Below are 285,481 nucleotides of genomic sequence, written 5' to 3'. Positions count from 1 at the left end.
GGGGGGAGAGAGGCTGTCTTTCTCCATTTTAATAGAGCTCCTGCTCACAGGGCCCCTTCTGGACTATAAACCCGTGAGGCCTTTCGGTCATGCAAGACTAGAGGCTGTCATTATCAGAGGGAACCACCACCACCACCTGCACAGGAATAAGGGGGGAGGCCACAGCAGCCTGAGGTCTGCCCATCATCCCAGGGACCCTGCTCCCCCACCACAGAACTGGCTGGGGAGGCTGAGCCCTAGGGAGTGGAGAGATAGGCTGCATGGAGTCAGGGCGGCCTAGGTCTCTAGGTCCAGGAGTGTAGCCTTCACTGCCCCGGCAATGGGGCACCCTGGTGGGGGTAGGGGTGTCCAGCAAGTGGGGCCCACACACTAAATCAGTTGTCCTCCTTTGTTTTTATCTACAGCTCTTATCACCCACTGAACCTCATGACTCATGTGTTTATCTTCTTTCTCATCCATCTCCCAAACTAGATTGTGAGTCCATGAAGGCAGCCAACAGCTCTGCTTTGCTCATGCTGTCCTAGCACCTAGGGGTGCTCTTGTGGACTCTGCAAACAGTGAATGTTCAGTCAGTGTTGCTGGTGGATTGCATGGATGAAGCTGCTTTGCCAGCCCTGTACACAGGGATTCTGTGCACATTGGGTCACACCCTGCTTATGAGAACTAGTGAAGGCTGTGAATCCTCTATCCAAACAAATCTCGCACCCCTCACATGCTGGTGCAGACACTTAACAAGGAACACACACACACACACACACACACACACACACACTCACCAGCCCTAAGCTCTGCACAGACAAGTTTTGTGCCCATGCCCAGGCACCACTCTCTACCCCACTGGCCCTGGTGTGGGATGAAACTCAAGGGCCTGTTTCCAGCACCGTCTTTCACCCATCAGTCCTGTGCTGTCCAGGGAAGACCAGAGAAAATACCAAGAACCAACACTTGTGAGCACATGCTGGGTGCCCAGCGCTGTGCCCACATGGTCTCAGGCCGTGGCCTCCACCACCCCTGGGCACAAAGCCGCTACCTGAGACATAACCTCCCATAGTGAGTGGGGAGCCCTTTCTGAACCACTTTGCTATTGGCCTGTACAATAGCCCTGCATTTAGCCTCCATTTAGGACCCGGGTTCTCAACATTCTTGAATCACAGGCTGCGTTTTTTAGGCTGGGTCAACTGCTGGCAAAACCCCAGAAAAATGCACAAAGAAGCACGATTTATCAGGCAAATTCCCAGGGACTCTCCCTCTTTCCCCCTACCCCAACCGCGGTCACTGGAGCCTGTAGAGCCTCAAGCCTGGAACCAGACGTTACACACCTTGGGTACATGATGGGGGGCAGGGCTCCCTCTTTTTTGGACACTGCTCGGAAGCCCCCCCCAACCCTTAGACTGCTGATGTGCCTCTCGCCCCCCTTCTTAATTACTACCGCGCTGCTTAATTGGGCGCCCCGTGCGTGCGTGCGTGCGTGCGTGTGTGTGTGTGTGTGTGTGTGTGTCTCGGGAGCCGGGGCGGAGGGGGGGGTCACTCTTACACATGGGGCGGCCGGGTGGAGGGGGTGCTGGCTCCCGGCCCGAGACCGAGACCCCTCCCCCCGCCCGGCCGCTGGAGGATTGTGAAGCTCAAACAGATGGACCGAGCCGAGGGGGCGGGGGTGCGCTGACGGGGTGCGAGACAGCAACGGCGGCCGCGCCTCCCTGCGCCCTGACAAAGGCGGGGGCCGGGCGGCGCGGGCGCCTTATCAGCGCGAGCAGACCCGGCGGCCGGGCTGGCGCCCGCGGCCCGCGTACAGACGCACAAAGGCTCGGGCTGGGCGGGGGGATGCGGGGGTGCGGGGGGCTCGAAGATTAATTGCCCAATCAAGTTGTGGGCGCGGGGCGGGGGCGGGGCCGCGGCCCCGGGGGACGCGGGGCGGCGCATAATGAAGTGTGCAAAAAGTTAATTTGCTCCGCGACTCGCTGCTCGCCACAATCAAAGGCGGGCGGCGGGGAGGGCGGGAGTGGGGAATGTGCCCGCCTCCCCTGCCTGCGATCTGGGGGGCGCCGGGTGAGGGGACACAGGACACCCCCAGCGCGGGAGCGGGGGGTAGAGGTCTTCACACGTTCGTTCGACAACCACTTCCGCCCGCCGAGTGTCCCCAGGCAGGTCCCGTCCAGTCTCCCAAGCGCCGCTCGCCTCTCCTGCACGCACAATGGTTGACATTTCTGGAGCGTTCACTCTGGGCCGGGCTCTGCGCCAAGCGTTTCCTGGCGTGATCTCCTGTCTCAACCTGAGGAGATAGGAACGGTGAGCATCCCGGTTTTGCAGCAGAGGAGCCGCATGGAGATACTCGGGAAGTGATCCAAGGTCACACACAGTGCCCTAAAAAGGCCCGGAACCTTGGGTGAAAAATTGCACGGTGGAAAGTGTCAAATACAGATGATTTGTTTCAAGCTCTTGCAATCCCAAGACCACACTGTCTGGGCACGACCGGTCTGCCTTAGACTTTTATAGGGTGGAGTAGACAGGTTACAGGTGGGGGGATTTAGAGTTGAGATTGTTTTACAATCAGGGGAAGTCGCCTCAATCAGCTGAACAGGAAATGTTTATCTTTGTGTCTAGTTTCAGATGGCACAAACAGTTCTAATCTCAGCTAATCAACCATGAGACAAAGAATGGGAAGGTGGGGGGTCTTTGTCTGGCCTTAGCAGGTTCAGGCAAAAGGGGAAAGGTCAGAGACAAACAAGGGAGTCATCTCCAGTCTTATGGGAGCCATGAGAAATATGGACAGAGTCTTACCTAAGTCTTATGGGGAAGGTGGTGGCTTGCGGTGAGCTATTTACCGGAACACAAAAGGGTAGAGGGATTGCAAAAAACAAAAGGTTGGGGGGATTTCTTAACCATTCATGTTTTCTAAGAGCATAGGGCGCAGGTAAAGTTTAACACTGTCTAAAGGTTGGCTGATGGATGGCACAGGTAGAAGCTCTGGTTTCCTTTAACAGCAGCTTTGCTGAGTGGCTTAGAGCCACTGCCTTGTGAGGCGCTCATCCTCAGTAAGTAGTAATGCCCCTTTAGTCAGTCCCCTGGGGTTGTGACCGTGGGCAAGTCATTTGACCTCTCCTCCATACAGTGGGAGCCATAATAATACCCACCTTATAGGATACTATTATCAGTGAGAGCATAAACAGTAAGCACAAAGCAAAGCACCTGGAACATAGTAGGTGCATCATTACTGTTAGCTATGAGTGCTAGTATTTTCTCAGAAAGCAGAGGTATCAGGATTTGAATTCAAGCTGCATGGTTTCAGAAACTACGAGCTCACCCAGGTGCACAGCCAGATCTCTGTGTATTGCTTCAGTCCTCAAACACCAAACACATCCAGAACCTGGGCATCCTGACAAGAAAAGGAGCAGGCCCTGCCCTCCTGGAGTGGCTCATCCTGCAAGGCCAGCCAGCCCCAAACAGACAATGGCACGGAAGCTGCAGTGGCCATGGGAGCTCAGGGGAAGTGCCAAACTTGGGGTTAGGGCCGGCTGTGGGAAGGCCTGGCAGACATGTCCCAGGTGCCCACAGGCCAGTTGGCACAGAGAAGTGGCGGCCATGTCCCCAAGCCCCATCAGACTCCTACCAAGACCCCCTCCTCAAGAAGCAGCTTCTAGGATGGGTTCACCCCCTGGAGCTGACTGATGGCTCCTGAGTTCTTGTTCTCTGACCCACTGCCCAGGCCTGTCTCTGGGCCCAGGCTGTGCCAGGGGACTGGGGAGGAAGCCGTTGAGGGTGACAAGAGCCAGGCTTGCAGGCGAGAAGGGGCGGGATTACAGCCAAACCAAGATTTATGGGCCTGATCATAATAATGAAAGAAAGAAAGAAAAAAGGGATGCGTGTTGGGCAATGCCCAGGGACCAGGGCTGCTGCCCTATTACCAAAAATGTCGTAGCTCTCGACTCTACATATTAGCATAAAACATGCTGTTTTGCATCCATTTGCATCCATTTGCATACTAATGACTTGACGCCACAATGCACCCAGTCCCCTAAGTGGCTTCTGGTCTTTGCTTTTCTCCCAGCCCCTGCCCCTTGTCTTGCGTTGAGAAAACCAGGAGATCTGGGTTCTAGGCTAGGCTGAGCCACTCACTCCCTGTGGGGCCTGGGCTGGTCCCTGTCCCTCTCCTGAGTCTCAGTTTCCCTTCCTGTGAGCTGAAGGAGAAAAACTGAGCAGGAGTTTTCATATTATGCTCCAGTAGTCCCCTTGGGGGCTGCAGACACAGAGACGGGGGGAGCAGGTGGGGCAGGCGCCCCCTCCCTCTATCCCCTTGAACAGCTGGGCCTCTGAGTAAAATTTCACTTGAGCAATGCAGAGCTTCTTGTTAAAAACAAAGACCAAAAAGTTTGCAAACAAACGCACTCAGTTATCTCCACTGAGTCTTTCCACTACAACGTTCTCTAAATATCTGAATAATAGTAACAATCAGAGTTAAATATAGCACTTACCATGGGACAAGCACGATTCTAAGCACCAGGCACACATAACTCAATCTTCAAACAACCCTTGAAATAGGTGCTATTATTATACCCCCATTTTATAGATGGGTAAACTGAGGTACTGAAAGTAACTTAGCTAGGTTCAAACAGCAACTACATGGTAAAGTGAAGATTCAGACAGTCTGACTCTAGAGTCCACACCATGAATTTAGCCAAGTCAACCCTTCCATTATACAGATGAGGATACTGAGGCCCAGAGAGGGAGATTAAGAATTTCTAAGCATCACAGCTAAACTGGCACTTGAACCTTGCTTCCTGCCCAAGCCCCAGGCTCTTTGCCATCTGGGGAAGGATGAACAGAGAAGGGAGGTCTGGGGTTTCAAAGATGCTCAGGACTCCTTCTCTCTTGGTCCAATGGGCTTGCCAGGTTGAGGCATGCTTCCTACCCTGGCCACTACCAGAGCCTGCTTCCTCCTCCTCAGCCAGCCTTGTCCCAGCTGGTGGACCTCAGGAAACAGGCCGTGAAACCAGCCAGGATGAGCCCCTAAATCAGGACAGACAGCAGGCTAGTGAGAGCACCAGGTGTGCCCATCAGAGCCAGCACACAGTGCCCTGGCTGGCTGTGCAGGTGGAGGAACTGCCCAGGGGGCTCCACTGCAGGGGGCTGGGGGGCTTTATCTCTGCAGAGGCAGGCAGTACCAGGCCAGCAGGTGCTCGGCCCCCACCCCTCAGGGGTCTGGCTGGGAAACTCCCAGATGTAGGGATGACTGGCTTCCCTGAGCGGTGCCCCCTGGGGATCTAGTCATCCCTCTCTCTCTTCAGGGCCCCTGGATGGCACCCTGGCCCTTCTGAAGTGCCCTCCCTCCTGCCAACCTCCGTCTGACCTGCCTCCTCTCACCTTGCTCCAGCCACCCTGGCCTTCTCTCAGCTCCTCGCACACCCCCAAGCTCAGTCCTACCTCCGCACCTCTGCACTTGCTGTTCCCTCCACCTGGAACACCCTGCTTGGCTGCTTCACACCCTTCAGGTCCCAGCTCCAGTAGCTTCCTCGCTACCTCAGAGAGGCCTTCTCTGACCACACCCTCTAAAGCTCTCACTACCTACCCCCACTCACTCCCTAGCACTTAACCTTGATGTCTTCTCCACCATTATTACAATCTGAATTTATCTTGTTTATTTATGTGCCTCCTTATTTAGTGCCTGTCTCCACCACTAGACTGTCACTCCAGGAGAGTCAGGACCGTGTCTGTCTTATAGAAATATGGTTCTCAATAAATATTTGTTGAAGGAAAGAAATAAAGGGGGAAGACAGTTGCTGCTGAAGATTTATTTGGTTGTTTTCAGTCTCCCCCTCCCCAACTCTGCCCTAGAATGTCAGCTCCATGGGGGGCAGGGATTTATGCCTGTTTTCTTCTTTGCTGTGATTCCCAGAGGCTAGCACAGTGCCAGGCACAGAGTAGGTGCTCAATAAATATTTGTGAATGAATGAGCTAAGTGTGTAAGATCCCTGCACTGGAAGTCAGGGGACCTGGGTCCCTTGCCAGCAATGCCCTTGATGGTGTGTAGGACCCGGGGCAAGTTCCTTCCCTCTGGGGGCTTCAGTTTCCTCATCCAAAGGCTGGACTTCGGAATCCCTGCCACTTTCACCAGGATCATGGTGGGCAGAGTGTGGTCCGTCCTCACTCCTCCCCCAGGGAGGCAGATGGGGCAGCTGCCAGGAGGCAAGGGGCAGGCAAACCTGGATTCCAATCAGGACATGGCTACCACCTGGCTGTGTGACCTTGGAGGAGTCACTGTCCCTCTCTGAGCCTCCATTTCCTCATTTGCAAAAGGGACACAGTAGCTGTGAGGACTGCACAAGACGATGGAAGGGAGAGTGTTGTGTGCCGTGCCCACAGATGAGATGTCATTTCTCGTCAGCAAAGCAGTGCAGCAAAGAGATCACGACACGGCTCCACCCAGCACGTTTCTGCATTTTTCATCTGTAAAAGGGGGTCCTAATAGTACCAACCTCACAGGGCAATTGCGAGGATTAAGATGAGAAAATGTTATGTATGTACCTGGCACATAGTAGGGACTTTTCCAAATAATCATTGCACAAAGGAGACTCAGAGTGAGGGTGGGTGTGGGTGTGGTTTGAGTTCCGTGTTGGGGGTGGGTTGGGGAGGGTGAGGCAGCAGAGGTGGGTCAGAATGAGATCAGGCAGCCCGGAGGGCTAGATGGGAAATTAGCCTTTATACTGGGAGCAGTGGGAGCTACAGGATGGTTTAAACAGGGGAATAAAGTGATCTGATCTGACTTTAAAAACACTCACCCTAGCTGCCAGGTTGCCAGGTATGGCTGGCATTGCTGCTGGTTCCCCATGTCCATTATCTCCCTTTCCCTTAGTATTAGAACCCCTAGACATAGCTGGACACATGGACACCAGAATAGAGACCATACTTCCTAGCCTCTTGCAGTTAACGTGTGGCCATGTGTCTCCATCCTGGCCAAGAGGAATTAGAGTACCACGTGCAATTTCTGGGAGAGGTCCTTAAAGAGAGGAGGAGCATTCTTTGCCTCTTCCCCCTTCCCTCTGGCTGGAATGTAAACATGATGGCTGGAGAATGAGCAGCTATTCTGGGCCATGAGGTGTTGAGGAGTGTAGAACAATAAGATAGAAGGAGCCTGGGTTCCTGGGGATCAAAGTGCCATCTTGCTAGCTTAGGACTGCCTGCCTCCAGACTGTTTATAAGAAAGAGAAATCGGTGTTTTTCTTCATTAAGTCACTCTTCTTTGGAGCTCTCTGTCACTCACAGCCAGCTCCAAAACGGATGCAGTTGGCACAGGTGATCTTGGAGCGCTGTAGCCCATCTTGAGGTGTACAGGGCAGAGGACTCACCTGGGTCTTTTTTCTGCTCATACTGGCCCTGAAGCCCCTGGCCTTTGCTGCCCAGCTCTGCCTGTCTGAAGGCACAGCCCAGGTCAGCCCAATTAGTGGGCATCCCTGGCTGGGCCAAGCTCTGACAGGTGCAGAGCTCATGAAGGCCTAAGACCAGGGCTCCTACTGCGGTTTTCACAGCTCTGAGAGGCAGGGCAGAGAGCGTACAGTGGACAATGGCAGGATGGCATTGCCCATCCTGATGGCCACCTCCAGCCCCTTCTCACCCCTCTCCACGCGGCACCCAAGGGAGCCTCTTAGTGCCCTTTCCCGATCTCACAAATTCTACCACAGTGCCCTCCTGTGGCCCCACTGGGCCCTCAAACTGACATCCAGTCCCCTCTCTGGCCCACATCCTGGAGGATGGTGTGCAGGTTTGAGTCAGACTCATGAGGACAAATCCCCTCTCTTATCTGCTCTGTGACTTTGGGCAACTCGCTAAAGCATCTCAGGTCTTAGTTTCCTCCTCTATGAAATGGAGATGATTATAACAACTATTTCCTGAGTCAGTGCAGGGATTCCAGTTATTCACTGTTGAGTAACAACCCACCCCAAACACAGTGTTGTTAACCAGTTTCTTAAGCTCACAGATTATCATGGCTCAAGAATTCAGACAGAGCACATTAGAGATGGCTTCCTGCCATTCTACAATATCTGGGGCCTCAGCTGGAAAAAGTTGAAGGCCGGGCACTGGAATCATCTAAAGGTGTCTTCCCTTACATGTCTGGCAGCCAAGCCTAGCTCAGCCGAGGCTATTGGCCAGAATAGCTACGTGTGGCCTCTCCTTGGGTCCAGGGCTTCCTCACAGCATAGCAGCTGGGTTCTGAGAGCGTCCCCTGAGACCCAAGCACAAGTGATAGGCCACATCTGACCTATCCTCAGAAGTCACACAGTGTCACTTCTGCCACATTTTATTTCTAGAAACTATCACAGGAGGGCACATAGACCCCACCACTTGATAGGAGGAGTGTCAAGGAATTTGGAGCCATATTTTAAAATGCTTGAACAATGCGTAAAAATGTTAAATGTTAGCTGGGAAAAGTGGCAGTAGTATAAAAGTGGCAGGGTTCAATCCTATATGTGTTGAAACAGTCATGTGACACTAGACATAAGAAAGGTTAATGGAGGAGGCACAGGAAGAGGTCCCTGGAACCCAACATCCCCACTAGGCTGAAAGATAGAGTTTAGATAATAAGAGCTAATAGGTATTGAGTGCTTACGAGATGCCAGGCACAGAGCCAAGCACTTTCCATGCATGATCTTATATAATCCACACAGTGGTCTAAGAGGCAGTTCCTAGCATTACGCCCATTTATTGACGAGCAGCCAGAGGCTCAGAAAAGCAAAGGGTCTTGCCCAAGACCACACAGCTAGAAAGAGGCACAGCCAGGATTTGAACCTAGGCAGCAGGTTGTCAGAGCTGGTCCTCATTTCCCAAGACGAAGCTGGGTAATAGCCAGCCTGCCAGGTGGAAGAGGCCATCCTGACTGTTTGGTGACAGACAGGGAGGGCTCGTGCTGCTGGATGGAGAGCCAGGACCAGGAGGTTTGTCAGCTGCAAGCCCACAGTCACAGGCTGGAGGAATGGGGCCAAGACCTCCGTCTGGAGGGATGGGGGAGGGAGGGAGAGAAGAGAGCCCAAAGAGCAAGGCAGAACCCCCAACCAGAGGCAGCAAAGTACTAATGGATGAAGGTAAAGCCTGGGTCACCAGAGCTGAACCCCAAGATCACAGCAGGGCCCTGACCTCTGCTCCCTGGAGCACCCAGCAGGCGGTCACTGGTCCCCCGCCTGGAGCAGGACGCAGCCTGCCACCGGCAGTCAGGAGGCCTCCGCTGTAGCAGAAGGAGCAGGAGGATGGGGAGGGGACTTGCCGCAGCTCTGGGTCCATAAGGGCAACAGCACACTGCTGAGACGGCTCTCCCCAGTGCCCTCTGGCCTTGACTTTGTTCTCTTCTCAACTACTCTTTTTTCCCTCCTTCCCTCCTTATTTCCATCTACCCCTCCTTCCATTCTTCCTTCTTTCCTTCTGTCCCTTCTTTCATGCCTTCCTTCCATGCTTCCCTCTCTTCCTCTCTTCTTCCCTCCCTCCTTCTCTCCTTCCTGTCATTCCTTCCCCATTATGAACTCTCACAGGGAGAAGCTACATCCCCCAAAGTCAGGGGTCAACCTGGTCTGAACCTGGTCATGACCATGGACTTCTTCATAAAGTGAAACATGACTCCCGAGCCATCACGAAGCCAGTCCTAAGGGTGTCATAAGTCTGTGATGAGTTCCTTCAACTCTCCAAAAATCAGATACAACAGGGGTGTCAACTCCTCTCTGCCCCAAAGTCAGAGGGTGTCTCCCAGAGCACCTGAGTATCGTGCGTGTTACTAGGAGGCAGCTTCATGGGGCACCGGATTACAGGCCAGATCACCTTGGGCTAATTGTTCAGCACCTCTGAGCCCCGGTTTTCTTGGCTGAAACCACTTCACAGGCTGAGAAGAGGGTGGGACGGGACGACACAGTTGCGCCCAGCCCCAGGAGTGCCTCTGCCTCGCCCAGTCCCTTGCTGGCACAGGCCTCTGACCTTTCTCCCAGGCCCATGGGGCGGAGCCAGCTCCCAGCTGACGTTGGCAAGCGGCTGGGAGGGTGGACCGGCAGGCTGTTGGGGCCGGCCTTGTGCCCAGAGAACCTTCTGTGCCACTGTTCCTCGGCCAGGCAGGCCCAGCCCACCAGCCACTTCCCGTGCCCCTGGCAGGACATGGCTGGAGGCCCCTCCTCTCCGCCTCTTGCTCAGCCGACCACGGTGGCCACCCTCCTCCCTCCCAGGCCCTGGAAACAGAAGTCTCCAATATAAATGCAAATTCACTGGGGTCCCTAGTCTCAGGCTGGCAGCTCCAGCCTGCACTGCAGGCTGGGGACATGAGCTGACACTGGCCCAGAGGAGATAAGGCCCTTCTGGGCTACCCCCACCCCAAGCCCACTCCTCAGCCTGTCAGCTCCACAAAGACCCCAGAGAGTCTTAGCCCTTCCTCTTCACTGCCCCACAAGGCCTGTGATGGGCCTGCGAAGGCCCCCCTCACTGTAATCAAGGACTGCAATCCTCAAATAGTGATGATGTCCTACCCACTGCCCTCCTGGGTTGGCAGGGACAAAGCCTCAAAGCAGAGAGGAGAAGGGCAGGCGACATGGAGGCCAATCTCTACCATCATAGCTCACAGGGCTCAGGGCTGCCACTAACCCACAGCATTCCTTTGTGTGAATTAGAAACAGGTACCCCCTCTTTCTGGTGTAAGGCAGCCTCTTAGCTCCCGACTGGGCACCGTTGAGCCCAGCAGTTGCACAACTGTAAGCAGGGCCCATCTCCTCTTTGGGACTTGGTCACCCCTCTGGCCAGAAGGATCATCTAGAGAGACCTTCAGGTGTTGTACAGCTCCTCTGAGGCTGAGAACATAGAGCCCTTGGAACTGGACAGGGCGGCCCCATGGGTACGAGCTCTTTCGGGTCAGGTGTCTGATCATCCTTCCACTCCTAGGTCCCAGACACTCCCACCCATAAGCCACGACTCCAGGACATTTAACAAGGGAGCGAGGCCTCTACGGCAGAAGCATCTGCGATCCACACGAGACAGAGGTGGCCTAGGTTTGAGGTCATGAGTAGGACTCTCCAATGGCCCGGGTTCCAATCCAGTACATTCCTGGCTCCAGCTTTCATGTCACCTCCTCAGAGAAGCCTCCCCTCATGGCCTCATATGGAACAGTGCCTTCCCTACCTCCAGAGACCATATCACATTGCCCTGTTGATTTTCTTCATAGCAGTTATCGTTACGTGACGTTATCTCATTCATTTATGTCTTTCCGTGGTTATTTTCTGTCTCCCTTTCCCTTCTTGGAATTCAAGTTTCTACAAGAGCAGGCGCCACGAATTGATAACTTCTCCCTCAACACTTTCTGGGAGATGACAGATCCCACGCCATAGGGTGAATGTAAAGAATTCATGGAGATGGCCAAGGTTGCTTAGCAGAGAGCCAGCACACAACAGGCACTCAATAAATGCTGGGGGCTTCCCTGGTGGCGCAGTGGTTGAGAATCTGCCTGCTAATGCAGGGGACACGGGTTCGAGCCCTGGTCTGGGAAGATCCCACATGCCGCGGAGCAACTAGGCCCATGAGCCACAATTACTGAGCCTGCGCGTCTGGAGCCTGTGCTCCGCAACAAGAGAGGCCGCGATAGTGAGAGGCCCGCGCACCGCGATGAAGAGTGGCCCCCGCTTGCCACAACTAGAGAAAGCCCACGCAGAGAAACGAAGACCCAACACAGCCATAAATAAATAAATTAAGTAATTAAAAAAAAAAAGTAGATTTCTGTCCTTTCCCCATCCTTTCAAAATCAGAGCCTCAAAGGGTATTATCTGGGAATCTCTTTACCAGCTCTTCAGGTGATTCTAATGCACATACAAGCTTAAGGACTTCTACCTTAGATTCATCCTTTAAAAAAATAAAATAAAATAAAATAAATGCTGATGGTTGTTGTTGTTACTGTTATCATAAAAGGGCTGTGGGTGTCCTGGTCCCAGAGGTCCAAGTCCTGCCACACTTCTTCACAAATTCCAAACCCGCCACTGGGGCCTAGTCCTCCTCTCCCGTTTACTCACCCCATGAGCACAAGCAGATTGCTGCTTTCCTCCAGGCCTCAGTTTCTCTCTGTAAAGTGATGGGGTAACCTCCTCCATAGCCTGAAACTGCACAAAGTTGCTACAAGTGTCAAGTGACTTAAAGAGGGAAAGACACTTTTTTAGTCCCTAAATACACTTTCAATACCTTGAAGAACGGCTCGCCCCTCCCCCGAATGGGATGTCTGCATCTCCTGGATCTGCCCAGAGCCATCCCCAGAATCCTGAGGCCCTGCTATTCGCTGACGCAACCCAGCCATGTCTTAGACGTCTTTGAAGAAAGGGGTTTCCATTAAGGCAGAGTTTCTCAAAGTTTTGACATAATCATACCACCTCCCCCGCCTTTGCACCTCCCCATTTGCACTCTGTCTGTATTTCATACAATTTTAAAAAAAATTTTTGTAAAGCCTTTATTGAATTTGTTACAATATTGCTTCTCTTTTATGGTTTTTGGTTTTTTGGCTGCAAGGCACGTGGGATCTTAGCTCCCCGACCAGGGATCGAACCTGCACCCCCTGCATCGGAAGGTGAAGTCTCAACCACTGGACCACCAGGGATGTCCCTGTATTTCATACAATTTACTTAATATTTTTCTCTAAGTTGCCTCATTTTTTAAAAAAATAAAGCCAATTCATGCTAATGGGAAACTTTACACCACCGCCATAAACAAAAATTAGTATCAGTTAGTGTTTTTTAAAAAATATATGTTGATATTTGCTAAAATAAATAGTTAACTATTAAAAGTTTGATACTCCCAGCAAGATTGGAGTTCTGATCTAAGGTTTTCAAGCTCTCAAGCTGAGAGTTCTCTGGGGGACATTTTTTTATTCCTTCGTTCACTGGACAAACATTTCAGGAGAACCTTGCTTGTCCTGCCACGGTGGCAGCAGTTGTAAGAGACACTGTTTCCAGTCCTCTACACACAGAGGGGCTAGTTGAGGCAGCCACTCACACCGTTCAAAATACAATTAGTTACGGAATTCCCTGGCAGTCCAGTGGTTAGGACTCCGCGCTTCCCCTGCAGGGGGCGCGGGTTCGATCCCTGGTGGGGGAATTAAGATCCCGCACGCAGCGCAGCTCGGCCAAAAAAAAAAAAAATACAATTAGTTAGCAGAGAATCATCACCCAAGCCGGTCTCACTAGGCATTTCTTGGCCCTTTTTGCTCAACACCACCTAATAAAGGCATCCTACTGTGGGGGAGTGGGAAGAAAGAGAGGGGGTAAAATTCCCCCAGAGGGACCCTCTCCATGCCCGCAACTGAGCACGCCTACTAACTGCTCCTGCTCAAAACACAGTCTCCAGGACCCCCTACCCGGTGCCATTCATCCACTTAGCTACTTCTAGACTCCTGGGAAAGGCAGTTTAATACAATGTCATGTTGTTTCTGGGAAGGGAATCAAAAGTGAGACCTCTGTCAAATTTGGTACAATGGATCAGAAACCTTTAATTGAATGGGCAATTTCTCTACTAGGACTGTATCTACAAGAAATCATCATGAATGTGGACCACAACAGCTGCAGGATGTTCTTGGCAACTTTGTTGATAATAGTGAAAAGTTGAAAATGTAAATGTTCATGCACAGGGGATTCAGTAAATAACATAGCATATCCCATACAATAGAAAACTATGCAACCATTTACCAACAACCCTTGTAGAATTTTAGACATGGGAAAATGTTCACACTATATTGTTAAGTAGAAAAGTAGCTACAAAATAGGACATACAATATGTCTCATTTTTAATATATGTACATATGCACTGTAGAAAGATTGGGATGGATTTAGGTTAGAGAAGATTTCTTAAACAGGGACTTCCCTGGTGGTCCAGTGGCTAAGACTCCAAGCACCCAATGCAGGGGGCCCGGTTCGATCCCTGGTCAGGGAACTAGATCCCACATGCCGCAACTAAGAATTCACATGCTGCAACAAAGAGTCCGCATGCTGCAACTAAAAGATCCCACGGGCCGCAACTAAGATCCAATGCAGCCAAATAAATAAATAAATAAATACTGGGGGAACAAAGATGTCTTAAACAAGAAACCAAAGTCCAAACCATAAAAGGCAAATATTAATAAACTAATCTACATTAGAATTAAGCCTCTGTTCAAAGTTCACCATAAAAAACTGTAAAGATAAGACACAAACTGGGAAATGTCTGTAACAACCTGACAAAGATTAGTAAAAGGACTTCCCTGTGGCACAGTGGATAAGAATCTGCCTGCCAATGCAGGGGACACGGGTTCGAGCCCTGGTCTGGGAAGATCCCGCATGTCATGGAGCAACTAAGCCGTGCGCCACAACTACTGATCCCGTGTGCCACAACTACTGAAGCCCGTGCACCTAGAGCCCATGCTCCACAACAAAGAGAAGCCACCGCAATGAGAAGCCCGCGCACCTCAACGAAGAGTAACCCCCGCTCGCCGCAACTAGAGAAAGCCCACGTGCAGCAACGAAGACCCAACCCAGCCAAAAATAAATAAATAAATTTATTAAAAAAAAGATTAGTATCCAAAATATATAAAGAGTTCCTACAAATCAACAAGACAAAGACAAACAGTCAAAAAGATAAGTAGGCTGAAGATTTGAACAGACATAGAAAATAGAAAACATGAACAGCCAGTAAGCATATGAAAAGATACTCAACCTCTTAGTAATTAGGGAAATCCAAAGTAAAAGCTCAATTCATGTCCACTAGACTGGCAAAACTTAAAAAGCTGGACCAATCCAAATATGATCACTTATGTGGAATAAGGAAAACTCCTTCACACTGGTTTTAGGGGAGTCAATTTGTACAACAAATTTGGAGAACAACTTGGCATTATTTTGCATATTCTACAACACAGCAATCCCATTCCTGGAGACATTCTAGAGAAACTGTGCACAGGAGAGGTGGGCAATGATGTTCAGATTGGCAGGACTGAGCCCTCAGCCTCCTGCCCTTGGGGACCTGATGAATTCTTCTCCCTTCCACCCTGCCTTCTGACTGTCTTTGGACAACATTTGCCCTGGGGCTGGGGCCTTAACTCTTACACACTTCTGGGTGGTGTGACCCAGCCTTGTTGGGCAGCAACTGGGCAAGCAGATCCCACACTCATCATCTGAGTGGAAGTAGTGGGATGAGCTGGAGTTTCAGTGACCCTCCCAGGGGCCAGGGAGAGGCCAAGAGTGCTTAGGGTGCTGGGAGAAGAACTGGTAGGGTTGCAGGCAGAGCTGGCTCACAGCCAATGTTCATCCAAATAACAGACTGCCCAGCTGCTGTACAAAAGAATGGGCAGCTCCATACGAGGTCATCGGGAGCATCTCTAAGACACATTGCCAAGGGGAAGAAAGCAGGCAGAGCAGCTACCCTTGTAAAGCGTATGTATGCGTATTCACTTGTGTGCAGAAAATACCTCTGAGCCCAGGAAACTGGCCTCAGGGGGAAGAGGAGGAGTGGCCGGGGGTCATGGGTAGGAGAGAGACTTCCTTTTCACTCCATCCCCTTCTGTACCTTTTTATTGTGTACACTGCATGTGATCCTATGGGAAAATAAATACAGTAATTTAAAAATGGAAACAAAATGCAGTCATGTTAAATATAACACATATATAACTGTTAGGTGATTTGAATCTGTGGTTGATCACCAGTTGACATTATGCTACTTTGTAGACACTTAATTAAACCTTATTGCTTTGAATTTTGGAAAGTTTTAAAAAATATTTTTCCAGCCTTTTCCAAACCTTTTTCGGTTTCGGGACCCTGTGGCTCCTTGCATTGCGCCTGCCAGGTCAAAGGCATAGAGCAGAGCTCTTTATCACCCATACCCAGAAGCACACTGATTCCCCAAGGGCTACACTAGGCATATTCCTTTGATTGAAATCATCTGTTGGGTTCTACCCCAGAGCTGCTCTTAATTTCCATGGGGAATTGGCACTGCCCTCCCCTTACTCAGGAGCAAAAATGCACAAGGGCAGTTTCTGGACCTCAGTCTCCCATTGGGCTGTATGGTATACTTGTGTCTCTCTGCCTGAGATACTCTGCTCTCTCCTACCCCTCACCCCCTTGCTCACTCTTGTACAGCCCCACTGGCTTCCTTGTTCCTCAACCCCCACTATGGTAGGAAGAATTCTAAGATGGCGCTCACGATTTCCAGGCCCCCAAGGTGTGCATATCCAGGATAATGCCCTGGCCTGTGGCTATGATGGAGTTCACTCCCGTGACTAAGTTAGGTGATATGGCATAGTTGACTGTGCCAGACTTGTGACTCACAGAACTGTTTTAAGCCACTAAGTTTGTGGTTGTTACATGGTAACAGAAACCAATACACATGCCAAACTGGCTCCACTCTGTGCCTTTTCTCTGATGGGTTCCTCAGCCCGGAAGGCTGTCCCCCATATCCACAGGACTCTCTCCCTCCCTTCACTCAGGTCTCTGCTCAGAAGTCCCTTCCTAGAGAGGCCTGACTGACCACGGATCTAGAATAGCACCGCCTCTCCATTTGCTATTCCCCTGCCCATTTAATTTTTCTATAGATCACTTATCACTACCTGATATATGGTTTCCACTTCACCTGAATGACTTTTAAAAAAAAACTTATGGGCTTCCCTGGTGGCGCAGTGGTTGAGAATCTGCCTGCTAATGCAGGGGACACGGGTTCGAGCCCTGGTCTGGGAAGATCCCACATGCCGCGGAGCAACTGGGGCCATGAGCCACAACTGCTGAGCCTGCGTGTCTGGAGCCTGTGCTCCACAACAAGAGAGGCCACGATAGTGAGAGGCCCGCGCACCGCGATGAAGAGTGACCCCCGCTTGCCGCAGCTAGAGGAAGCCCTCGCACAGAAACGAAGACCCAACACAGCCCAAAAAATAAATAAATAAATAAATAAATAAATAAATAAATAAATAAATAAAGGTGCTAAAAAAAATAAATAAATGTATTAATCTTAAAAAAAAAATTACAAAAAAAAAACTTATTACTTTGAAATAATTTTAAACTTATGGAAGAGTTGGAAACATTGTACCAAGAATGTCCATACATCCTTCACCCAGAATCCCCAAATGTTGGCATTTAAACATGTTTGCTTTTATCATTCTGTCTTTATATAGAGAGATTTTTTTCTGAACCATTTGATAGTTGGTTGCTGACCCGATTCCCCTTTATCCCCAAATATTTTAGTCTGTATTTCCTACAAACAAGGAAATTCTCCTACAGCATCACAATAAAATCATCAAAACCAGGATACTGACACTGATACATTACTACCATCCATCTTCAGACCCAGGTCAAATATTGTCAATTGTCCCAATAATAATCTTTTACAATAAACAAAAAGATCCATCCAGAAATACTTATTGTACTTAGTTGTCTTATCTTTTTCATCTCCTTTCATCTGGAACAGTCCCTCAGTTTTTTCTTGTCTTTCATTATCTTGACATTTACCAAGATTACAGGCCAGTTATTTTGTAGAATGTTCCTCAGCTGGAGTTTATCCAATGGCTCCTCATGATTAGATTTAGGTTTTGCATCTTTGGCAAGAACATCCCAGAAGTGAGTTTGTGCTCTGTGCATCCTCCAGTTTGTCCCATGACAGGTGATGTGGTAACAGAGCAGGACGCTATGGGGCCTTCCCAGGACAGCACCTCCCACCAGTGTCCTCCGCCTGCCTCTTGTCTGTAGAAAAACTTTAGCCAAAGAATAAATTTAGTCAGAGAAATGAGAAAATGCAGAAGCAAAGGAAATAGTCAAATAAGACAAAATAATGATAGTTTAGCCATTAAACGAAGTCAAGGACCTTTAGTTCCTCCTCAAGGGCTGTAGATAATATTCTGGGCCATATCCATTGAGCTATTTTGCACATACTGAAACCCCCACCAGGCGGAAGAAGTTAACTACGTGATGACCAGACTGCAGCCATAACATAAGCAGCTCCATCTCACACAACTCCAAGAACTGGCTTCAAGGAAATGGGAACAACCAACCCTGGAGCTGAAGATTAACTGCACTTAAAACAATCAAGATGACCCTAATCAGACCACTGCGTGACCAATTTCAAGATGACTGTGGCAGCTGACTGTGCTGTTCTGCATGTAACCACCCCCCCACTTCCTGCGCACCCCTGAAACTCCCCTTTAAAAGCTCTTGATCAGCAACGGGAAGTTGGTTCTTTGGGACATGAGTCCACATTCTCCCCAGAGTTGCCGGCTTCCTCAGTGAAGCTATCTTTCCATTTACCCAACACTTGTCTCAGTATTGGATTCTTTTTTTTTTTTAATTTTAATTAATTTATTTATTTATTTCTGGCTGTGTTGGGTCTTCGTTTCTGTGCGAGGGCTTTCTCTAGTTGCGGCAAGCGTGGGCCACTCTTCATCATGGTGCGCGGGCCTCTCACTGTCGCGGCCTCCCTTGTTGCGGAGCACAGGCTCCAGACGCGCAGGCTCAGTAGTTGTGGCTCACGGGCCCAGTTGCTCCGCGGCATGTGGGATCTTCCCAGACCAGGGCTTGAACCCGTGTTCCCTGCATTGGCAGGCAGATTCTCAACCACCGCGCCACCAGGGAAGCCCACAGTATTGGATTCTTGAATGAGGAGCAGCCGAACCTGAGTTTGGTAAAAATGTTACCTCTCAATTATTACCATAATGTTTCCATCCTTCTTTCTATATTTATTATTGGATGTTCTACTGTAAGAAAGAGCTTTCTCTTCCTCCATGCATGCTATATATGTGTGTATGTATATATATGTATATGTATGTATATCAGTGTAGGTTCATAGAGCCCTATTTTTATTCAATGTGTTGTAATCTGTCACTGTCATCATTTATTCTGATGCTCAAATTGTCCCAGATTTGGCCAGTAGCTCCTAGACTCTTTTGACATGTCCCCAGCATTACTTAAACACTTCTACTTATTTTATAGCACAAGTAGATGTTCCAGGCTCACTGTGTACGTTCCCTGGCCCAGCCCTCTAGTCAGTCATTTTCCCAAGGACTCCTGGTTCCTTTCGGTGGAGGATGCTACATTTAGAAATCAAGATTTTGTGTTAGGAGTACTCATTGCTACATGAGTATTAGGGCTCCTAGCCTCTCTTTGTGGACAGAGCTGAGAAACACCTGTATGGCACGCACACGTGCGCACACACACACACACACACACACACACTTACATCTATGCTTACCTATCTATACATGTCAAAAGCCATGAGTTCACACTGATCCCTCCAACTCCATCACAGTACCACAGGGTTCACACTAGTCTTTCCCATTTTCATATTTGTAATTCCCTACTCTGACCCATGCTCACTCAGCTGCCTTCCCTGCTTGGTCCCACGCCCTGCCCACCACCTCCAACAAATACTGGAAAAGAAAAGGAGGAGGGAGGAAAGAGAAAGCTGAATGTTTAAAAAATTCTTGAACCAGTACAAAAATTAAAACTATAGAAAAGTACGTAATGAAAAGTCTCCCTCCCACCCCTCTCATTCCAATCCTGCTCCTGTCCACAGGTAACAAGTATTATTCGTTTGTTATCACAAGCCAATATTAAAATATTTTTATTTCCCCCTCTTTTACTCAAAGTATTCCTCACATTCCTTTTCTTATTTGTCAATACATCTTGGAGATCTTTCTGTATCGGTACATAAAAAGCGACCTCACTCCTTTTGTGGCTGTATAGTCTTCCTCTGGCTATTCTATACTTTATTTAATCAGTTCATGTATAATAGACATTTAGATTGCATCTGAGGTTTTGTTAGGCTGAATAAGACTGCAATAAGTAACCCTGAATGTATTCATTTCACATGTGTCCAAACACATCCATAGAATAAGTTTTCAGAAGTGGGATCATTGGTATGACCTTATATGTTTATGTGTTTAATGATTAATGGTATATCTCCCCTCTTAGAATGGCAGCTCCCAGAGGAAACGGACTCTGTTCTATTCACTGCTATTTTCCCAGCACCAGGAACCATCAGACTATGTTAGGCACTCAATACGTATGTGTTCAATAAATGAATGAATGACTAATGCCCTCTGGTTGTGGACTTGACTGTCTCAAGCATGCACGGACCACTCACTGTGTGCTAGGTGCTGTGCGTCATCTTGCCAATGCTCCAAACTCCCCTGTGAGGTAGAGACTGTTTGGACGCCCCCACTTTACAGATGAGAGCCTTGAGGCCCAGAGAGGGAACACAACGAGGCTGGTCACACAGCTAGCCAATGACAAAGCCACAGTTCCTACCCAGTGAGTTAGTCAGACGCTGGAGCCACCAACAACCTCACCTGCTGCTCTCAATACATCTCTTCTCTCCCCGCACACAACTCAGTCTTCCAGCGCCACATGGCCCCTTCATCTTGACTCATCTACCTTCCTGGTCCTAGCCTCTTCTTCTCAGCCTCGCCCCCAGCCAAAGGCGCTGGCTCCCCACCCTCAGCCAACACAGGACAGGACCAAGCAGAGGCACTGTCATTTCCATACAGCTGTCCCCGGGAGCCAGGCCCTGCCCAAGCCCCCCCATTTTCCCTGAAAAAGCTGAATTATCTTGGCCATTTGGGGGGCACCTCTCGGCACAGGCCGGGCTGCCTCGGCAGGGCCTGGCTGAGCTATTATCCTACATTATCTCACTCCTCTGCTCCTGAAAAGAACCAGTGACTGCTCGGCCCCCTCAGCCCTCCCCTGCCCGCTCCTGTCTTTTACACTTAATTACCTCACTCATTACCCCGCAGCCTGCAGAGGCCGGACCACAACTGGGGCATGAGTAATCCCCACATCACACACCCAGCCAGCCGGCCAGCAAGGAACAAATTGCTCACACAGCCCATAAATAAAGGAACAGGGCCCGCTCAGGCCTTCGCAGCAGAAGGACCTTCGTGGAGGCTGCCGTGAGGGAAAGGCATCGGCCCCAGCTTCCCAGTTGGCCTTTGCCAGCCCTGGTGAGATGGTCCCTACCTCCTCCACCTCCCCCACCCCAGACGGTGACCTTGAACTTCTCCAGGCCACTGAAGTCACAGCTCAGTGCCACTGACAGATGGGGCAGCAGGGGCCCTCACCCCTTCCTCACCACAGCCAGGGAACTGTCCAAGCACGGCTTCCAGGCTTCCTGCATGAACCTTCCAGCCATCTCTCACCACTTCCACCTCCACACTGAATGCCTGGCAAGTCCCCTGTGTCCTCTTTCTTTCCCAGCTCCTTTGCATTTGCTGCCTCCTCCCTTCCTGAGCACCCACAGACCTTGTTAATTCCTGCTCATCTGAGAGATCACTTCCTCCGGAGAGACTTCCCTGATCCCTCCGGGCTGGGTGAGGGACCTCATGGACTTTCTCCCATCAAAGCATCAAGGCTTTACGTTGTCATTGTCTTTGCTTGTGTCTTGTGAAGGGAGGACTGAGGCTCACACACATCCCTTTGCCTACTGCCCAGCCCAGGTCCTGGCACATTACCAGGCCACTTACTAGGCACTAAGTAAACGTGAGTGAGTGAATGAATGAATAAGTGAATGAATGAGGTGACGACTGGTAAGCTGCCTGTGCTGGATGAAGGGGTTTGGGCCCCCTTTCCCCTGTGTCACAGGCCTCCTACCTCCCAGGCTGTTGGCTCCTGCAGTCCAGGGCCTCTGAGCTCATAAGGGAGGATGATCTGGGACCTCTCTGTGGCTAAAACTTCCCTCCAACCTCTAGGAGGTCTGGCTCAGACCCCTTCCCTCGCATCACCGTGGGAAACACCAACTTCTCCGCTCTGTCACAAGGTAGCCCAGCCTTGGCCCAGAAGTCAGGAGCACCACCTTTTCTCCTTCACTTCCTACATCACCTCCCACCACCTCTACTGGTCCTTCACCTCCTGCAGCACCTGAGGGCGGATGACCCAGGAGCTGGCTGTGCGGTCAGCTTCTCCTGGCCTGAAGGACTTCATCTCACCCTCCTGCTCCCCTTGCAGACCCAGGATACAGGAAGGAACTTGGAAAGGTGGCAGGCAGGGAGCTCCTAAAACCTGATGGGCCAGAGTTCATAGAACCCTTTGATATCTGATGAAGCCTATGGACCCTTTCTCAGAATAATGTTTTTAAATTAATAAAATAAAATATATAGTATTACAAAGGAAACCAATTATATTGAAACAATTATCAAAATATTAAAAACAAATCTGCATTACAGTAATACATGTGCTTCTTTATTATATATTATAACACAAGATTTAGCAAATAACTTGTAGTTTTCAAGTCATTATGAGCATGCATATACGGTATTTCAAGATATCTGGAACATCTGTAATGTGACAAGAAAATATCTGTGATTTCTATTAGTGACAATTTACAGGTCCTGCTAATGCCACTATGGTCTGTGGCCTGCATTCATCATTGAAGGAGTGATAAATTTCAGAAAGAGGCTAGTGAAATTAAAGGCGCAATCCTTTTCCTATCCAAGTTAATGGTGGGCCTCCTGAATTCTTTCTGTGGTCCCCAGGTTAGAAGCACCTGTGATGGGGAATGACAAGTACATCTCAAATAAATTAGCACTTCCCTTCCTATATCCTGGCAGACATCATTAATCAATTACAGCAGTCTTTCACACTGAGCCCAAGCTCAGTTCTAGAATCTACCTCAACGCTATGCTTTGGGCTATGGCTACCAACCAAAGTGGGCTCTTGAGCTGTAATCAACTTGCCATTCCTGGGGGCGGGGAAGGGGACAATGCCATCGTCAGAATGAGATTAAGGGAGAAGGGGTAGTAAAATGAGGTTTAGCAACAGTACAGGGAAGGGGGATAAAAACAGAACACTTGATCATAGCTTAATGTATGTCACAGAACACTTGATCATAGCTTAATGTATGTCACCAGGGCAAACAGTCACCAAAAAGCTTATGAAATGTCTGGACAAGTTATTAGAAGTCCAATATCTAGAGTGAAGAGGTGACAGTCCCTTTCTGCTCAGCTCTGCTCATATATTTCTGGAGTTCTGTGCTCCGTTCTGGGCCCTACACTTTCAGAAAAACATCAGAAACCTGGAACATGGTTCGGGGAAGTAACCACGAATGCGCAGGTGTGGAAACCATATCCTGTACCACTTATCTGTTCAGACCATGAACGTGTTACTGAGACTTTCCCCTGAGTCACGTTGTGCTAGGAGTTGGGAACACCAGTGTGAGCAGCCCCAGGCCCCTGCCCTTGGAGTGAGGACAGTGGAAAGAACTGGGTGTCTGCATACCCCCGAGGGGCCATCCTGCACCAGAAGGTTGGAATCTGTGGTATTCCACTCAGTCTGAGAAAAATATTACTGCTGGAGTTTCCAGACAATGGCATGGGCTGCGGAGCCATCAAGGGTCCATGGCAGCAAACATGCCTGAAGAATCTCCGAGAGGCTCAGACACCAGGATGGAGGCTTCATATGCAAAAGCAAAAGAAAACGAAAAGTTAGGTCAAAGGCCTGGCCAGAGGGAGACATCCCTGCTAATGGGGCCCCAAGGCCAGAGCTCATGCTGCCGACACCAACCCTGGATGCTGACACCTGGACCTTTGTCCCTGCTGCTTTTGGACACTCAGTGTGGAGGCTGCCACACGCTAGCCAGCACGGCATGGGGCTAGGCTGGGCCACATGACTGCCCCAGCTGCAGAGGAAGTGGGAGATCAGTATGGACCCTGTTGTGGGAGAAGGGGACTCATCAGGCAAGGGTGTTGGAAGGTTCTGGGCAGTTGAAAGGAAGGTCACCTGTCCACTCCAGCCACCAAGGACCGGGTGCTTCTTCTGCGTCTGGCTCTATGCTTGGCACTTTCCTTGGATTGTCTCTGTTAAGCATCTCCTCTCTCCTGAGTGTGTGCTGTGCTTGTCAGTGCCCATTTTACAGATAAGAAAAGTGAGCCTCAGAGAATCCAAGTCATTTGCCCTGTTCTTTTAACTGCTTCACAGAGGTGGGCCAGCTGGGGCAGGGGTAATCATTATCCACTTCGAAGCCGACCTGGGCAAGTGGGATCTAAGTTCCACCAGTCCTGGGATCTCTAGGATTCCAGACTGCACCTGCCACAGCAACGCTAGCGTGGATTCCGTGTGTCCCAACCAAGCATCTGCTGCATCCTGGACTCTATACAGACGTCATCTCCTCAGAGAGGTCTTCCTTAACCACCACAACTAAAACAGCCCCACCCCATTCTATCTCTGCCCCATGTCACTTTGTCTCCCTGGTATTTTGTAGACAGGAAGCTGGCCTATCTATGTATTTGTTATTATGTGTCAGCACAGTAGGATGGACGTGAGCTGCATGACAGCAGGTCTTTGTCCTGTTCACTGCTGCGTCCCCAGCTCTGAGCACAGTGCCTGGCACAGAGTAGGTGCTCAGTAAGTATCTGCAGACTTACTGGTTGTGAGCCTTGGGGCAATTTCTTAACTTCTCTGTGCCCATGTGGTCCTTTATAAAATGGGTATCATCATACTGTCTACCTCCAAAAGTAGTCATGAAGATTCCATGAGTTCATGCCGTATCACAGCCAAGCAGACCTTCTAATGAGCCCCTACTGTACACCAGGCCAGTGGGATTTCACGGCAGAGCCTTGACCGTCAGAACAATAGGAATCAGAGAGGAGATGCTCCTTTGGGCTGAAAGGTCCAAGAGGTCAATGGGAAGAGAGTGGACTCCAAGCTCAGAATGGCTGATGTTACTGAGCACCAACTGTGTGTGAACTGGCGTCCTAAACACCTCACTCAACTCCCACCTGCTCTGCGAGGGAGGTACCATTCGTACCGGCATCCCCATTTGACAACTGAAGACACTGAGATACAAAGAAGATAGGTAAGTTGCCCAGGGTAGATAACTCATCAGTAAGTAGCAGAGGAGGGATCTGAACCCAGGCCGTCCATGCTTTTAACCCCTCTGCTCCCCTACCCCTCTACAGCTGGGGTGAGAAAGAGGGGAGGCTGGGAAGGTGTGCACTGGGGGCATGTGGGTGTTCTGACTCCTCAGGAGTTTGTCCACTAGTCTGGGGTCAGGCACAGGTCAATATTGACAACCTCCTGCTTCCAGGCACCTGGGCCACCTCTTGGCTTTTTCCTGAGTCTGATGGGTTCCAGCTGGTATATGAGCAGAGGCAGGAGCAGGAGGCAGAGCTGGGGGTGCAGAGAGGGGTTGATTCCTCTGCGCCAGGAGCCCTAGGAGCCGGGAAATGCCAACTCTGCAGCTTCCACAACCACCTCAGCATCTGTCAGGGATGGTTCTCAGCTTGGCTGGTGGGTAAGAGAGGGAGGCAGGAGAGGCCACGGAGGGGTGAGGGAGCCAGCCTTGATCTGGCAGGCAGGAGCCTGAAAATTCCAAAGAAGGCACTTGCCTGTCCTGTGCCTCAGTTTCCCCAACTGACAAACAGGGATGGGCAGGGAATGATGCTGATATGCTGAAGGCTGTTCAAGTACAGCTTCTATTTATCAAGGGCTGATTACTCTCCAGGCCTCATAGAGCCCTATTTAGTAGGTGCTATCATTGGCCTCAGTCTATAGAGGTGACACAGAGGCACAGAGAGGTGAAGTGACTCGCCTGAAGTTATACAGCTTGAAGAGGCACAGCTGGGATTAAAGCTTGGCTCAGGGTGACCCAGGCCCAAACTCTGAACTATCTCACTTGCTTGAATGTGAAAGGCTGTTTAGCCACTCCATCCCTGACCCATGCTGGGGGCTTGTCCCAAGTCCCCCTGACCCAGCAGGGAGCCCAGTGATCAGATTCCTGCAACCAGTCCTTTCTAGAGGTTTCAGGGAGCTGCTTAAGGGGTGACCTTGTCAGGGTTCAGGAAATTGGAAGGAAAGACACTTTAATGCGGGAAGGTCAAGGACTGTGGTAGTCAGGGAAGGGACTCAGTTATCCCCCAAAGCAGAGGAAAACCTTGAGGGTTGACAAATTAACCTAAGCTCAGGCCAAAGGAGACCAAGGTGAGTGGGGGGGGGAGTCACAAGGAGGTTTTACACTCATTAGTTTATTCATTCATTCAAGATATATATTTATTGAGCACTTATTATTTGCCCAGCACTGTGTAGGTGATAAGGTGTGGCAGTGAATGGAGCAGATATGGGCCCCCACCCCCCACTTAAGGGGCATTCAGCCCTGGGGGAGCAGGGGAGGGAGACCCCCTTTGGCACCTTTGCCCCTCTTAGAAAGAGGGATTATATGGTTTAAGATCGTGGTTTGACCCACCTAGCTGGGTCTCCTTGGGCAAGTCACCTTGCCTCTCTGAGCTTTGGTTTCCTCATCTGTAAAATGGGGATAGCAGCAGGCCCCACCTCGAAGGTTGTTGTGATGGTTAAATGAGGTAATCCACATAAAGGGTTGGATTTGGCTCCTGGCACATAGTAAGTGCTCAATAAATGTCAGCTAGTATTATTATCATCTGGGACTTTAATTAATTAATTTATTTATTTTTATTTTTGGCTGTGTCAGGTCTTAGTGGCAGCACACGGGATCTTTTCCTTGCGGTGCCTGGGCCTCTCTCTAGTTGTGGCGCAGGCTCCATGGGCTCTGTAGTTTGCGGCACGCAGGCTCTCTCGTTGAGGCGCGCGATCTCAGTAGTTGTGGCGCACGGGCTTAGTTGCCCCGCGGCCTGTGGGATCTTAGTTCCCTGACCAGATATGGAACCCGCATCCCCTGCATTGGAAGGCGGATTCTTTACCATGGGACCACCAGAGAAGTCCCTCATCTGAGACTTTAGAACATGCTCCTTCCCACCACATATCATCTCTGTCCTGGGCTAGATCTTGGAGTCAAGCAGGGGAGCGATGGGAGGAGGGGTTAACTAGGCAAAGAGGGAAGGAAAGCGTGCTCTTGGCAGCAGGAACAGTATATGCCAAGGCCTTGAGGTGGGAGGCTTTGAGGGAACAGAGGAGAAGCTCCGGCAGGGTCTGGGACTCTGACACACCCCCAACTGACCCCTTCCTGAAGTCTGTCGAGGCTCTAAGCTCCTGAGCCAATGAGGAATGAACATGGAACGGTTCCCAGAAATCGTGGCCAGGGCCCTTGCAGCTGGAGAGGAGGCAGGGTGGCAGAGTGGTGAAAGCACAGCCTCTGGCGCAGACTGTCTGGGTTGGACCCATGGCTCACCACCTACTGGCTGTAAAACCTTGAACAAGTTTCTGAACCTCTCTGGGATCAGTTTCCTCTCCTGAAAATGGGGCTGACAATACTGACGAGTCAGAAGGCAAGTGTGAGGATTAACTAAGGTGATATTTGTAAGGTGTGTAGATGAGTACCTGGCATGCAGCCCAGAGCTGTAAGTGTTTATTAAATGAATAAAGAAAAACACGTGGTGGCTGTGGGGAGGTGCCTGCCACTCGGACTGCAGTCCCTGACAGCCTCCCACTGCAGCGCCCTCTCAACCGGCCACAGTGTCTGAGCTGAGGCCACCCCCTTCCAGGACGCCCCGCTGATGACTGGGCACAGTGGGGAACCAGGGCCTGGACACTCTGCCCAGCATGAGACTCCTCTGCAGGAGATCTTGGGGCTGGAGCTCCCTGTGGGGTTGGCCAGTCCTCCTTCAAGCTGCACCATGGCCTGGGGCTCCTCTTACCCAATCTCCCTGTCTCCCACCTCTCCTTTCACAGGTGTCAGACCTGCACCCTGGTCTGAAGGCACACCTCTTTTTCTTGCAGGTGTTGTCCCCAATAAATCTCCTGCACTTCCATCTCTGTTTTCAAATCTGCTTCCGAGGACCAAAATGACCAGAGAGAGAACACAGCAGCTGTCAGATTCCAGAGGCCCCCCACATGGCCTTGGGCAAGTCGTCTCTGAGTCGTGGTGTACAGAGCCGTGAAGAGTCAGTTTCAGGCTTTTCCTACCCTCTTTCCTTTGGCTCAGAAGAGGAGGGCCTGGGGAAATACACTGGAGAAACAGGCAGAGTAAGTGAAGCTTACCAGAGAAAGAGCCCCATCAGTGTGGAGTGGATCCATTTGTGGCCACTCTCCTCCTTGGAATTCATACAGAATCCATTATCGGCTCTGGACAGCAGCTCAGGGACCATCTTGTCCCATGCCCATTCAACAGACCAGAAAGCTGGAGCCCAGAAGAGGGAGCAGAGATAGCAGAGGCGAGCCTAGAATCAGTCTCCTGACTCCCAGAGCGGTGCTTCTTCCTAACACTATGGAGCGAAGCCTGCAAATGTGACGTCTGGTCCCCTCTTTACAGATATGCAGAGTGAGGTTCAGGGCAGCTCTGCCAACCACCTGGGGTTACACAGCACTGAGATTCACACCCAGACACTAGTAGCTGCCCTCCTTAGTGATGGGCCGGGCAGGGTTGAAATCTGAGGGATATCAGAGCAGACTAGGGAGGGCCGAGCCTGCAGCCCTCACCAGCTAAACCCATTATGCCAAGACTGGGACTCCTGGGGAGGCAGGCAGTGGGCCACATAGATGTCAGACCCTCCCCAGCTCCTCCGCACAGAAACCATATGGCCTTGAGCCAGTCATTTCACCCCCGTCTGTCGATCGGGCTGATAACAGAGCTTTCTCCCATGAGGTCATGGTGAGGCTTAGGTGAGTGACGAAATGTAAACAAAAAATAGTCAACAATTATCAAGTCAGGTTACTCTGTGCCAGGCACTGCTCTAAACACTTTACAGGTACATTATCATTTAATCATCACTGCAACACTGGAGATAGTTCCTATTAAAATCTCCATGTTACAGGCGAGGAAAGGGAGGCACAGAGAATCACAGAGCTGGGAAATGGCAGAGCATGGTTTTGAACTGAAAACAGGCTGATTCCAAATCCCTCTATCGAAAGCCCCTGGCAAGGCCAGCTTCTGTGAAGGGTAGATGTTTAGAACAGTGCCAGGCATTCGGAGCCACTGTTGATATAATAATAATTATTGTTGTCGTTGGGGAAATTTGCCATCGGCAATGCTATCTTCCCAGAAGTCAGAAGAATGAATATCCTGACATGTTTTACGAAACTTTATCATTTCTTCTCTTCAGAAGTAAGGGAGTCGTTAGCAAGTACTCAAGATAAATGTTTCTTGAACTGAAACATTTTATGGTCTTTAGGAAAACACAAAAAGAAGGTGGAGAAACATCCGTAGTTCCACCACCCTTCTTTCACTTTTCTGTGCATGTTTATTTTCACTTTGGTCCATAGTTGTAAACATGCTGTGAGAGATTTCAAGATTCTGCATCTTTCACTGAATATAATTCCATGAGGTCTTCCCCCATATGATAATTTTTAATGGCTGCAGAATATTCCATCCAGGGGATGTCTTCTTCACAGCCCCTCCTCACTGTCTCCAACTTGGAGGTTTTATTCCAGTCTATGATGGTACAGCAAGCATCCCTGGGAAAAAAATTCTTTCCTTATTTGATGTGACTTGGAAAAATGAATTCCTAACAGTGGACTTTCTGAACCAGTGAGCTGGTGTTGGGGGAGGTTTGGGAGACAGAAGGCCCTCCATGGTGTCCTAGTGCTGAAACCATGCCAGAAGTTGTGTATTTCATCCATGCTTAAGGACACCCGACCCCGTAGGTATTTTTGAACTTCACCTTCTGGGCTGAGGGTTTCTTCTTATCTGCTAAAGGTGCTGATACCACCTACCAGCTGGAGGTCAGAGACTTGGGATCTGATCTTCAACCTGACACTAGTGAGCTATGGGACCTTGGATACATCACCTCCATCTGTCAATTCAAGGGGGGATTACCTCTCCACCCTGCCCACCTGGTGAGGGAGAGTCCAGCCCCAGTTCTGTCCCTAAGTCACTGTGGACCCTCAGTGTCCTGTGAAGCTCTCTGGGCCCAGTTTTACCATCTCTTATGGAAGAGGTAGGAATGATAGAATCATCGAGCAGGTAGAGGAGTTGAGCTCATGGGCACCGACTTGTCTTATTTACCCCACTGGACTAGGCACCCCTAGGGGACAGAGATCCCAGTACCCAGAACAAACTCAAAAATATGACTACACTATGAATAACTATCAACAACTTCCTCTATGTGAGCAGTGAAAAGTTAATTCTCCAACCAATATGTCCACCTTTTAAGGCTGACTCTCACCCCACAGTCATTCACTCATGATTTATTGAGCACCTTCTGGGTTCTGGCCCTGTCAACTTCCTGACCTCATCTCCTCCACTCCTTGCTGTTCCTGAACTGCCCCAAGCTCATTTTTGCCTCAGAGCCTTTGAACTTGTGGAGCCTCTGCCTGAAGCACTCTTTCCCTGGCTCCTCCCATGGCTGGCTCCATCTCATCACTCACGTCTCTGCTTAGATGTCACCTCTTCCAGGTGACCCTTGCTGGCCACCCTGTCTAGGTACCAGCACTCTCCATCCCCACCCAGTTTTATGTCCCTTGAATGTCACCTCCAAGGAGACGAGGGGCTAGGACTGTCTAGGTCACCACTTATTCCATAGAACCCCACAAACATGTGTTAGATGAACCCTGGGTGCTCCAGGTGCAACTGTACATATAGAATCCACATGGAATGAGCATGTACTATATGTCAGGCACCATTCCAAGCCCTTCTGCAAACAGCAACTCTTGTAATGCTCCCAACAACCCCTGAACTAACAATTATTATTCCCATTTTATAAAATGGGAAACTGAGGCACAAAGAAGTTGAATAACTTGCCCAAGATCTCATGGCTAGTAAGTAGGGGAGCTGGGATACCCTACTGCACCCTGTAAGAGTATGCTGAGCCAAACACAGGACAGAGTCACAAAGCTCAGAGGCCAATGGGCAAGCTGGCCCTACCATGTAGGAAGTCAGGGGCACTTCACAGAGGAAGTGATGCCTCAACTATGCCCTGAGGACAAGTAGGCGTGAACTAGGGTGAAATGGAGGGTTCCTCTGAACAGAGGAACCAGTGTGGAGGCCAAGAGAGAGCAGGAAGCCTGCAAGACTAGAAGTCAGCTTGTGTGGCTGGAGTAGGGAATACTGGGTGTGCCATGAATCAGGGGGTGTGAGCACCTCAGCCCTCTGTGACTGAGGTTAAAAAAAGTCCCAGAGGGCAAAATATGGGGCAATATGGCTGAGAAGATGGGCAGGGTCCCCCAGATCATTCAGGGCCTTGGCAAGATCAGGGGCCCAAATTTCATTCCGAGGTTTCTAAGCGACACCTGAAAGACTGTGTGAGGGCCCAAAAGCCGGCGGGGGGGGGGCGGGGGGGGTCTCTGGAAATTTTTGCTGACTCACTATGGGACCTTGGGCACCTCCATGGCCTCTCTTAGCCTCCATGGGTCTTAGTCTCCCAACTGGTATTGGATGACCCAGTCCCAAAAGCACATACCCACTGCATCAGCCTGGCATCCCATAAGCAGAATGCTGTTAACCAATGAGATCTTGGCATTCCTAGAGTCTGATTCCGGGACTCTTGTGCTCTGGACATCCCATACTTGCTGAAGCCGGCCCACCAACATGGCACTTTGCCAAGCAGCCTCTCTGGTCAGGGGGTTGCATTCTACTGCTCCTTGGTCCTGCCCAGATATGGGAGCTCCCCTAGGTTTTGGCTGGATTGGGGTGGGGGTGGGGGGGTCTGCTCAGATCCTCCTGGAGACAAAGGAGCTGACCTGCGAAGAGTTCCAGCGGGAGCCCCACTCCCCCTCCCTTCCCCCCTCTCCCTTCCCAGTCCACGTGTCTCTATTGTCTGCTCCCCGCTTCAGGGAAAGACACAGCCTCGGATGTGTCAAAACCACCACCACCCCCCCCCCCCCGCCCCGGCAGCAGGGAAATTAATTACTGGACGATTTTCACTTCCTCTTGCAGCGCGCGCCTGAGCTAGGCACCGGAACAGGACTGGCTGAGCGGGGCTGGGCATCGGCATCGGGGACTTGCTCCCCCCATCAGTTCTGGAAGAAGAAAGTTAAACCCCAAACCCAACAGGGGGCTTCAGTGGGAAGCCAAGCTGGGGTGGGGGGATGACTTCCCCTAGTTAACAGCTGAGTGTCCAAACTAGCCCCTTCAAAATTGGGGGACAGGGAGAGGGCTGGAGGCAGGAGGATCGCCGCTGGCGAGCTCACGCTCTTTTCTTTGCATTCCCTTCCCTGTCCCCATGTGCCTGAACCCCGCCTGCTCAGACCACTCTACCTCCTCTCCCCTCTCTTTCTCTCTCTGTCTTGCACTTTTCTTTCCCTTTCTTTGCATCCCTGGGGTGCTTTGTTTTTGTGTATCTGGAGCTCTCTTTTTCTCCCGTGGGTGTGTGTGTTGCTACTTCTCTCCATCTCTGCCTTTCTTCTCTCTCTCTGTTTCTCTCTTGTGTCTTTTTGTCCTTATCTTGGTCTCTCTGCTCCTATTTCTACCTCTTTCAGTGTGTGTGTCTCTCTTTCTCTGTATGTCTCTGTCTTTCTCTATGTATCTCTTCTCTCTCTCTCCCCCTTGTCTCCCTCCCCCCCCTTTCTCCGTCTCTCTATATCTCTGCGCCTTTCTCACCCTCACTTTCTCCCCTCCTGCCTGCCCGCTGCTCCCTGAGCCTGGCCTGCCCCCACCGCCGCCGGTTCAGGGGAACGTGTGCGGAGCGATTGTCCTGGGGGACATTTGATGGATTAGAGCGCTGAACAGTTCCATTGCTAGGGGACCACCTGATCTCCTCCAGCCTGCGTCCCATATAAAGCCGGCAGCCGGAGTGCTGAGCACAGCTCCAGCGATCGCCTGTCTGCGCGCCGCCGCCGCCAAGCCCGAGCGGGAGCCAGAGCCAGAGCCGGGGCCGCCGCCACCGGTGCCGGCTCCGCTCGGCCGCCCGCCCGCCCGCCCGCTGGGAGCTGTCCAGTGCTGAAACCCCGCACAGCCAGCCAATCGCGCCCGGCTGGCCGCCTCCCCCCACCGGGGCCCCTCGCTAGTGCCCCCGCCGAGCCCCCTGCCAGTCGCACCATGCCCCGCTCCTTCCTGGTAAAGAAGATCAAAGGGGACGGCTTCCAGTGCAGCGGGGTGCCGGCCCCCACCTATCACCCCTTGGAGACCGCCTACGTGCTGCCTGGCGCCCGGGGGCCGCCCGAAGACAACGGTGAGTGGGACCCGGCGGGGGGGTGGGGGAGAAGAGGGCAGGGGAGTTCGGGCCCTCCCCAACTCGGGCCACGAGGAGGGGTGCGCGCGGTAGGGAACCCCGGGAGAAGATGACCCTGGCCGTGTGCGCCTCCCGGGCTTCCCAAGGGCTGGGCGGGCGGGGCAAGGGCCAGGTCCGTACAAAGGGAAAGTCGCAGGGTCGGCCCATCCCGCCATCGAGCGCCAGCCCGGACTTTGAAAGTTGTGGCCCTAGATTGGTGCCAGAGTGAGGGGTGGTGAGAGAATGGAGAGAGAGAGGTGCCCATGAAGGTCTAGTGCTGGGGGGCTAATGTATAAGGCAACCTGAGGGTCCCCTCTCCGTGGTTGAGGGAAGGAGTCTGGTTACCCGAGAGTGCTCCCTTGATGGGGAAGGTAAACCGGCCTGGACTACCAATCCCTGGGGAAATAGGGTTGGTTCCCTGGGGGTAGCTGGGGGCACCCTCTTTCCCTTCAAGCCTACTCCCCCTGGCAATGCCAGACAAGTGTTCTCGGCCCCCTCTCTCAGCAACTCTTTTGTTACCCTCAGCCGCATGCCTGCCAAAGGCTGGGCCTGTCCTGGGGACTGAGAGGAAGAGGGAATTTCTAGGAGGGGTTCCCCCAAAGTGGCTCCTGGTTTCCTGGGCTGCACTCCCTCCCCCTCCAGTTTCTCACTCCCCTCCAGAGCTAGCCCTGCTGTTTTTCGTCAGTCCCCTACCCCCAAAAACACTCTATTTCTTTTCAGAGCAAGTGCCTGTAGGGACAAGGGTTTGGGGGACAAGAGAGGTCATTCAGGCCCAGAAGGGGGTGATCTCTGGAGGGTGTGGAGAAAAATCAGAGACTGCTTCTGTGGACCCCATCCCCCATGAAGGGGATCACAAAGGGGTTCTCCTCTGATGGTCCCCACCAGGACAGGTGTCTGGAGCGGGGGCATCCCTTTGGCTGTAAGAAATCTGACATCACATGTGGCATCAGCTTTGGGGTGTGTGTGTGTGTGTGACAGAGAGAGAGAGAAGGGGAGAGGAGAGGAGAGAAAAAGGAGAGAAGAAAGGACTGAAGAAGAGGGGGGAAGCTGAGATGGCAAAGGCAGGAGGGTGGGAGCTTCTGCCTCAGGGATTTCCAAGCACTTCACCCACATTCCATCACTCTGCCAAGCCAGGTAGCAAGAGGGCGCTGGGTAAAAGTCTCTGTGACCTCATCAAGGTCAAAGAAATTAGGGAGTGATCAGGGATACAGCTACAGCCCCTCATCTCCTGGCCTCCCCCAGATCCCCAAGAGAATCAACCTCCCTTTTTCTTTGCCCACATGTCTCATATTCTACTGTCCTCTTTTCTTGACCCCAGGACCTCTTGGGGTTGAGGACTGAAGCCCAGGGATATGGCTGGGCTTATCTGAGTGCTGGCAGGACAGAGGGTGGACCTGGGGCCATGCCAGGGCTGGGGACCTGGGTAGAAATGGAAATGCCTGCAAGCCTGGGATGTGGATCCCTTGGGGAACTGACACAAAGCCCTGGGGTTCTGCCCGCTGAGTCCCCCTTGGTCCTGTCCCAGGCCAGCTGAGAAAACCTAGAGAAGCCCAGAGAATTTCTCATGCACAGCCAAAACTGCAGACTGTTCCTCAGGAGGGAGGCAGGAACGCCTTGCCTTGAATTCAGTCCAAAAAAGCTTTGAAAGGAGCCCCCGAGTGAATGGTGGGAAGCAGGGTAAGGGCAAAGCCATCAGCAGGGATGTTCTACCAGCTTTGATACCCTAGAACCATCCCTGTCCTTGGCCCTTTCCCCAAAGGGCTCCAGACCAGCTCCCTCTGGGTAATCCTGAGGCTGCCCTGATAGTCTGATATCTGGTCTGGAACTCTGGGAGGCCTGGGCTTTAGATCTCTGACTTGCTCTGTGACCTTGGGCAAGTGCCTTCCCTTCTCTGGTCCTCCGCCTCCTCAGCAGTGAAAGAGCTTGGATGGCATGATCTAAGTATCCTTCCAACTTTGACAAGCTCAGCTTCTGTGAAGGTCAAGTTTGGGTTGGGAGGCAGTGGAGATGACTAGATGAGGGTCTAAAAGAATGCAGGGGGCCATTGTCAGGGTTTCTGTAGCACTCCATTTACCATCTGATGTCTGGCTGAGGGTGGCAGAGTTTCTGAGGCCAGGCGTTTTTCTTGGCTTCAGTCTCTGCAGGCTGTCCCATGCTGAGGACAGGCACCCTGACCTGGGTGCCCTGGCAGTGTATGCAGTAAATGGTTAGTGTCGGAGACCAGGGTGTGACCCTTCAAGCTCTGGTATGGCCAGGAAACACAGGGTCTGCCTTGGTCCGTTATCGGGGGCCTCTTCCACCCCTGGGGTGTGGCCAGATTGGGAAGTGAAGGCTCCCTCACTCCATGGGTGGGTAGGGGTGCTGGAGGTCCTCAGAGAGCCTGCCGGCTCCTAGTGGTCCGTTGTCTCCGTTCTGCCGGAAATAACCTTGCTGAGCATTTGAGGGAAGTGTGAAAAATTGCTGAGCTGACGTTTTTCTCTCTCAGCGTGTGTAAGTGTGCTGGGTAAACAAGGAGAAAGAGAGGAGGGGGGGAGGTGAGGAGAGTGAGGGAGAGAAGGAGGGGGGAGGAGAAAGGAGGGAGGGAAGGGGGAGGGCCTGGGGCTGGAGATAGTTCCAGTTATTAGAAAGATCCTCTTACAAGCCATTCCTGCAGCAACGGCTGCAGGGTCAGGATGAGACTGGTGGGAGGGGAATCTGGGGAAGGAGCCTATGAATGTGGAGGTCAGGGGAACCACAGGCTCCTAACTGATGAAGATGCAGGACCCCAAATTAAAGAGTGTACCCCCAGCTCAGGGAAAGGCTGGGAGTGCTGGAGAATTCCTGGAGGACTCCTCCTCCTCCTCCTCCACCCACACACACACACACACCCCAGCAACGCTCTTCTTTGCTTTCTTACTCCCTTCCTTCTCAGCCTCCATGGGCTGGCCAGAGGGTGTGGCAGGTGCATCTGGGCTCCAGGCTCCCCCTGAATGCACAGAACCCCTAAACAGGGAAGGAGAAGCCCCACAAATGGGGAAAGTTCCAGGTCTCTCTGCAGAGCTCCCCAAAGAAGGGAGAGCAGCTCTAATTTCACCATCCTCTCCAATGCGATGCCTCTTTTCTCTCCCTCCTGCTTCTCCAACGCGATGCCTCTTTTCTCTCCCTCCTGCTTCTCCAACGCGATGCCTCTTTTCTCTCCCTCCTGCTTCTCCAACGCGATGCCTCTTTTCTCTCCCTCCTGCTTCTCCAACGCGATGCCTCTTTTCTCTCCCTCCTGCTTCTCCAACGCGATGCCTCTTTTCTCTCCCTCCTGCTTCTCCAACGCGATGCCTCTTTTCTCTCCCTCCTGCTTCTCCAACGCGATGCCTCTTTTCTCTCCCTCCTGCTTCTCCAACGCGATGCCTCTTTTCTCTCCCTCCTGCTTCTCCAACGCGATGCCTCTTTTCTCTCCCTCCTGCTTCTCCAACGCGATGCCTCTTTTCTCTCCCTCCTGCTTCTCCAACGCGATGCCTCTTTTCTCTCCCTCCTGCTTCTCCAACGCGATGCCTCTTTTCTCTCCCTCCTGCTTCTCCAACGCGATGCCTCTTTTCTCTCCCTCCTGCTCCTTCTGCTCCTCCACTGCTTTCTGCCTCCATGGAGCCTTCCCTTCCCCTCCTCTCCCCTGGGTGATTCTGAGCACAGATTCAGCCTCTCGGTGAGACGCCAACTCACATCCTCCTAACCCCCTCAGAACCTCGCCCTGCAACTCTACCAAGCCCACCCCTTCACAGGCCTAGGCCCCCATCCTGGGGAATGCTGGGGATTCAGCCATCTCAGGGTAGGCCGCTGCCCGTCCACCTGCATAGCAGTGGTCTCCATGGACCGGTGGACATCTTCACTGCCCCTGGCGCGTCTACCTCTCCTCACACCCTAACTCTGAAGTCCAGCTGGATGCCAGGTCCTCCTTCCTCTGCACCCCCACCCCATCCTGCCCCCATACTCCTTCAGAGCGCGTCTGACCCGGGCAGATGAGGGATCAATGCCAATCCAATAACACACTTGTCTGCCCTCTGCAGCTACATTAAGCCTCCCCAGCAGATGAGGAAGCGCTCCTACTTCCGCCCATAGGCTTATCTAGTTGACCACATTATACCAGCACCCGCTTCTGCTTACCCCCTCTGATGGCGCCGGGGAGTCGCTCCAGGCCAGGCCTGGGAACCTGGCTGAAAGTCCCCAATTGCCACACATCTACCCCACACTTCAGAAAGCCCATCTGGGGAGCAGGGATGCAAAAGGCTAGCCCCAATCCCTTGGCAGAGGGAGCCCAGAGATGGCTGAGGAGGTGCCCAAGGACACACAGCAGGCCCATATGAGTGTTCTGCCCCGGGCATCTTGGTCTTGGTCCAGGTCCAAGGTCAAGATCAGAGACATGTCAGAGGTCCAGGTTCAAAGTCCATGCCCAACGTCCAGTCCAATGTCCAGGTCCAATGTCCATGTCCAACCTTAAGTCTAGGACAAGGTCTGAAGTCTAGGTCCAAGGTCAATGTCCCAGGTTACAGGTCCACTCCAAAATTCAGAACAAATCCATGTCCAAGTTCAAGTTTCAATCCATGTCCGGGTCAATGTTCAGGCTCCAGGATCAGGATCCAGATCCAATTTCTAGTCCAAGGTCATGTCCAGGTCTATTCTCAAGGCTGGCTGGTTCAAGTCTTAGAGCCACCATCAGCTTTCTCTGTGGCTCTGAACTAATCTTCCCTTACCCGAGCCTCAGTTTCTCTCTTACGAAAAAAAGCAGTCAAACTTGATCTCTTTCAGCTCTGACCTTCTAGGGACCCAAAAATCTGATTTTCCTAAGAATTAGTCACTGGGAATGTGGAACAACTGGGTTCATGTGGGATACTGAATCTGGGGCCCCTGGTCCCCCTTAATGCCTGGGGTCACAAGGGGTACATGAGGGGCCCAGACTGAGCGTCCACTATTCCGACACTCTCAGTTTGTGGCTTCTGAGAGAGGATGGGAGAGTACATCAAGTCCCTACGGCAGCACAGCAATTTATACATCCCCATCTCACACACACACACACACACAAACACACACACACACACACACACACACACACAGTGGGCAAATGGCACTAAGAGCAGAGTGCTGAGGAAGGTTAGCTTCAACTGCCAGAGGCAAACCTGAGGCCAGAGAGATTACTTGCCCGAGATGACAAGGGCATAAATGGCAGACCGCATCACCCCTCCCTGGTGGGTGCTTCATCTACATGTTCCAGGGATCCCCACAGCCTGGAGGCCCTCTGGGGGGCATGCGAGACGCTGCTGAGAGAGATGAGCCCCCCAGAACTCTTGGCCTCCTTCCAGCTGTGGTCTCCCCTGGGATGGAGCGTACGCTGCCGGCCTTTGGCTAGGAAGGGAAGTTGGCATGGGCACCTTCTGGGGCACAGAGAGGGTAGGGCAGAAAAGCAGGGGGCCTGGAGAGACAATGTGCATTATGCATGACAGCCAGTCTCGAGGAGGCCCAGAAAGGGACCCAGGGACACCCTGGAGGGAGCAGGAGGCCGCTCCACCAACCAGTGCTGGGCAACTCCAGACCCTCAGCCGCCATGCCTATCCCCACAACCCCTTGAAAAACCTTTCCTATCGATTCCTACAGAGCTGTGGACCTCCCTGTGGGCCACGGGAATTGGGTCACAGTCAGGAAAAACCAGAATATGGGGGATTTCAGGAGGGAGGGATGGTGGGGAGGGGCCCTGGAATCCTCTCAACACTCCCTGGGTCTGAGTCAGTGGGCACGAGCCCCGCACCCTACAGCCCTGGTTATGTTGGGCCAGACCTCACTCTGCCCACCACTCATCTGGACTCAGGGACACCCCCCTCCCCAGTGGGCAGGTGTACCAGCTGCCAGGCCCTTGGAGGAGGTGGGTGTCATTTCTGGTCCAGTGCCCAGGGAACCGCTAACAAAGATGCTATAATAAGGGGAGGGGGAGGTACCAGCCCCTTTGCCCAGCTCTGTGAGCAGACAGGAGAAACTATTTTTATCCTGCTTTGCTGCTGACAGACCTGGCTTTCTGCTCAGCTGGCTGGAGCTGATTCTCGAGGCCCGAGGCCCTGGCACAGCAAGACACAGCTCTAAATATACTCATGCAGCAGCCCCTCCAGCCCCCCCACCTAGCAGGGCCTGGCCCTCCTCAGGAAAGTGGGCCACCTGGGAAGCTGGCCCATTACTAGGCCCCTCTCTTCTTCTGCTCATCTTGAGACAGGGAAGTGGGATTTGGGCTGGAAATTCCCTGGAGGAAGTTTGCAACACTGGGAATCTGAGAGAGACTGGGAAAAAGAACACTGGCCTGGGAGTCAGGAGGTCAGCCTAGCTCTGTTGTGAACTTGCTTTATGATCTGGTCAAGGCCCCTCTCTGGGCTTCAGCTTCTGTAGAACTAGGGCACCGGAGCAAGTAACCACCACATTCCCTTAGACACAAGCTAATGTGCATAAAGCACCAAGCAGGGTGCCTTGTACACAGTAAGTGCTCAATAAGTGTTAGTCATTACTTTTATTGATCATTTACAAAAATTTACAAGGTGCTGGTGCATTTTCTAGAAGAATAGCTTCTCCCCACCCCCAATTCCCCATCATCCCATCAGACACAGGTCAGCTGGGTGGTAGTATTTGAAGAAACCCACCACCCTTTCCTCCCACCAACTGAAAATCTTCCCTCCCCTAGCAGGTCTCCATGCCTGCTCAGGGGTTTTGGAAAAAAACAGACTTTGGAGGGTTTTGAGCCTTACTCCTCCTCCAGTGACCTTGGCAACTCCTCTCCCCTCTCTGGGCCTCTGGGCTTGGTGCAGTGCCTGGCACACGGAGAGGGCGCAGGGGTAGCTGGAAGCAGTAGGAGCAGAAGTACTTCTCAGAGATGCCCCCACCCTTATCCCAAGGGATCAGACAATTGGAAGAGACAATGTCTGCAAAGCACCCAGCACCTGATTTCTCATAAAATTCCCTTGCAGAATTTTTTTCCCTTGCAGAATTTTTTTAAAATGTATTCTGGACCTTCAGTCTAAAATATCAAGACTCTTAAGCAGGGAAGACCAAAAGTCATTCTCAGGTGACATGTACATGACATCTCTACATCTCCGAAGTGTTTCTGAGCCTTCCCTATAGTCCCACATCGCAGGAGTGGCTCTGTTCCCTATCCCTCAAATGGGGCACTGGAGCCCAGAGAGGCTTTGTGACTTGCCCATGGTCACACAGCTGGAGTATGAGTAAAAGAGCCAGGATGAGAGCCAAGTCTCTTCTGAGTCCCTGGCCCTCCCTGCCTCTATCTGGACCCAAACAAGAGAGGCCTCTCTCACCCCGTTGGCTGAGGGACAGGCAGCTCAGCCTTCTACAGTCACCTGTAAGGCAGAGGAAGGCACCCAAAACTTGTCTGAGTTCCATGCACAGAGTCAGAAGAGCATTGCCTATAGTGTCCTAAAGGATTCTCCAGGGTTGAGGTCCAGAGAGGTGAGGTGGTTTGCCCAAGGTCACACAGCAGCCTAAGATACCCATGTGTGTCCCCTTCACTCTCTAGCAGTTTAGAAGGATATCACTAGGAGATGTAGGGACAATAATAATGACAATAAAATAACAGCTTGAGAGGCTACTGTGTGCCAGGCATTGTACTAAGTATTTTACACCATTAATTCATTCAATCCTATTATGAGTTCCTTTATACAGATGTGGCACAAAAAGGTTAAATAACTTGCCCAAGGTCACATAGGTAGGGAGAGGTCTGTGGATCTGAGAATGAGGTGGAGTTGATGGGGGTTGGGGGATGGGGGACAGGACAATGGGCATCATTGAGGGGTCTATTCAGCCACGATGCAAAGAGTGTTTTTAGAGCATTCCAGTCAACCTTCTTCTGGTAGAGGCAGAGTCCAGAAAGGTTAAGCAACCTGACCAAGGTCACAAAGTAAGTTAGAACCACCTCTGCCAACATGACCACATAAATTCTCATACAACCCTCCACTCCCACCCCACAACCCATACCAAACTCCGCAGCTGCTGGCCATCATGTCTGGCCCCACAGTTCCTGTCTGGAAGGCAATTCCACATCTGTCCCTAAGCTGAGGAGGAGCCTTTGTTTGAGGCGCCCCTATTTCTACAATATATAGAGATCCCAAGCGACAAGAGAAAGGTGCTGCAGTACTGCAGGCCACCACCAGAGGGCACCACGGAAAGAGGGCCCTGCTGCAGCGAGGACTGCCCGGTCCATTGAGCTCCTACCAACGTGGGTCACCAGAATTTTTCTCACCAGACCATGAGCCAGAAATTACACATCTTGGGTGAGGAAACAGTGGCCCAGGTTGGAGCTGCAAAATGTGTCTGTGCAGACGCCGAGAAAATTGCAGCACAGAAACCCATCTGGGGAGATTTATTATTATTCATAATAACAGCCAACATGTGCCAGGCGCTGGGTTGGAATCCTGTCTCTAAGTTACTAGCTGTGCAACCTTGGGCATGTTACCTAACTACCTTATGCCTCAGTTTCCTCATCTGTAAGATGGTACCAACCTCAGAGTCATAAGGGTGGGATGCATTCATGTGTAGAGCCTTTAAATAGTATCTGACATATAAGTGCTCCAGGAGTGTTGGTTACTATTTGTTCACTTTTCACTTATTGTTTGCTTATTCACGGACTCTGTACTGCAAACTGTGTGAGTTAGGTGCTTTTATTTTCCATTTCACAGCTGGGGAAACAGAGGCACAGAGAGGTCAGTTTGTCCAAGATCACACAGCTGGGAATAGTAAAACTGGAACTCAATCCAGGTAGTCTGGTGCCAAAATTGTGCTCTTAACCAATATGCCATCCTTCCTTAATAACAGCACATGCAAGGCACTGGCCACATGATCAGTGACCCCCTCCAAATGCATTCTACACTATCCCCATACCCAGAGAAAGGAGCAGAGATGCAGGAAGAGGCACGACTTGCTCCAGGTCACCCAGCTACAGTCAGTGTCGGGAATCAAGTTGTCCCAAGACCAAGTAGACAGAATGGTCTGTGGCAGACCCTGCTGGGCCGGGGATTGAGGCTGGCCTGGCAAATCTTTTTCTCCCATTCACCACCCATTTCACAAATACTTATCAAGTGTCCACTAGCTGGGGCACTGGGGATAGGAGGTGAACAACCCAGCCACGGCCCCTTCCTCAGGGACCTCCCAGCATGTGGAAAACAAGGGGAGCAGTGCAGTGGGTTCTAACTCTTGTTCCACCACTACCACTTGAGTTAAGTGGTAGTGGTGGAACAAGTACCACTACCACTCTGAACCTGTTTCCTTACCTGTAACAGGTATTTTTGTGATGATTCAACGAGGTGATGGGAGTGAAGCACTTAGCACAGAGCCTGGCACTTAGTAAGTGCTCAGTAAATATCAGCTAGTATTATCATTATCATCAGTAATTACACCGGGAAGAAATACAGAAGGAGAAAGAGGGAGTCTGGGCATGCCCAACAGGTATTTAACTCAGTCTGAAACAATACTCCCTGAACATTTTGGGGCTTTAGTACCAGGCCTGATTCCTGGAGTGGGAGGTAGGGGTACCTCCAGACCAAAGGCAGACAGGAGGGGAAGATGGGGTGCTGAGAGGTTGAGCACCCCCCATTATAAAACTGCCACCACCAGTGCCCCTCCCTACTGAGTCCTCCACCCCCGCAATCCCCAATCATTTCTGTGTTCAGAGGGCCCTGTGTGGGCAGCTGAAGAGACAGAGGGAAAGAAAGGGTACACCATTGCTTTCCAGGTTGGGGGACAGTCTGCACACAGACTTAACCCTGTGATCATCCCAAAATGCCATATGAGAGGCAAAAGCACGAAGGCTGAATCAGGCAGGCTGTTTAAGGGGACGAAAGCTCTGAATCCAGTTCCCTGCTTACAACAGAAACTCTCCTGGGAGCCCAGGCCCCAGGCCCTTCAAGGAGGGTGCTGGGACCACACAAGGCCCAGGGAGGCAGAGACAAATCAGGGTGGCCCCTGCCCTTGGAAAGCCCCTGTCGAGTGCCCTGGGAGAGCCCTGGCCCCCTCACCCACCAGTCACTGGATCCCAAAATGGAAAGGATTTCTGGCCCAACTCTAGAGAGGAGCGAGGGGCGTGGGGGGCGGGTGGCGGGAAATGAATCTCACAGGGGGACTCCAGAAGGCTTCTAGTGGATCAGGGAGCAAAACAGGCTTGGGAGCAAGTACAAGGAAGTTCCCTTCTTGGAGCATCTATTACGTGCCACATATGTGACCTCTTTTAAATCCCCCGGCAACCCTGGGAGGTGGGTCTAACAGGATTGTGATTCTTTCATACAACATAATATTCCTTGCACACCTCCTTTGAGCCAGGCACACAGATCCCACCCGGGAAGCTCACAGCCTGGTGGGGGAAGCAGACAATTAAATAATCTTCAGTGAAGTCGCTTTTTCAAGCAAGTAAAAAGCATAATTATAATAGCTAACATTTATATAGCAATTACTGTGTGTTCTCTCTCTCTCTCAATTTCCTTATATGTAAAATGGGGATTATAACAGGATCTACTTCATAGGGTCTGTGATGATTAAATGAGTTAACATGTGTAAAGCATGGCGGCAGAGCTTGGCGCACAAGAAGTGCTTAATGCATCGTTCTTCTCATCACTTTACTCAGTCCTTCCAAAGACCCTGGGAAGGAGTGTCCGATCATAAGCTCCATTTTGCAGATGAGGAAACTGAGATTCAGGTAAGTCCTAGGACTGGAACTGGCAGAATGCTGCTGGAATAAAGAAAGCCTGGACTTTAGCGTCAGCCTGCCAAGGTTTGGATCCTGGCTCCATCAATTACTAGCTGTGGGCTTAGACTATACGCCTCAGTTTCTCTATCTGTAAAGTGGGTGCAATAATACCTTCCTTGCGTGGCCGTGAGCACTTGTCAACACAAAGCCAGTAGAACTTGACCTCACCGCGCTCCACGAGGGTGGGGTGGGGTGATTTTTATTGCGGCCCACGGAGGAAGGTTCCGAACTCGGGCAGCCTGACCCCCAGAGCACAGGTGCACGACAGCGACTGCTATTGTACAAGCAGCCGTCACTTCCCTACAGCGGCCACGGGGACGCCTCCCGGGCGCCTCACCTTCCCCGCTCCCGTCTCGCCCCCTCCAGGTTACGCCCCGCACTGCCTGCCCCCCAGCAGCTACGATGCGGACCAGAAGCCGGGCCTGGACCTGGCGCCGGCCGAGCCCGCGTACCCGCCGGCGGCGCCGGAGGAGTACAGCGACCCCGAGAGCCCGCAGTCCAGCCTGTCGGCGCGCTACTTCCGCGGGGAGGCGGCCGTGACCGACAGCTACTCCATGGACGCCTTCTTCATCTCGGACGGGCGCTCGCGGCGGCGGCGCGGCGGGGGCGGTGGGGATGCCGGGGGCGCGGGGGACGCCGGAAGCGCCGGGGTACGCGCGGGACGCGCGGGGGCGCCGGCGGGCGGTGGGCACCGGCACGCGTGCGCCGAGTGCGGCAAGACGTACGCTACGTCGTCGAACCTGAGCCGCCACAAGCAGACGCACCGCAGCCTGGACAGCCAGCTGGCGCGCAAGTGCCCGACGTGCGGCAAGGCGTACGTGTCCATGCCTGCGCTGGCCATGCACGTGCTCACGCACAACCTGCGCCACAAGTGCGGCGTGTGCGGCAAGGCCTTCTCGCGGCCCTGGCTGCTGCAGGGCCACATGCGCTCGCACACGGGCGAGAAGCCGTTCGGCTGCGCGCACTGCGGCAAGGCCTTCGCCGACCGCTCCAACCTGCGCGCGCACATGCAGACGCACTCGGCCTTCAAGCACTACCGCTGCCGCCAGTGCGACAAGACCTTCGCGCTCAAGTCCTACCTCCACAAGCACTGCGAGGCCGCCTGCGTCAAGGGGGCCGAGCCGCCCCCGCCGCCCCCCGCCGGCCTCGCCAGCTGAGCCTCCCGCCGTTCCCGGGGCCCCCCACCTGCGCCCTCAGCGTCCCCCAGCTGCGTTCCCCTGCCCACGCCCCTCGTGGGTACCCCGCTCCCAGACCGGAACTTTTCTCTCCAGCCCCTAACCCAGAACTCGCTTCCGGCACTGCCTTCCCCAGTACATCCCGACCCACATCGTCCTTACCGGCTACCAAGATTCGGACCTTGACCCCTTGTCCACGCCCTCAAGGCTCCCAACTCAGGCACCAGGTCCGCACCTTTCCCGGGCCCTAGAGCCGGAATTTTCTCCCCTCCCCCACCCCAGACTCTGCACCTCTCCCCTTCTAACTTGCAGACCTTTCCTCTCATTTCTGAGCTGAGTCTCAGACCGGTTCTCTACTGGAGCCCCCAGTGTAAGGCCTAAACCCCCCTTTGACTCACACCTGCAATGGATGCCCCATCCACACCAGGACACAGGCCTGAGGGATCTAATCTTCACTCCTCTTGGAGTCCCCACTCTGTCCCTGATCCCCTCCTCACCTTGGCCTTAGGTCCAGCCATTCACACACCACCACCACCCCACCTTCCTCATCCTCGGGGGGCCTTCTCACCCATTCCCACCCCTACTCTTTCCAGACCCCTCATTCCACTAGCAGCTCTCACCCCTCTGAGTTCACCTGACCTGGGGCAGACTTGAGGGGCAGTTCAGGGCCCTGCCCCCTAATGTAGCCCTTCTCTCACCCCAGGACAGCCTCTCCCCAGATTCTCTGAGCACTTTCCCCACCCACAGGACTACAGGTACCCCTCCTTACTCGTTGGGGTGAGGTCTGGGGCACCTCACAAATGCCCTTCTCCCCATCCGGCTGGGCCTCTCCAGTTTATTTATTTGTGTATTTATTGATTTATCTATTTATTACTCTATTTAATCTCTTGGCCTCACCAGGGATGGTCTGGCTTTCCCAGCTGGACTGGGAGGTCAGGGAGCCAAGCAAGGAGAGGGACAGCAAAGGCCATAGAGGGCTGTCTGCCACCCCAACACACCCCATTTCAGGGAGTGAGGGAGAAGCCCCACCCTCATCAGAGCCTGAACTTGCTGGGGAAGAGGGTGCGAGAATGGGAGGGATAGCCTGATGACCCTCAACTGGGGGATGGGGGACATCAAGAGGCCCAGTCATGGGGCAGGTCCCCATCCTCCTGAGCCTTCTGTTTCCACTCCAGGGAGACCGGAGGGAGGAGCCTCCTCGATGTGTTTCCTATTTATGCCTCTTCTCGAGGGACCCCAGGTTCCAGGGACCGACTGAGCCCCGGACCCGCTGGGGCCTCCGGCCCGCTCCGCTCCACGGGAGGAGCGCTCCCTCCCGGCCACGTCTATGCAACTCTCCCGGGCAGAGAGGCCGGGGCTGCCAGCTGCCCCGCATTGGCCGCCACTACCTCCCCCGCCGCGCTTTTGCATGCCCGGGCGAGGACCGAAGCACACACCTCCACGCTCGCGGACCCTGGCCCCCTCTGCTTTAAGCACACGCCTCTGCCCCATCTCTAGGCGCTCAGCTCCGGGGCAGGAGTCCCGGACTCTCCGACCCTCCCCCTCTCCCCTGAGCCGCAAAGGAGGGTGGAGGGTGGAGGCTGGAGGGGCCCCTGGAGCAGGGGCACTTCTCTAGGGCTTCTCCGCTCCAGGCCCACCCGGGGAAGCGAGGCGGCAGGGATGCGGGAAGGGAGAGGCGTTGCAGAATCAATTACGGAGGGTGTTGATCCTGTAAATAGGAACTTCCGACAGCAATAATTTTCCATGCATGCTAAGCCTTTTGGCCATATTTTGTATGAGCGCTTGGCGCTCTCCCTCCCTCCTCCTCCCCCATCTCCTACCCCAGACCCCCATCCCTTCCTCGCCTCCAGCAGTATTACCTGTAAGGCAATTCAGGGATATTAAAGGGACTTTGGCCACTCACCAGTGCCTCTAGACCTTGTGATGGGGACGGGTTTGGGGTGGGGGGCATCTGAGAGGCAGCCAGATTTTTTTCCACTCAATTTCCCTCCCTGTAGTCTGACCAGCCTGTAGCTGCCACCAGCAGTCACACAGTTCCAGGGGTCCCTTGACATCCACAAGGTCCCAGGCATCCTCAGTCCTAAACAGTCCTCAAATACTGGGGACGCAAACTGAAAGGGTTCAAGACCCAGATTAATAACATAAGGGAATGAAGCAGGTTGCCCTAAGACATTAGGGGATGGTTGTGCCTGTGACTGACAGGAAACAGCGTGTCTCACCTTAAAGAATTGCAATTCAAATTAACTGCACCTGCCAAACAAATACAACCGTGGGTCAGATTTGTCCCTTGACAGCCAGTTTACAACCCCTACATCCTTCCCCACTTCCCCTCTGCTGCTCTGGGTGAGGGGGTTCTGGCCAGCCCTAGTGGTCATACAAGCAGCAAGTGCATGCATGCAAAAAGGTTGACTTTGGCTCAGCAGGCAACATTGTCCCAAAACAATGAGCTGCCCCTAGAGCCTGTGAGTTACCTGTCACCAAAACTGTTCAGGAAGACAGTGGACAACCAGTCCATCCTCCTTGCCAGCTGGCTTGGTGATCTTTCAAAATATGAATTCTGCCCTTGCCTTACTAAAAACTTCCCTGGGGACTACTAGCACCATGCCGCTAAACTCCAACCCCCAGCACAGACTCAGGAGGTGGGGGGTAGGGGGCTGTGTGCCTTGAGGGCCCGATGCCAGGCTGGGGGCTTGGGGGTGTAGGATGGAACTCCATCTCCCCTTGGGCCACCTTTCGGTTTTCTTCCTTTTGTAGGCAGTGCACTCAGCTTTTTTTTTTTTTTTTTTTTTGGCCACGCGGCACGGCTTGTGGGATCTTAGTTCCAGACCAGGGATCGAACCCAGGCCCTCAACGGTGAGAGCACAGAGTCCTAACCACTGGACTGCCAGGGAATTCCTTGCACTTTTAGAACCTGTCCATCTTTCCTTTCACACACCTCTGGACAGGCTGGCTGCATCCTGAGCTATGTGCCAGGTGTCTCCAGCAATGACAGCAGTGTGGAAATCCCCTACAAAGTTTCCAAAGCAGGTTTGAGGGGCCCAGGCACCTGATGCCTTCCCTAGCCATCCACCCGCAGTTCTCCGTAGCTACACACTGCCCCTAATTGGCTGTTGCATCAATTACATTTGTTTCAGGTCCAGGGAACAGAACCCACTCTAGATCAACATTTTATAAACATCTAATATGTCATCTTGTGACCTTAAAGGGAACCAGCTCTAGCACGAAGCCCACAGCCTAGACAGCAGAGCAGAGATACGAAAGCCCGTGTCCCTGTTACCTGCAGCCCAGAGCACCTCAATTAGCATATCGTCCAGTCTGCTTTTCACAGTCCTCTCAAAGGAAGCCCTCCAGGATGCAGCTCCGGCTCTCCTCTGCCCTGTCTGGCTGCTCCATCCAGCACCTTTGCAGCCTCACCTTCCTATGCCCAAGGAAGGAACCCACTTCCTGTTCCTTCTTCTGTCGCGGTTTGCGCTCCTCAGGGTTCTCTCCCAGACTCCTCTTCTCACTGTGTATTCTCATGAGGCAATCTCATCACACCCATGGCTTCAGTTTTCACCCACATGCAGATGACTCACAAATTTACATTTGTGATAAATGTAATGTAATTTACATTTACATTTTCATTTCTGACCTCCTCTCTGAGCTGCAAATCTGCCTGCAAACCACTGCCACATGGATATCCCAAAAGTACCATAGGCCAGCCCAAGTCTGAAGCCATGATTTGGTTCTCTCCTGTGTCTGTCTCCCCTACCCTTCCATCCAATCCATCAGGTTCTGTTTATTTTTCCTCTTCGTCTTCTCAGTCTCCACCCTAGTCCATAGCTACCATCATCTCTTACCTGAACAACTGGACCAGCCTTCTCACTGGTCTCTCTGGATCCATTCTACCTCCACCACCTCCCTCCCTCTCTCCACAGTGACCACAGGGATCTTTTAAAAAATGCAGATCTGATCATGTCACTCCCATTCTTCTTCCCTGTTTGAATGCTTCAATGACTTCCCACTGTGTGTGGGGGGAGGGGGGAGAGGAACCAGCCTTCAAAGACCTAACTGATCTGACTCTTTCCATCACTCCAGCTGAACCTTCAGCCATGAGCCCCTTTGCTCTTTGAGTTCCAGCCACCTCTGTTTAGCAATTTTGCTCCCTCCTACCACAGGGGCTTTGCATAAGCTGTTCTCACCACCAGTAACATACTCCATTTGCACTACCATTACCACCACTGTTGACTAGTTATTGCCTTTTCATCCTTCATCTCTCATCTGGATGATCACTTCCCCAAGGACCACATGATCTTGGTTCACAGCACTTACCATCAATGCACACTTTCCCTTTAATCAGTGTGATTATTTGGTTATTCTCTGTCTCCCCCATTAGATTACAAGCTTCATGAGAAAGGGACTGACAGTGTCTTTTTGCTTATCATTAAATTTCCTGGGTCTAGTGCAGTACCTAGCCAATAGCAGATAACCAGTAATTATTTTTTTAATGAACTACACACATTTAAGTCATAATAACAGTGGCTTATGCTTAAAAAAAAGTCTTTATCCCTCATAGCCATAGATGATTGGTTCAGATGTGAGCATCTGACTAGAACTTGGAAATTTCCTCTCTCCCTCTCTCTGAGTCATAAGACCTGTAACTTGAGAGCTGTGGCTCAGATTGCTAGCTACTTATCAGCATACTTTCTCTCCCTCCTTAGTAAGAGAACTCCATTGTCAGCTGAGCACATTGCCACATTGAATGAAGACTACATATCCCAGCTGCCCTTGCAGCCAGTGGTGGCCATGTGACCAAGTTCTGGTCAATGACATGCAAGGGAAAGTGTTATGTGGAACTTCTGAGACAGCACCCTAAAAAGGAGGTGGGTCATATCCTTTGCCTTTCCATTTCTCCACCTTCTTCCAGGCTGGCACTTCAGCAGCAGTCTTGAACCAGGAGGTGACGCTGAGAATAAACACCTTACTCTAAAATGATGGCGTTGACAGAAAGGACCCGTGCCCCTAGTGACGGTGGAGCAGTCACCCCAGCCCCGGACTTCCTACTTCCAGCTTCTCTTTCGTGAGAGGAAACACATTAGGGTGTTTTAAGCCTCTCTTGTCAGGCTTCTCTTACTAAAAGCCAAATATAATCCCTGTTGACAGCCACGTTCCTGTTATGTGGAAGTAATCCCTCCGCCAAGCGACAGAAAAAAGTCTCTGAACCCACTTTTCCCTGAGGCCCACCTTCACCCCACAGTCAAGGGCATAACCAAGTGTTCCATTTTCATTAAGCTAATTCACATTGGCTTTCTTCACTTGCAAGCAAGGGTCTGGGCAAATACATTGAGACTAGTCTAGAAGTGCAGACACAGAGAGACCTTCGAGATCTATTATTAATTTAAAATGTAATCAAACAGGTCATATTTATTGAGCACTTACAGTGTGTTGGGCACTGTTCTAAGGACTTTACCTACATCACCTCTTTTCATTCTCTCAACAACTCTACAAATTAGGTGCCATTATCATGGCCATTTTGAAGGTTAAGAAACCAAGGCACAGACAGGTGCCTGGCCCAAGGTCACATGTCTAATAAGATGTGTGTAATTTTAACCCAGGCAAGGTGCAGAACTATTGGGGATGACCCATGAAATTCCCCCTTTGCCTTAGTTTTGGCTCCCCAGTAGCAAAGGCTTGAGTGCAAGTGGTTTATTTGGTAGGTGATTCCAGGAAGCAGGAGTGAGGGGGCAAGAAGAATGAGACAGAGGGTGTGTCAGTGGTGCTAGGTGAGTCTGGGTTTGCAGCTATGACTTCCAAGACTAGACTGGAAAAGGCCATGAAGCTTCTGCCAGGTTCTCTTGTGACACTCATTCTTGGAAGCCAGCTGCCATGCTATGAGCAAGCCCAGGGCACATGGAGAGGCCCCGTGGAGGTGTTCTGGCTGATAGGCAGGATGGTCCAATGCATGAGTAAGTGAAGTCACCTCCAGATGATTCCAGCCCCAGCCATCAAGTCACCCCCAGCTATTGAGTCACCTCCCAGCTGATGGCCCAGACATTTCAGAGAAGAGACAACCAGTTCCCACTGTGCCCTGTCTGAATAACTGACCCACAGAATCTGTGAGGATAATAAAATGGTTGTTTTATGTCACTACATTTTGGATCAGTTTATGTTACAGTGATAATAACTAGAGCAGCTCCCAAATATAACTACCTGCACACAAGTCCTAGTCTCAGGGTCTACTTTTAGGAGAATCCAAACTAAAACAAAAGGATATTGTGTAGATCCCAGAATTTCTCCAGCTTCCAGTCCCAGGCTTACATTAGCCCCAGTGGAAGGGACCTCATCTTAATCCCAACACGAGGCTTAAGTCTCCATCTCATTGGTTTAGGGACAAATGGGCCGATATAATAGAACTGCTGATTGGGCAGGTCCTCTTTCCCTTCAATTCTCCCCCTCCATGGGGTCTGCCCAAGAACCATACAGGAAAACTAGGTTGTAGCACCAGGCCTTGCCAGTTCTGTTCAGGGATCAGAGGCCATGAACTTCAGGGCAGGGTAAACCCTCTTGAGCACAGAGGTGAATGGCAAATAAGCTAAGCCAATCAGGGTAATTCCACTCCCCTTGCCAGGGATTGGTTTAGGCATGGAAATGTGATATAATCTTGCCAATGAGACATGAGGAAAAGGCTCCTGGGCAGGGGGGTGGGGAGGTAGGGGATGGTTACTAAAGCTTTCTTCACTCTTAAAAAGAGGCACAAAGGGATGTCGATGTCCTAACTTCCACCTTTGAAAGCTGTTGTATGTGATGCTTGGAGCTACAGCTACCATCTTGGGACCATGAGGGGCAAGGCTGAGTATGAAAACCAGAATATGGAGGATGACGGTACAAAAAGCTGGGAAGAACCTGACATTGTTCAACTACCTCTTCGCCAATCTTGGATATGTCTACCTCCAGACATCTTAATTATGTGAAAATACAAGTCTTCTTAATGCTTAAGCCATTTTGAGTTGAATCATAGGTCTCTCAACATACAGAATTTGTTGCCAGGAGTGAGGGTCTCACTGGGCATACCATGATGAGAGATTCAGGACAAATCTCCATTTTTCCATCCCAGAAGCGGTTCCCCCTGCCTCTTCTTACTTTCTGAAATTAGGAAGTGGTTCTAAGAGGGACAATTTCCCTCTTGATGAAATTCTCTAATTCTCAATAATTCTGGGACTGAGGTGTGGGTCTTAGCTCTACATCCTGAAACAAAGTATGGTTTAGATGCTCAGAGGGGTTATATTGTGGAACTGCAGAAAGAGAAAGGTTCAAGTCAAATTCATAATGGCCTCAGCATTCCAAGGTTTGCAAGAGATTAAAAACCCAACATGAATGATCTTCAACAGCAAAATGGGGTATTGCACAATTCACAGAGCACTTATTATGTGCTTCTTCCCAAATCACACTCAACAACTTTGAGTGATGGGCAGCATTACCCCATTTTGCAGAGGCTTCAGAAAGTGTCCGCAACTGGCCAGTACAACAGCCACCCAGCCCGCCCCCAGGGATAACTTCTCTGGTTTTTCTCCAGCTGAGAAGGCGAGTATGCATTCCCCATGCATGTGACAACCAGGGTGAGAAGAACCACCAAACCAGACTTGCCTGTCTTCAGCCAGGTCTGGGGCTGTGCCACCTGCCCGCTTTTCCTCAAGCTGTTTAGCTGGAATATTCCTCCTATCTACCTTTTATTCAGCACGTTTTATATGCCAGGTACCTTTCTAAACACTTTATGTGTTATTCTCATTTACTCTCCCTGGCAATTGAGAGAAGAAATCGAGGCACAAAGAAGTTGAGTACCCCACCACACACACACACACACACACACACACACACACACACACACACACACACACACACACACACAATGTCACACAGCTAGTTGGTGATGCAGCCAGGATTTAAATCCATGCCATTCAAGTGATTCCAGATCCTACCCTAAACCATCACCTGCTTCTTCCCTCTCACTCTCCAGGACCAAGCCATTTTCCAGTGTGAATACCACCCCTCCAGGGAACATTTCCTGGTGCTCTCAGTCAACACGGCCTCTTCTTCAGCACTCTGGGTGTCTGTAATGAAACCAGTCACCTTCCTTTTTTTTTTTTTTTTTGGCCTCACCGTGCAGCATGTAGGATCTTAGTTTCCTGACCAGGGATCGAACCCACGCCCCTTGCATTGGAACTGCAGAGTCTTAACCACTGGAAGGCCAGGGAAGTACCCCAGTCACCTTCCTTGATTACCACTATGTAAGCACTGATTTACCCCCAACCCTCTTCTCTATCAGCCATTATCTCTGAGTGTCCTCACAATCTCCTCACAACCATTTTACAGATGGCTGATGCTCAGAGAGGTTAAGGAACTTGCCTGAGACCACACAGCTAGTGAGTGGCCAGATGGGATCTGAACCCAGGTCAATCTGTGCCAAAGCCGTAATGTTGCCATAGATGCTGATAAACACCTGAGATTTAAACCAGGAGCCTACCTCCCTCTGGCTCCAGAGGACACTGGGTGCTGAACCTGGGCTCAAGGGGATGGAGAGTTTTAAACAGAAGAGTGGGGGTGGTAGTCAGCATGTTTGGACCTAAGTCATCACCACCACCCCTTGCAGCTTTGGTGTCCTCATCTATAAGCAGGTGTTCAGTGGCCTGGGACTCTGAGCTCAGATAATCTGACTTTCATTTTCAGCGGCCCTATCTTGGACAAGTGCTTCAACAATCACACCTACTTCCTAGTGGCGCTGTGAGGATGCAACGAGACTATTATTGTGGAACTCCAGGGCAGTGCCCACACACTGTCAACATGATTCCAAAAGGCTCCTTGTTACAGTTACTTTTGCTGAACCGAGGCAACCAGCGGTGGGTAGAGAGAGAGAGCACTCTGGAGCCTGACTGCCTGGATTTGAACCCTGGTTCAGCCACTTACTAGCTCCATGACCTTGGGCAAATCACTTAAAAAAAAAAACAAACAAAAAAAAACTCACTGTGCCTCAGTTTCCTCATCTGTAAAATGGGAATAATAATCATACCTAGCTTGAAGGGTTGTTTTGAGGTTTAAATAAGTTAATGTACATGCAAAGTGTTTAGAACAGTGCCTGACACAGCACCAGATTCAGCAGATTCGTAGTATTTCGAATTATTATCACCTCCACGACTATTACCACTAGGGATCCAAGGGCTGGGCAGCCAAGAGCCAGGTTTTGCCGACTCACCCTCGCTGGGCAGGTCCAGCACCCTCCAACCCGTGTCCCCGCCCCCCCCCCACCCGTGACCCTGAGTCAACCCCAAACTGTGCGCCACCCGCGCCCCTCCCGCCCCACGACCTGCAGACTCACCCTGAGTCAGCCTCCCCGGGCGCTTCCACTCCCGGGACGCCGCGCGGCAGAGGGGAGGCGGCGAGGCGCCCCCCAGCGGAGAGCCGGAGCTCCGCACGCGTCCCGCAACGCCGGGAGAACCGAGCGAAGGTCCCGCAGGGGCGCTCGGGGGTGGGCCAGACCACTGTGGGGCAGGGGAGAGAGGCTCTGTGCGGCTGCGCCCCCCGCCGCCCGCGCGTAATGGTACGGCCCGACCGGTGTTAAAGACCTGAGAGGAGACGGCGCGTCGCGAGACCGCGCAGGCTGCGGCGGCTGCGCGATGGGTCTTCGCGCGGGAGGAGCTCTGGGCAGAGCCGGAGCTGGCCGGGGGGCGCCCGAGGGAGCTGGGCAGAGCGGCGGCGCGCAGGGCGGCAGCATCCACTCGGGCTGTATCACCGCGGTGCACAACGTGCCTCTCAGCGTGCTCATCCGGCCGCTGCCGTCTGTGCTGGACCCAGCCAAGGTGCAGAGCCTCGTGGACACGATTCGGGTGAGGCCCCGGGGAAGCCGGCCGCTGGGAGGGCTTCGAAGGAGGGAGGTCGCGCTGGACGCGAGACGGGACTGGTTCAGTCTCAGCCGGAGCATGGCATTTGCTGTGTGACCTTGAGCAAGTGGCTGGGCCTCTCTGGGCCTCGATTTAGTCATTGAGCAAGGAGATTGGAGGAGATGATTAAAATAACGATCCTGACTCCTATATAGTACTTGAAGTGGCCAGGAGCTGTTTTAAGTGCCTGAGCTTCTTCATGCCAACCCTATGAGGTAGATACCACTACTGTTCCCCTTACAGACGAGGAAATGAGACACAAGAGGATTCAAGCAACCTGTCCAAGGTCAGGCACTTTAGAAAGTGGCACAGCCTGTCCCCAGTGCCCAGATGCATGGCCACCACCTTATCCTGAGATAACCTATGTGGTCACTTCAGGCAGTGGCAGTGGGATTGGGGGTGTCCTGTCTGCTGGGAGGGCCTTGTTTGAACTGGAAATGGGGGAGGACGGAGTCAGCTGCATCACAGAGAGGGTGCTCAAGAAGGCTGGGGTGATCCTGGCAGAAAATCTGGGGGAAGGAGGGGACATGTGTGTCAGGTTAGGCCTGCATGGCATCTTGTCCCCCTCCCCCAGACCCTTGGAAGGTGGCCATGTGTGACCTACCAAACACCTCTACTGCTAGCCCGATTGTCTTTCAGTCCTAGAGTTTACACTGCTGTTCCCACTGCCTGGAACTGCTTGCCAGGTAGCCACAGGGCTTGCTCCCTCGTTTGGGTCAGGTGCCCACCTCCCATCAGCCCAGGCCTCTATAGCTCTCCTCCTAACCTGAGGTATTTCTCCTTGAAGCACTTATGTCCACCGGAGTTATATTACACATTTGTTTGTGTTTTATTGTCTCTCCTCCGCCTCTCATGTGAACTCCACAGGAGCAGGGATTTTGTCCTGTCTTGACTGTTTCCATAACACTAGCACGGTGCCTGGCTGTTTGTGATGGATCTGGCCAGGGATGCACTCTCCCACCCTGGGCCTTTGCACAAGCTTTTCCCCTGCCAGTAAAACTCTTTCATCTCTTTACTGTTTCTAACTCCTTCTTGCTCTTTCTGTCAGTGTCTGTGTCTTCCCTGACAGCCCCTGCTGGGTTAGGGGCCTCCTGTGGGCCCCCAGCCACCTGCATGCCCACCAGCATACCTCTGATCCTACTGGCTTGTAATGGCCTCAGACACCTGTCTTCCAAGCCAGAACGATATGCTCTGTGGGGCAAAAACCAGGCCTCTCTTTGGTTACCATATGTATTAGTTTTCAATGGCTACTGTAACGAACACCAGAAACTTAGTGGCTTAAAACAAAGACAGATTTTATTATTTTATAGTTCTATAGTTCAGAAGTCCAAAATGGGTCTCGCTAGGCTAAAATCAAGGTATCAGCGGGGCTGCATTCTTTTCTGGAGGCTCTAGGGGAGAATCCATTTCCTTGTCTTTCCCAGCTTCTAGAGGCCACCCACATTTTTGGTTCATGACCTCTCTCCTCCGTCTTCAAAGCCAGCAACATCAGACCTCCTCTTGTTCCTCTGTCTTCCACGTTTAAGGTCTCTGGTGATTACATTTGGTCTGTCTGGATAACCCAGGATAATCTCCCCATCTCAAGATCCTTGACTTAATTCCATCTGCAAAGCTCCCATGCCATGTGAGTAACATATTCACAGGCCCAGGGATTAGGACATGGACATCTTTGGGGGCCATTATTCTGCCCACCCATCGTCACACCCCTGGTGCCCAGCACAAGGCCTGCCTGGCACAGCTGCCTCTCTGTGCTGCTCCACTGCCGGGCAAGCTGTGCTCCGCGCCTCACTTGCATCAGCTCCCTGACTTCATCAGCAGCCTGTAGGGTGTCTGTTCCCAGTTTGCAGATGAGGAACAATGCCCAGTGTCAAGGCCACTTGCTTACCACCCCTGCCCACACTCCCCCCACCCCCCGCCCCACTGCTCTGTGTAGGAGCTGAGATTCAAATTCAGGTGTGCCTGGCTCAAGAGCCCCAGCTTATAACTGCTGGGTCTTACTGCTTACTAATCATTTCTAGGATAAATGGAATAATGAATCCATCAAAGCAGCCCAATAAGAGACCACCCGAGAACCAGTGGTGGGAGGTCTTCTAGCAGCTCACACTTGATTCGGTCTCCCCTCTACCCCATCCCTCCCTGCCCCAGGCTTTCCCTATGTAGAGGACTACCCATTCTCCGTCTAGATGCTCAGGCCCGTAACAGGAAGTCAACTTATATTCTCCTCTTTCTCTTCTCCTCACATTCACCCCTCCCCTGGGATCTTCCCCCTAAACATGTCCCAAACCTGTCTACCTCTCCCTGACCCCTCCATGCCCTCACCCAGGACAGCCACTTCTGGTGAATACCTGCTGAGGCCTCGCCTCTATCTTCCCTGCTTTTGCCTTTGTCCACTCATCAAGCCTGCTTGCCCAGGACAACTTTCTAGAATGTTCTTCAGATCATGTCACCCTCCCCTGTTTAAAACACTCCAGGGCCTAAGAGGTATAAACTTTCAGTTATAAAGTAAATGAGTCATGGGTATGAAATGTACAGTGTGGGGAATATAGTCAATAACTATGTAGTATCTTTGTATAGTGACAGGATTAGCTAGACTTAATCATGGTGATTGTTTTGAAATGTTTAGAAATATCCAATCACTGTGTTGTGTACCAGGAACTAACATAATATTGTAGGTCAATTATATTTCAAAGACAAATAAACAAACAAACTCTTAGGAAAAGAGACCAGCTTTGTGATTGACTGGGGCGGAAGGTGGGTAAGGAGAGGGAGAAGTGTATGAAGGTGGTCAAAAGGTACTAACTTCTGTTATAAGATAAATAAGTATTAGGGATGTAATGTACAACATGATAAACATAATGAACACCGCTGTACATTATATATGAAAGTTGTTGAGAGAGTAAAATCCTAAGCGTTTTCATCACAAGGAAAACATTTTTTTTCCATTTCTTTAATTTTGTATCTATGTGAGATGACAGGTGTTCACTAAACTTACTGTAGTCATCACTTCATGATGTTTGTAAGTCACATCATTATGTTGTACACCTGAAGCTTATACAGTGCTGTATGTCGACTATATCTCAATAAAACTAGAAGAAAAAAATAAGATAAATAAAACGCTCCAGGGCCTACCCCCTGCTACCTTTCTGACCTCTTCTACTTCTCAATCCCCCGAGTCCCTCTGATCACACTGGCCTCCTTGCCATGCCTGCAATACAGTGAGCTTGTTCTGGCCTCAGACCTTTTGCATTTGCTGTTCGCTCTGCCTGGAATGCCCTTCCCACGGGTAATACACAGTGTGTATTACTGAGCACGTTCCATGTGCCAAGTGTTGTTTGAAGCAGTTTATGTCTATTAACTCACTAAACCCAACAGTTCTATGAGGTGGGTGTGTCATCTTTATCCCCGTTTGATAGATCGGGCAACTGAGGCACAAATATGAATTGCCAAAGGTCACAGAGCAATTAAGTGGCAGACCTGAGATTTGAACCTGGCAGTCAGGCTCTTTCTTTAAATGACTCCACCTCTCTATCTTCCCTAGGGGACTTCTCTGTGTTCAGGTCTCTGCTCCACTGTCACCTCTGAGAGGCCTTGTGGACCCCCATCCCTGTCACGTCAACCTGTGTTATTGTCTTCATAGCATTTATCACTCTAACATTCACTTCTCCATTCCATCTGCCCCACTAGACCAAAGTCCCATGAAGGCAGGGGCTGTGTCTGTACCTTATTCCCAGAGTCTAGAACAGTGACAGATAATATACATGTGGTCTGATAAATGGTTAACAGCCTGGATGGGGGAGCTCTGATTTGTAGCATCTGCCCATTTCCCTGGTGTAAATACTCTCACCGTGGTTGATTTTCATGCTACCAAGGTGATGTCAACCAACTCACAGTTGCCTCTGTGTAACAGTTGCCTCTCACAAGCCAGCACAAGCCAGTGTGAGCACCTAGAGGAGCTCAGCCCAGGTTAATAAAGTCTGCTTTGCAAACTGTCCAGCACTGTGCCACGCTCATTCACCTTGCGCCCTCTTCTCTCCAGGAGGATCCAGACAGCGTGCCCCCCATCGATGTCCTCTGGATCAAAGGGGCTCAGGGTGGTGACTACTTCTACTCCTTTGGGGGCTGCCACCGCTATGCAGCCTACCAGCAGCTGCAGCGAGAGACCATCCCTGCCAAGCTTGTCCAGTCCACCCTCTCGGACCTAAGGGTGTACCTGGGCGCCTCCACGCCGGACTTGCAGTAACAGCCTCCTTGGCACCTACCACCACTGCCACGAACCCAGAAGACACACCTGGCCTCCAGTGGGCTGAGCCATGCAAAGGTGTAGCAGGAGTGCATTCTCTTTGTGCCTGGGGGGGCAGGTCTAACTTGAAGCACCCTCTTTCTTAGCTGTAAGACCTTGGACTCATGACTGAACAGTGTGGGAGCCCCACTTCCCACCTCGGGGAAAATGGGTCGTGTGTTTGCTCTTGAGGGATTATTGAGAGGGTGAAATGAGAAAGGAGATGGGTTTGGAGAGCCACATGCTGCTGGCTCCAGATTCCCAAGGACAAGGATCCTTTTGCATTTCTGTCTCTATATATCATATCATGTGAATACATTCATCTGCAAGTAAAGGAAAGCCTAGGTTCCAGTGGCTTAAACAAAGAGAAGTTTGTTTTTCCACATAGCATGAATTCTGGAGACAGTCGGCTAATGGTATTCTTTTAACAACTCAGCAAGGTTATGGCACACGTCTCTGTGATCCTTTCGGCCTTTCCCACATTGCATGTCACTTCATGGTCACAAGTTGGCTGCTGTACCTCCAGCAATCATGACTGTGTTCAAGGAAGAACGGAGTTGGGGAGGAGGAAGGGCCCAGCCAGCTGGACCTGTCAACTTCTATCATAAATTCAGGCCTTTTTCAGAGGTCTGTTTCCTGCTCTCTTCCCCTGTGTATTTCTACTTAGGTCTCCTTGGCCCAAACCAGGTACAGTTGCCACCCCTACCTGCAAAGAAAGCTAAGACGGCAGGAACACAAATCAATTTAGTAAATCAATCATATCACATCTCCTAGAACTGGCACACTGCCTCCTAAGTAATATTGGAATCCCATTACCAAGAGAGAAGTGAGGAATTGTGTATCAGTTAGCCGTTGCTGTGCAACAAACCATTCCAGAACTTGGCAGCTAAAAGCAAGTTGTTTATTTGCCTAAAATTCTTTGGTTTGGCAATTTGGGCTGGGCTCAGCTGGGCAGTTCTACTGATCTTGCTTAAGGTCACTCATGGGGTTGTATGCAATCAGCTGTCACCCTAGATGGGGCTGGATGGTCTCGGATAGCCTGACTCACTTGTCTGGCAGTAGGTAGGCTATTGGCTGGGTGACTTGGTTCTCCTCCATGTGTCCTCTCCAGCAGGTTAGTTCAGGCTTATTTTCATGATATCATCAGGGCTCAAAGAGAGAGGGAGAGGGAGGGAGGTGTGTGTGTGGAGGGAGGGGAAGAGGAAGGAGGGGAAGAGGAAGGGGGAGAGAGAGGAGAAGCTCCAAGGCTTTTTTGAGTTTTAGGTCAGAATTGGTACAACGTCACTTCTGCTAAGTCCTTCTGGTCAGAGCAAATCAAAAGTTTGGCTTAGATTCAAGGGCTGGGGAAACAGACTAAACCTCTTAGAGAAACTACGCAGGATTCGTGGCATTTTTTTCCACCTATCACAGATGACTTTGGATAAGCAAATAACAGTGTTTCTTTCTCACTGTTCTCTGTCTTGTACAGAGCCTTGCTCTGTCCAGGCTGAGGTCACTAAGACACTAGACACTGTCCTGGCCGTGCAGAGGGAAGGAAGTGATGGGGCAGTGGGTGGTCTCTCCCAGGACTGGGCCCACTCTAGGAGGGGCATCTCTCATCATCTGTACTGGTGGGTTAGGGGGAATGGGTAGGCCAGGTGGGACATTCCAAAGGGACTAATGAAGTCCTAGAGTCCTGGGGGGAAGGGAAGAGATAGAGGAAGGGTGCAGAGTGAGGCGGGCCTTGCTCTCACTGCCCTGCTAAGGGAACTAGGTCATTTGCTGTTTTCAAGCTTCAGTTCCTGCTGCTCAGTAATGAAGACAACAGCTTTCCCACCCATTCTCTGTCCCAGGGAAAGATGACTGAGGTGACCAATGGAATTTAAAAGGTATGTAGTCATAAATGCAGTGTGATATCCTGGACTGGATCTTGGAAAAACAACAAAAGGACCTTAATGGAAAAACTGGAAATCTGAATGAGGTCTGGATTTTAGATAATTTTACGAATGTTGACATTGGGGTAGTCTGGGTGCAGAGTATATGGGAACTCTCTGTACTATATTTGCAACTTTTCTGTAAATTGAAAATCATTCCCAAATAAAAGTTTATTTAATAAAAAGAGAGGCATAATTGCTTTAGACCAATGGTTCAGGTTCTCAAACGGGTTTGCTAAGCACAGATGGCTGGACCACACCCCCAGAGTTGCTGATTCAGAAGGTCTGGGGTGGAGCCTGAGAATTTGCTTTCCTGCCAAATTCCCAGGTGATGCTGCTGCTGCTGTTCAGGGACCACAAGGTGAGAACCACTGATCTAGATGGCATCAATTATTTTCAGATATGGTGACAGCCCCTTCACCTCCAATGGAGAAGAAAGAGCTGAGTCCCAGGAGATCCATGTTCTGGAACCAGCTTGTGCACCAATTCCATATGAAATTGGACAGGCCCTTCCCTGGCGCTTTTTCCAAGCTGTCTAATGGGCTTTACCCCCGAGGTTTGTAGTGAGGGTGAGGAAGCTGAGGGCATGCTTTGTAAGCCGCTGTCAGGTGCCACTGTTTCATGTAAGACACCTGCACCCACTGAGGTAGAGTAGCACAGTGGTTACCCCTCCTTGAAAGGACTTTCCCTTCATACAGATAAGGCCCAAGCAGGCAGCGCTAGGCATACTGCTAGGCACTGGGAGGAGGCTGCAGAACAGACTTGGAGCGGGAGGGATTGTCGTTCTTAAGGAAGAGGAGCTGGGTTTTGAAGGGTGAAACCTGCTGGTTGCTCTCCGTGGAGGCTGAGCGCTGCACTTCCCACTTAGGCCAGCAGGTGGCGCTGCTTTCTGGCCTGCCCGAGCTAGGCTGGGCCTCCAGCCGGTAGAGCAACTGCTGTGGGAAGGGGATGGATGGAGGGTGTCTGGCTGTGAGGGATGCCCCTCAGCGGCCCAGAGAAGCCAAGGGTTCAGGTAGGAGAAGGAGACCTGGCTGGGAGTTTGGAGTTCCAGGTTTACTTACCTGTCCAATCTTGCTCTGTGGCCTTGTACACATCATGGCCTCTCCAGGCCTGTCTTAGGAGACTCGGGTCTCTACACTGGGTGTGCGGTGCCAAATTGTCTCAAGCTCAGCAAAGGCGGCACCTTCTCCAAGAAGCTTCCAGATCCTCCAGGCTGAGCTACATGCCTCTTCTGGGGTCCCCCTGATCCAAAAGTGTGTCCCCTCCCAAAACAAACTACTGCCCCAGGGAACTTGGGTCCAGTGAAAGGCAGTGTGTAGGGACCCCTTATTTCCCTTACTGCCCTGGGACCAACCCTTTCACCATGGTAGGCTTTTTTAATGTTTCATTTTCACAACTTATATGTGCATATATTCACCTTTTAAACATTAAGATAGCAAAATGCTAAATAATTATTAACAAAATAAAATATGAGAAGCAAGCAGAAGCCCTGTAAGCCCTGTACATTCACACCTGTAAATTTATTCATTCTTTTAACTTATGTAAGGTTTTTGTACGCAATTCTCAATTCTCTAAGAGATGACAACAGATTTTGTTTTTCTACTGTCATGTGAGAACATTAGGCCCCAGCAATGTGTCATTGTGAGGAAATAAAAGTGCTGCAGCAAAAAAAAAAAAAAAAAAAAAAAAAATGCACCATGAGTCCTAGTGCCTCCCTACTCTTGGCAATTATCTTCATGAATTTGGCGTATACCCTTCCAGACCTTTTTCTAACTTATTAGTTATGTGTGTGTGCGTATAAGTAAGGAATGTTTTCTTTTTTTACTTTCTTTTGCAGATCACATTTCTTCCCTGGCGATGCGCCTTAGCCATCCACCCCGTTAGTGCCTTTGCTCTTCTCCCAGAGTCTCCCTCATTCTGGTCGCTTCCTCAGAGGGGCCTTCCTGACCATACTGTCTAAAACAGCCCCCTACCCCATCATTTTATCACCGCACTGTTTTATTTTTTTCATGGTATTTATCGCACTCCCCGAAATTATCTTCTGTTTCTGTTTATGACTGTCTTGTCCACTAGAACGTAAGTTCTTGAGGCAGGACTTGATCTGTCCTATGACTGTAGGCCCAGTGCCAAGAACCACCTGACACACAGCAGTTATTCGATAACTGTGTTAAATGAATACACTCCACATAGGTCTAGCTCATTCTTTGAATTGCCCCATGGCATGCCAGGGTCTGTATATAACCATGTATCAGTCATTCTCCTGTTAAAGGCCATTTAGGGGGTTACTGTTATTTGCTGCTGTGAACACCTTCTGCCATCAACTCTGTGCTCACTCAACTGTGTACGTAGGAGTGGGACCGCCTAGCCGGTGCATAGGTGCTGGCAAATTGCTCTCCAGATTGGCTGCTCCAAGTGCCTTTCCCAGAGTTTGGGGGGCAGCTTTCCATCCCTGCCCTCCAGCCGGTGCTTCTTAACCTGTTTTGGGTCATGAGCACAGTTGAGAATCTGAAAGAAATCCGTGAGCCTTTTCTCCAGAAAGACACACACACACAAATCTTTCGGGCAATTTCTGGGGATTCGATGGCCTCATCCCCCAGGGGTCCCTGTATCAAATGGTTAGAATCCTAATTGTCTCATCATATGCACAGGAATGCTGAGGCACACGCAGATGGGGGTGTGAATGAATTAATAAATGGGATCCAGTTTTATGAGGGTAAAGTGGTCAGACCCTGATCTGTCTCCAGTCAGAAAAAACACCTGTCTTGGAGAGGGTGGGGGCGTGCAGCCTTGCTCTACCCTCGACCAGGGGCCCCCAAGGATGAGCTCCGGAGGCTCCCTGGGCTAGGTCTGGGCGGCTCCACCTGTCAGCCCTGGCAAAAGGTAGGCCAAGTCTGGCATCCAGGGTCAAAGCTGGGAACCAGGGAGAGGCCTTGACTGCCCTGGTCCGGATAGGGGCTGCAAGGCGTCCCTCCCTGCCTCCCAGACAAGCCACATTTGCTCCCATGTTCCCAAGGCAGCCTCTGGGGTTCGCATCCCGACTGCAGATCTCCTGTCGAGCAGGAACATAGGGAGTGCTCATTACAGAAAGGCCACCACCACCACCATCATCATCATACCGTCATCATCACTTCCATACCGGATGCAGTCGTCCCGACAGGTGGACAGGGAGGAAATTATCTTCCCTGTTGGACAGATGGGTAAACTGAGGCCCGAAGCGTAGCAGCGACCTGCCGCAGAGGCCTGGCGAGCGCAGCCGGGTTAATCGGCCGCACACACGGACCCCCCGCCGGCCCATCCGCCCCGCCCTCCCCGGCGGCCCCTTCCCCGGGCCTGACCCCCCGGCGCTGCCTGACAGATGACCTCAGCTGCCGCCAATCCATTGGTTCCAGCTCCCAGGGGGAGCGCAGAACAAAGCGCGCTTTGTGGTGGGGCCGTCCCCTCCCCCGGCGCGCTGCCGCCGGGACCCCCTCCGGAACTCCGCGCGACGCCCCCCGGCCGACAGCCGTGTAATGTCTTCCAGGCCGCGCGGCTCCTTCCAGAGCCCCGGAGCCGGGCTCGCCTCCCCCGCGGGGGCTCCCCGGACGGCGGGATCTGGGGGCGCCCCCAGCGGGAGATTGTGCGGGCCGCCGACCTGTCCCCCGGGAGGGAGCGGGAGGGCAGGAGGCACCGGCGCCAGTGGTCCCGGGTGTGGGCTCGGGGCAGGTGCTGCCACCTGACAATCTTAGAGCTACAGCATGGGGTGGAAAATGCTGGTGATGGTGTTACTATTATTGTTGTTGTTGCCATTACTATTATTGTTATTATTTTGTGGTTGTGAGGGGGAGTCACTTTCGACAGACCTCCGTTTGAATCTTGGCTTTGCCACCTGCTGGCCATGGGACCTTGGTGAGCACGTTCACCTCGCAGAACGACAGCAATAGTAGCCAACATTTCTTGAGCACCTACTGTGTGCCAGACCCTACTAAAGGCTTAAAGGCTTTATTGAACTCGTTTAATCCTCACAGCAAACTTAGGAGGGAGGAGTTATCATACCCCTTTTACAGAGAAGGGAACCCTGGCTCCAGTTGTCCTGGAGACAAATTCACCTCTTGAGCCTCAGTTTCCTTGTCTGTAAAATAGGCTCCCCAAGAGCTGTTCATTGCTCATTGCTCTTACCTCCTTCCGGTTGAGGACACAGGGCTGGGAGCAGGTCCCTGGTTTGCCCAGGAGCACCCAGCATGTGTCCACCCCAATTCCCCCCGTCTTTGGAGGACTCTCTGTGGAGGGCACCGCAACTGCTGGCTCCTGTTGGGCTTGTAGGGGGAGGAGGAGTTGAAGGAGGGTCTGCCTGCATCTGAAAACCTTTCCCCTGAGAGAGAAGCTTCGCTGTCCTGTGCTGCCCTTGAGGGTTGAGGGGGTGTGGGCAGGGAGAGAGGGATGCCATGCCCAGAGAGGGGACCAAGGGGCCACGGAGGGGGCTGGGAGTGGCTGCCCCCCACCCTTCGCACACTCCCTGGACGTTCATTCTCCCGTGCACCTACTGGGCACCAGACACTGCTCCAGGTGCTGGGAACATCAGAGTACTAAACAGATGGAAACTCTCATTCTCTTGAAGTCCACTCAGGGGAGAAGAGCAGGAAAAACACACGAAATATACATAAAATGTAAACTGCAATATCCGATAGTGATAAGGGCTGTGAGGGAAAAGCAGGGGAAGAAGAAAGAATGAGATGGGAAGTATCAACTTCATTAAGGTATCGGACCTCTCTGAGGAGGGGGCATCGACCTGAACAGAAAGGAAAGAAGCCCTGTGGATGTCAGAGGGAAGCGTGTTTCAAGCAGGAGGAATAGCACGTGCAAAAGCCCTGAGGTGGGAGTCTGCTTGGAGGATCCAAGAAACAGCAAGGCAGCCAGTGTGGTGGGGACAGCCTGGATGGGACAAGGCTGGGCTGGGCAGCTGATGAGGTGGGAGAGCTGGGTACCGTCAGCCTGGGACTTTGGCTGGGAGCCATGTGAGGCTTGGAGCAGAGGAGGGACCCGGTGGCTCTGGCTGCTGAGTGGAGCAGGGATGGGAAGGGGGTGAAGCGGAGGCTGCTCTGTCACGAGGGCCCCAGGTGATGGTTGGTGGATTGGATCAGGGCGGAGAGAAGTGATCAGAATCTGGATGTAATTTGAAGATGGAGCCCCTGAATTTTCCAACGGATGGAACTGGATCTGAGGGATGAGAGTGAGAGGGAGGACTCTGGTGACCCCCAGATTTGAGAGTCCACCAGCCCTTTCCAGAAACTTCACTGCAGGCCAGAATGTAGACACAGTCCCCGGGGTGAATCCCACTCTGCTGCTGGTGTCCTGGGGGACTCGGCCAAGCACAGGACACACAGTAGGGCCTCCAGTTCCTCAAGGGCACAAAGAGGAGATGAAGTTAGAAAAATGTTTCTTAAAATTCTGTCAAGAGCCTCCTTCACAATTTGGGCCGCTTGGGACAGGAGTGCTTAGTATCACCTTCACGGACCACTGTTTTTGAACTGTTAAATCTATTTGCTTCTGTTTTACTTAAACAAACAAATATTTTTTTAAGGAAACTTGAGATAGGTGGACTAAATGGAAAATCAGTAGCATGTGACATAAATAAATGTGACTGTCAATGTAAACAGTGTAAATATAACACTGTTACTAACTTTGTCCATATCTGACTGAGGCTGTGCAATCTCCCTCCCTCTCTCTCTCTCCCTCTCTCTCTTCCTCTAGTTCTCAGTAGCAACTGTTTGAGAGACCCACCCCACCTCCACCAATCCAGGACTCTCTCCAGGACGGGAAGAGATTGAAAAAGGATTAATCATCTTGCTCTCTGTGTCCTCACCTTTTTTTGTTTTATTTAACAAATGAAAGCACTTACGATGTTATTTAAATGCTTCCCAAATGTAAAGGCATTTAATCCTCACAACAACCACATGAGGTGGGTACACCTATTATCCCCACTTTGCAGATGAGGAAGCTGAGGCTCAGAGGGATGAGGCCCCTTGCCCACAGTCACACAGCAAGGATGAGGCAGAACCAAGATTCAAACCTAGTCAGACCCATTCTGGAGGCCACTCATTGTCCTTTGAAGGCATATCATTATCACTATGGAAGTACCGAACTACTGGAACTGGAAGGGTCTGCAGTTACTTTTAATTCCGTATGTATTTATTGTCTACTAAAATATAAGTCATATTATAACACCCTTTGCTTAAAAGTATTTGAGGATCGAATTTAGAAAACAATTCCAGGCTCGTCACCATCAATGCCCTGAATGACCTGCCCTTCCCACCCCCCCACACTCCCCCATCCCACTCCAGCCAGGCTGGCTGCCTCACAGTTTCCAATTGCTTTCTGACCTCAGGGCGTTTGCACTTGCTCTTGCCTCTGCCTGGAATGCCCTTCCTCTGGTTCTTCTGGCTTCTTCACATCCTTTAGGACTCAGCTCAAATATCAAATCCTTAGAGGGCCTTCCCTTGCTCCCTCATCTCCCCCATAGTTTCCCCAATATTCTCACCTGGCTTTTTTCCTTCATAGTTTGTAATTATTTTGTTTATTTGCCTGTGTACATGTTCTTTGTCCTACTGCCCTTCTATGATGTAAGCTCTGTGCAAGCGGAACCAGAGCAGCTAAGCATCTGGGGTGCAGAGCCGAGAGAAGAGCAGACTGGGGTAGGGGGGCATTTGGGTTGTCCCCAGATAGGAGAGCAGATGTGTCTGTGGAGCCACAGAGGGCAGGGGGTCACCAGGAAGACCAACTTAATATGAGGAAAGGTCTTTCACATAGTCCTAATGTTCGGACATTGGAAAGGGCTATGTCATCAGGTAGTGAGCTCTCCATCACAGGGGCTAGGCAAGCTGAGAAAGGACAACCCCTGATCAAGACCACGTGATATGTTGGGGCTGTGGAGAATGGACTCATTACCATAAATGGGGTAGATATTCATTCACTTGCTCATTTACCCATTCATTCACTATTCTGTCTTCTATCTATCCATTTATTCACTGACTCCATGTTTCCCAAACTGTGCTGTGTGATAGACAACCTTCATGACTTGGCCGCACCCACAGGGCTTCTGTGCTTAATATCTTAAATATATATACTATGTACATAATATCTTCAGTCAGCCTTGGGAGGCCGACTGAAATTTAAATATGTTCAATATATGTGTTTTTAAATCAACTTCATTGAGGTATAATTTACACACAATAAAATGCATCCATTTAAAGTGTACAGTGCAACATATTTTGACAAATATACACACCCATGTAACCACCACCTCAATCAAAACAGAGAACGTTTCCATCACTGTCCCAAGTTCCCTTGTGACACCAGGCCCCCAGCACCAGCCTGGTCCCAGACAATCACTTTATCAGAAAATGCCAGCACTTCTCCAAAGTTTCTCCAGGGCCAGTTTGCATTCCCACCAGCACTATCCAAACATAAATGAAAAATCAGAATCCCTTACCACAAATAAAACGTGACCAAAATGAGTAAAATGGAAACAAAACAGTATTCTCAAATTCTAGCTGAATACCGTTGCCTGTAGAAGTTCTGGGTCCAGCTACCTCCAGGTGAGAGAGAGAGAGAAAGAGAGAGTGAGAGCACACAAGTGATCCACAGGTGTTAGAAAGGTGTTACCAGCATCCTTGGAGAATTTCTCCTTGGCCTATTGGAAAATCTGGGAGACAGTGAATGACTTTCTCATGGTGAATTTGTTATTTAATACCTTGTTGCTGTTCACCCACATCATCTTTGGTCCACTCCCACCATCACCCCACTGATGCAGTTTCCATATTTGGGAAACATCACAGCTTCTCATCTCCACTTTCATCCACCCACTCATTCATTCAGTTACAAAACAGGTGTTTATTAGTAGCTATTCTGGGCCAGCTGCTGGAGCTATGGAGAAAAACTCTCAGCCTTGATGGTAGCATAGTGGCCAGCACATAGTAGACTGTGAGCAAATATCTGTTGAATAGATTGTTGTGGGATGAAAGACACAAATACCCATATTCTCCTTGATACTCTAAGCTGTTGCTCTAACAAAGTCTTCCCGAGGAAATCAAGGAAGGCTTCCCTGAGGAGGTGACCCTTGAGCAGCAACTTGACCACCTCCTTCCACTCATTCTCCTTCCACTCATTTGACAGATCGGGAAATGGAGGCACAGAGAGGTAAAATGACTTTCTCAAGGTCACACAGGAAGAAGAGAGGAAATGAGAGATGGGCAGAACCTAGGATTCGGGGCCCCAGCCCACCATTTCTCCCAAGTGCTGGGCCAGGTCCCAGACCAGCAGACAAGAGAGCAAGGCTGAGGAGGGGGCTCTTAGGCCCTAAGTCTGGAATCCATTTGCTCTGGCCCAGTAATGTTTTCCCAGGGAGAAGTAGGAGGCCCTGGCCCTGCCCCTGCCTGTCCCCCATCCCCCCCACCATCTGCTCCCTGTTTATTTATTTATACTTAAGTCTCACCTCCCAACCCTGCCAGGGGCACAAAACATACTGGCATCCCTGCAGAGAGGGGAATGAGGGGGAGAGAGGCACTGTCAGCCCCCGTGGCCAGGGGAAGCCCAGGTCTGAGAGCCCTACTACCCTTGCAGGGACCAGCCAGGATAACTGGGTTCAAATCCCAGCTGTGAGGCCTCCAGGCTATGTGACTGCTCAGTCCTCATCTGTAAAATGGGGTTAATAATAGGACTACTATTTTTACCGACTCATGGGGCTGCTAGTGAGGATTCAGGAACGCGCTTCGGACAGTGGCTGCCACAGACAGGCTCACAAGCATTTCTGTTGTACTGTGTGACCTTGAGCAACACACTGCCCCTCTCTGGCCCATTCCCTCATTTCTGCAACGGTGGCTAGCTGCGCTATCTAAGGGGCTCCAAGCCTAATATCCTAGGATTTGTGAGGGCTACAACCCTGGTACCCTCCCCAAGACCCGCACCCCTGGCCATGGCTGAGATGGATAATTGATGCCAGCCCCTGCCTCCAGTGGACATTGCCCTCCAAAATCCCCTAATCTGCAGGGGAGGCAAAATGACACCTTCCCCAGCCCTGCACGAGGCCAGGGAAGCCCCTCCTGCGACTTTACCTCGGCTCCTGGAATCGTTCCCCACCCCCCCACCCCCCCCCCGGAAGGCTAGTCCCGGCTGCCATCCACAGAAGTGCTGCTGTGCTGATTACCACTGCAAATGCAAATCCCAGGAAAGGGGGCCCAGCTGCTCATTAAAGATAATTAGCTCAGGGTCTGTCAGCTGGGAAGGCGCGCTTCAGGACGGGCTGCTCCCCGGGGCTTTGTTCTGGTGCCGCCCTCCACAGGCCCGGCCTCCTCCTCCCTGAGCTGCAGTGGATGGTGGGCACCCGCCCCTCCCCAGATTGATTCTCCCCTTTGTCCCTTGTTCCCCTACCTGAGCCTTCATGCCCCCAGGCCCCATTCCCCTCTCAGTCTACAACTCCCCGTCTGAGCCCCATCTCCTTCTGTTCCGCCAGCTTCCCCTCTGTGCCCCCAGCCTCTCTCGGAGACCCTCTCACCCTCACCAAGTCCCTGTGTATTTCACTGAATCCTCATTCCTCTCTGCGCTCACATCTCCTCTGAAGCCCCCCTTCTCTCACTGAGCCCCACTCCTCTCCCTGCATCCCTCTCTCTCACTCCACTTCCGCCTCCAGCCTGTCCCCCCTGATCCCCCCACCCCCTTGCACATCACACACTGCTCAGGTACTCACTTGGGATGCACGTGCCAACTAAAGGGCTTTCGGGGGTCACGGGGCATCTAGATAGACCCTCCACTCTGGGGTCCACACTGCCCTCTGGTAGCCACAGGGGGGCAGATTTCTGCGGAGGAGAAAGGAGAAGAGGCAGGACTGAGGGCCCGCCTCATCAGGGAGTGAGCACCCATCACCTGAACCTCAGGGGCAGAGACCGGCCCATGGCTGCGAACACAAAGACTCAGCGGCCCCAGGGGACTCGTGCCAGGAGGCCTCTTGGGTCAGCAGGCCCGGCCCAGTTCCATGTTCCTTCTGGGGAGGGAAGGCGAGTCTCCATAACCAGAGAGGGACGAGCAGTGGGAGTTTTAAGAGGCCGATGGGGCGGCTGTGGAGACAGTAACGAGCCTGCTGCGTTGCCTGCTGGACCGTGCAAAACGAGTTCCCTCTTCCTTGCCTGGAGGAAACTGAGGCTGTCTTTTCACAGGAGAGCCTGAGCTGCGATCAGACCAAGCCGGGCTCACCCCATATCCTAACTTCTCTCCACTACACCCAGGCCAGAGGGAGAGGAGAGGATGTGGGTGAGCCCTGCCCCGTCCCCCTGGACAGCCCTGCCTGGTGAGAGGAGGCTGGGGGAGCAGCAGCCCCGAGGAGGGCAGGATAAAGGGGGAGGGAGAGAGGAGGCAGGTGTCTGTGGGATCCTCTCTCCTCGCCTCCTCAGGCCTCTCCCCCACCCAAGTGGGCCCCTGACCCCCCCACCCCGTTCTCATCTGGCCTCCATGTGCTCAGCCTGCACCTGAATACACACTCCCCGACGATCTGTCTTGGGCTGTCAGAGGATCAATGGGGCTCCCAAGGCCCGGCCCAGCAGGAAGCTGCAGGGTAGTCCCTAACGGAGAGCTAAGAAGGAGAACAGGGATGTGAGCCTGGGTCTGGCATCTCGTTGGGGCAGCCTCTGGAAGGCCTGGCTCCCCAGTGGGGAGACCCGGCCACTCTTTTGTGGAGGGGTCCCAGGCTGCTTTCCAGGTTTGCTTCGCCTTCTAATTTTGGGGACCTGTTCCTTCCCCACTCTGGGTCTCGGTTTCCGTATTCGTGAACATGAAGGGATTGCATCTCAGGTGGAAATAAGGTTCTAAAATCAGCAAGAGATCTTTCTTTATGTGCAAATATAAAATGGTCTCCAAAATGTTAAGTGAAGTAAAGCAAGATGCAGAGCGATGTGTGTATTCAGCTACATCCCGTGTGCATCTAGCTCTCAAAGAGGTACATGTGTGTATTAGCCTGCCTAGTGCATAGTGTGCATAGAACACTTCTGGAAGGACACAAAAAACAGCAGAAATAGGGACGGCCAAGGGAGAGGAACTGGTGGCTGGCATGGGGTAGGGGAGAGACTCATCCTACACTCTTTCGTACTGTTGAATTATTGGTCCATGTTCATGTCTTCTTTGGTCAAATAGGCACTACATTTAATGCAAAATATATCATCCTGCTAGGATGTATGTGGGTAGGAAGTATGAAGAGAAGCAGAATATCTTCAGAGTCTCAGTGTGTCTCCCCACAGATATTTATTAATGATGAAGGGAAAAATAGTAACTCTACGGTGGGCAGAATTGGCGGACCCCACCTTAACCGAGTGATCAAAGTGGAGATCGATAGTAATGGGGCAAATTGACATCATGTGCCCCTGATCGGAGCTCTGTGAAGAACACACCATCACTTCTGTGGTCTTATCGCCTGAAGCACTTAATATGAATCCAATCATAAGGAAAGATAAAAAAAAAATCCAAATAGAGGGACAATTTACAAGACAAGTAGCCTATACACATTCAGAAGATGTCAAGGTCATAAAAGTCAAAGAAAAACTGAGGAGATGTTCCACATAAAGAGACTAAAGAGTCATAAAAACTAAACGGGATATGTATCCTTGATTGGACGCTGGATCAGAAAAAAAAGTTTTTTGTTTGTTTGCTTTAAAGGACATTAGTGGAATAATTGGCAAATTTCAATAGGTCTAAATGTAGACAATAGTATTGTATCAATGTTAATGTCCTGAATTTTGTATCTGTACTGTGGTTTTGTAAGAGAATGTCGTTATTTTTAGAAAATACACATAAAATCATTTAGAGGTAAAGAGGCATCACGTCTGCAATTTACTCCCAGCAGTTCAGACAAAAATGTATGCAGAGGCAGAATGATAAAGCAAGGGAAGTAAAATGTTAACATTTGAGGAATCTGGATGAAGGGCATACAGGAATACTTTGTACTATTTTTGCAACCTTTCTGTAAGCCTGAAATTGTTTCAAAATAAAAAGTCAAGTAGAGACTTGGCAGAACTAACATTTAGTGGGCATACGTGGTGTCCAGGTGCTGTGCTAAGTGCCTGGTACACACGGTCAGATTTCATCCACATAACAACCCCATGAGAAAGGTGTGACTATTTCCCCTTTGGGCAGATGAGGACACCGAGGCACAGAATGACGCAATTTGCCCAAGGTCACCCAGCTGGAAGGAGTGATGCCAGGGTCGCTTCTTCAACAACATTCTATAGCTCTAGGAACGAAGGGCCTAGGAATGAGAATTCTAGGCTATGAATTGAGGGCTGTGAATTGTTTTCTCAGCACTGAGATTTTGCTGCTATTGGAAAAGTAGCCTGATGTCATTATTCACCCTTCCATCAAGCATTCATTCATTAATTTATCTGTCCAACAACATGTATCAAGCACCTCCTCTCAACCAGCCACTGAAGCTATAAAGGTGAAATGGGATGATCTCTGCCCTTATGGAGTGCCCACCACGTGCCAGGCTCTGGGTTCGGCAGGGGGACTAACAGAGATGAGCCAGACCCAGTTTCTGCCCTCCAGAGGCTCACTGGCCATCAGGGGAGATCCGCAGTTAAGCCAACCAAACCAGAAAAGAGAAGTACAACGGGCTGTGGGAGCCCAAAGGAGTGGAAGGCAGGAAAAAGTTTCACCTAGGAGAGAGCCTTTAGTGGGATTTGATGGAGGTGTAGGAGTTCCTGAAATGAAGAAAGAAGGAAAGGGCATTCTCTTTTTTTTTTTTCTGCTTTGTAATTCCCTTTTCCTTTTTCACTTAAAGAAATTGAGGTGGGACTTCCCTGGTAGTCCAGTGGTTAAGACTCAGCGCTCCCAACGCAGGGGGCCTGGGTTCTATCCCTGGTCAGGGAACTAGATCCCACGTGCCACAACTAAAAGAAGATCCCACGTGCTGTAGTGAAGACCTGGCTCAGCCAAATAAATAAATAAATATTTTTTTTAAAAAGGTGGTCAATATCATCCTTATTTTTTTTTAAATTGAGGTATATTTGACATATAACCTTATATTAGTTTCAGGTGTAGAGCATAATGATTTCATATGTGTATACATTGCAAAATGATCACCACAATAAGTCTAGTTAACGTCTGTCACCTTAACATAGTTATAAAATCTTTTTTCTTGTGATGAGAACTTTTAAGGTCTACTCTCTTAGCAACTTTCAAATATGCAATACAGTATTATTAACTATAGTCACCATGCTGTACATTCCATCCCCATGACTTATTTATTTCATAACTGGAAGTTTGTACCCTTTGAGCTCCTTCACCCTTTTCTCCCACACCCCTCCCCTTAACCTCTTGCCTCTGGCAACCACCAATCTGTTCCCTGTATCTATGAGCTTTTTTAGGTTTTTGTTTTTTTAGATTACACCTATGAGTGAGATCACATGGTATGTGTCTCTCTCTGTCTGACTTATTTCACTTAGCATAATGCCCTCGAAGTCCATCCATGTTATTGCAAATGGCAAGATTTCATTCTTTTTTTAATGGCTGAATAATATTCCATCATATGCATACCACATTTTCTTTATTTATTCATCCATCAATGGACACTTAGGTTGTTTCCACATCTTGGCTACTATAAATAATGCTGCAATGAGGAAAGGGCACTCTTGACCGAGGAATCAGCACAAGCAAAGGCTCAAAGGTAGGGACAAGTGGGTCTTGGGGACAGGGTATGACCTGGGGTGACTGGAGCACTGTTGGAAGGGTCAGGAAACAAGACTGAAGAAGCAGCCAAGCCCAGCTGGGAAGGGCCTTAGGTGCCCAGAGTCATTATGATTATGCCCCAGGAGACCAGCTAAAGACTTTTTCCTGGGTTGGGGGGGAGGTGCTAAAAATAGGTGTGGGAGAGTGGGAGGTACGAGCTATTGGGTGTAAGATAAACTACCAGGATGTATTGTACAACATGGGGAATATAGCCAATATTTTGTAATAACTGTAAATGGAGTGTAACCTTTAAAAATTGTATTAAAATTTTAAAAAATTTTAATAGAATAAAAAGTAAAAAAATTTTAATTAAACAATAAAAATAAAATACTTTTCCCTTCTTCTCTATCCTTCTTCTTCTTCCTCTTCCTCCTCTGCCACCACCTCCTCCTCCTCATTCCCCCTTCTTCTCCTTTCTCTCCTTTTTCTTTTCTTTTCCCCTTCTCCTTCCCCTCCCCCTTTCCTTCCCCTCTCCCCCACCTCCTCCTCCTCTCCCTCCCCCTCTTCCACTTCTCCTCTCCTTCCTTTTTGTGTCGGTGCGGAGAACGGACTTAATCCCTTTTCTCAAATCATAGCTCATTGTCATCACAGGCTTCATTGTATTTTTTTCCCCATTTTTCTCCTCCATCTCCACTCTTCTTCCCCCTACCTGAAACCACAGTGGGCACCCACTTGTGTGGGACTGCTACATCGTGGTGCAAGCAGCATGAGGTGGCGGCAAAGCACAAGGACTCTGGACTTCGACTGTTGGATTCAAAGCCTGGGTCCACCTCCTAGCAGCTCTGTGACCTTAGGCAAGTCACTTAACCTCTCTGTGCCTCCGTTTCTTAATCTCTGTAAAATGGTGGTAATATTAATAGTACCTACCTCACAGGACAGTTATGAAGATTAAATAAGTTATTACTTGAGAAACACTTAGAATTGTGTAAGTATCAATTTAATAACTAAATCTCAATCAAATAAACAGCTGATGTACTTGCATATACTTTCATCCTTGTAGAAAGTGCTTACATTGTAGCCTCTTCTTTTCTATCTACTCCCTCCCTCTAAGCGCTCTCATCCAGTCTTTCGATGCCCAACGTGTATCCCCAGACCAGGTCTCACCCCTGAAGTGCTGCCTCCATGTTTCCCAAGGATGTCTATCAGCGTCTCAGACCAAACCTGTCCCAAACCTGCTCCAGCCAGCCTCCCCCAGCCCAGCCTTCCTTCCCTTCCATCAGACCTAAAAGCTCAAAGTCATTCTGGACTTGTCTCCTGCTCTCACATCTAGCAGTGGATATCAGCAAATCATGTTGGATCTACCTACAGAATAGATCCAGGATGCAGCCACTTCCTCCCACCATCACTCGCCAAGCCTCCCTCATCTCCCACAGGGATTGGTCAGCATCTGTTCCGCTGGTCTCTGCCTCCACTCCCTTCTCTCCTCCACTCAGTAGCCAGAAGGATTGTCTCAAAGTCTAAATCTGATTGTGTCTCTGCTCAAAACCCCCAGTAAGTAAGTGCCATTGGGGAAAAACGTTAGAATAAATGCCCACTCCCTTTCAATGACCACCAGGCCCTCAGGGATCTGTTCCTCCACTTCCTTCTCCTTGTTCCCCTCCTCCCCTTCCCCTCATTCACTCCACTGCAGCAACACCTGCCTCTTTGCTGTGCCTCCCAGGCACTCTGCCACCTCAGGGCCTTTGCACTGGCCACTCCTCTTGCCTGGAGTCCTCTTCCTTCAAGTCTGTTCTCAATTGTCAACTTCTCAGCGAGGCTTCTCCTGGCCACCCTCCCCAAAAGTTTGTACCTTCTTCTCTTCTTAATTTTTCTCTTGACTTACTTACTTTTCTTATTTGTCTGTTACAAAGAGCGTGCACATTTCATAGGTGTCAGGATATTTGTCACTTTTGCTCATGGCTGTTTCCCCAGTGCCTGAACAGTGCCTGGCATACAGTAGACCCTCGATAAAGATTTGTTGAATGAATAAAAGGAAGGTTCAGTGCCTGGAACCACGTACAGTTTGGACATAAATGAAAAAAGGGAGGAAGAGAAGGAAGACAGCTAGGCTGCAAGGCTCAGAAGTCATGCAAAAGAACACCAGAATCCCAAGATGCCAGGGACTCTTCAGGACTCACGTTCAGGAACCTCCTAGTCCCTGGGGATGCTGCCCTCCAGGGAGCAGGTACCATCCGGATCCAGGGGCCCACCCATTCTGGACCAGAACCCCCTGAGGCTGAGGCAGCTATGAGCACATACCCCAGCTCTACAACCCGTCCCAGGGCCCAGCAGTCCAGAGAGACACACGCCCTTTTGAATTCACTGTATTTCCATCCTCTGATGTTCCTGGGAAAGTACAAGGTGCTGATTTGGAAAGACCCTCCTGTCCCTCGCTGGAGCTGGGCTGTGACTCCAGACCTCAGCTTCTGGGGTTTAGCGTCCAGGCACCTGGAAGGAGATGCAGGGGGAGAGCTGTGAGCTGCTGAAACACAGCAGGACCCCACTGGGGCCTGGAGCTGGGCTAGGGAGCCAAATGGGGGGAGGCAGGACGTCTTAAAGCCATCAGGGCTGAGGGACAGGGGGCTGGGGAAGTAACTGAGGACACCAGGATGCTCTCGCTGGCAAGGGCCTACAGAAGAGTGGCTGTCAGCCTTCCCTTTACCTTCCTTTCTCCATGTCCTTCTCCTTCCTCCTCCTCCACCCCCCACCCCATCTCTAAAGCTGGGGTACCACCAAGGCAGCGTGGGTCAGTGGTTAGACAGTCGGGCTCTATCTAGAGCCAGTCTCTTCTGGCTCAAATCTCACTCCCTCATTTGCTAGTCCCATGACAAGTTACTTACCCTTTCTGTAACAAGAGGAGCATAATAGTGTCTACTTCCGAGGGTTAATGAGCGGCTGAAATGAGAAAATGCATGTGCCAGCTTAGAACACGCCTATCACGTAGTAAGGGCTCAGTAAATGGTAGCTATTCCCCTCCAAACAAAATCTCCCGTGGAGACTAAGCTAGGACATAGGGAAAGAACAGGGGCTCTGCTGAAAGCTGAAGATCTCTCCTCTCTACCTTGCTGTGGCCACTGAGGCTCCTCTCAAGAGCTGAATGAAAGTCACCCCAAAATTGATCTAATGTTTTTACCATGCAGATGGGGAAACTCAGGCCCAAAGCGAGGAAGCTATTCTCAGCCATTCCTAATACACCACTTCTTGTTGAGGACCTACTGTGTTTCAGGCCCTATGCTAGGTGTGTGGTGGCGGGGTTGGGTACGGGGAGGAAAGCTCATCTCATGGAGCTGCTCCCCAGCTCAGGGAAAGGACCATAGAACTGAACGCTGACCAAGCACACTAGGTACTGGAAGGAAAAATCGAGGGAGCACCAACAGAGACCAGTTTTGGAGAGCTCTGGGGGGACAGAGAGCCCGAGAGCTAGGAGGGGTGATCAGCGAGGTGACATTACAGTTGAGACTTCAAAGAACAAAAAGTTGCCACATGAAGAGGAGTAGAGGGTGACTAGATGTTACGGACACTGTTGTTTGTAACAGCAAAACCCAGAAACAATCCAAATGTCTACCGACGTGGAGCTCTGGATAATACACTGTGGTTTATTAATATAATAGAGTACTGTACGGCAGCCACAAGGACTTGCAGCCGCCTGCCTCAACACAGATGCACCTCCAAAGCATGCCGTTGAAGAAAAAAAGGCAAGTGAGATAAGATACATATTATAAATACAAATGTATGTATTATGTAATGGACACTTTCCATACACTTTAGAGAATGAAATACAGTCGTCTTATACATTTTATAAGGATTTATACCAATACAATAGTAAAAGTTAAAACATTCCTGGGAATAATAGATATCAATAGAGGGGTTTCCTTGGAGTGGAGAGGGAGACTGTTTATTGGGAAGGGATACCAGGGGCCTTCTGTATTAGCTATCTATTCTGCGTAACAAATAACCTCATAACATGGTGTTTTAAAACAGCAGTAGTCACTTATTATATCTCACAGCTTTCATGGGTCAGGAATTGGGGAGTGATTTAGTTGGTGGGTCTGGTCCTCAGGGGTTTTCCTTCGGATGTCAACTGGGGCTGCAGTCATCTGAAGGCCTGACTGGGGCTGGGGAGTCTGCTGCCAAAGGGGCTCATTTGCATGGCTGGCAAGTTGGTGCTGGTTGTTGGCCAGGGGTGGGAGGGAGAGGAGAAGAGAGGGACTTGGTTCCTCTCTATGTGACCTGGATGCCGTCAGAGCATGGAGACTGGACTCCAAAAGTGAGCACTGACAGACAGACATCTGGGCTGAAGCTGTATCCTTTTTAGGACCTAGCCTCAACTATTACTTCCACCCCATTCTCTTCATCAGAAGGGAGTCACTAAGCCCCGCCCACACTCAAAGGTATGGGGAATCAGGTGCCCCCTTCTGAAGGAAAGAGTTTCAAAGAATTCGTGGACATATTTTAAAACCACTACTCTCTCTTGGGACTTCCCTGGCGGTCCAGTGGTTAAGACTCCACGCTTCCACTGCTAGGGGCACGGGTTCCACCCCTGGTTGGGGAACTATAGATCCTGCAAGGCACAGGGTGCAGCCGGAAAAAACAAAATGCTCTCGATTGTGTTTCACATTTTCTTCCTTAAACTGGGTGATAAGAACGTAGGGCTTTGTTATATTATTCTCTGTATTTCTTTGAGTGTTTAAAAACACAGCTGGAGATAGGGAGCGGAGAAGGGGAGCAGTGATGGGTGAGTGGTGGAGAAGGCGAGGGAGGCAGCCAGTGAGGGCAGAGAGGTGGGCAGTGCCCAACCACACATGGTCTTGTTGGCCAAGGTCCTGTCATGGGTGGGGCAGAGTCAGAGCCCTGAGCAGGTCAGGGTGGGCTCTGCTTTCCCTCCAAGCCCCCGCACCTGGCACAGGCCTGCGTGGAGAAGATGGTTCCAGTGTGGGTGGTGATTCCTTCTCTGAATACACTTCCTGGGTGCCGGCTCTTCTGAAGTCTCCCATCCACTCCTGTCTCCTGATACCTGGCCCTTTTCCCCAGAAGCATCCACTTGTATTAGTTTCTGCAATATACTTCCACAGAGATACCATTCATTTATAAACATATATGAAAATACATACACTTTTACTTCTCCCCACAAATGGAGGCATATTATACACACACTTCTATATCACTTTTTCCCCTATTCAATACACTTTGGAGATTCCTTTTTTTTTTTAAGTTTTTAAAAATATTTATTTATTTTATTTATTTATTTGTGGCTGCATTGGGTCTTCGTTGCCGCGTGCAGGTTTTCTCTAGTTGCGGCGAGCGGAGGCTATTCTTCATGGCCGTGCACTGGCTTCTCTTTCCGGTGGCTTCTCTTGTTGTGGAGCACGGGCTCTAGAGTGCAGGCTCAGTAGTTGTGGTGCACGGGCTTAGTTGCGCCGTGGCATGTGGGATCTTCCTGGACCAGGGATCGAACCCATGTCCGCTGTATTAGGCAGGCAGATTCTTAAACACTGCACCACCAGGGAAGTCCCACTTTGGTGATTTTTAAATATTAGTACATAGCAAGCTTCTCCATCTTTTCCGTGGCTTCATCATCCTGTGAATGTGCTGCAATTTATTCAACCAACCTCTATTTATAGACATTTATTTTGTTTACTTTTATTACTATATTTTAAGCTTCAAATGTAGAGTGTTGAGTTAAACAAAAAAACACTCCTTAGTTCAGGGCCGATTGTCAATCTTGACCCCGCGTGCCCCTCCTTTGTTTTATTTCTCTCCCTCTATTCCCTTTTATCCCATTTCCCCTTCCCATTTTCTGCACCTCTGTAGACCCATTCTGATGGGTTCCATGTGTGTTCTTTGGGGTGTAAGTCTTCTTGTAGAACATAACGAACACAGTGTGCTTGTATGTGTATTGTTGCTTTCTGTGTATGCATTTTTAATTTATTTGTGCTCTAGTGTTCATTCCCTGTTTAATATCGATCCAGCTTGTGGCTTGACCTGTGACTTCTAATTGCTGACTAGGACTACTTGGTTTGCATCCACATTTTCCTCTCTACTTTTCCAGTGATGAGCACCTGGGTGGTCTCTAAGTCTCTACCACCACAACAGCACTGCCATGTCCTTGGATGGGCTGGTATGAGAATTTTGTCTGGACAAATAGGAGTGGTTCATAGGGTATATGTATTCTGGTTATCTTTTGTACCACAAAAAAATTACCCTCAACTTAGAGGCTTAAAACAACACTTTGTCTTGTTCGTGATTTTGTGGGTCAGGAATTCACAAAGGGCTTGGCTAGGCAGCTCATCTCTGAACCATATGGTGTCAGCTGAGACAGCTGGGGCTGGAGGTTCCCTTCCAAGATGGCATCTTGTCTCATGTCTGCAGCCTTGACATGCCTGGCTGCTCTCTCTCTCAATCTCTCTCTCTTTCTCTGCTTCCCCACCCTTGGCATCTCAGACTAAAGGACCCCTCTCCATAGCTACCTGGACTTCCCCACAGCATGGCAGTCTCACAGTGGTTGGACTTCTTTCACAGCAGCTGGCTTCTCCCCAAGTGATCATTCCAAGAAAGAGGAAAGGGAAGCTGCTAGTCTTTTAAGATCTGGTCCTAGAAACTGACACAACATCTCTTCTGGTGAAGACAGTCATGGGCCAGCCCAGATTCAGAGAGCAAGTGCATAGACCTCACCTCTCAATGGGAGCAATGTCAAAGAATTGGTGGCCATCTTTTACACACTCTGATATATATATATATATATATATATATATATATATATATATATATATATATATTTTTTTTTTTTTTTTTTTTTTTTTTTTTTACCATGACAGATTGTTCTCCAGATGGCAGCTCCAGGACCCACTCCCCCAGCACTATCTCCACATCCCCACCCACACTTGGCTGAATCCAGCCTGGTCGGTTCTCCTGTTACACACAGCTAACGTTCACTTCCTCCATATGCAAGTGTGAATGTAGGAAAAGTCCCAGAAGAAGACATGCTAGTCAAAGGATATGTGCACTTGCAATTTTGACAGATATTGCCAACCCTTCAATCAACCCTGAGCTCCATCTCTTCATAACAGATCCAGAAGCTTAGCATGTCTCACCACCTCTACCATCAGCATTCTGGTACCAGTCACTCTCCTCCCTGGGCTCCCAGCTTCCGCCCCGGCCCCCACAGTCCATTCTCCACATGCAGCCAGAGGCATCCCCTTAAAACCTGTGTGAGATCCTGTTCCTCCTTTGCTCAGAAGCCTCTGACGGTCTCCCACATTACTCAGAGTAAAACATTCTTGCAATGACTCTGAAGCCCTATGTGTCTGATCCCATGACCTCTCTCACCTGGTTCCTTCTCCCCTCTCCTTCTCTGTCCCACAGAGTTTTGAAAACACTAGGCATGTTCCCATCCGGACTCCTGGCAGGAGTTTGAACCTCCCAGGCACGCTCCCATCCCAGGGCCTTTGCACTTAACTTTTCCTCTACCCGAAATGTTCTCTCCCTACACGTCTCCATGTCTCCTCCTTACTCCATCTGTGCCTCAAATCAAACACCACCCCTCCCACTCAGGCTCTTCTCTTTATCCTGCTTTGGTTTCTTCATAACATTTCTTCCTCCACAACATGAGGTGTATCAAGTTGTGTGTTCATTTATTGTCTGTCTCCTCTCCAGATCACAAGCGTGGGGCAGAGGCAAATCATCAGCCCTGCTCAGCACCTGTCATTGAGGAAGAGCTCTACAAATATATCTGGGATATTTGTGGAATTCAACCACGCTCCATAGATATTTGTGCCAGTTTGCACCCCACCAGCAATGTATGGACCTCAGTAACTTAAATTAATCCAAATGCACTCCCAGATACATATCCTTTAAGTTCATTCTTCCCATGCTCAAGAACCTTCAAGGACTCCCTATTACCTTGCTTAGTACATCTCAAACTGGAACCCAAGACCTTTTAATACCAGGACTAAGTGTTTCCCCAGCTCTCTAGAAAGAAGTTCATGGATAAGATTTTCTCAGTGTTGAGTTTTTCCTTTATCCATTTTTCTAATGTTATTGGCATGGGCTTCCATTTAACTGAAAAAATCCCTAAGAGATAAAAGGGGATAGCTCACAAACAGCGAGTTCACTGGTTTGGGCTTCTAATGCTGTAATGAAGCAAATCTCAATTCAGCCCCAATAAACATCACAACTGATAACTTGGACCAAGTGCGCTCTCCTGGCTGAGCCTCAGTTTACCCGTTGGTGGAATGAACAGAATAACACTGTCCCATACGGTCCTCTTGCTGCTTGCTAAGCGCCAGGCACAGGGCCAGGTACTGGACATATTTTAACTCACTCAATCCTTGTGGCAATTGTAAGAGGCATGTACAATTATTCTCCATTCTCAGATGAGGAAACTGAGGCCTAGAACAATTAAATAATATGTCTACATGTCCATAGCTGGGGAGTGGTGAGGCTTGGATTTGAACTCCCCACACCCCACTCCTAGGCTGGACAAAGTCATGTGGCTGAAGTTGTGCTGTGTCAAGTCCATGGTCCTCTCTGGGGTGCGAACCAAGGTTTCTGGGCTCTCAAATGGCTTTTCAATAACATTCTAATCTCTATCATTATTGGAATAATTACCATTAATAACAGCTAACAACTATTGTATGTCTACTGAACAGTTAGAATTTCCTCCACATTTTGAATCTCTCAAAAACCCTAGAAGTTAATGACTCACTTAACCCTGTTTCACAGGTGAAGAGACAGAGCTCAGTGGTGGAGCTGGGATTTGGTCCCTGTGCCTCTTACACACCATGGGTCCATGGAGCACCTCTGTTTACCAGGGACTTTTTTTTTTTTTTTTTTTTGGCCACACCTCGCAGCTTGTGGGATCTTAGTTCCCTGACCAGGGATTGAACCCGGGCCCTCAGCAGTAAGAGCGAGGAGTCCTAACCATTAGACAACCAGGAATTCCCTACCAGGGCCTTTCATGCCGTCATCTCATTGGACTTCACGGTCACGCCTTGAAGTCCATACTCCTATCATTTCCATTTTGCTGACAAGAAAATTGCGGTGCAGTGCCCTGCTCGAGGCCACACACAGCTCTTTGCAGCCAATCTATCCTGCCTCACTTCCCCAGCAGCATCCAGGATGTCACAGCTGGAAGGCACCCGATTTACAGCGCAGGAAGGAGCAAGTCAAGGCCTCTGGGGCGCTGGGCAGTGTTCTCAGGCAGTTGCCCCGAGATCCTGTTTACTGGCAGGGCCGGAGGCACACCAGACCAGGAAGGAGGGAGGCCCGGGAGACGCCTCATATTTGCATCTTCAAAGTCTTGTCCTGTGCTCTCCCATCCTCAGGACTCCCCAGAGGGGCAGCAAGCTGTCACTTCCATGGAATGTCCTCCTGCCTGACTACACTGACTCAACCTGGCCTCTCCACTACTGCTCCTTCCTGAGCCCCATCTGCTTCCCCACCTGGACAGCCCCATATCTGGGCTCCTGCAGCTCATTCAGTCACTCAGCAAAGCACTCTTGAGTGGCAGCTACTATTTTAGGCACTGGGGATACATTCACAAGTAAACAGTGATCCCTGCCCTAGAGTGTTGATATTCTGGGGTGGAGAAAAGACAATAAATAAAAAACACACTAAGTAAAATGTAGAGTATGTTTGGCAGGTATAAGGACCATGATAAAATAAAGAGAGCAAGGCAAGTGGTTTGGGAGTGGGGACGGAAGGTCATGGTGTTAAACAGGGCAGGCCTCACCGAGAAGGTGACATCTGTGCAGAGACCTGAACCAAGGCAGCACCTGGAGGAAGTGTTCCAGGCAGTGGAACACTGTCCACAGCACGTGGACACACTGAGGTGGAGGGTCTTGTGTATAAGGAGCAGCAAGAGGCCAGTGTGGCTGGAGAGAAGTCAGTGAGGGGAGAGGGTAGGAGTTAGGACACAGTGGTAAGAGGGTAGGAGAGGGGACAGATCACAGGGGGCCTGTGGGTCATTGTATGGATTCAGATTTTGTTCCTAGTGAGCTGGGAGCCAAGGGAAGGTTTTGAGGAGAGGAGGGACACGGTCTGACTTGTGCATTATAGGACTTCCCTGGCTGCTGTGTCAAGAGCACATGGCAGAGGGGAAAGGGGGGAACACGGCAGCTCTTGAGGGGACCGTTGCAATAATCCTGGCAAGAAATGAAGATGACTTGCCCAGCATGGTAGCGCTATTCCAGTTACCACTGCTGCAGAACAAACTACCCCAAAAGTCAATGGTTTTAAGCAACTACTATTTTGTGATGCTCATGAATTCAGAGCAGGTATGGTGTGGATAGCTTGTCTCTGCTGTGTGGTATCTTGAGCGTCAGCTGGGAAGACTCAGATATCAATATGAATTAACAATTGAGGGCTGGAATCATCTGGAGGTCACTGGACTGGGACGACTTGAAGACTAAGACCGCCTGCAGGAGCACCTGCACGTGACCTCCTCACGTGGGCTGGGCTTCCTCATAGCATGGCAGTCTCAGAGCATTTGGACTTCTTACTCAACAGCTCAGGGCTCCAAGAATGGGTGTTCCGGTAAACAAGCTGAAGCTGCATAGCCTTTCATGACCTAGCCTCGGAAGTCACATAGAGCCACTTCTGCCACGCTCTATTGGTTAAAGCAGTCACAAACCCACCCAGACTCAAGTAGAAAGGACATGGACCCGACCTCTCAATGGGGCCATGTTCTAAAACCACCACAAGCACTTAGCATCTTCATGGCAGATTGAAAGTTTCTTGTGTTGGCTGGTGCAGGAAGCACAGGGAAGAACCACATCAAAAGTGATTTTGTGGGCTTCCCTGGTGGCTCAGTGGTTAAGAACCCACCTGCCAAGGCAGGGGACATGGGTTCGAGCCCTGGTCCAGGAAGATCCCACATGCTGCGGAGCAACTAAGCCTGTGCGCCACAACTACTGAGCCTGGGCTCTAGAGCCCACGAGCCACAACTACTGAAGCCCACGCACCTAGAGCCTGTGCTCCCCAACAAGAGAAGCCACCGCAATGAGAAGCCCACACACTGCAACGAAGAGTAGCCCCCGCTTGCTGCAACTAGAGAAAATCCGCGCACAGCAACGAAGACCCAACACAGCCAAAAATAAAAACAAATAAACAAGTTTATACAAAAGTGATTTTGCTCACCCAGGGCTCACAGCCCAATGACCAAAACAGGTACCTCTCAGGGGTGTAGGCAGCCAGAGAGGAGGCCCAACCCAGCTTGGCAAATCAAGGCAGGCTTCCTAGAGGAGGCAATGCATGAGCTGAGTCCTAAAGAGTGAGGGGGTCAACCAAGAGAAATAAGAGAGGGCATCCCAGGACAGGGAGAATTAGGGATGCTCACATTGAGAGGCAGGAGAGTGAATGCTGGAGAGATGGGATCTGGGTTTGTGTCTTGCACTGCCGCTCCTAGTGGGTGACACTGGGCAGGCCACCTCGCCTCTCTGAGCCTCCATTTATTATAAAATAGGAGTGATAATAACTGCACTGCCTTCAAGGGAGAAAATGCATGCAAGGCGCCTGCTAGATAGAAAGAACCTCAGACTGTCAGCTCTGACTGGGAAGCCACAGGTGGAGGTCAGCTGCTCAGGCTCCCTGGGTGCTCAGAAGAGGAAACAGGCAGAGACTAGTCCAGTGCCACCCAGCATCGAAGGGGAGGACCTGGATCACACCCCGTTGACCTTCCACAGCCTGATCCCCCCCCTGTCTGCTCTTACCCCTCAGCCCCCAAGTTCACTTGGGGGAGGGGGTGTCACTTCTTCCTTGTATGTGCCCTCGTCCAAGGAATCCTGTGAGGGCTCCAGAGGAGATCACCTGATCCAGAGGTGGAGCCTTGAAGATGGGGGTGATCACCGCCCTGATAAGGGCTCCCCCCTGCCTGCATTCCCCACGTCCCCGTTCAGCAGGAATTCCTCCGTCCAGCATGGAGTTCCGGTGGATTTTATGGGCCAGCCACAGCAGACAAATGGAGAAGAAAAACATCCCTCTGGAGCCCTGCTCAGCTCTCAAAATCTGATTTCCGCTCCGCCGGAAGGAGGCTGGGCTGCTTTAACCCTCTGTGGGAGGGGACCACGGGGTCTGATTCAAGATCCTCCTAGCTGCCTGCCCTGCCTTCCTACCACACTGGCTCCCTTCCTTCTTCAACAGCTCCTACTCTGGCCCCTTGCCCCAGGGCTCAGCTTTCCCCCTCCCTTTGCAAAACTGACTCAAGGGCCCCAGACCCCAGTTTAGGATCATCAGCAAAGCGTCCGCTACATGCCAGGCATCTTGTAAACACTGGCTCTTGAGAAGTCTGGAGCAAGGTGGGAGAGAACATGGGCTTGGGACGCAGACAGAAATGGGTTTGAGATCCAGATTTGCCTGTTCTAGTTTGCAAGATCTTGGGCAAAGTTCCTTCACCTTGCTGGGTCTGAGTTTCCTCATCTGTAAAATGGGCCCTCAGTAAATAATTGTTGTTATTATTACTACCCCTTACCTCCACAAACCTGACAGGTTAGGCATCATCAGCCACATTTGACCAATGAGAAAAGCAAGGCTCTTGGGACTTGCCTCGACCTACTCACTGCCTCACTTTCTACAATTGTTAATCAGGACTGCAAGCCCTGAACTTGTTAAATAATACAGTCAATCCTTATTATTTGGAGATTCCATATTTGTGAATTTGCCTGCTCCCTAAAATTTATTTGTAACCACAAAATGAATACTCTTCAGTGGTTTCATGGTCATTCACGGACATGCGCAGAGTGAAGAAAAATTTGAGTCACGGACACCCACATTCCCAGCTGAAGTGGATCACTGACAATGCCTTCTTGTTTCCACTCTCATGCTGTAAACAAGTGTCCTGTTTGTGATCTATTTAGTGCCACGCTTTGCACATTTTTGTGCTTTTCATTGGTGATTTCTCTGTTTAAAATGGTCTCAAGCATACTGCTGAAGGGCTGTCTGGTGTTACTAAGCTCAAGAAGGCTATGAGGTGTCTTACAGAGAAAACATGAGTGTGAGATGAGCTTTGTTCAGGTGTGAGTTATAACGCTGTTGTCCATAATTTTAATGTGAAAGAATCAACAGTATATATTAAATAAGGTGTCCTTAAACAGAAACACACATAAAACAAGGTTATGTACTGATCAGTTGATGAAAATGTGACTAGACCCTTGCAGGAAATTAACTCTATATTTTTCCCCAGGAGTGTTGTGTTCCGTATTTGCTAATTCAGTGTTGGTGGTAACTTTACAGAATATAATTACAGCAAATAATAAAAAATCAATTAAATTTTCAGGGTTTTGGTACTTTCAGGTGTGAAGATAATATTTAGGAGGCATTGCAGTGAGCTGCAGTGACAATTAGCATTGCTATGGGACAAATTACCCTACAAGTTAGTCTTAAAACACCCATTTCCTTACGCTCACAGATTCTATAGTTCAGGATTCATAATAACGGGCACCGTAGGGAATGCCTGTCGCTGCTCCATGGTGCCTGAGGCTTCAACTGGGAAGACTCAAAGGTGGGGGTGATTCAACAGCTGGGGATGGAATCATACGAAGGCATTTTCACTCACACATCTGTCCCCTGGGCTGAGAGGATGGGAAGAATAGTACAATCGATCAGAAGCACCTTCATGTGGCCTGGGCTTCCTCACAGCATGGCAGTCTCAGGGCATTTGGACTTGTTACATGGTAACTCTGAGTAAAGAGGGCTCCAGTGAACAAGGCAGAAGAATGCGTCACCTTTAAGACCCTACTTCAGAAGTCACAGAGGGTCATTTCTGTCAAATTCAACTGGTCAAAGGAGCCTCCAGCCTGTCTAGACTCACGGGGAGCGGACACAGACGCTAGCTCTTGATGGGAAGAGTTGGGGTGGGGGGTATGTTTTCAAACTGCCACAGCTATTAACAGAGACTTAAGAAAATTAGAGACCCAGGTCCAAGTCGTGACTCTCCCCCTCTCCTAGCTGGGCAATCGTGGGCAAGTTTCTTAACTCCTCAGAGCCCTCATTTCCCTTTCTGTAACATGATGGTAATTACAGGCCCCCACTTCTAGGATGGTGAGGATGAAATGAGACAATGGATGAGAAGCTGTTGTTCAGTGCCTGGCACATAGTGCAGCATAGATGGTAATGGTATGAACATTATTCGTTATGAGACCTGGACGTATTGTTAACAGCTTGCATTTGGCTGCATGTAACAGAAACCCAATATAGTGGCTTCACCAAATAGGAGTTTGTTTTTGTTTTTGTTTTTTTTCCCAAGAGATTAGAGGCTAGTGTGGCTGCCTGCTCAAGGAAATTATCCATGACCCAGCTACTCTGGCTTTCCACTCTGCCATGCTTAGCATGTGACCTTTGTCCTCATGGCGCCAAGTTGGCTGCTATACCTCCAGGAATTGCATCTTTGTTCCAGGCAGGAAGAAGGTGAAGGGTAGAGGACAAAACCTTCTCAGAAGACTCTGTCATTTCATTTGAGGAAGTAGGCCCTCCCTAGGAACTTCTATCTTCATCTCATTGGCCAGAATGAGCCACATGGCCACCCCTAGCTGCAGTGAAGCCTGAGAAGAGGACTATAAGTAGGGATGCCCATTGCTGCCCCAGACAAATCAAGGTTCTATTGATAGGGAGGCGGGTAGATATTGTGTAAGCAGTTAGGAGTCTGCATGCCAGTCCAGGAGGACAACCCACAAATGCACCTGTTGTGCCAGCATCGCCATTGACAACTGAGGTTAGACTGAAACACAGCTTCATCGTGGGGCTCCCTTATTTAAGGTAGCTGAGGTGCCCTAAACTTGATCTAGGCCACCACCCTCAGGAAGCCTCTCTGGACAGCACTGGGTCTCTGATTTCACTCTTCTCTGAAATCTTAATGGCTGGGCTGGGCTGGGGTTAGCATGATCTGTCTACATCAGAGTTCTCAGGAGCCCACTCCCCAACTTGCACCCCCTGCACCATGTAGCCTGCAGAAGGGAGGAGAAGTGCCCACAGGCACAGTCAGCAGCTGAGCTGAGAAGAGGGTCCCTGCCCCTGACACTCAACCTTGAGGATTTTTAATAGGACTCTTTGAATTTTCAAAGGATTCATTAAACAGTGGCTTCATTCAGCAAGTCTTGAATTTCTCCATCATCTTGGTGACTCTGTGTCACCTGGCACTGGTATTAGGGCCAACTTGAACCAGGTGGGTACCTGGACAGGCTAAATTATTTAGTACTTTCTTCAACTTGATGGTCTCTAAACATCAGTCTGATATCCCTTTAGAGGGATGGAGATGAAGGAGAACACCAATGGCCGCAGCCACCTCTTCTCTATTACTGAGCAATTCCACCTTGGCCCCAAATTTGCATCCCCTACTCCACAAAATCAGAACACTGCCGTTAACAGGCTGATTCTCCCTGGGGTGGAGTATTGTGAGCATCTGAGTTTAAACTACCCTAGAGTGTGGCTCTTCCCTCCTCATCCCCATCATAAGCAATTTATCAAAGAATTCCTGTCACTCCCTAGCTGTGTGACCTTAGGCAAGTTACTTAATCTCTCTGTTCCTGACTCTACTCATCTGTTAAACAGTAATATTAATAGTACTTAGCTCATGGGGTTGCTCTGAGGATTAAATGAGAAAATGCCTACAAGTGTTTAGAAGAGTGCCTGGCATATAGTAATCCCTCAATAATATTATTCTTTCCATTTTCATTGCTCTTTCCCTGATAGAAGTGCCAAGAAACACATTTTCCCCCCAACATGTTACATTTCTAATCATGTTTTGGTGTCCTGTAGAGAGTGGGGCTGCGGGAAAACGCCTGGAATCCCTCTCTTCACCCAGCTCTGCCTGGTACAGCGCCCACCTGCTCACTCCCCTGTCACCCCTATCCAATGTGCTCTCAAGAAAGAATGGGATACCCCCTCACACCAAGGTGGTTGTCATTGACAACAGTTGGAGAAATGTCCACTAACCTGTATTCTCTACTGGGTGTCTGTGCAGGGCGGGGTGGGGGGTTTGTGGGGGAGAGTCTGTGGTCAAATAAGTCTAGAAAATGAAAAGTGAAATGAGGCCTAAGGAGGTTACTTGTGCAGGGTTTCTCAGAGCATTTAATATGCTAATGTCTGCAACCCTGTAGACGGCAGATGCAAAATGCAGTTTCCCAGACTTTTTCTTATCATGGAACTCTGGGCATCTTCTAGAACAAGAGTTCCCAAGAATTCACTCCTAAAAATAATGGCCTGGGAACTTCCCTGGCAGTCCAGTGGTTAAGACTCTGTGCTCCCAGTGCAGGGGGCCCAGGTTCAATCCCTGATCAGGGAACTAGATCCCACATGCATGCCACAACTGAGAGTTCACATGCCACAACTAAGGAGCCTGCTGCCGCAACTAAGACCTGGCGCAACCAAATAAATAAATAAATACATCCCTGGTCGGGGAACTAGGATCCCACGCATGCTGCTCAGTGTGACAAAAAAAAAAAAAAAAAAAAAGCCTGGAGGGACCTTAGATAGACTGAGCTCTTTTGATAGAATCAAGGACACCAGCTCCACACCAGAGGAACCACGTGGATGGGGTCAATGGCACTTTTTATTAACCTGAACAGAACAACAGAACGAAACAAAACCTGGCATCTCTATGGAAGGACAGTTTAAATGTTTATTCAACAGATATTTCTGGATGCATATAATGTGCCAGGTACTGCCCTGGGTCTTGATCTTGCTCTCTAAGAATTTCAATGGGATGATGAAAGTGGGAAAAATTGCTATCAGGCCAAATTGAGAAAACCTCTTTTAAGGATTAAATGATGATAACAGCTAATACTTATACAGCACGTGCCAAGTGCCAGGACTGGTACAAACGCTACATATTTTGAGTCATTTAATCTTCACAATAACCCTCTAAAGGCAGGCTCTCTTATAACCCATGTTTCACAGACGAGGAAGCTGAGGCACAGAGAAATTCAGTAAATTTTTCAAGATCACAGGGGTGGTAAGTGGCAGAGCTGAACACAGACAGGCTCCTGAATCTGCAAATTTAACCATGTGACACTGTATTATATCCAGAGATAACACCTCTGGCAGGCATCACTAGTTGCTTCCGGTATCTATTCTTCCATTCTTCTATACTAAAAGAAACCCAGCAATGAAGACTACATTTCTTAGCCTCCTTTTCAGTAAAGTATGGTCAAATGACAAGGTCTGGCCAATGGGATGTGAGCAGAAGTGAGGCTATAACTCTCAGACAAGTGTCCTCAACTGATGAAGTGCGCCCTTCCTTCCTCTGCCTCTTTCTCCTTTTCGCCAGTTGGAATGCAGACAGAATGACTCCAGCAGCCATACTGGTCCATGAGACAACCTAGGGAGTGGAAGTCACATATGAGAGAGCAAAAAGATAGGCAGAGCCTGGGTCCCTGACACCATCTGCTTTAGTGAGTTAATGTTACATAACAAAATACCCTAAACTTAGGGGCTTACAACATCAATGATTATTTATTATCTTTATAGTTCTTTCTTTGTTATTTTTCACAGTTCTTGCAGGTCAGGAATCCAGGATCCACATCAAAGGAAGCTCACTCACAAGTTTCCAAGTTGGTGCTGGCTGTAGGCTGGGGGCCTCAGTTCCTCTCTATATGGGTCTCTCCACAGGACAACTTGAATGTCTCATAGCATGGTGGCTGCCATCTCCGGATGAGTGAGTCAAGGGAACAAGGCAGAAACTAAATACAGGCAGACCTTGTTTTATTGCACTTCCCTTTATTGCACTTCACAGATAATGCGTTTTTTACAAATTGAAGATTTATGGCAACCCTTCGTCAAGCAAGTCTATTGGTGTCATTTTTCTAAAAGCATTATTTTTAAACTAAGGTATGTTCTAGACCTAATGCCATTCCACACTTAATAGACTACAGTATAGTGTAAACATGACTTTTACATGCACTGGGAAACAAAAAAATTTGTGTGGTTCAATTTTTTGCAATATTCATTTTATTACTGTGGTCTGGAATGGAACCCGCAGTATCTCTGAGGTCTGCCTATACCTTTATCACCTAGATTCAGAGGTCACATGCTATCATTTCTGCCATACAAGTCAGATCTGATTCAATGGGGGGAGGTATCTACACAAGGGAGTGACACCAGGAAACAAGGATCATTGGAGGCTATATACACTATAGAATGCCAGATCAGCCCTACCTGCAAATGCTTTGAATGTGAAAGAGAAATACACTTTTATTTTGCCTAACTGAACTTAAGATTGTGACTAATATATCTATGAACTCTTGGCACAAAGTAGGCCTGCCTTAAATGCTAACTATCATTAGTCTTTTTTTCCAAGTAGATTGAGGTGTAGGACTTTGTCCTCTTTTGTGTGTCCCCTTGTTTACACACAAACATTTGTACCACTACCATCTAGGTCAAGGTTTGTTACAAAGTAGGTTTAGGAGGCTGTGTATCAGCCTTTTAACTCATTCATTCATACAATAAGCATTCACTATTGTCCACAATGTCCAGGATCTGGCCTAAGATTCTGGGATAACTTCCCTGCCCTGGAGAATTCATAGTCTAGTGGGGAAGGCAAGCACAATGAGACGGAAAACAAGCCACTTCTCTCTCTTCAGAGAAATTCAGATTAAAACAGGAAGTCAGATAATTCCAAGTGCCAGGGATGATGTGGGGGAAAGTGGTCCCAAATGCCCTGCTGGACATGTGGACTGCAGCAGCCATCTTAAAATGTAGTCAGACAGCACTTAGGCTATGTGTGTTCTCTCCACTTCCAGAATCCTCCTTCTGGGTGTATATGCCGGAGAAACACACACAGGAGTCATGCACCAAAGGTTATCATAGTGTTGGGGAGGTGGGAGTTGGAGGTAACTACAGTGTCCATCGCTCAGGGAGTAAACAAAGGAGGCATGGTGGATACATGTACACCATGCATACTAAGCAGCAGGTAGAAGCAATGAACTCCAGTTAGACTCAGCACACAGAGCACAGTGTCAAGTAACAAAATAACCTAGAAACAGATCTATGGAAACTACCACTTGTGTAAGTTAATAACCCACTCACACAAATCAGCACCATTATATTTTATAAGGACACCCACATATTCAAAGACATGCATCAAAAATATTAGAGTAAATCCAGAATATCCAATGCAATACTAAAGGAGAACGTCAGAGGACTGACGCTACCTGACTTCAAGACTTACAATAAAGCTACAGTAGTCAAGACAGTGTGGTAGGGACTTCCCTGGTGGTCCAGTGGGTAAGAGTCCGCGCTCCCAATGTAGCGGGCCCACGTTCAATCCCTGGTCGGGGAACTAGATCCCACATGCATGATGCAACTAAGTGTCCGCATGCCGCAACTAAGAGTCCTCATGCCACAACTGAGTCTGCATGCTGCAACTAAGAAGTCCGCATGCCACACTTGAAGAGTCCTCATGCCACAACTAAGAGTCTGCATGCCGCAACTGAGTCCGCATGCCTCAACTAAAGAGTCCACATGCTGCAACTAAGAGTCCACATGCCACAACCAAGAGTCCGCATGTCGCAGCTAAAGAGTCCACAAGCCGCAACTAAGAAGTCCACATGCCACACATAAAGAGTCCGCATGCCGCAACTAAGAGTCCGCATGTCGCAACTAAGAAGTCAACTGCCACAGCTAGAGTCCATGTGCCACAGCTAAAGAGTCCACGTGCCACAACTAAGAGTCCACGTGTCATAACTATAGAGTCCGTGTGCCGCAACTAAGAGTCTGCATGCCACAACTAAAGAGTCCGCATGCCGCAACTGAGTCTGCGTGTCGCAACTAAAGAGTCCGTGTGCCGCAACTAAGAGTCCGTATGCTGCAACTAGGAGTCCGCATGCCACAGCTAAAGAGTCCGCATGCCACAACTAAGAGTCAGCGTGCCACAACTAAAGATCCTGTATGCTGCAACTAAGACCTGGAGCAGCCTAAATAAATAAATAAATATTTTTTTTAAAAAGTGTGGTATTGGTGAAAGAATAGACAAATAGATCAATGGAAGAGAATAGATAGCCCAGAAATAGACCCACATAAATACAGTCAACTGATCTTTGACAAAGGAGCAAAGGCAATACAATGGAGCAAAGATAGTCTCTCAGCCAGTGGTGCTGGAACAATTGGACATCCACATGCAGGAAGATGAATCTAGACAGAGACCTTACACCCTTCACAAAAAATAAGTCAAAATAGATCCTAGGCCTAAATGTAAAACACAGAACTATAAAACTCTTGGAATATAACATAGGAGAAAACCTAGATGACACTGGGTATGGTAATGACTTTTTAGATAGGATACCAAGACACGATCCATGAAAGAAATAATTGACAAGCTAGACTTCATTAAGATTATAAACTTCTGCTCTGCAGAAGACAATGTCAAGAGAATGACAAGACAAGCCATAGACTGGGAGAAAATATTTGCAAAACACACATCTTATAAAGGACTAGTTATCCAAAATATACAAAGAACTCTTAAAACTCAACCATAAGAAAATAACCCTATTAAAAATTGGGCCACAGACCTTAGCACTAAAGAAGGTATACAGATGGCAAATAAGCATATGAAAAGATGCTCCACATCATACATCATCAGGGAAATGCAAATTAAAACAACAATGACATATCACTACACACCTATGAGAATGACCACAACCTGGAACGCTGACTATACCAAATGCTGACGAGAATATGGAGAAACAGGAACTCTCATCTCTTGCTGGTGGGAACGCAAAATGGTACAACCACTTTGGAAGACAGTTTCCTGGTTCCTCATAAAATTAAACATACTCTTGTCATATGATCCAGCAATTGCACTCCTTGGTATTTACCCAAAGGAACTGAAAATTTATATCCATCCAAAACCTGCACACAGATGTTTATAGCAGCCTGATTCTTAATTGCAAAAACCTGGAGGCAACCAACATGTCCCTCAGTAGGTAAATGGATAAATTATGGTACCTCTAGAGAAGGTAATATTATTCAGCACTAAAGAAAAAAAAAAAAGGTATCAAGCCATGAAAAGATATAAAGGAACACTAAATACATATTGCTAAGTGAAAGAAGTCAATCTGAAAAGGCTACATACTGTATGATTCTAACTCTATGACATTCTGGAAAAGGCAAAACTATGGAGACGATAAAAAGATCAGTGGTTGCAGGGATTGGGGTGTAGGTGAACAGGCAGAACACAGAATTTTAGGGCAGTGAAAATATTCTGTACGCTACTATAATAATGGATATATGTCAGCATACATTTGTCCAAACCCATAGAATGTACAACACCAAGAGTGAATCTCTGCGTGATGATGATGTGTCAATGTACAGCAGATTCATCAATTGTAACAAATGTACCACTCTGCTGGGAGGTGTTGGTAACAGGGAGGCTATTCATTTGTGGGGACAAGGGGTCTATGGGAAATTTCTGTACTTCTCAATTTTGTTTAAACCTAAAATTGCTCTTAAAAAATTGTCTTTAAAAAAATGGAGGGCTTCCCTGGTGGCGCAGTGGTTGAGAATCTGCCTGCTAATGCAGGGGACACGGGTTCGAGCCCTGGTCTGGGAAGATCCCACATGCCGCGGAGCAACTAGGCCCGTGAGCCACAACTACTGAGCCTGCGCGTCTGCAGCCTGTGCTCCACAACAAGAGAGGCCGCGATAGTGAGAGGCCCGCGCACAGCGATGAAGAGTGGCCCCCGCTTGCCACAACTGGAGAAAGCCCTCGCACAGAAACAAAGACCCAACACAGCCAAAAATTAATTAATTAATTAATTAATTTTAAAAAAAATAGAGTGGGTGCCCTGGTGGGGGGAGGGAAATGGAGTGGGGAATCAGGGAGAGAAGTCAAAACACAGTGTGTCAGCGCAAGACTTTGCACCAAGGTTTGGGAGGAGCCATAAAGCAGGCTTCACTGAGAAGCTACACTGAACTTTGGTGGAGGAGTAGGGTCGTCTGGTCAGACCTGAAGGGATGGGTCTCCAGAAGAGGCTGACAGACAGGGCAAAGCTGGTGCCTCGGAGGAACTGCAAGTGTTTCAGCGGGAATGAAGGCCGGGGTGCCCTGGTCAGGAAGGCAGGGGTCAGCTGCTGTTCTCTCACCCTGTAAGACCCTCCTCCTCTTACCTGGTAGACTCCTACTCAGCCCTCACACGCCTCTGGGCTGCCTGAGAGGCCGTGTGGCTGAGGAAGACTGAGCTGAGTTCCTCCGCTGGCCCCGGTGTGACCTTGGCAAGTCACCTTCCCTTCTCGGAACCTCAGTTTCTTCATCTGTGACATGGGAATAACAATACCTACCTCAGAAGGTTGTGATGAGGAGGAAGTGAGATGAGCAAAATATTGATACAAAGTCGCTGCCCCAAGAAGCTTATTTTCTGGTGCAGATAGACAGCTGGCAGACAAATAAATATGTAGTGTGTTTGCCACTGTATTCCCAGTACCCAGAACCGTGCCTGGTGCATAGCAGGTACTCAATTAACATTTGTGGATGAATGAATAAATGAATGAGTGAAAGTAATGATGAATACTCTGGAAAGAAGTAAAGCAGGGGAAGGGGAGAGGGAGAGCCAGAGGAGCACTGAGGGGTAGGGGAGGCCTCCCTGAGGAGATGAGATTTGAGGGAAGATGGGACGGAAGTAAGGGAATTAGCTATGGGAATATCTGGGGACAGTGGGTGCCAGGCAGAAGTGGGCTCCAGGGATAGCGAGGAGGCCCGTGGGGCTGCAGCAGGGTGAGGAACAGAGGAGGGGAGGAACTGAAAGCCTCGTGTGGGTGGGCTGAGACTCGCAGGAGCCCCCTCCCCACTCCCAGGGACAAGGCCTAGAAGAGTCCAAGCTGCTCAGTCCCTTCCCAGGCAAGGTGCTCCTCAGCGGCGGGCCCCAGCCCCGGACACCACTAGCACAGACTGCTCTCGGGTGTTTCGCGCTCCGTGTGCCAGGCCCTGGCATTCCTGGCATAAACTCATTATCAGCTCTAGGAATAAGTACTATTATTACCCCTCCGTTTTCAGAGCAGGAAGCTGAGACTCCAAGAGGCTGCTAACCTTGGGCCGGAACCGGGTCTCTCTGATGCCAGGCCCTGGCTTGCACAGACCACATTGTCCTGGAATTCTTTGTTTACAGCTCGCCTTCCCCTCTGGGCTGCAGAAGGCCCTGAGTCTCATTCATGGTTTTATTTTACTCCCAGGGTCGTCTATGTCAAAACCTGCCTGAGGAGCGAATGAATGAATGCGCCTTCCAAGGAAGCCCCCTCCCCACCTTCCGGGCCCAGTTCACGCCCTATTTGGCTCCTCCAGGTCTTGCTGGAATGGGAGGGGGCTGGACTGAGGAATTTCAAGCCGCCTGAGGGTCCAGAGCAGAAGAGAGGGGGAGGGGGGGGAAGCGAAAGTGAAGGGAGCGGGAGCCCCTGTGAGGAGGCGCAGACAGGGAAGGAAATCTCCCGGTAATAATTCATCGGCTCAGGAAGCAGCAGCTTGGCCTGGGGCTGTGTGTGGGGCTGGCCCTGCAGGGAGGGGGCCTCGCAGCCTCCTTCTCCTCCTTCCCAAAGCCCAGCCTGGCTGGGGTCACGGTCAAATGAAGGGGGGGAGAGCCAGGTGTGGGAACAGACCTTCCTGAAGACCCTAGGGCCTGAAGACTTCAGGGACTGCTCTCCCAGCAGCCAGCTCCCCATCTCTCCCCCACTCTGGCCTGGGTCTGGGAGCCAGGAATGCACAGCATGGCAGAGCTGGGAGGCATCGTCAAGAAAACTGATGCCCAGAAGGAAGATGGAGCCGAAACGCACCTAGAAACCTTGCGACTTCACTCCCTGTGCTCTCTCTGCCGCATGGGCTGCCATTTGGGCTAAAGAGAAAGTTATTGTCAAGGCCAAGCAAATATAGGCTTGGCCGGTCCCCAGGATGGAGCTGGGAAAGGGGCATGAGCAACCTGGGGACCCCAACAACCATCATCAGCTCAGTAATTCTTCCCAGGGCCTCTGAGGAAGAGGACATGTCAGATGTCAGGCTGAACAATCTAAGGTTTTCAGAAGGAAGGAAGGCAATGAGGGAATATATTTCCCCCCACCCCCTCTCTTCGTAAGGGTGAGTTTTTTGAGGGGGTGGTGTTGGCACTTCAAGCAGAGGGAAGGGAAGTGTGTGGATTTGGAGCCAGGGAGGCTGCTGCAGTCCAGGATGGGATTGTGGGGAGTAAGGGAGAGAAACTTGCATTTTACTGGAGTGGAGACAGGACAGGGGTGATAGTGGGTCCCAAACAGGCTGGGACCACTGCCCTCACTCACCCTGAAGGCCAGAGCTGTCTTATCTGTAAATCAGGGGTTCTTCCCCACAACTTCAGCAGAGGAAAGTAAAGATCAGTAAAGCACTCAGCACTGTGTCTCGCACAACCATTTTGGTGGTAGGACCTCAACCAAAATGTCAACTCTGTGAAAGCAAAGAGTTTGTTTTGTTCACATCTCTATTCTCACCTAAAACCATGCCTGGCATAGCAGGGACCCGATAAATATTTGTTGAATAAATGAATGAATGAATGGAGTTACTGGCGTTTGTGTGTTTTGTTTTTGTTTTGCTTTTTTTTTCTTTTTTTTTTTTTTTAAGTTTGTCGTCAGGGATGTGACACCATCGAGCCCTTATTTGGAAAGTTTATAGTGCTTCTCCAACTGTTCTCCACTGACACCACCATCCTGTACATAATGCAGAATCCTGGGTCGGCTGAATCAGATTGGGGGGAATCCGGGAATTTATCAAGTCAAAAGCCCCCCCTTCCCTAATTCTTACACGAAAGTTGCAGAACCACAGTATTAGAATTTGAGGAAGGAAAAACCCGAGCTGGTTTCTCTACAATCTTCTTTTCGAACGAGGAAACTGAAGCCAGGAGAGGAAAAGGGACCTGCCCGCAGCCTCCCTGCGGTCTAGGCTGAAGATGAGTCCGGATCTGGGAACAGCCCACCCCACCCACCCAACCCATTCCGACCCCCGGCTTTTGCCCCGCTCGCCCGCGGGGATCCAGAGCCTTGAGGGCGGGCCACCAGCTCGCGGGCCGCTTTCAACCTGGGGAACTGGGGCGAAGGGCCCGTAGCCATTGGCCGGGGCGCGGCGGGCGCCTCCCCATTGGCCAGGGCGGAGCCCCCCGCCCCAGCCGGGGCGGCCTCGGGACTGGCCCCTCCCTCGGCTATAAGGCGGTGGCCGGCTGAGCCGTGGGAGCGCGCGGGAGCGCACGGCGGGGCGCGGCAGACGCTGGGACGCGGCGCACCAAGGGAAGCGGCCGGCCGCCCATGGCGTTCGCGCTGCTGCGCCCCGTCGGCGCGCACGTGCTGTACCCGGACGTGCGGCTACTGAGCGAGGACGAGGAGAACCGCAGCGAGAGCGACGCCTCCGACCAGTCGTTCGGCTGCTGCGAGGGCCTGGAGGCGGCACGGCGCGGCCCGGGCCCCGGAGGCGGGCGGCGGGCGGCCAGCAGCGCGGGCCCGGTGGTGGTGGTGCGACAGCGGCAGGCGGCCAACGCGCGGGAGCGGGACCGCACGCAGAGCGTGAACACGGCCTTCACGGCGCTGCGCACGCTCATCCCCACTGAGCCGGTGGACCGCAAGCTATCCAAGATCGAGACGCTGCGCTTGGCGTCCAGCTACATCGCGCACCTGGCCAACGTGCTGCTGCTGGGCGACGCGGCCGACGACGGGCAGCCGTGCTTCCGAGCGGCGGGCACCGCCAAGAGCGCGGTCCCAGCCGCCCCCGACGGCGGCCGCCAGCCGCGTTCCATCTGCACCTTCTGCCTCAGCAACCAGCGCAAGGGGGTGAGTGCGCGCGGCGCTCCAGTACTGCGGCCGCAGGGTCAGGGAACGGGCCTCTTACGGAGCAAAAGAGGGGCCGAGACCACAATGAAGAGAGGGGGAAGAGACGTGGAGTCGTCGAGGGTGCGGCCCTCCAGGCCCAGAGTTTGGTGTGGAACAGAACCGCTCACAATGTTCCCCAAACAAGGGGTGCAGGGAAGCCCAGAGCTCGGGCGTGATTTAGAGGATGGAGATTGCTCATCGAAGGACACCCCCTCCCACTAGGAGTGTGCTGGGAAGAGCGTGTGGGGAAATCATAACAAAGGCTATCATTTATTGAGCTCTTCCTATGTACGGGCGCGCATTCCTGGTCTTTCTTTTTACCTTCACAAGAACCCCGTCAGGCAGGTAGTTCTGCCCGTTTTATCATTCCTGGTCTTTCTTTTTACCTTCACAAGAACCCCATCAGGCAGGTAGTTCTGCCCGTTTTATGACTGGTGAGGACCTGGGGCTCAGAGGGGTGCCCACATTACTCAGCTCGAAAGCCAGAATGCAGGCTCTGGGTTTGCTGGGTATGTAGTTGCCCTGAGCTGCCCTTACCGTAAAATAATTGTCCTGTATCCTGAGACTGACCCAAGGGCAGGAGACTGAGAAGAAAAGGGGATGCACACCCCCAGTCAAGAGCCTGAGGTACCCAGCTGATGAGCAGTAGGTGTGAAGGAGGGGGTCTCTTGAGGATACCCAGCCCCCAAAGAGATGGAGTGCTGGGGAAGGGCACTGTTGAGCCAGCCGGGCAGAGCTGGAGGTCAGCTCCTGTGGCCTGTCCTAAGGAAGGATGAGAACCAGGCTGGTAGGGGACGGACGGGGGTGAGTAGCAGCAGAGGTTGCTGGGGGCTGCTCCTGGTTGAAAGCTGGTTCTCCTGCACAGGCCCCAAGGAGCCTGCTTCACCCCCAGCCTTTCCCCTTTCTGGCCTGGGCTTTTCTTAGAATAAGGAGGCTTGTCTTGTGACAGCTTTGGATTCTAGCAGCTACTATTTACAGCTGGGGAAACTGAGGCTGAGAGAGTCCCTGACTGGCCCGTGTCCTTTTGGAAAATGAAAGAGCATGGGGGCACAGGGAACTCTGCACAGTATTCTGTAATAACCTAAATGGGGAAAAAATTTGAAAAAGAATAGATACATGTATAGGTATAACTGAATCACTTTGCTGTACACCTGAAACTAACACAACATTGTTAATCAACTATGCTCCAGTATAAAATAAAAATTAAAAAAAAAAAAAAAAGGCATGGGGGATTGGAGTCACGCCTCTGGGTCCCCTAGTCTTTGGTTCTCACAACTTCTCCAGCTCCCCTCTTCACTCTGTTCTGGGGAAGCCTCTGTGTCCTGGCCTCAGACCACCCCCTTCTGGCCTCTCACCTGCCATTGTTGCCTCAGTTTCCCTAAGTCAGTCTTTTTCGGTTCAGATTTGAACTCTCTCCAGGGTCCCTGATCCTCCCAGCTGTGGGCCCTGGTCTGTGGGCCCTCGGCAATACTCCCTGACTGCTTTTCACCTATTCACTCAGTTCAGCAAACCTTAACTACCCGACAGCTGTTTTTTGTCGACTCTGAAAACATTCCCAGAGAAGCAGGTTGTAGATGCCCATCCACCGCCGTCAGGAACTCCCAGTGCGGGCCCAGGGCAGGGCCTGGAGGTGAAAACAGGGATGTTGTGGTCTGATGGGGAGGGGGGTGCACAAAGGGACTGTCAGGGCCAGAGGAAGACCCTGACCCAGTGGCTAAGTTCCTGACAGAGGCTTGGGGATGGAAGCAGGCAGGTTGAGGCAGTAGGGGAAGATGTTCTAGGAGCAGGACACAGAGCTAGAGCCTAGAAAAGGAAAAGGGTAGACGTTGAAGGTGGCAATGCATACAGGGGAGGCGAAGACTGGCCAGTGACAGCAGTGTCAGCAGTCTTGATGAGCACTGATCTCTCGTGCTAAGCGCTCTCCACATGTTACCATTAAAACCCCCCCGCAGCTGGGGAAGGAGGTGCTCTGGTTATCCCCAACTGCTTAGAGATGATGTCACTGGTTCAGAGACACCGCCCATGATGGAGTCAGGATTCGAACTCAGGCCTGCCCAACTGGGATGTGGAAAAGGTTAGTATGGGAGGGCCATGTAACAACAGGCCTCGGGGAGAGGGTGTGTCCATCAGGTGCCTGCCCCCCACAGCAGGTAGGCTGGGGGCTTCTCTGCTGGTCTCAGGCCTGTCCCGCATATCACAGGGCCTCGCCTGGGTCTGGCTGCTTCCCGGGGATCTGTATACAGGACCTAGAACCCAGCCAAATTTGGCTGTGGAAGTCATGCTCTCAAGCACACAGGCTCCTCTGGGAATAAGCAAAAGGGGTGATCCTGGCTGGCTCTGGCCCCCAAAGACTTGAGGACTCGACTAGAAGAAAACTGGCTGTCTTGGGGAGGCTGTGGGAGCCTTCCTTCTCAGCTTTGGTGACCAGAGAGCTCCAAGGCCCCAGACCCTATCCCTTCACCCTGAGCCACCACCTCGTTCCCAGCTGGCTGGTCTGGGGTTGGGGTCACCATGGAAATAGCTCCCTGTAGCATCTTCCTGTTTAAGGAGGGGTTAGGTGTGGCCCTCTGTGGTAGAAATAGCAAGGGGAGGTGGAAAGGAGGTTCTTGTCTCTGCCCTGTTTTCCCTTTTGTTACCTGGGGGTGGGGGTCAGATAGGATCATCTTGTAAGGCCTTCCCCACTTGGCATACCAGCTCAGGAGCAGAGGTGGCACAGAGGGCAGTGGGGCAAGGAGGTGCCATCACCAGATGATGCTGATGCTAATACTTGTGAACATTCATTGAACACTTACTATATCCTTGACACTGTGCTAAGGGCTTTACCTGCGTTAACGTGTGTAATCCTCACAGTAACTAACTTTACACATGGGGAAGCCGAGGCTCAATGAGCTGAAGTCACTTGCCTGAGGTCTGACAGGTAATCCAAGACAGAGCAGGGGTTGAAGCCCAGGTCTCTTTCACTCTAGCCACCTCCTAACTACAGTGCTTCCCAGAGCCCTTGGCGCTGAAGCACAAAGGGACAAAGAAGCTGGGGCCTAGTCAAGGCTTCTTCTAAATGCATTTGGCAGTTTACAAGCCTCTTTCACAGCTGCGGTTGCATTTGATTGCACCCTGGGGTGGCAAGTAGAATCATTTTGTCCCCATTTCATAGATGAAGAAACTGAGGTTCAGGGAACTGAACAGTCCCAGCATCCTCAGGGGACACAGGTCTCGCAATGACTGCCAGACTTGGGGTGGAGGTGGCTCTCCCTTACCCTGAGGACTTAAAGTGAAAAGGTGGGAGGCCGGTTTTCTGTCCTCCAACCTCAACACTGCACCCCCCACCCCCATCCGCCCTTCTCAGCCACTGTTGCCAGAGTTTGTCTGAGAAGCCCAAGCCCCAGGCTCTGCTGGGACTGTGGCCTCAGCCCTCAAAATAGCCCTGCCTGTGAATGAACACGCTGTCCCTGGGCCCGGAGAGCCTCAAGGGAGGCTGGGCTCGCATCTGGATGGATCTGCCCCAACCTGGGCCCAGGAGTTGAGCGGGGCAGCGGGCAGAGCTCCGAGATGGTCAGCTGTTTCTCTAGATGGCTGAGAAAAATGCCGGTCCCATTATCTCCTAGTCAGGCTCGGGGGTGAGCATTTACAGTGGGATTTCAGACACCATTGTGTCTTGGAAACGGGACAGACTGTTGGACAACATGGATTTTTCTAGCCCAGCCCTTTTTACCAACTGGCTGGGTGCCTCTGAGACAGTCATGCAACGCTGGAGGCTGCAAAAGAGGGGGTACTCTAAGGTCTGTGATCTCGCTGGCTTACAGTGAGGATGAAACCCACATGTCAGACCTCAGAACAGTGGGTAGAGACTGCCCCTGCAGTGTGAGGGACAGGTGGCTTCCAGGGCTGCCACCATCAGCTCGTCTTCCAGTGGACACCCCTGATCCAAGCAGCGTCGGTTGGCAACTGCTCCACGCCAGTCCCTGGGCTGGAACTGGGACTACATAGTGAAAGACTTTCCCCGACCACCCCCTTGAGCTCCCAGCCTGATGGGAGAACACAAGAGAGACCCCATCTTCCCCTTCTGGGTTTTATCCTGGCCCCAGAAAGGCAAGAAGTGCTAGGCAATTGCAGGAATAGAGAAATCTTCCTAGAATAGGACCAGAGAGCGTATTCCTGGCAGAGGGAACACCCTGAATGAAGGCAGGGAGGCCAGAATTCCAGAATCTACTTTTGAGGTTGACGAGTAGGCCACTGGGTATACAGCCAGGCAGTGGGAGAACCACTGTGGGGTGTGTTCTGCCCTTGAGTGTAAAATACTATGATTTAAACTATATTGGATTTTTTTTTAAGCAACAAATCGCACGAGGAAGAAATGAAAAAAGTAAAAAAGTATATAGAGTTAAAACAAAAAAAAAAAGGCTTCCTCCCATCCTGTCTCCTCATCACATTCCTCTCCTCTGAGGAAACCCGTTAGTGATTTCCCGTGTGCCCTTCTCTCTGGACGTCTCAGCACACAGGAACATGCACTCAGTCCTTGCTTTCATCCTTAAACGATATTAGTCCATAAAGAGTTAGTCATCCCCTGTTAGTCCATATAGAGTTTCTTCTGCCTTCTGCAAGAACTTGATTGTGCAGCTAACCGATTTTTTATCAAGTCCCCTATTGCTGGACACAGAGGTTAGTTCCAGTGTTCATGATGACCCAACTGAACTCCCTAATACCTCTTTCTCTCTTCCTGCAGGGTAGCCGTCGTGACCTGGGGGGCAGCTGCTTGAAGGTGAGGGGGGTGGCCCCAGTTCGAGTGCCTCGGAGATGAGCCTGGACCCCTGTGTCATTTGCTCCAAGCAGGACCCTGAGAAGGAGGCCAGAGGCCAACCACTGGGCGAACAGGGGAAGACCCCAGGAGCTGAACCCAGGTCCCATCTTTGTGTAGGGACCAGAGGACAATGGCCTGGGCCCATGACCCTCTGAGCAGGCCCCCTGGGACATCTCCACCCCACCCTGGAGAGCCGTGAGGACCCATCCAGCCGGCCCGAGCCCTGGCTGGTCAGAGACAAGGCAGAACTTTTGGAAAAACAAAGACTGTTGTTGACAGAGGATGTGTGCGTGTCTGTGCATGAGTGTGGGTGTGTGTATGAGAGAGAGAGAATTGATGGGTTTAAAATAAAAGGTATTTTTAAGTAAAAATTGTTCCCAGCTGAAGAAGGGAGGGGCCTGGGGACATCAGAGGTCAGAGGTGGCCCCTCTCCTGGACCTTGGAAGAGACACAGGTGTCACAGGTGCCACCCTGTGCCCTGGAGGGGGTGGAGCTGGGGGAAGGCAGGGGACCCCCCGCTCTAGAAATTGAGATAACCAATCTTTCCTCACTGTCTTCTTGAACAACTGTTGGGTGTCTGGTGTGGTTGGTAAAAAAAAAAAAAAATCTTAATTTTATTTATTTTTGAATAAGGAATATATTCATCCACATGGTTCAAAATTCAAAAGGTACAAGAGGGTATGTGGTGAAAAGTCTCCCTCCCTCTTGTCCTCCGGCCACAGTTCTCCCACCGCAGGCAGGCTCAGCCACTAGTTTTTTTGTGACGTCCCTATTCCTTGTGAATAACCAAGCAAATACAGAAATATACATATATGTTTTCTTCCACTCTTTACACAAACAGTAGCATATTGTACCCACTTTCTGCTCCGTGCATTTTTTTTTCCTTAATCTAGCTTGGGTGTTATCCCAAGTCAGTACATAAAGGTAAAGGGTATCTTCATTCCTTTAGTAGCTGTTTATTCCATTTTGTGAACATACCATACTTTAACCTATCCCTTATCCACATCTTTACAAACAGGGCTAGGTAGGCACGTGGTTTTTCACATGTGCAAATGAGTGTGTGCTAACGGGATGCTTTTGCCCATGTTGGAGCTGAGACGATTTAAAGAAAAAATGACAGGGCTTCCCTGGTGGCACAGTGGTTAAGAATCCGCCTCCCAATGCAGGGGACACGGGTCCGAGCCCTGGTCCGGGAAGATCCCACATGCCGCGGAGCAACTAAGCCAATGCACCACAACTACTGAGCCTGTGCTCTAGAGCCCGAGAGCCACAACTACTGAAGCCTGCGCGCCCAGAACCGGTGCTCCACAACGAGAGAAGCCACTGCAATAAGAAGCCCGCACACCACAATGAAGAGTAGCCCCTGCTCGCCGCAGCTAGAGGAAGCCCACGCGCAGCAATGAAGACCCAACGCAGCCAAAAATAAATAAATAAATAAATTTAAAGAAACAATGACATCCGAAGGCACGTGGCTGGCACATGGCAGGGTGACAATGTGAGGTCTGTCCACCTGTAAAGCCCAAAGTGAGCTTCCCTTGCCCTGGAGATGCCCCAGATTGGGTGCCAGCCCCTGTGACCCTGATTATTCTCCCAGAAGCCCTGGAAGGTGGGGGCCGGTGTTTCCCCGTCTCACAGATCTGTCCCTGTGGGGCCAGGATTGGAGAAGCTGGGGGGGCTGGAGGCAGGGGAGACAGGGAGAGGGGCCAGGAGAGGAGGCAGAGCCAGGCAGCCACCCTTTCCTCCAGGTACGTTCATATGCCTATTTTTTAATCTATTTTTTTAATAGACACTTATTTAGTGTTTACCAACTGAAGCCTGGCTCTACATTCCATGCTTGTATCCACTCTGCTCTATCACCCCCTGTATTTGACCCTCGGACAGAGCCTGAAGTGGGGCTGCCCATTTTGCAGATCAACAAACAATCCCCCTTCGGGAGCTAATTAGGAAAGCACACTGTACCCCCCGCACCTACCCAGCTCCAGGTCCAGGCAGCCCCTGGCAAAGCCACAGGAAAAGGACTGTGACCTTGTCAATGGCAGGAAACCTGGGAGTGGGCACAGAGCAGACACTTGGGTGCTCTGGGCTGGAGGCCCACTTCTGCCACCAGATTTGCTGGATGACCCCGGAGAAGTTGCGTGACCCCTCTGGCCCTCCCTGGCCTAATCCCTAACCAGCAAGAACAGTTGGGACAGAAAAATAATTATTTGTTTTGCCTTAGTCGTTTTTAATAGACTATGCACTGGGTAAATAATGTAAGTTGTATCCAATAGTATGCAGTGAAAAGTATGTACCTCCCTCAGGCTCCTCCCCAAAGGCACTTCTGCTGTTTCCTGTGTGTCCTTCCAGAAATGCTCTATACTGATTACTAGTTCTGAAAAAGTATTTATAGATTTCTCTGCTTATGTTTTCATTGTAAAAAAATTCAAATACTGCAAGACCCTAGAAATATCACCCATCCCAAAGACAACTACAGTTAACATTGTCGTAATCCTGAAGAATTTTTGTAAAACACATACACTTAAACAATCATTTACAGCATACTAAGTTAACACTTTTTATCGAAGTATAATATACCTGCAGGACAGTGCACATGCCATTAAGTTACTTTCACAGACTGAGCACACCTGCGCACCCAGCATGCAGATCAAGAAATGCAATTAGCAGCAACCCAGGAGCCCTTCTTGCACACCTACCCATACTAGGTTCCTTCAGTTGTATTCCCCTTGAAATAGACATCACACAGTATTCACAGTTCAGAAGACACAAAAGAACAAACTGACAATGAGTTTCCTTCCAGCCACTCAATTCCAGTTCTCAGAGGCAATTCTGGTAACCAGAGTCTCAGAGATTCCTTCAGAGACAGTGTTTGCAGATACAGGCAAATCACATATATCTTGTTTTTCCACATGAGAGGTAGTATTTTACACACTGTTCTGCACTTGGATTCTTTTTTTTTCCTTAACAATACACCTTCAGTGTTTAAAGAGCTGCTTCATGCTTTTTCGCAGCTGCGTAGTGCTCCGTTCTGCACATTTTGCTGCTTGCTGTCTTCCTGGGGCCTCGTTCCTGGGTAATGGACAGTTAATGTCTCGGGGCCCATGTGAGCTACAAGGCCAGCCCAACACACATGACTTGGGAGAGGCACAGCTGTGGACCAGTACCTCTGGGGGCCATTTGCCTAACATCACTGTCCCCAACACACAAGCTTTCCACCTTCAGGATGGGCCAACCCAGCCAGGCTTCTCCAGGCTGCCTGAGCGAGGGCCGACTCGGGGCCAGAGGATTTAAAGGACCTCAGGGAGAAGAAACCCAGGGCTGAGGTGGGTGGAATGAGCAACTTCAACCAGGCCACCTTGGACCCTGAACAGGAGGCCTAATATCAGGTTGCACCCTCCACCCAAACCTTATTAGACACAAGGAGCATCATCACAAGAAGGATGTCAGAGTCCATCACTTCACAATGAGAAGCTGAGCCGTACAAACGAAGCAACCTGCCCGAGGTCCCCCAGTGAGTCCCTGACTGTGCTGGGCCACCGGGAACCCAGGTCGTCCTGCCTACCACTCAGGACTCTCTTCTCTAATTCCACAGCTGCAAGTGGGAAGGACTCAGAAGCCACCCATGGCAATGGAGAAACTGAAGCCCAGAGAGGGACAGCGATGAGCCAGATTTGCACAACATTTGGAGCTGAGCTGGGCTGAGAATGCAAGGTACCTCCCTCCAGCCCAGGGCTCCTCCAACACATTAAGCTCCCCTCATTGGCCCAGGCCACTTCCATTTTATGAGGCTCCTATTAGATTAAAAAAATAAAAACCCCACAGAATAGAATTCCAAAAACTCTAACATATTTAGCAAGTTAACTCTTAAGCAACCATATACAGTCACAAGTATGATGCATTATCATGAGAACATTAGAGGCTTTACAAAAACATCAGTCCACGGGACACACATGTACGGTTGAACATCTTTGTTCAACCCTGCCTGCATCTCCTGCTATTGTGTATTTTACCTCATCTGGACTTGATATCAAAAGTCTAGACCTGGACAGCAAAATGCAACATGCCCCTGGGCTGGATCCTGTCCTGCAGTGGGGTGATGCTATAGAGGACATTACTGGACAGTTGACAAAATTGGATTAAGAACAACAGATTAAAGTATTATATCAATGTTACATTCACTGAATTTACTAACAGTATGGTTATGTAAGAGGATATCCTTGTGCTTCAGAAACACACCCTGAAGTATTAAGGGGTAGAGGAACATGATGTAGATGACATACTCTCAAATGGTTCAGAAAAAAATAATCTGTGCGAGCGAGAGAAGGATAAAGCAAATGTCCCAAACTGTTAAAACTTGGTGAATCCAGGTAAAGGGTATATATGAGTTCTCTGTACTACTTTTTGTCACTTATCTGCATGTTTGTAGATGATTGCAGAGTGAATAGTTAGAACAAAGTCAAGATCTTGGCCCTAGGATGTGAGGCCTGCCAAATGGTCTCCTGGCCCCCTCTGACCTGCCCTGCTTCAGCTGCCCCAACAGAGGATGGAAAACACCCCCAGTGGACCCAGGCATCCCTTCCCATGACTCTCAGGCCCCTATGCCCTTCAGAAGGCTAAGGTGGTCCCAGCCCCAGAGCCTCCTGCCACCATGATTTATGTCCCTGTGAACCTCAGCAGCTGTGAGCACGGGTCCCGCCAGGCGGCCTGCTGGGGGGGCCAGCGTTTGCCTCTCAGCGTGTCTAATCCAGACCAGACCTGTAGACCCCATGGGCCTGGGATCAGGCTCCCAGGGGGCCAGGGTCAGAGGGTAGGCCAGCAGGGCCTGGAAACTGGGGAGGTGCTGAGGGTGAACTGGCTGGAAGGCAGGAGACCTGGCCTGGTCTAGCTTGGTCACTGCTCCTGTGTGACCAAGGGTGGGTGTCTGCCTCTCTCTGGGCCTTGGTTTTCCTCATTTTAGCACAGCCTGCACACAGTAAACCAGAAGGGCTTTGTAAACTGGGACAGACTGGCCTTATGGGAGGGAAGACTGGTAAAATTTAGGAGTTGATGTTTTCTGAATGCCCAGATCCTCTAGGCTGGGAAAAGTGCCTGACTTTTTTGAGGGCCTACAAGGTTTCAGGCCTTGGTCTGCACACTTTACATAAGTTAATTAGTGTAGCCTACTCAACAAGTTATTGCTCCATTTTATAGATAAGGAAACTGAGGCACAGAGAACTTGCCCACGTTCACCTGGCCCCTGGTAAGCAAGTGGATTTGAACCAGGTGTTCTGGCTGCAGAGCCCCACTGGGTTTTCAACCACTGGCCAACACCCCGTCACCAGGTAGGTACCCAATCCTGTAAGGGCCTGACTGAACCTGGGCTTCCAGAACAAGACAGATAAGTCATTCCCCCAGCCTGGGTCTTCACCTCTGCTCAGGGCCCAGCCTGCACTGGGGGAATCAGAGTCTGGGTTTGGGTCCAGGAACCTGCATCTCCCACCGGCTCGCAGCTTTGCCGACACTCCCAGAACTGGAGAGGCTCAGACACAGGGTTTTGGAGGGTTTAAATGGAAGGGCCTGGAGTTCATCTCCTTAGAACCCCTCAGGTCACCAATGGGGACACTGAGGCCCAGAGCAGGCAAGGTGCATCCCCAATATCACATAGCAAGTCAGAGATGGGCCAGAACCAGTCACTGTTTTCACTGCTTGGTGACACCACACCCCCTCGTCCCCACGCCGAGCAGCAATAAGCATGAGAGTCAGAGGCACCGCTCTGGGTGACTCACAAGTATGGCCTCACTTAATCTTGCAACAACCCATGTAAGTTGGTACTGTTGTCATCGCCATTTCATAGACTAGAAAACAAGGCCCAACGTCACCCAGCTCAGCAATGGCACAGACGTGATTCAAACCCAGAGGGTCTGGCTCCGGATCCCAAGGCCTGAGCCACAGCAAGGAGGTAAACCTCAGCAGGAGGCACAGGATAGAGTTTAACATCATAGACCTACTTAAGGTGGCTGGCTCAGCCTGTCAGGCAATCAGTCAACAAACGTGTATTGAACTGCTCTGTGGACCACGCAAGGCTCTAGGGATGGCCAGAGAATAAGACAGATGTGGTGCCTGCTCTCACGGGGGCTGAGGTCTATCAGAACAACAGGCTCTGAGCAAATAGTAAAAGTATGACGGGTGCTTCCAAGGTGCGTGGGGATGTGTGAGTGGGAGAGAGTAGAGGAAACGTAAGGATGATGCCTCTGAGGCAAGAAGAGGTTTTGCCGAGTGTGAAAGGTTCTGCAAAGCTGTCCAGGCCACCCCTGCATGAGATGAGTGATGGGGCACCTGTGGGTCCCTGGATCTCCCCTGAACGTAACCTGATAATCCCTGACACGTCTCCTCTGAGCGCCCAGAGCGGCTCTGAGAAGAAGTCAAAGCACGGCGAGCCTCTGCGGACAGAGAAGAAAATAATGGTGAAGGCTCACAGAGCACCGCATCTGTGCCAGGCATGGTGTGAGCCCCATAACTCACCTACTCCTCCCAACCCCGTGAGGCAGGGGCTGTTAGCATCCTCATGGCTCCCCAAGGGCACACAGCCACTGAATGACAGGTCAGGATTTGGACCCAGGCATGCAGAGTCGAGAGCCACCCGCTTAACCTCCCTCCTCTGTTGCCCACGTGCTCAGTGTCAAGGTTCCGAGGCAGGAGGCAACTCTCCCCAGGCCAGTGAGCTGGGCCAGAACCCCTGCTCACGACACCTCTGGCTGCCACCACGCGGCAGCGTCCCAGGGCCTCCCGCAGTGCCAGCAAATAGTGGGTGCTCAGCAGGTACCTGCTGCAGGACCAAGAGGCTCGTCTTCCAGAACAAGACAGAAAAGGTCATCCCACCAGCCTGGGTCTTCACCCCAGTCCACACAGGGGGATTCAGTCTGGGTTTGGGTCCGTGAACCTGCATCACATCGTGCGGTCTCGTATCCACCCTGCAAGGTGGGTTTTACCCATTTCACAGATGGGGCTCAAAAAGGAGCAGTGGCTGGCCTGAGGTCACACAGCTAGGAGTGCAGTTAGACCTCGAACCCAGCTCTGCGATTCATCCCATCTGTAGAAACCCGCGCCTGGAAGCTCAGAAGATACTGGCAACGGGCCTTTAGCCATAAAGGAGAGAGGGACGGGCTTAGAGCTTAGGGAAGAGAGAAGGCGCTGACCAGCTGGGAACTCCGTGGGAACGTCTCTTGCCCCCAACCCCACCCCACCCCAGCGCGTCCCCCCAGGCAGCAGCCAGGGCAGGGTGAGGAAGGGGTCAGAGAGGCGGGCCTCGGATTCCCAAGGAGCACACCCCCTCCTGTCCCTGTGGGGTGGTTAAGAAGTCACCCGGATCTGGGCCTGTGTGCAGCTCGCCCGACCCTCACTCTTCTCCTCGACGCTGTCTCCCCCTCCTCCCCACCCCTCACCCATCTTCCCCCGCCTCCCCCTCTCCTCTCGGCCCAGGCCCACCACCTCCCCCGCCCCTGGCTCTCAGAAAGCCCTGGAAAGGCTGCTTTCTTTGAGACAGGAAGGTGTCCTCAAGTCTCAGGAAGGAAAAACAGTCAAGCTGAACCCACCAAGACCGTCTCCAAGGGGCCGGGGCTGGCACGGGGCCAGGACTGACATCACCTGGGAACTGCCACGGCCACAGCTGCAACACGCCTCCTGGGGGGACGAGCTTTTGCTATTTAAAAAAATAATAATAATAATAAAAAAAACCGTTTCCAGTCTGGTGTTTTTAAATGTGCTTTTTATAGTGGGCCCTGGGGCGTGGGTGTTTTGGTGTCCCCCCCACTCCCCTTTTTCCTCACGTCCTGATTTTCACACCACACGATGCAGCCTTTGACCAATTCCAGCTCATTCCCGGGAATTCTGGGTGGGACCTCCTTCCAGTCTCTGATTCCCTCAGATTATCTCTTATCTATCTAGATACATTTAATTTTAACTTTTAAAAAATATACCAATAATATTTGCCCATGGTACCAAATTCAAAAGTTACCTAAGAGCATCAGGTGAAAGTAAGCCTCTCCCCCAGCCTCCATCACCTCCTGTCTGTCCACTGAGGCAATCCCTGTTTTATTTTATTCAACAAAATCTCCTCTAATGCTTACTAGTGCCACTCTTCTAAGCAATTATCTAATATTAATTCGTTTAATCTTCATAAAAACCATGTGAGGTAGGGTTCCCATTGGCTATATTCTTGTGAATATTGCCAAAGATATTCTATGCACAGAGAAGCATATCTAGATCTATAATCTTACCTGCTAACTCCCTTTTTAAAAATAGAAGCTTGTTATACACCCTGGTCTGCACTTTGTTTCACTTACTTAAAAATGTGTATTGGAATCATTCCATATTGGTGCATAAAGAGGTTCCTCATTCATCTTTACAGCTGCATGGTATTCCCTTCTACGGAAGGATTACCATAATATAATTAATGTGTCCACTCTTGGGTGGACATTAAGGATGTTTCCAATGTTTTCTCTTGCGAATAATGCTGCAATGAATTGCCAAAGTGATCTTTCCAAAGCATGACTTGGACCTCATCAGTCCAATATTCAAAAATTCTCCACCTTTCTCTTGTATGCAGAAGGGCTTCTAGAATGTAGGGGTTATCAAGAACCCCTCTGAGACGCTGATGAAAGCAATAAACCTGCTCTCTAAAAACAGCTCATGGACAACTGAGCTTCATATGAAGTTCAGAGACTCCTGGAAACCCCAACATGGTCACAGTAATGCCAAGACACCTCCCCCTGGCTGTGTGATGTGCCCATGGCTTTGAACTGGGCACTCTGCACTGCCAGCTTTGCTGCTTCTAAGTTACAGGGCTGTGGGAAAATTGCTTAATCTCACCAAGCCTTGGTTTTCTCATCTCTAAAATGGGGTTAATTATAGTGGCTTCCCCCTAGGATTGTGAAAAATAAATTAGCTCCAGACTCTGAAGTACTTAGCTTGGCGCATAGCAAGTCCTTAACCCAGGTTAGCTATTGTTTCTGCAAGACGCATTCCAAACTTATTCATTTATTCAACAAATATTTATTGAGAACATATTATGAGCAGAGAACTGGGGGGGTTCAGGGAGGTGAGGAGAGGGAGAGACTTGTAAAAAATCAAACCAAACCAAGCAGCCATGTGTGACAGCATGCTCCGGGCTCTGATGGTAGAAGAGGCAGGGGGCTGAGGGAACACAGAAGAGGAAGCAGCTAAGGCACCTTGGGGTAGGGATGGTCAGGAAAGACTCTGCAGAGAGTTTTTGACTAGAGCGGAAGCTACAGGAGGGCATAGACTTTGCCTGTGTTTCCCACTGCTACCTCACCTGGCACGTAGTAGGTGCTCACTAAATGGTTGTGGGTAAATTCACTGATAAAGGGCACCCTTCCACAGAAGGAGGACACAGGCAGAGGAATAGACTGAATTTCTGTACAATTCGGGCATATCCCTCCTTGCCAGCCCCTTGCCCACCACTTCTCTAGCCCCCTCCTCTCTCCAGCCGCACTGTGCCATTCCGGGCACTGTCCCACTGCCTGAGATGCTCCCCTCACTGGAAAGATCGCTTCTTCTTTATGCATCAAAATCCTCTTCATTTTTCAAAACGCTGCTCAAACCCACCTCCACAAGAAAGGATTCCCGGACAAGACTTCATCACTCCAACCACTGTCCCCTTCCAACTTTCCCATGACACTGTGTTTCTGCCTGGAATTGGCCAGGTCTCTTTCAGTTGTAAGTGACAGAAATCCAGCTCAAAGTAGCTAATGGGAAAAAAAAAAAAGTGAGTTATTGGTTTCCAGAACTGAGTTCAGGGCACCGATTTCATGGCTGAATCCAAGTGATGTTATGATATAATTAGAACTTTCTCCATCTCTCATCCCTGTTTTCCTGGATGTCAGCTTCATTCTCAGAGAGTCTCTCCTCTTTTGGTGGCAAAGATGGCTGTCAGCAACTCTAGATCATGACTTATCTTTTTGGAAACCCCTTTGGAGCAGGCCCTTCCCCTAGTAGTTCCAGCAAAAGTCCAAGAGAAGACCCCCACTGGCCTACCTTGGGTCACATGCCCAACCTTGTGCCAACCCCTATGGCTAGAGGGACAAAGCCAGGCCTAGTTCTGTGCTCATCTCTGAAGTGGGTGTGGGGTTTGCCTGGCCTGAGCTACAAGAACCGAGAGTGGGGGAGGGGTGGTTTTCCAAAAGAAATGGCCACTCAGCAGGCAAAAGCCCCAGATGTCACTAGTCATAGATGTAACAGCTATGCCTCTGTTGGAGCACTGGCTACACTGCCACCAGGAACTTGAGTTATTTTTGTAGGATGTGTCTTCCTCCGAATCTGTGAGCTCCCCTGGGGCAAGGTCCCAGCCCAGGGTCTAGCACATGGACTCAGCATGATGGACACCAGCGTGCTTCCTTCCTCTCCTTCATGACCCGGGCCCTCTTTGCACTCAGTCTGTGTTTTGGCCAGCTTTGGGAAGACCCTGACCCTAGCCAGTGCAGTGGCCAGGCCCGTGGAAGTGCACGTGATCCCTGGCTTCTGCCCTATCCCTCTGGCACAGAATGTCCCCGCCACAAGGGGATCGAGAGGTCCAGTTCTCAGTCCATGTCATCTATGTGACCTTGAAAGAGTCCCTTCCCTTCACTAAGCCTCAGTGGTCCTTTCTGTTCAATAGGGTGTGGGAGAGGCATTTGACCTGAGAGGCATTTCCTCCTTTTCAGCCCATCAAGTCCCTCTTTACAATTTTTTCCATGTCAGGGTACCACCTGTGCTGACAGTTATATAATATTTTTTTTTCTTTAAATGAACTGTCTTTTAAAAACATAGATATATTCATTTCGAAAGGGAACTTTAGATCCCTCCATAAATGGAAAACCAGTATCTTGTGCCATAAATAGAAGGTAACCATAAAAATAAGTACAATGAAAACAAAACAATGTCATTAAATTTTTGCCAGATCCGGCTGCCTGCCGAAGGCTCAGAGGTGGAGGCCTGCTCTCTGTTAAAAAGGGAAGTAAGTGTTAAGAGAGGTGTTAAAAACACACCAGCATTCAACAGAGACTTTCTCCTCAATAACAAGTTGAAGGAAAACGGGAAAGGGAGGAAAATTCCACTCTGGGCCCAGTTGTTCTTAAGCTGAGAGTGGCTCCACCTGGAAGCAGCTCAGGTGGGACCCGTCCCAGTCTTAGGAAGCTGTCCCTCCCATGGAGGGGCCGTGCCTCCCCTGCACACAGGCCAGGTTGGGAGGGGTCAGAGCCCAGCCTGGATAGAACTCAAGTTTGGAGCTCTGGTTCATGTTTCATGGACAGAGGAGTCTCTGCCTGCTCAGTCCCAGCTCCTCTCACCAAGCATGGCCTGGGGTTAATGATGTAGTTTTCATTTGCATAAATTCGCATGAAGAAACTCTGGGAAGATCAGAAACTAATAAAGGTGGGAACCAGGCAGATGGGAAACAGAGTGGGAATAAGACTCTTCACAGGATCCCTTTTTTATACTTTTTGAACTATATGAATATATTACTGACTCAAATTTTAAATAATAAAAACAAACATTTATTAGCACCTGTTATGTAAGCAGACTTAGTGTTAGTCACTGAGTTCATTCATACATTCACTCATTCACTCTTTTATCACTGTGCTTCCACTGGCTCCTTTACTGTTCCTCAGATACACCCAACTCTTTTCTACCCCAGGGCCTTTGCACATCCTGTCCACTCTGCTTGGGATGCTAGCCTCTTCTCATTCTTCAGGCTGCATCTTAAACATCATCTTCTCAGGAAGTCCTTACAAAACTGCATTATTTAAAGCCGAGATTAGCAAACAATGGCCCATATTCCAAATCTGGCCCACCACTTGTTTTTATAAATAAAGTTTTATTGGAACACAGCCATGCACATTCATTTACATATTGTCTATGGTTGCTTTCCCATTATAATTCACACTTAAGAATTGTGACAGAGACTGGATGTCCCTCAAAGCCTAAAATATTTACTATTTGGTCCCTTAACAGAAAAAGTTTGCTGACCCCTGATCCAAAGCAATCTTTCCCTCTTCCCAAGTTCTTTTTTTTTTCTTTTTCTTTTTTTTGACTGAAGTATAGTTGATGTCCAATGTTGTGTTAGTTTCTGCTGTACAGCAAAGAATTCAATTATACATTATATATATACATTCTTTTTCATATTCTTTTCCATTATGGTTTATCACAGGATATTGAATATAGTTCCCTGTGCTATACAGTAGGACCTTGTTGTCCCCAGTTCATCTTTTTTTTTTTTTTAATTTATTAATTTATTTATTTTTGGCTGAGTTGGGTCTTCATTGCTGCGCGTAGGATTTCTCTAGTTGCGGCGAGCGGGGGCTACTCTTCGTTGCGGTGCGTGGGCTTCTCATTGCGGTGGCTTCTCTTGTTGCGGAGCACGGGCTGTAGGCACACCGGCTTCAGTAGTTGAGGCTCACGGGCTCTAGAGCTCAGGCTCAGTAGTTGTGGCTCACAGGCTTAGTTGCTCCGCGGCATGTGGGATCTTCCCGGACCAGGGCTCGAACTTGTGTCTCCTGCATTGGCAGGCAGATTCTTAACTGCTGCGCCACCAGGGAAGCCCCCCCAGTTCATCTTGATTGATCACTACATTTATTTATTTCATGGCACTTACAACAGTTTATAATTATCCTGGTTGTTTTGTGTGTGTGTGTGTATAATTGTTTGTTGTCTCAAAGAAAACTTAAGAGACAAAAGCAGCTAGAAAGCAAACAAAAATTTCCCTGAAAAGAAGTTTTACAAGAAGGTCCAGGTTTTAGAATGATAAATCACCAAATAAAAGATATAACAGATATTTCAAGGGAAAAAAATTACCAAGGATTAGTTTGTCCAAGGTAGAAAAAACAATTTTCTCACCTGATTATTATTCCTGCAGAGGTAATCGCATATTTTTGGACATAGTTTTGCAGAAGTAAGAAATAAAGCTGTTTTTGTTAGGGAGTCAGTAATTCACAGGAAATACTCAAGGCTTTGATTATTTGGGGATTTAGAACTAGACAGAGGAGCCCTGGTTTTTCTCAGGGTATAAAGTGCTTTTATAATCTGATCTATTAGACAAAAATGGTGAAGACTCAGTTTGGCTTCCAAAAATTATCTGTTCCCCAGCCCTCTGCCCCACTATTAGAACATAAGGGAACATTATAACATTCTCCCCGAGGGAGATACTATGTCTGTATGGTTTACCTCTGTATTACCAGTACCTAGTACAGGTCTGACTCATATCAAGGAAAATTGTAAAAGACTTTGAAATGGCAAAAAGCAAAACAAAACAAAACAAAAACCACAACAGGCTGTCCTACTGAATGCTATGCCTTGCCTTCACCTCATTTCAGGTTAACTGATTCTATGGTGGTAGATGTCTTTCCTTATCTTTGAGCTATTGTACATCTCTGTAAGTTGTAACAAGACTGATAGTGATACAAATAATTCTTGGTCATAGAGAAGCAAGTAAGTTTTATCTGCTGGAGGTACAACTGTCCCCCCACCCCCCACTCCCTTTCCCATCCCTCTTGGAAGAAAATAGTTTTGCATCTTTAGCAAATTAATTTCAGCATATATATGCTTTGGATTCTCCTTTGAATTAGTTTTTAACACCTATTGTTTCCCTTATGAATTAATAATTTAAATAAAAACTTTGATACATGTTCATTTTATATTTGAACAAGAAACATGATTTTATTCTATTGCAAAAATTATCTTTTAACACATATAATCTCTCTTGTTAAGTATTCATATAATGAATGCTGGAGTGAATAGTGACTATGTTCTCATAGCATTCTGTACTTCTCATAGCACTGATTTAATAATTTAATATTTATAGTTATTTGTGCATTCATTTGTATATTATCTGTTTCTCCTGACCATAAGCTCCATGAGGGCAAGGACTTTGTCTGACTTGCTTCCCACTGTGTTCCCCAGAGACTAGCAGGGTGGCTAGCACTGACACACAGTAGGTGATTATATACACATATATACGTACGCTTGGGTGCATGTATACATATATATACACATGTATATGTCATATGTATCTATACATTATACAATTATACAATTTTATGGAGAGAGAGAGAGAGACTGTGTTATGTGCTGCCCAGTTTAGAATAGACCTGGACACCTCTGTAAAGCTCCCAGTACAAGATGGAATGCTTTCAAATTTCTGGGATAAACTAAATAAACAGAAGGAGAAAGAAAGGAAAGAAGGAAGGAAGGAAGGAGGGAGGGAGGAAAGAAGGAAGAAAGAAGGTGGGTAGAGAGGGAGGAAGAAAGAAAGAAAGAAGGAGGGGAGGGAGGGAGGGAGGAAACCGGTGCTGGTTCTCTGATAGGAACGGGATGAGCTGGTGGCATTCAAGACACACCGCACGTCCCCTGTTCAACTTCAGGCACCACCTCTCCTCACTGATGAGGTAGCAGAGGCCAAAATGCTCTGTGGGCCGCTGAGCATTTTATTGAGGAAGGGCTGCAATTACTGTGCTGTCTCTTCCGCCCCCCACACTGCCTCCTCCTTCCCAGGCTCTTCTCTGCCCCTTCACCCAATCCAGCCCTCTTGTAAGTCACCTTCCTGAGTCCCTCCACTGTTGCTGGCCGCCTCCCAGACGCCCAGCCTGACCTTTAGTCCTTTCCATTTCGATCATCACCAGGCAAAAGCCCTCTAACCCACTTGCTCTGATTCTATCATATCATCAAAACTCTATCCAAGGTCTGAGAGGTCCTTTTTCCTAAGTCTGAGCTAGAAGCTGCCAGGGATATCAGGGTGATTAAATGCAGCCCCCTGCCATCAGGGAGCTCGCAGTCTAGTGGGAGAGACCATATATGTCCCTATGGAGTCTTCACACCATGAAGAACACTGGTGCTCACACATAGGCTCCTTATTTGTGACAGAGACCACCGGTTGCCCCTCATACCCATTCTCCCCTTCTCGTGTAGAAGTAAAACCTCTGACGTTTAGCCGGACACTTAGCCACACGAAACAGACTCTATTTCCCAGCTTCCCCCTTGCAGCTAGTTCTAGCCATGTGACTAAATTCTGACCAATGGTACGCAAACAGTGCCTTTCCTCACCCCTCCACGCCCTGCCCGCTGGCTGTGGTGTAGACATGGGGGAGCCATCTGAGACCATAGGGACCAGGCAACACCCTAGGGATGGGAGAGCTACAAGATAGGAGGAGCCTGGGACCCCAACTCCATCGAGCTAGTCCTGGATTATTTACATCCAGACCTGAGAGAAATAAAATTCTATCTTCTTTATGCTATCATTACTTAGGATTTGTGTTGCTTAGGATTACTTAGAAGAAATGAGCCTATATGCTCTATATTCTAGTTGGTCATCCATTTTCTTTGCAATAGAATTCAAACAAGAACCAATATTTATTGTCCACTATGTGCCAGGCACTGTTTAAAAGTCTGGGGATAGGGCTTCCCTGGTGGCACAGTGGTTGAGAGTCCGCCTGCCGGTGCAGGGGACACGGGTTCGAGCCCTGGTCTGGGAGGATCCCACATGCCGCGGAGCAGCTGGGCCCGTGAGCCACAATTACTGAGCCTGCGTGTCTGGAGCCTGTGCTCCGCAACAAGAGAGGCCGCGATGGTGAGAGGCCCGCGCACCGCGATGAAGAGTGGCCCCCGCTTGCCGCAACTAGAGAAAGCCCTCGCACAGAGACAGAGACCCAACACAGCCAAAAATAAATAAATAAATAAATTTTTAAAAAAGGTTACACACTTTAAAAAAAAAAAAAAAAAAGTCTGGGGATACAGAGAGAATCTCCACTGTGATGGAGCATACATTTTAGTACATAAGTAATTTTGTCTAAGTCATGTATGATTCTCCTCTTCCTACTGCCCCTCCTCCTTCCCTACTCATCCCCCATGCTCAGTGACTAGCGTAACAATATACCATGCCCAAAGGACCATGAGAGAGAGGAAGCAGAGTGGGAAAGACATGGAATTTGTAGCCACATGAACTAGATTTAACTCCTAGTTTACCTTCTCAGAGACTCGGTCTCCTCATCTGTAAAATGTAAATAAAAGTAATAACTACTTCTTAGGGTTTCTGCAGGTGGGGAACAAAATGAGATTATGCATGGAAAGCTTAACACATAGTCTGTGCTGAATAAAACATGGCTGCGACAGTGTAACAATATTGCCGTGTAACAATATTATTAATAATTACCTGAGTAAAGGCAGCAAGGAGATGCTAGGGGTCTCCTTTCTGATCCAACTTCACCTCACCTCACTCCCTCCCAAGGCCATTCTTTTCTTCCCTTTGTCAAATCCGTGCCAGTTCCTGGTGCTTCTGGTGTCGCCTGCCCCTGAATGGAGAGCAGATGTCTAAGGAAATCCCCTTCACCACCCCATTCTGAAACAGCAGCCTCTCCCCTGCTTTGAGGTGGGCTTTCTTCACTTACATGTCTTCCCAGATTTGGGAAGTGGAAACACTCATCTAGGAGGCTGCAGGCCTAGTTACAAGTCTCTACCCTGTTGCTCTCAGTATGGTTGTACACTCATTTCCCTGCTTTAGGACTCAGTTTTCCCCCCCACAAAAACACCAGTTGAACTTCTACTTATCCTTCAAGACCCAGTTCAATAGCCACCCCTTTTGTGAATCATTCCTTCATTCCCTCAGACAGAATTTATGGCTCTTTCCTCTGTGTTCTCTCCAACGGTGCTTGGTACAATCATTCCGCTGTAAGAGTAGCCATCACATCATCACATTATGTTTAACTACTTCCTGGCTTGTCTGTCTTTCTCTACTAGACTCTGAACTACTTGAGGACAGATTGTAGTTTAGTCTGTATCCCTAGTGCAGATTACCTAGCAGGTAACATGGAAAATGAAACATAAGTGGATGGACAACTGGATAGATGGATACAAATGGATGATGAAATGTTTAGATTAATTGTATGTGTTTTTTTGTTTTTTTTTTAATTTTATAGCTACTTTATTTATTTATTTATTATTTATTTTTGGCTGTGTTGGGTCTTCGGTTCGTGCGAGGGCTTTCTCTATTTGCGGCAAGCGGGGGCCACTCTTCATCGCGGTGCAGGGACCGCTCTTCATCGCAGTGCGCGGGCCTTTCACTATCGCGGCCCCTCCCGTTGCGGGGCACAGGCTCCAGACGCGCAGGCTCAGTAGTTGTGGCTCACGGGCCCAGCTGCTCCGTGGCATGTGGGATCTTCCCAGACCAGGGCTCGAACCCGTGTCCCCTGCATTAGCAGGCAGATTCTCAACCACTGCGCCACCAGGGAAGCCCTGTATGTGTTTTTATAGATGTCAGTTGCATAGATAATGATACATGTGTCTAATAAATGATAGCTATTTAGTAAAAGAGTGAATGAAGGATGGATGGTAGATGGAAGAGAAATAGGTGAAGAATAGATTGGTGAGTTGATGATTGGCTTGTGAATGATAGATACAAAGAAGTGAATGAGGAATATATGTTGGGTGGATACTTGACGTATGAGAAACAGTGGAAAGATAAATGACAAATGGAATAACGGATGGATGGATGAGGGATAAGTAGATGCATAAAGAATGGGTGAATGAGGAACTAATGAATGCATGAAAGATGGTGGATGGCTACTAATGGCTGGTGAATGGTCGACAGTTGAATGATGGATGGATGATAGATAAATGGTTAGATGGAATTATGATGGCTGGCTGGGTGGCTGGCTGAATGGATGTATGGGTGATAAACAGATTGATGAAGGGTAGCTATAGAATGGATGATAGGTAAATGGATAGTGTGTTGGTGGTGAATGCATGGTGATGGATAAGGAATAGATGGTGGGTGAAGGATGAATAGACGTTTGGCTAGATGGATGGTGGATGGGTGATAAATGAATCAGTGGTGTTTGAATGGATGTATGAAAAATGGATAAATGATAGCTGGATAGACTGATGATGTGTGAACAGTTCATGTATAGGCATGTGTGTTACCATGGATAATTTCTGAGGGTCTTTCTAACCCTGATATTTTGTGACTCCCTCTTTCCTGGGAGAGGAATGAAACTGATGTTTGATAAGCTTCCATGAGCCAGGCCTCTTCATGGGCGCTTGACTTACGTCATCTCTAGTAATCATTGCAACAACACTGCAAGGCAGATATTGTTATGCTCACTTTACAAGGAGGAAAATAAGGTCCAGTGGGAGGAAGAGATTTTTCTCAAGCCTGGCTCCACCTTGCTTCTGTGTTTCTTTTCTCCTTCTCCCTCTAGTAGTACCTCATCCCCTCTGCTAACAATTTTACACATCCCTGCACCATTCATGTTTTGCCTCCTCCAAGAGCCCCTCAACCCTGCCCCCGGGGAGCCTTCTATTCTACACTTGAGACCTCCTCGCCCTGCCCTTTTCTACATTTCACTGGTTCCTACCATGATTCACAGTTTTCATCAATACAACCATTTATTGAGTGCCTACCATATGCTCGGCATTGAGCTTGGTGCTCTACATATATTACCTCATTTTCTGTCCATGAGAGCCCTAAAGGTAGCTATTATTACCCTGACTTTAAATGTGAGGAAGTCAAGACTCAGAGAAGTACAGTGACATGCCCAAGGTCACCAGCTAGTTAGTGATGAAGATGGGGGTGAAACTCTGGTCTGTTCAGTTCCAAAGCCTGCATCTTAAACCTTGATGCTATATTTCCTCTTGGCTACTGGGATGTTTGGTTATCCACATTTATTTGTTTAAGTGTGTATATACCTGTATGCCCACGTGTTTGTGTCCAATTCTTCCATGAATTGGAAGAGAGACACTTTCTCACACTTTTCCTGAACCCACTTCAGTATCAGATACAGAGAAGATCCATAGAACATTAATGAAGAAAGAGCCACCTTGGACATCCTGGAGTTCAACCCCTTTATGTTCCCAGTGAGAACACCCCAGGTCAGAGAAATGATGCAACATGCTCAAGGCCACACAGCAGGCTGATGGCTGAGCTAGGACCTGAATCTGAGCCTTGGTGCTCAGCCAAAAATTTATTGGGAGGAGGAGAAGGAGGAGAAGAAGAAGAAGAAGAAGAGGAAGAGGAAGAGGAAGAAGGAGAAGGAGAAGGGGAAGAAGAAGAAGAAGAAGAAGAAAGAGGAGGGAGAGAAGGAGAAGGGAAAGAAAAAGAAGAAGAAAGAGGCAGAGGGGACTTCCCTGGTGGAACAGTGGTTAAGAATCTGCCTGCCAATGCAGGGGACACGGGTTCGAGCCCTGGTCCGGGAAGATCCCACATGCCGCAGAGCAACTAAGCCCGTGAGCCACAACTACTGAGCCTGTGCTCTAGAGCCCACGAGCCACAACTACTGAGCCCGTGCGCCACAACTACTGAAACCCACGCACCTAGAGCCCGTGCTTTGCAACAAGAGAAGCCACCGCAATGAGAAGCCCACACACCGCAACGAAGAGTAGCCCCCGCTCGCCGCAACTAGAGAAAGCCCGCGAGCAGCAATGAAGACCCAACACAGCCAAAAATAAATAAATTAAATAAATAAATTTATTTTTTTAAAAAAGGAGGAGGAGCAGAAGAAAAGAGGAATAAGGAGGAGGAGGAGGAGAGGAAGAAGAAGGGAAAGGAGGAGGGAGGAGAAGTACAGCAGGTGTAACTCTCAGGCCACATCCAAAATAAATAGTCTCCATTCCACTGAGTGGTAGAAACTTAATCTTGGTCAATTCTGGGTGTCTTCTTTCACTTTCTCCTCTCAGGTCACCTACTCCCCCACCTCCCTGTGCGTGCAGAAAGGCTCCTGGTCCAGGGGGCCTGCACACCTACTCAGACATCTAGGTTCATGGCTTCCTTAGGTTTAACCCAGGAGTGGGACCGTAAGTCCTGCTCTCTGATCCCTTAAGATTACCTGGGGTTTCTGTATTCTTTCTTCAGCATCACACACCAGTATCTACTCACTCCCTAGCTTCCTATATCCGACCCTCTGTATTACTTGGGATGCTAGTTCAGCTAGTGTAACACAGGCCAAACTATGTCCTAAAAAAGATAGAAGTTGATTTCTCTCTCACTAACCAGTAGAGGGTAAGAAGTGCAGCTGATATGGAGTCCCATGGTGTCAGAGACCCTGGCTCCTTCCACTTTGTTGCCCTGACGTCCTTCACATGTGGCTTCCATCTTGTGGCCCAAGATGGCCTCTCCAGATTCTACCACCATGTCAAACTCCAGCTGCCAGGAGTAGAAGAGGAGTGGTGAGAGAATGTCCCTTTTTTCTTTAAATACATGACCCAGAAGTTGCACACACCACTGGGTTCACATATCCCTTGTCAGAACCTGGTCATGCAGCCACATCTAATCACGAAGCACACTGGGAAATGTCGTCTTCAGCTATGTGGCCATCTGCAGCTACAGAAGAAGGGGAAATCCGATAATTGCATGACGACTAAGTATCTCTGCTACACTGCCTTTCTCTCCACCTCCCAGATAATCTTTATCTCATTTCCTAAAGAGGAAAACCAATTCTGACTCATCTATTCTTCTCTTGAGGGTATAAATTGCATACCCTCAAATTCCTCATGGCTTTGACTAAATTCCATCATTTTTCCAAACCAAAAGCTTGGGCTTTGAGACTCAGAAAAAAATGCCTTCCATTTCTGCCTCACTATCCCCTCTCTAAGGTGATGGAGGCCACTAACAAACAGGAGAAAGGTAAGGTGTAAAATACAGGAGATGCCTTCAACATTACAAAATGTTTACAGCTACAGATACAACTCAGACATCTCCTTTTCCTGATAGGTCTTTTGGTGGCTTCTCCTGACCTTAGACTCTTAGTCTTGGCTTAAAGGATAACTCCTCAAAGAGGCGTTCTCTGCCCATCCTATTTGTTTCCTTCCTAACAGACACCACGATATGTAAGTTATAAATATATACACTTTATTTGATTTGTGAATGACACCATGTCTGTCTTTTCATCTGTGTATCTTCAGCATCTGGCACAATGCCCAACGCACAGTAGATGCTCAGCAAATGTATTAGATTGAATGATGAATTTGCGTACCAGGGCCCTGTGAGGTGCAAAAAATGTTCAAATCGTTTCCCAGGTGACTAAAAATGGAGTGGCTGTAACTGTATTTATACTTAGTGGCCCAGGAAGAACTATGTTTCTTTGACCCTAGAAGTCAAAGCATTAACATGGGTGGGGTTTTTCCCAGTGGCCGTGGGGGAGGCATGCTGGAGGGCCATGTGGGCTGCTACATCTTGAGAAATAACCAGTCACAGACCTTCTTCTTGAACCCCAACCAATATCAAGATGTTCCCACCCATCCAGGACTTAAATCAACCCAGGAAAAAAGGGAGGAAGGGGAAATCTTGACTCACTCAATTTCATTCAAATCTGAAATGACTATTTTTTTGTCTAGATTTGATTGAAGTTTGCATTTTTTGACATCAGGAAAAATAGGAGCTCAGGAGAAGCAAAATCCTTATAGAAAATGGAGTGTTAACGTTTTTTGCATGTCTGAGTACATGGCTGAGAGGTGTGTTTTGGCCACATTAGAATGATGCCATTCTGGAATCACAGGTGGGTCAACTTATGAAAACTTGTAATCACAGAGTTAAAGTCACTCAATCTTAGAATCACTTAAGGTTAGAATCATAACCTTATATTATGTATTCAGAAAGAAAGTTAGAGATTGTCTTAGTTTGGATTCCCCCGAAAGCAGAACCTGAGACAAGGATTTGGGTGCCAAGTAGCCCAGGAAGCAAGGGGGATCTGGGAGAGTGAAACAAGGAAGGCAGGAAAAGCAATAAAAAAAGGGAGTGGGACTTCCCTGTTGGCGCAGTGGTTAAGACTCCACCTGCCAGTGCAGGGGACACAGGTTCGAGCCCTGGTCTGGGAAGATCCCACATGTTAGTTGCCGTGGAGCAACTAAGCCCGTGTGTCACAATTACTGAAGCCCGTGCGCCTAGAGCCTGTGCTCCACAACAAAGAGAAGCCACTGCAATGAGAAGCCCGCGCACCGCAACGAAGAGTAGCCCCCACTCGCCGCAACTAGAGAAAGCCTGCGCCCAGCAATGAAGACCCAACGCAGCCAAAAGTAAATAAATAAATGTATTAAATAAAAATAGAAAAGGGAGTGACTGAGTCAGTTTCCAACATGGGTGACAGGTGCCCTATCTCACCGCTAACCTTCTGAGCAGCCAAGGGGAATCACCTCCAGTGGATAAGAGGCTGAGACAATTACCTACCAACTCCCATCCCCCCCCAGCCCCCACCCCGTGATGGAGGGTTGCCCCTGGGCGGGTCAATTCCTCCCAAGTCCTGGCTGAGAGTTCCCAAGGCTTCAGAGAAGCCAAATGACTGAGAGGTGCTTGAAATGGGATAACATCAGTATGCTGGGAAGTGCCCACCACAGCTCCAGCTAAAATCAGTGGTGGTCTGAGGGGACAAGGTGTGGGACACTAATAACAACTAATATCCCAATTTCACCCCAACACAAGAATTCCCTTCTAAAGGTCTAGACTGGGAGTCTGCAGGCTACACCAGTCTAGGGGATCCATTTTGTTTCTTTAGCACCTTGTTAAAATGAAATCAGAATCTAAAGCCCGTTAGGAGATGCCTGTAGTCTTCATTTTGCTATATGCCCCACCACTCCCCATTGCCCACATGCCTTCAGATTCCTGTTAGCTGCCCAGCCCTCAGAGGCATTTGACCCTGAGGCCCCTGCACAGGGCCTCTCATTAGCTACAGGGTCCTTAAGAAGATCTTTGTCTCGCATCTGTATCTCCAGTTCCCTGACACATAGTCTGGCCCGTGATAGGGCCTAATAAATCTGCCAGGGAATGGAGCCTCCGCTTGCATTTTTCTCTGCCTGGAAGCTCACTCCTTTCAAGGCTGCCTGTTGTATTGTCTACTACCTGCCCCCACCCCCTCCTGCCCAGGCCCCAGGCATTCCCAGTGGGGACTGGGGGTGAAACTCCCTGCTTGGGGTGAGCAGCAGGTTAATTTCCTCCTGGAGCTTCCCTCGGCAAACAATGAGACAATGGCGAGCCGGAGGTGGCCTGCGTAAGACAGCCGTGGAGGGGAAGTTGTAATCTGTGCGTGAAGCCAGGAGCAGGCAAACGGCAAGAAAAGCAGCCTGGGCCAGACCGGGCCCTCCACCCAGCCGGCCCCTGGGACCAACCTGAAGGTCACCTGAGTCGCCCTTGAGGAAAACAGCCACGAACCACCATAGTGAGGAGAAAACACGGATGGGTGGGGCTCACCCCCACACCCCTTCCCTATCCAGATGGTCCTAGTTCCTCCCTGCATAACCCCATCTGCCCACATTCTGAGCCCTGCTGGCCGGGAGACATCCCCAGACAGACACCATCTGATTCTGGCTTTGTTCTGGTGCTGTGACCTTGGGGCGTGTTACTTAACCTCTCTGTGTCGTTGGCTCCTTATCTGTAAAAAGGGAATAATACCACCTCCTTCCCCTGGTTGTCAAGAGGATTCCTCCATCACCCCACAGGCATTTATTGGGCATCTGCTATGTGCAGGCACTGTGTTGGATGCTGGGGCTACAGTTCTGAATGAGACAGCGTCCCTGCCCTCATGGATTACAGTCTTAATATGGAGACAGTCAATAACCAAGTAACAGTCACACCATGAAATTACAACAGTGATGGGTGTTACCAGGAGAAGAGGCGGCACCATTAGGACCATTGAACATGAGACCCAACCTAGTTTGCAGGTCAGGGTGGGCTTCCTCTAGGAAGAGGCAGTTAAACTCAGCTGAACAGGACGTGGAAGTTTACTAGGCCAAGGGGGAAGGGTATAGGAATCAATGCAAAGGCCTGGATGCTGGAACAAAGTTGGCATTAATGAGGAAGAGCCAGGAGGCCTGGGCACCTGTGACAGGAGTTTGTTCTTCATCTGGAGAGCAAAAGGAGGTCACTGAAGATTGCAGTGGAGTGAAACGGTCTCACTGGCTTTCAGCTAATGCATGGCAGCACTTAGCACTGTGCCCAGGTAGGCGGGTTCCCTCCTCCCCGACAGGGGCTCCTGTCCAAGCACATCAGGCACGACAAACCACTGCTTTCCAACCCTCCCCATCACCACCAGGGCTGGGATTTGCTGTGCTCCCCTCACAGATGAGGAAACTGAGGCTGAGGACAGGGGAGAGAGGGAGGCTGACTGAGCACACCAATGGGTCCAGCCCCCTCTAGGGAGGGGGAAGAGTTGGAAGAGCGTCCTGAGACTGCAGAGACACCCAGGAGGACCCCTAGCCTCCTCTGCCTACACATCTCAAGGCAGCTCCTTGACCCTCGCGCCCCTAAATCCAGCTCTGTACCCAGAAAGGGAGAGGGGCTGCAGACAACTCAGGGGTATCCTCATCCCAGGTCATGACCCCACACATCTCCAGAAGCTGAGCAGTCTCATTCAAAGCCACACCTACACTCATCAAAGCCAGCCTTCAGCTCTGCCCAAGCGAGTGGCTTCAGACTCACAGAAAGAGCAGTTCCCACCATGGAAAGCTGTAGCTACGCCCTTCGTGGTCCTTCTTCTTAGCCATCTGAGTGCTATGAGCCCCCCTTTACTGAGGAGGAAACTGAGGCTTGAGGGGGACAGCTCCCTGCCCATACTCGCAGAGCTGGGAAGAAGCCGTGCCTGGTCTCAAAGCATCTCCTGCAGCCCCACCCCACGCCCTCCAACCCCTGTGGGTTAGTTTATAGACATGTCACTGCACGTGTCAGAGCCCTTGTTGGCTTCCCAGGGATGGAGCCAAAGCCCTTGTTGGGCTACAAGCCCCCAGCCTCTCTCTGTCCATCTCGTCACCCCGCACAGGCCTCCGCCTCCCTCCCTCACCTGCTCCCGCCTCAGAGCCTTCTGCACCCCCTGCTCCCTCTGCAGCCCGGCCTCCCTCATTCATGCCTCGGCTCTCCTGTCCCCCAGCAGAGGCCCTCCCCCAACCCTTGCTCCCTGCTTTACTTTTCCCCACAGTACTCATCTCTTCCTGACTGTATGGGGGTTTTTATATGTCTGTTGATTGTCTGAGCCTCGGTCTCCTATGTTCACTGCTGAGCCCCACAATGGTAAGTGCTCAACAAGTATTTGTCACATGAATAAATGGAGGACAGAGGGTCTCCAGTCCCACCCCTGCCCCAGTGTATCCCCCAAACCTGCATCCCCGACATCCCCCAAACACCTAGCTTGCTGGTGCTGGGCTTCTGGGTTTGGGAAGGGCTGGTGGTGCACAGCCATCCCCTCACTGGACCATCCACAGGCCTTGGCAGGTCCTGATCACAGGCCCCACACAAAGGAGCGAGGAGACCAGAGCTCAGCAGGAATGTGTGGCTTGTCCAAGGTCACAGAGCCCCAAAGGTCACAGAGCCACGATTCCTGGGGGGGGAGGGGCAGCGGGGGGGTTGCATCTCACAGCAGCCCATCACTGCAGCAGGAGGCGCCTCTTCTAGGAGGGCCCAATGAAATGGGAATCCTGAGGCTCCAGCTCACCCCCTTTCTCCAGAGAACCCAGTTATGTTTGGGGGCGGGTGTTGCTCTGCTGCCAGCAGCTTCCCTCCTCCCAGCACTGGGACTCCAGCTCCGCATGTTCCAGGAAATCCAGGCCGCATTTCCCTCCAGGAGCCACCGCCCAAAGGGACCCTCTGGGGAGAGACAGAGCATTTTTGAGGAAAAGGGGGGTGAGGGTTGGGGGTGTGGGAGAAAGAGTCACCAAAAAAAAAAAAAAAAATAGTGGCTGGGCCAGGAATGTGCCTGGGTGAATCGGAGCCAAGCCTCCTGTCACATCCACAGCTGTGCCGGCCAGGGCGGGTGCAGGGCGCAGGCGGGGCCAGGTCACTCTCAGGACAGGACACCAGCTGCCAACCTGCTCCTGGTGGATTCCCTGCCACCAGCCTGGTGGGGGAGGAGCTGGCAAGCGCCTGGGCCCAGAGTCAGGACCCGGGGCTCTGCCACCCCAGTCCACTCGCCAGCCTGGGCCTCGGTTTCCCCATCTGTGCAACAACGGGACTTGGAGAAATGCTGAGACAGTGACTTTTCAATAAGACACTGGTTGAATAAAGTGAGGGCAGCCACAATTTTTAGCAGGGGTTCTGGACCTGGGGTTCAGAATTCAGGGGCTCTGTGAACTTGGATAGGAACGAAATAACAACTTTATATTCACTAACCTGTAACTGAAACGCAGCATTTCCTTCAAGTACAAATGTGGACCACGAGCCCTGGCAGGGTCAGCAGTGACCTTGTCACAGTAGAAGTTGGAGACACTTAAGTCTGACATCACAGCACTTGCAGACCCCTCCATGTACTGTTTAAGCTCACTGAGACCCCATACCTGCCTGCACACCTTTTATTTAATGTGTTAATAAAGAAGCTTGTCTATTACTGCATCACAAACCCTTGTTGCTATTGCGGTAATGGCATCTCAGTATGATTGGCTTCCTTTGTATCCTATGCACTTTATTTTATGTGCTTAAAAAAACATGATTATGATAAGGGGTCCATCCCATCACCAGATGCCAAAGGGGTCCATGGTACAAAAAGTCCCTGCTTTATATGCAGCCATTTTTAGTTTTAAATGGGGAAGTACTCTGTATACTGACTTGGAACGATGTCAAAACACAGTGCTAAGTGCAATGCAAAAAGCAGGATACACCGGTGTCTGTGTAAGAACCAGGCTGAGTACCTACATTTGCTTGATGTGCAAGGAGCCCCAAACTGGGAACAGTGGTCTCAGGGAGACCCATCACTCAACACCTTGAGTACTGATTTTTTTTCCATATGCATAAATATTCAGAGTGAGTCAGGATTCTGGGAAGATGGCTGTGACTGTGGTGGAAACACAGTTTTTGACCTTCCCAAATCTCCACATCAAAACAGGCAAAGCAACTAGTTGGCAAACCAAAACCCCATGGACAAGATTTATATCAAAACCAGGTGACAAGGCGTCCTCACGAGTCCCCAAATACAAGTGGATGGAGACAAACCTGCACAGAATCAGCGTCTGCATAGGAGAACATTCCCTCTGTATTTGTCTCCAGGGATACATGAATTAATAATAAAGTCTCAGCCTCTGCCCTAAGGTCCAGGCTTAGTGGGAGACACAGATAATCACAGAAACACGTATAAAATTGCAACTGTGATAAAAGTAATTCTAAGAGTTCCAGATCCTGAAAGTATATAACAGAACCCACATCTGAAATATATCATGGTTGAAAAAAAAAAGAACAAAGAATAAAGGAAGAAAGAAAGAAAGAGCCCAGTACACAGACAGACACACAGATAACCCCTCCTTTGCAGGCCCATCTCAGCGGCCACAGGACAGTGAGGGCAGCTGTCCACCCACGCGGGCTCCAGGGGAGCTGCCCAGCCCCCAGCTCAGGGCTCAACACCCACTGCCCAACATCTTCCTTCACGATGAATCATGTTTGTGGACTAAAAACAAGGTGATGCAGCCAGGAAGTCTGTAGAGTCATCAGCATGGGGGCAGCCCCTCAAAGCGGAAAAAACACTACCCTCAGAAGCTGGAGACATGGGTTCAAGTCCCAGCCCGGCCACAAAATTCACAGTGTAAGCTCACACAGATCTCAGAGGTTCAGACAGAAGGCACCTGCCAGGTCTCACACGGCACACCTGCAGATGCCTCTAGACTCCCAGGAGGGCTCTTCAGCACCTCAGCTCCTCTGTTTGGGGGGAAATTGGAGGCCCTTGCCAGACACTGAAAATGGAACAAGGTTAAAGGCACGTTATGCCCTCTCGCCTCAGGCCCTCCAGATACTCAGGTAGCACCAACCCCTGACCGGACAAGAACAGAGCCCTCGGGACCCAGCCACACTTCTGTTCACTCTCAAGAGCAACCCCAGCAGGTAGGGGTCCTTAGCCCCATTTGACGGATGAGAAAACTGAGGCTCAGAGAGGGGAAGAAGGTAACCTGAGGTCACACAGCCCTACTGTGCTTTGACCCAGGTCACTCGATGGGGGCACATCACCCCCCGGGGACAGCTCTGTCCTGGCAACCCCAACCTCACGCCCAGCCTGGAAGCCCGCTCAGGGGTGCGGCCGTCTCCCTGTGAACAAGACTATTTTTAGTGTCGGCAGCAGGGGCTAGGGGCCAAAGCCAGGAGTGACAATGGGGGGAAGGGGGTGGGGCTGCTGGCGGCCGCCCCCGCACCCAGCAGCCGCCCCATTTCCTCGAGGAACCAGGCTGCGCACAATACAAGGAAAGCCGAGTGGGGAGCGGCTGGGGGCTCCCGTGGGGGGGCTGACCTGGCCCATCAGGGCAGCTGGGGGCCTGGAGGAGGCCTCCGGACCAGGGGGAAATGGACCATTAGTCCAGCTGCCTGGCCTGGGCAGGGGTGATCTTTCATGCTCTATACACTCACATACACACAATTTATTCTCCCTCACACATACACACACTCACCTTAATCTCTCTCTCACACTCAGACTCATTCTCTGTCTCCGCCTGTTTCTCTCACATGTACTCACCCATACACATACATACACACATACACACACACACACGGGTCTTTTGCTAACTCCTAAGCCAGGGCATGGTCTCACCTCCAGCCTCGGAGACAGAGAACTGGGGCCTGGGGACTCAACAAGGTGAGATTCCCACAGTGGCCAACCAGGAGTTGATTGGGGGCCCAGGTGGGAAATGTCATCACGAGCATCCCAGAGACTCTGCCAGGTCATGGCTTCTTGGGGAGGGGTGTCCCTGCTGGGGAAGGCCCTAGCCTGGGGCTCCCAGTCAAGGGGGCACTGTGCGACAGGAGCAAGAAGGCGGCTCCCCACAGCCTGGCAGTGAGGGCTCCTTCCTTGGCCTCTACAAAGGGGGCTCCAGTGTTGCTGCGTGGGGGCCCTGAACTGAATTTGATGTCTGAGGTTCTCACGGGTTCTCCCACGGCTTAGGGCAAGAGATTGTGTCTCCCATTCCCCACCCCTGCACTGCCATCCATCCCACCTCCACACCCTGGCTTATGCCATGCCCCCTGCCAGGGGTGCCCTCCTCTGTCTCCCCATTCTCCTACCACCAGTAAAGCTCTGAGAGCAAAGACAGTGACATTCTTGTCTGCCATCACATCCCCAGGACCGAGCACAGTGCCTGGCACAAAGTAGGTGTGCAATAAATACCTGTGGAATAAAATCCTTCCTTGCCTCCTGCAGGAGGCCTCCCTTCCCCTCACCACGGACAAAGTTATCTCATTGGACCTTCTCCACTGCCCAGTGAGGCAGACACATTCATACCCACTTCAGGGAGGAGAAAATTGAGACCAGGAGGGGATGCAGCTTACTGAAGATCATACAACAGATAGAGACATAAGCAGGACTCACATCTAGACCTTGGGGTCCCCAGCTGTGTCCTCACAAGCCCACATCCGCCCCTGGCCATCAGCTCTCAAGTGTGAAACTGATGTCGTCTACGCAGCTGCATGGGGTTCCTGACATCAAAGTCCAGCTGACAGATGAAAGTGACGGTGGAGTTGGGGAGATGGGATGGGATTCCAGAGGTATGTTAGAGGTGGGGCCAACAGCACCAGTTGATGGACAAGAAGCCGGGGTGAGATGGGAGGAGGCGAGGAGGTCCCTCCTTGGTATTGGGCCTGAGCAGCGGCTTGAAGGGCGGCCCTTTACTGAGTCCAAGAGAATTGCAGGAGGAACAGGTGTGGGCACATTGATGGGCAGCCAAATATCAGTGTCTAGAGCTCAGGGGAGAGCCTGGATCTACATCTTAGATCTTTTTTTTTTTTTGGCCATGCTGTGCGGCTTGCGGGATCTTAGTTCCCTGACCAGGGATTGAACCTGTGCCCTTGGCAGTGAACGCGTGTAGTCCTAACCACTGGACCGCCAGGGAATTCCCTACATCTTAGATCTACATTTAAGAGTCATCAGGGCATGAGTGGACTAAAGTCACAGGGCGGGGTGACATCACCTGGGAGTGAGTTCACAGAGGAGAGAAGATGGAAGAGTTTTACTAAGAGAGTAATCAACGATGGCAAGAGTGAGGTTTGTTTGCCCCAAGACCGAGGGCTTCTCCAGCCCTCCCAGGACCTACGCAGAGCTGGGTTCTCCTTCAGTGGGATGGAGTTTCACCCAAGGATCAGGAAGGGAAAGCAAAGGATGTCTGGACATGCACTGGGGGCAGACTCTGCACAGAATGAAAACCGACCCGCTGGAAATGTTTAAGTAATATTTGGTGGAATACTACTCAGCAATAAAAAGAAACAGACTGCTGATACATGCAACAACATGGAAGAATCTCAGAGACATAAAATGAGGAAAGAAGCCAGGCACAAAAGAGTACATGCTGTCTGATTTCACTTCTATGAAATTCTACAAAAGGCAAAACCAAGCAACAGTGACAAATCAGATTAGTGGTGGCCTGGGGCCAGGAGGTGGGAGTGACAGGTGAGGGGCACAGGGGAGTTTTAGGGTGATAGAAATGTTCTGCATCCTGATTCGGTGGTGGTTACATAGGGTGCACATTGTCAAAAGTCATGGAAAGGTACATTTTAAATGGATAACACGGGTACCCTTGATTTTATGTTAATTATATCCTGATACAGTTGATATAAAAAGTCTGCACCATTCTCTCAACCTTGAGAATTAATGATTGCTTACAAGATGGACTGCGTTCTTTCTGGTAATAGAGGGTGCCTCCTCCCAGATGGCTCACAGGGTCCAACACTGAGGTTCATTTAGGGATTTGCTCAACTTATTTCTAGGAATGCAGGGTGCTGAGAAGGGAAGGTGGGCTGCTGTTTACTGAGCACATACTATGGGCAGCACTGAGCTCTAGTCCTGGGTAACTCACTTCCCCCAATACCCAATAAAGTGAGTGCTCTTATTGTCCCCACTTTACAGAAAAGGAAAAAGGTGGAGGGAGAGGGGTCTTGCTCAACATCACACAGCTGGTGGGCGGGGGAAGCAGGACTTGAACTCAGCCCGGCTCCAGAGCCGGCATTCCCTACCCTACGCCATGTGGGAGACGGTGCTCGGGCCACTATTCAGTGGTTCCCTCTTTTCTGGCCTCAAATGTTCCCCACCCCTTCCACAAAAGCCTAGGAGGGGCAGAGGCGCACGCTCCTTAGAAGGCAGTTTGATGTTGTCACCTAGGGGTGACTGAAGGGGACCGAAGGGGCTCGAGTCCATCGGAGGGAGCTTGTCGACGTGTTTCTCCCACACCTGCAGCCAGCTTGTTCCATTTCCTGGCTGGTGACCTGGGGCAAGTGCCTCTACCTGCCAGGCCTCTGTGTGTTCATGTGTAAAATGAGGATCAAAATATGATTTCTCCTTAATGGTCACAGAGTTTTCTTTTGGTGATGAAAATGCTTTGGAACCAGATAGAGGTGGTTGTGCAACACCGTGAATGTACTAAATGCCACTGAATTGTACACTTTAAATGATTAATTTTATGTTATGTGAATTTCACCTCAATAAAAAAGAAAAAAGGGAAAAAAGAGATAATCTGTGCAGATATAAATGGATATACACAGTAAGAAAAAACCTACCTGTCTAAAAGTTGTAGTGCAGATTAAAAGAGCAGTAAATATTAAGCACCTAGAATAGTACCTGACCCCTATTACAATGTGTCTTTAGTTCCATTGAAAGTTAGAGCCCCGATTGTTGCCAGGCTGTCATCCTTGCTGAACAGCCAGCTGCACCAGCCTCCTCCTGGGCTCCCTGCTTCAGCCCTTGCTGCCCCACCTCCCCATCTTTTCTCCAGTGGCAGCCAGAGGGATGGGGGAATCCTGTTAAAACCCAAGTCAGGTCATGCACTCCTCTGCTCAAAACTCTCCAAAATCTCCCCATGTCACATGAGAAACAGCTAAAGTACCTACAGGAGACTTCGAGGCCCTACATGACCTGCCCCTGATGCCACCCCTGTCTGCCCTCATCTTCTATCACCCCCTTATTCACCTGCCTCTAGCCACGCTGGCCTCCTTGTCTTTCACCACCCCCCGCCATGCCAGGCATGCTCCTGCCCCAGGGCTTTGCACTGGCTATTCCCTCTGCCTGGACTACTCTTCCCCCAGATTCACATAGCTGCTGCCTCACCTCCTTCAGGTCTTTGTTCAAATGTCACTTCCTCAGAGAGGCTCTCCCTGACTACCCTCATAAAACAGCGCTGCTCCCCTCACAGGCTTTACAGTCTGACGTGACACTGTACATGGATTTGTTTTCTGTGTTTAGTTCATCTCCCCATGAGATTGGAGGGTCCTTGAAGAGGACCTCAGTGTCTCTTCAGAGGGACTAAGTTTCTTGCTAGGAGCCCAGCCTGGCACATGGTGAGCCCTCCATAGATATTTGTTGAATGAATGAATGCCCTAGACAGTGCCCATCTGGTCACTCAGCTGAGCTCAGAGTGTGTGAGCCACCACGGGCAGGGACCCTGAGCTCACCTCAGCAGCCCCAGCATAGCCTGGCACAAGAGTGAAGGGGCATCTGGTGAGGGAACGCCTCTGCCCAGTCGTGGGTCCTGCCGCTTGTGGGACTCCAGACTTGGAGTGACAGGGGTCCAGAACCCCAGGCCAAGGCCCTGGCCTATCCCCAGCCCACCCCCAGCTCTTTCCCCTGAGACTCCAGACTCTGCTTCCTCCCTTGCAGCTGTACCTTCCGCCTCCCAGCCTCTTCCTTTCCTCCTCATCTGGGCCCTAGCTACGTCTCCTCAGGCCTTTATCTTCCCCTCAGCTGCTCTGGAGGGACAGAGGCCCTCCCTCCATCCTTTCCTTCCCTGCCTCCCTGGCCTGGGCCCTAAAGCCTCCCCCTCAGGCTCAGTGCCCCACCAAGCCTCCCTCCTCACCTCCAGCCACTTCCAGGGGGCACAGCAGGGAACAAGGCCAGGCAGGAGTGACCAGAGGAGCCTCAGGTCCCTCCAAAGGCCTCTGAGCCTCCAACTTGCTGTGTGGTCTCTCCACTCAAAGGCCAGCTCAGGAACTAGGCTGTCTGTGCTCCAGTCCCCACTCTGTCACTGGTTAGCTGTGTAGTTTTAGGCAAGTCATTTAACCTCTCTGTGCCTCAGTTTCCTCAGCTGAAAAGTGGGGGTCAAGACACCACCTATTTCAAGTGTTCGGGAAGAGTAAAATAAAGCATGTCAAGCAATTGGAGTGCTTGACACAGAGAGTTTGTCTTAACACAAGGGTGCAATGCCACAGCGTGGAAGGGCTTTGTAAACTGCAAAGCCCTAAACGACCCTTGGCTGTGTATTTGTGCCACGTTTCTGACCCAACGGACCCAAAATTCTGAGGAAGAACCTCCCAGTGGCCCCTAATCTATCTCAGATGTTCTCTACTGTCATTATCCTTATCAGTACATGATCAATAACCTCCTCAGGTTTCAGAAAGACCACAGTCAAGGGTCTGTCTCCTTTATACAGGGTTAAGGTTCTAGGGAACATTCTAGAATAGCACCCCTCCAGCTAAGCCCACTGTCCCCAGAGGCCTCACAATAATCCCAAACAGGGAAGAGTCATTATTATTCCATTTTACAGATCTGGAAGCTAGAGCCCAGAGAGCTTCAGGCTGCTTGACTCCAAAGCCCAGGCCCCATCGCTGTCTCCAGCAGACTGACTGGAGTCCCTGCCCAGTGGTCCACACCTGTGCCCACCTGAGCTCCTTGAGGACTCCTTTGAGCTCCCCCAACACTCCTGCTCAGCAACTCCTCCCTCCAGTTTTCCCCAGGCACTGGCCTGTCCTTCCAGGATCTTTCTGATGCCAGTCAGCCTGGGAACAGCCAACACCAGATCAACTGCTTGCTCTTTCCCTCCTGATTCCAGAACAAGAGAAGCTGGTGTCACTGAGAGCCTGGGGGCCCTGGGCCTAGATTTGTTTGCAAACATTACCAACAGCCACCACATGGAAGGGGCTCTTCTTTCCATCTTGCACTGTGGCTCAGAGAAGTTAGGTGAGCAACTTGCCTGAGGTCACATGTCTAGAGAGGGCATGAGCCAGAGTTGAAACTCAGGTCTGTCTGCCTCCCAGAGGCTTGATGTTGGCCTTCAAAGACTTCAGTGACATTGGGTGACTTCTTTCCCAACCCTAGTCCTCAGTTTCCTCATCTCTTAAATGGAGATAGTAACATGTCATTTGCTGAGTTGTGAGAATTAAATTTGAAGAGTTTATAAAGTGCCCAGAACAGCACTGGGCACATGACTGTGGCATTGCTGAAGGACCAGGCGCTCTGAGGTCAGGCTGACCTAAGGTCAAGTCCCAGCTTCACCACTTTTGCTCGTGGAGACAAATACTCTACCTCTCTGAGCCTCACTAGACCCATCTGGAAAACAGGGATGATCAGTGCCTCTTATAAAGATGGTGCTGGTCCCAAAAGTTGAATTTTTTAAAAGTTAAAACATAGCTCTCATAGAAATAAAAAGTAAGCATGTGCCAAAATTATATGTAATTCACTAGCATTTAACTGATCAGCAGGACAGAGAAGCTGGTTCAAAGAGGATAAGAGAGTCTGAAATGTTTATAATCAATGAAAGACAAAATGCTGAAATATGACTGCAGAGTGAAACTGGCAAAAGAACTGTAACCTTCGGGGTGATCTTTTCTACTGGACAGAAATCATTTGCAAGATAAATCTACAAGTGATTACATAACTTCCCTGCGTTTGGGCCCTAACAAGTAAGTAAATGACAAGTCAAATAAAGATTTCCCTAGAGAGTTAGACAACCCTTGGGTGGGCCTGTTGGACAATGCTCCAGCATATTTCTGAAAGGACATGCAGTTCTCTTTTTGCATTATTGCCAAGTTTGGGATACTTTTTTTTAACCTGAGGATGCAATGCAGTAATAGAGGTAGAAAGGATTTATAAATTTATTATTTGTGCAGTGTCTCTGCCCACCAGACCCAGAACTCTGAGGGAGTCCCTCCCAGCAGCCCCTATGCTAACCAAATGAGGTAGACAGTGAGCTAGGAACACTCATAAGACTGTTTACAAACATCGTCTTACTCATCTTCATTTCCTTCCAGAACACTCTGAATGTCAGGGTTGGGACTAGGGTGAGGCGATGCTAAACATCACACAATCCATAAGTATCCTTTACATGGAGTCCCCACTCACCCACTGGCTCTCTGGTAGAGTCTGGAAAAGTCTTTGGTTTTATTTATTCAACAACTATTCCCTGGGGGCCTACTGTCCTGGGTACTTAAGATGAAACAGAAAGCAAGAGAGATCCAGTCCCTTCCTTCAAGGGCCTAGAATCTAGACAGGAGAAAATTAACCAAGATAGAGGCTAAACCAGGGGTCCCCAGCCCCCGGACCGCAGACCAGTACTGGTCTGCGGCCTGTTAGGAAGGGCCACACAGCAGGAGGTCAGCGAAGCTTCATCTGCGGTTCCCCGTCACTCCCCATTGCTCGCATTACCGCCTGAACCATCCCTCCCCACCCCGTCTGTGGAAAAATTGACTTCCACAAAACCGGCCCCTGGTGCCAAAAAGGTTGGGGACCACTGGGCTAAACAATTACAAATCACCACAAGCACTCAAAAGGAAAAGAACAGGGATGAACAGGAGCAGGGCCAACAGCTTCCTCTCCAGCAGAAGAAAAGCTCTCTGAATGGTGACATTCAAGTTGAGGCATGAGGAATGAAAGGATGCCAACCAAAGAACAGGCTGTGGGAAAGGCATCCCAGGTGGGAGGTACAGCACGTGCAAAGGCCCTGATGCAGGGACTAGCTTCAAGGAACTGAGCGAAACAGTGTGGCCACTGTTTAAGAAGCAGTAGGAGATGACAGACCAATTTTGTGCTTTGTATTTGCAGCGCTGACCTTTGAAACAGAATTTCTACTTTCTGTTACCACCTCGAAAGGGGACAGCTCTCCATTGCTCTCCTGGTTGTCTGAAAGCTCCTATTCTGTCTGTACCAAGTTATGGCTTCTTTCTCTTCTCCAAGTGCATGTTACTGTAATGTGGCCCTGAAAGCAGTTTTATAATATGAAGAATAAACAGAAGAAAGAAAGAAAGAAAGAAAGAAAGAAAGAAAGAAAGAAAGAAAGAAAGAAAGAAAGAAAGGAAGGAAGAAAGGAAAGAAGAGAAAGGAAGGAAGGAAGGAAGGAAGGAAGGAAGAAAGAAAGAAAGAAAGAAAGAAAGAAAAAGGAAGGAAGGAAGGAAGGGAGAGAGAGAGGCAGGAGATGAGGTGAGGAAAGAAACCAGGACCTGAATCATGGTGGGGGTGGAGAGGGTACCTGGTCAGAGACCTAGATTTAATTCTAAATATGATGAGAAGGCACTGGAGTGTTTTGGTCAGATACCTCTGATACGCCACCTCTTTTTTTTTTTTTTTTTTTTTTTTTTTGCCATGCCCCATGGCTTGTAGAATCTTAGTTCCCCAATCAGGGATTGAACCTGCGCCCTCACGGTTAAAGCGCAGAGTCCTAACAACTGGACTGCCAGGGAATTTCCAACCCACCTCAAACGAAGGAAGCACTCCTAGTTAACCACCTGAGGCCTCCAACCAGGGGCTTTGACAGTGAGGTCCCTGAACCGGCAGCATCAGCACCACCTGGAACTTGTTAGAAACACAGACTCGGGCTTCCCTGGTGGCGCAGTGGTTGAGAATCTGCCTGCCAATGCAGGGGACACGGGTTCGAGCCCTGGTCTGGGAAGATCCCACATGCCACGGAGCACCTGGGCCCGTGAGCCACAATTACTGAGCCTGCGCGTCTGGAGCCTGTGCTCCGCAACAAGAGAGGCCGCGATGGTGAGAGGCCCGCGCACCGCGATGAGGAGTGGTCCCCACTTGCCGCAGCTAGAGAAAGCCCTCACACAGAGACGAAGACTCGACACAGTCATAAATAAATAAATAAAAGAACGTGAATTCCGTTAAAAAAAAAAGCAAACTGGGCTATTCATTTCAGTAACAGTCAAGTGGTCTTAGTTTGCATTCAATTTCCAATCAGTTTCTCAATCTATTTCATCTGAAGTCTTCACATTACCCACTATAAAAAATACCTATTAAAAAAAAAAAAAAAAAAAGAAACACAGACTCTTGGGACCCACCCCAAACCTACAGATCAAACACTCTGAGAGTGAGACCCAGCAATCTGGGTTTCAACAAGCCCTCCAGGTGATTCTGATGATGTACAAGTTTGGGAACCACCGCTCTGGAATCAATAACCTACCATTTAGAAACATGACCCAGAGTCGCCACCCGGTGTTATTTTATGGGAACTACAACCTGGCCGCCACTTCCAGCATCAGCCCACGGGAAGAGGAAGGACACTTCCACCAAAGGGACACAGACAGGGTCATGGACAGGAGGGTGGCTTTAGTGTGTTCCTGCCCACTTTTCTCATATGCAAGGACACACAACGTAGGAAGGCTTCCTCAGTGATTAACGTCAAGTTTTCTCCCTGCTACACTTGGGATAAAACCCCGATTCCTTGCAGTCTGCTCTCTCCCTATCTTCCTGTCCTCATTTCCTCTCCCCTCTCACTCATGCATTCCCTGCCAGCTTGCTTCCTTGCTGCTTCTCAAACACACCAAGAATATTCTCACCTCTGGGCTTTGGTATTTGCTGTTCCCTCTGCCTGGAAAGCTCTCCCCTCAGACGTGCAAGGCTCACTCCTTCACTTCAGTCAGATCTCTGTTCAAATGCCACCTCCTTCAGGAAGCCTTCTGTGACTGTACTCACCAAGGAGCTCTGGCCCTTCTCTCTTTCTGTCTATGACCCTGTCTTCTTTTTCTTCCTCCTTGACATTATCTTACACATTTATTTGATTTTTGTCTATCCTCCTTATGAGACCATGAGTTCCAATAAGGAAGGGATGTTTGTTCTGTTCACTGTTATAGCCCCAATACAAACAGTAGGTGCTCTGTAGATATTTACTGAACAAATGAATATACTCTGTGAGGCAGGTGTTATCACCCTCTTTCCAACCAATGGGGAGACTGAGGCTCAGTAAAGTGATATGACTCATTCAAGCTCACACAATGAGTAAGGGACTGGGATCCATATTCAAAGTAAGAGTTCTGGAAGCTGAGGTGTGATCTGTGTTCATGGTGACACCTTGGCGCTCCTGAGGCTAGGGAGACTTTTCAATCTGGCCACCATGCCTCCATCACCCAAAGTTGGCAAGCAGGGGGTTATGAGTTCTAAAGAATGTTCTTCAAGGTCAAGGGACGGAGGGCAAGGGTCCAGTGCCGAAATCCCAAGTGGGGCAGCACTTCAGGAGCACTGGGCAGCCCCCAGTGACTGGGGGGTGCCCCAAGCATAGAGCAGGAGGGGAGCAGGAGTGCAGACATCCTGCAACAGATCCCAAGTTGTACGTGGTATTCAAACGGCCCTTTGTTAATTAGCGTAGGTGAAAACCTTGTTTTTAATGATCTGAGCCTGGGACCAAATTCTATTTCACAGCAAACACAATGTGCGGGGGCTTGTGTGTGTGTGTTGTTTTTTTGTTTTGGGTGGGGGGTGGTTTTGGCTGCAATGCGAAGCTTGTGGGACCTTAGTTCCCCAACCAGGGACTGAACCTGGGCCCTCAGCAGAGAGAGGGTGCGGAGTCCTAACCACTGGATTGCCAGGGAATTTGGGGGGGCTTGTTCTGTTTTGTTAATTTTTAATGGGCTTTGTTTTAGTTTTAGGTTTACAGAATATTTGTGCAGAAATTATACTAAGTACCTTTAGACTTCCTCTCCCCAACACACCCAGTTTCTTCTATTATTAACACCTTGCATTAGTGTGATACATTTGTTACAATTGATGAACTGATGCTGATACATCATTTTTAACCAAAGTCCATAGTTTACATTAAGATTCACTCATTGTGTTGCAAGGTTCTGTGGATTTTGACAAATGCACAATGTCCTGTATCCACCGTGACAGTATCACACAGAAGGGTTTCATTGCCCTAAAAATGCTCTGTGCGCCATCTATGCATCCTCCCCCGCCCCAAATCCTTGGCAACCACTGATCTTTTTATTGTCTATAATTTTGCCTTTTCCAGCATAGTATTTGCTTGGTTTTAATATACAGTGAATCTGCCAGGAAAGCAACCACCACATTAGTTGGGAACAGACCAGGCTGTGCTTGGTTCAAAACTTTACCTAGGGGCTTCCCTGGTGGCGCAGTGGTTGACAGTCCGCCTGCCAATGCAGGGGACGCAGGTTCGAGCCCTGGTCTGGGAAGATCCCACATGCCGCGGAGCAACTGGGCCCGTGAGCCACAACTACTGAGCCTGCGCATCTGGAGCCTGTGCTCCACAACAAGAGAGGCCGCGATAGTGAGAGGCCCGCGCACCGCAATGAAGAGTGGCCCCCGCTTGCCACAACTAGAGAAAGCCCTCGCACAGAAACGAAGACCCAACACAGCTAAAAATAATAAAATAAATAAATAAATAATAATTTTTAAAAAAGGAATTCCTAAAAAAAAAAAAAAAAACTTTACCTAGAACCACTCACATTTTGGACCACCATGGCCATGCAGTTGTGGTGTTTGAGTTGTCAGAACTCCTGATTCAGCCCACAGTTTCACAGTGATTCTACCCACATCCATGCCTTCCCGACTACAGTCGTCCCTCGGTATCCGAGGGGGACTGGTTCCAGGACTTCCCACAGATACCAAAATCTGTGGATGCTTAAGTCCCTTATATAAAACAACGTAGTATTTGCATATAACATACGCACATCCTCCCATATACTTTAAATCATCTCTAGATTACTTATAATACCTAAAACAATGTAAATGCCACGTAAATAGTTGCCAGTATGTGGCAAATTCATGTTTCGCTTTTTAGGACTTTCTGGAAAAAAAAAATTTTTTTTTCTAATATTTTCAGTCCGAGGTTGGTTGAATCCTTGGATATGGAGGACTGACTGCACTTTGTGACAATATTGTGCCCAAATATTTATGTGTTGATTTATTCTAAATTACTTTCATTTTACTTTCTTTTATATTACAATTAAGGTATTATTTATGTTTAAAAATATGTGTCAATAGGTTATGTTATTTGTGAATTTCATTTTAGAAAAGAAAAGAAGCGTTATAATTATGGTTAAAAGGAACACTGGGTCCCGATTTCAACCCACTGTTATACTGCATGACAATCATGGCAGCAGCAAGCACTGAGGAGTGCCCGCCCCTCAAAAGGTGCTGTGCTAGGAAAGCGACTTGCACGCATGAATCATTACATCTGCAGTTCCCCTACCAGGTGCTACACACTGTGTAGTTTTACCCCATTTTCAGAGGGAGAAACTGAGGTTCAAACAGAATAAGGTCCCTGAGTGGGACTGGAAATTGAATCCAAACCTATGCTTCTAACCCCCCAGCATCCAGCGGTGGATTTCCTTGGCCTCCTGGAAAGACCATGTTGTGCGAGCTAATCATCCTCAGGCCCTAAGGCCGCAGGAAAGGGTGGAGGCACATGGGGCAGCAGAGAGGTCAAGAGTACAGGTTATGACCTGGGTTCTGTGTCACTTACTCATGTGTGACCCTGGACAGTCGCTCCCCCTCTCTGAGGATTAGTGGTCTCACCTGTAAAATGGGGGTAATGTCACCAAAGTGTGGTAGGTACTGTCCCTTTCCATGTTACCAATGTGGAAACTATGGCTCATAGAGGGGAAGTGACCTACCCAGTGTGAAATGAGGGATGATGGGATTGTCCTCTAAGGACACACTCCATTGCCCCATAAGGTCCCCATGGCTCCTTCAAAGCCCAATTCAAGACTCAAAGGTCACCAGGCAAAGGTCAGGGGTCACCTACCCTAGGCACCCATTCCCCAATCCAACCACCCACATGTGATTCCCACAAGGTAGAAGTATCTGAAAGCCCCCAATGGGCTGGGAGAGCTGGGGGGCTGTCTGTGGAAGCACTGGACCTCAGTTTCCCTGTGCTGGACTCCAGCTCCAAAACACAGCCCAAATCAATCCATTCCTCTCCGTCTCCCCTACTGCTTCTACTCAAGTCTATGACACCATCACTTCTCACACAGCCCACCCCTTGCTCCCCTCCTCCTTGCTCCCCACCTAGCAGCCAAGGAGATCTTTTATGAGTGAAAAATCATATAAAGTCACCCCCTTGCTTAAACCTTCCATGGCTCCCTATTGTTCTTAAGCCAAATGCCTCTGCCCACCTCCCTCATCTCATTTCTCCCAATGTTCCCTCCACTCTCCCACCACCCTCATGTATGTTCAGGTCCCATCGGCCTCCTCCACATGCCTTTAATGCAACAGCATGCTCCTCTCTTAGGATCTGTGGCCAAGCTGTTCCTCCTCCTTGGTCAGCCCAGTCACAGCCCCCCCCTTGCCTTCACTGGGCAAGCTCTTCCTCCCTCCCTCCCTCCCCTAAGACAGCTCTTCCTCCCTCCCTCCCCTAAGACAGCTCTTCCTCCCTCCCTCCCCTAAGACAGCTCTTCCTCCCTCCCTCCCCTAAGACAGCTCTTCCTCCCTCCCTCCCCTAAGACAGCTCTTCCTCCCTCCCTCCCCTAAGACAGCTCTTCCTCCCTCCCTCCCCTAAGACAGCTCTTCCTCGCTCCCTCCCCTAAGACAGCTCTTCCTGCTATGCATGCTCATACACCACTCACTCACAGCCTAGCAATAAGCCCAGTTTGTGATGATAGATTTATCTGGTTATCTTCTCCCCACTTGACTTAGGTCCACCAGGCAGGCCAAGGACACTGACTTGTTTCCCTTGTGTACTGAGAACCTAGAAGTGTTTGCCCAGAGTTGGCACTCAGGAAAACCTGCTGAATGGTAGAGTGCAGGCATGAATGGTCACCCAAAGGATAGGGTTGCCCATCTCCTCCGTCACGTGGACTAAGACACCCAGGACAGCTTGAAGAAGAATGTGGGGGAGGAGAGAGAAGCTGGGGATGGACGGCAGAGGAAATCCCAGGCACAGCTCAGCCTGCTGTTCAGCATGAGCCTACATGTGCCAGATGCCATGCTGTGCGCTGGGGACAGTATGTATGCTGGGTTAGTGAGAAAACGAGCTCTGAGCCGCACTGTCTGGCCTCAGAGCCCAACTCACTGCTCACTAGCTGTGCAAGTTTGGGCAAGTCACTAAACCTCTCTGAACCTTGGTGTCCCCAACTACCAAAGAGGAGAAGTTACTCGATTACAGAAAACCCATGCCTTAGGGCATTAGAACTTAATACGCCCTTGACACTCCAGTGGACCCAGCAGTTCTATTTGGTTACTATTGCTGAATCACAACCACTCCAATTTTTAGTGGCTTAAAACAACCATTTTTTCCTTACTATCGTGTGAATCAGGAGTTTGAAAGGATCAGCTGGACAGCTCTTGCTTGGTTGCAGTCAGATGTTGGCAGGGGCCATGCTTATCTGAAGGCTCAATGGCTGGCTGTTGGCTGGAAGCACCAACAGGTGGCTTTTCTACCATGGTGGCCCAGGGAGGGCAACGTGTCACATTCGTTACCTGCACCCCTTCCTTTATCTCAATTTCTAGCAGCCAGCTCAGTGACAGTTGCCTCCTATCTTTCTAGCTCACTCTATCCAGTACCCCAATGCCAACGACCCTTCAGCCCTACTGGGAGCTCTGATCCGTTGAGCCTATCACCTTTTCCCTTGTGTCCTCATTTGTCTTCTTGCTGAGAAAAGCCACAGGGCAGCATTATTCCCATGCACTGCACACCCGAGATGGCCCTGCCCCGCTCTGGCTAAACACCCACCAGTTGACACCCTCTGTCCCTCTGTGCTTGTTCTCCTGCAGTAGAATGTGGCTAGGGACCAACACGCCACCACGTGGGCTGGTCTGACTTTACTTACATGATGGCTAGTCTCAATGAGGTCTTTAGCTCTGCCTGACAATTACGCTAGAGTTCCCTTGTCCATTAATTCTCCCCAGGCAATTCCTTCCTCTTTTCTCCTCAAACCTCTATCACCTTCTCCTCCGTTCTCACTCTTAGCTGAGGACCCTGCTTCCTATTCCACAGGGAAAACTGTAGCAATTAGAAAATACTTCCACAAACTTCCACTACACAGCTACCTGCCTACCCTCATTGGTACCCACTTATAAATACTCTGCCTTCTCTTCTGTGACCAGGGACCAACTACCTGTGCTCCAAGCCATGGTCAACCCTCCACTGTGTACAGACCCCACCATCTTTCTCCCTTCTAGCCACTCTCTTCTCCCTCTTGCATCATCATCATTTCTAATCTACTGAATCATTCTCATCAACATAAAAACATGCTAGTATTTCTGCATTTAAGTAACTTCTCTTGACACGTTTGCTCTCCACCTACCACCCCATCCTCAGTCCCACAGCAAAACTCCTCAAAAATTGTCCATACCACTGCCTCCATGTCTCTCCTTCCATTACGGAAAAGGTACAAAAATAGTACAAAGAATAACCAAATACCAGTCACCCAGATTTTACCACCTTTGCTGTATCATTCTCTCTCTCTTCCTCCTTTTCCTGAACTCTTTTACAGTAAGTTGCAGACATGATTCCCTTTACCCCTAAAAACAAGTGTGTATTTCCTAAAAGCAAGGACACTCTCTTACAATAATCAAGATCAGAAATTTTTACATTGATACAATTATCTAATCTACAGACCTTATTCAAATTTCACCAGTTGTCCCAGTAATATCTTCTACAGTAAGTGAAAATTTTTTCCTGGTCCAGGATCTCACATCCCATTCTAGTTCTTGTGTCTCTTTAGTCTCCTTAATCTAGAACTGCTCCTTAGTCTGTCTTTGTCTTTCATGAGCTCAACATTTCTGAAGAGTACAAGCCAGTCATTCCGCAGTAACATCCCTCAATTTGGGTTTGTCTAATGTTTCCTCATGAATCAGTTATGCATTTTTGGCAGAAATACCACTGAAAGGATGCTATGATCCCCTCAGTGCATCACATGAGGCGGGACATGAGGTCAATTTGCCCCATTACTGGCGATGCTCACCTCATCACTTGGTTGATGTGGTGTCTGCTGGGTTTCTCCACTGTAGAGTTACTATTTTACTCTTCGTAATTAATAAGTATCTTGTGAGGAGATACTCTAAGACTATGCAGATATCCTGTTTCTTGTCAAACTTTAAACCACTATTGCAGCATCCATTAATGATTCTCTCCTGAAACAATTATTACTACAGTGGTTGCCAAATGGTAAATTTCTAATTCCTCTTTTTCTGTATTTATTAGTTGTCCTTTTACTGTTAAGAGCTTTCCTTTCCCCTTATGTGTGTATGTATGTATGCATTTATATCTTAATCTTCATATACTCTTTCTTAATCCCGCTCCAATCAGGCTTTTGTTCCCACCATTCTACCTAAACTCTTTCCTGTCAAAGTAACAATGCCCTCCACTTGGCTGAATCAGTTCTTGGTCCTCATCTTCCCTGACCTCTCAGCACTTGACATAGATCAGCAATTCTCCCCCCTTGAAATGTTTTCCTTACTTGGTTCCCAGGACACTTACCTCACTAGCTGCTCCCTCTCAGGCTCCATTGTTGGTTCCTAGTCTCTTAATGTTGGGGGCCCGGGGTCTCAGTCCTTTGTCCTGTCCTCTTCTTTGTCTATGCTCTCTCTGTTGGAGATCTCACCCAGACGCATGGCTTTAGAAACCATTTCCACAATGATGACTCCTGTATTAATCTACTCTGCCATAACAAGATACGACAGACCGGGTGGCTTAAAAACAGAAATGTATTTTTTATTTCTCACAGTTCTGGAGGTTGAAAGTCCAAGATAAAGGTGCCAGCAGGGTTGGTTTCTGGTGAGAATTCTCTTCCTGGTTTGCCACCTTCTTCGTGTGTCCTCACATGACCTTTCTCCTGTACACACACACACACACACACACACACACACACACACAGGGAAAAAGAAAGAGATGGGGGGCACTCAGATGTCTCTTCCTCTTCTTATAAGGATTATCGGATTAAGGCCCCACCCTTGTGACCTCATTTAATCTTAATTACCTCCTTATAGGCCCTATCTCCAAACACAGTCATATTGGGGGGTTAGAGTTTCAACATATAAATTTTGGGGAGACACAATTCAGTCCGTCACAACTCCCAAAATTACAACTCCAGCTTGGGCTCAGATTCATACATGCAACTTCTAACTAGGCATCTCCACTTGGAAGTCTGAAAGGTGCCTCAAATTTAACAAGTTCCAAATGGAACCGGTAATTCTCCCCTCCTTTCCCCTGAAACAAAGTTCTCCTCCTATAGCCTTCCTCATCTCAGTGAATGGCAAATTCCTTCTTTCATTCGTCTGGGCAACAACCTTGGAGTCATCCTCAATTCCTTTCTCTCTCAAACACTCCATACTCAATCTGTCCCTTTGGCTTTACTTTCAAAATAACCCCAAAGTCTAACCTTGGTTCAAACCATCACCATCTTTTGTCTGGATTGTGGCGGTAGCCGCTTACCTGGTCTCCCTGCTTCAGCCCTCATTTATTTTCCATTTATTCTACACCCAGCAGTTACAGAGATCCTGTAAAAATGCAAAGCAGGTCCTGTCCTCTTTCTGGTCAAAACCCTCCAATACGGCCCACCTCACTCATAGCAGAAGCCAAAGTCCTCACAATGACCCACAAACTGTGGATGAACTAGTCCCAGGGGAATCTCCCTGATGTCATATTCAGCTCAGCTACCCTATCTACTGGCTGTTCCTTAAACCCACCAGGCATGAGTCCACTTTACGGTCTTTGCCCACCTTCTGCTTGGAACAATCTTCTCCCATATACCCTCATGACTCCCTGCCTCACCTCTTCCAGGTGTTTCTTCAAGAATCACCTCCCCAGCAAGGCTTTCATTGATCACCTATTTGAATTTACACCACAGCATCCCCTTCTCCCTTCCCTGCTTCATTTTCCTCCATAGCGCTCATCACCATCTGACAGAGCATACATCTCTCCACATGTCAGATGTGACACCATCTGACACATCTCTCCACAAAACATGAGACCCGTGAGAACAGGGACTGTTTTGTTCACAGTTGCACCCCCAATAATAATCACTCACATTGATTGTACCCTTGCTATATGTCAGCATATTTTTAAGGGCTTTACCGTATCACTTATATAATCCTAACAAGGACCCTATGAGATGGGTATATCATAATAATAATGTTACATAACAAACCACCCCAAATGTCTGTGCCTTACAGCAGCAAATATTGATTTCTCCCTCTCCCTCTCCCAAACCATTTGGGGTTTGGCTGATCTTGCCTGGGTTCTGCTGGGTTTGGCTACTCCATGTGTCTCTCATTCTTCTGGACCAGCCTGTTTGAAGTTGGGGATTTGGATGGAAGCTATTGCTTCCCTAAATTGACACAGAGCACTCTCTTCCTACCTCTTTAGCTTCCTGACATTCAAAAGAGATAGAGTTCATGAAAAAAATACAATTTAAAATTTAATACAGGGAATTCCCTGGCAGTCCAGTGGTTTGGACTCTGCGCTCTCACTGCCAGGGGCCCAGGTTCGATCCCTGGTTGGGGAACTAAGATCCTGCAAGCCATGTGGTGCAGCTGGCCAAAATAATAATAATAATAATACAAACTAAACACTAAACTACAAAACTATTTTTATCCCAGACTTTGCCATGGCAACTTTGATGGGAACTCTGTTTCAAAAGACAGAATGCACTAATGACAGCCCCATCCTTAAGGCAGAGGTGGAAATTCCAAGGGGGCAATTGAAAACATGAGAGATCTCTTAAGGCCTCGGCTGAACTTGCACATTGTCGCTTTCATCCACATTCCACTGGCCAAAGCAAATCACATGGCCGTATCTAATATCAACGGAGTAGGGAGTATCAATCAGTCCTGACTGCGGGAGAGACTGAGTCATTGAATAGCAATCTAATTTGCTGCAAGATAGGTCATGCTGCACCCCAATGTTCACAGTGGCACTATTTACAATAGCCAAGAAATGGAAGCAGCCTAACACTTAGGCAGCCTAACACTTAGGCTTCTTCCATTTCTTGGCTATTGTAAATAGTATGTATGTGTGTGTGTGTATGTGTATGTATGTGTATGTATATATATATATATATATATATATATATATATATATATATATATATGTATATATACACATACACACACACACACAAAATGGAATATTACTCCGCCATAAAAGAAGAATGAAATATTGCCATTTGAAGCAACATGAATGGACCTAGAGATTATCATACTAACTGAAGTAAGTTAGAGAAAGATAAATATTATATGATATCACTTATATGTGGAAACTAAAAAATAAAACAAATGAACTTATTTACAAAACAGAAACAGATCCACAGACATAGAAAATAAACTTATGGTTATCAAAGGAGCAGGGGGAAGGGATAAATTAGGAGTATGGGATTAACAGATGCACACTACCATATATAAAATAGATGAACAACAGGGATTTACCGTATAGCACAGGGAACTATATTCAGTATCATATCCTCTCCCCTTTCTTTCTTCCTTCTCTTTCTTTTTCTCTCTCTCCCTCTTTCTTTTTCTTAACAGGTAAGGAAACTAAGGCTCAGAGAGGTCAAACACAATAACTTCTCCAAGGTTATACTGCTAGTAAATGACAGAGCTGGAATCCAACCAAGTTGGAGTCAACTTTACACATGCCATATACACAAGGCCAAGAGGTTTGGACTTTCTCTGAAGGTGATGCAATGCCACTGAAAACTCTTGAGCAAGAAAGGTACATGGTGGTTAATAAACTTTCCTCCAGTAGCAGTGTGCAGAGCACATGGGAGGGGGAGAAAGGAGGGGCCCCCTACGGTAGTCACAAAACTTTAGGCCAGAATTGAAAAGGGGCTGGGCTGGGGTAGTGTCAAAAAGAAAAAAAAAACAAAACAGTAAATGTAAAAACCAAATAGACAGAAGTGAGAGACAAGTTGAAGAACATTTTAAAAATGCTTTTTTCTTTGTTCAGTGTTGAAATAAAAATTCATGTGTGTTGCAAAAAGAAAAAATCAAACAAAAAATTCACACAGTGCAGGCATAAGTGTTTAAAGTTCTCTCCTCTTCCTGTCTCCTGGGATAAGCTCCATTAAGAGTTTGTGGGGCCTTCACTGGTGGTCCAGTGGCTAAGACTCCATACTCCCGGGTTCGATCCCTGGTCAGGGAACTAGATTCCCACATGCCACAACTAAGAGTTCACGTGTCGCAACTAAAGATCCTGCGCACCGCAACTAAGACCTGATGCAGCCAAATAAATAAATAAATATTTTTTTTAAAAAAGTTTGTGGTAAATCCTTCCTGAACTTTGTCTAAAACTATATAATACATATACATATACCCATTTTAAAGTGTTTTTAAAATGTGTTCTCACCAAACTTTTGTTTTGTCTCTTGCTTTTTCTCACAGCTTTCCATGTCCAGAAATTAAATGATCCTCATCACTTTTAACAGTTTTGCCACTTATTAGCTGTGTGACCTTGCACACACGGTTTAACCTCTCTGAGACTTGGTGTGCTTAATCTGTAGATGGGGATAAACATGTAACTGTCACATAGGGCTATTGTGAGGATTAAACGAGTTAACACACGTAAAGCATCCTGTATAGTGTCTGACACATACTAAGTGCTCTCCCTGTTAATAGCACCATGTGTCGCTGTACCATAACTTACTTAACCAGTTCTGTACCCATGGTCACTTAGCATGCGATGTTGTTTACAAAGATGGCCACAATGATCCCCCCACCCCCACACATGACTCTTTGCAATATGACTTTGATGTTTTTTCCATCAAGAGATGGAGTCTATTTCTAGTCTCCTTGAATCTGAGCTGGCCATGTGACAGGCTTTGATCAATAAAATGCAGTGAAAGTGATGCTACAGCTCTTCCGAGCCTAGGCCTCAAGAGGCCTTGCTGCTTTCGTTCTTTTCCTTTCAGACGCCATCATGAGGAAGCCTGAGCTAGCTTGCTGAAGAAGCCACATGGAGAAGAACCTAGGCACTCAAGCCAGCAGGCCCAGCCACCTGCCAGACCTGTGAATGAGGCTATATAGGACCAGTGAGCTTGCCGACTTGCTAACTGACTGCAAATATAGAAGTAAGCCTGGGCAAGACCATGTACAGCAGAAAAGAGCTGTCTCAGCTGAGACATGTCCAAGTTGCCAATCCACACAAACATAACCAAAAATTTATTGTCGTTTTAAACCACTCTGTTCTGGGGTGATTTGTTGAGCAACAGTAGAAAGCTGATATGCTGAGGCTCTTCTTACGCAGTGCCTATGGCCCTGGTTGGAATGCAAGCTCCATCTCTTGTATGTGACCTTGGGCATGTCCTGTAATCTGACTGAACCTCAGTTTCCTGGTCTGTACAGTGGGATACTTTTAGTTCCTACCTCATCGGGCTGATGTGAGGATTAAATGAGATGATGAACATTCAATGTGTGGCACGGGACAAGTACTGTGAACATCTTGACAGTGGTTGTGGCTGTTGTTATTGTTGTTTGAAGGAAGTCTAGCCTGAGAGTTGTGCTATGGGGGTCAGGAAGTTAGTATTAAAGATAACTGAGCTGGTCTTTGGAGGCTCCATAACTAGTGAACACTGGAGACTGACAGCTTTTTGGAACCAGAGACCTATACCAGGCTAGCCTGAGGAATGGCAGGGGTTGGGTCTCAACTGTGTCCTACAAAGTGCAAAGGGTTGTATGTCTGTGCCTGGGTGAGCCCTCTGAACGATGTCAGGGATGGAGGCTGGAATTGGGTAGAAGAATGAAGAACTGAGGCTGTAGGAGGGGCCGAGATCACAGGAAAGGTGTGAGGGATAAGTCTTGGGACTTACTCCCACTCTTTTCAGATGAAATTCCAGACTCCTCATCATGGCCTGAATGCCTTGGCCACCTCTCCCACCGTATTTTCTACCCTTCTTCCCTTCACTCACAGTGCTTCAGCCCCCTTGGCCTCCTTCCTCAAACTTATCAAGCTCTTTCCTGCCTCAGGACCTTTGTTCTTACTGTTTTTTCTCAGAGGGATCTTCTGAACCACTCAAGCTAAAGTGCTCCCCTCTTTCATTCTTTTTCACAGCTACTTATAATTTTCCTTCACAGTACTTATTCATTTTTTTATCTATGCATTATTTATCACTTTAGAAGGTGAATTTCATGAGAAACTGGTATCTATCTTGCTCATGCCACATCCCCAGCATCTAGCACACTGTCTGGCTCATGGCAAGTGATCAACAGCTGTGAAGTGAATAAATGTGAATAAAGATAGGGGAAAAGGAGCCACAAGAGCTGAAAAGACATTATCCAAAAGCTAAGTGAAGGCCTCATTTCCTGGAAGACGGCCTCACAGAAACCTTGGAATCATCTTGTCTAACCTTCTCAGTCCACAAGTGGGGAAACCAAGACCCATAATGGAGAAATAACCAGCCTGTGGGCACCCAGAGAGCCATTTCTGTGGACTCTCAGCCCATTGGGGTCAAATGACACAGACCTATCTGACAGATGAGGCTCAGAAAAGGTCATGGACACCTCCCTGAGACCATCACTATATGTCTGCAGCTGCCACCACCCCATCCCACAGGGGAGGAGATTGTCTCTTTGGGAGCAGAGGTGCCAGTCAACTGATGAACTGTGAAAGGAGGGCTGGAGAGGGTGGGGAGGCCCATCCTGGGTAGCAGCTATTCTGAGGCAGCTCAGGGATAAAAGCAGGTACCAAAATAACCCAACCTTCTAACACTTGTTCCAGACCTCACACCTCTGCCCTACCAGAGGGGAGGCTAACACTTGAATTCCTCTCAGTAACACACACACAAGCTTTTAGCAGGGCCTGCAGGGAACAGGGTGATCATCAGACTCAGCCCGGTCCACTGGGGGCTCACAGTCTGATGGAACAGGCAGGCTAGGGACCAGTAAGGTTGCTGAGTGATGGTGCCTAGGTCTGAGGGAACTAAAGATAGGGAAGATCCCGAGAGGAAAGGATTAGCCCGCTGGACATACAGAAGTTAGCCAGTCCAGGAGGTGACAGTAACAGAAGTAACTGCCAGTGCAAAGAGAGGAAGGCTGACAAGTTCCAAGAATAGTCTGCAGTTTTAGTGGGTGGGAGCATCATGAAATTGAAATGAGAGGGGCAGAAGAGGCGGCTTGGGGGCGAAGGGAGTGTCCAAATTATGCAGGAACTTGGATGTCAAGAGAAGAGCTTGGGCTATCTTTGGTGCACAAAGGAAAGACTTGGGAGGTTTTTAACCAAGAGGACGTCATGATCAGTTTTGCAAGATTAAAAACTGCCCTATAGCTGCCCTGGAGCCGTTGCCCAGGCAAGCGGGGTGGAGGGAGGCAGATCGAAGGGAGAAAACAGTTTATTCTGGATGGGCAGCTCTGCAAAGGGCTCCTGTAAGAGGCATGAATTGGGTCTCAGTCTCTAGAGTGCTACTACCGTCACTGTCTCGACTGCTGGCGCCACACCACTCCCGGGGTCCAACTTTCGTTCACTTGTTCCGGAACTCGAAGTTTGAGCAGAAAAAAACGTGCTGCTGGAACCCCAACCCTAGACGAGGGGCCGGAGCAGCAGACTTCAACTCCCAAAACGCTTCGCTCTCCAGCTCTGAAGGTCGCGCATGCTTCTTTCCAAGAAAGGCGGGCCGGCTTGCCGACTTTTAGAACTCGCCAGCTGGGTGAAGTGCGGGAAACCTAGGGACCACCATCTTACCTTGGGTCAAACCAATTATACACTTAGTGGGAGGTTCGTGTTCTCTCTCTCGTCAGTTCCTACAGGTACTGAAATAAAATGCGCTTAATTATTGCAAGTCTCCTTATTATGCTTTACGTTGAGAACTTGTTCCATTTTGCGCCCAAGTCCGGAACTGAACTCCTAGGGATACAATGACACATCCCAGCATGGCGCCGCACTCTGCGAGATTCCGCTGGGGGAGGAGTCGGAAGCGGTCCCGCCCCGCCTCCTGGTCGGAGGGGGGGTTTCCGCTTCCTGCAGCGGCGGCTGCAGCCTCGCTCTGGTCCCTGCGGCTGGCGGCCGAGCCGTGTGTCTCCTCCGCCGCCGCCGCCATATTGTCTGTGTGAAGAGGGGAGAGCGGCCGCTGCCGCTGCAGCTTCCACCACAGGTACCGTGGGAGCCGCCAGGCGAGGTCGTTGGGGGGTGCGGGTGGGCCCAGGATGGGGCAGCGGGGCGCGGCCGCCTCTAACGCTTCCAGCGGACTCCCGAGCGGCCCTTCGCCTTCCCCTGCCCCCCCCGCGACACACACACTAGCCGAGGATCCTGCAGCCCATCGGGGAGGCCCTGGGCCACCCCCCAGGGTGGGGAGTGAGGCTTGGGGGCAGAGGCTGATAGGAGGGTGGGAACTGGCTCTCGAGAGTCCAGCTTGTTGCGGGGGAGAGGGCTGGGCTGGGGCGGGGACTAGGGGGCAAGTTGGAGGAGGGGGTCGCCAGAGGGGGAAGGGAGCTGGAGGGGTGGGGCCGCCGGGGGGGATGCTGGGGGAGGGTGCCTAGGGGAGTGGTGCCCGCAGTGTAGGCTGGGGTTGACCCTCCCGCGGAGCAGAGCAGCTGTAGTGGGGGCCTTCTAAGGTCCCTCTAGGCGAAATTGGGCTTCCCACCTGCACACTGGGGTGCAAGGTGAAGGGGACCCGGGGAGAGGTCGGTGAGGATAAAGGGGAAGGGACCATGAAGTGGGGCAGAACGGGTGGAGTTGGAGTTAAGGGTTAGTTGGGAGCTTGGATGGAAGAGGAGAGGTATGTAGAATGAAAGGTTGGCTAAGAGTGTGCATGTTAGTTTGTGACCTTTGAAGAGTAGGACTTTTGTTTTTGTTTGTCGGTTGTTTATATTTTTGCAGCGTTGGAACATTTCTAGCCTTGGCAAGTGATGGGTGGAGCTTATGTAGTTTGTTTTTGGGAAGGAAGGGTCAGGAGAAGTTGCTTCTTGGCTGTTGCTATTGTGGGAAGGAAAGAGTTCTGGAAAGGAGGTAGCAAATTAATTGAGGAAGACCTGATTACCTTTCAGCTGCTAAATTCTATTGAGAAGTGGGCGTGAGGAGAGGAAATGAAAAGAAAGCTAGAAAGGGAAGATTTTTCTAAGAGTTGGAAGACCCCATTCCATCTAAGGAGTGGCATTAAATATCTGGATTATCAAATATAAGTGCCACTGTTATTTAGCTGTGTGACCTAACTTCTGTAAACCTCAGTTTTCCTATCTGTAAAATGGGGGTGATGATATTTCCTAGATGGTAAGTTTATGGTGAGGAGTAAATAAGATAATTTGTGTCAAGTGCTTACCACAGTGCCTGGTAGGTAGTAAGTGCTCCATAGACCTTACCTGTCACTTTTATTAAAGGGACTAGCTGGTATATATGGGGTTCCTTCAATCTAGGTAAAGTTTATGGTCAATAATCTGACAATAGGCAAGGCTTCAGAAAATTATATTTGTAGTTGTTGAGGTGTTTTTCTTTTGTTGTAAGTCAGTTGGCTTAACTGGCTTGGTGGACCTTGAGCTGAAAGACCAGGACCAATAGTAGTTCTGCCTCTTGTCGTTTTTAAAAGTTCACCAGCAGTTTTACCTGGGCAGTTGTATCCTTCTGTGACTTTGAAATACTTGCCTTTCATTTGCTATTGGGGGAGGGTGTATGACTTGAAGAAAGAATGAAAATATTTGAAGTTTGCTTAGATTGGTTTATCAGCTGATTACAAAATTAGGTCACCCTGGGGTAACTTTTGTTTAAATGCAAAAACCAAACATGCCTAGTTATATCCTGTTATGTAGAATACAGTAGAGAAGAGGAGCACACATTTAAGGGGGAGCAATAGGTTAGTCTCTACCTAATGGGTTAATTGCCTAGCTGTTTGGGAATGAAACAAGTAGCTTCTTTTTTACAGTGTAGTTTTGGTTCTGTTGCCTAGCCACACTCTTCCAGGGTGAGAGTCCTTGATTTTACCATTGTCTCTGTCTCTGAACATATAGCTTTACTTCACATACTCTTTAGGAGAAAGGAGAAGTTTTCTTTGGTAACTAAGTTTAAAACTTTACATAGAATTTGGGTTTGTAGTAGGCAGAATGACCACCACCACCCCCCCCCCCAAGATGTCCAAACTCTAATTCCCAGAATCTGTAAATATGTTACTTGGTAAAAGGGACTTTGCAGATGTAGTTAAATATCTTAAAATAGGAAGATTATCCTGGATTTAGTGGGTAGGCCCAATCTAATCACATGAGCCCTTAAAAGCAGAGAACTTTCTCCAGCTGGGAGTCGAGAGAGATGGGGCAGAAGGGGAAATCAGAATCGAATCATGAGAGGGACTCCATTTGCTGTTGCTAGAGGGGGCCACATGGAAAGCATGAGAAGGAATGCGGGGAGCCTCTAGTAGCAAAGACCAGCCCCGGCTGACAGCCAGCAAGGAAGTGGAGACCTCAGTCCTACAACCACGAGGAACTGAATTTGGCCAACAACCTGAATGAGCTTGAAAGTGGATTATTCCCCAGTTTCCAGCAAGGATAACACCTTGATTTTGGCCTTGTGAGACCCTAAGCAGAAGACCTAGCCAAGCCCACCCAACTTCTGACCTACAGAAACTGTGAGACAATAAATTTCTATTGTTTTAAAGCCACTACGTTTGTGGTTTTGTTATGGCAGCAATAGAACACTAGTGTAGATTTTGGTACCAAGAGTGGGGTACCGTTACCTAAAAATGTGAAAGCGGCAGTAGAAGAGGCCAGCAAGTTTTTGAGGAGCATAATAGAAAAGACCTAGAACAGATCGTTAGTAGAAGTAGTGAGGGCTGAGGTGGAAGTGAGGTGTGCATTGGAAACTGGAGGAAAGAGGATCTTTGTTACATAGTGGCAAATAAGCTTAGAATTGTGTCCCGTGGTCAGGTGGAAAAGAAAACTTATAAGTGATGGACTTGGATATTTAGCTGAGATTTCCAAGCAAAGTATTGAAGGTACAGCCTGGTTTATTTGTGGGGTGTGAGCCTCAGTGAGCTCATGTGAAATTCATGTGAAGCCCACTAGGTTCTTGAGCGTTTTATACTAGCAAAAACAGTGCCAGCTTGGATTGAAAAACACAAAGTAGTAAATTAAAGAGAGCTCTCAACCCACCCCTCCCCACCCCCACCCCCAGTTTTACTGGTAGGAAGCAGGCTGGTAAAATAAACTACTTAGATGTGAATGTGTTCCTTTTCATTAAAAAAGAAGAATGACTCAGAGGGTGGAACCAAGAGCCCAAAGAGGTGGAGTCTAAGGCCGCAGAAGAGTTTTCCCTGGCTTTGAAATGGAATGGAGCTTGCCCACATTTTGAAACTGCTTTGGACCGATGGATCTGCTTTTTCTTATATTTTCCCTACTTTCTTTTATATTTTCCCTGTTTGAACTAGAATGTCTATAAGTTGCCTTATGCCGGTCTCACCGTTGTATGTTGGGAACAGATAACTTTTTTTTTTTTCCCTAGGAATTGTGCTTCACGGGTTGCACTTAATGTATTATAACCAGAGCTTCATCCACGTTTGATTTAGATGGTGAGATTTGGGAGTTTTGAATTGATGAGCTTTAGATGAGATTTTTGGACTTTGAGTTGATGCTTTAATGGAATGAGACCTTAGGATAGAATGGATATATTTGCATTTGGGAGAGATATGAGTCTTTGGAGCCCATAGGGTGGACTGTGTTAGGTAGAATGACCCCCCAAAGATATATGTGCCCTAACCTCTGGAATCTGAATTTGTTACTGTTTTGTGGCAAAAGGGACTTTGCAGATGTAACTGTGGTTTAAGGATCCTAAGATAGGAATATTATCCTGGATTTTCTGGGTAGGTCCAGTCTATGCACATGAAAGCAGAGAACTTTATCCATCTGGAGTTAGATTTGAAGCAGGAGAGGGACTCACCCTGCCATTACTGGAGGGGACCACGTGGAAAGCACAAGAAGGAATGCTGGCAGCCTCAGCTGACAGCCGGCAAGGAAATGGGGACCTCAGCCCTACATCCGCAAGGAACCACATTCAGCCAACAATCTGAATGAGCTTGAAAGCAGATTCCCCACCCCAGAATTTCCACCAAGGAACACAGCCCTATAGACACCTTGATTTTTGGCCTTGCAGGACCATAAGTAGAGGATCCAGCCAAGCCTACCTCACTTCTAGCCTATAGAAACTGTAAGACAGTAAATTGTGTTGTTCTATGTTTGCGGTAGTTTGTTACAGCAACAGTAGAAAACTAATTAGAAAATTTAAAAATTTTAAGAAAAAGAAAACTAATTAGAGGGGTTTTGCTGATTTTATTTAAGAATCTTTGGGGGATTATTTTCTAGAGAACAAAGGCAGCAAAGATTATTCTGTAGTGATTTGGTTCTGGAAGACTTCACAGAATAATGGTGTTGAGTGGAACCTAGGCCTCTTCCCTAGATGTTTAAGCATCCTGTTACTGTCATTAGATGCAGTTTGAAGGGGCTAAATGACCAGCTCAGTAAAACGTAGATTCTAGAGCTCTAGGCCATTCTGGTAGAATTTCTATAAATTGATAATTCTTCCATGCCTATAATAAACGTCTTGGATAATTCCTTCATTCATTTTTATCGGCTGAATAAGGCATTGAGTTTATTTGACAACCCTTTATAGACTTAATTCCTATTTTTTAGAAGAGATGGAAATGAGTGATTATTTTTTATGAATGGATAGCCACTACTATATACAGTAGTCTGTCTGGTCTTTCATACCTCCCACCCCAACCCAAAGTTGTTGTAAGGTCTTTTCTCCCTGTCATTGTCAATTTGAGGTTAATAAGATTTGGGTGTATAACTAAATCACTTTGCTCTACACCTGAAACTATTACAATATTGTAAATCAACTATACTTCAATTTCTAAAAAAGCCAATACAGTTTAAAAAAAAAAAAAGTTTGGGGATCATAATTGCAGAATAGAGTTCTAGCTTTTAAGAAAGCCTTTTTTGTTGTTGTTTATCTGTATGTTATTGATGAGATTCATAAAATGTGGACTCTCAACTTTAGTGAAGGGAACTTCAGAGGATGGAGGAAATAAGACAGTTTCTCTTTGAGTTAGTTACCTGAATAGAAGGATGATTACAGAATTAGAGCATTTCAGGGTACGAAGGACTTTTGTGATAATCTGTTTGACTTTTATGTTTAGAGTAAAAGAAATTGGGCCACATGAAGGTTAAGTGACTAAACCAAGTATCTCAGCCCTACAGCTGGCCTAGAATCCTGGTCCAGGCAATGGGGATTCATGGCTTTTAAACTATATTCCCTGTGTACCCCTGCCTTGTCCTTTTTTTAGATTTTACCTTAGGTTATCTCTCTGTGCCTCAGTTTCCTCATGAGGGTCGTTGTGAAGATTAGTTGAGATAGTGCATGTAACACATTTAGCATAGTACCTAACACAGTTAAGTGCCCAAAAGATGTTCACTGTTATAACAGTTATGATAATTGTTTTGACAACTGTATGACAGCTTTTACATAAATATTACAGTACAATTTGTACAAGTTCAGAAACTGAGAATGGTATGATTTGGCATTGGATTAGGTAAGGACTTAGCGTTTTAAGGTAATGCTTGTGATACTTGGTTTAAAATGAGAAACTGGATTTGATCCTTGGTCTATCACAATTCATTGGGTGACTTGGGCCAAGTTTGTTTCACAAGGGTGTTAGTGTGTTCATACACCTAAATTTCTTTGAACTCCTAAGATGGATAATTTCAAAAGTAGTACTATATCATTTAGTTGTTTCTTAGAGAGAAATCTAAGCCAGCTAGCTTTTCAAATGAAGAAATTCCTCTAGGATTATTAAGAAAAGGAACTGCTGTCATTTGTCATTGTAACAAATATTTACATTGGGTTATAGACAACTGGTAGTTTTTTTTAAATGTTTGGTATGGTCCAGGGTAGATTGCAGCTGACCAATTTGTTGACCAAACTTTTTTTCCTTCACATTATAGAAATCAAGGACTGAGTCTTTTTAAAAGTTTAAGGTGAAAGAATTAACAGTATCATACTAGGAGTGAGATTTCACTGGTTTCTCCAAATTCTGTGTCTTTCAGCCTTAGACATAAGAAATGTACTTAGCAACGGTTACTGTGGTGGGCAAGCTTTTTTTACATTAATGATGATAGTGTTTTCTTGCATAGAAAATAGGTGTCATCTGAAGTGAGGGTTTTAGGGTTAAATTCCAGGGTACACTTAGAATAATGTTTTATAATTTTATGTGTCACATCTTAAATGCCTTTATATTGGCCCCTTTTTTCTTTTCATACTTTCTGGCCTTGTGGATTTTCTGACAGGTTTTTGTTAGCTGAAACATTTTAATCTGCTTGGAAAAGTGAACACTTGAAATTTTTCTGAAGTTATGACTAATGCACTAATGGGCATTTCTCAATTTAGCTAGCTCATTAATATTATATAATTTTTAAGAAAGCAACCTTGTTAAAAATGAATGTGTAAATTATTTTCCTAAAAATTTAATCATGTCATATCAGAAACTACAAACTAGCCATTTGGCTTTGTTGAATTTATAACCAGTTTTAAACAATGTTACTCTTTCAACAAGCCCTGAGTTCTTGCTACATTTCAGGTAGGTGCTGTGCTGAGGCTAAATTATCCCTGACATCAAATTTAGCCCTGAGGCTGAATTATCCCTGACACTGTAAATTTGTCCAGTGACATTTTGTAATAACGCATCATTCCATAACTTAGTAGCTTTCTGGAGTGTTTTCTTATGAAAACTCCTTTGGCTTTGTATCTTGGGTATAGTTTCTGAAACAGCTGCAGAAATTTGGTGGGCAGTGGATTGAGAATTTCTCATTCTGAATGGAATTCTTTAACAGATTACTGGGAGGACTGGGGGAAGGAGGCAGCAGGATAGTTGGAAAGAGCTCCAGCTTTGGAGTGAGACAGACTAAGTTTGGGTTAAGTAACCAAGGTTACTTAACTTACTCTTAAGCCTGGATTTTGTCATTTCTGCAGTTAGGATAACAACTACCTTGGGCACAACTTATTTATTAGCCTTCTGTTTCTTCATCTGTAAAATGGGGGTCATTACTTACCTCAGAATATTCTTGTGAGGATTAATAGCTAAAGTGCCAGCTAATGTTATCTCAGGGTAACTCTGAGGATTAAAGGGGATAATTTATAAAATGCCAGGTGCCTTTCCTTTCCCTGTCAGTGAAGACAGTGTGTTCATTGCCAGTGCTGCTACTCTTTACTCTATTTTCATTTTTTCTGCCAGGAGTTCTTATTTTTCAGTGAGGCCTTTTGACCTGTACTTCTGTTTCTGGTGTGGCCTGCTGGGTGGGTGAGGTACTGAATTGCTGCTGCTTAGGGGTGGGTCAGTATGTAACTCATGCCCAGTGTAGATTGCCTCAGTACTCACCTTCAGTGTGCATTGCCAAAGTGGTTATCTGGTCTTAGTGAATCTAGGGTTCTCTTGCTTCTAGATAGAGAAGTGAATCTTCCCATCGCAGACTTGGGGAAAGTTCAAGCTTTGCTCACCTATAGACTTGTGAACCTGGGATCAGAGGTCTTATTCCCAGTGGTTCTTTGATCACAGTTTGGGAATTAACTTTTGTATTGTGTGTTTGGAGGAGAACTTTTTCCTGCATTAACATGTTCTCTGTGTCTTGCTCTCTCAGATAATCCACTAACTTGCTTTCTTTGCTCTGTGTTCTTAAATCATACATACACTCCTTAGGCAGAGCAGGAACCTGTCTTTATCAGTACTTTACAGTACTCTGTATTTATGACTCTATAGAATGAATACAAATAGCCATCTGCCTTGGGAGTTGTTCTTCCATCTTTTCAAACCTAATTTTGTATACCACTGTGACCTGGTGGCCAGCCCATTCAGATAGGAGAATAATGAAGACTCCAGATTGTTGAAACTCATACCCCTCACCCCTCACCTTGCCTCCAAATTTAAAGCAATCCATTTCATTGTCATATTACAAAGGTAAGCTGTTGTTGAATCAGTGTGCAGAATTGGGGAAATAGTGTTGAATTAGTGAAAATAACCTATTTAGGCTTTGAAACCTAACATTTGACTTGGGTTCAAATCTGGCCTCTGCCACTTAGTATCCTTGTGACTTTTGGCAGGTTATTTAACCTCTGAATCTATGTTTATTTCTAAAAAGAGAATCTACATCTCATACCATATCTGGTTTATAAGAGGCATTCAAATGATAGTTACTACATACATAGATGGATTCTACTTTAGATTACTCTAGGTCGCAGATGAATCTTTTTTTTTCCAGAGGGTTGTGGCCAGTGGAATAAAGTTTCAGATTGTGACTTTATTTCGCTCGTGTTGCCTGGTAAAAAGATACACAAATGATAGCTTCTTTGCCCATCCTTTATTATATTTTGTATTATTGGAGACTACTGTACTTCAAACTTACCTCAAGTGTTTGAGATATAACTGTGTTAATTCGAATCAAACTGCTTGGGTTTTTTTGTTTTTTGTGTTTATTGAAGTGTAGTTGATTTACAGTGTTTCAGGTGTACAGTAAAGTGATTCAGAGATATCTATATAATATATATTATTTATATATATATAATTTTTTTTTTCATATTCTTTACCATGCTTAGGTTTTCTTATAATTCTTCCCTTCACTGGAAGACCTCCCACTGTTGCTGTGTTACTTATGTAACACTGACACTTTGATTCCTTTTCTGGCTTAAAGGTGGAGAAATGAAATTCACACAGAAGGCCCAAATGCTAATGTTTTTTTTGTGATTCCATACTTGCTGGTTTGTTTTATGGAAATGCTTGAGTGTATTGTCTTTAAAGCAAGAATCCTGTAAGTTTTGCAGATGGGAATAAAAATAAGGCCCAGTGATATATTAAGATTATAATGTCTTGAAAATCCTGCAGGGTTATGCAAGCAGTAACTTGATAACTTCATGAAGTTATCAGGTGTTATTGTGAATATTTATATTCTGAATTCAGACCCTTAACGGGGCCCGAAAAAACTTATACTGTTGGCTTTGAATAGGTAGTTTTCTTGCTTATTCAGTGTGCACTTGGAGTCTTGGGATTTGAGGGTTGGAGTGGGTATGGGTAACTGTCAAGGAGCTAATTGTTAACGTTTTTGGCCTGTGTATTTTTCCCCAATTAAAAAAAAACATTATTTATATGGCGTTAGTTTGATAAAGTAGAGGAAAAAAAGATAGCTTCATTTAATCTTACATTCATTTTCCCCACTAATATATTTTCTTTTGGTTTATTTCAAGCTATAGGGTTTGGAGGTTTAGGTTGTTTTTTTGTTTTCTTGTGCCAGTGATCTCCAAATAGATGATCTCCCAGAAGAAATGGTAGTATATTAGTGAACTATACTTGAAAACTGCAAAAGGTGATTGCTTATCTCTTGAAATAAAGGGGAGCTATGAAATAATAATAATAGTTTTCTCAGCCTACTTGCATGGATTTTGACTATTGAGTCTACGATCTCTTTGGGTTAATTAAATCAGAATTTTTCAGCCGATGGACTATATCAGGGAGAGTTACAGAAGTGCTGAGATTCTGGTCCCCTCAGCCTTCTGGCCATTTGTGCAGGGTACAGGGCCTCCAAGCCAATGATCTTAGGTCCAAAGGTCTTGATCATTTATCCAAGTCTGCCATATAAATATTTTCTCTTTGTGTTTTGACTTTTTAAAAGCTGTAAGCCCTAATTCAGAAAGTTCAGTAATTGAGTACCTTAACAGTTTTAAGACTCTAGGGGATTCCAATCTTAAAGTAGTCTTGGCTTTAAGTTTAGAAAAAACCATTTTAAAGTCTCTGACCCTCAAGCAATTCTTTTTCCATGTATATTTCAGGGGATATACTTTATTTTTTTATTTATTTTATTTATTTATTTTTGGCTGTGTTGGGTCTTCACTGCTGTGCGCGGGCTTTCCCTAGTTGCGGCGAGCGGGGGCTACTCTTTGTTGCGGTGCACAGGCTTCTCACTGTGGTGGCTTCTCTTGTTGTGGCGCAGGGGCTCTAGGCACATGGGCTTCAGTAGTTGCAGCACGTGGGCTTCAGTAGTTGTGGCTCGCAGGCTCTAGAGCGCAGGCTCAGTAGTTGTGGCGCACGGGCTTGGTTGCTCCGCGGCATGTGGGATCTTCCCGGACCAGGGCTCCAACCCGTGTCCCCTGCATTGGCAGGTGGACTCTTAACCACTGTGCCACCAGAGAAGCCCTCAGGGGATATACTTTAAAGTGTAAGATTAAACGATTAAAGTTTGGACACTTGTAAAGAAATTCAATTTCTTATTTTCTTAAGCAGTAATGGAAGGCAAAACTGAAGTTCCCTTGTGTAAAACTGGTGTCCTCACCTGACTCTGAATGCCACTGTATCTTTTCTGAAGCTGACATTTTGTTAATCATTCATCAAGCATGGGTCTCATGCTGGAACATAAATTGAAGCCTAGGATACATTGTCTTCCTCTTCCTTCAGGAAAAAATGGGATATGCGTAACTTGAGAAATTTAATTGTTTAGTATTTATGTAAATTATCAGGTTAATTTTTTTTTTTTTTTTTTTTTTTTTTTTTTTTTTGCTGCTCGCCTGGAGGGATCTTAGTTCCCCGACCAGGGAGCGAACCTGTGCCCCCTGCAGTGGAAGCACGGAGTCCTAATCACTGGACCGCCAGGGAATTCCCATCAAGTTAACCTTTTAAAATTGATATTTTGCAATGTGAAAAATGTACCTTTCCTTTTGTCTAATTCAGCGATTCTTAGTTTTCCTGGGGTTTACAGATTTCACTGAGCCTGTAATGAAAGCTCCTGATCTTTTCTTCAAAAAAATGTACCTGCACAGTGCTACTTTGTATATACTTTAGGGAGTTAATGGACCTCTGATCTCATTGATAAACTCCATTTTCAAATAATTTGTATGGTCCAAATAACAGTTTCCCCTTTTTATTATTTTTAATACAGCAACACTTGCATGACTTACTTGTCCCAGTATTTTTTTTTAATTGAAGTGTAGTTGATTTACAATGCTGTGCCAATCTCTGCTGTACAGCGAAGTGACTCAGTTATACACATACATACATTCTTTTTTAAATATTCTTTTCCATTATGGTTTATCCCAGGAGATTGGATATAGTTGCCTGTGCTATACAGTAGGACCTTGTTGTTTATCCATTCTAAATGAATAGGTTGCGTCTACCAACCCCAAATTCCCAGTCCATTCCTCTCCCCTTCCCCCCGGCAACTACAAGTCTGATCTCTATGTCTGTGAGTCTGTTTCTGTTTTGTAGGTAGGTTCATTTGCACCATATTTTAGATGCCACATATAAGTGATATTATATGGTATTTGTCTTTCCTCTTTCTGACTTACTGCACTTACTATGATAACTGCACTCTAGTTGCATCCATGTTGCTGCAAATGGCATTATTTTGTCATTTTTTTATGGCTGAGTAGTATTTCATTGTATATATGTACTACATCTTCTTTATCCATTCACCTGTCAATGGACATTTAGGTTGTTTCCATGTTTTGGCTATTGTGAATCGTGCTGCTGTGAAAATAGGGGTACATGTATCTTTTTGAATTATAATTTTGTCCCAGTATATGCCCAGGAGTGGGACTGCTAGATCATTCTATTTTTAGTTTTCTGAGGAACCTCCATACTGTTCTCCATAGTGGGTGTACCACCTTACATTCCTACCAACAGTGTAGGAGGGTTCCCTTTTTTCCAGACCTTCTCTAGCATTTGTTATTTGTAGACTTTTTAACGATGGCCATTCTGACTGATGTGAGATGGTACCTCATTGTAGTTTTGATTTGCATTTCTCTAATAATTAGTGATTTTGAGCATCTTTTCATGTGCCTCCTGGCCATCTGTATGTCGTCTTTGGAGAAATGTCTGTTAAGGTCTTCTGCCCATTTTTTGGTTGTTTTTGTTATTGAGTTGTATGAGCTGTTTGTATATTTTAGAAATTAAGCCCTTGTCGGTTGCATCATTTGCAAATATTTTCTCCTAGACTGTAAGGTGTCTTTTCGTTATTGTTTTTTGTTTGTTTGTTTGTTTGTGGTTTCCTTTGCTGTGTAAAAGCTTGTAAGTTTGATTAGATCCCATTTGTTTATTTTTGTTTTTATTTCTATTGCCTTAGGAGACTGACCTAAGAAAACATTGGTACGACTTATGTCAGAGGGTTTTGCCTATGCTCTCTTCTAGGAGTTTTATGGTGTCATGTCTTAGTCTTTAAGCCATTTTGAGTTTATTTTTGTGTATGGTGTGAGGGTGTGTTCTAACTTCAGTGGTTTACATGCAGCTGTCCAGCTTTCCCAGCACCACTTGCTGAAGAGACTGTCTTTTTCCCATTTTATATTCTTGCCTCCTTTGTCAAAGATTAATTTACTGTAGGTGTGTTGATTTATTTCTGGGCTCTCTGTTCTCTTCCACTGATCTGTGTATCTGTTTTTATACCGATAGGACACTGTTTTGATTACTGTAGCTTTGTAGTATTGTCTGAGGTCTGGGAGAGTTATACCTCCTGCTTTGTTTTTGTTCCTCAGGTGTCACAGTATTCTTTCAGCAAATATTTCTGAACGGTATTCTATGTCAGCTTCTGTGGTAGACTCCTCAGGATACAAAGGCACTATTCTCTACTTTTGGAGCTTTGTTTAGCTAGGGCAACAGATGTGTAAACAGTACAGTGACACTGCTAGATGGAAAAGGTAAGCAAAGTGTGCTGTTGGAGTACAGAGGAGGGGTCTTGATCATTAGAAAATTTCTGTAAATCTATGGTTAGGTCTGTATTTCTTAATTGGCAAAAAGCATACTGCAAAGTACTCCAAGGTATTTTTTGTTAAGTTCTAATTGGACTAGTAATGGAAACTAAATCAAGGAGCAAATGGTGTTAAGTTGAGAGCTTAAACCAGCTTGCTGTTGCACCTGATAATGCTGAATGTCTTCTTTGCCCATATTTTTCCCCATTACCTTTTTTAAATATATCATTTTTAATTTACTTATATATTTATAAATTTATATATTTAGTATAGAGCAGGGATTGCTAACTGAAATACCTGCAGGAGTCAAGTCAGTAAGATAAATGTATAGAGTTGTCCAGGTTTACCTGTGGCATCTTCCAGTGGGTTGGTTTTAGAGCCCATTGTTGGATAATCACCGTTAGCAGATCCAAGTGATTTTGTCAGTGCAGGAATGCAGAATCATTGTTACCAGAAAGACAGATCTTTCTCCTTCCTTCTTAAGAGAAACTGAAGGTTGATTTGTTTTTTAGTGTTGGCAACCAAGTCACACTTAGAAATATTTATTATGAAAATCTTTAACAAATAATTCAACTTAATATCTGATTCACTTTTTAAAAACACTGTGGAAAACTTGCACATGAATGTTCATAGCAGCATTATTCATAATGGCCATAAAGTGGAAACAAATGTCCATCAGCTGATGAATGGATGAACAAAATGTGGTATATCTTTACAGTGGATTCAGCCATAGAAAGGAATGAACTACTGTAAAGCTACGTCATGGATGAACCTTGAAAACATGCTAAACGAAAGAAGCCAGATACACAGAGATACATATTGTGTGATTCTGTTTTTATGAAGTGTCCAGGATAGGCAAATCTATAGAGACAGAAAGCAGATTCGTGGTTCTTAAGAGGTGAGGGGGTATTAGGAGTGACTGCTATGGGATATTCATTTTCTTTGGAGGTGAAGGTAATGTTCTGGAATCATATGGTAGTGATGGTTGCATGCTGCAGACATACTAAAAACCACTGAATTGTACACTTTAAAATGATGGATGTGATGTTGTGTGGATTTTATCTGTTTTAAAAATTGGAAGAAAAAATACTGTGTGAGCCAAATAGGACATATATGTTTGCTATAAAGCAGAACGAATAGGCTGTGAATCTAGACAGAATATTTTAAAATCACCACCTCATTATGACACTGTAAAAATTGCTCAGATTCACCTTCTGTAAAATGGGAAAGGTATTACCTAGGTCTTAGACTTGTTAGGTTTAAAAGTGATAAATATAAATCCCAAGGAGTAGTATAGGCATAGGCGTTCACATTTCTTTAGAATTGGAAGCTGGAAAATGTTTGCTGCCCTCTGTTCCAGCCTATTATCTGTTGTTGGCAAGTCTAGGACAACCCACCCTATTAATTATTGCTTATTGATCACCTGCAGGGAGTATCTCCTGGGTAACCTATCTCCATGATAGTAAAGGAGAGAGAGGGAGAAGATATTACGCCTTATATTCTGCAGTTTCCTCACTGTAATCAGATAGGTCATATTTGGTCCTAGTGGCTCCAGTGTTCCTGTTAAATCCAAGGTTCACATTTTTCAGTAATAGAGTACCGAACTGTTTCTGTAGCTCTATCAAGGATTGTATGGCACTGTGCTCATCACCTGGGTAAAATGCATGGCCTCCTAAAAGCTTGTGGTTCCAAAGAAACATCTCTCACACATGCTGACTGGCTTCACATCTCATTGGGAAGTGATAGTATGACTGTTATGTGATAAAATTTACATGCAAGTCCAAAGAGCATCTTTAAAATTGGCTGCACATCAAATATCCATTATACCTGTACAGCCAAACTGCTTTTCTCAGTTCTGAACAGGAGCAGGTCTGTATGCAAGGAAATATGATTTTTGCCAAAATATTGTCTATTACTGTCTTAATATCAGTTCATCAAACATTTATGGAACATATCAACATGCTTAGGCACTGTGATAAACACAGGGTATATACCAAGAGAAATAAATCATGGTTCAGGTCCTTGAATTGATAGTTTAATGAGTGAGAAGTATGTAAACAAAACACATGTGATAATGTAATGAGTATATGGGGGTGCTTTGGCCCCATAGAGGAAGTATTTTGGTTCATTTTGGAGAGTTGTGGAAGGCTTCATTGTGGACGTAAAAGTTGCTGATTCTTGAAGGGTGAGTAGGATTTCCCCTAGCAAGCTGTATTGTGGAGGGCATAAATTATAATGGCACAGAAAAGGCGGGGGGAGCATGTTCAGTACTCATTTGCTTAACATTTTTTAAAGTATTAAACTTTTTACAAAGTGTTATGGAAATACTAAGCTGTGCAGTAGGAAGACATTAGGACAGAATGGAGGTTGAAAACTGATAGCCAGTTACAATACTGATTGAAATGGAAATGGCTAGATATTCAGGATTTTCATTTCTTCTTGTATCAGTTTTCCTAAGTCTTTTTCCTCTAAGTATTTCAGATATGTTCTTCATGTTATCCTATGTTTTAGGATACAGCATATGATAGGATTTTCCCCCTTTTTTAATTTTATTTTTTAAATCAGTATACAGTAAAATTGATTCCTTTTTGTGTGTACAGTTCTATAAATTTTGACACACGAAGAGTCAAGTAACCACCATCAAAACAAGGGGACAGAGCAATTATATCATCTCCCTCATATTACCCAGCCTCCCACCCCTATTCTCTGGCAACCACTGTTCTGTTCTCAGTTACTATAGTTTTATCTTTTCACGAATGTTATATAAATGGAATCAGGCAATATATAATATTTTGAAACTGGCTTCTTTCACTCAGTATTGCTTTTGAGATTCATCAAAGCTGTGTGTATCAGTGGTTAGTTCCTTTTTATTGTTGAGTAGAATTCCATTGTTTGGATGGACCACAGTTTGCTTATCCATTTAAGATTCTTTGGTGATTATGAACAGAGCTGCTGTAAATCTGCATGTATAGGTGTTTATGGACATAGTGAGTGGGGCTTCTGGGTTACGTGAAAATTTTTAACTTCCTAAGAAATTGCCAAACTGTTTCCAGAAGGGCTTTGTTATACTATTTTGCATTCCTACTAGCAATGTAAGATCTCTCTAGCACCTAGTATTGTCAATATTTAACTTTTAATTTGAAATAATTTCAGATTTAGAGAAGAGTTGCAAAGATAGAATCCTCATATACCCTTCACCCAGCTTCCCCTTATGTTAACGTATCACATAACCATGACACTTTTAATAAACTTTTAATAATAAACTAAGAAATTAACACTGATACAGTACTATTAACTAAACTGTGGACTTACTTGGATTTTACCAGTTATGTCCTTTTTCTGTTCCAGGATCCAGTCCAAGATACCAAATTACATTTAGTTGTTTTGTCTCCTCTAGTCTGTGACAGTTTCTCAGCCTTTCCTTGATTTTCAAAACTTTGACAGTTTTGGAGAAGACTGGTGAGATTTGTAGAATGTCCTTCAATTTAGGTTCTAATCTTTTTCTAATCTCTAATCATGATTAGATTATGGTTATGGCTTTTTGAGAATGCCACAGGTGATGTGCTCTTCTCATTACATATTTAGGGTATATGATACTAACATAACCTATCTTTAGTGATGTTTAGATAGTGTCTACCAGGTTTCTGCACCGTAGAGTTGCTATTTCTCCCTTTCCATACTTATTCATTAGAAGGGATTTCCTAAGTCCAACCCATCTTCAAGAGAAGGAACATGAAGCTCCACCTCCTCAAGGGAGGCATATCAAATAATTTGTGGACATATGTTAAAACCATCATAGTAGTTAGTGAGTATCCTGGAGGAGATACTTAGAGGCTATGCAAATATCCTGTTCTCTTAAAAGTTTTACTAACCAATTTTAGCATCAGTCAGTGGATCTTGCCTTGCGGCAATTACTGTGCTGATCTAATGGTAATTTTCTATTTCTTTTTTTCTTTCTACATGTGTAAGTTGAATTCTTGTGTAAGGAAGATTTTTTTAATTTATTAAATCATTTATTTATATAGTGTGGACTCATGGATGTTTATTTTATTCTTTGGGGTTACCATCTAATACTGTCATTATATTTTATTCAAATTGTTCAAGCTTTTGCACTTGGCACTCTTTCAGGTTGGCTCCCATGTCCCTTTGACTACAAGATTTGCCAGGCTATCTTATATTTTCCCTGCCTCGATCCTAGAATCAGCCATTTTTCTAAAGAGCCCTCCTTCCTTTTATTGGAGAAAGGTATTGAGAAACCAAGGTTTGGACACTAGTTATTCTTGTTGCTACTCATTGACACTACTTCTAGGTGCTCTTAGTGGACAGAGCTAGGAATTTGCATCCAGAAATGTCCGCTGTTCGTGGTGCACAGTTCTATGGGTTCTAACAATACTTAGAGTAATAAATCCACCTCTGCAGTATTAAACTGAACAGTTGCATTTCCATGTGTCAATCACTTATGTTCTGTCTTCATAGTTTTGCCTTTTTCAGTATGTCATATAAATGGAAACATACAATATCTAGCTTTTTAGATCTGGCTCCTTAACAAAATATATTTAAGATTCATCCATGTTGTTGTACAAATCAATAGCTTGTTTCCCATTGTGTGATTATACCACCATTTATCCATTCACCTGTTGGACATCTTGGTTGTTTCCATTTTTTTGCGATTATGAATAAAGCTGCTGTCAACATTTGCATACAGGTTTTTGTGTGAACATGGATTTTCAGTTCACTTGAGTAAATACTTAGGAGTGGGAATGCTGAATTGTATGGTGTTTATTTAACTTTATAATCAGTGGCCAGATTTTTCCAAGATTGCTATAGCATGTTGCATTTTCATCAAGAATGAATTAGTTTCTGTTACATCCTCACCAGCTTTTGGTGTCATCAATTTTTTTTTTTTTTTTTTTTTTTTAGCTATTTTAATAACTGTAGTGGATCTCATTTTAATTTGATCTTTTGTGAAGTGTCTGTTCAGATCTTTTGCTTGTTTTTTAATTGGAGTGTTTTCTTATTGTTGAGTTCTTTGTATTTCATACATGCAAGTCCTTTATCAGGTATGTGATTTGCAAATATATTCTATCTGTGGCATTTTTTTCATTCTGTTCACAGTGTCTTTTACAGAGCAGAAATGTTTTAGTGTTGATGAGGTCCAATTTTTCAGGTTTTACTTTTAAGGACTGTGCTTTTGGTGCCATGTAAAGAACTCTGCCTAATCTCGAATCACAAGATTTTCTTATAAAGGTTTGATCATTTTACATTTAGATCCACAATCCATTATGAGTTTTTTTTTTATAAGGTGTGAGGTTTAGATGGAAGGTCGTGATTTTGTATATGGATGTCCAAGTTTCCCAAGACTATTTACAGAAAAGATTATCCTTTCTTCATTGAACTGCTTTTCCACCTTTGTCAAAAATCATTTGGCCATATTTGTGTGGGTCTATTTCTATACCTCATTCTGTTCTGTTGATTTATGTTTTATCCCTTTGCTAATGACACAGTTTTAAAAACTGTAAGCTTTGCAATAAATAACTTAAAATTAGATCGTATGATTCCTTTAGCTTTTTCTTTTTCAAGACTGGTTTGGTTATTCTGGTTCATTTGGATTTCTTTTTTAATCCAGTCTGACAGTCTTTTGTCTTTTACCAGAATGATTTATTTCATTTATATTTAATATAATTAATCATATTTGTGTAACTTTTTTCTCTGTTTCTTATGTTCTGGGTTTTTTTCTTCTTTTTTCTTACCTTTTTTGGATTCTTCTTATTCCATTCCCCCCTACCACCAATCTTTCTAGTTTGGAAATATATGGTATTTTTGTTCTATCAGTAAGATACCATTGTAAATATTGTAACTTGGAGCCATAACTTATCAAAGATTTTTTTTGAACTTTTCCATAAATTTTGGTCTTCATTTTCTCTTTCAGTTCAAACCTTCCAAATGGGATTATTGTTCCTTATTTTCTTTCTTTAGAGATATTTACTGGATGTAGAATTTTAATGTGGCGGGGTTTTTCCATCAGCACACTATAGGTATTAAACTGTCTTGGCTTCATTGTTGCTTTTGGAGAAAACTGTTCTAATGTTGCTTCTTTGAATGCAGTCTGTCTTTTCTGCTTGCTTTTCAAATTTCTCTTTATCTTCGGTTTTTCTTCTGTTTTATTGCATGATTAGTTGTGATTTCTTTTTATTGATCTTGTTTGGTATTTGTTGGCTTCTGGAATGTGATTGTGTCTAATTGCTTCTGGGACTTTCTCAACTGTTAACCTCTTCAGCTATTGCCTCTGCCCTGTCCCATTTTCTCCTTTTCTTCTAGTTCCAATTAAAAGTATATCAAACCACTTCACGGTTTTATTCTTCTCTTATTTTTTCATAGTTTTGGCCTTTCTGCTACACTGTGGATAATTTGTAACCTGTTTTCCAGTTCCTTAGTTTTCTCTTCATCCTTTTGAATCTACTTTTTTTTTTTTTTTTTTTTTTTGGCCCCACCACGCAGCTTGTGGGATCTTAGTTCCCTGACCAGGGATTGAACCAGCACCCTCGACATCGAGAGCATGGAGTCCTAACCACTGGACCACCAGAGAGTTCCCTGAATCTACTGTTAAATCAGTCCATTTCCGTTACTTCTTATTTCTGAAAGTTCTGTTTTGTTCTTCCATGTTTTGAAATCTGCTGTTACTTTTTAAGTATCCTGTTCCCTGCAGATATTCTGAAACTTATTTCTGTAAGCATAGTCAACATAGTTGTTAAGTCTCTGTGGGTTTTTTTCTGTTGTCTGTTCTTTTTCTGCCAGTCTAACCATTGGAGTCTTTAACACCTAGTTATCTTTTTTTTTTTTTTTAAGAAATTCACGTTCTTTTATTTATTTATTTATTTATTTATTTATTTATTTATTTATGACTGTGTTGAGTCTTCGTTTCTGTGCGAGGGCTTTCTCTAGTTGCGGCAAGTGGGGACCACTCTTCATCGCGGTGCGCGGGCCTCTCACCATCGCGGCCTCTCTTGTTGCGGAGCACAGGCTCCAGACGCGCAGGCTCAGTAATTGTGGCTCACGGGCCCAGTCGCTCCGTGGCATGTGGGATCTTCCCAGACCAGGGCTCGAACCCATGTCTCCTGCATTGGCAGGCAGATTCTCAACCACTGCGCTACCAGGGAAGCCCTGCTAGTTATCTTTGATTACAAGTTGGATGTTGTATATGAAAAATTATGTGTAGGATTCATTTGAAGCCCACAGCAAGGTATTTTTCCCCACAGCGAGCTTGTTCATGTCAGGTATCTGTGGACATTACTGGTCCAGGGACCACCTTAAAACAAGCTTCAGATCAGACATTCCCTCTATAGGGCTATAGTTCTTCCCTGGATCTTCTACTCCCTGTTCACTCCCACCCTAAGATTGTAACTCTCTCAAGTCTCGGCTTATTATGATGAGGGCCTCGTCTTTATCCTCCCTCCCTCCCTTCTTTCCTACCTTCAGTTTATTTACTTATCTATTTATTTATTATGAGGAGGGACTCCTCACCTTGTGAGAGCTCTGGGCTTTGGTTTCTGTCAGAACAAAATTCTAATTTCAGGGATCAACAAAGACGCTTTGGGCTTCCTTGCTTGCTTACTTCTCTGGGTTCTCATTTTCTCTTCACTTTTGGCTATATGCTTGTCGGTCTTATTTAAGAATGTGAGAGAGAGATGGGTGTGTGTGTGTGTTTGTTTGTTTGTGTTTAATCCATTCTCTTTGGTTCTCAGTAGGAGAGTTGACCTAAATAACCTAGCCCCCCATTACTGAAGACAGGAAAGTTACCTGCAAAAATCTTGATTTCTCACTTTGAAAACTGAGAAACAATCACACTTTCAGGGATTGTCTACAAACTCTAGCTACTTGTCCTTTCTAGGCATTTTGCTCTGTGATCTCTGCAGTAGAACTGATTTGTTAGAGGAGTGGAGAAAGGAAGAGAATGAGATCTAAAGTGCAGTGGTTGTGAATTAATCATTGTTTCGGGGGAGAGGGCCACATATAGTAACAGTTGAGTAGAGTGCACTAGTGTTTTCCAACGTAGATTGGAAAAGATTAAAAGGTTGTTGATCTGATGTGCTTCTTACAGAGGATAACAGGGTGTGCCAGCTTTTGGTCATTTTGGGATACAAAGTTATAGGTCTTTAAAATTCCTAACTTAAAGAATTGTGCTTTACAATTTCTTGTATTGGTGTTTCTCATCTGAATAATTCCTGTGCATCCTTCAAAACTGAGCTTAGATGTTATTTCTTCCCTGACTGCCTTTCCCCAAACACTGAGGTACTCCATAAATATTTATTGAATGGATGATAATGGGTTGGTGGGTGACTTAAGTTCCCTTCAATTCCTGCAGAGCACCCTGACTTAATTCTTTCAAGCACTGATCAGAGATTTTAATGGTCTGTTTTCTTTGTTGGAGGGCAGAATTACTTTCTCTTTATTCTCCTGGGCCTAGAGAAAGGATCCCTTCCTGGCAATCAAGCGTGTTTCCTGGTACATAATAAGTATTAGATAAGTGCTTAATGAATGAACATTCTGCTCTTGATTTTGAAAGGAGGAGATAATTGGAAATTAAGGGCAACTATGGACATTTGAAACAAGTAATTCAGATAGTATTATTAACTACTTATGCTTTTTTTGTGTTCATTTGACCTTCTAAACAGTGCCACTTTGAAAGGGGAAAGGACAAGTTTGTATGACTAAATATTTGTCTTTGCTTCTACAACAAGGCAAAAACATATACATAGTTAGTTCCACAAATCCTCTTACCAGTTTTTGCTGCCTGATTGCTAAGAAGAGTTCATTCTCTGCTGCAGTGCTTCAAAGGTGTTTTTTCCTCATACAACTGCTTTTCCTCTAAACAAGTGGTCCTAAATCATGCAGTCAGTGCAATATAAGCACATTCTGCATTCTTTACTATAGAACTCTTTGTCCTGCCTGGATGAGTATGAGCTCTTGTTCATTAACTATGGTTGATCTAGGGATGGGAGGGGGAACTTTTTTTTTTTTTTCTTAAGATGGAGATGCTAATAAATATTAGGGTTAAAAGACATAATAAAACTGTTTCACAGTTTGAAAATTTTTTAAATTTAGAGTTCCAGAATAATCTTTTCTAGTTCTAATACTAGAAAATTGATCTATAAAAATACATTAGTACAAATGACTGATTAGACTTGTGCATTTTCTGATATTGGTCCATTCACTAAGCCTCTGATTTTCTTTTTTAGTTGCCAGATTGAAAAACAGAAATCACATGGAGTAGAAGAGATTAGAGGGAGAGACTGACTGAAGAGGGCAAAAGGAGTTTTTACTGAAATTAATTAGTTCTGTTACATTTATGTCAATAAACTTATTAGTGTCACAGTACATATTTTAGCCTGATGATTTAGTGAAGTTTTCTTTTCTTTGCATTTTATTAAAGTATAGGTCAAGCAGAGCCATGTATTAATAATTGGCTTTGGTTGCAGGTGTGGTCCGACTTTAGTAGGGAAAATTTTGTTGACAAGAATTTTTCATAGTTGATTAATTGGCTTTTATTAGGCTAAGCATTGAGCAAACAGAACTTAGCCATGTCTTCAGAGTCAGTCTGAGGGCTTTTAAAATAGAATTAGTGATCTGAAATTTGAAATCATTAGCCGTGAAAGTTACATCTCCTTTTATGCAATACATGAGGACAGTAAGAACTAAGTAAGGTCATTTAAAATGGAAATTAAGAGGAAAGGTAATACTTTTTCTGTAAGTTATATTTTTTTAAGGTATACTTCTGTTGTGAATGGTAGATAGGAGAATTGACCTTCAGGATACTCAGGACTCAAGCACTTTTCCCAACTTTCAGATAAGCCATTGTAAAAATTGCTAAACTAGAGTTTCTTCAGTATTCTCTTAATTCTAATTGTTGTGGGAGAGAAATATAAATCTTAACTGTGGCCCTGTTATTTAATAGAAGAAGCTATAATGGGGGGGCGGGGAGTGAAGAGAAAATTATTAAAGAACCCTTGAGTTAGTCTTTTAGTTTTCCTAGCTATGTACCAGATGACCTGAAGGGTTTAGGGGTACTCTTATCTTTTGGAGGCAACATCATTTTTATTTCATTTTTTTGAAAATAAACCAACATTGATTTGATTGACGAATAATATTTACTGGACGTCCTACAAAATGCAGAGACTTGAGCTGGGTACTGTAAAATCAAAAGATGAATTAGATAATGGATCTTGACTTCAAGGAGCTAAGGGTCTAATAAGGAAATTAAGGTATGATGTAGAAAGTGGTAAGTTCAGTTCGATAGGAATGAAAAGACATGAACCTTGGGGGCCAGCCATTTTGGCTTTGAATCCCAGCTCCATCTCTACTGGATATTCTTGCTAAAGCTACTGAATTTACTTAGGCTGTTTTCTTATCTGTAGATTAGGAAAAGAAATGCCTGCCACATAGAATTCTGGGGGAGAGGTGTGGGGGGCAGGTATTTAAAGCTGAAAAACTCTTTTAGCTCCAGACTTGTAATACCTGATTGCCTATTCAGTACCCTTTTTAATATGTCAAAGAGCCATTTTAACCTTATGTTCAAAACCTGACTTGTGAGCTCTTCCAGAATGTTTTCTGTGTCCATGAATGGCATCAACAGTCTCTCTAGCCAGAAATCTAAAAGTCACTTCCACTCCTTACCCCATTATCCAGTCCACGCAGAGCTATTGATTTTACACCATAAATTTTGTCGTCATATTAGTTCACTTATCTCCATTGCTACCACCATAGGTCAGGCCTTCATCATCTGTCTTACATAGGCTACTGTTGATAGCTTTCTGTTTCCCTGAAACTATTCTCTCTTGCCTGTGTCACACCCAGCCAGAGAGTAAACTTGTTCAAAATGTACATATGGGTCACTTTTCTGCTTAAAATTCTTCAATGAATTTCCATTATCCTTAATCTGCAGATAAAATCTTAAAGGCACATTCGTCTCACCGTTCTGCCTTGCTCATTATTGTATTCCCAAAGCCTGGCATAATACTTTTTCATAGTAGGTGCTCATATATTTAAGGGATGAACAAAGGAAGGAATGTCTGAAAGAACCAAATCTATAGTTGAGAGATTTAGACTGTCCCTGTATTTCCTTCCTGTTAGGCTGCATGTGAATATACATACACAGTTACAGCAGTACAAGTGAAATAGTATTTCTGAATAGAATAATGTCTGTCTTCTTTTTCTGTCTTTTCACATCCCGTCTTTACCCCATTCCATCACCCTCCCTCATCCCTCCCTGCACCATTTTATTTATCTGAAGTTGTTAAGCTATAGTTTAAGAAGACACACCCCACCCTCCCCCACCCCTGTTTTCTTCTCCCCGCATAATTAATGAAGGCCAACTATTTGGAATTCATGTGAATGACTCTCTTACTCTAAGCAGATTATTTGGTATGCATGACAGTAAAGTGAAGCACCTCTTTGGGTTACTGCAAAATAGCTAGTTGTCCTCCCAGTGGAGAATCAAATTCACCAGTTCATAAATTAGGTCCCAGTTGATGAGGCACAAAGCTGCAAGGGCCAGTCAAACAAGTACTTGAGAATCTCAGGAGTTTCATTAGTGAATAGCCTTGCTCTGCGCTTCTCAGAGAATGCCAAGGCCTTATGAGAGCAGAAGACTGGGTGATAAGAGTGTGATTGATACATGGGCTAATAAATGGGAGTTGGGGAATAGTTTCCATGTGAGTCAGATGATTCCCACGGAGAAATGAGGTCTCATTTTGTCCACCCATGAGTTGGCCCTCAGAGGCTGGGAGTTAACCACAGCTCCTATAATTTCTGTACTTTGAAGAAAACTAGGAGTGAAGACCACAGCCTTTTAAGGTTAGGCTTCTGCTTATTAGTTTTCACTAAGGAGCAATGGGATAGTAATCATTTAATAATAATTTACATGTGTTCGGTGTTTTTGAGCCCTTTCTGGAAGATCATCTCACTTGAGCTTCCCTTCAGTCTGCAAGTGCAGTTAGGCAGGTTTTATAAGTGATGAATCAAAGCTGGAAGAACCCCAGTAGAGGTCCCGTAGCCAAATAGGGATTCGAACCCAGGACTCCACTGCTTGCTTCATCACATTGCATATTGCATCTAATCCCATTTATCAAATTTGTGCTGATTTTACAAACTTCGTAAGTTCATTGGGGAAGAGCTTTGAGATCCACAGTTAAAGGGTGTCTTATAGAATATCAACAGAAAGAATAAAATACCTATAAAGGAATATAGAGACTGAAGAGAAAGATACAGTTTCAGAGAAGAAGGTAAGAATTTAAGAGTTTAGTATCATTAAAATTCATCAATTCCTGGGACAGTATTTCTACTGGTTTAATGCTGTTGTCTATACCGTTTTGGCTGTTTGCGCACATACACACACCTTTACCCATCTCCCTAGTGTCTTTTGCTGCTGTTAGTGCAGTGATAATAGTCACCAAAAAAGCCAGCAGTCCTAAAGCACAAATGACCTTGTTTCTTTGGGAAGAAGAAAAGTTACAATAAAAGTGTCTGCTTTCTGGTTTTTTGCTTGTTTGGTGTGTGTGTGTGTTTATAATTAATCGATATTAGGTAAAGATACATTAGGTTATTATCACCCAGATGGTTTTATAAAACCAAAGAAATAAATATTTGGAAATAATTTTGAAGACAGTTTTGGTCCACTTTTTAGTAAGTTTCTGAATGATTTTATTGTGTTCTGGCCATTTAAGTTGTATGCATATGGGACCCCAGAGTTGAACAGAGGCAAGTTATAGGGGCTTTTATGAATTGGAGAATTCGTAGGTAGACGGATGGATCTTTTGATCTCATATATTGCTGGGGGGGGGGGGTGGGAGTATCATTGTTTGTCACACTTTTGGAGGATAGCATTAACCCCCATCCTAGTCTTTATTGCTCTTCCTCTAAAAGCTTTAAGCCACTGAAATTGTGGGCATAAGGAGACATCTCTTCTGGCTTACTTTTTGGTGTAGTAGCTAAGCTCCAGCTTAAATACAACATTGGAAAGAACATGTAGATTGTTGTAAGTGAGTCTCATAGAGGTCTCAAATAGGCACAGTTCTAAACACTTTATACTTATTATCTTTTTGAATCCTCACCACAAACCTGAGAGGTGAATACAGTTATCTCTATTTTGTAGTCTGGTTAAATGTCATCAGCTCCTTCTAGCTGTGTGTCCTTTGGCAAGTTGCTTAACCTTTCTTTACTTCATTTTCCTCATCTGTAAAATGGGGGTAATGGTAACTGTCCTTACCAGTTCCTTGTGTGGTAAGGGTTACGAAATAATTCACATAAAGCACGTAGTGAATGCTTGTAGATGTTAGCTGTTGTTATCTAACTAGTTTATGATTACATGGCAAAAAAGATTATCGTCACAAGAATCAGAAGTTTGGTTTCCAGTCCTTAACTCTCCTGTTAAGTAGCTATGTGATTATAGGTAAATTTTCCTCTTTCTGGGCCTCAGTTTTCTTATACCCATTTTTAAAAAACTTTTTACTTGGAAGTAACTTCAAATTTGCAAGAGACAGAAATAAAAATAGTACAGATATGACACCAAAAGCACAGACAACAAGACAAAACAGACAAATTAGAGTTCATCAAAATTTAAAAGTTTAGTGCATCAGCGGACACCACCAACAGAATAAAAAGGCAACCCACAGAACGGGAGAAAGTATTTGCAAATAACATATCTGATAAGGGATTAGTATCCAGAATATATAAGGAACTTCTACAACTCAACAAGCAAAAGAAAAAAAAATTAAAAAATAAAGGACTTGAATAGTCATCTCTCCAAAGAAGATAAATAAATGGCCAGTAAACACCTGAACAAGTGCTTAGCATCACTAATCATTAGAGAAGTACCAGTCAAAACCACAGTGAGATACCACTTTATATCCATTAAGATGGCTGCTATTTAAAAAAAAATTACATAAATGCTGGAGAGGATGTGGAGAAATTGGAGCCTTTGTGCATTGCTGATGGGAGTATAAAATGATGCAGCCACTGTGGAAAAGAGTGTGCTGGTTTCCTCAAAAAATTAAAGATAGAATTACCATATGATCCACAATTCCACCCAAAAGAATTGAAATGAGGAACTCCAGAAGATATTTGTACAGCAGTGTTCATAGCAGTGTTATTCACAATAGCCTAAAGGTGGAAACAACCCAAGTGTCTATTGATGAATGAATGGATAGACAAATATGGTATATACATGCAATGGAGATATTCAGCCTTAAAGAGGAAGGAAATTCTGGCATATACTACAACATGGATGAACCCTGAAGACATGCTAAATGAAATGAGCCAAGTGTAAAAGGACAAATATTCTACAATTACACTTACATGAGATACCTAGAGTAGTCAAACTCAGAGACGAAAAATAGAATGGTGGTTATATAAGGAGCTGGGGGAGGAGGGAGTTGGTGTTTAATGGGTACAGAGTTTCATTTTGGGATGGTGAAAATTTTCTAGAGATGGAGGATGTGGTGATGGTTGTACTAGAATGTGAATGAACTTAATGCCTCTGAACTGTATGCTTAAACATTGTTAATTTTGGTAAATTTTATATTATGTATATTTTACCACAATTTTTAAAAATATATGTTTCAACAAAATTAGAATAGTACAAAGAAACATCTGTATCCCCATTTACCCAGATTTACTTACTGTTATATTTTACCCCATTTGCTTTATCATGTGTGAGTGCATTCTTGTATACACCTAATCTAAACCCAGTTTTGTCATTTGATCTGATAGTATTTTTAATAGCATTTTCCCCCCTCTAGTACAGGATACAGTCTAGAGTAGGACATTATATTTAGTTCTCATGTCTCTTTAGCCTTCCTTTATCTTTTATAATATTGGCATGTTTGAAGAGCACAGTGTATTACTCCCCACCCCTGAATTTTTTAATAGAAGCTTCCTCATTTTCTGTTTGTCTTTGCCTTGTAATTAGATTGAGGTTACACAGTCTTGGCCAGAAAATGCATGGGTGATGTGTCTTCCTCAGGTTATAACATCTGGAGACTCAATATATTTTTTTAAAATATGATTGGCTTTATTCTGTGATTTATGCATCGGACAGCATCCCATCAAACAAACAGAAGAAGGGTGTTCCCTCAATACATTTGTAACTAAATGCAGAGTAAAGGGAATCTACAAGTGCTATAGGAATCTCAGAGAATGGAGATAACGAGATTGGAGTGGTCGGGGAAGACATGATGAAGGAGACTTAGTTTACTGATTTGGTAGAAAGCACATTTCTAAAATTTTACCAGCTTTTCCTCGGTATCAAATTCTGCATTAGTTCAGCCAATATATATTACTGTCTTCCACCAGTTTTTTTATTTACTTATTTTTTAATTAATTAATTAATTAATTTTATTTATTTATTTTTGACTGCGTTGGGTCTTCGTTGCTGCGCTCAGGTTTTCTCTAGTTGTGGCGAGCGGGGGCTACTCTTTGTTGCAGTCCACAGGCTTCTCATTGCGGTGGCTTCTCTTGTTGCGGAGCATGGGCTCTAGGCGTGCGGGCTTCAGTAGTTGTGGCTCACGGGCTCTAGAGCGCAGGCTCAGTAGTTGTGGTGCACGGGCTTAGTTGCTCCACAGCATGTGGGATCTTCCCGGACCAGGGCTCGAACCCGTGTCCCCTTCATTGGCAGGCGTATTCTTAACAACTGTGCCACCAGGGAAGCCCTCCACCAGTTTTTATTAAGCTTGCTCCTATATTAAATAAATCAGGAGGAAATTACTAGTTTCTTTCTTTTTCTTTTTAATGAAATCAAGTGTATCTTTCGAATGGTGATCACTGGCCTACCTATTATTACGTAAAGTTCCCCAAATAATAAAATGACATTGAACTTTGATGTATGAGAACAAGTCTTTATTCTCTTCCTGGTTCATCAAATATTAGAGTCAGACTAAGGTTTGTACTCTTGACTTTGCCACCATTCTAGAGTGTTTTAGCACCCTTACTTGAGCTGTAGAAAGCTGTTGAAAGGAAAGTGCTGTTCTTGCTAATACTTTTTTTTTTTTTTTTTTTTTGGCTGCATTGGGTCTTCGTTGCTGCACACAGGCTTTTTCTACTTGCGGCAAGCCAGGGCTACTCTTCATTGCGGTGCACGGACTTCTCACTGCAGTGGCTTCTCTTGTTGCGGAGCATGGGCTCTAGGTGCGCGGGCCTCAAAAGTTGCAGCTCTCGGGCTCTAGAGCACAGGCTCAGTAGTTGTGGCACACGGGCTTAGTTGCTCCGAGGCATGTGGGATCTTCCCGGACCAGGCCTCAAACCTGTGTCCCCTGCATTGGCAGGCATATTCTTAACCACTGTTCCACTAGGGAATCCCTTGCTAATACTTTTTGTAGAATGTATAAATAGTAATAATGCTGATGGGTTTATCCACAATGCCATTCTTCCCTTTCAGGCTATCTTTTAAAGAGCATCCAAACTTTAGATGAAGAGGTAACAGGCTACTTTGTAGAATAGGATTAGGGCCAGTATAGGTTTAAGTATGTTTCTTGGGGTTTTGGTGTTTTGTTTTAATTTTTCCCCATGTTTCAGGAAACACTGTGATTGGCACAGTTGGGATATATTCATCGGTTAACAGGTAGGAGAGCCAGAGGTATATTTGAGGCCATTACTCAGGATGATTTTTTTTCTTCCTATGTGCTTTTTAAAAATGGTTCCTTGGCCTTTGTGTGTTTTGTTTCTGCAGTTTGAAGAAAACAGTTCTGAAACGAGGTCTTACCCCCAGCTGCCTCTCAACACAGTGATTGCCATCTCTCCAAACGTCAAGTCCAGCTTTGTCCGCCAACCTGTCTGACATGTCGGGACCCGTGCCAAGCAGGGCCAGAGTTTACACAGATGTTAATACGCACAGACCCCGAGAGTACTGGGATTACGAGTCACATGTGGTGGAATGGGGGTAATAATTTCCGTTTACTTCACTGTACTCACCCAAAGGGCTGACTCTTGTAGATTTGTTGAGTAATTTACAACAGGAAACTTCCCTGACTGTACAGTTATAAACCTCAAGATTGAAGACAATTTTTGTTTTCTTCTACAGTAAAGAAACAGGGTATTGGCTTTGGTCAATTAACAGTTCTGATGGGTTTACCCTTTAAAAAACATTTCGGTCTCTTATTCTTTTCTCCGATGTATATGTTCTGTATGGTAACAAAGAGTTATCTATTAGCTTGCTCAGCTAAGGGCTTTGCAGTTAGGTGAGAATTAATACTTGAGAGACTTTGAAAACACCAGGCTCTTACATAAAGTATTTTTGAGGTCAGAGAATGTTGTCCCATGATGATACTGAAGGATAAAACAGTTCTCCAGAAAGGTGTCCTCTTTCTGATGAGAAGCAAAATTAAACCCTTAAAACATTTGCCCTTATCATGAGGCTAGCCATGTGTAACGTGGAATTCAGCCGAAATTCCATCCTGAACAGTTGCAGTCTGCCTGAACAGCTGTGTTTGCCCTCCTAATTTTCTGTGCAGTCGCATTTGGATGTTTGCATTTCTTGTCCCAACATAGTATGTATTTAATTGATCAGGTCGTACCTTTTGTGATAAAATTATTTTGATATTCAAATGCAAAAGATAACAATTTGAAAACTTGGTAAGGCTGCAGCTCCCATACACTACATTTTATATCTGTCCACATGTGATTTTCATAGCATGTAAATGGTCTTCAAAATTTGTCATAGGGTGTGTTTTAATGCTGATTGGGCCATGATTCTTAACGGTAAGTACATTACCTCTGCACAAGGAGGCACAGTGTGCTTCAAAGATACCGTCAAGAACCATGGTACAGTGCCAATAGGTGTTATCATTATTGATAATCTAACAATTTTCCTCTTACATCACATGCTTTGGACTCCAGGAATACCTGAGTTTTACTGCAGAAATTTCAACCACTCTCTTCAAATTAAGTGCTTTGAGCTCAGTTCTGCTTAAATGGCACTGAACAACCCTTTTGAGTTTTTGGCGTGGTGCTATTTGCTTGCTTGCATTTGTTTTCTGTGCCCTCCCACAGGAAAAGAACTCAACCAGAACTAAGAGCTTCCTTCCCTAGACCTGCCATGATTATTACATTGTCCACTGTCCTTAGTACCTTTTATCTTCTTTGTTCATTCACTTTCTCTTTTTTTTGCTTGAGGAAAATGAATTGCTGATTTTTTACATTTTTTACACTGAATTTTCAGTGTCTCCAGCAGGAGTAAATAGCATTTAGGCCTTATTGAAAAGACTCTCATTCTTTAGAGCAAATTCCTCTAAGTTGTAAGCAGAGGCAGGGAGAAAATGTTAGCATTTCCCTTATTCTTTTTCACCTCTGATGTTGCTTAGTAGTCTTGGAATATGGGTAAAAGTAGAGGAAGGGACACCTAACTGTGGTTCATGATCTGTAGTGTGGTTTGCAAACTTCATTACGTGGACTGTCCTCAGAGCTTTGGAGGGCAAGTTGGAGGTCAAACCTATATGTTTGAAAGCCACTTATCTGCAAAGAGACCCATTAAAAATCGGCTGCTCCTAAAGTGTGGCTGAATTGAAATATTCCTGTATTGACTTCCTGTAAGATGCCAACACTGAGCCAGGCACTGAGGGACAGGAATATATAAAAATTATTTTCCAAGGGAAAGCTGTCTGTTGGAGACAAACATACATAACAAACCCCAATACAAGCTATCTACGTGTGGTATGTCAATAGAGATGTGAACAACTTGGGATTTGAAAGAATAACTGAAAGTCTTAAATTTTTTAATTCTAGGATTTGGAACACACATTTTAAATTGGCCAAATTTTTTAAAAATACAAAGAAGCAAATTTGGGGATTATTTGAAATACATTTTATTTCTTTTACTCTACTGGCTATAGTTTTGTAAGTTGAATTAGTGCTTGATAGTTTGAACTTTTTAAATTATTGTGACTTTGACTCTTTTTGTTCCCAGAAATCAAGATGACTACCAGCTGGTTAGAAAATTAGGCCGGGGTAAATACAGTGAAGTATTTGAAGCCATCAACATCACAAATAATGAAAAAGTTGTTGTTAAAATTCTCAAGGTAAGTACAAGAAGAGAGATTATAACTTCACAGGTTTTTGGAGTTTAGAATTTTTTTTTAAAGTAGCGCTTGAAAGGGTTTTTGGAGTGCTTTAACACCTTGATTTTATTGCTCCTTTGAAGTCAATAGAAGAGATTATCTTCATTTGACAGATCAGGAAACTGAAGCAAGAGAAGTGTTTGACTCAAATCGTACAGCTAGATTGTGGCAGAGGGAGGGAGTAAAGATTCAGTCTTCTCTGTCCTAGGTCTTGCCTAACACTGATTTCCTATTTCTTACATTTTTAGTTCTATTCCATGCTTTTGTTTTCAATGAGTTGTTAGCTCTACTGTGTAAAGATGAGGAGTCACAAATGCAGACTCTTAGAGGACAGGTGGATGACATTAATGCAGCTAGTCTGATTTAAGTGCCCATGATTAGAAGATGTGAGTGATGGGTACTATGGCATGTGCTCCAGCTCCAGCTGATGATTGCCCAGCAGTAGTGCAAGTCTAATGTTGTTTGGTACTGTTTCGCAAAAAGAAGCTAGACATTTATATTTGTATACTAATTCCCCTGGTTTTTAAATGTTGGCTCGAGTTTTTTAAAACACCGTACAGGCTAGATTTGGCCAATGGGCTACCTGTATGCAAATTGTGATTTAGTTATAACTGTACTGTACACTGCCATATACCAGGAACTTAGCATACAGCTCCTTGCCACAGGAACTTTTTCCATATTTGACATGAGAAGCAGAGGGACCCAGACTTTCTCAATTTATAGCACCCATACTGCCTCAGTGACTCTCATGGTACCCCTAAGCCAAAAGAAATACAGTTTTGTTTATTAAGTAGTTAAGTCCAAATAACTAAAAAAAGTATTTGTGTTTCAACTGGTAGCCATTTAAAAAATTATACACATAAGTTGAAAGAGAAAAGTATTATTTAGAGTCATCTGAAAGGCATAAATAGTGAGTCTTACAGTTCAGAAGAGAGTGGTGATGGTTAGGCAAAGCTCCCTGGAACTGTTTTCAGGCCCTGAGTGGGAGAAGGATTTGGATTGGTGTGCATGGGAGCATGGAAGGGAAGCATAATCTGGAATGCACAAGATTAAGAAAAGAGGAAGAAATAAGTCAGAGAAATGTTTCATGTGGAAGCTGTCATGTGATCATACATGGGAAGTAAACTTGGAAAGGGAGATTAAATTAGTGATGGCCTGGGAAAAGATAACATCTCCATTTCCTTCCAGCCTTGAAAAATATGATTTTTATCTCATCTATGTTCTTGAGAGCCATTGATGGTCTTGAGCGATGGGTGGTTTGGAAAGATTTTTTTTTTTCTAGCTCAGTCTTTTCCTAACTGTACTGTATATGTTACTGTAACTGTGTAGCTAGATGGTATAATTATAGATTAAGTTCATTCATAACTATATTTAAATTTTTTAATTTCCCCCCATTTATTAGAAAAAATTTGCATTGATCACATTAAATTAGGATTTAAGTGACCTGCCTGGTCTGTCTAGCTTTTGTAAGTTTATAGATTTTAAGGGTTCTGTAGAACAGAAGTTTTGTAAACCAGTAGCTTTTTGCCATCAACCAGCAGTTGGGATATAGTGATTTAGTAGAAAACAGGAGAGAGATTGATGGATTAGTTCCTGGAGAGTAGAAACATCTCCTAGATACTCCAGCAGATCAGAAAGATCTGATAGTCAAAGCAAATAGAAAACTTGTGATCAGCTTGTTTCCTAGCCAGTGTAGTGAGTTCTAATAGAAGCAAGGCTGAGGCCATGGATTGAATTAAATGTGGAATTCACTATTAGTAAAGCAGCTTCCATTTATTTATTTACTTTTAATATGTTTTTTTATTTTTATTTTTTGGCCACGCCTCATGGCTTGCGGGATCTTAATTCCCCGACCAGGGATCGAACCCGGGCCCTCGGCAGTGAAAGCTCGGAGTCCTAACCACTGGACCGCCAGGGAATTCCCAGCTTCCATTTATTGACTGTCTACTTTGCATTGGGCCCTTTTGTAGCTGTAGTATTTACATCACAATTCTGCAAGGCAAGTGTAAAGTTCAGAAACACTTAAGTGCTTTTCCCAAAGCTACACAGCTACAAAGCCAGGTTTTGAGGACAGTCTGTTTCCAAAATGTGCTTGCTTCCTGCTGTGCTATGTGCTTAGGTGCTCAAGAAAAGGTTAAAAGAGTCTATAGTATTGTTTGGTAGTTCCTAGATCTGGATTATCAACCTGAGAAGTGTCTAAAAATAGATCTCCAGCTCTGTTCTCAAGATTCTGATTCAGCAGATCTATACAGTTTGTATATTAAAAATCCCAGGTTGATAATCAAAGTTTAGTAACCAGTAGTCTTGTTAATGAAGAGATGATATATACTTACAACAGTTTCTAAGAAGCGTATGCAGTGTGTCAGTAGTCTGAGGTGACCAACACCAATAGGAAAGATTGCCTGGTCCAGTGTGGCAGACATAGGTCACACGTGGTTATTGAGCATTTGAAATATGGCTGGTCCAAACTGAGATATGCTGTAAGCATAAAATACAGCAGATTTCAAAGGCCTAGTACAAAAAAAAAGAATATAAAATTGCTCATTAGTAATTTTTTATATTGATTTACATGTTGAAATGATAACATTTTGGTTATATTTTTGTTAACTAAAATGTATTATTAAAATTAATTTTGTCTGTTTCTTTATATTTTTTAAACGAGGGTACTAGAACATTTAAAATACACCTGTGGGGAATTCCCTGGTGGTTCAGTGGTTAGGACTCGGCACTTTCACTGCCACAGCCTAGGTTCAGTCCCTGGTGTGGAAACTAAGATCCCACAAGCCGTGAGGCACGGCCAAAAAAATAAAAAATAAAATACACATGTGGCTTGCATTATATTTCTTTTGGACCAGCACTGTTTTAGACTGTTTAGAAAGAAGGTTTTGTAGAGGAGGTGCATTTGGACCAAAGCCCTTCTCAAAAAAAACAAGAAAGAGATTTCTGTACCAGAGCAGATGTGGAAATGATGGCTGAAGATAAAGGAATGTGGAGGATATATTGGTTATAAGGCTAGACAGATATTATGTGTTATGTCTCAGCCATATTCTGAGGTCTTTTCAGATATCTCATTTGATCCTTGCAATAATATTATGAGATAAGTACTCTTGTTGATCGTTTTACGCGTAATGAAAGGTTTAGAGAGGTTATATAACTTGCCCATAGACACACAACTAGCAGGCAATGAAAGAAGGATTCACATTAGGCACACATTTAACCCACAGGGTTATACTGCACAAAGATGGTGTGGCCATCTTTGCTGTTGGTCCTGATCTCCTTCATTTCTGTAGGGTGTTAATAAGACTTAGAGGAAGGAATGGAAAGAGCACCATGTTTCATGCTAATTAATAAAAAGATTTTTCTAGATATATCTTAGTATTACCATTTACATTCCTAGTTTGTATAGTTTTTAAAAGTTAACACATTAGGACTGATGATTGGAATTAAATGGATATTCTGCAGAGTTTTGGTCTTTGGAGTGGAAATCTTTTTTTCTTTCAATTCAGTATTTGCTAAGTACCTGCAAAGTACCTGGCACAGGGCTAGGAGAAGGGGGATTCAGAGATAAATCTGACACATTTCCTTCCTTCAAGGAGCTCATAAGTAAGCCATTCATGTATTACATTACCTGTTGAAATATCCTGAAATAATTTTTTTAATGATGTACTTTTACCCTTTCAGCCAGTAAAGAAGAAGAAAATCAAGCGTGAAATAAAGATTTTGGAGAATTTGCGAGGCGGTCCCAACATCATCACACTGGCAGACATTGTAAAAGACCCTGTGGTGAGTATAATAGGCGCTAGTAAGGCCCACCAGGGCTGAGGTGGTGTTTGACCCTGAGCACAACTGGCCTCTGTTTGTTCCTCCCTCTACCATTAAGTCCTGCTTTAAAAGTGCTTTATCAGTTATACCACTTAACTAGCTTGGGTCTTTCTTTCAAAGAGACCTCCACCCACAGACTATTTCTTATTCTTCTAGGCTAAGAGACTGATAGCACTGGAAACTGAAATGTGTTAATCCATTTTGCAAACTCAGGTCCGATGCCGATGGGCGATGGGCGCATTGTTGGGCTGCCTAGAGCCTGGTGAGACTTCAGCTCCATGTCTTCTGTTTGAAATCCATCCGCAATATGACCTAAGTGTGGTGATGATCAGAGTGGGGAGGGCTTATAGTAATAGAGGGTTTCCTACTACTGAGGCAAGGACTGCCAAATTCACCACGTAGTGTCCGCAAACATTGTGCCCACTAAAGCTGCCAGGGCTATTACTAATGTGTGTTTTCTTTTTCTTTCCCCTAGTCACGAACTCCTGCCTTGGTTTTTGAACACGTAAACAACACAGACTTCAAGGTATAATGTATAACCAACCATTTCAAGCTGTTGGGTTTTTAGACCACATAGAAAGTCTTTCAGGGATGTTACTGTTAGAAGAGTTTCCTTCTAACTTACTTAAAAAGAGCTTTTCATCCTTACAGTGCTAATTTTTTTTTCCTTTCCTCCCTCCCTCCCTCCCTGCCTTCCTCATTTCCTTTCGGCTGCATCAGGTCTTAGTTGTGGCATGCGGGATCTTCGTTGAGGCACATGGGCTTCTCTCTAGTTGGTGGTGTGCGGGTTTTCTCTCTAGTTGTGGCGCACGGGTTCCAGGGTGCGTGGGCTCTCTCGTTGAGGCACGTGAGCTCAGTAGTTGCGGCATGCGGGCTTAGTTGCCCTGAGGCATGTGGGATCTTAGTTCCCCGACCAGGGATCGAACCCACGTCCCCTGCATTGGAAGGCGGATTCTTTACCACTGGACCGCCAGGGAAGTCCCCTTACGGTGCTAAATTTAAATATAGACATACTCTTGTACAAACGGTGCTCACTTTCCATATCTTGGTATTTTGCCTTTTTATTTGTTTAGTGCTCTTTCTAATGACCAGTACTTTTATTTCTCACCATTTGACAGTTTACCATTCGTTTGACAGTTTCCAGTGATGTCATACTTAATGAAAGCAACAGCTCATGTTTAGTCAGGATCCGGCCTTAGGGCATTTCTCTTTAAAATGACAAAGTTCAAGAAGAAATGTATTGTGTATATATAAAAGCAAGGACTGCTTGCTTATACCTTAGGATTCCTCAGAAGCTTTGGGTTCTAGATCTTAAAAAGAGATGGGTGGGGAAGGGTAGTGTAAATTCTGGTGAAGCGCAAACCTCTGCAACAGGTATCTCTGACTTCTGGCAATTTCAACAATTCTCAACTCCAGCACAACAGAAGAATGTAGGCACTCTCTTGGGTTTTAACTTGTAAAGGTATTTGACTTGCCTTTGCACCAGGCCAGTATCATTAGGTATATGGGACTTCCCTGGTGGTGTGGTGGTTAAGAATCCGCCTGCCAATGCAGGGGACACGGGTTTGAGCCCTGGTCCAGGAAGATCCCACATGCCACGGAGCAATTAAGCCCGTACGCCACAACTACTGAGCTTGTGCTCTAGAGCCAGCAAGCCACAACTACTGAGCCCGTGTGCCACAACTACTGAAGCCCGCGTGCTTAGAGCCTGTGCTCTGCAACGAGAGAAGCCACTGCAGTGAGAAGCCCATGCACTGCAGCGAAGAGTAGCCCCCGCTTGCTGCAGCTAGAGAAAGCCCGCGACAGCAACGAAGACCCAATGCAGCCAAAAATAAATAAATACATAAATTTAAAAAAAGAAATGTTAGGTATCAATAAATGAGTGAATTCTTTTGCTGAGTGGAGGAAAAAAGGAAGAAGAATTGTTTTAGAATCAGAATGATAACTTCAAGGAAAATGTCAGAGGACACCACTGACCATTTAATGATATGTACTTTTTTTTTTTTTTTAAAGTCTGAAACTCTTTAGAAACTGGAAAAGATACATGACATGTTCAGAGTTTACTTTCATGACATGTTCAGAGTTTACTTTCAAATTGGGACAGTTCTGTTAAATTGGCTCAGCAGATTTGGCAGCAATCCATCTGCATACCCACTGGTGATCTGCAGTGCCTGTAACTGTAGGCCAAAGGTGAATGAATTTCCTACTAAGGAGGCTATGTGTTTGCCCACATGTGTTTTATGAGAAGATCTGGAGGTAAATGAAAAACTACAAATGTATATCAGTGCATGTTGCATATGTAAATTGGTATGTTCCCAAAAGTAGATTATAGCTTCAGCAATATGAACTTAAGTAATTCTTCACTTTTATATATAGAGTTAAAGACCCAAAGTATCTCTTTAGTGTTAATGTTGGAGAAGTAGAGACTGGTGAACAGACAGATCTTAGAACAGTGGTAAATGAGCCCAGTCTTGATTTGAATTACTACAAATGAGGATGAGAAATTTCCTTCCTTTCAGTACTATTTCATGGCTCAAATGTTCCATTTGTCTTTAACAGCAATTGTACCAGACGTTAACAGACTATGATATTCGATTTTACATGTATGAGATTCTGAAGGTAAGAGAACCTTGAATACTAAATATCTTTAGATCTCCCCTTTGTTAAATAATCCAAATGACTGTAGAAAAGCCAGTGGGATAACTTTGTAAAATATGGGGTTTGGGGGTCTGTTTATATAAATTTTTAATAAATTAGTAGCATCAGAATTCTTATGCTGATGTAAAGGTTATGGAATAAGGGTCTAGTAAGAATATAATTTATAATGCTTTAGAAGGGGTATTTAGAAGAGAGGTGGGACTCCTTAACAAATATTTGTAATCTCTATCTTGCTCTTACGAAAGTTACAGTTAAATTGTCAAAACTTGTAAAAAAAAATAACTCCTGGTGTACTGGCTTCTGGTGTACTTTATTTCACTTAAAATTGAACAAGTAAAACAGTAAACTTTAACTCAGCCCTCAAAGGGCCATTATCCTAAAGATTATGTAAATCTGTGCTTAGAGATTGGTGATTTAGAATGAACTTTGATTCCTGAAGTGGGATCACCAAATATATTGCTTCCGGTAGTCAGAAGATCAGCTTTATAGATAAGATTGCTAAGAGTTGGCTAGTGTCTTACTAAATGAGGATTGACATAAAGCCTGCATTTGAACCTTAGAAGTACCCTGAAGAGGCTATGCCAGCAGAAATATTTGATCTTTCCATTGGCTCATGCATTCTTGTGGCAAGCAGGACTTCCGAAAGTTAAGGATATGCTTGCCTAACCCTGGGAACCATAGGAACCCAAGTTGCCCTTCAGAAAGGACAAGAACTTGGCCAATGACATCAGCTTACTTGAAGGCCTGGATTAGCAAGCCCCAGAGGTTATGCCACTCACTAGTTTGAGATTGGACATGGTTTTCAAATTGGGTTTGATGTCATAAACCAGGAGTTGGCAAACTCCTTTACAAGGACAAATGGTAAAATTTTTGGCTTTGTGGGCCATAGGGTCTTTCTCACACTACTCACCTCTGATGTTGTAGCATGAAAGCAGCCACAGGCAACATGCAAACAAATAGATGTGGCTGTGTTCCAATTAAGCATTCACAAAAACAAGCAGCAGGCCATATTTGGCCCATGGGCCGTGGTTTGCCGACCTCTATTGCAGACTCTTAGCTGCTAAAGAATTACTGTTCTTTGAATACGAGGTTTGTAGTACAGATCAGTTTTCTTCTTTTGAGGGGCTCGTATTTGTGAAAATAATCCAGGCTTTGGGTAAGGGGGAGAAATTGGAAGTCACGTAATTGGTGTACGCTTTGAGTCTTTTTAACAAAAAGGATGTTGAAACAACTGTGCAAGAACAGGATTTGAAGTTTAGAGGCCATGCATGGGTTTGCACAAGTCTCTAAAAAATACCTGCGGAAGTGATTGTCCTTACTTTGACTCTCAGGAGTGTTGTGAGGCTAGAAGGAAAACTGGAGGAAAAGGTAAGGGACTTTAACTAAAAAATCGCTCTTATACAAGCTAACGCTTTCCTTTCTTACCTGTTCCTCCCACAGGCCCTGGATTATTGTCACAGCATGGGGATTATGCACAGAGATGTAAAGCCCCATAATGTCATGATTGATCATGAGCACAGAAAGGTAAAGTGATAGATGGACAAGTCTTATTTATCAACATGATAGAGTTAACAACACATCTTCAAGATTTTATTCCTAGCATCTGTCATAGTCCGTGGTACCTGTTAGGCACTTAATAAATATTTGATGAATGAATGAATGAACAAATCAGTGTGGAATCTACAATATGACATTAATGAACTTATCTATGAAACAGACTCACAGACACAGAGAACAAACTGTGGATGCCAAGGGGGAGGGGGCTGGGGGAAGGATGGACTGGGAGTTTCTAGAATAGATAAACAACAAGGTCCTACTCTATAGCACAGGGAACTATATTCAATATCCTGTGATAAACCCTAATGGAAAAGAATGTATATGTATGTATGACTGAATCACTTTTCTTTACAGCAGAAATTAACACAACATTGTCAATCAACTAGAATAAAAATTTTTTTTAAAAAATCACAATGATTAAAACATTATTCATTCATTCATATTCCTATCAAAAAGAAAACAGATTAGTATAGTGGGTAAAACATTAGTTTTGGCAGGGAACCTGGTTTCTAGTCTTATTTATTGAAAAACTACTCTCTTGGGAAATGCCTTTCTCCTCATCTGCCTCTTTTTTTTTTTTTTTTTTTTAACCTATACAGTGGGTATACAAGTAATATTTGTCTTGCATGCCACTAGGTTATTGTGAGAATTAAGTGTGTACAGTTGTGAAATGGATGAAATATTCAGAAAATGCTGCTGCTTATTAGCAAGTATCATGAGGCCTCTGAGCTCTACAAGTACTTTTAATGAAAGCTGCAGTGTTACATTTCTATTTTTTAAGGTGACCCAAGCCCACCTTTTATGCAGTGATGGCTCTCTGTTGTAGGCTTTGGGGATATAGGTGATTTGTTTATTCAGTTAATATTCTTTTAAGCACACACTATGTAATAGGTATTGTTCTGGAGGCTGGGGATATATGTGTGAGACAAAAATAGATAAAAAAATTCTTGTCCATAGGAGCTCACATCTGGGGGAGACTGGTAGGATAGAAAGTTAAAAGTGATGTGGAAGAAAAAATAAAACAGGAATAGGGAGTGGCAGAGGGTGTTGCAGTTTTAAACAAGGTGGTAAGGAGAAGGTTTCATTAGGAAGGTGACGTTTTGGAGAACACTTGAAGGGAGTCAACCATGCAGTCTCGGGAAGAGCATATAGCAGATGCAAACCCCTGAGACAAGAATGTGCCTGGCGTGTTGGAACAGCACAAGGATAGAGCTGGGATAGAATGAACACGGGGAAGAGGGGAAGGAAAGGAGATCAGAGAGATAAATAGAACCAGATCACGCAAAACCTGGAAGATCACTGTCAGGCCTTTTCTCCGAACACGCAGGGGTTTTGCAGGATTTGAGCAGAGGGTTGGTAAGTTCTCACTTGCGTATTTAAAAGTTCACTACGCATGTATTAGAACAGCTAAAATAAAAAATAGTGACAGTTCCAAATACGGACAAGGATGCAGGGTAACTCAATCTTTCATACATTGCTGATGGGAATGTCAAGTGGCATACTCATTTTGGAAAATGTCAAACTATTGTTCTATAGTTTGTCAGTTTCTTTAAAAGCTATAAACAATCCAGCAGTGACATTTATCCCAGAGAAACAAAGACTTAGGTCCACACAAAAACCTTCAGTGCGTAAATGATTCATCAAACTCTGGTGTATCTATACCATGTAGTATTGTTACTGATTAGTAAGAACTATTGATAATGAAACAGCTTGGATGGGTCTCATGCTGAGTGAAAAAAAGCAGTCTCAAAAAGTTAAACTGATGGTTCCATTTCTATAATACTCTCAAAATGATAGAGTTAGAAAACAGAGAGGTTACCAGGGGTTAGAAAGTGAGAGGAAGGTATAGCGCAAAGGACATTTGTGGTGATGTCCTTTATCTTGTGGTGTAAGCTATAAGAAGCTGCACATGTGATAAAATTGTGTAGTACTATATACACACTTATGCATGTAAAACTGCTGAAAAAGAAAGGTCTCTGAATTGTCAGTTTCCTGGTTTTGATATTGTACTATAGTTACGTAAGATATTACCATCAGGGGAACTGGTGAAGGGTACACAGAACATCTCCAAATTCCTATGAGTTTATAATCATAAAGGATCATTCTGGTTCCTGTGTGGAGAATTGAGGGTAAAAGTGAAAGGTAGACCAGTTAAGAAAAGCAGCTATTGCAGTAAATCAGAGATTGGTGATGGCATGGACCGGAGCAATGGCAGTGGATGTGATGATATGGTCAGAATACGGTAGAGCCAACAGGATTTGTTGACAGATTAGACTTGGGGTGGAAGGGAGACAAGAGTCCAGAGTGAAAAGTTTTTGACCTGAATGACAGGATAAATGGAAGGTAACAGAGGAGGAGGAATCTGTGGGAGAAACAGGTTTCGTGGGGAATTATCAGAGGTTTAGTTTTGAGATGTCTGTTAGGTGATCACAGAGAGATGGCTGGTGATACGTGTGGGCTAGAGAGTATAGGTGGGAAAAGCAGAGATACTGTGTGTGAAGCCACAAGACCAGAAATAATCATCTGGGAATACTTATTGATAAGACAGAAAGCTCAGGGACAGCTCTGGAGCACTGATATTAAGAGGTTGAAGAGAAAGATGATAAAAAAGTTATACTTTCTTCCGTACCTTTTGTTATATTTCCCTTTGTTTACTAAAAGAAGACACTGAACCTAATGAACAGTGAACTTTTGGAGACAGTGCTGGAGCAGTCAGGCATTACTCAGACCCTACTACTTACACTTCAAATCATGGTCATGGTTTGCACACGAAGGGCAAATAAGGTTCCTTTTTTTTTTTTTTTTAATTGGGGTATAGTTGCTAAGGTTGCCTCTTGTCGTTGCTACTACTGTTTCCACTTTCAGGGTACATTTTGGTAAGAGCTGTTTTGTGTGGCTTTTCTCTTACCGCATTCACTCAGTAAATACTTTTAGGTTTTCTCCTGTGTACTGGGCATTACATTGAATTCTAAAAATTAGCAAAGGTCAATAAAACAGTCCCTACCCTCAAGGATCTTACAGTCCATTTTTTTTTTTTAAACGTTTCCTTCTTTACTCAGTTTCTTTTTTTTTTTAATAAATTTATTTTATTTATTTATTTTTGTCTGCATTGGGTCTTTGTTGTTACGCGCGGGCTTCCTCTAGTTGTGGCAAGCGGGGGCTACTCTTCATTGTGGTGTGTGGGCTTCACATTGCGGTGACCTCTCGTTGCAGAGCACGGGCTCTAGGCACATGGGTTTCAGTAGTTGTGGCATGCAGGCTCAGTAGTTGTGGCTCACGGGCTCAGTAGTTGTGGCTCGAGGGCTCTAGAGTGCAGGCTCAGTAGTTGTGGCACACGGGCTTAGTTGCTTCGTGGCATGTGGGATCTTCCCAGGCCAGGGATCGAACCCATGTACCCTGCATTGGCAGGCAGATTCTTAACCACTGCGCCACCAGGGAAGTCCCCAGTCCATATTTTTTAAAAAGGTAGCAAACAAGTATTCAGTAAAGAGCTGTAGGTTCTATTAAAGAAATTTATCTGAGGTTGGTTGGGCGGGGGGGCATATCAAAGACAATAGTTTCTATTTGCATAAGTAGAAAAGACTTCATTAAAGGAGCTAACTTAAATAACTCAAAAGATGAGGTGTTCACCACAGTAGGAGTCTAGATTGAATAGTGGAGACATTCTAGTCAGATGAGCAGTTTAAGAAATTTGCAAGCAGCCACACAGCACAGAGAGATCAGCTCGGTGCTTTGTGACCACCTAGAGGGGTGGGATAGGGAGGGTGGGAGGGAGGAAGACGCAAGAGGGAAGACATATGGGGACATATGTATATGTATAACTGATTCACTTTGTTATAAAGCAGAAACTAACACACCATTGTAAAGCAATTATACTCCAATAAAGATGTTAAAAAAAAATCACTAAAAAAAAAAAAAGAAATTTGCAGAAGCACAAAATGAGATTGTATTTTTCAGGAACTGTAAGTCTCACTAGAGCAAAGGAATTAGATCCTGGAGAGAACCCTGTATGTCAAGCTAAGAAGTTTTATTTTCATCCTAAATGCAATAGGTGGTCACTGAAGGGGTTTCAATAGAGAGTGACATGGCCGTTATTTTTTAAAAGATTACTCTAGGGAATTCCCTGGTGGTCCAGTGGTTAGGACTCTGCGCTCTCGCTGCCGAGGGCCCGGGTTTAATCCCTGGTCAGGGAACTAAAATCCCACAAGCTGCACAGCGCAGCCACAAAAAAAAAGTACTCTAATGGCAGTGTGAGGGGTAACTTAAAAGATAAAGTCACTCATTATTTATTATCTTTTTCTTTCAGCTACGGCTAATAGACTGGGGTTTGGCTGAGTTTTACCATCCTGGCCAAGAATATAACGTCCGAGTTGCTTCCCGATATTTCAAAGGTCCTGAGCTACTTGTAGACTATCAGGTGAGAAGAGGAGGGCAGATAAAATTTTGGTCCTGTGTTTATTTCGCACATAATTTGCAAAAAATGTCATTTTGCACTTTTGAGTAGGCCATTTATGCACATCCATGGCTATCCCTTTTATATGAATGTAAAATATGAATCACTTCAGTTCATCCGCCACAACTTATGTTTGTATTGTCATAATGTCAGTAGAATATGAATAGATCTGCGTTTGATCCTAACTGAAGAGAAAGACACTTTTTCTAATCAGAAATTACACAGCTAGTTGGAGAATTGTAAGCTAGATTTAACCAACCTTAAAAGTAAACTGAAAAAAAATGTTCTCTTCTTAAATTATACCTAGATATAAAGACTTTCCCTCTACCAAAAAAGAAAAGAAAGCACTGTTCTCATGGAAACAAAATCCTTGGGAATACCTTTCCTGCCCCAGTCCTCCCAGGTGTTATTATCAGATACCTTAAAAAGTTCAGACTCTGTCCTAGAAATACCTTTTCTGGGGTCTTGAGGATATAACCCTGAGTTCAGAAAACATTTTATACATAAAAATATTCTTTACAACATTATTTATAATGGTGAAAAACAGAACACTATCCTGTTGTAGGGGAAGTTAAAGATTAAATTCTGAAGCATTCATGCAATAAAAAAATGATACACATTAAAAGGTTTCCATAGGCTGACAATTGGGGTGTTCTTATGTAAGTGAAGAAAGTAATTCAAAATAGTATGTACAGATTTAAAATGAGAGGGTGGGGGAGCAAGGGTGGGAATGCATAGAAGAAAAACATGTTTTTGGTATTTGGACTTCAAGTCAGTGGAGTGGTTTGTTTTTAATAAGCTTTTCTAAAAAAATTTGAAGTGACAGGATTCATTCTTGTCATTTCATGTGTGATGACGACATTTTCTTTAATGCAGATGTATGATTATAGTTTGGATATGTGGAGCTTGGGTTGTATGCTGGCAAGTATGATCTTCCGGAAGGAGCCATTTTTCCATGGACATGACAATTATGATCAGGTGATATATGTTGTTCCTATTAGGAAATTTACTGGTCTTACCTAGTGACGGCCAGATCTGCTTACCCATTAGAAACTGCAGTGGATCTTGCTAAAATACAGATGCCTGGCCCCCCCACCTGAGAGCTATTAAATTAATAAGTTAGAATCTGAGAGTGGAACCCTAGAATAATTTTCAGTTAATGGCTTGTCAGCCAACCTGACATTGATCCTCAGATTAGTGTCTTGGGAACTATTGGTTTAGCTTTTTGAAATTAGAGTTTTTCCTCTGCATTGCTTGTTTAATTGTGAGATATACTTGTATATACATGTTTTAGGAAATATTTTACAATTCAAAGAATAATAGTTTAAAATATAGGATATTACCTTAGACTCTCCAAATGTGAACTTTCATTAGGGTTAGGAATGTTTTCTCCAACATGTTGGTTTATATGTGGTATTTCTGTGATCCTTTTGTCTCGTCATACGGATTGAGTTGATGTATGTCAGTAGAAATACAGATGGTACTTTTTATACTAGCTGCACTTCCCCTTGTAGATCAAGGGGCCATTTCATTCAAGGGAACCTGGAGTGATTCTAGGGCCTTGTGGAAGGTACTGTTGCCTTGTTTGAGCACAATGACTTTTTTTTTTTTAATTAAACTTTATTTTGAGATAATGTAAATTCATGTGAAGTTGTAATGATTAATACAGAGAAATATGGTGTGCCTTTTATCCAGTTTCCCCCAATATAACTTTTTGCGAAACTATGTACAGTATCACAACCAGGATGTTGATATCAATACAACCAAGATACAGAAGATCTCTGTCACCTCAAGGATCCTTCATTTGCCCTTTTATAGTTGCACCAACTTCCCCTCCCCCTCTTTCATGCTTCTCTGTTGTAATCTCCATTTCTACAATTTTATCATTTCAAGAATGTTATATACATATGATGACCATTTTTCATATGAGTCGAAGAATACCATGTGAATTCAGTTAAAATCAGCAACTCTTTATCAGGTGCCATGCAGAATTGAGGAATATAGACAAAAAGAAAGAATAGCCCCTCATCTCAAAAGTTCTTCTTAGTCTATCTAGTAAGGGAACCAAACATATAAGAAAGTAAGTTACAGTAGTAAATGTCAGAGTAGAAGTGTAGACAAGATACAAAAGACAGTTGTAATGGGAATGAGTGGTCTGAGTATATGGGGTTGGGGGGGAGCTTCCCAAAGGAAGTGACATCTTCAGCTGGGTTGTAAGGGGGGAAAAATAAGACATCACCAGAAGGAAGGAAGCAGGTTATAAAGTGGTTTGCTTTTTCTGTTTGATACATTCACATCAGTAATAATTTAGGGAACGTTATGTGGAAATCCATTCATGTTGTGCAAAAAAATTTGAAGTAAATTGGGTGTAACATTCATACCTGTAGCCATGATGATCCTGTTCTGTTAATTCAGTCCTGGTTAATTGTTGATTTAATCGCGTAATATGCTTTTGGTGTGGGTTTTGTCTTCTTCAATCCTAGTTGGTGAGGATAGCCAAGGTTCTGGGGACAGAAGATTTATATGACTATATTGACAAATACAACATTGAATTAGATCCACGTTTTAACGATATCTTAGGCAGGTAAGTCACAAAATAAAATCTATGCATCTGTGCCTTAAGCAGTTTGGGTGTAAACTGGTACTTTGGATCCCCAGAATAGTTATGTTCTCTTTGCCAAGACTGCTGAGGTATCTCTGGTCCACTGCTACAGAATGCTGCATAGGCAGGCCTGTGATAAAAGCACTGGATTGAATGGCCATTTCCCCAGATTCACTTACAGGATTCTGAGTGTGGAGGTTGTAGTCAGAAGATTCCTGACTATGTAGAGTCTAGTAGAAGGGTTACAGTTGAGTCAGAAATCAAAATCTCCTGATTCAGCTTGCTTTTCTAGATGACAGAATTGTCTCTAAGAGAAAAAAATAGTCACAGAATAAGTACATGCTTCAAGACTGATGTGCAGACAACAGACTCTAAAAATAGTGACTAGACACAATACCAACTCATTCACCACTTAACAGGAAGAGGTGGACTTTCTTGATACAAAGGCTTTTGCTGGCCAAGTGGCAGAGATGCCAGGAAAGGGGGTGTGGGGGATGGGGAGGGAAGCCTCCTTAGCCAGCCACCTGACCCTCCTAGCTGTGCAGGAGCATTCAGTCCTGTAAAGTAACCTGAATTATGTTTCAAAAAATTGTGGGGACCCAGATTTCTCTTTTCTGCAACACTGCTATTTCCAGTCTCTCCAGTTAACTTTGTTGTCTCTGCAGCGGCAGAGCGGTGTAAGACTAGTCTCTTGAGTTTTTATTTCTTTTGTGGTTGGCTGGAATCCTAGCCACTGAGGAAAATGTAGGAGTGAAATGTTGGGCTTCTCTGCCTCTTGGTCCATTTCTCATTCCCCCTTTTGGCTCTGCAGACATTCCCGTAAGCGATGGGAACGCTTTGTCCACAGTGAAAACCAGCACCTTGTCAGCCCTGAGGCCTTGGATTTCCTGGACAAGCTGCTGCGGTACGACCACCAGTCACGGCTCACCGCAAGAGAGGCCATGGAGCACCCCTATTTCTGTGAGTCCAGCTGTTCAGTCCACAGAGCCTGTGCAGGCCTGCCCAGTAGATTGTACCAGGCAGGGGAGAATATATGCTGTGAAGAAAGCTCTGGGCCCAGAGCCCTACAGAACAGAATTGGAATTCCAACCTCCTGTACTTAGCTTGCTGCAAAGATACTTCACCCACAATGAGCCTTGGTTTCTTCAGTGGGGACCATGATTGTTGAGAGGATTCTTACCTAACAGAGTACCTGACTCATGACCACTCCTAAATAAATTGCTTCTCTTACTGTGTGGGTGACACTTCTCAGTGGCTAGTCTGGAGTGGTTGCATTAGAACATACAGCCCTATATCTGTCCTGTCTCTTGTTAATCATTTGTTGGAGAGAGCCAAAAAGCCTTGAAAACCTTATTGTATGAACACCTTGACCTAGGTTTGTGAGTATAGCTAACTGCTGTCGTGAGTGAAAATGCATTTAGCTGCACCACATCCTCATTGTGTTGGGTTGTTCCTTGGGGAGTGGTGGGATGGTATTTTAGTGAATCAATTACACTCTTGCTCAGTCTCCTGTACCTGAAGCAGACTGAAAGGCTGATGGAGATGTAGAGTGAAGTCTGTGGTCATAGCACTAGTTTGCACAAGCCTGTAGTTTTGGCCTATTTGGCACCAAGCTGTGAACTGCAGTAAAACCAATTCACTCTGATAATATATTTCTGTCTGGGTAAGGGTAGATTGTATTATGTCATTAAACTCTAACAGGATTGGTTTTGTTTTAAATTAGCTCTACTATGGATAATTACCTCCTTTTCCTACTATTTAGTTTAGTAGTTGGCCTTTACCACAGTTTGACAGGAAAGATAGTTCTATTTTGTATTACTTGTTCAATTCATAGTGAAGGCAGTTGACACCTTAATTCTATTACTAAGGGAATAATATGGAATATAAATAAAATGTAAAGAATGAGGATGACTGCTTTAAGGCCCCAGACCATTAGTTTAATCCTTCAAGCATAACAGAATCTAACCTTTTTGTCTCTTTTCTAGACACTGTTGTGAAGGACCAGGCTCGAATGGGCTCATCTAGCATGCCAGGGGGCAGTACGCCTGTCAGCAGCGCCAGTATGATGTCAGGTCAGTTCATTGGTAAATTTATTTTTCTAAAAAAAGATAGAAGGCAGTTATCATTCTTAATTTTGCTCCCTCTTTGTGACCTGATTTCTGTGGCCTTCCCTGTTCTCTATAATGATTACCTTATTGACATACTGACCTGTATGGCTCTCCCCACCAGGTTTCAGAATGCTTTTGAAACCTGGTATACCTTAATGGCCCTGCCTTGAGTAAGAATATCAACAGTCTCTTCTAGGCCAGAATCACAGAAATTATTTGGGACTTGAAAGTCTCAACAAGCCATGAAGAGTAAAGAGATCTTTTCATCTCACAGGTTAGAGTGACAGTAGGTGATGCTGTCCTCAGAAGCAAGATTAAGAAAATGAGGGAGAGTAGAGATGGGGTTTGTACCTGGGTATATATGCGTATAAGAATGGTTCTCGGGCTTCCCTGGTGCTGCAGTGGCTAAGAATCTGCCTGCCAATGCAGAGGACATGGGTTCGAGCCCTGGTCCAGGAAGATCCCACATGCTGCAGAGCAACTAAGCCCGTGTGCCACAACTACTGAGCCTGCAGTCTAGAGCCCGCGAACCACAACTACTGAAGCCTGTGCGCCTAGAGCCCGTGCTCCGCAACAAGAGAAGCCACTGCAATGGGAAGCCTGCGCACCGTAACAAAGAGTAGCCCCCGCTTGCTGCAACTAGAGAAGAGCCTGCGCGCAGCAACAAAGACCCAACACAGCCAAAAATAAAATAAATAAAATTAATTAATTAAAAAAAGAATGGTTCTCTGAGTTTTTCCAGAGCAACTACAGTGTGCCTAGTAAATTATAATGGTTTATATGAAATTATCTTTAATGTTGTTGAGTCATTATGATTTAGAGTGAGTTTTTACCCAGAAGAAACCACAATTACCCAAAAGAAACCATAGGCCTGTCCCCTAAGAATTATATATGTAGGCAGCATCCACATGGATATACTCGTGATCATGAGGTCACTTACTCAGACACCCTCAAAGAATTGCTGTTGTCTGAATTCTTTTTTTAAAGAACTAGTTGCCTTCTAGAGTTTATCCTCTGGGTATCATGCCAACGTGCAAAATGATATATGTCCACGGTTACTCATTCTAGCCTTACCTGTAATCAAAGAACATTAAAAACAGCTCCGTGTAGAGTAGGGAACTGATAAAATGAATTACAGGGCATCCATTCAGTGGAATGCTACATGGCTAGAAAAAAGAATGAGTGTTTCGTGTTCTTGTCTAGTTTCAACTCCAAAGTAGTAATGTTAAATGAAGAAAGCAAGATGCAAGACCATGTCCAAGACCAGGAATGGGCAAGAATATATAAGCACATTCTTATATGTGATTCTTATATGCATATTTTTATAAAATTATATTTAAGTATATGCATAAAATATTTCTGGAAGGATACACCCCAAAAGTGGTGCCGTAAGTTGGCCAAGTGACAGGGCAAGGCAGAATTCTCACTGTATACTCTTTTCAGCTATTTTTGAGTCATGTAACTATATTAGCTATTCAGAAAATATATAACATTTTGAAAATGTGAAGAACTAACTGATTGAGGGCAGTCTAACAGGTAGTCTGATCATGGGTGGAAGAAACTAAATGGAAGTAAATCCTAAAACACTATTTTAGTTTACAGATGAGAAATGATCCTTTCTGCACTGAAAATGCTGGCTAACTAGGGAATGTGGTCATGAGCATGAGCTTTGACTCCAGCCTTCTACTGCTCAGTTCATAGTGACTAGCCACATGTGGCTATTTAAAGTAACTGAAATCAAATAAAATTTTAAAATCAATTGCTTAGCTACACTAGCCACATTGCAAGTGCTCACTAGTCACATATGGCTAGTGGCCATCACGTTAATACAGATTACAGAGCATAAAGTTTGGTTGGACATGCTGCCCTAGACAGGCTTGGGTTGGAATCCAAGCATAGATGCCACTTGCTAGCCATGCACCTTGGACAAACTGCTTAAACTCTCCAAACTTAGATTTCTTTACCTGTCTACTAAATTTATTGGAGCTTGTCATTTTAATTTGTGAAGATTTAATTTAAAATTAGATTTACTTTGTAAAAATCTAAGGAGAGGCCTTTAATAAAATGAGAATTTGTGTCACTTTTGCGATAGGTGCTCTGAAAAACTGGTGACTAAGATTTCCATGGTTAGTGTCTCTAGCTCACTGTCAGCTGTTGTCTTTCAGGGATTTCTTCAGTGCCAACCCCTTCACCCCTTGGACCTCTGGCAGGCTCACCAGTGATTGCTGCTGCCAACCCCCTCGGGATGCCTGTTCCAGCTGCCGCTGGCGCTCAGCAGTAATGGCCCCTTCTGTCTCCTGATGCCTGAGCAGAGGTTGGGGAGTCCACTTACTCCCTTGATGCAGCTTGCGCCTGGCGGGGAGGGGTGAAATACTTCAGAAGCACCGTGTCTGAACCGTTGCTTGTGGATTTATAGTAGTTCAGTCATAAAAAAAAAATTATAATAGGCTGATATTCTTTTTTTTCTTTTTTTTTTTCTTTTTTTTTTAACTCGAACTTTTCATAACTCAGGGGATTCCCTGAAAAATTATCTGCAGGTGGAATATTTCACGGACAAATTTTTTTCTCCCCTTCCAAATTCAGTTCCTCATCACTAAAGAACAAAGATAAACCAGCCTCAATTCTGGCTGCTGCGTTTGGGTGGAGATTTCTTCCCATGCCCACCATTGCTCCCCTGCCATCCCACACTTTGAGGGGTTTGTATTTCATGCTCTCCTCCAGAGATTACAAAAATGTAGCTTCTTGAAGGGAGGTGGGAAGGAAGGAGGAAGGAAGGACCCAACCTATAAGAGCAGTGTACTGCTAGTCACTTATATCACTTTACTCCAAAAGTGCTTCAGTGGGGTTATACTGGTGAATCTAGTGGAAATATGTCTTAGTTACAGTGAGATGCTGAAAATCTACCCAAAGTGCAGACAGGTCCTGAAAACGTCTGTTCAGTATGAATCATGTCTTATTGACCTAACCTAAATCCAGCTCACTTATAATTTAGTTTCAGTTCAGTTTAAAACTTTAATACCGTCCCTCCCAGGCTCCTTACCTTGGTCCTCTTCCCCTTTCATCTCCCAACATGCTCTATAGCTGGTAGGAGGGGGAAGGCAAAATCTATTTCAGTTTTCTTTGACTTGGCCCTTTTGAATTCAGTTAGTTACTGGGTATAATTACTGCTTTTTACAAAAGAAAAAAACATTGTCTATGTTGGTTTCATGCTAGTAACTCTTGAAGAGCTAATGAGAGATGTGGCCACTGCATTTTATTTCAAGCTTTCTACCTTCTTTTCCTCCTACCTTCCCCTTCCCTCACATGCCATCCGTTGAGAAGACCTGCCCCTCAGTCTTGTAAATGTACCTGAGAGGTAGGAGCAGAGCCACTATCTCCAGTGAAACTGAAACGGTAGACCTGTAATTGTGGGGAAACTAAACTCTCTTGTTACAGCCCTGCCACCCCTTGCTGTGTGTATATATATAATACTTTGTCCTTCATATGTGAAAGATCCAGTGTTGGAATTCTTTGGTGTAAATAAACGTTTGGTTTTATTTATCAAGGTTAGATTTAAGTTCCCTGTGTAAAGGTCTCGCTGGGTGGGTGGCTCACGTTCACATCTGAGGGGCCTGCAGCCCTGTACCGTGGAGGCTTCCCAAGGCCCCCATTTTTATACAATCCTCGTTCAACCCATGGTACTGGGCAGGCAGAGAGGCCTTAAAAAAGCTCCACAAACCAAAGCGTCTCTGGGGATTAAGGATCCTTTGCCATAAATTCATTTTGTGTCTCAGCAGTGCAGGGATTGGGGATGGGAAAAGTCGCCAGTTTTTGTGTGTTTGTGTGTAAAGTGGATTTTCCACTGTAATCCAGCCACCTAAGTTTATCAGGTGCTTCACTGAGGAAGCCTAGTTTTTTAAGCACAATAGCAAAACCATCAGCTCTGTATTTTCTCCTGTTGCTTCATTACCGTAGCTGCTTGTGGGGACTAGGAAAAATTCTTCCAACATATTTTAAGGCCTGAAGTCTTAGTTCCCCATTCTCCTACCTTTATAGATTCACAAGTCTTTCTCACCTGGGCGTCATAGATAAACATAATTGTTTGAGGAGTTGAATTTAATGAACTTATCTAACTTTGTAACCCATCTTAGCTCTAGTAACTATCAAAGGTGGTGGCTTTAGTGAATATAATGGTAAACTTTAGAGGAAGCTAAAGCCTCCTTTTATAATGCTTCTCAACCATAGGGAAAACATTCTGACTATGTGGCAGGGTGATCTTCTTCTTTGTGGCCACTTACAGTGGATATTTATTGTTCTCGACCCTTTTATGCCCTAGAATGCTGTGGGGGTTACCATGTTGAATTTGTGCAGAACCTCAAAGCACCAGATGTGCCAGAGATGCAGTTTGAGATTACGTTTGCACTGGATTGTGATTTGAACAGGACACTTATGACTGATGAATTATTTCTTTTGAGGTGGGGAGGAGGGTTGTAAATCAAGACTTCACATCCCACCCTTGTAGCTCAGAGAACCTAGGTGTAGCTGAGGCTGATGTGGGGAGCTGCAAACAGCTGGACCTCCTAACATGCATCAGACCTTGCAAGAAACGTAAGGTGAATGCAGAGGACTCTGAGAGCCTTTTAAAACAAATAGAAGTATTTAAAATGCTACTTAAGGAGTCACTGCAGAAGCATGAAAAAAAAAAAAAAAGACCCAATTGGGTGGGTGGGTGGGGGGGCAAGGGTTTACAGAGTAACAACTTCTGTGTTGTTGTAAATTACCTCATCTGTATACCTTGTATTGGGACACTTCATTTCTCAGCACTACCTGTGTCTGCATTGATCAGATGGCAGGAAATGGAAAGCCAATCTAAGACAGTTGTGTTGGCAATTACTCTGAAAGGTTCTTTAAGTATTTTTTTAACTTTGTTTGGAGTGCTCCCTCCCCCCTTTTAAGTTTGAAGTCATAAGTTCCCCCTCCCCACCTTGATGATTTATTGGTTGTAATTGTATTGTATTTGGTATAACTAAAACATAACTGTGCTGGGAAGAAGTTGTGCCATGAAGGTCTTTAATTTTTTTTAAATAAAAACATTTAAACAAATGAAATGTCCCTGCAGCCTGAGCAATATGCTTCTCTAACCGACACCGTGTGTGTGATAGATGGCTTAGTTCTCAAGTGCTTTGAATTTAATACTGGGCTGATGGAGATGTGAAATGGGATGAATTAAGGTTGGTTGAGGAGCACTGAAGTGTAGGAGTTTTTGACATTGAGATACAGTGAAGAGAACATGATGTTGTTGCTAAACAGGACTGGTTTCATTCCTGCCCTCGTCACATACTTGGCTACTTGGCAAGTTACTTCTGGATCTGTTTCATCATCTTTAAAATGGAGACACTGCTTCTTTGGGATTAAATGAGAGTAAATGTCAAGTGTCTGGCACCTGTTATGCCCTTGTTCAACCTAATACCCCTGGCCCCTGGTATGGGGGATTAGTCCTTGGCCCTGACTTTGCAAGTAATTCACAGTATGATCTCTCCTCTGGCTCTCTTGGGACCAGTGTGTGTTCAGTCAGGGGAGACTGGATGAGATGTCTTCTGAGTTCCTTTTCAGCTCTGACACCGATTTTAGAAAGTTGGAGTTGGCGCGTAAATACAGAGGTCCATGGAGACAGTTGGTTTGTTAGCAGAAAAGACCAGTGCTCAGTGAATGGCAGTAAGCCCTGTGGAAGGTCAGCCTTGGAGAGACCTCCAGTGCAGGAGGCAACGTGCAGTCTTGGTGCCTGGAACGAAGGTATGCTGGTGAGCAAATGGGAACATATTTGGCAGCTTTAATAGAAACTACCAAAAGGGCTGGTAAAAGAGGTGAAACAGAGTTTACATGCTTATTAATGTCAAATGAGTGAATTCTACAACAGTACATACTTGAATTTTCATTTATTCTTTCTCATTTAACCACAGTTGAAAAGTTGAAATCAGGAAATGCTGTTATCCCAAATTCCTAGTTTCCTTTAAATGTTCAGTGCATCCATATGTTAATAATATTGGGAGTTGAGAAGTGTGGTTTAGATAAAAGGAACCATTGTGTAATATCTTATATCTGAAATGCCTAACTTACATGAACATTAATTTCTCACATTTACTCTTATTTTATCCATGAGACAGATAGGAAGATTAAATTGTTAGAGTGGGCCTGTTAGAGACAGAGGAATATATTTTGTAAAATTAGATCTTCAGGGTATGGCTAATTACTGTAGTCCTAAAGTAGTAGAGAAAATTGTGGATTGCTTGACAGATTTTGAAATTTTTATTTCCTCTCAGTCTTTAAATTTCGTCTTGTTTCACCTGTTGTCAAGTGTGGTTACAATTAGAACTGACCTTTTGAGTATCTCTTGAAAAAATCTAGTTTTGTCACCACTCCCACCAGCAGATTTCTCTCCTGAGATTAGAATTGGGTTTGAGTAGTTTAATCTTAACAGTCCTTGCCTGTACTTCCCTGCTGGTCATTTCCTCCTCCCGTGTGCTGATTGATGCTCCATCCTATGTAAAAGTCACCTCTCTCTGCTTCCCCCACTGCTGTCACTACCCCTGCGCCCTTTTTCCTTGTAACACCTGACCTTATGTTATTTTTGTCTCTCTCCCCACCTGCATGTAAAGTCCCTGATGACCTTGTATGTCCTACTAATCTGTGCATCCTCATAAAAACCTTTTTTTTTTTTTAAGTGTGTTAATATCCTTCAGAATTGAAGAGGATCAAATGGAGTAGCACAAGGAAAATGCTTAGCACCATTGCAGGCTCATAATAGATGCTCCATAAATAGTAATTCCATCCTTCACTCCCAGTTCCACCTTCCCCCTCCTCCACACACAATAAGTTAATGGGAGTATTGTTGAATAAAGAATATCTCAAGATGAGAAGAGCCTTGTTCATAGATGTGCAGCTATAATTATAAGCCACAGGCCAGACTGGATTAACATGACAAAATGTCTATTTAATGTTTACTTATTTATTTAAATTATTTAATAATTTAATGAGCCCTTGGTGAAATCTTGAGTGGCTGAAGGCTGAGCAATGATCCTGACCAATTTAGTAGAATTAGGTGCTACAATATCCCTGCTTTCCACCATTGGTATATAACAATGTGAAATTCAGGCTGTTCTCCAAGTAGAACAGATACATAGAGGGTGTCACAAGGTAGTCTGGTTCTGGAGTCAATGTGGACAAGTGCTTTCTAGGTTTCATAACTCTACTATGATTCTGTGCTAAATTTAACCACTTCAGAGAAGCAACCTAGTAGAACTATAAATGCCCTGTTTCTGATAAGAGTTATGTCTGGCTGTGTAGTTTTGGCTCAGTAATTTAACCTCTCCGAATCTTCACAACTGACTTAAATTATTACTGTAAAACATTTTAGATGTACCAAGTTGTAAAGAGGCTGTAACACACCCATGAACCCACTGCCCAAGTTAAGTCTATATTACCAATACAGATGAAGCCCCTTTTGCCCCTCTTCTCTTCCCCTCTGCCGCAGAGGTTCTAATATCTTCTTCATATGTAAAATTGGGGTGTTAATACCTATTTTACAAGGTGGTTATAAGATTAGATGATAAATGTTTGGAAAGTGCCTGGCACACAGTAGAGTTGGGCTAAATATTCACTTCCACTCTGAATTGTATAGTTGTGCAGGTTACGTGCAGAAAAAGATGCCACGTCTATAGGAATGCCATAGACTTGTGCATTTATTTCTACAGTTTTACAGTAGATGGCAGTAAAATATCTGGTTCTAGAAGAAAAAAATCCATGCATTAAATATGACAGGTTTTCAACAGATGCAAGTTGTTTCTAATTTCCATGAAGGCCAGCATTGCCCTCTCACTCTTCTCCTCTAAGATTCTATCACTCTTGTGTCCTCTGAATTTTTAATTTCTCTACTGAAAGCCAAATATTTTTGCACTATAGCAAATTACAGTCTGGATTTGCCTCCCTGTGGTCATAATCACCGGAGATTCTTAGTGGTCTCAATGTAAGAAGCTCTTCCCCAGGCACCTCCAGATGGGAGTTTATAGGATGGGCAGTCCCTTTCTTAGAGAAGTTCCTGAGGGGATTGCGTATTTCTGAGTCAGCTTTACTCGTGCATCACCTGCTTTGACAGAATTTTCTTGGCTCCTCTCATGATGAAAAGGAAAAGCAGCAGCAGCTGGCAATTAATTTCCTGATTTCACCCTGTGAGTCAGAGTCTCGGCTATAGCTAAACATTTGTAGACTTATCTAGAAAGGGAGGACTTTGCTTCTGTGTGTTGAACCGTTCTGGGAACTCCACGGTGAACTTCCTATGAAGAAACCTAAATACCCACAGCTCTCCACACCTCATTCTGTTCCCTGCTCACCCACTCAGCTCTGTCCCCTCAGCCCAGAATCAGAGTTTCTTATGGACTCATCTTCTTGACTGGTCTTTCCAGAATTCATTTGTTTATAAAATATGCCCCTCAACAAACATGTGTTGATGTCTGTGAGCCTGGTCCTATGCTAAACACCGGAGATCGGGAGAGATGAGACGCAAGACCATGGGGAAATGTGTTATTGTCAAGCAGAAAGGCAGGAAACAAATTGTTCCCCAGGAAAAAATCATATTGCTAGTCAGCATGGTGGATTGAGCTAACTCAGATAGGTACCCACCTCCTGCTCCAAATATGTGAGGATGCTGACTGATGTAATTTACTTTCAAATAAATAGCCAATTTCAAAGAAAAAAGTGGAAATTCCCAGGTGGCAGAAAGGAAGACAGCATTCATCGTGAAGGTAAGTGGGTATTGAAGTCACAGTGGGCCCCCGACACCAGGCTTGGATACAGGTGGGCCTCAGAGCATAGGGGCTAAGGTTTGAATGCCCCCAGGGAGATAGGAGACAGCCTCAGTGCCTTTGAAGGTAAAAACAAAGAATCCCCTGGCACTTGAAAGAAAAGGCTGCTTCCGGCTAAAAAGATTAGAGGAAAACAAAATATCAGCTGTAGTTGCTTCTGGGAAGTCAGTTTGTGATGTTGTACAAAAACTCTTTAGGAAGAAAGAAGTCCTGAATTCTTGGGGGAGGAAGAATGGTCAGGAAAGCCTTCCCAGAGGAGGGACTGCTGGAGCTGGCTTGAGAGAGGTCCAGCCTTAGCAAGTTCGAGCTGCCAGGGCCCACACTTGCCATCAGAACCCAGGTTTCTAACCAATCATTATAGATAAACTTTCTTTCTCTTGCTTTTTGCTCTCTGGTCCTTTCAACAAAAAACATTTATCCTCACACAGATTTCTAGGTCGGCTATAGTTCAACTGATCTAAACTGGGTTCAGCCAGGCAGCTCTGCTTCAGGTTGAGGATTGACTGGGCTGGACTGGGCTCATGTGTTGATTGGTTTCAGGTTTGCTCCATATAGTTCCTTCTGGGTCCCATGCTGAAGTTGCAGCAGCTACCCAGGGCACGTTCTGGTGGATTGCTGGGGCACAAGAGGCCAAAGGACAGACACCAAGCCAGAGAGAGATCCAAGAAGCTCTAAGAACACCAAGCAAATTTATACACAACTAGGCATATCATATTCAGAATGCTAAAACAGAAGACAAAAATCGTAAAGGCAGCTCAGAGAAAAAAATGACACATTGCATACAGAGGAAGCTAAGAATTATCAGAGACCATGCAAGCTAGAAGACAATGGAGTGACTTTAGTGCTGAAAGAAAAACAAAACAATTTAGAATCCTATACCCACTGAAAATATCTCTCAAAATGAAGAAGAAATAAAGCTTTTTCTCAAAAACTGAGGGAATATATTGCCAGAAGAAATATTAAAGGAATATGAAATATTAGAGGAAGTTCTTCAGACAGAATATGATGCCAGACAGAAACTTGGATCTACACAGTGAAATTAAGAGTACTGGAAATGGAATAAATGAAAGTAAATTTTTTAAAAAAATTTAATTGCCTTAAAAAAATAATTGAAGTCTAAAGTAGGAGGTCATCAAACTTTCTGTAAAGGAGCAGATAAATAGTTTAGGTTTTGCAGGTTATATGATCTCTCTTGCAAGCAATCTACTGTTGTGGCATGAAAGCAGTCTTAGACAATAGGTAAATGAGCATGGTTGTGTTTCAGTAAAACTTTATTTATGGACTCAGATTTGGATTTCATATAATTTTTATGTGCCGCAAATTATTCTACTTTGATTTTTTGGCCAATAATTTAAAATTGTAAAAGCCATTCTTAGCTCATGGGCCATACAAAAGCGGTCAGTGAGCTGGTTTTGGCATGCATATGGGTGGGTCATCCTTTGCTGGCCCCAGGTCTAAAGCAAAAATACTAGCAAAAATACTAGTATGTGTATAGCATACGTTAAAATTTTTAAATGTGAATAAATGAATTGTGATATATCCATATGATGAAATACTAAACAATAAAAAGTAATAAACTTGATACGTGCAACATGGGTCAATCTTAAAATAATTATGCTGAGTGAATACCAGACAAAAAAGACTACATACATTCCATCCATATAATATTCTAGAAAATGCAAACTAACTAGTGACAGAATGTAGTTAAGCGGTTGTCTGCAAGTGTGAGGTGAGGCAGGGTTCTGGGTAGAAGGGGAAGAGAAGGAAGGATTTCAGAAGTGAAGCAAAGCATGTGACAACAGCATGGAGAACAGAAGGGAGGAAATGGGAATCTACAGTTGTAAGGTCTTTATACTATCCATGAAAGCAGGATATTTGAAGGCAAATTGGTTAATTTAAAATGTGTATTGTAAACCCTAGGGCAATCACAAATTAATCTCCACCTCTTGCCCACTCTCAGTCCCAGGGTTGGGGGACTTTTCTTGGAAATGCTGAGACAAAGATGATTCAGCTATATTTCACAGGGTCAGATGTAGAAAGTATGTGAGAGCTGGGGCTGCCAGAGTCATATTATGAACCCAGGGCCTGTGGGAGAATGCAGTCAACATGAAGAAATGGGCAGCTGAGAGAGAGAGGGGATGCAGAAGGGCAAGAACTTTGCAGTTATGTGAGCCAGTAAATCTTTTTGCCTGTGCTTTTTTTTGGGGGTGGGGGGGTAAAATTTTCCGTCGCTTGCTGTTTAACAAAATACCACAAATTGATTAAAGGCCTACAGGAGAATATCTGCTGTTTTGAATTTCTCCAGGTAAGGCCTGCACCTTCTTTTAAAGCAGCGGTCCCCAACCTTTTTGGCACCAGGGACCGGTTTCATGGAAGACAATTTTTCCATGGACCAGTGGGGAAGGATGGTTTTGGGATGATTCAAGCACATTAAATTTATTGTGCGCTTTATATATTACAGTGTAATAATAGAAATAATGAAATAATTATACAACTCACCATACTGCTGACAGGAGGCGGAGCTTAGGTGGTAATGTGAGCGATGGGGAGCAGCTGTAAATACAGATGAAGTTTCGCTCGCTCACCCACTGCTCACCTCCTTTTGTGCGGCCCGCTTCCTAACAGGCCATGAACCGGTACCGGTCCATGGCCCAAGGGTTGGGGACCCCTGTTTCAAAGGACTTGATCGATTAGGCCCACCCAGGCCAATCTTTTCTTTTGACTACAGGGTCAACTGATTTGAGACCTTCATTACCTCTACAGAATCCTTTCATCTTTGCCATATAACATCACTGGAATCATGAGACTGAGATCCCGTGATAGTCACAAGACCTGCCCACACTCAAGGGGAGGGAATTAATTAGGCATGTGTACCATGGGGTGGGAATCTTGGGGACCATCTTAGAATCCTGCCTGCCAGAGTGACCTAACAGATGTCCCTGTGCCCTGTACTCAATCATGAATCTCTTGGTTTCTGGGACTTTCCATGTTCTCCCAGATTTCTAGGTTGCCCTCTGTCTGACCTCTTTTCACTTGGCTTTGCAATTGCCTGGTTACTTGTCTCTTCCCCTTTAGAAGTTGAGCAACTCAACATTTGTCACTCTAGGCCCACCGCATAGCCTAGCACTGGTTTGGGCCATAAACATTTGTATGGATAAGCAGAGGTGATTCTTATTGGAGATAAGGATTAATCTAGATGACATCAAAGACCACATTCAATGCTAAAAAATTATTTAATTCACCCTGCTGACTCCATCCAGTCCAAACTCTTTGAATATGGTTTAAGAGGTTCTGTCTAACTTGTCCCTGCACACTTCTCTGCCCTCACTAGTGTCAAAGTTCACTTTGTCTTTCATGCTGTGCTGTAAGAACACTAAACCACTTGTAGTTTCTAGACTGTGATTTGCTTTCTGTTAGCTTCAAGATGGTGCCTGTGCTATTTTCTCAGACTAGAATGCTCTTCCCTACATCAACTGACCTACATCAATTGACTACAAATGTTCAAAGGAACTTAACTGACTAAGTTTATTAATGTTACTGTTACCAACCCAAACTTGGGTCTGCTTGCCCATGCACAGTAAAGCCAATCTACTGACACCAAGTTGTGGTGAAAGAAAGTGCAGCATTTATTGCAGGGCACCAAGCAAGGAATCCAGGCAGCTGGTGCTTAAAAGACAAATTCCCTGATGGGTTTCAGGGAAAGGTTTTTAAAGACAGGGTGAGGGAGGGGGGTTGTGCAGTGCTTGATCAGCTTGTGGACATTCTTCTGATTGGTTGGTGGTGAGATGATCGGGAGTCAACATCATCAACCTTTTAGTTCCAACTGGTCTATGGACAGCATACAGTTAACTTCTTCCACCTGGTGGGGCTTTCAGTAGCTGCAAAACAACTCAAAGGATATGGCTCAGAATATTATCTACAGCCCTTGAGGAGGAACTAAAGGGCCTTTGTTCAATGACTGAACTATTATTTTGTCTCGTTTGACTGTTTTCCTTTCTCTGTTTTTCTCACTTCTCAGATTAAATTTATTTTTGGGAACTTGAGGAAGGCCTAGGAGGCTAAAGTTTTTCTACAGACAAGGGGCAGGCAGAGGACATGGTTGGTGGGTTGGGGGGTGGGGAGGAGTCTGTCCTGGGAAGGCCCCATAGGGTCCTGCTCAGTTACAGTACCAAAGTGATTGTTAAAATTTACTAGATTTATGAATGGAATTGTAAAATTTGTCAGTTGAAGGAAAAACAAGGTTTGGGGATTTCTAAATTTAATACATTGAGTATTAGTTTTAAAAATCAAATGAACTTCATTTCTGCTCATGAATGCTACCCAGAGGACATAAAAGAGGACTTAAAATGTGATGGTGGACCATGGAACCTGAATGAAACCAAGACGGGCCAGTAGTAATGGGTTCCATGTGCTAGACGCCTCAGAATAAAGAATTGTCATGGTAGGGGTCATCCAGCAACCAGAATCATGGGAGTTTCGGTGAGGGGTGCCTAGCATTGGAGATTTAAGAGGTGGGGCAGTTTCTGGCCACAACGATAGGGGTGTGACCAAGGGAATGAGTGGCCTATTGAAGAGAAAGGACTGTCATTGGAGACGAGGCGGTCAACGACCTGATAAGACAGATGCTCATTTTGGATGAATGGCCAGTTTTGTACAACTCAAAGGGAATACTGCTCACATAACCTTCTATGTGAACGGCGCCTTTGGCATTGTGCAGTGCTCAATCTGCATAACTGTATGCGATGGTTCTGCTAAACCCTGAAGTCACCAAGTGCGATGACAGGAGTACCTGTGGGGAGGTGAGACAGCAGGTAAAATTCTTGGTAAGCAAAAACAGAGTGAACAATTGTGGAGTAGTTACTATATGCTTGGTAGTGTTCTAAGCACTTTCCCAATAACTCTTGTGAGTTCAGTACTTTTATTATCATCAGTATCATTTTACAGATAAGAGAAACAAAAGAAATGATAAAATCTGCTCCTGAACACATTTCTTCAAGAGTGCCACGCTCTGCAAATTCAGTTGCAACTAACTCCGGGCGCGCTCCCCGCGCTCTTCCTCTCGCTGCTTAGGGCGCCTGCGCGCGGGCCCGGGTGACCGCCGGCTGCCCCCGCCGCCGCCCGCCCGGCGTAGCGGGGTCACGTGCTGGCACGGGGCGGGGCCCGCGCGGGGACGCCTGCGCGCTGCGGGCTGACCAAGCCGAGCTTACCCTGCGGAACCGGCGCTGGATCCCGCGGCCGCTGCCTCGTCTTCTGTCGGCTCCGCCGCCAGCCGGGGCTCGGGCCCGGGCCCGGGCCCCCGGGACATGGCCGTCCGGAGTGCGCAGGGTGACGGTTCCACCTCCAGCCGCTGGGACGGCGGCGCGGGGAAGGCAGGTACGGAAGCCGGCCGGGGCGCCGAGGAGCGGCCTGCGAGGACGGCATGAGGGACAGGGGCGGCCCGAGGGTCAGGGGACAGCTGCCAGAGGAGGGGGCCGGGGAACCCGGGGCGACCGCGCGGGGTGCGAGAGAGGAAAAGGCTGAAGACCCGGGTCACGTCTGAAGTGGAAGAGAGCCTGGAATTGGGGGTCAGCGGATGCTGAGAGGACCGGAGGAACCCTGGCTGCAGACCCGCGCCCCCAGTGGGAAGGACGGGGCGGGCGGGGGCCCCGCGTCCCACCTCGTCGCATCTGGAGAGGAGAATTGGGTCTCCCTGAGAACCGAGGCCAAGCCTTGCCCCTGACCGAGACTGTCCGGCCACGTCCGCAGGCTCCAGGGGCCGCCTCCCTAGTGGTCAGGCCGGTTTCCCAAACTTCATTCATCGGTCGCAGTCTGGAGTGACGCGGTGTCCGTGGACCACGTATTTCTTTTAATTACCACGAAATTCACCCTTTAAAGTGTACAGTTCAGTGGTTCTTAGTACATTTTTACAAGGTGGGGCAACCATCGCACTGTCTTAATTCCAGAGCATTTCTAATGCCAAAAAGAAAGGCCATCATTCCCCAGGCCCCATTCTCCACAGCTCCTGGCAACCACCAATCTACTCTGTCTCATCCTGTGCCACCTATTTTAATGTTTAATTTTGAAAAAAGCGAGTCTCTCTATTTTTTTATACTGTCTTATACTAATTTCCATGAAATCATGGTTTCGTTGTGCGCTATGTTTTCAAATATGTTTTACATACAGTTAATAAATGGAGAAGACTAAGGTAACTTTCCCACTTTTCCATCCTCTGGTGGGTGGTGCCCATAATAGAACCAACCACATATTCAACCCACGTTTTGATGAAGCACCCGGTTATTCGCATTTTGTTTCTCTGGGTTCATTTTGTTATTGCCCTTTTCTCCTATTCTAATGCTGCATGGAAATGGAGCTCATTCCTCGTATTACTCCTCTAGGCCCTTTGGCCTTGTAACCCTTTGCTGGTGTTTGTATAACATCTGTCCTCATGGCATAATAGTCATTGCCTCAAGTGGTATGGGTCTTGTGACCTGATGTAGTGCAGCTGTGCCTAGGTTGCGAGACTTTATCCTTGTTTCCTTGATTTTGCTTCTTTGGATAAGTGGGAGGAATTTAGAGATGAGAGGGGTTTGTTTGTGTTTTTGTTTTTGTTTTGTTTTTAATCATATAGGGGAATTGACAAAGTTACTAATACTATTAACTCTCTTTTGTAGAGGTTATGATTAGATTGGTTTACTCTCTAGAATATTCTCCATTTTGGGGGTAGTCTTTCTTCATATGTGCTTGTCTTTATTTTTCAGGTAGTTAATGAATCTCTGCTAATTTGGGTACTGTTTGTTGAAACTAATTAGTACCTCCAAAAACAGAGTTTCTTTTATTTTGTTTTTAATAGGAACCTTACTCAGAATAAGGTAAGGTTTTCCTCTCCCACTGTATTTCTCTGGTACAGATATGAAGTTCAGGCATAAATTTTTTTTTCAAGCATAAATTTTTAAGTTAATTTCCAATGTCAACATCAGGAGTTCAAGGGGTGGAGCAGGGGGTGTCTGTCTGGGGTGATCGCTTTCTGACTTGCTCTTTAATTGTTTTGATTAAGGCTAGCACTGCCTATTTAAGTTCAACTTCTGTTTAAAGTCTGTAAAGCTTTCTTGACATGCAAGCTTAAACCAAATAATCATCATGGAATTTTATTCTTGCACATAAGATTCATTTATTAAGCGTGTAGATCATTTACCTGATCTAAGTCACTGATATGTATTTTGCTGATCTGGAAAAACTTTTAGAGGAAGCATAGCTAGTGCTCATTTTTAGCCATTGTCCTTTCCTGTGTATTAAGTTCCCCAAGCCAGATGCTTTTGAAGATACCTGTTGCTCTAAGGAAGCAGAAATCTCTACCTGAGTTTGAGACAATAACAGACTCAGCCATCTTTATCTGAGTTGTTAAGAACTACTGTTTCAGTGCTTCTTATTTAAATGATCATTTTAATGGAGAGCAGGCCAAGTAGTATCAATGTCATTACTTTTTCCTTTGTTGAATGAATTACTTTTCAGGCAGCAGGGATTTATTTATAGCAGTGTCTTACATTTTGCAGCCAGCTCTAGAATAGTCATTTCATTCTGTCATGGTTATGAAAGCCAAGACCTTTATTATAAAGAAATTCGGAACATATCAGCTTTGGAATATATAATACATCTCCCTTATAAGTGGAGCAATTTACAAATTGGAGAAGAAAGGATTCAAGGGGATTTGAAAATGTGGGCTTTTATCCCAAGCCCAAATATCGCATTCTCCAGTCCAGAAATGTGTCCTACCCCAAAATCCGTATGTAAAATTTATCTTAAAATAGTTAGACATTAATTTTAACCTTTTTCCAAACATCCCAAGAATAACTCTGACTTTCCTCTTTCTGAGGTGAAGAGGGTATGACGTGTAAATTAGTTGTTCATTTGAGACTCTGCAGAACCTCTTCTCCCTCATTGTGTAGTCTAGCAGTTGAACTCATCACTATGTAATTTATACATCTCGAGCTCACTTGAGTTTGCTGTTTTCTCCTCCCTTTTTATGTCACAGTCAAAGCCTGTATGTACGTTAGGTGCAATGAAATATTTGTCTGTGGGTGTGGCACACGTAGGAGTGCCTTCTTCATCTGCCACTAACATTTAATTGCTAGAATATGGGATTGAGAAAGGCGATATTGGGGTCTGAACAGACAGCCACTGAAATCCACAATTGAGCAGCATTCTACTCTGGGAATCACCAGTAGCTTTAGAAAAAGGTCAAAGTGCCTACAAATCTATGTAGAGTTCTCTGGTGTGGATATTCTTAACGGTAATATGGGGAAAATGGTAATGCCATTTACTATAGGCCAGTTTTTCCAGAGGAACAATAGCTAAGCTAAATTATTCGTTCTATTCCGCTCGTATGTGTTGAGTTCCCACAGAGCATCAGAATCAAGATAATAGTAGTAAATTTTGAAATGCAGGATTTAAGTAGAATCCAAACAGAGTTTTTAGAGAAATAAGTATTGGAGCTGTGGTTTGGGTTCAGAATTAGTTAAAATTTTGGCATATTATTTACCAAAACCTACTGGAAATCCAGCTGATTGCAAACAGTTTTATTTCCTCCAAGATATAAACAGTGGTTTTCCTTTTCCCCCAGATTGCTGAATAGCTTAAGTGGAAAGAGGAATAGGGTGGATATATGTCTTAAAAAATTGAGGAAAATTTTCCATACTCTTAGAAAATAGGTTAACAAGGTTTCTAAATGTCAGCTACCTCAGTAAATATTTAGTATTACCATTTAAGTGTTCTTAATTTATGATGTGTAGAAAATACAAGAACACTCTAAGTTAAAAAATTTTTTTAATATCTGATTTTTTTCTTTGTTGGAAATTAATTCAATTCCTGCTCATATTTTGTCTCAGCCTATGTTGTTATATAAAGTCTTTTCTGTTTTCTGTGTCTCAGTGATCCCTCTTTGGAAACATACAGCCTTCTCTTCCAAAGGATGGCCCTTTGACCCAAAGTAAAATCCCTCCCTGTCTTCCCCTTCAGTTGAGGATAAATCCAGTCCAGACTCTTCTATTAGCTACATTTACTGCAGTCCTTCCAGCCTCTCTTCCTTTACCTAACACTTTAGCCTCTTGGAATTTTTCTGTTTTCAGGGCATGATGTTTCTTTCATGTGACAGGGTCTTTGCACGTACTCTCTGGAATGCTCTCCCTTCAGCGCACTCTTCGCATGTGCAAACTTTTCTTTAAGGAGGTACCACAGTATATTCTTGGTGAAGTCTTTCCTGATTGCCTCAGAAGTAGTTATTCTTTCCTCTGGGTTTTCATGATTCTTCATGGTTCTATTATATCATGTATAATAATTATGTCACTCCCTACTGTGAGCCTCTCAAGGGCTGGGAGAGAGTCATATTCATGTTTTTATCCCAGTATGGTGCTTACTACAAGTAGTTGCTCATTAAATGATCGACTGATAAGTGAATGGATAGATCAATGGACAGATGGATGGATGGTAAGCACTTTGTAAATAAACATTTGACTAGTTAGGTGCTGTGCTGACAGGAAATTGGGACTTGATTTTTCATGATTTCTAGGTAGAGTAACCATTTAATTTAGCATCCAACCTGGGACATTTTTGAGAGTGCAGATGGGAGGAGGGGTTTGCTATGAACAGTTATGCCAGGACTATAGGTGTAAACCAGAAATCTCTCAGACAAACTGGAACAGATGGTCCCCTACTAGGTCACCAAGGAAAACAACAGTCTAGCCAGGAGAACAGGTTTACCGGGGTGAAAAAGCACCTGGTCCTGTCTGCACCTCCAATTGCATGTTAAGTCCAAACCAGTTGGTGCCTCTGTTTATATGGTTTATGTCACAGTTCTCATAGATAGGTAACCAGGGCCATTAGTACCAACTTTCATTTGCGTTAATAATGTGCAGCTTTATCATGGAAACAAGTTGTAGACTGTTGCCTCAGAACAGAACAGTACTGAGGAAAGCTGCTTAGTGTCTGTTCTAAAACAGACATCTACCTTCTGATGTTAGTCCCTTCTAAAGCCTAACCTACTTCCACTGTTATTCCTCTCTAAAGCCTAACCTACCTTCCAGTGTTATCTTCCACTTTACATCAACTCCAGTGCCCTGCACCTAGTATATGCTACATAAATATTTATTATTATTATTATTTTTTAATATTTATTTATTTATTTAGGCTGCTCCAGGTCTTAGTTGCAGCACACAGGATCTTCATTGCAGCATGCGGGATCTTTTTTTTTTTTTTTTTTTTTTAAAAGAAATCTCCATTTTAATTTTTATTTATTAATTTATTTATTTTTGGCTGTGTTGGGTCTTCGTTTCTGTGCGAGGGCTTTCTCCAGTTGCGGCAAGTGGGGGGGGTCACTCTTCATCGCGGTGCGCGGGCCTCTCACTATCGCGGCCCCTCTTGTTGCGGAGAACAGGCTCCAGATGCGCAGGCTCAGTAGTTGTGGCTCACGGGCCCAGTTGCTCCGCGGCATGTGGGATCTTCCCAGACCAGGGCTCGAACCCGTGTCCCCCGCATTGGCAGGCGGACCCTCAACCACTGCGCCACCAGGGAAGCCCAGCATGCGGGATCTTTAGTTGAGGCATGCGGGCTCTTTTAGTTGTAGCATGTGGGCTTCTTAGTTGTGGCATGAGGACTCTTAGTTGCAGCATGCATGCAGGATCTAGTTCCCCGACCAGGCATTGAACCCCACCCCCCTGCATTGGGAGCATGGAGCCTTACCCACTGGACCACCAGGGAAGTCCCCATGAATATTTTTTAATCAGTTCATTTACTGTTAAATGAAAGGGCCTCTGTTTCTGTCTCCACGCCTTTCTTCTGCTCTCCTCCCAGCCTCTCAGAATCCTCCCCTTTCTTTTTAAATTGCACTCTTCAGTAATGCCTTCTCAGATTAGCCTGACCCACAGCTGTCTGAACTCTTGGTGTCTGCACATACCTTTTTTGGGCAATTATAGTGCACTGCTTTGTGACATCTCTTTGGTGTTGTCTAGTTTAACTTTTCTTGTGTTTGTTGTTCCTAAAATCAGCCATTCTGCGTGAAAACTCTGACAGCCTATTATTACCCCATTATTTTAAATAGAAAAATTATAATATGCACATTAACCACAGACTCTCAACCAGTCTCCTAAAAAAGTAATTTAAACACAGCAAAATGCCTGTGTATAAATAAGAGACTACCACATAAGGATATAAGATGCTTAAAACAGTACTTCCTGATCATCAGTAATTAATATGGTTCTTGAGAAACCGTTGCTTTGTATGCAGTATCATGCCTCTCTTACCACTAGCCACACTGGAGGCCCAAGTATACCCTTTGACATTCTACTTTTGAAAATATCTCCATGTGATTCTGATGTTTTACCAGTTGTATTAGTGTGTAACCAGAGACTTTTTCCACGTGTGGTTTTTTTTAAAAAAGTAATATTGAGGACTTCCCTGGTGGTGCAGTGGTTAAGAATCCGCCTGCCAGTGCAGGGGACGTGGGTTCGAGCCCTGGTCTGGGAAGATCTCACGTGCTGTGGAGCAACTAAGCCCGTGCATCACAACTACTGAGCCCATGTGCCACAACTACTGAAGCCCACGCGCCAGAGCCCATTCTCTGCAACAAGAGAAGCCACTGCAATGAGAAGCCCACACACCGCAACGAAGAGTAGCCCCCGTTCTCCACAACTAGAGAAAGCCCGTGGGCAGCAACGAAGATCCAATGCAGCCAAAAATAAATAAATAAATTTATTTAAAAAAGAGAGAGAGATATGTGTGCTCTGTAAAGTTTAGCATTAAGAAAGCACAATCATTCTATTAGGAAAAACTGTTAGATATATCTGAATGTACTGAGCATTTATTATAATTGTAAGTCCTTTTGTGTTACTTATATGGCATATCTCCTTAGTGTTTTGCACACTATGTGCTAGTGAAATATCGGTAGATTGACTTTAAATATATCTACCTTACCTCAAACCAAGTAAGGAGATTGAGCCCTGAAGAGAAAATGTACAAATGCTGAATATGTGCCTAATGCCCTTTTCCCTTCTGTTTTGCAGACTTTAATGCCAAAAGGAAAAAGAAAGTGGCAGAGATCTACCAGGCTCTGAACAGTGATCCCACTGATGTGGCTGCCCTTAGACGTATGGCTATCAGTGAAGGAGGGCTCCTGACTGATGAGATCAGGCAGAAAGTGTGGCCCAAGCTCCTCAATGTCAACACCAATGACCCATCTCCTATATCAGGTAATTAGGGGGAGGTGCTGTGAAGCGGAGCTTGTCTGGGAGGCAGGGGAAAAGAATGCCAGGGTCGGGCTTCCCTGGTGGCGCAGTGGTTGAGAATCTGCCTGCCAATGCAGGGGACACGGGTTCGAGCCCTGGTCTGGGAAGATCCCACATGCCGCGGAGCAACTAGGCCCGTGAGCGACAACTACTGAGCCTGCGCGTCTGCAGCCTGTGCTCTGCAACAAGAGAGACCGCGATAGCGAGAGGCCCACGCACCGCGATGAAGAGTGGCCCCCGCTTGCCGCAACTGGAGAAAGCCCTCACATAGAAATGAAGACCCAACACAGCCAAAAATAAATTAATTAATTAATTAATTTTTTAAAAAAAAGTATATTCTGGGTATTCCCTGGTGGTCCAGTGGTTAGGACTCCATGCTTTCACTGCCGAGGGCCCGGGTTCGATCCCTGGTCAGAGAACTAAGATCCCACAAGCCGCACGGCATGGCCAAGAAACAAACAAACAAAAATGTATATTCCAGTTTACACTCACTTAGAAGTGGGTTGTAGGAATATGTATTTTAACAAGAATCCCACCTAATTCTGACGCACATGGACTGCATTTTGAGAAACATGGGGCTATGGGAAGAGATAATACCTCTACAGTCCTTATAAAAACAAAAAAACTTTTTATGAGGAAATACTAAGACCATTTTGAATTCTAAAATTCTGTAATTCTATGAAAAACTGTTACAGTTGGCCCCTCCAAGGATTCAACCAACCATGGATCAAATATATTCTGGAAAAAAAAACCTCCAGAAATTTCCAAAAGCAAAACTTGAATTTGCTGTGCTCTCCAACTATTTACATAGCATTTACATTGTATTAGGTTTTTTTAAAAAATTTATATTTTATTTATTTATTTTTGGCCACGTTGGGTCTTCGTTGCTGCGCATGGGCTTCCTCTAGTTGCTGCTAGCAGGAACTACTCTTTGCTGTGTTGTGCGTGCTTCTCATTGCAGTGGCTTCTCTTGTTGTGGAGAATGGGCTGTAGGCGCGTGGGCTTCAGTAGTTGTGGCGCATGGGCTCAGTAGTTGTGGCTTGCGGGCTCTAGAGCGCAGGCTCAGTAGTTGTGGCACACGGGCTTAGTTGCTCCATGGCATGTGGGATCTTCCTGGACCAGGGATCAAACCCATGTCCCCTGCATTGGCAGGCGGATTCTTAACCACTGTGCCACCAGGGAAGTCCTGTATTAGGTTTTATAAGTAATCTAGAGGTGATTTAAAATATACAGGAGTTGTAAAACAACTATACCCCAATAAAAAATAATAATAAAAAAATAAATTAAAAAGTATATGGGAGGATGTGCATGGGTTATATGCAAATGTTACACCACTTAATACATGGGACTTGAGCATCTGTGGATTTTGGTATCCTTGGGGGTCCTGGAACCAATCCGCCTCAAATACCAAGGGGCAACTGTACTTATTTGCAAGGCCCGTGTAGTAAAAAAAAAAAAAAATTTCCTTAGAATACAGTGCAAAATACAAAAGAAAGTACAGCAAAACAGTGAATCCACTTTGTCGTTTATTCACTCCACAAAAATTTATTGCTTTCCTGCTGTGTTTGGCAAAAGTCCAGGTGCTGGGGATTCTTTCATTCATTTGGCAATTACTAATTGTGCTCCTAATGTGTGCCAGGTACTAGAGTTGATTAAAACAGCCTCTGCTGATAAAAAGTTCACAGTGTTGTGGTACAGCCGAGTAGATGGTTTTTTTGTTTGTTTGTTTTATTTTTTAGTATACCTATTTATTTTATGTTTTTTTTTAAATTAATTAATTAATTTATGGCTGCATTGGGTCTTAGTTGCGGCACACAGGATCTTTTGTTGCAGCGCTGGTTTCTTCTTCATTGCATCACACAGGCTCTGTTTCAGCGTGCAGCCTTCCCTCTAGTTGTGGCATGCAGGTTTTCTCACTCTAGTTGTGGCACGTGGGCTCCAGAGGGCGAGGGCTCTGTAGTTTGCGGCACTCGGGCTCCCTAGTTGAGGCACACGGGCTCAGTAGTTGTGGCGCGTGGGCTTGGTTGCCCCACAGCATGTGGGACCTTAGTTCCCCGACCAGGGATCAAACCCACATCCCCTGCACTGGAAGGCGGATTCTTTAACATTGGACCACCAGGGAAGTCCCTGAGTAGATGTTTTAAGTTGCCCCTTGTTATTATCTTTGGAACCGGGCTGCCTCAGAGCAGTGATCTTTTTGTTGGAAGGAAAAGGCATTGCTGTATTCACACTCTAAATCCTGAGATGGTGTTCCGTGAGATTCCAAATTTCCCATATCTTTATAAGATGAAGTCAGTGTATGCGGAAGTATTATACAGGCTCCTCTAGTAAGTTTTGATTTCGGTTATGAAGAAAATGTGCACTTTTATATATATAACAGCTAGAGACTGCCTCCTTACTTTCAGTTGGGCTTAACAACTGAACACAAGTACTAGCTCCTGTTTGCAGTGTCTTAGTTTTAGAATTGCAGGGTCAAGAGAGGTTAGGTTCTTTTTTATGTGAGTTTATCTTAATACTCCTTTCTGAACAGCTCAGTGTTCCCTAGACTTTACAGATGTTAGAGTTTTTCCAGTGGTCTGTGGTTTCCACATTCATGATCTTATTTGATCCTTACAATAATCTGAGAGGTACATATGGAAGGGAGTAATTCCCAGTTTACAGACGTGGACTTTGAAATTCAGAGCAATCCCGGTGACACACAGTAGTGGCCTGCATGCAGCTCCTGGCCTCCTGACTTCTCCTCTGCGGCTCTTTGCACTCTGCAGCCTCCTGGATAATATGTGTTCCCTCCTCTTATGGTCATCATGCCTTGCGTGAAACAGCGTGTTTGGAACTAAACCAGGAATTCCTCTCCAAATGTTGTATCTTGAGTCATGTCCCCTTCAAGAAAAGCCCGAGTATGTCTTTCAGGCCTTTTATGTCATGCCAGGATGTTTTGCTCCTGATGTGGCTTCCCAGACATTCTTGCAATAACATGTTCTTTTTCCTTCAATAGGGAACGACCTACGACAGATGAGCAAGGACTACCAACAAGTGCTCCTGGATGTCAGGCGGTCTTTACGGCGGTTCCCTCCTGGTGAGACACGCCCTCGGTCTTCCTGGGTGGGGGGTGGCGGGGTGGCTTCTGTCCCAGTTGCACTTACTTTCCTGTGTTGGTGCTTGCTTGTGCCAGGAAGTTTCCATCCCAGCACAGAGCGTGACCACATGCAGGACCCTACCTCCTCAGGGACCCATTGTGCTCCCAATCTGCCGCTTCACTGTCTCAGTCAGTTCAGAACCCCACTGTGAAGGCCTGAGCCTAAAATAATGTCTTTTGGCCTAGAGGTGGTGAATGAGAGAAGAGGGTTTTTCCCCCTTCAGAGCCTTAGAGGAGACTTTATAGGGATTGCTAGAGCCATCAGTCTGGCTTTAAAGAGCAGATTGGTTTGGAAGTGGTCACTATAACAAGAACTATTAATATCTTCATTTATAAATAGCGGTATCTTGAATATACATATATTGGGGCCCTTGGACTGAAAGGAAGGCCAATCACTACATGTTTAAAGAGTCTGTTCCTAAAATTGTCTCCCCATTCCCAGGAATAATGTGAAGAATGACCATTGTCTCCACTTTCACAGTGAAGGAAACTGGCCAGCAAACCTCATCTATTTCTCTTCCTTTGGCAACTCCACCTTAGGTCCATGAAGAGAGGAGAATTGCTAGAGGGAACAAGAGCCTCTAAACCCATTTTCTCACTCTTCTGAACCCATGCTCTGGCATTGGATTTTGTCTGTTAAAGGGCCTCTTTCCTGCTTGCACCCTTGGTTCCTGGAAAGGCTCTTGTGATTCCTTTGTAGCCAGTAGCCTGCCGTCTTGGTTTTGATAAACACATATGCCTATGGTCCATTCGCCTTTTCCTATCCTGCTGGTCTTGAGGAGACCACATAGGACAGATGCATTCCATATTTTTCCCTAGGTAACCTGTTTTCCCTCTGAGCCCTTTATTCCTCTTCCATTTATGTGACATCAGTCTATGATATTATTCTTGTAGGCTGAACTTTCCATGTGGTTTCATATTTTTTTACATTCACGTTCTTCTGAGCTTAGCTGACCTCTTTTATACTGAAAGTTCAAATAAGATTTACTTTTTTTCTCTCACTACTTTCATTACTTTACCTATCCATAGTAGTTGGTTTACTCCATGTTCTTTTTTATCTTTTAGAGTATGCCTTTTTGAGAAGGGGTAGGTAGAAACGGGCAAGAGATGAGCTTCACTCTCACCTAAAAACCTTTGTTCAGTTTAGTCTGGGCTCTTGCATTAGCTGTTTTCTCTCATAAGTTCTGTTTTTGACTGGAAAACCTAATGGTGTAGGAAAGCTGTGCTGTGTGCGGTTCTTCTAAAACAGGTCATGAGGCCAAGGGTTGGCATTTTTATACTAAAAGCCAGATGAGCTGCGGAACCACACTGACCACTGCCAGAACTAGGTGCATGCGCTGAAAGATCTCCTGAGACAGTCTCTTCTGTTTCCAGCTGCATCTTTGGATCAAGGAGATCAGTACTTCCTGTGATATTTAGTTTGTTTCTGAGGGGAACATGCATCTCTTACATTTTTTGTTTTTATATAATTTCATACCTACAGAAAAGTTGCAAAAATAGGACAAGGAATTCCCCAGGTGGCTTTTACACAGATTTTCTTATATGTCAACCTTTTACTATGTTTACCGTAGTATTGCTTTCTGTCTCTCCTTTGTGGTACACACACGCAAATTTTTTTCTGAACTATTAAGAATAAATTACACACATGGTGTCCCTTTATCCCTAAATATTTCAGGAATATTTTTTTAATGTTTTTAAAACACGGCTCTTATTACATAATCACACTTAAAATCAGTAACACATTGACAGTATTTACTGCTGTCTAATACAGATTTTATTCAGATTTCACCATTTATTCCAATAATGTTCTTTATAGGAAAAGGAGATACAAATTCATGCATTTTCCATTCAGTCTTCATATCTCTTTAGCTTCCTTTATTCTGGAATAGTTCCTTTGTATTTTATGACAGGCCAGTTATTTTATAAAATCTCCCTCAGTTTGGGTTTATCTGGTGTTTCCTCCTTTTAAGATTCAGATGATGAACTCTTGATAGGAATTCCACCGAAGTGGTGCTGAGTTTTCCCTGCAGCACGTCAGGAGGCACATGCTGTCCACTAGTCACACTACTGGCAGCGTGACCTGTGGTGACTTGGGTTTTAAGATGGTGTTGGTTGGGTTCCCCCACTGTAAGGTAGCCAGTCTGTGGCTCTTTCCTACATGTCAGGCAGTATCAACAGTGTGTGGATCTTGATGTGTTGCCAAATTGTTGTAATTAATTTTCTTTTATTAAACACTTTCTCTGCTAATCCACTGCTGACCATCTTCCTAACCTCTGTGTTACTAGGCTGCTTGCCATGTTCAAGTGCATCTCCCCTGCCCTCCCCTCCCCAGGCATGCCAGAAGAACAGAGAGAAGGGCTCCAGGAAGAACTGATCGACATCATCCTCCTCATCTTGGAGCGCAACCCTCAGCTGCACTACTACCAGGGCTACCACGACATCGTGGTCACATTTTTGCTGGTGGTAGGCGAGAAGCTGGCAACATCCCTGGTAGAAAAATTGTCTACCCATCACCTCAGGTACCAGCACAAAGGAGCATAAGAGGATGGGTATCACGCCTCAAGTCCCCCTGGGGATAACTCCTCAGCCCATTTCCTAGTCAGTGTTTTCAATGGTTTGAACCCCACTCCACCCTACTGCCCCCAAACCCTGATCCCAGTATTTGGTCTGACCAAGCTCATTGAATTGTCTCCTTCTAGGGATTTCATGGATCCAACAATGGACAACACCAAGCATATATTAAACTATCTGATGCCCATCATTGACCAGGTGAATCCAGACCTCCATGACTTCATGCAGAGGTATATATGTGTCTACATATATGTGTGTACATACACACACACCCCTCTTCAGCTTTCTCCTAGCCTTTGTTTATTCTTCACAAGTCTAGCTCAATTGCATCATCATCTTAGGTTGATTAGTGTTAAGTTCTTCCGAGTTGTCCTTTCCAGTTATCAGCCATCTGGATAATTCAGTTCGGTACACAGTCTTGGAACACTTTTTGGGTGCTGTGCTTTTTGGGGGATAGAAGAGATGTCACAGCCCATGCCCTTGAGGAGTTTACATCTAGTGGAGGGAGGTGGACAAGGTAAGTACACCAAGGTAGACTTTGAGGTTATTGCTGCAACAGAAGTACAGAGTTCTATAGGATCCAGAGGCGAGAAAGACAAGGCCATCTGTGGGTTGTTTTATTCACCACATACCAAGGAGAAGAAATACTTCTTTGCAGTTCTCGTATGATTTTTCTCTTCCGTTTAGTTGGAAATGTGTCCTTGGCCAATGCCTGCCTCTCTTTAAAAAGGAAAAAAAAAGGCTGTGTCTTAAGGTGTTACAGTCACCTCATGTTAACTGTAAAATTAATACAGTTGTGTTTTCAAGCCTGAGAATATGTGCCTGTGCCCCCTTGAAGGATGGACTTTCTCAGAAGGAAAATGGTGGTGTAGTTCTCTGAAAACAGCTAATTCTTGTTGCTGTAGTTGATGTTTGTTGGCCATTAGGAGAGCACCCAGGGAGATAAGGCCACCAGGACCCTACTGTGGTATTAGTGTCATGATGTTGGGTATATTGTAAGGACTTTCTGTGTTGTGAGGAGAAGATGCTGAATTTGTAGGCGGCTGAAATTTCCAGAAAGCATGTTTCTCAAATGCTTTCTTCACACAGCACTGAGGACAAAGAAGGCCCAGGGAGGGGGAAGGGATGACTCAGCAGGGAACCTAACATCTGGACTTCCTTGCTCCTAGTGCCGAGGTGGGGACCATCTTTGCGCTCAGCTGGCTCATCACCTGGTTTGGGCACGTCCTGTCTGACTTCAGGCACGTCGTGCGGTTATACGACTTCTTCCTGGCCTGCCACCCGCTGATGCCCATTTACTTTGCAGCTGTGGTAGGTACAGACCATGAGCCAGCAGCTTGGTGTGCATCCTCCAGTCCAGCTTGATCATGTTCCCTAAAGGGAAACCTGGTGATTATGGAAAGATGCAAAAGACAGCACTTCCCGGGCGGGCGTCTCTGGACACTGTTCTGTGGAATGTTAGTGGGAGAGTCATGGGAGAAAAAAATGTTCTGTGTAACAATAAGTTTGGGAAATGCTAGTTAAACAGCATGCTAGTTTAAATGCTAGTTAGATTTGTTTACTGCGTGATTCTTTTGAACCTTTAAAATGCTCATGTGCATTGTGAATTATCAGGGTTTCTGTTGACAACTCCTGGAGCTAGTACAACCCCAACTCCGGGTTTAAGTAAAGAAGTGTGGCATTATGATAGAAAGTTGAGATGGCTTTTAATCGGGGTTGAGGGGCCCCAGTTATCAGAGGGGCCTGAACCATCAGGCGTGAGAGTGGAGGTGGGCACTCACAGCGCTCTTCATTGTCCTTGAAAGGGAGCAAAACCATTCTTTCTGCTGTTTTGAACCATTTCTTCTGTGCTGGAGCTAGGAATCTCCAGTAATCCTTCTTCTTTCCTTCCTCCTAAAAGAACCTCCTTCATTTAATTGGTCAGCCTTTCACATCATGGGGTGGAAGTTTGCCTCAGCAGGAAGGGTTTACCCAGTGGGAAAAGTGCTCAGATACGTACATCATTACTTCCTAGATGAATACAAGAATTTGCTGAACTTTTGGGGTGAGCCCTGTTTGGTACCAACTTAAATTCACCTCTAAGGAGAATGAAATGAAGTGGCCAAGGCCCTGTATGTTCTGGTCTCTGATGCAAGGCCTTGCTCCCCACAGATCGTGTTGTATCGAGAGCAGGAAGTCCTGGATTGTGACTGCGACATGGCCTCAGTCCACCACCTGTTGTCCCAGATCCCTCAGGACCTGCCCTATGAGACACTGATCAGTAGAGCAGGAGACCTCTTTGTTCAGTTTCCCCCGTCCGAACTTGCTCGGGAGGCAGCTGCCCAACAGCAAGCTGAGAAGTGAGTGGGGCCACGGCACCGGATGAACCAGGGGTGTTCGTTAGTGAGCAGAAATGATGGAAGACTGTGTCTGGTGGGGACGGGGCTGGGAGTGGTGTTTCCAGAGACCTATGCTTATGCTAGTGGAATCCCCACTTGAGACTTCATGGGTCTTTATAAGAAGAGTTTTCTGAGCAATGGCTGTCTCTGCCCTCAGCCTATTTAATCTAATTTTTTCCCTTCTTCTCTCATCCCATTCCGTTCTGTCTCCTTCTCCTCTGCAGAACGGCAGCCTCTACCTTCAAAGACTTTGAGCTGGCATCAGCCCAGCAGAGGCCTGACATGGTACTGCGGCAGCGGTTTCGGGGACTTCTGCGGCCTGAGGAGCGAACAAAAGATGTCCTGACCAAACCAAGGACCAACCGCTTTGTGAAGCTAGCAGTGATGGGACTGACGGTGGCACTTGGAGCAGCCGCTCTGGCTGTGGTGAAAAGTGCCCTGGAGTGGGCCCCAAAGTTTCAGCTGCAGCTGTTTCCCTAAATGCCTGAGAAGACACTTCCTCTTACATGACATCAAGGTCTCACCCTTCCATGGACAGATTGGGAGGGGGTGGAATTTCCTTTATTAAAAGGGTTTCTGTCAAGGGTTTTCTATTCCTGCACCCTTCCCCCCGTCCGTGGATGCCTTTGCTTCAGAGGCCAGTAGCAGAGCGTGCGTGACGCTGGGCACTCGGGTCCTGAGCACAGAACTCTTTCTCCCTCACAGTGGGCTTCTGAGTGGGCTCTCTGCTGCCTCCTCTTGTGTTGAGGGAAGTGGGTTTCTGCAGCTCCCGGCTGCCTTTGGAACCCGCTGGGCCTGGTCACTGGGGAGCATCTTGGCTGCTCGTGGTAAGCTGGACCACTGAATGCCCTCCTGGCAGCTCCTCCCATTCTGACTGCTTCAGCCAGACAAAGAAGGACGGAGCTGCTGCTAAAGAAGTCAGACCTTGGAATGAAGGCGAAGGGGCAGAGAAGGCCAGCCTGGGAGCAAGATTGGCCCCTTTTAAGAACAGCTCCATTAGCTGCTCAGAAATCTAAGAGACACATGTGAACTAGGTTACTAGGTAAATCCTACCTATTTTCAGCCTAGAAATCACTTGGGCATTTCCAGTCAAACAGGAAGGAATGTTACGTTTTAGGGCGCAGACATAGGCTGGTTTTTGCCTGCCTTTTTTTTTTTTCCTCCTTATTCTCTTCCACAAGCCACATGATGATGCATATAAAAGACACTTTTACTACTATTTTTAGAATTACATACACCCAACATGTAAAGTACCCACACTTTTAAAGTAATAGTTCCTTCATGGAAAAAAAAAAAATCGTTCTTGTCAGAAGGATGAGCTTCTAAAACCCTGAAGTTTCCTTTCTACTCAATTATTTAACATTTCACTTTGAGAGTTGCTGTTTGTAAGCAGCCCCACACTTCCATAGTGCCCACTTCTTCTCCAGCTTCCCTTCCTTCCCTCCTGTTGTCCTCCCGTCACCCTTCTACTCCCAAATAGGCATCCACTCACAACCTTGGCTTTGTTTTTTGGGTTTGACTTACCTCCTCAACTGCTGGTCTCTCCTTCCTGGTAGGAAATGTCACTGGGAACTTGTCAGCACCCAGAAAGGGACAAACTGCATCCTGAAGCGTGTGGTGGGAGCCTGGGACAGCCAGCTCGAGGCTTCCTAAGGACTCTCCGGGTCTTAGAGAACAAGATGGATATTCACTTCCTCTGGTACAGCTTTTCCTGTAAGCGAAGCCAGGTTTGTTCTAGATTAACTGTGGCTTGAAAAAAAGTGCCTTTTGCTGCTTTGAAGAACTGGGGTGTGTAGTATGAAGCAGCCATGTACTTTTATTTTCCTGGTCTGTTGCAGGCACTGTTCTCTCTTGGGAGGTGTTTTCTTAAAGTAAACATGCCAGAAGCACTCCACCCCACCACACCCAGACCTCCACATCCTCCCCATATGCCCACGGTGTGCAGAGTGGTTAGGAGAGGCATCTGTCTACACTGTTACACTAAGCACTTCACAACCAAAAACAGCTCAAAGTGGCAGGTCATTCTCCATAGCAGGAGTCCCACCTGGGGTTAGCATGATGTGGAGGATGGATTAGTCCAGAAAGTGGTAGATTCATCAAGACAAAGGAAATTCTTCCAGGATCTAGATGATGTGAGAAGTTCCCAGTCTTCTCCCACAACAAGTTTGTCCTCTTATCATCTTTCCAAATGGGCAGCATCGGCCCCTCCTGCCACAGGCCCTTGGGCCTGTCTGTAAATACTGAAGGAATTGATGGGGAAGAGGAAGGGAGGTGCATGTGATCAGGGTCCCAAGGCCATGGCATTTTGGATCCCAGGAAGCAGGTGGCATTGACTTTTGTTGTGGCCTAGGAAGGAGAAAGTTCATTTGTTTTATAGCTTTTCTGACATCAGGATTATCCCCTGCCAATGAGAAGAAAGCAGCATCTTTTTACCTTCAAGTGGTTTACTATTCTGTAAGGAATATGTGTAAATATTTTGTACAGAGCCCTGTATGAAATAAACAGCCATATGTGGTTACTAATCTCTTCTGTCATTCTTTCCTTGTTGGAGTGGCTTTAGCTTTAGACATCTGGCCTTGATGCTCCCTCCCTTCCACCCCTGACCTGGAGATGTGCTGTATCTGTGGACTCCTGGTTGGCCTTGACTTGCCCGGAGAACTTGAACAGTACCTGCAGTCCTGTTTCTGTTTTTCCTGAGGCAAGAATCTACGTTGCCTGGGTTCACTGTTTCCTTGGCCCAGAGGGGAGACGTAAGGGGGCTGAAGGCTGAGCAGGCATCACTCGGCTCCCCGACCGTGTCCCACCACCATAGGCCAGCTGCCCGTGCTGTCCTTTGATTTGACTTGTGGAGGACACAGGGCTGGCCAGGACACCGCCCTGCCTCTGGGAACTCACCAGAGAACTGCATTGAAAGAGTAATTTGTTTTCAGTGGCAGTTTCATAGTTGATTGAATGTAAAGAGACTTTTGATAAATGGAAAACTGAAGGAAGGGTATGTGTGGTGAAATAAATATTTGGGTTTTGTCCCCACTTCCCCTGAAACCCTTAGAATTTTCTGAGTGATAGGAGTGTCTTTTGTTGTTCATAATGATTTCCTTTTGATCCCACCTGAGTTTATTCTAATGAAGTGAGTTAAGGTGGGACCCCTGGATAGCCTCAGGATGGCACAGGTCACCGGAAAGACCAAGTGATTAGAGAGTGAGAACTTTGAGCCCCACCACTGACCTCCTGGGAGGGGAGGGGAGGCTGGACATTGAGCACCGCAAAAACTCTTGATTCAGAGTTCAGGAGAGCTGCTGGGTTGGTGCACACATCAAAGTGCTGGGAGGGTGGCATGGCCCGAGAGGGCTTGGGAACACTGCACCCTCTTCCCCCGTTCCTTGCCCTATTCATCTTTTTTATTTGGCTCTTCCTGAGTTGTGTCATTTATAATAAATCAGTACACGTACGGAAAGTGTTTTCTTGAGTTCTGTGAGTACTTCTAGCAAATTATTGAAACTGAGAGGGTTTTGTAGAAACTACTGAACTTGTAGTTGGCCAGGCAGAAGTGTGGGTAGTCCGGGCACCCCATTTGCAGTTGGATCTGAAGTGGGACAGTCTTGTGGGACTGAGCCCTTTAACTTGTGGCATCAGATGCTAATTCCAGGTAGTTAGTGTCAGAACTGAATTGAATTGTTGGACACCCAGTTGGTGTTGGAAATCAGAGAAGTGGTGTCAGAAAATACTGCACAACATTCAAGGCTGAGGTGGAATTAGTGTAAAAATAATAGCTGAATAACAAGTGTGGGTGTTTTGTAGAAAGATGGAGTGGGCAATGTCAATGGAAGGGGCTCAGGCCAGGGAGAGCTTTGAGCTCTGTGGAAGGGAGTTGGGAGTCTCTGTAGGCAATTTGGGGGATGAGGATGGGCCATGACCAAAACTGGGTTTGGAGAGAGTTCCTGGTGACATGATGGCAAACGTGTTCCTTCCTGGCTGTGTGAGCTTCTTCAAGTCACTACATCTCTAGAACTCACTGTCAATGACAGTAAAATAGGGATAGTCCCATCCCACATAGACGGTTTAATGAACTGATGTTTGTGAAAATGCTTTACAAACTGAAGTTGTGCAAGTGTTTTGATTCCATTTCAGTGAACATTAATGGATCAATAAATGCCTTAAGCCAGCCTTGCACTTGGGCCCGGGGAGCTCATCCCTGGATTAAGTGACTGAAAGGAAGAATAGGCCAGAGGCTTTTGCCAAATCCAACTAAAAGATGACGGGGCCTGAGGCTCAGCCTGGCTTGCTTTTTTCCTTTTGCTGCTGGTGACTCCCTGCTGCCTTTTCTCCTGTCCTCACAAAGGCCCTTTACTTGCTAGTTGTCTTTTCTGCAGACTTACATTTGGTTGGAATTTGCCAAGCAGCTTTTGTGAGCTGGCAAGGCTGTGGGCTTGCCTCCAGCTTCCTGCTTTTTAAGTGAGTGGCTTTCATGGCAGCCCCAGACACTAGAAGACACATGTTACTCTGGCACGGGCTGTGGGGCCCATCCACCACTTCCTGCCCACATTAGCAGCTGCTCTTTATCTGAGCAATGTGCTTCCTCTTGCCTTCCCCATTCCTGGAGAGAAAGATTGTGTCACACAAGCACATTTGGGACCTCCGGCTGTTTCCTCAGATAGATGGTCTGAGTCCAGAGCCTGTGGGGTTTGGTTTCAAGTCTGCCCTGGAGAGTTGGTGCTGGGGCCCAGTTTGGGGTGACCCCTTGGGAGGGGAAGGCACCTCCACTTGACCCTGCAGTAGGGAGCACTTGTGAGCCTCCCCATCTTAGATCCTTCACCCACTGGCATGTGAAGTATGGCGCTGAAGGTTAGAACCCCGGGACAGCCCTGTGCCCCTCCATTTGCCCTCCTGACCCCCCATTTGGCTGCAGCAGACATAAACTCGATGCGCGCCTTGGTGTAGATGGAGTGGGCCAAGTGAAAGACGCACGCAGCCCGTGTGGTGCCCCCCTCTGCCAGCCTCAGTTTTGATACAGCCATGGGTAAAGAAATGTTTCATTAACACTTCTTAGTACTCATTGGAGAAAGAATGGTGCAAGGGCACAGGAAAGGCCGTGTGAAGAGAGCTGGGGGTGAGGAGGACTGTGGTGAACTGGATGAGGAGCATCACGTGACTCTGGACCTGCCATGTGGAAATGAGGAGCCAGGCTTACCAAGCTTCGACTTTTGCAAGAGAACTTGGGCATCTAGATTTTAATGTAGCATCTCCAATTTAAAAATACTGGCAACCAATTCAAATTTCTAAAACAACACTGGCTAGATTGTTTACCCCCTGTGGCTTGCTGGTTTGTACCTGTGCACCAAAAGAATGGTCTGCTTTCCTCCCCTACAGGCCCCTAAGGTTCACCAAGACAGGCCCTGGCAGGAGAGGGAGGAGGGAGGAGCCGGTGAGAGCAAGCGGTTAGCCCTGATCTGGGCCCCGCGCTCTCCTGCAGCGCAGCTCTGCTCAGCTTGCCGTTTCCTCCACTCAGTGGCGCTGCCTGACTTTCTTGCTCCCGGGGCAGGGGTGCCCCTCATCAGCCAACGCAGAGCAGGAAGGCACTCACGTTCTCTCACCTCTCTGCCGGGGTCAGCTCTTTTGAGCCTTGGCACCCAAGGACAGGGTGGCAATGCCTTTCCAGGGTCTAGAATAAGCCCTTTCTGCCCCGCCCCAGTGACATGCCCCAACTCCTGGAACCTGGAGTCCAGACCTTGAGTCGCAGAGACGCCCTGCGCCTGTTGTAATGATGATCCACATCCCGGCTCAGACAGTGTGCTGGCCTTCAAAGTGGGGGGTGGGAGGGGTGTAGGCGGGGTCAGAGAATGAGGTAAAAACAGAATGGATGCCCAGAACCGTGTTTTATTAATCTCTGGCCAGCACAGAGTGGGCCTAGTAAACAGCACTGGACCAATACTGTGCCATCTTGTCTGAGATGTTAAAAATTAGGATCACAATCTCACCCGCAACTGCAGCAGGTTCACCTCTTCCTGAAATATCTCTGTTCTCCGACACTGGATGCCCACTGAGAGGTCAGAAGTTTGCAGCAAGAATTTCCTGCCAGCCTGTAGCTGCTGCCTCGGCCCCTCCCTCCCCCTGATGCCCACGCTGACCTGCAGACCCCGCCTTGTGGACTCTGAACACACTGCAAGCTGCCTGTCCAGGCCAGCGCTGACCCAGAGCATCCTGCCCCTCGAGTGGGCGCAGGGGTGCTCAGGCCGGTGCAAGTATCCCAGTGCTCAGCCGCACCCTCGTTCTACACTGACGGGGGCCAACACATCAACTTTTGGCTGCAATTCCCGGAGAGCTTGGGATCCTGCCTGTCTCCGTGTACAGTCGCAGCCCATGACCCTTTTGCTCCCTCTCACGACATCACACTCATCCCTTCCTGGAAAACCTTTTTTTTTAATTAATTAATTTATTTATTTATGGCTGTGTTGGGTCTTCGTTTCTGTGTGAGAGCTTTCTCTGGTTGCGGCAAGCGGGGGCCACTCTTCATCGTGGTGCGTGGGCCTCTCACTGTCGTGGCCTCTCTTGTTGCACAGAGAGGCCTGGAGGTCTGGAGCACAGGCTCCAGACGTGCAGGCTCAGTAATTGTGGCTCACGGGCCCAATTGCTCCGCGGCATGTGGGATCTTCCCAGACCAGGGCCCGAACCCGTGTCCCCTGCATTGGCAGGCAGATTCTCAACCACTGCGCCACCAGGGAAGCCCCCTGGAAAACCATTTTAATTAGTTTACACAGGCGGCAAAGAGGGAGATACGGAAGCTGGACCAGCTGGGCTGTCTTTGGAAACTGCCAGGTCTCCCTCTTGGCTCTGAGCAGAATTAGCAGCAATTCTAAGAGGCCCCAGGCCTCCAACAGCAAAGCCAGAGAAAAGTCACCCCCAGAAAGCCGACAGGGGAGGTGGTAGGCTGTGAGTGCTCAGCGTCCTGCAGACGAGGAAGGTGGATGAGGGAAGTGTGGACTCACACGGGGCTCTCAGAGGCTCCATCCAGCAAGGCCTCCGGCCAGGGCTGTGTTTAAGGCTGGGTTAGGCAGAGATGGGAGCCACAGAGAGGAGATGAAAGGTCTGGCTGGCAAGCCCCAGGAAGGGCAAAGGCACTGGGGCAGATGCAGCCGCGGACAATGGCCAGCTCAGGCAGGGCCTCTGCAATGCCCACAGCAAACAAGGCCATCCACACAGCTCAGGGGCCTTGGCCTCTTCAGGGCCCCTGTCTCAGCCAAGCGCAAAGGCATCTCCCAGGCCAGAAATCAGAGCCAAAGCACCAGCCCTGTCCCACAGCAGCTTGCAGATGTGGGGCTGGGTCAGCATGGGGACCAGGTCATCCTCAGCTCAGTGGCAGTTCTGACAGCTGGGGTGGCAAGGAGCCCCATTCACCCGGCAGCGGCAGCCCCCGCTGGTGTCTCCTGGGCCCTAGAGGATGAGCGGGGAGAGGAGAAAAGGTCAGGGCAATGAAGACAGCGGGCCCCTGCCCCTCCCCCATGCACTCCATCACACCCCCAAAGCACAGACTCCCACCCTGGGCCTTGGCTCGGGCACATCCCCCTGCTAAGATGACCCTCTCAGCCCCAGCTACCGGATGGAGGCAGCCGTTAAGGCCTTTCTGGGCGGCCTTTCTGGGCGGCCTTTCTGGGCTCCCGTAGCAGCCTCAATTACGCGGTCTGGCTACCCACCCCTAGACCTGGAGCCAGAGAGGACTTGATGGATTTTTGCATATTCGGGGTGGGTGAGCACACTGGCGGCATGAGAGTGTGTTCCTTCCACCTCCACCTGTCTCACTGTCTGCCTGTACGGACAACGCCGAGCCCCAGTTCCAGGAACACTCCTCCCAATGACAGCCACCATGAGCCACCATGCGTGCGCTCACCATGTGACAGATGCACCGCGCTAAGCACTGCTCTTGCATTTTTTCATATGATTCTGACAATAAGCCTGAGGCCCAGCTATCATCTCCACTTCACAGATGAAGAAACTGTGGCTCAGGGAAGGGAGTAACAGCCTAACCACATGGTCAATGTGTGCCAGAGCCGGGGACCCACCCCTCTACCTCTGACTCCCACCCACACCCTTGGCCGCTGTCCTCTAGGGCAGGGGTGGGCAAACATTTCTGTAAAGGGCCAGACAGTTACCTGAGTCTTTCCCGGCCAGTCGGTCTCTGCCTTTGTAGCGCAAAAGCAGCCACAGACGGTATGCAAACAAATGAGCGGGGCTCCCATAAAACTTTACTTATGGACACTAAAATTCGGCTTTCATATAATTTTTACATGTCATGAAATATTCTTCTTTTGATATGTTCAACCATTTTAAAAGATGTAAAAAACGTTCTTAGTTCATGAGCTACACAAACGCAGGCAGTGGGGTTAGAACTGGTCCATGGGCTGACCTGTCCAATCTCTACACTCAGGCACTCTCCCACAGCACCCCTGAGCCCTGTGCTCCCTGGGGACTCACCCCGGGGCCCCAGCGAGGACCCTTGGTGACCCAGCAGATCTCCGTGTGGCAGACAGTGCAGCGGATCCAGTCACAGCCATCCTTCTTCTGCACCACGATCTGGCACTGTGGGCAGTGCATGGCCTCGCCCTGCTGCAGCATGGTCTGCAGCAGAGCAGGTGCCGACCTTAGGCCCAGCCCCGCTCCCTGGCCCCCGCCCCACTGCAGAGAGAAACCGGCCACCCCCCCGAGTCGCAGAATCACGCTCCCATGCTGCTCCACCCAGGCCTGGCTGCCCGCAGCCTCCTCTCCCATGCGTCTGCAGCCTCCTCTCTCCACCCGGACACTCCCTGCTGCTCGCCACTCGTCCTGAGTCCCATCTCTGCATGGGCGTGATGCCAGCAGGAGCTCCAGCCCCCAGGGCTGGAAGAAGCACAGTCCTCTCTGAGAAGTCCCCAGCCCTCCCCGAACTCAAATCCCCGGCCCTGCGCCGTGACCCAGCCTCACCCTCAGCATCTCCGTCGTCTGCCGGGCAGCCACGTCGTTCTGAGCGCGCAGGGCCAGGTCGTCTTGGTACTCCTTGCAGTTCATCTGCTCGTGGATGGCCTGCAGCAGGATGAGGGGCTCGAGGTGAGGAAGTTCCCCGGGGAGTTAGAGAGGCGAAGACCAGAGCAGGCATCCGCATAAGCACTTAACGCTTCTACGTGGTGTCAGTGACAGAGCCTTCCTTTGTAAATCACACACACCCTGAGGCCAGGTAGGTGAAGCCAGGGTCATCACATATGATAATAATCATATACACCTATTTACTTTAAGTCCTGACAGGCACAGAAATCCCTAAACCGCAGCCCCTCGTCTCGTCGCCGGCCGGGTTCTGCCCTGGCTGTAGGCCTAATGCTCTGAAAGTGAGCTTGCAGGGCTGCGAGAAGGCTCAGCCCTGCCTACTCGCCCGAGACCAGTCTCTGTTGTGGTCACCTGTTGAGAGGATGAGGGCAGGGATGGCCTGAGGTGAGGGTCAGGCAGGGCTCAGTTCAGGATAGGAGTTGACACTCGGTCTGGGGCCAGGGCTGGGGTTGGTCTGTGACGGATCGGGGTTCATCAGAGGCCAGGATCGGGGCTCAGTCTGGGGCCAGGACTATTCAGAGGCTCAGTCCGGGCTCAGGGCTCAGTCTAAGGCTTAGGCTCAGATCAGGGCCCAAGCCAAGCCTGGCCACTGACACACAGCTCTAAGTCATGGCAACCAGGTCAGTATCCCAGCTCCCTTCCCAGGGGAACAAAGTCGGAATGGTAGTGAGCTCCTGGCAGGACCAGAGTGACTGGGCAGTGTGGGTCCCTGTCCCCACCTTGCAAAGCAGGCAGTTGACGTGGAAACACACAGGGCAGGTGAACTCGTTGACATCATCCTCAAAGAAGCACCATCCTTTGCAGTCCGGGGTCTTGCAGTGGTAGCTGAAGGCACTGCGGTTTTCCGCAATGGAGATGCCCAGGTCCAGGAATCGCTGGTAATCCTCGGGGCTCAGGAGCTGCCAGCAGACCACAGCCTTGGTGCTCTGGGTTCAGAACACCTGACAGTGTGCCCTGCTGGCCACCAAATATTCCTCAGGAAGCCCCCAACCCATAAAGTCCAACATAGCAGTGTTAAAAACTCCATTCAAAAAGTGGGTTAAGGGAATTCCCTGGCAGTCCAGTGGTTAGGACTCTGTGCTTCCACTGCAGGGGGCGTGGGTTCGATCCTGCAAGCAGAATGGCTCAGCCAAAAAAAAAAAAAGGAAAAAAAAAAAGTAGGTTAAAAGTTCTGGAGATGGATGATTGCACAGCAATGTGGCTACACCTAAGGCCACAGAACTGTATACTTAAAAAATGGTTAAATGGTAAATGTTATATATATTTTACCACAATGGTTTAAAAAGGGGAAAAAGTGGACAAAAACAATAACAAGCAATGCCAGGAAGATGTGGTTAAACTAGCACCCTGGTACACAGCACTCTGAGAAAGTCATGTGGCAATAATGTTTCAACCATCCCAAACTTTTCTGACCCTTTGAGACATATTCTACAAGTTTATCCTAAGAAAATAATATATAAGAAGGAAGAGACACCATGCAAAATGTTCCCTGAAGCATTCCTTACAAACTGGAAGGAATTATTAATAATAATTAGTAATTATTAATATTAATAATTATTGATGTTAATTATTAATAATAATTCCAGAAACTGGAATTATTAAGAGAAGAGAACTAAATAGGATGTATGCCATGGAGATTTATAATAATCTTTAGAAAGGTTTTGTAGCAAAATAGCAAAAGTTGTTGTACCTACACTGGTTACAATGAGGTAAAAATCATGCCTATGTTCTGTATCTTGACTGAGTGGTAGTCTTAAGAGTTACATTTGTTAAAACTCATCTAACTGCATGCTTACAATGGACGAATTTTATTGTGTGCAAGGTATACCTTAATAGTTAATTTAAAAAGAAAAAAAAACCATGTCTACCCAGGGACACCAAAGGAAACAGGAGAAAATGCAATCAGAGATTTTCTGGGATGGCAGAGTTGGTGGGTGATTTTTCTCTTTGATTTCTGTTCTGGTTCTTGTGGTTTAGGTATGTTTTTTGTAAAACCACCTCCACTGCATTACTCTGCTGATCCCTGCCCCTTCCTCTTTCTCCGCCACACTTGACTGTTCTCTGAGGCTTCGGTCAACGTCCAGGGGCTCCAGGGAAGCATGAGCCCTGCAGCTCCTTGGCATGAACTCTGGCCCCATCACAATGCCCCTTGGCAGAGGTGGGTTTGACAGGGAAAGCCTCTGGGCAGCGACTGTGGGTGCCAGGACATATGGAATGATCTATGTCTTGGGGCCTCTCCAGGCAAGAGCAAGGAAGCCAGAGCTGCCCTTCTCAGGTGCCCCACAAACAACAGTTAAAAATGGGGCTTCTCTTAGTGTAAAGGCTGGGAGTTCCCAAGGGCCCACCCCTTCTGTCTGCCCTTTTTCCCCTGAGGCAGAACCCCTTAGGCGCCAGGAAATACTTGGTAAAGTTTAGGGGGTTCTGAGAAGCAGCATCGTAGGAAATAGGCAGAAGTGATGTGGAGAAACAGGGTCTTGTATATGCGGTGGTGGGGGTCTCTCATTTGGACCTCAGCCACCTTTGGCCCTGCCTCCATATTGGCCTGGGAATTCCAAGATGCCCAATTCTGGGAAGGCCATTCCCCAGCAGTTTAAAAACCACTGATCAAGTCCAACAGTCCACTTTACAGATGGGTAAATGGAGGCGCAGAGAAGGGAGAGCACTTGCTCAAGATGACCAGCGGTCAGGGGCATAACTTGATAATAATAACATTAATAATAATAGAAAACACACACATGCAGACACATACAGCCCTGTGAAAGGCTGCGGGAGGAGTGGCCCCTATTTGTTCACGTCTCCCCAACTCCACACCCTTGGGTGGTTCCTTCCCACACAAACTCTGGGCTTAAGCATGTGACCTGCTTCAGCCAAAGGGACAGGAGCAAGTGAGCAGCCTTGGAAAGCTCTCCTGCACTGGCTGCTCTTGGATCCTTGAGACACCAGCACATGAGCAGGCCCTGGCCAGCCTGGGGTGGATGAGACCAAAGTGGAAAGAGGCCTTGTCATCCCAGCCATCACAGATAAGACCATCACACCAGTCCATGACAGTGGACCTGCCAGCTAAGCCCAGTTGAGCTCTGCCAGGCCCAACCTGGACCAGATGAATCATCCAGCTAAGCCCAACCCAAATTGCTAACTTGCAGATTCATAAGCTAAATAAATGGTGGTTGTTTTGAGTCTGGAGTAATCTGTTACACAGCAGAAGCTAACTGATACAAGGGCTAACTGATACCACATATCAAGCACTACTCCAAATTCTTTACACGTCTTCCACTATAATATTCACAACCCTTGAAATAGAAACTAACTCTCTGACCCCAACCAAGATGAGAAAACTGAGGCACAGAGAGGCTGCATATCTGACCTGAGGTCACCAGGCCATCTGGCCCCAGAATTCCCCCCTGCTAACTGCTCTGCTGTCTTTTCTTCATAAAGGTGTTTTCTTTACTAGGTATTTCCCCTAGTTCCTGTCCTGCCCACCCCTTGGGCCTCCAGCATCCCACACAGAAAAGGCTCTTGATAAATGACTGGTGCCTGAGCCTGGGACTCTCAAACCGGTTCCCACCTGCCAGCTCAGGGCCCAGTTTCCTGGGACAGGGGGTGTGCCCCTTCCTCCCCCAGGCCTTACCGCCCGGATCTCCCTCTCCAGCAGCTTGCCCGAGCATGAGTAGGAGTTGTCAATGAAGGGGCAGGCAACCTCGGCCTCCTGGCTGTTGCGGATGGTGCCCTGTAGACACTCCCTGGGGGAGGTATGAAGGGGTGGGGAGGTTAGGGGTCATCTGAACCCCATCCCCCAGGACTCCAGCCCCCAGGACTCCAGCCCTCACATGGTGAGGCCTGACCCCAGGCGGGCTTCTCCTCAATACCTCCCTTCCTTCCGATCCCTCCCACCAACCCATCACTTCTGTCCACCCCACTGCCACCCTTATCACTCCGGCCCAGGTCCCACCACCTCGCCTGCAGGACTGCAGGAGCCTCCTCACTGGGTTCCCTGGGGCTACCATGTGCCTCCCCGCAGCCTCCCATCCCATCCCGCCCAGAGCAAACCTGAGAGCCCCGGTGGCTCACCCTCCCTAATACCTCTCTGCCCCCATCCCCTAACCCCCTCCATCCCTCTGCTCCAGCTACACTGACCCCTTGCTGCCACAGGCAGGCCAGGCACATGCCCACTTTGGACCCCCTGGTCTGCTCAAGTGCAGCCTCCCTAGGGGCTTCCCAGACCTCTTGTAGGGCAGGGCCTCTGTTACTTTTATCATAATCCACTGGTACTTAGCATTTGGCACAATTTACAATTATATCAGTGATTATTTGATTAACATCGGCCTGCCCACAGGAATGTAAGCTTCAGGAGGCGGAAAATGAGCTTTTTTGTTCACTCCTGGATCCCCAGGCCTAGCCCAGTCCCTGGCACCCAGGGCAGCTCATCAAATGTGTGCTGTGAAGGAGGACACGTTCTCCACAGCCCAGGGCCAGGTGTGGAGCCTCAGAGGGCAGGCTGTCCACCAGCGAGGGTCAGGGCGGGGTTGGCACGGGCTGCCAGGCCAGAACCCAGGCCTTACATGGGCCTGGCGGTTGTGTGGAAGGGCGCATGCTCTGGCGACAGAATGCCTGAGCTGTGTGGCCTCGAGCAAGTTGCTGGCCTCTCTGTACCTCACATTCCTCCTCTGCAAAAAGGGGAGAGAGTGGCTACCTCGCAGGTTTCTATGGGCGTCCAAAGAGATGTTAAGAGCACTGCACCCCACCCCCTTTCAGCCATGGGTACTGCGCAGCCGTGAGGAACTACATCGCTGGGGGTGGGGTCAGGGCCGCACCTGCAGAAGGTGTGCAGACACTCACGCAGCACCACGGCCTCGCCGGGCGCCAGCACCGAGTAGCACACGGGGCACTCGGTAGGCTCGGTGTTCAGCACCAGGCTCCGCTGATCCAGTTGCACGTGCTGTAGGTAGTTCCCCTCCTGCTGCTGCTGCTTCCGCTGGGCACACGGGGGTGGGGCCGCGGGGCGGGTCAGGGTCTCAGGGGCGGGCCACAAGGGCGCAGGACCAGGGGATGGGTCAAACCTGCCAGGCCGGGGAGGGTCTCGGGGGGCAGGATCCTGCGGTGGGGGTGGTACTGGGCAAGCTGAGGTTAGGCGCAGGAGATGCTGGGAAGGGAGGGGCCGGGAGCTGGGCGGGGCGGGAGGCGAGGAAACAGGGGGGTGGGGTGGGGGTGGGGCAGGAGGCGGGCCAGGCACTGGCAGGTTAAGGCTGCAACCTGTTGTCAAGCCAGGGAGCGATGGCGTTTGGAAAGGAAGGGGCCAGGGTCTGAGCGGGGAGTCAGGAGTAGCAGGGCTCCCATCTCTGCCAAGAAGCAGGGCAGGGCTAGGGCCAGGGGGGTGAAGGCAGAGCCGGGTCAAGGTCACAGAATAGGTCAGGGGTATGGGAGGTGGTGATAAAGCGAGGGAGCAGAGCAAGGCGGGAGAGAGAACAGGGTCCGGGCCAAGGCTGTAGATGGGACCAGCAGTGAGGTCATGGCCGGGGTGGGACAAGGGCAGACTGGGTCCAAGTGGGGGATGGGAGCATCCGATGAGAATGGGGGAACGCTCAGGGTTAAGTATCTGTGTAATCAATGCATGCGTAACATGATGGGGGTGGGGCTGTGGGAGGAGCAGGACAGAGGGCTGGGTCAATCTCCCAGGGAGCGGTGAAGGGCTAGGTCCAAGATCCTAGGAAGTCTGGGTGGGCCACAGCCAGGGAGGAAGGGGAGGTCAGGAATAGTAGGATTCAGGGTGAGGTCAGGGCTGAGTGGAGCAAGAGCTAGGTCACAGGCCGACAAAGGGGTGGCGATGGGGGAGTGGTCAGGGTCTCAGCTAGGATGCTGGGGTCAGAGCCCGGTACTCTCGTGTGCACAGTGAGAGTGTAAGTCAAAGCCAGGGGCAGCGCCACAGCCCACTGGGGGGGGCGGGGCAGATAAGCCTGGGTGTGCATCACAGCCGGGGAGCAGGGTCCTAGCGACAGGATGACCTCACGGAGAGGCCGGTCACAGTCAAGTGCAGGGTCACCACCAGTGGTGTGATCAGGAGGGGGCAGCAACAGGGGGAGGAGCGGCAATGTGGAGGTGCCTCCCTTCCTGGCCTATGCCTCCCCCGTCCAGTCTGCAGGTGTCTGTCCGGGGTCCGCGCCCACCTGCTGGTACTGGCGCAGCGCCTCCTCCTCGCCGGCCAGACGCGCTCGCTCCTCCTCGTCCGGCTGGTACGAGGCGGGGACCTGGTAGGCCTCGGGCCGTGCCCGGCAGCACATCTCGCAGCCGGGCCGCGTGGGCTTGTTGATGAAGGTGCAACCGGGGCACTGCCAGCCCACCTGGGGGCAGAGGGGCAGTGAGCGCAGGGAGACGAGACGGGCGGGTCAGGGGCGCAGGGGCGCGCACTGGGCAGCTTACCGGCGGGGGCTCTGGCGCGGCGTCGTTCTGCCCCCGCCCCGGCTCCTGGGGGCCCCCGGGCTTCGGGGGGACTGGCTCCAGGGGGCCCCGTGGCTGCAGCGTGAGGTCCTTGAAGCCCAGATCTGGGGAGGAGGATTCAGGGGTGGCGGATCCCTGCAGCCCATTTCATCTACACCCTGGGCCAGCCAGGAACCCCAGGCCCTGCACTGACAGCCCCCCCACCCTGCCCCCTTCTATCTCCCTCCTTCCGGAGGAGTCTCCAGCTCGGTGGTCCTGCCGGGTGGGTCCAGACCTGGCCGAGTGTCCTGGCTCCCAAAGGTCAGAGTCCCTCCTCCACCCACGACTGCTCCTGAGTCCTCCCAGCTTAAAAACCCTGCTTGAAAACTGATCTCCTATGCTCCTAAGTGTAGCACCTAGAGGAATGAACAATACTTCTGAGGTAGTCCTGCCAAAATACTGAATCTGAATCCATTCATGAGGGCACATGGGACAGAAAAACAAAAAACAAAACTGGCCTGGACTCTTCAAACAACAGGAGAGCCAAGGGAAGACAGGAGACCAAAGACTGAAAAAGACTGAGACATCGAGGCCAAGGGCCAGGTCTTTCACTATAAAGGACATTAGTGAGACAACTGGTAAAATTTGGGCAAGATCTGTCCATTAGATCAATGGACCGTATCAATATTAATTTCCTAAATTTGATAGGTATATGTAGTAAGAAAATGACCCTTTTTTTTTTATTTAAAGGAAATACACACAAGTATTTAGGGGAAAGGGACAACGTATCTGCAACTTACTCTCATAACAGTTCCAAAAAATTACTTATGCATAAATAAATACTGAGAGAATGATAAAGCAAAACAAATATAGTCAAATGTTAATATTTGGGGAATCCACATGAAAAGCACATGAGAATTCGTTATACAATTCTTTATACAATTTTGCAACTTTTCTGTAGGTCTGAAATATTTCAGAATAAGAAGTAAAAAATTTAGAATAAAAACTAGCTATTATCATATCCAATTTACAGATTTAGAAAACTGAAGAGCAGAGATGGGAAGAGACTTGCCTGAGGTCACACAGCTGATAAATGCCAGGGCGGGGACTGAGCTCAGCCCCTCTCCCCTAGACCAGCTGTTCTCTAAATGGTTCCCAAAATGGCTCCTTCCTGGGGTGTCCTTTGTCCTCTCTTCCCCACTATGGATAAGGTCCTCCAGGCACGTTCCTGACGGAAAGCCCCCGGGCTCTGCTCCCTGCTCCGTCTCCCCTACAGCCCCAGGAGAGCGCACACCGCTCGGGAGCAGAGCCTCACCCTCCAGCATCCGCAGCTGCCGCTCCCGCTGCAGCTCCTGAGGGTTGAGTGAGGTGTTGCAGGCTGACAGCAGATAGAGGTAGGCGCTGGCCCCGTTCTGCCGCACCCCGTGGGAGTGCAGGGTCTCCTGGTCCCGGGCCAAGCGCTGCCCAATCACCCACTGCTGCAGGGTTGGCGGAAAGCCATAGTCCAGGAACACCTGGCAGGGAGGATGCAGAGGGAGTGTGGGGAGGGAGGAGCAGAGTAGAGAGAGGCAGGGCAAAAGGGGAACCTCCGCCCTGACGTGTCTTCCTTTTGCCCCTCACTCACCATGTCCTTGAGGGAGGCCACCGTCATGTCCGGCCGCACCGTGAGCCAGATAGTGACCGTGTGCATCTGCGCATCCTCCACGCTCACCCACAGCCTGCGGGGAGGGCAAGGGGCCGCAGGTCCAGCCTCAGCCACCAGCCGGCTCCTGGATTCCCACTCCCCTGTGCTTCCTCCTGTATCAGAACTCGCTGCTCAGGCCCCTGCAATGGCTCCACATGGCTCTCAGAATAAAATCCAAACTCACTGTGGCATGGCAAGGGCCTCCATGCTCTGGCCCCTCCCAAGCTCTCCAACCTCTTCTATTATTGGCTATTACTGGCTCCTTAGCCAAACCACAACAGTTATTAACTGTATGCCAAGATTCTTCAGAGCACTTAACATGTATTAACTCATGTAATCCTCTCAGTGAACACATGAGGCAGGTACTGTTGTCACCCCTATTTTAGAGATAAAAACGGGAGGCACAGATAGGTTACAGTGGCTCTGCCAAGTAAACAATTAATAACTGTTAGAGGCAGGATTTCAACCCAAACAGTATTATTCCACAGAAAGCGGTTTTAAACACCAACCTTCTCAAAGATGCTCAAACTTTTTTGGAAGACCAAAAGCATGAAAAGGGAGGGCTAAGACAAAAAAACAGAACTGATCCCAGGACACAGAAAAATTAGGGTGTAGAACAACAACAGGAAAGCCCACTTAGAACCTCCAGAGTGATTTGGGAAAACCCCACATCCTTAAAGCAAGAACAGCAAGAAACAATCAGAAAATGAGGAAGAATTCCTGTGAATGTAACAGTGACTCCTTACTAACCTAACCTTAGGTCCAACTACAAGTTCACAAGGAAAATGAGAGATATTAAATTACACCATGAGGAGGCAATTCATAAACTCAGAATGTGGGAGAATTCTGGAGGTCAAAGACCAGGTTCCTTAAAAAAAATTAATGGCACTAAAAATAGAGAAAGTGAATAAAAGAGACTCAGACAACATTAAGAAATGCTATTTGATCTCCTTTGGCTCCTGATTGGAACAAACCAACTATAAACAAACACTAAGGAGGGAGTTACCAGTGGTCAGGACTCTGGGGACCCAGGTTTAACCCCTGGTTGGGGAACTAAGATCCTGCAAGCCATGTGGTGTGGCCAAAAAACAAAAAACAAAAAAACTAACGAGATAATCAAGGAAAGTTGAATATAAATACAGTATTAGGGAATTTTAAGGAATTATTGTTAATTTTTTAGGTGTAATAATGGTATTGAGGTTATTTTTTTAGGTCATTTTTTAAAGACATATCAAATTACTTATGAATGAACTAAAATCTGAGACTTGCTTTAAAATACTCCAGAAAATACCTCAGAATTCCTCAGGATAATGATTTTCAACACCCAGCCAACTATCAGGGAAATAAGAAATTTTTAGACATGTATAGACGCCAAAAGTTTACCATTCACCTCTCCACATGAAAAGTTTTTGAAATACAAGAAAAAAAAAAAAATAGCTGAGTCTGATGCAGGAGAATGGAAGAAAAGTATAAGGAAATTTAAAGAAGGACGAGATCTTAAACTTCAAGACATTCTTCTTCAAGCAACAGGGGTTTTGAAACATGAAAGTGCATAAAGTTTCAACTGCACTACTTATTCTACACTGAGTAATATTTCCATAATCAAAATACTATAAATGCTATTTTAGTGGGTTTACATTTTTAGAATCAACCTAGAGGCAAAGCATAGAAGCCTGAATTTTACTTAGGAAACAAAATCTAAAAGCTATAACCTTAACACCAATAACAGAAAAGTACAGTTGGAACCCTCATATCTAATGTCATCAGGATCAGTGGTGATCAGTTAGTCAGAAAAATCGTTAAAGCAAAGAACTGCAAAAACAGCTGCAGACTTTAACACTTAATTTTACCTTACAGGATACAAATGCACATTCAATGGCCAATCTCTAGGTAAAAGGCCAATGGCTTTTTCTGAGTACAAATCTGCTACTGGAGTTCCCCATGATTTTTTCTTTTTGTATGAACCACACGCATTATACATGGTCTATGACTTCCAGTATCAGCTTCTTCAAAGTGGAGCAAAAACTTACACTCTCAAAGCATCTGAGTACAGAGCCCTTCTGGATTTTTACCATATTTTTTACAAATGTCCCACCCTAAAATGATAACAGGTTTTTTTGGTGCCTCATCTCTATCTTGTCTTTCTAAAGCGATCAACTTAGTTTTCATAGACACAATTCTCTTTTAGCACTCATGTTTTATTGATTGATGTAACAGCTAATTAAATTATGCTGTGGGAGTAACAAGTACAACTGATATAAACAAGCTGTGTGTAGTGGTAGGTTTTATAGCAGAAACTACAATGCCATTTAATACTCAAGTATTTTATTTAAATCAAATGGCCAATTGATCGACAGATTCAATGCAATCCCTGTCAAAATCCCAGCTGACATTTTTTGCAGAAATTGACATGCTGATCCTAAAATTCATATGGAGATACAAAGGACCCAGAATAGCCAAAAAAAATCTTGAAAGAGAAAAACAAAGTTGGAGGACTCATGCTTCTATTTTAAAAACTTACTACAAAGCTATAATAATCAAAATTGTGTGTTAGTGGCATAAGGACAGACATAGAGCAATGGAATAGAAATAGATTCCAGAAATAAACCTCAGATTTATGGTCAATTAATTTTCAACAAAGGTGCCAAGATATTAAAAAGGGACAAAATAGTTTTTTTAACAAATAATGCAGGTACTTCCCTGGTGGCACAGTGGTTAAGAATCCGCCTGCTAATGCAGGGGACACGGGTTCAATACCTGGTCCGGGAAGATCCCACATGCTGCCGAGCAGCTAAGCCCGTGCGCCACAGCTACTAAGCCTGCGCTCTAGAGCCCACAAGCCACAACTACTGAGCCCTTGCGCCGCAACTACTGAAGCCCGAGTGCCTAAAGCCCGTGCTCCACAACAAGAGAAGCCACCACAATGAGAAGCCTGCGTACCACAAAGAGAAGCCCACGCACCGCAATTAAGCCCATGCACCACAACGAAGAGCTGCCCCTGCTAGCCGCAACTAGAGAAAGCCTGTGTGCAGCAACGAAGACCCAATGCAACCAAAAATAAATAAATAAATAAATAAATTATTTTTTAAAATGCTGTGATAACTCGATATTCACAAGCAAAAGAATGAAGTTGGACCTCACACCATATACTAAAATTAACTCAAAAGGGATCAAAGACTTAAATGTAAGAGCTATAACTATAAACCTCTTAAAAAAATAAATAGGGATACACCTTTATGACCATGTATGAGGCAGTGGTTTCTTAGATGACATCAAAAGCGCAAACAACAAAAGAAAACAGATAAACAGTCCTTCGTCAAAATTAAAAACTTGTGCTTCAAAGGACACTATCAATACAGTGAAAAGACAACCCACAGAATGGGAAATGAAAATATGTGTCCATTGTATACATAAACACCACATTTTCTTTATTCATTCATGGTTACTTAGGTTGTTTCCATGTACAGTATATATACACAATGGAATATTATTCAGCCATAAAAAGAAGGAAATCCTTCCCTTTGCAACAACATGGGCCTTGAGGTCATTATGCTAAGTGAAATAAGTCAGACAGAGAAAGACAAATACTGTATGATCTCACTTATATGTGGAATTTTAAAAAACTGATGTCAGAGAAAAAGAATAGACTGGTTGGCAGGGTGGGGGGTGAAGGTGGTCAAAAGGAACAACTTCCTGTTTTAAGATAAATAAGTTCTGGGGAAGTGATGTACAGCATGGTGACCATAGTTAACAATATTGTATCATACATTTGAAAATTGCTGAGAGAGTAAATCTTAAAAGTTGTCATCACAAGAAAAAGTAATTTATCACTATGTGAGGCAATGGATGTTAACTAAACTTACTGCGGTAATCATTCCACAATACATACATATATTAAATCATTATGTCATACACCTAAAATGGTTCTGAGGCTCAATTTCCAACCTGTGGAAGGGGGAGGAGGGGGAAGGCTTCCCACACACCACCAAGCAATTTTCAGACACCAGCAGGGCGTCCTACAATTCAACTCGATTCTGGCACTCTCTACCCAGAGACAGCGTCAGCTTCCACAGGTTGAGGGCTCAGTCCTACAAGACTGCCCCACCACTTCACACACCAATTGAAAGCCCAAGTTGTCACCTGTTCTCTGACTGACTGGTTATAGGTTAGGAATTCCAACGACCTCCTCCTTGGGTTTGATTATTTTGCTAGAGCAGCTCACAGAACTCAGAGAAATATTTATTTACTATATTACTGGTTTATTATAAAAGGCTATAACAGCCAGATAGAAGATATGCATAGGCAAGGTATGTGAGAAGGGGCGCCATTCTCTCCAAATCTCCAACCTGGAAGCTCTCCGAACCCTGTCTTTTTGAGTGTTTATGGAGGCTTCATTACATGCGCATGATTGATTAATCCATTGGCCACTCATGATACCTCCAGCCCTTTTCCTCTCCCCGGAGATCAGGGTGATGGGACTGAAGGTTCCAGTCCTCTAAACACAGGATTGGTTCCTCTGATGACCAGCCCCCATCCTTAGGTGATCTAGGGGCAGTCCAAGAGTCACCTCACTAACATAACAAAAGGCACCTTTATTATTCTCATCACTTAAGAAATTCCAAGTGTTTTAGGAGTTCTGTGCCAAGACCAGGAAGAAGACAAATATATATTTCTTATTATAAGTCACAATACCTTTAACTATATATGCCAATTATATCTCAATAAAACTGGGGAGGGCTTCCCTGGTGGCGCAGTAGTTAAGAATCTGCCTGCCAATGCAAGGGACATGGGTTCGAGCCCTGGTCCAGGAAGATCCCACATGCCACGGAGCAACTAAGCCCGTGCGCCACAACTACTGAGCCTGAGCTCTAGAGCCTTCAAGCCACAGCTACTGAAGTCCGCGTGCCTAGAGCCCATGCTCCGCAACACGAGAAGCCACCGCAATGAGAAGCCTGCGTACAGCAACGAAGACCCAACACAGCCATAAAAAACTGGGGAAAAAATATGTCCATATAAAAACTTGGACACAAATGTTCATAGCAGCGTTGTACATGTTAGCCGAAAAAGTGGAAATAACCCAGATGTCCATCAACTGATTAATAAAGAAAATATGGTATATCCGTACAATGGATTATTATTCAGTCATAAAAAGGAATGAAGTTTTGATACGTGCTACAACATGGATAAATCTAGAAAACATGATGCTAAGTGAAAGAAGCCAGCCACAAAAGGTTATATAGTGTATGACTCCATTTATATGAAATTTACAGAATAGGCAAATTGCTAGAGATAGAAAGTAAATTAGTGGTTGCCTAAGGTTGGGGGGATTGGGGAAAAAAAGGTAAGGAGATAAGGAGTGACTATTAGCAGGTATGGGGTTTTGGGACTTCCCTGGTGGTCCAGTGGTTAAGACTCCAAGCTTCTGCTGCAAGGGGCATGGGTTCAAGGGGCACAGAGCAGCCAAAAAAATTAAAAAAAAAAAAAAAAGTACAGATACAGGGTTTCTTAAAAAATGTCCTAGAACTGGTTACAGTGATGGTTGCACAACTGTGAATATACTAAAAGCCTTGAATTATAAACTTTAAATTGGTGAATTGTTTAAATTGTTGAATATGGTCTGTCAATCATATCTCAATAAAACAAAATCAAATGGGATCCACCACTTAAAATTAGAAACTGTAAAACTATTGTCTTACTACACAGCAGGAAAAAAGCAGGAAAAAACAACGTTTATTGAGTGATTAACATGTGCCAGGCACCGTGCTAAGCATTTCAGCATCAAGTTTAAGTCTCCTGGGGCAGACTAACAGTATCCATTAACCCTTGCCTTGAATTCTAGTGGAATACCTGGCTGTATTTCACAGCCTCCCTTCAAGCTGAGGGTGGCTGTGAGAATAAGTTCTGGCCTTGGGAGTTAAGTGGAAGAAGTGTGTGCAACTTTCTGAGCTCTGTTCTTAAGAGGAGAGTGGGAGGGGGTGCCCTTCTTCCCTTCTTCTTTCCTGCTGACAAGAATGCTGATGCAATGGCTAGAACTGGAACAGCCATTTTGGACCATAAGGTGAACCTCAGAATGGAGGCCATGAATGGCATAGTAACAAGACAAAAGCATGAGTCTCTGAGGACTACAGGGAGCAGAGCCTCCACATCTGGACTGTGTACCATCAAACTTGTTTATGCCACTGTTAATATGTTTCTTTCTGTTATATGAGACCTAACACCCTAATACATCTCCTAACAATTCTAAGAACAGCTACTAATATTGCCCCATTTTTTAAATGAAAAAAACAAACTCAGAGGTGAAGTGACCTGCCCTAGATCTCAGAGTTGATTTGTAACAGAGCTGGGGTTTGAAGCTAGGTCTCCTGACACCAGAACCTGCCATTAAGAATAACTTAACTGTTCTATAGGCAAGACTATGTCGCGGCCCACTGGGGTTCAGGAAGCCCTAAGTCCCTGGTCAGCTATGTACTCCTCACCTGATATCCTGTGTCGGGGAGACCTCAGGCTTCAGTTGCACGTTCAGGGGCACCCGTTGCTCTGCCAGCCATATGGCACACTGCATAGCCACCTGTTCATCCCCGCCAGCCACTGCTCGGGTGAGTCTCTGGGCCACCTCCTCAGCTGAAATCCACAGTGGAAGCAGGTTAGCACAGGGTTTATTTTTCAGGAGCTGGGGTTAAGGGGGTGAGGAAGGAGGTGATCCTTTGTACATGCTGCTTCCTCTCTGTCTTCCTGGTGAACTCCTACATATCCTTCAGCACCCAGCTTAAAAGTCCCTTTTCTCTGGTAGGCCTTCTCTGTCACTCCCCACTCCCCCTCCCTGCTTATTTGGTTCTGTTTTCCCTTCATACTCCCAGGTCCCCCCATACTTCCACTCATTTATACAACAAACATTTATTGAATTCTTACACTGTGCCAATCACTGTCTCAGAAACTGGTCTTCAACCGTGAATAAGATAAACAGGGTCCCTCTTCTCATGGACCTCCCAGCCCAGTAAGACTGGGCTGACAATTAACAAGTTTAACAAAAGAAAAAGATTCAGATTGTGATCCATGCTGGCAAGGAAATGAACAGGGTAAGGAGATCAGGGAAAGCCTCTAGGAGGAGGTGACATTGAAGCTGAGACCTGAAGGAGGAGAAGCTGGGTATGTCAAGACCCAGTTGGGCAAAAGTGTTCCAGGTACAGAGAAAGGGAAAGGGAAAGGCCTTGGGCAAGAAATGGCTGGATTAGAACAGAAACCGGTGGGGCTCCAGCAGAATGACCAAGGGGCCCAATGGGGGAAGGCAGAGGTCAGCGAAGCCAGCAGGCCTGTGGGCTACCCAACTGCTCTGGGCTTTGTTCTAAGAACAAGGAGCACAGGAGGGTATGTGAGCAGGTTGGTGACATGACCTAACTTAAGTTCTCCCACGCTGGGTGGAAGGGGCCAGGGGGAAGGCAACGACCCTTGAGGTCTGCTCCCTCACCAGCCTGGGTGGTCTCCCGTGTCCTCTGGGAGCTCCCTACACCCTTCCCAGCAGAGCTGGCCCACTGAGGCCTCAGGGGCATCAAATAAATGAATGACAAGAGGCCCCTGGAAGGAACCAGGCCCCAACGGAGGAAACTGAGGGGCAGGTGGGCAGAGGGAGGACAGGGTTAATGCCCCTCCCCCCTCCCCCCGAAGTTTCTCAGTCGCCTCCAGTCTGTGCCCACCTTTCTTGATCTTCTCGTCCATCTGGCGTGGTTGTGCCCATCCCCCCAGGCGGGGGCTGCAGCTCCGGGGAAAAGCCACCTCCCGGTCACCTGCTAGAGGACAGGCGACCACGAGCAACTCAGTCCAGGCCGGTGGCCTCTGGCGCGGCCCAAACCTTCTTTGTGCCTCGGTGTCCCCGGTGGCAGTCGGGTAGCATCACACTACCCGAGGACCGGGGATGGGGCCTGGGATAGGGAACGGGCCGGGACCCCGCGTGGAAGGTGAAAGGGGGCACCAAGCCAAGCCCGCAAAGGGCAACAGAGGAAACGGGACAGGCCTGGCGGCGGGGAGGGACGACGCACAGCAGGGGCGCTGCGAGTCCCCGAGGAGGGCCTCCCCTTTTCCCTGTAGGGGAAAAGCGCCCTCCGGGTCGCTGGATTTCAGCCCAACTCCCTCCCCCGCGGAGCGGCCCCTGTCAGTCAGGAGAGGGAGGGGAGCAGCCTCCACGGAAAAGAAAGTGAAAGTGGCGGCCCCGGAAGTGCGGCGGAAGAGTCTCGCGGGATCTGGGTCTTCCCCCCGTTCCGGCGACCCGGCGGCGGCGGCGGCCCCTGCTCCGGATCTCGGCGGTCCGGGGCGCTCTGTCCCGCAGTCCGAGGCGTTCCCACCCCGCCCCCGGCCGGACCCGGACTCCTAGACCCTCACTCACCGGAGCAGCCTAGCCGGCAGCGCCGCGGGAGGGGTGGGGGAGTGGGCGGGGCCGGGAGGGGCGGGGAGCGACGTGGAGACCGCCCCGCCTCAGTCCAGCTGCCAGCACAGCGGCGGGCGGGCCGGTCCTTGCTCCTTTTGCAGAAGAAATAGAGGCTCTGTTTGTTTCTGATCTGCCCGAGGCCACGCAGCTGGATTTAAATCCAGGCCGGACGGCCTCAGGAACCCACCCTTAGCCAGCCGGACGCTGCCTCTCGGCGGTCACTCTCCACCTTTTGATTGGGCCACTAGTGAAGTTTGTTTTCGCCGGGCACAGGCTGGAAGCTCTTTGCATCCTCCAGTCTTCCCACCCCTGAACTTTTCTCCCACCCCTCATCCCATAGATCAACAGATCCTATGGGCTCGGCCTGCACGATAGTTCCAGAATCTGTCACCTCTCACCTCCTCCACCCCCCATCCCAGTCCACCTCCATCCTTTCTCCTCCGGCGTACTGCACCAGCCTCCTCATTGGGCTCCTTGCTTCCCCTTTTGGTCACTACAATCCCTTTTCCACCCAGCTGCCAGAGGGCCCTGTTAGAATCAAGCCATGCCACTCCTCAAAACACTCCCAATAGCTCCCATCTCACTCAAAGTGAAAACCGAGGTCCTCCCAAGGCCTGCAACTGCCACCGCTCCTTCTCTGACTACTATCCTCTTGGCTCACTCCACTCAAGACCCATTGGCCTCCAGATCCTGGAACAAGGCAGACACACTCCCACCTCAGGGCCTTTGCACTTGCCATAGCCCAAATATTTCATGGATTGCTCTTGCCCTTTATTTTGGTCTTTAGCCAAAAGTCTTCCCTGTCCACTCTATCTGAAATTTCACACACACACACAGCTAAATCCAGCATTTTATATTCTTCCTGGTTTCATTTTTTTCCCAAAGCATGTATTACTAACAGCATATTTTACTTCTTTATCTTGGTTATCTTTTGGCTGTTTCCCTCTTCTAGAGGGTGGGGACTTTTGTGTGTTTTGCTCATTGCTGTGTTCCTGGTGTCTAGAACAGTTTCCAACACATAATAGTTGCCCATGGATTACGTTAACTGAATGAAGGAATCTCAGACTTTCATCTGGGATCAATTTCTTTTTGCCTGAAATATATCCCATAAGACAGAGGTTCTCAGCCTGAGCTGTATGTTTGAATCACCTGGGGAACTTTTAAAAATCCTATGCCCAGGTCACATCTCAGATCAATTGATTCAGAATATCTGGGGTGGGTCCAGGCATCAGGAGTTTTTAATGCTCTTTGGTGAGTGTAATGAGAAGCCAAGTTTGAGAACTGTTGTTTTAGAAGTCCCTGTAGGGTGAGTCTTCTCATGACAAACTTTCTTGGTTTTTGTTTGAAAAATCTTTATTTAGACCTCACTCTTGAGAGACATTTTTGCTGGGTATAGAATTTTAGCTGGCATTTAGCACCTTGAAGACAGCATTCCATTGTCTTCTGGCTTCCATTGTTGCTGTTAAAACATCTTCACCTGTCAATCTAACTGCTGTTCTTTCTTTAAATAGCTTTATTGAGAAATAATTTATATACTATAAGATCCACCCATTTAAAGTGTACAATTTAATAGTTTTTAGTACAGAGTTGTGCAACTATCACCATGATCTAATTTTAGAACATTTTTTTTTTATATTTATTTTTATTTATTTGGCTGCATTGGGTCTTAGCCGCAGTATGCGGGATCTTTCTTGCAGCATGCGGGATCTTTTGTTGTGGTGCACGGGCTCTTTGTTGTGGCACATGGGCTCTCTAGTTGTGGCATGCAGGCTCAGTAGTTTTGGCACATGGGCGCTCTAGTTGTGGCACACGGGCTCTAGAGTGCGTGGGCTTAGTTGCCCTGCGGCATGTGGGATCTTAATTCCCCGACCAAGGATTGAACCCACATCCCCTGCATTGGAAAGCAGATTCTTAACCACGGGACCACCAGGGAAGTCCCTAATTTTAGAACATTTTTACCACCCCCAAAGAAACCCTGTACCCATAGCAGACACTCTCTATCTCCTACTCTCTAACCCCCTCTGCACTAGTCTACTTTCGGTCTCTATAGATTTTCCTATTCTGGACACTTTATATAAATTTAGTCTTACAATATATGGTTCCTTGTGATTGATTTCTTCCATTTAGCATAATGTTTTTGACGTTCATCCATGTTGTACTGTTGTTCTTTTGAAAGTAATCTCTCTGGATTTTTTCCCTCTGACTGCTTTTAAGATTTTTTTCTTTGTCTTTGGTGTTTTCACATTTTCACTATGATGTGTCTGTGTGTAAAAATTTATGGAGTCTCTTGACTCTGTGATTAATGTCAGCTTTCTATCTCACTAGTTCCCTCTTTAGCCACATCTAATCTGTGGTTTAACCCATCTGTTGAATTTTTTATTTTGGTTATTGTATTTTTCATTTTAGAAGTTCTTTTAGGTTTTCAAATCCACTTTGTTACTTGATATAGTTTCCTATACTTTGGCCATAGTTTCAAACTTGTTATATATTTATTTAAGCACATTAAACGTTTCTGTTTTATAGTGTCTATCTGATAGTATTGCTATCTGAACTCTGAGTGTCTGTTTCTGCTGGTTTTCACTCCTATTGCCTTGTTTTCTTCTTCTGAGCCTGCTGGTTTATAATGGTCACATTCACCTGAGCCCTGAAGTCACCAGCACAAATTTGTACTGGAGGCAGATACGTTCTTTCATGTGTTCTGGTCTTAGCCTTGGTCCTTCAAGGGCAGAGCTGGCATTCACTTTGGACATTTTTCATCCCAGTGGATAGACTCTGTAGTCATTCAAACCTGGGTTCAGTCCCATAGTTACACTATCTGTGTGGCCCTGGACAAAAGATTTCCCCTCTCTGGGCCTCAGTTTCTCCCTCTGTACAATGGTGATCATCATTGTCCCTCCCTCATAGGGCTGTTTTTAGGATCTGTATCAGTTATTGGTTATTGATACATAGCAAATTACCCCAAAACTTAGCATCTTAAAACAATAATAAACATGTAGATCTCACAGAGTTTCTATGGGTTAGGAATTCAGGAACAGTTTCTTAGGTAGTTTTTGGCTCAAGGTCTCTCAGAGGCTGTAGTTAAGATGTTGCCTGGGGCTTCAGTTATCTGAAGGCCTGACTGAGGCTGGAGGATTGACTTTCAAGAAAGCCCACTCCTAGGCCTGGTTGGTGCTGGTTATTTGCGGAATGTGTAAGTTCCTTACCACATGTATCTCTCCATAGGGTACTTGAGTGTCCTAGCAACATGGCAGCTGGCTTTTCCCAGAACAGATGATCCAGAAGAACAAGGCAGAAGCCATAATATATTTTATGGCCTATACTTAAAGTCATACTCGTTTATTTTCACAGTTTCCTATTAGTTACACTGTCAGCCCAGCTCAGGGTAGGAGGGAACTATACAAGGGCATGGATACCAGGTGTTGCAGATCATCGAGGGCCATCTGGCTGTCACATATCAAATGAGAGAGTGCATATAAAGTACTTAGAACCATGCCTGGCATGTAGCATGTGCCCGTAAACATTAACCATCCCTAATAAGTGTCCTGGCTCTGCTCTAGGCGTGTAGGATCTACACAGCAACAACTTTCATTTACAAACATTTATTGAGCAGCTCTGTGTGCCAGACACTTTTCTTGGAGCCAGGGAGACAGTTGTAAACAAAGCATATCCTTGGACTTATGAAACTCACACAAACAAATGATAGAGAATGTCCTGCCAGGTGGTGCTAAGTGCTGTGCAGAGCCACAAAGCCAGGTGAGGGGAGAGAGAACAAGGAGGGAAAGAGGGCTATATGTCTCTCCCCAGGATGCTGGTACAACTTAGGTGGTGGCTGAGATTTTGACCTGATAAAGCCCCCCACATCTGTGAGCCCATCCTAGCATCACAGGCAGGTAGAATTTACGCCCACTTTACACCCATTTGCAAACAACCCAGAGAGGAGCTAACATGAGCTCTCTGAGTCCCCAAGGAGGCAGGATTTCTCCAAACACAGAGGTTCTCCAACTCGGATGCATCACCCAGGGTGATTGTTAAGATGCAGAACCCCAAGTGTTCTAACTCACTAGATCTGGGCAGGGTTCAGGTATCTGCATCTTAAACAAGCACCCTAGGGGACTGACTGACCACCTCTGAGAAACCTGTTCTGTGGGCTTCAGTGTGCAGGGGAGGGCATGCCCGCTCTGAAGAGTCTCCAGGTCCAGCCTCAAGGGAGGGGCAGGGCTTAGCCACACAAAAGGAGGGGAACAGGCTGAGGCCCAGAGACACCAAGCAATTGGCCCAGGGATCTACTACCTGCAGGTTCAGTTTTAGGTACACTGTAGTCAACTTACTTGATCAAGTATACCTCATGTTGTATATTGAAGAAAAAAAAAAGGGCACATATTATGTTCAGGTCCTCCCACTGAGAGGGAGAATTAATTTCCCCACCTCCTGGATCTGTCTGTGGGACACGCTGATGTGACAGAAGCACAACTTGGGCACTGGGATTTGTTCTTCCTTGTTGCTTTTTGAAACCCCAAGACCACCACATGAAGGAGCCAGCGCTGAGCCTGTTGGAGGCTGAGACCACGTAGAGCCGAGATGAGCCATCCTAGCCAAGGCTCCCTGGAGCCTGCCGATCAGCAGACAAGTGAGTGAAGCTGAGCTGTCCTGGTGGGCCGCCCTTTGCCTGCAGCCGCATGAGTGACCAGCTGAGCCCAGCCCGAACTGCTGACACAGACAATCACGAACCACTATGTTTGGGGGTTTGTAATGCAGCAAAGACTGATACAGCCTAGTTACTGGGGAAGAGAATTTTCCTTCCTTCTCTTGTGGCAAGTTTTTCTTAGTCATGGTAATTAACACTAACTGCCCAACAGACAAACTCCAAATTGCAAAGACTTAACATAGGAAGCTTCATTTCTTGCTCAGTAAAATCCAGTGTGGATCTGGTGGTCCTCCTCTATCTTGTAGCTAAGGGAACGCATGGCCTCAAGGTAGCTGTGGAAGGGAAAGACAGGGATTGAGGCCCATCAGCTTTCAATTGCTTTAGCCCAGAAGTGACCACCCCTATGTCACTTCTACACACACACCATTGGTCAGAACTAGTCCTGTGACTGTAAGAGAGGCTAGGGCATGTAGGGGAGCATGGGACTTATTGGTGACGCTTGTCTTTGCCACAAAGAACATACCACAGGTATAATTAATTTCTTCATTTGTGTGGTTATCTGTTTAACATCTGTCTCCTCTGTTAGACTGAAGTCCATGAGGGCAGGGACCACGTTGCATCCGTCTTGCATGGGACCTGCTCTACCGTTGGTTGGCGTTAGGAATAGTTGTTGAATTGCTAGGTGAATGAATAATTGGGCAGGCCACAGTGTGATATTTTGTGTTTAGCTCCCAATTGCATATAAAATCCCCAATTAAATTTCTAACAGTCCCTCTCTCCCTGTAATATATAAAGTAATATATATGTATTACCTTTGATATTGTAAAACTCTTATACAGTGATCATTCAGTGAATACAAATAGAACATGAAAGTCCCCACTAATTGCAGTCAGGGGTGTGGTTATGTGCATTGTATTGCTTGGTGAGAGTGGATTTGCATTTTATTTTTTTTTTTGATTTGCATTTTTATGTGACAGTTTTCTTGTGCCTGCCTCAGAGTGGCCTTGGCAAAAGTTCCTGCTTCAAGGCAAAACCAGGTGAGTTGTTCTCTCTGTTGTGGTTTTGGATGAATCTTTTGCTCTCTCTAAACCTCATTTTTCAGGAATTCCCTGGCTGTCCAGTGGTCAGTACTCCACGCTTTCACTGCCATGGGCCTGGGTTCAGTCCCTGGTCGGGGAACTAAGATCCCACAAGCCACGTGGTGTGGCCAAAATAAATAAATAAATAAATAATAAACCTCATTTTTCTTATCTGTGAAATGACAAGAGCATCTGCCTCATAGGGTTGTCGTGAGGCATAGATGAGTCTCTCTGTGTAATGTAAAGACCTGCCACTTGGCAGCCCCCATTTTATATAAGCTGTCCCCCCTTGCCCTTGTTCCACAGGCACCAGGAAGAACACAGCTTGTGAGGGAGCTGGGGCAGGGTCTATTGGAGGGTTTGGGGGAAGGGTGAAAGTTGGGGACTGCTCCATGAGACCCTAGACAGAGCTGGGCCCTATTCTGGGTGATGCTGGGTGCACAGAGAGGAGGCTGACTTGTCCCTGTCTATATTAGTTAGCATTTGCTGTGTAACAAAACACCCTAAAACTTAATGGCTTAAAACAATGATCATTTTATTTAGCCCATGATCTTGTGGGTCAGTTGGGGAATTCTTCTGGTCTGGGTCAGCCTGACTGAACTCTGCATTTGTAGTCAGCTGGGGGGTCAACTGGTGGCTGGACGATCTAGGATAGCTTCCATCACCTGTCTGCAGTTAGCAGGCTATTGGCCGAGCTACCACAGTTCTCTTCCTCGTGCTTTCTCCCACTACCTCCTCCCTCTCAGAGTTTGATTTTGTTCATTTATCACTACCCCACCCTCCCAACCCCCCACATGTAGCATGAGCCTCAGGGAGGCTGCTCCCACCTATAGCCGGAGAACTGGTATGATTAATTAAGATAATTGCATTTCCGTTGCTGGTGATTGGTCAGGAGAGGTCACAGTGGCCCAGTTCTGGCCAAAACGTCTGTTAGGAGTGCTCCTGGGAAAGATTTCCCCATCCCATGGAAGAGCTACAGAGAGAACAGCTAACTCTGATTGAGGACTTGTTATGCCAGCCACTGTTTATTCGAAGTGCTTTAGCTAAAATAACCCATTTGATTCTCTTGAGTTAGGTATTATTATCCCTCATTTTACAGATTAAGAATCTGAGGTATAGCGTGATTAAGAAACTTGCCGAGGGTCAAACAGCTAGTGAGTGTTGGAGCCAGGATTTAATTCCACATAGCCTGACTCCAGAGTACTGAGATCTCAAGTACTAGCATGCCACCCTCCTTCCTCCTCTGGTCATGGATCTCTCTCATGTGACACCTGGTACTGCTGTAGCCACTGTGCCAGCAGTTACCTGGGACAACAGAGCAAAGAGACAGAATGAGCCTAGGGAACCAGGTCCTTGCTAACAGCTCTGAGAGCCAAATCAACCGGCCCTGAAGCCCACTCCCCGCCTGTGGACCTCTTGCTTTGTGTGAAATACGTTTGCTTCTTTTTAAAGCCACTTTAACTCACGGTTTCAGTTACATGCAGCCAAAAAGTATCCTGAGACACCAAGACATCCAGAAGGAACAGAGGGAATGAGGGAAGACCTACTGGGTCTTCTGTTCTCATGAACCACTCAGCTGAGATTGACACACAAGGCCTCTGGCCTTTCACCCTGGGGCTGGTTTGGAGGCAGGGAAAACTCATAAGAGATGGGGAGAAGATGGATGAAATAACCAGGAGAAATGACAGTACTTCGTAATTCCTTTATTAGGCACAAGATAAAAACATATACTCATGGCATCGAAAACCCACAGTGTTGATATAGGGTCCTGGACCCCAAGTGTCCCCAGAACAGAGCTTGGGACTTTTCAGGAGGCCAGGGGACAGAACCTGCCTGATCCTGGCACCCAACTCTGGTGCTCAGGTCAGGGGCCACTGAGGTGGACAGGCCTGGCCCATCACTCCAAACTACTCTTTTGAGTTAGATGAGGACCAGCCTCACCATTTGCACTCTTGATCTTCCAGCCCAAATCCTTGGCTCAGGCCTGGGTGGAGAAGCCCTTGACCAAGAGGACAGAGCTGCTGGGAGCACAATTCCCAGCACGGTCTGGGCTCTAGAGTCCTGAGTTATAGGGGAGAGGCCTGGAGCCTTTGGCACAGGGATGCTTCCCTTTCTCTGAAAAGGTGCAAGACACAAAGGCAGCTGGGTTGTTTGTGAAAGGGACTGTCCCATGTCAGAGGTACCTGGGCATCAGCATGAGTGGATGCCGATACCTGCACTGTGGGTGCTCAGTGTAGACACTGCCCGGTGAGCATGGAAAGTGTTGTCAACTCTGTGAGCAGGACTTCTGTCTCTGTCGATCACTGCTGTGTTCCCAGCACTGGGAGCGGCGCTTGGCACAGCGAGCGCCCGAGGACTCGGTGAGGCACAAGCTCCTGTGCACAGCTGTGTGCAACCAGCACGCTCCACACACACCTCCTCCTCTCTCCCTCCCAGAAGGCACTTAAGGCTCGGCTCAGTTCAAAGAGGCAGGAGAGAGCTTAGAGATACCCCAGCCTCAACTGGCAGTCTGAGGCTGAGAGTCCAGTAGGGTGGCGTTAGCCGTAGAGACCCACATCTCTCTCTCCCTCCTCCTCCGCCTCCTCCAGCCCCAGCCCTTCTGGGACCACCTGGTCAGCCTCGCAGAGGCTGGATCGCGAGGGGGGTGTAGGGATCACATTCTCCCGCAGCCAAGGGTGCAGCAGGATGCCTGAGGCCGTGAGCCGCTCAGCTGGCTCCCTTCGGAGGAGGCAGCGGACCAGGCAGCGGGCCGGGGCCGAGAGGCCCTCGGGCAGGGCGAAGGCCCCACGGCAGATCTTGCCAAAGAGCAGGGCAGGCTCTGAGTCCTGGAAGGGGTAGTGGCCAGCCAGCATGGTGAAGAGTGCCACACCCAGGCTCCAGACGTCTGCTGCCTTGCCGGAGTAGGATGGCCGGGAACTGAGGATCTCGGGGCCCACATAGGCTGGGCACGCGTGCTTGTCCCACAAGGAGTCGTCAGGCCCGGTCAGCACGCAGGCATCCTCCAGGTTCTCCAGCACCAGTTTTGTCCTGTGCAGGGGGAGAGACGGGGGGTCAGATAGTGGGACCCCCCCCACGCCACCACCCCACATTGTCACACTTAATGGCACCCATTTCCCAAATGCCCGCTGGCATTTGCCAGACATGAGCCAGTCCTGTGAGGCTGGATGATTAATCCCGTATTACAGATGAGGAAGTCTAGGCTCAGAGAGATTAAGTCATGTCTTAAGGTCACAGAGCAATTAAATTTGAACTAGGACTCTGAGAGGAACACATTTCCCGACTGTCTCTGGGGCGGGGGCCCGGTGTGGGGAGGTGCGTACTCAGGTGGCTGAGGGCATTAAGCCTCTATTAAACCAGATGCAAACTTAGGGTCTAGGCAGGTAACAAAATTAGAAGTAGGAAGTGGGGACTGTGCCAACTATCTCAGCACAAACCCTGCCTAAAAAGGGCACCACTAACAACATTACAGTCAATATTTGGAGTGTCCACTGCGAACATGACCCTGGGCTAAGCTTCTACCTGGTGTATGTCATTTCACCCTCATACAACCGATGAGGAAGAGGCCATATTGCAGCCACGGGCAGCAGGGCTGGGATTGAATCCTGGCTCTCTCCAGCCCAGAGCCAGCCCTATGAGCTGCTTATGTAGTTCCCAGGGTGGCTCCATGGTCCCCTTTTCCACAAGAGAAGTCAGAGATCATATTTTAATGAAAACAATCCCGGCTTTTAAAAAGTTAGCAACCAATTTTATTTATTTTTTAAATTAATTAATTAATTTTGGCTGCACTGGGTCTTTATTGTGGTGCACGGGCTCTCTAGTTGTGGCGCGGGCCCAGTAGTTGCGGTGCGTGGGCTTAGTTGAGGTATGTGGGATCTTAGTTCCCTGACCAGGGATCGAATGGGGGCCCCTGGCATTGGGAGCGTGGAGTCTTAACCACTGGACCACCAGGGAAGTCCCTTTATTTTTTTTATTTTTTATTATTTTTTTGGCCGTGCCGCATGGCCTGTGGGATCCCAGTTCCCTGACCAGGGATTGAACTCGGGGCCCCCGCAGTGGAAGCCTAGAGTCCCAACCACTGGACCATCAGCGGATTCCCGCAAGCAATTTTAATTAAAAACACAAACGAACAGGAATTTGGGCCAAAAATAAAAAGTGTATGTAGACCACCATTTGCAACTTCTGCTTTAAATAACTCCCACGGGGCTTCCCTGGTGGCTCCGTGGTTAAGAATCCGCCTGCCAGTGCAGGGGACATGGGTTCGAGCCCTGGTCTGGGATGATCCCACATGCTGCGGAGCAACTAAGCCCGTGTGCCATAACTACTGAGCTTGCGCTCTAGAGCCCGTGAGCCACAACTACTGAACCCACGTGCCACAACTACTGAAGCCCACGCGCCTAGAGCCTGTGCTTGGCAACAAGAGAAGCCACCGCAATGAGAAGCCCGCGCACCGCAACAAATAGTAGCCCCCGCTCGCCACAACTAGAGAAAGCCCTCACACAGAAACGAAGACCCAACACAGCCAAAAATAAATAAATTAATTAATTATAAATAAATAAATAACTCCCACAGAGCACTCTAGACTACTTTAATAGGAAGCATACTATTACCACTGCTATTAATCTTGTTCCCATGGCACCACTTCTTGGGTGCCTGTCTGAAAACGCTGACTAGTCCTGTGAATCACTGCACAGGGGGTGGGCTGAGGTGTTAGCATTATTGGCCCATTTTTCAGATAAGGAAGTCAAGGTTCAGGCAGGTGAAGCCATTGCTCAAGGACAAATTGCAAGTTAAAAAGTAGAACCAGGCTTCCCTGGTGGCGCAGTGGTTGAGAATCTGCCTGCCAATGCAGGGCACACGGGTTCGAGCCCTGGTCTGGGAAGATCCCACATGCCGCGGAGCAACTGGGCCCGTGAGCCACAACTACTGAGCCTGCGCGTCTGGAGGCTGTGCTCCGCAACAAGAGAGGCCACGATAGTGAGAGGCCTGCCTGCGCACTGTGATGAAGAGTGGCCCCCGCTTGCCGCAACTAGAGAAAGCCCTCGCACAGAAACAAAGACCCAACACAGCCAAAATAAATATAAAAATAAATTTAAAAAAATAAAATAAAAATAAAAAGTAGAACCAGAATTTGAACCCAGGTTTGCCTGATTCCACCATCCCTCTTCTGATGGTGCTTCTCAAACTATTGCCTTGAAAAGGGAAGAAAGTACTTTTCTCACTTCTGGGTGGTGGTCTGGGGGTGTTGTACTCACCCTAAACTCAAAATTATTTGAAGCTGTGTATTAGCTTAAAAATCATTATAAAATTTACATTCTACTTCTTACTAAAAACATGTTCATTTTAGTATAGAATGTAAAAGAAAATAGAAAACCACCTTTAGGCAAACATCCTAGGAATAACTGCTACAGGCAGAATGGATGGTGGCTGAAATTAGTGGGTGAAAGTTTAAGGAGAAACAGGATATTTACATGCAGAGCCCCAAAGAACCTCAAAGTACTGATTAATTACGAGGTATTGCCCAAGGTATTTATTAATTATAAATGGTAAATTAGGAAACTTCCAGTGGAGAAACTTGGCAGAAGCCACCTTAACCAAAGATTGAGGTTAACATCACAGCAATCCGTATCAGCAGCCTGTATCTCCTGGTAGGATGGGCTGAGAAGGCCCTATGGCTTCTGTGGTATTCTGCCAAAAATGCATTACCTCAATCTAACTGTGACCAGAACATCAGTCAAGGCCTTATCCGTGGCCATGCTCACCTCTCCGGGTCAGTAAAGACAAAGCGCTGCAGCTTGAGGTCGCGCAGGACCAGCCCGTGCTGGTGGCAGTGCGCCAGGGTGGCAGCCATCTGGCGGAAGAGCGCGGCGGCCTCGGGCTCCAGGAGGCGCCGCCGGCGGCGCACCAGGCTGTGCATGTCCCCATGCGGCCGCGGGAAGAAGGCATAGAGGTGCCGCGTGCCTGTCAGGACCTCCACCGGCCGGGCCACATGGCCGTGGTGGGGCAGCCGTGAGTAGGGCTCCAGCACCGCCAGGGCCTCGCAGGCTGGGTACACCTGTGGGAGCATGGTGTGAACATGGGTGGGGACCCCGTGGGGCCCAGGTCGGCCTTGCAGCCGGTCACAGCCAACCCTTTAGACACTACTGTGTGCTGGGCCTTGTGCCCCAGCGTTTCAGCAGCAGGTCACTCAATCCTGACCAAGCGGAGGGCCACATGGCCAGCAAGGGACAGAGCTGGGATTGAATCCCTGTTCTCCATCATCTGTGCTCTTAGCTGCGAGCTCATATGGCCTTAAACCTCAGATAATTAAAAATAACAGGGGCTTCCCTGGTGGCATAGTGGTTGAGAGTCTGCCTGCCAATGCAGGGGACACGGGTTCGAGCCCTGGTCTGGGAAGATCCCACATGCCGCGGAGCAACTAGGCCCGTGAGCCACAACTACTGAGCCTGCGCGTCTGGAGCCTGTGCTCTGCAACAAGAGAGGCCGCGATAGTGAGAGGCCCGTGCACCGCGATGAAGAGTGGCCCCCGCTTGCCACAGCTAGAGAAAGCCCTCGCACAGAAACGAAGACCCAACATAGCCAAAAATAAATAAATAAATAAATTAAAAAAAAAAAAAATAACAGGTAACCTGAACAAAAATAACCCCCCCAAACAGAGGGAGTCCAAAAGGGCAGATAATGCAGAAGTAACTCATCCTTCTCCTCATCATCAATATGGCTACCATTCTCTAGGATTCACTGCCCACCCACCCTTTCCTTTATTCCACAAGCAGGCATTGAATGCCTACCTGTACCAGCCACTGGGGCGCTAACTTGACTGACAGCCACGGTCCCTGCCCTCCTGGTGCCCATAGTCCAATACATGAGAGAGTAAACAGGCCAAAAAAACTAAATACTTACAAATTCTGATAAGAATTGCAAAGGAATGCTGGAATAAAGAGTATTCTGGCAGGGGGCACCTATTTTAAAAAGTGTAGTCCGGAAGGGACTCTGAGGAAGTGACCTGAATGATTGAGGTGCCCAAGGGATAAGCTTTCTAGGTGGGAGGCACAGGCAGTGCAAAGGCCCTGAGGCAGGAAAGAACCTGAGCTGCTCTAGAAACCCAGCCAAAGACCAGTATGACTGGAATGGGGTGGGGGAGGAAGGTGGGCCCCGTGGTGAGAGTGGGGAGGTTGTGGGGAAAGATGCTAGGGGTTTTATGGACATTAGATGGAAACCTTGCCATAGTCCTGAAAGGATGTTCAGAGGAAGGTGACTTGGAAGCCACACAGCTAATCAGTGGTAGAGCAGTCTACTCACTTTGGTTTATCTGCCTTTAAACCCTTTGCTTGTTATTTTGTCTATGACACACAGAAAATAAAAATAAATAAATAAAGCATATACGTATTTAATCCATGAAAAAATGTAAGTAGATGTGTTAAAACAAAACAAAACAGTTGGGGTGGCTTGGAGGCAATAATCCAAAAACGCAGACTTTTTTAAAAGTCAGGGCAAGCGCATCCCTGCCTCTGAGCATTTGCACTTGCTTTTCCTGCCACCTGAATGTTCTCCTCTAGATACCCACAGGGCTGGCTCCCCCAGTGCAAGTCACTGCTCAAAGTCACCTCCTCAGATAGGTCTTTCTGGACTTCCCAGCTAAGATCACCTTCACCCCTTCCCCTCCCCACTCCCTTCTCTCCCAGCTCCTAGCTTCTCTCCATAGCAGTTAAGATCACCTGACGTATATTTTACTTATTCACCCCGAGCATGAACTGTGGCGGCAGAGCTTGGTCTACTTTTGAGCCACAGCATGGTACATGGTGCATGGTGCACGGCACGTACAAGTGCTCACTGAGAGTTTGTTGAATTAATGAATAAGGCGATAATCTAGGAAGACAGGATGTAGATCTTTCTATACACCGACCAGAAAAGCCTAGGCAATGTGGAAACGGCAGGTCGGCCCCCACAGTTCACGCTGGACATAGGAACAGGCACATCCCAGCAGATTTCTTTAAATGTTCCTGAATATCTAAGGCCATGTGAAAGCATGGTGCTTCTGGCTCCAGCTTGCCATGGTTGTTCCTCTCAGCATGGACCTCCCTCCCCAGGGGAACAGAAAAAAACCTGTGGTGCTGCAGGAAGGGCACCCAGAGTTCAGGGGTTCCTTAGAGCACCTGGGGTAGCCCTGGGGACCAGCATCAGGCAGCCCAGGGCCCAGTGTGATGTCCAGATCTGGCCCTGCCCGCTGCACCCCCATCAGCAGGAGCTGGAACCACCATTGCTGCTCCTCCCAGTTGGATGGAAGCTTCAGTCCCTCTGCCTCTCTGTGCCTTCCCAAGGGGACCCAGCCCCCTTCTACCCCTCCCTGTGTACCTGGGTCTCCCTATCCTCCTTACCCCTGCCCACCAGAGCAAACCTGCCTTGCTTGTATCTGAACCACCTGTCCTAGCATGGGGCCCACGGCTCTGGGCTTAACCTGCTTGGGCCCAATCTCAGCTCCGACACCTCCTGGCTTTGTGATGTGGCAAGTAACCACAGCTTTCTGAACCTCAGAGCCTGTCCTCTCTCTATAGAATGGGCCCAATAATAGTAACTACCTCATAGACTGTGTGAAGATTAGAGGAGTGATGCAGACTAGACAATCAACCTGGTGCATAGTAAACACCTACAATTATGCTTTCTCGTCTCTGTCCTTGTGAGCTGAGACCTGGCAGTGTCCTGTATGGGTCACTTGGCCCTGCCTGTTGCCTGAATTCTGCCAAGAACTCTGATTTCTGTCAGGAACCCTGGACTATGCCCTAGGATCCAGGCTTGATGCCATGTGGCTTCATGCATGGCCCTTCTCCTCTCTTGACCTCAGTCTTTCCATCTGTAAAATGGCCACCAGTAGGCCCAATGACCTCCAGGTTCCCAGGAGTTCTGATGTCTATCATATCTCATCCTACTCTTGTGCACATACTTTAAATGGCTCCCCACAGCCTAGTGGGGGCTTCTTCCTAATGCTTTCACAACCAGTGGCTGCCAGCTCTCATCTGCTGGCCCTGTCTGCACCCCCTCTCCACTCCGGCCATAATGAAGTCCTTTTAATTCTCTGAAGTGCCATGCTCTCACTCCTGTAGGCCTCTGCATAGCTGTTTCCCCTGCCTGGAACTCCCTTCTCCCACTTTTCCCTGGCTGACTCCTACTCAGCCTTTTCTGACTCTGCCTTTGAATATACTAGAGGCTTCTCTGTGCTCTCATGGCCCCTAAGCTCCACCCCAGCAACATTTATCATACTATGGGGCCTAAGCTGTGAATTCCCCCAGGGCTGGGACCATCTGGTTTACCTCTCGGTTTCAGCCCAGTCTGGAGCTTGACAGAGAGCTGGGGATTCACTGGTTGCTTCCCCAATAAAAACAGAACTAAATTAATATAACGGTCCCTCAGCCCTGGCAATCATTTCCCACCCCCCTGTGATGCTCGCGGACAGTGGCCCCTGGGGAACGTACCTTGCAGATGTACTCCGTGCCTGTGGGGCAGTGCAGGGTGCGGTAGGTCCGGCTGCCCTCCTCAGGCTCCAGGAGAACATAGGGCCCAAGCCTGGAGGCAGCGGTCACAGCAGGGGTGTGAACTGGAGCAGGGGGTGGGCTCAGGGGCAGTTGGCAGGAGGGCAGCCTGGGCTGGGGCCCACATCGAGCATGTTTCTGGGTGGGACACTCAGCGTCTAGGTCATCATCCAACTCCAACCGCTTCTTCCTGGAGGGGGCACCCTCAGGAACAGCCAGAGAGGTGGCTCGCATCTAGAAAGAAGGGGAGAAAAGCACTAAAGTAAGGCTGCTTGGTGTCCCCTCTTTTCCTCTGCTGGTAGGAGGATACACTTGCACAGCCTTTATGAATGGTGACTTGGTGGTGTGCATTAAATGGACAAATGCATATACCCTTGACTGGGTGTCCCACTTCTGGGAATTTATCCTTCAATTAAAATGCCTACCAAAAAATTAAATATGTGAAAGGCTGCTAATCAGAGCCTTGTGTCTAACAGTAAAAAGCAGGAAATTCCCCCAGTTGTCCAGCAGTAGAAGACTGGTTAAAACATCATGGTACAACCACACAGTGGAATACCATACAGCTCTGAAAAAGGCCAGGAACTCTCTACATACTGATGCAATGATGCAAGTACAAGGTTATCCCTACAGCCCATATGATAGAAACAATTAAATGTCCATCATTAGGAGACTGGTTAAATACATTATGTTTCTCTATATGTGGAACAGTTGTAGCCATTTAAAAGACTGAGGAAATTCTTTATGTGCTAATTGGAAAGATCTCCAGAGTGAACTGTTAAGTGAAAAAAAAGTACAGTGGAGAGATGGACTTGATGGTTGGTGAGAGGGAGGAAGACAGACTTTGCACTGTATCTGTTGAGTGCTGTAGTATAGGCAGCTATTACCTCTGAAAGGTAGGGAGGGATGGAAGGAGGGGGAAGAGGAGTAGGGATGATGAAGGATGATGAATCAATGAAGTGTATGCTGAATTTACATATGAATGGATGTTCTGGAATGAATATACTTATTGTCAAGTGAACAAAGCTAGCTGCTGAACAATATACCCAAGATGATCTCATTTATGTAAAAAACCCCACCAGCATGTAATATGATGTATCTGCATATTTGTATATATAGGTGTGTAAATGCACAGGAAAAGGTCTGGAAGGACCCAGACTAAATTGGCCACAGTAGCTTCTGGCCTCCTGAGACTCCAGGAGAGGAAGGGATTTGGTAGGGAGGCAAAGGAATTTTCAATTTCAGTAATTTAAAATAAAGATTCCACATTCATTTAGTGCTTGAGTATTTCAAAACAGATGGAGTGTACTTCTTTTTTAAAATGTGAACTTTGTCTACATGCAGAGTTAGTCCACCAGCCAGCTCAGTTTTACCATCAGGTGAGAATGAGGCCAGGAGGGGAGGTCTCTCAAAGCCCCAAGATTCACTCATTCAACTTCAGAGGAAGCACTCCCCACCCCCACCCCCGGCACAGCTGTGTCACTGTGTGTGTGGTGGGTGGAGGAGAGGGCAAAGGCGTGTCAGGGAGGAAAGGTTCTCTCCAGGACCCGTCTGACCACCCATCCAGGCTCCAGATGAGCAACAAGGCGGCCCAGGTATGAGGTGTGAGAGGGAGATAGACTTCAGCCAGGTGAAGACCTTCCCAACAGTCCTAGGCAGGATTAGGGGGAAACATCACTCAGAGTCAGCTCTCTGACTGAGAGATCTCTCCAATCTCTCCAATCATGCCAAATGCATGGGCTCCCAAATGCATGGGCTGCCTTGGGAGGGAGGGAGCCCCCATCTTGAATGAAAGACCATAATCCCATCTTGGTAAGAATGCAGTAGGGGGTGACTGTAATCAGATATTCCCTGGATGTCATCCTGGCTCAGACCCTTCCTGGCTGGAGAGCCCTAGGCAAGTTCTTCAAAATTCCTGAGCCTCCATTCCCTCATCTGTAAAGTGGATGCAAAGCCCATAAGATTTTTTTTTTTTTCCATAAGATTTTTGTGATGTTGAAATGAAAATACAAATAAATTAACATGGCCCTGTTGCAGGATAGGTGTCAGGAAATGGTCACTACTGTTGGTTTATTATTATTATTATTATTATTATTACTCACAGCTGAAGATGCTGAAGTGCTGCCCTTGGGAGTCTCAGAAACTTCTGCAGGGATGAGGTTAGGATGACACTCCTTACTGCACTGGCTATTCAGAGAGTAAAGCAAGATGATCCCTGTCTGTGTAGATGCTTTGTGCCCTGCAAAGCCTGAGACTCCCTGGAGTGGCTCTCCCATGGCCACATCAGCACCCCAGGCTACTTTTGCCCTATCCAGGGCTCAGAGCCTGGTCGGGCCTGGGATAAGCTCCATTGGACAGATGGGGTAACTGAGTCTATAGGTGAACAACGGAATTTGCAGGCCGCAGGGCAAGATTAGAATCTCTGCCGTAAGATGGAGGCAGCCCCTAATTTCTACCTCTTGCTGTTCCCTGACACCCCCAGGGGAATAAGGGCGGGTCATACCAAACACACATACTCACAGAACCCAGGGCAGACGGGTGTACACACGCCCCCCCAAAACACACTCTGTCCAAGCCAGCCAGCCAAGGCACACATACAGGGCAGAGAGGGGCACCCACATCATTAAGGGACACACACCTCGCCCTCCACCGGCAAGCGTGCACGCACACGCACACAGAGCTCTCCCAACTATCATACTCACGACTGCAGGACGGATACCAACAAGGCCACACGCTCAGTCTGACCCCTCCGCCCACCCCGCCCCCACGCCCCCACAGCGAAGGCAGTGGGCGGCCTCGCCCAGTCCTCGGCAGCCGGGATCGGAAGCCGTAGGAGAGGAAGCGGCGGAGGGGCGGGGGTCCCGGAGCAGAAGGTTCAGCGGAAACCGAGGGCCGGCGAGGGGCCTCGGAGGGGCGGGCAAAGGGAAGGAGGCTGGGCCCCTGGGCTGAGATAAGAGGCCTCGCCCCCACGCCCCAGAATCAACAGGTACAACACACACAGTCGGCAACAACAGAATACGCGCGCATCCTACAGCTCGCAAACCGGTAGCCGTCAGGCCCGTCACACCCGTGGCCCATGCCCTCGCGCCGGGTCCTGGCTGCCCTTGACCCTGCGCCCTCCCCACCCCCCGCCCACGGGCACCCCCGTCCCCGCACGGCCCGCACCTGCCGCCCGGTGCCCAGCCCTCCGCATAGCTCGCAAGGTTCCCGGAGACACAGCCCCACCCGGACCCCACTGGCCCACGCGGACCCCAGCAGATCCGCACGGACACATCCCACAGGTAGACAGGCTCCCCCCGGCCCCCAGTGACCCCACAGACCTCCTCGCACCCAGCCACACAACTCCCCTACCCGCCCCACACTCACACAAACGCGGACACCACACACCCTCCGCCCCCGGGACACGCTGCCACGCCCCGCGGGTACGCATCCTCCCGCCAGCCTGATCGGCCACGCTCGGCGACCCCACGCCCTGCGGGGCCGCGTCACCTGGGCCCGGCGGGAACACTCAGCCCAGATCGCTCCCCGGACCGTGGGTTTCCTTAAAAGTTGTGTGTATGTGTGTGTGTGTGTGTGTGTGTGTGTACGTGTGACACGCGGCAACCCCAGCCACCCCGAGGCTCCCGGCCGCCCCTCAGCCCCTCCGGCCGCAGCCTCCCCCCCCCGCCGGGTACCCTACCCTCGCGCGCGACGGAGTCCTGGCGCCGGCCAAGCTCAGAGTCCCCAGGCACCCCGGGGTGGCCCGCGCTGCTCCTCCGTGGCTGAGCTCGGCTCCGGGTCGGGCTCTGGCTTCGGTCCCCAGCAGCCGGACGCGTGCGGAGCCGCCGCCAGTTCCGCTACGAATGTCTCGGGGGCGCCGAGCGCCGGGCTCCAGCTCCGGCCCGGGTGATGTAAACCTGAGCTAATCAGCCACCGCCTGATGCCCTCAGGCCCGGGATTGCACCATCCCCTGAGCCCCGCCCCCCGGGGTCACCTCCGAGCGCGCCCCGCCCCACCCCTTCCGTGCGGTCCGCTTGCGGTCCCGGAACCCCTCCCGGCTCTCTAGGGGTGTCTTGTTTCCACCCCCGCCCCCTGCCTACCCCTCCCGCCCCGTGCTCGAAGACTCAAAGCGATGCCGGTGGCTGGCTCTCCCTATCACCTTGGAAAAAGCATTTTGCTTTTCTGAGTCTCAGTTTTCCCATCTGTGAAATAGAAGAACATCCTTCTTTCTCAGGATGGGGCGGAGGAGAAAAAGAGCAAACCGTGACAGTTTTCTGGGTGCCCCCCGCCGCGGTAATAAAGCATTTGCCCACCATTGCTTTATTAAACGTTTAGGAGAACCCTGGGCAGGCCGGAAGCTCCATTCTCCCCCATTCTACTAAGGGGCAGCCTGAGGCCCAACTATGTGAAAGCAACCCAGGAGCTTTGCAAAGACCACAGACTTAGGAGCTGACTCTGGGCTCAACAGTACCATTGTGGTGCCCTGGGGAGGCCTGGGTTCTGGTGGGCTTCACAGCACTTATTTAATAGAGGTAGTGCAGCCTGGTAGTTAAGAGCAAGTCCCCTGGAACCGGCCTGCCTAAGTGTGCCCAGACCCTAACTCTGCCCAGACCCACTGTGTTCAGACCCACTGTGCTACCTCAGGAAATGGATTAAATAAGTTAACACATGTTAAATGCTTAGATGCATGGCACATGGTAGATGCTCAGTAAACAGAGTGGAGACAGTGGAGGCTCAGAGAGGGACAGCACCCATAACAGGACTTGCACCCCAGGTGTGGGAAGCCCAGGTGCCACTCGCTGTTTGGTGAAGCATCCCTGTGCAGCCCCGGGGGTCCAATCCCTTTAAGGCCTTGATGTCTGAATTCACCAGTGTCAAAAAATAACTCCTCCAAGCAGAGGTTGATGGGAGGCAGGTGGAGTCACCTTTGTTTCCTTGGTTGCAGAACTCTAGGGACCAGCTCACCTGTGTCTCAGAGCCTTCAGGGCACACCAGGGGGTTCTGGGATCTCATTTAACCCTGGAGATTCCCATGCCTGGGAGGGATGAATGAGCTCATTTTCTACACCAGGACCTAGACTCAGTTGGACACTCCCACAGCTGTAGGGGGCAAGGAAAGGCTGGGATGTTGTTTTCCCAGCACCTCTCTGAAGCCAGACTGTGGCTGCGTTTGCTTATACATTCCTAACTTTGTTTCATGCTGTGTCAGACCCTGTTCTAAGTGCTGGGAACTCAGCAGTGACAAGACTGACTCATCCCTGCCCTCATGGATCTTATAAATCAGTGGGGAGACAGACCATTCTCAGGAAAATAAAATCAATAAACCAAGATCATTGAAAATAGATTATGTGTCATGTATTTTCTTGAATAAATAGCATAGATTTATTCTCTATCAGATATGACTGAGGGCTGGCTATTTTCAGTAGGGCTCATCAGGAAGGTGATGTTTAAACTAAGATCTTAAGGAAGAGAAGGGGTGAGGAGTACAAAGATGTGAGAGGAGACGGAGGAAAGAGTAAGTGCAAAGGCCCTTAAGGAACTGTGAAAAGGGCAATGTCACTTCTATTCTATAGATGAGTCAAGGTGAGGGGCTTACCCACGACCACCCAGCTTATTATATGAAGCAGATTTGAGATCTGAACCTGGGGCAGCTGACTCCAGTGCCACAATGTCCAGGGACATTTCACAATCTTTGCAACCCAGAAGCCTCCTCCAAGACTTGTGGGTATGGTCACTGAAACTGTATCTTGGGCATGGACCCCAGGTTTGGGGACCTTATCACAGTTAGGGGTATCAAATCTCAATTCTCTAGACCAGCACTTTTCAATAGAACATAACAAAACCAAATATGTAGTTTCAGATTTTCTAGTTATGCATTAAAGAAGCATAAAAAGAAACAGGTGAAATGAATTTTAATAATATAGTTTATTTAATCCAATATATATATAGCATATTATAATTTCAACAGATAGTAAAAAATTGTTAATGAGATAACCTAAACTTTTTTCATATTAATATCTTCAAAATCTGGCATATATTTTACGCTTAGTTTGGACACAAATCAGCATGGAAGCTAAATTGCCAGTGGTTAAAGTAAAATTGTCAGTGGATAAAGAATGTTAAAGTATCAAAACAATTATGGTTTGTTTAATGGAGAAAATGTTTTACCTGTTTTAAAATTAAAATTTTAAAAAATGAAAAATTCAGTTCCTCAGTCACCCTAGACACACTTTAAATGGTCAATAGCCACCTGCAGCAAATGGCTACCATACGGAGTAGCACCACCCTAGACATCCTTGGCACAGGGTCCAGCGAGTATAGCAAAGAAGTGAAGAGCCTGTTGGGTCTACAACAAAGATGCCAAATAGCCTTGAGCCTCAGCTTCCGCATCTATAAAATGGGATTAATTATACCTTCCTTGCATTGTAGTCTTCAGGATTAAATGTACTGAAGCATCCTTATGTCATAGTCAAACCACATTTCCTGGGTTCAAATCTTACCACTGCCGAGTAGGGAGATTTTGGGTAATTTACTTAAGCTCTCTGTGCCTCAGTTTCCTCATCTGTAAAATGGAGATTTTAATAGTATCTACTTCATTGGTTTGTCATGAGGATTAAATGCCAATGTTTGTGAAGTGCCTGGAATATAAATGCTATATAATGGGACTTCTGTGGTGGTGCAGTGGTTAAGAATACGCCTGCCAATGCAGGGGACACGGGTGCAAGCCCTGGTCCAGGAAGATCCCACATGCCGCAGAGCAACTAAGTCCGTGCACCACAACTACTGAACCTGTGCTCTAGAGCCTGCACGAGACACAACAACTGAGCCCACGTGCCACAACTACTGAAGCTCACACACCTAGAGCCCGTGCTCCGCAACAAGAGAAGCCACCACAATGAGAAGCACATGCACTGCAGCGAAGACCCAACGCAGCCAAAAATAAATACATTTATTTTTTTAAAAAAACAAAATAAATGCTATGTAAGCATTTGTTAAAAAGTGAGAAAATAAAAGGAGACCAACACTCCCCCTCAAATTAAATGCAAAAATGTGCACTTTCCTGAAGAGAGAGTTTGGCTTTCATGAATTTCCTTCTCTCCAGGCTCAGAACATCCCTCTGCCCAGGTCCCTGAGCTAAGCAGGCTGCATTTCTATTTGCTGTAGTTCTGGACCCTCAGCAATGCTGGGAGGAACTCAGAGGGAGGAGAGGAGGTGGGGTCTGGGGAGTGCTGTGCTTAACTTCCTTTCCACCCAGGTGTTGCTGGTGCCTGCTGTATGCCTGAAATTCCACCACTGGTGTCCTCAAAACTTTCATCTTTAGGTTTTCCCCTACAAAAGTGAAAAAGTGGCTTAGAAAGAGTTCTGGTTGCATTCCAGATCTGGCTGAAGCCACTCACCCTGTGAGATTGTGGGCAAGTCTTCTCCTCTTTGGGAGCCTTAATTTTCTTATGTGTAAACTAGGAGGAGAGTTGGATTAGGTCAGGGTTTTCCCAAATATGTTGCATACAGCAGTAGTAGGATGCCAGACGGTTTTAGGGTCTCAAGACTCTATTAAATAACATTGAATCATATTGTGATACACGTATTTCCTTTTGATTTTCTTCCAGTTCCTGCAATTACTGGGGGAGAAAGTCTCATTTAACAGCGTCTGTGTTCTTAACACCTCAACGTTAAGGAAGGGAGAGCAGAGCTCAGCGAGAAACAGGATTTAGCTAGGATTTAAGAGTTTTGTTTTGCTTTCCTCATATTTAATTTTACAGTTACTTCCTCTTTATGGCAAATGATAGTGGCTTTCCATTTGAGGTCAGTGATTTAAATTTTTTTCCCTTTTAGATGAATTTACCTAAGTTTTAAAAAATGAGCTGATTGAAAGAAAAACATTACGGAACTAATAATACAGGTGCGTAAATGGATTTGAGCCAATCAATTTGGGAAAAACGGTGGGTGATTCAAGGGTTGCAACTCTGGACCTGTGCTCCTCTTGGGGAGCATTTATTAGGAGATCGGGCACCTCCCCCGTCTCTGGGGTTTTCCAGTGGCTTGGCAGAAATCCCTCAGCATCTGAATCTGGTTCAGGCTGGGCCTCAGAAAAGGCAGGAAGGCCAGTGTTTGGGCACAGCACCAGCTCAGTGGTGGTCCTCTTGCAGGCATGGCTGTGTTGGGTGATCCAGCTCTGGCCCGTGGGCCTGGGTTTTCTTCGTGAAGAATGTGATTCTTGTGCCCATGGATCCAGCATGGCCCTGTGTGGGTGCCTCCCTTACATCATCTGATGCCTCCACAAACTTCCCCACCAAGTTGCTGTTTTCATCCCTGGAGGCAGATGAGGAAACTGGGGCTCAGAGAGGTGACATCACTGCCTAAGGAGGGGGGTAGGCAGTGGGATTTGGAGCCAGGTCTAGGTGAAACCCTGGGTGGTCTTTGGGTACACCGCCTCCTTGGCCTGTCCTAGTTGGATGACACTGAGCAAGTCACTTAGCTACTCTGAGACCCAGAGCCCTCATCTATCAATGGAATTGAGGATAGATTCCTCCTGATAGGGTTACTGAACTGCTTACTGTTATGGGGAACTATTATTGGATTAAATGGAGAGTTATATGAGTTAATTACAAGTAAAGAGCTTAGAAGAGTTCCTGGCACATGGTAAGCACTTGATGATAAGTGATTAACATTATTTCCAGGGGGCCCGGGCTTCTACCTCCACCCCCAAGCACACACCCCTTGAGAGCTGAGCATCCCCCATGTGGCATGCCTAGGCTGTGCCCTCCATCTGCTTTCTCATGTAATCCTGGCCACAACCCTGTGAGCTAAGAGTGAGTTTATGCCCATTTTACAAGTGAGGAAACCAGGTGTCAGAGAGAGGAAGTAACCTGCCCAGGATCACACAGTAAGGCGGGGGTGTTGAACCCAGGTCTGTATGGCTCCAAAGCCCATGTTGGTCCACTAATTCAGGAGCCTCAACGAGAATGATTGAAAGTTCCTGGGGAAGTCCCATGCCCTCCTCAAGTGTAAGGGGTCCTAACCCCAAACTGTGGTGGGAGGAGCTGGAAACCCAGGACGAAAGCTGGTTTCTGGTTCTGACCTTGCCTCTGACAGTTGGGTGAACTTGGGCAGCCACCAGTTCTGCTCTGGGCTCAGCCACGTAATTACTATTTTGTGTGTGTTGGGGGTGGCACCCTCGGAACTTCCAGGGATCCTGACTCCCTCCTTTACCTTCCCACTGCAGGGAGGAGAGAGCCCCAGATCCACCCCCTCCTGATACTGGAGTCCTGCTGAGTTGGGTTGCTGAATCATCTGATTCCTGCCCTGCCTTCTTTCTGACCTGCCTCCTTCCTGTCCTGAGGCCACCAGGGCCAGGGAAGGAAAGGGATTATGTGTGTTCAATCCAGGCCACTG

At 47.2% G+C, this 285,481-nt stretch overlaps 7 protein-coding genes and 2 long non-coding RNA genes across 14 annotated transcripts; 5 read left to right on the top strand and 4 right to left on the bottom strand.

Moving 5' to 3' along the window:
- Positions 1 to 22,144: 22,144 nt before the first annotated feature.
- On the bottom strand, positions 22,145 to 54,361 carry LOC309613509. Its single transcript, XR_014235767.1, has 3 exons — positions 54,249 to 54,361; positions 27,597 to 27,840; positions 22,145 to 23,375 (listed from the first exon to the last, which is right to left on the bottom strand). It is a non-coding gene; the product is annotated as an uncharacterized lncRNA (long non-coding RNA).
- Positions 32,806 to 46,801, top strand: SCRT2 (scratch family transcriptional repressor 2; the record flags this gene model as incomplete). Its single annotated transcript, XM_082360161.1, has 2 exons — positions 32,806 to 32,938; positions 44,091 to 46,801. 2 exons carry the CDS (start codon positions 32,806 to 32,808, stop codon positions 44,879 to 44,881), a joined length of 924 nt encoding a protein of 307 aa, XP_082216287.1. The 3' UTR covers positions 44,882 to 46,801.
- Positions 54,362 to 54,533: 172 nt separating the features above from the next.
- SRXN1 (sulfiredoxin 1) lies at positions 54,534 to 61,189 on the top strand. Its single transcript, XM_082360367.1, has 2 exons — positions 54,534 to 54,756; positions 58,847 to 61,189. The coding sequence occupies exons 1-2, from the start codon at positions 54,547 to 54,549 to the stop codon at positions 59,048 to 59,050; spliced, it is 414 nt and encodes a 137-aa protein (XP_082216493.1). The 5' UTR covers positions 54,534 to 54,546; the 3' UTR covers positions 59,051 to 61,189.
- A 38,682-nt stretch (positions 61,190 to 99,871) lies between these two features.
- TCF15 (transcription factor 15) lies at positions 99,872 to 105,677 on the top strand. Its single transcript, XM_082361499.1, has 2 exons — positions 99,872 to 100,472; positions 105,232 to 105,677. The coding sequence occupies exons 1-2, from the start codon at positions 99,954 to 99,956 to the stop codon at positions 105,304 to 105,306; spliced, it is 594 nt and encodes a 197-aa protein (XP_082217625.1). The 5' UTR covers positions 99,872 to 99,953; the 3' UTR covers positions 105,307 to 105,677.
- Positions 105,678 to 112,992: 7,315 nt separating this feature from the next.
- On the bottom strand, positions 112,993 to 156,993 carry LOC309613940. Its single transcript, XR_014235949.1, has 3 exons — positions 156,805 to 156,993; positions 149,614 to 149,968; positions 112,993 to 115,046 (listed from the first exon to the last, which is right to left on the bottom strand). It is a non-coding gene; the product is annotated as an uncharacterized lncRNA (long non-coding RNA).
- A 72-nt stretch (positions 156,994 to 157,065) lies between these two features.
- CSNK2A1 (casein kinase 2 alpha 1) lies at positions 157,066 to 209,656 on the top strand. 3 transcript variants are annotated; one of them, XM_082361462.1, is made up of 14 exons: positions 157,102 to 157,213; positions 159,415 to 159,670; positions 186,530 to 186,739; positions 188,762 to 188,873; positions 192,594 to 192,695; positions 193,210 to 193,260; positions 195,294 to 195,353; positions 196,833 to 196,916; positions 201,256 to 201,366; positions 202,279 to 202,380; positions 203,886 to 203,986; positions 204,816 to 204,964; positions 205,990 to 206,076; positions 208,278 to 209,656. In XM_082361462.1, exons 3-14 carry the CDS (start codon positions 186,639 to 186,641, stop codon positions 208,391 to 208,393), a joined length of 1,176 nt encoding a protein of 391 aa, XP_082217588.1. In that variant the 5' UTR covers positions 157,102 to 157,213; positions 159,415 to 159,670; positions 186,530 to 186,638; the 3' UTR covers positions 208,394 to 209,656. The 3 variants fall into 3 exon arrangements, with proteins under 3 accessions (XP_082217589.1, XP_082217587.1, XP_082217588.1); XM_082361463.1 differs by lacking the exons at positions 159,415 to 159,670; positions 208,278 to 209,656 and adding an exon at positions 206,542 to 206,612 and having other exon boundaries at positions 157,066 to 157,213; XM_082361461.1 differs by lacking the exon at positions 159,415 to 159,670 and having other exon boundaries at positions 157,067 to 157,213.
- Positions 209,657 to 220,108: 10,452 nt separating this feature from the next.
- Positions 220,109 to 237,803, top strand: TBC1D20 (TBC1 domain family member 20). Of its 2 annotated transcripts, none has more exons than XM_082361458.1 (8): positions 220,109 to 220,322; positions 226,979 to 227,164; positions 230,196 to 230,276; positions 232,669 to 232,855; positions 233,036 to 233,137; positions 234,077 to 234,218; positions 235,059 to 235,246; positions 235,510 to 237,803. In XM_082361458.1, exons 1-8 carry the CDS (start codon positions 220,253 to 220,255, stop codon positions 235,763 to 235,765), a joined length of 1,212 nt encoding a protein of 403 aa, XP_082217584.1. In that variant the 5' UTR covers positions 220,109 to 220,252; the 3' UTR covers positions 235,766 to 237,803. The 2 variants fall into 2 exon arrangements, with proteins under 2 accessions (XP_082217584.1, XP_082217585.1); XM_082361459.1 differs by lacking the exon at positions 220,109 to 220,322 and adding an exon at positions 220,384 to 220,859.
- A 3,336-nt stretch (positions 237,804 to 241,139) lies between these two features.
- On the bottom strand, positions 241,140 to 260,879 carry RBCK1 (RANBP2-type and C3HC4-type zinc finger containing 1). 2 transcript variants are annotated; one of them, XM_082361446.1, is made up of 13 exons: positions 260,827 to 260,879; positions 260,141 to 260,233; positions 258,926 to 259,070; positions 252,390 to 252,483; positions 252,081 to 252,279; positions 250,769 to 250,890; positions 250,516 to 250,689; positions 249,166 to 249,326; positions 247,983 to 248,094; positions 245,074 to 245,253; positions 244,238 to 244,336; positions 243,752 to 243,895; positions 241,140 to 242,713 (listed from the first exon to the last, which is right to left on the bottom strand). In XM_082361446.1, the coding sequence occupies exons 2-13, from the start codon at positions 260,160 to 260,162 to the stop codon at positions 242,633 to 242,635; spliced, it is 1,533 nt and encodes a 510-aa protein (XP_082217572.1). In that variant the 5' UTR covers positions 260,163 to 260,233; positions 260,827 to 260,879; the 3' UTR covers positions 241,140 to 242,632. The 2 variants fall into 2 exon arrangements, with proteins under 2 accessions (XP_082217572.1, XP_082217573.1); XM_082361447.1 differs by lacking the exons at positions 260,141 to 260,233; positions 260,827 to 260,879 and having other exon boundaries at positions 252,390 to 252,562; positions 258,926 to 259,057.
- Positions 260,880 to 268,274: 7,395 nt separating this feature from the next.
- On the bottom strand, positions 268,275 to 280,033 carry TRIB3 (tribbles pseudokinase 3). Of its 2 annotated transcripts, none has more exons than XM_082361469.1 (4): positions 279,785 to 280,033; positions 276,057 to 276,347; positions 272,352 to 272,644; positions 268,275 to 269,619 (listed from the first exon to the last, which is right to left on the bottom strand). In XM_082361469.1, the coding sequence occupies exons 2-4, from the start codon at positions 276,345 to 276,347 to the stop codon at positions 269,130 to 269,132; spliced, it is 1,074 nt and encodes a 357-aa protein (XP_082217595.1). In that variant the 5' UTR covers positions 279,785 to 280,033; the 3' UTR covers positions 268,275 to 269,129. The 2 variants fall into 2 exon arrangements, with proteins under 2 accessions (XP_082217595.1, XP_082217596.1); XM_082361470.1 differs by having other exon boundaries at positions 279,790 to 280,033.
- Positions 280,034 to 285,481: the final 5,448 nt, after the last annotated feature.

The sequence above is a fragment of the Balaenoptera borealis genome (assembly GCF_965194805.1).
Source record: "Balaenoptera borealis genome assembly, chromosome: 16".
Classification (NCBI taxonomy): Eukaryota; Metazoa; Chordata; class Mammalia; order Artiodactyla; family Balaenopteridae; genus Balaenoptera; species Balaenoptera borealis.
The sequence above is the reverse complement of the archived record's forward strand: the minus strand, read 5'-3'. Positions and strand labels throughout refer to the sequence as shown.

What these genes read in the sequence shown, in the direction of transcription:
- TBC1D20 (XM_082361458.1), top strand. Translation starts at nt 220,253, where the DNA reads ATGGCCGTCCGGAGTGCGCAGGGTGACGGTTCCACCTCCAGCCGCTGG. An exon ending in TTGTCTACCCATCACCTCAG is followed by an intron (nt 232,856 to 233,035) that starts GTACCAGCACAA and finishes GTCTCCTTCTAG; the next exon opens with GGATTTCATGGATCCAACAA. An exon ending in GCCCAACAGCAAGCTGAGAA is followed by an intron (nt 235,247 to 235,509) that starts GTGAGTGGGGCC and finishes TCTCCTCTGCAG; the next exon opens with AACGGCAGCCTCTACCTTCA.
- SRXN1 (XM_082360367.1), top strand. Translation starts at nt 54,547, where the DNA reads ATGGGTCTTCGCGCGGGAGGAGCTCTGGGCAGAGCCGGAGCTGGCCGG. An exon ending in GCCTCGTGGACACGATTCGG is followed by an intron (nt 54,757 to 58,846) that starts GTGAGGCCCCGG and finishes TCTTCTCTCCAG; the next exon opens with GAGGATCCAGACAGCGTGCC.
- TCF15 (XM_082361499.1), top strand. Translation starts at nt 99,954, where the DNA reads ATGGCGTTCGCGCTGCTGCGCCCCGTCGGCGCGCACGTGCTGTACCCG. An exon ending in TCAGCAACCAGCGCAAGGGG is followed by an intron (nt 100,473 to 105,231) that starts GTGAGTGCGCGC and finishes CTCTTCCTGCAG; the next exon opens with GGTAGCCGTCGTGACCTGGG.
- CSNK2A1 (XM_082361461.1), top strand. Translation starts at nt 186,639, where the DNA reads ATGTCGGGACCCGTGCCAAGCAGGGCCAGAGTTTACACAGATGTTAAT. An exon ending in TTGTTGTTAAAATTCTCAAG is followed by an intron (nt 188,874 to 192,593) that starts GTAAGTACAAGA and finishes TTACCCTTTCAG; the next exon opens with CCAGTAAAGAAGAAGAAAAT. An exon ending in CATGGAGCACCCCTATTTCT is followed by an intron (nt 204,965 to 205,989) that starts GTGAGTCCAGCT and finishes TCTCTTTTCTAG; the next exon opens with ACACTGTTGTGAAGGACCAG.
- RBCK1 (XM_082361446.1), bottom strand. Translation starts at nt 260,162, where the DNA reads ATGGACGAGAAGATCAAGAAAG. An exon ending in TGGCCTCCCTCAAGGACATG is followed by an intron (nt 252,280 to 252,389) that starts GTGAGTGAGGGG and finishes CCTCCCTGCCAG; the next exon opens with GTGTTCCTGGACTATGGCTT. An exon ending in TCAACTGCCTGCTTTGCAAG is followed by an intron (nt 244,337 to 245,073) that starts GTGGGGACAGGG and finishes ATCCTGCTGCAG; the next exon opens with GCCATCCACGAGCAGATGAA.
- TRIB3 (XM_082361469.1), bottom strand. Translation starts at nt 276,347, where the DNA reads ATGCGAGCCACCTCTCTGGCTGTTCCTGAGGGTGCCCCCTCCAGGAAG. An exon ending in GCACGGAGTACATCTGCAAG is followed by an intron (nt 272,645 to 276,056) that starts GTACGTTCCCCA and finishes ATGCTCCCACAG; the next exon opens with GTGTACCCAGCCTGCGAGGC. An exon ending in GTCTTTACTGACCCGGAGAG is followed by an intron (nt 269,620 to 272,351) that starts GTGAGCATGGCC and finishes CCCCCTGCACAG; the next exon opens with GACAAAACTGGTGCTGGAGA.